This window comes from Oryctolagus cuniculus, chromosome X (assembly GCF_051225735.1).
Source record: "Oryctolagus cuniculus isolate XC-2025 breed Fujian yellow rabbit chromosome X, ASM5122573v1, whole genome shotgun sequence".
Lineage (NCBI taxonomy): Eukaryota > Metazoa > Chordata > Mammalia > Lagomorpha > Leporidae > Oryctolagus > Oryctolagus cuniculus.
This window is the reverse complement of record NC_142888.1, coordinates 4,953,467-5,197,259: the sequence shown is the minus strand read 5'-3', so window position 1 is coordinate 5,197,259 and position 243,793 is coordinate 4,953,467. Positions and strand designations below refer to the sequence as shown.

Here is a 243,793-nt window from a genome sequence, read left to right as displayed (position 1 = left end):
GGTACTGGTTTTCTTTTTGGGGGGGATCATGAAAATATTTTAAAATTGGTTGTAGTGATGGCTGCACAAGTCTGTGACTATGCTAAAGCTATACACTCTAGATAGGTGGGTTATGTGGATCGTAGCTCCATAAAATTGTTACCAGTGAAGGAAAATCCCCCAAACCTGCCACGGGTCCAATTCATTCTCTTTTCAAGTGGACATTTGGCCTAGCAGTTCAGATGCCACCTGGGATGCCGGCATAGCATATCTGAGTGCCTGGGTTTGAGTCTGAGCTTTGCTTCTTTTAAATATTTTATTTATTTGAGAGGTAGAGTTACAGAGAGAGAGAGAGAAAGGGAAAGGCCTTCCATCTACAAGGGGGGCTGAGCTGATCGAAAGCCAGGAGCTTCTTCCGGGTCTCCCACATGGGTGCAGGGACCCAAGCAATTAGGCTATACACTGCTTTCCCAGGCCATAGCAGGGAGCTGGCTCGGAAGAGGAGCAGCTGGGACTCGAACCAGCATCCAAATGGGATGGTGGTGTGCTCGATGGAGGCTTAAAGTACTACGCCACAGCACAGGCCCCTGAATTCCAGCTTTGCTCCTGCTTCCAGCTCCGCGATATGGCCCACCCTGGGAGGGAGGGAGAGCGTGCTCCTATCTGTTGGTTCACTCCCTAAATCCCCAAAATGCCTGCAGCTGGATCAGGCAGAAGTCAGGAGCTAAGAACCCACAGCCCAGGCCTCCCACACGAGAGGCAAGAACGCAATGACTTGAGCCATCAGTGCTGCCTCTCGAGGTCTGCAGTAGCAGGAAGCTGGAGTCGGAGGCAGAGGCAGAGGCAGAGGCAGAGGCAGGTATGAGACAAGCGTGGTCAAGTGTGGGCCGAGGGCATCTTAACTGCTACGCTAAACCCTTGCCCCTGAATACAATGACTGTTGCCTAGAAGAGCCAAAATGGCGAGGTGCATTAGAGCCAGCGCCATGAACCCTTTGGCCACGCGGTATTTCTTGCCGAGTAAACAAGGTTTGCTGCGGGTGCAACTGGGTGCTTTGTCAAGGTCACGGTGAAAGTCAAGAAAAGCAGGCCTCCCGGACGGACGGGGCTCCAGGGGGCAATGCGCTTGGCAGCACAAAATGAAGGGCGCGCATCCCCACGCTGAGTTCAAGTTATGCATTTAGCTTGGAATTGCATATTTACATTCAATCCGGGCTTTGAAACGGTTTTTATCCTGCTGGAAAGCTTCAAATATTTTTAAGGAAAAAAAAAAAGGTGGGGGGCGCGTAATGACGGTTAGGCTGCAGAGGCGACAAAGAAACAAACCAGTGAAAAACAACTACCCGAAATTCGAAGCGGCGGCCCCGGAGGTGTGGGAGCTGCCCGGGGAGGCGGCAGGGGGCGCCGTCCGCGCTCCTGCCCCGCCGCCCGCCCCCGCGGCGCTCTCCGTCCCCGCCCTGACGTCCCCGCCTCCTTCTCGTGGGCCTTGAAAGGGCGCTCGAGGGAGCGGCGGCTGAGCTTCCGTCGGCAGCCGAGGGGTTCGGCTCGTTCCCTGCACGCTTCGGGGCCACCAAACTCCGTTCCCGCGTCCTGAAAACAGGCGTCGGGGTTGCGCGGCGCCCCAGCTTTGCAGCTGCCAGCCGCTGGCGCCCAGGTGCGCCTAAGGCAGGGTACGCCGGGCGGTAACATGGAGATCGGCGGCGGCGGCGTTGCCCCCGTCGGTGCGGCGGGTGAGACCCTACAGTGCGTGCCGGCGGCTTGGGGCGAGGGTGCTGTGGGGCTGGCGGCGCCCGACGGGGCGGTGGACGGTGCTGCGGCGGGTAGCGGCGGCGAGGGCGGGCTGCGGCGGGCTCTGCGGGCAGTATACGTGCGCAGTGAGGGCGCCCAGGGCGGCGCGGCCGCCAGCCCCGAAGTTGGGGCGTACCAGTGCCTGCTGCGAGCCTGCGAGGCTGAGGGCGCGCGCCTCACCTTCGTGCCCTTCGGAGGACTGGACTTTGGGGAGACCGCCTTGCTGGACGCCTTCTACGACGCAGGTAAGAGCAAGCGTTCCCTTGCCCCTCCACTCCCGCCCCCGCTTCGCGCGCGTGCCACCAGCACCTCCCCCTCGTCTCTTCCCGCGTCTCTCCTGTAGCCCCCTCCCCACCCTCATACCCCCTGCATTTGGGGGCAGGTAGAGCATTGTAACCTTTTACAGATAATAGAGGTCGCTGGCTTTTAGACCCCGTTTGTTTTTCTCCTAGAGGTTTTCGGGGAATCCAAGAAATATCCGCTAGCCTAGACGCCACCTAGCCCCGCTCTCCCCCCCAACCCCCAAGTTCTCCAACTTTCTGTCTCCTGGGTCCCAAGGCAGGCTGCGGCAGCTTTTAAAACTGAGCGCGCAGACTGGCCCCCAGCCCTGTTAGCGGTCGCGGAGCGGGGGGGGGGGGGGGGTGCGCACGGAGCGAATGAGCGGGATTCTTTGCCTCTGAAACCTATGGAAATAAACAGGCGGCGAACAACTGAGCGCAGCCCGGCGGCCTCCAGCCCCAGGACCCCCAGCATCCGAGGCTGCGGGGTGGCTGCTTCGCGGGTGACTCCTCGACAGCACGAGGTGGGAGGGCCCATCTTAGGAGTGGGCGGACTTGTTGGCGCTTAGGAAAGCCCTGGCGTTCTTTTGTGCATACTAGAATTCCTACCCCCCGCACACACTGCGGGTAGGGTGGCCTCCCGCCACCTGGCAGATGCACGTGAGCCCCCCTTCCCACGCGCTCAGGGCTAATGGCTGCCTTGCTGCGGGGGGCCTGGCTCTCCCAGCTCCCCATAGCAAGGGTACCTGCAGAGCCCGGCGTTCCCACCGCTGCTCGGGCTTGCCACGTTTTCTCTAGGTGTGGGATTCATGGGTGCTTGACTGTTTGCATGGCCGTGCCGCTGCTGACGACGAGAGTTTGGTGCTAGGGTGACATTTATAAGCGCTAAATGTTAGCCTGGGGGGTCCTTGGGGAAGCAGCAGTGCCTACCTGCACCCTAACAGCACGTGGGAAGGGAAGCGGGAAGTTAATTTCAAAGTCAGCCCATGAGGTTTGTTCCCTGGGCAGCGTGGGTCGGGATTTTTTTTCCCCAAAGCCAGTCCTCCCCAGCTGGAGGAGGAGGGGTTAACAGGCTTGTTTAAACAACTGGCAGCTGGACCCGCTGCGAACACTGGACATTTCTCACCATGCTGAATATACTCCTGGGCACTACACCCCGCTAGAGAAGTTGCTAGAACCACTCTGCTTTCTCGGCTTGCATTCATTTTGCGCCTGCGCTGGGCTCGGAACACACTCTTCCCTGAGCAGTGAAGTGTCCCTTTTGCTGTTAGGCACAGCTTGGTCCTCCTGCCAGCCAGTGCCAACTCTGGAAAAAGCGGCTTTGCTTTTCCAGGTGTGTGTGCGGCTGCACATGGGTGGAGTGAGTCTGCCTCAGTTGTCAAATCTCGGGCTCTCGCTTCCAGAGCTACACAAACTGCCCGTCGCCTTTGCTTGCTCTGGGTTCTGACTGCCTTGAAAGGTCAGCTGCATTGTGCACCTCTCTGGTTAACCTTGGCCTGGTTTTGAATAAGTCATTTCTTTCTTTTCTAAGATTTTTTTATTTATTTGAAAGGCAGAGTTAGAAAGGTCTTTGAGCCGCTGGTTCACTCCCCAAATGGCCGCAACGACCAGGGCTGTGCCAATCCAAAGCCAGGAGCTTCTTCCGGGTCTCCCATGCATGCAGGGGCCCAAGGTCTTGGGCCATCCTCCACTGCCTTCCCAGGTCATAGCAGAGAGCTGGATCAGGAGAGGAGCAGCCGGGACTAGAACCAGTGCTCATATAGGATGCTGGCACTGCAGGACAGACTTTAACCTGCTGTGCCACAGCGCCGGCCCCAATAAGTCATTTCTTCATACATCATTATAATTACGTTTCTGGAGCTGCCACTGTGGCATCATGGGTAAATCTGCTGCCTGCAGTGCTGATGTCCAATATGGGTGCCGGTTCGAGTCTCAGCTGTTCTACTTCCAATCCAGCTCCCTGCTATGGCCTGGGAAAGCAGTCCGAGATGGCCCAAGTCCTTGGGCCCCTGCACCCACATGGGAGACCTGGAAGAAGCTCCTGGCTCCTGGCTTCAGATCAGTGCAGCTCCAACTGTTGAGGCCAACTAGGGAGTGAACCAGTGGATGGAAGACCTCTCTTTGTCTGTTTCTGCCTCTCTCTAACTCTGCCTTTCAAATAATTCTTTAAAAATTACATGTTTCTGCTAGGTTTGAAAAGAATACCTGTACCTCCAGTAACTGGGTCTATGGGTACACAGCTGTGCACTCCCGTTCCTGGTCTCTGCGACTCACAGCTTATGGCGTCTCCCCCGAAAAGATCCAAATCTGTCTGTTGAACTTGTTTGTCTACGTTCGGAAGCCATGGCGTCCAGTTTGGGAGCCACTAGGCACATGGGGCTGTTGACATTTAAATTAGTTTAAATGCAATAAAATACAACAGTTCTTAGCTGTGCTAGCCACAGTTGCAGTGCTCAGTAGGCACAGTGACTCCTGTCTGAGACAGCAAAGATACGGAGCTCCTCCAGCAAGGAAAAAGCTCCGTATCTTTGCCCTGAATCTGAGAGTCTGTGTCACCAGTAGGTCATGCGAGTATGACACATACTATTGATTTTAAAAAAATTGTAATATACAAAACAAATTATACCATTTTGACCATTCTAAAGTGTGCATTTCATGATGTTAAATACATTCACACTGTTAGGCAGCCATCACCCTTATCTATTTCTAGAACTTAAAAAATATTTTAGGGGCCAGTGCTGTGGCATAGCGGGTAGAGCCGCCGCCTGCAGTGCCGGCATCCCTTATGGATGCTAGTTCCTGTCCTGGCTGCTCCACTTCTGATCCAGCGCTCTGCCGTGGCCTGGGAAAGTGGCAGAAGGTAGAACTTGCACCTGTGTGGGAGACCCGGACGAAGCTCCTGGCTTCGTATCAGCGCAGCTCTGGCTGTTACAGCCATCTGGGGAGTGGACGTCTCTGCCTCCGCCTCCGCCTCCCTCTAATTCTGCCTAATAAAAAAATCTTTTAAAAAAATTTAGAGCAGTTTTAGCTTTGCAGGAAAGTAGAGATTTTGCACAGGCTCCCTGCCTCCACCTGCATCCTCTGGTGCTACCCACATTCCCCACGGGAGTGGCAGGTTCTTACACTTGATGGCCTTGCACACACCGACGTGTCACACTTGCCTGAAGCTCTGAGTTCACAGTAGGGTTCACCCTTGCTGTTGTATGTTGGTATTCGGACAAATGCGTAGTGACTGGTACCCACCACTGTGGTATTATGCACAGTGTTTCCACGGACTTAACAATTCTCTGGGCCTGACCTCTTCATGCATTTGGGTTTTGTCATCTCAAACTCTGTACCCATTAATCGATAACCTCATTTTCTTTTTAATGCAGCCTTAGGTCATTACTACCATTCCACCTTATATATGAATGTGCTTGTCATTCATGTGTGTGTGTGTGTGTGGACACACAAACACACCTACGATTTATTTATTTATATGAAAGTCAGAGTTAGGTCTTGCATCTGCTGGTTCACTCCCCAGCTGGCCACAACGGCCAGGGCTGGGCCAGACTGAAGCCAGCAGCTTCTTTTAGGTCTACCAAGTGGGTTGCAGGGGCCCAAGCACTCTCTGCTTTCTCAGGCCATTAGCGGGGAGCTGGAACAGAAGTGGAGCAGCCAGGACACCAACCAGTGCCCATATGGGATGCCGGTATCGTAGGCAGCGGCTTAGCCTACTATGCCACGACACCAGCCCCTATTATAGATATTTTATTTAAGTGGAATCATGTGGTGTTTGTCTTATTTTGATTTTAATGTTAATTTTTTGAAAGATTTATTTTTATTAATTTGAAAGTTACAGAGAGGCAGAAGCTGATTCAGTCCTCAGATGGCCGCAATGGCCAGAGCTATGCTGATCCAAAGCCAGGAGCTTCTTCTGGGTCCCCACGTGGGTGCAGGGGCCCAAGCACTTGGGCCATCTTGGACTGCTTTCCCAGGCCATAGAAGAGAGCTGGATCAGAAGTGGCACAGCCAGGTCTCAAACCAGTAGCCATTTGAGATGCCAGCACTGCAGGTGGTGGCTTTACCCACTATGCTACAGTGCTGGCCCCCAGCGTTTGTCGTTTTGTGTCTAGCTTACTTCACTTAGCTTCGTGTTTCTGCTGTGTTGTAGCCTGTGTCAAACTTAGCCACTTTTTAGGGCTAAGTACTATTCTACCGCACGTGTATATAGCACATTTTGTTTGTCCATTCATGTGTGTATGAGCGCTTGTTTTGGGTGTGTGCCTAAAGGTAGAATTGCTGGGTCATTGATTATTGTGTTGAATTTTCGGAGAAGGATCGCAGTTGTTTCTGGCAGGGGCCAGTGGCTGCGTTTGTGTGCCCTTAATCCATAGCAAGACCAGATTGGGTTTTTGGTTTTAAGCATCTGTCACCTGTCTGCAAAACCTGGAGGCAAGAAGTCCCCAGGGTTAGCAGCTCAGCAAGTACGGCTCAGTCACCCAGTTACCTTCCACTATGAGGCATCCTCAGCGTGCTTGACAGGTGTGTACTAGGAAATTAGAATGCGTGAATTTCAAAGAAGTTTGCACCCAAATAAACTTTTAATTGTGTCTGCTGTGGGCTTCTTGAAGTACCCTTGTCGTTGGAGAGCAGAAACGTACCAGAAAATCTGCCGGGTGGATGAGCCTCTGCTCCTTTGGTTCCTTGCCTGTCTCTGTCCACAGAATTCCCACTCCGGACTTCAGCTGGTGGGCTGTGTGTGCGCGCTGCATTTACCTGAGCAGCCTTCTCTGCTCTTCTCAGCTGGGTGCTGTGTCTCTCTCCCGGAGGTCCTCAGGTTCTGGTTCTGAAAACACATTCAAAATGAGACATCCTGCAGCAAGGAGACCTGTGTGACTTCATCTCGTGCTTTCAAAAAACCTTTCAACTTGAGCTTGATTTTCCCAGGATGTTATAACTGAATACACTTACTATAGCAGCAAACTTCCCGGGGAGCTCTGGACTGGTAGAATACAGTGCATTTATCTCCTGGAAGTATACTGCATTATGGATGCAGGTTTACTCGCCAGTTAGTTTGGTGGTTAGTTAATCACCAATCTGAGCGAGTGCCTCCACCTCGATGCTAAATTGCAGCCTTCTTTAGTTAGCTATTAACTGCTCTAATGTCAAGAACAGCCCTTTTGATCAAGCCCTGTCCATAAATGCCGGAGGCCCAAGTGATCTTCCCGTACCTGTTAGGTCTGGCTTTGTCTGACCGCTCTCCTCTGAGCTTCACTTTATATGTTACTTTTCTGGGCCCAGGAGCCCTGCATTTAATCTTTTTCTTCAGTTATATTTCCAGTGCCTCTTACCCCAGAAAATCCTGTCATTTCCTGAACACTGACGCAAAGACTGAGAATAGAACTTCTGTGCCCATAGTGCTCATTTGGCTTTGCTCTAGCCTGATGGACAGCTCTTCTCCGGTTGGCTCGCATATCCCCCAAGTGCAGGAGAAAAGATTGTGTGGTAGTGATTATAATGCATTTGCTGCGACTCTGAGAATCCAATGTATTAATAAATTCATTTAGTAAAACTAAAAACAAATTAAACAAAATGGGGCAGAGTTAGCTGAGCGATGAGCCAAGACTTCTGCTCTTGTTGCTGGGAAGCAGGGACTACATTTTCCAGCACCCTTTGCGCCGAGGTGACATGGACAACTACTGGCCAACGTGATGTGAGTAGAAGTGGTGTCTGTCACTTTCTGGGCCCAGGTGTTGGCATGTCTGATAGGCTTCCTCGTATTCTCTCATCTCTTTCGATGGCCTCCAGGATGACCGTGAGGGTTCCGTGTAGACAGCGGTGGGGGCACAAGATGGAAGGTGTCTGAATGCTCAGGTCGTCCTTGGAGGATAGCTCTTGGAGCAGGAACATCAGTTTGAATGTTGCCTGAGGAAGGAAGAAGCTTATATTGTATTACTGAGATTTGGGGGTTGCTTGTTACGTTGAGAAGAAATTATAACTTATTTTATGAAAATTTATTCTGACTTCTAGAATATTTGCTAAGGCATGCCAAACCAAGGGAGAGGGCATGCATGGTTCATGTGGGTCATCATTGTTCGTCACATGCCCCACACTGTGCTGCTGTTGGCTAAGAAGATAGAAAGGAGATACGTGGGCCTTTGGGCTAATACCAGCAATGGAACAAGGGGACATTTTCTCTTCTTTCATGATTGACTGGTTTTGGAGGCTGGGTAATATTTTCTTTTTTTCTTAAGATTTATTTATTTATTTGAAAGAATTAGAAAGAGATCTTCCATCTGCTGGTTTATTTCCCAAATGGCCACAAAGGCCAGGCCAAAGCTAGGAGTCGGGAGCTTTCTCTGGGTCTCCCACATGGATGGCATGTGCCCAAGTCTTTGGGCCATCCTCTGCTATTTTCCCAGGTGCATTAGCAGGGAGCTGGATCAGAAGTGGAGCAGCTGGGACTCAAACTGGGGCCCATATAGGGTGCTGGCATTGCAGGTGATGGCTTAACCTGCTGTACCACAATGCCAGCCCCAATGTTTTCATTTTTTTTAAAGATTTATTTATTTACTTGAGAGGCATAGTTAGAGAGAGAGATCTTCCATCAGCTGCTTTACTCTCCAAATGGCCACAGTGGCCAGAGCTGGGCCAATGCGGAGCCAGGATCTTCTCCCGGGTCTCCCACATGGGTGCAGGGGCCCAAGCACTTGGGCCATCTTCCACTGCTTTCCCAGGCTACAGCAGAGAGCTGGATGGGAAGAGGAGTGGTCAGGACTTGAACTGGCACCCATATGGGATGCTGTGCCATAGTGCCACCCCCAGCATTTTCATTTTGTATTGAGTGATACTCTGTTGATTCTGTTAGTTTTCATCCAACAGTAATATTGGGCTTATTGCAAAACTAGGATATGTGGGGTCACCGGTGTGTGCCATAGTAGTTAAGATTCAACCTATTCAGCCTTCACATCTGAGTTCTTCAAGGAGCCTTCCCATGTTCTTGTCCTCTTCCCTGCTGGCTTTTGCATGCTGAGGTTTTCTTTCTAGCAGGTAGCACCATGGCAATTAAGTAATTATTGATGTGACAATTGATTCTCTGCCAAACAGCAAGCTCTTCAATAGCAGGGAGCCAGAGACTGTTTTCTATGCTGCCGTGTCATTGCAAAGACTGTCTACGCAGCGCCTCTTCAAAACTGTCACTGGGCACACATGACACCTGGCTTGCCCTGTTGTGCCTTTGAGAGAAATCCAGGATGTCATTTCCTGAGGTCGCCATATTAGAAATGGTGGCCAGGCCGAAGACGCTTCTTAAGGCACAAGCCAGGGGGCCGGCGCTGTGGCGTAGCGGGTAAAGCCACTGCCTGCAGTGCCGGCATCCCATATGGGTTCTAGTTTGAGTCCCAGATGCTCCACTTCCAATCCGGTTCTCTGCTATGGCCTGGGAAAGCAGTAGAAGAAGGCCCAAGTCCTTGGGCCCCTGTATCCATGTGGGAGACCCGGAAGAAGCTCCTCGCTTCAGATTGGCCCAGCTGCAGCCATCTGGGGAGTAAAACAGTGGGTAGAAGACCTCTCTCTCTCTCTCTCTCTCTCTCTCTCTCTCTCTGCCTCTGCCTCTCTGTGACTCTGCCTTTCAAATAATAAATCAATCTTCAAAAAAAGACACAAGCCAGGTACTTCATGACATATTTGTGGGTGTGACCCTCTCTCCTCTGTGGTGCGTATCTGATGGAAGAAACTAGAAGTACTCGTGCTGGACATGCTGGAATGGAAACAGTGATTTCAGTTGTGCACTAGGAATGTTGTTTTTGTCCAAGTTTTCTGTAATGCACATTTTCTGTAATATTAATAGAGTAGTCTCCCTTTTCTGCAGAAATACGTTCCAGGATGTTCTGGGATACCTGAAACCGCAGGTAATGCCAAGCCCTATATATACACCGTCTTTCCCTGTACTGTACCTACATATTTATTATAAAGCTTAATTTATTTTTTAATTTTCTTTTTAAGATTTTATTTTTTTGAGAGGTAGAGTTTGCAGGAGGGGGGGTCTTCCATCCCCTGGTTCACTCCCCAAATGGCTGCAACTGCTGGAGCTGAGCTGATCTGAAGCCAGGAGCCAGGATCTTCTTCCGGGTCTCCCACGTGCATGCAGAGGCCCAAGGACTTGGGCCATAATCTACTGCTTTCCCAGGCCATAGCAGAGAGCTGGATCAGAAGTACAGAAGCCAGGACTAGAACTGGCACACATATGGGATGCTGGTGCCGCAGGTGGAGGATTAACCTGCGCTACAGCACTGGCCCTTTAATTTATAAATTAGGTACAGTGAGATATTAACAGCAATAGTAAAACAGCACAATTAGAACATTGTACAGTAATGAAAGTGATTTAAAACATATGAATTGCTTATTTCTAGAATTTTCTATGTCAGATTTTCAGGCGCTGGTTGGCTGCAGGTAACTGAACTTGGACAAGTGGGGACTACTATATGATTTTATTGTAAACAAAATGGGGTCATAACTCAGAAGCCATCTCCTTATCTCCCTGCCTGCCAGGAAGCATGGCCTAGTGTCCAAGCCCAGGCTTCAATGAGCTCATTCCCAGGAACCGGACCATGTGAGCCCCTGGCCAGACTTCAGCTGGACCTGCACCTGGCTGCTGGTTTGCCTGTGGGGGTGCCCTTTCTTGTGCCTACTACTTTCGATGCTGCTGCTACTGCCACTCGCTCAGCAGTGAGCCTGAAACTTTCCTCAATTCTTAGTCATGTGGTTTAGCTTTGATAAAAAGGAGCATTGCACCTGTAGCATTCAACTGAGGTGTTGCTGTTTGCCTTGAGTGAGTTTTAGATAAGGTAGATATTATGGGCTGTTCTACCTTCCTGGCTGTGTATTTCTTGTCTGTAAGGCAAAATGTTCGTTTTCCAGACATCAACTTAAAAACATAATTTTGAAACATGAGCAATAAACTTTAAAGAAAAAATCTTCCATGAAGGAACGTAAAAGTTGTGCAAGTAAAATTTAAAGGTAAGTCTATTTTGGTGCAAAAAATTTTGAAATACATGCGTAGTTTTTTCATAATGTGCATTTCTCATGAACTTCTTGAAGACCTCTTATATGCATGGATTTAAAAATTTTTGGCATTAAAATAAGCTTGTCTTCTGACTTCACACTTAACTGGGAAATCCATGTTTCCCAATGCCTTGCGTAGGTTTTGAGCTATTGGGTGGGCTAGGGCTTGGACAGAAAAGCCTATTGGTTATTGGGGCTTGGGGGCGGTGGTGCTTGCAGAACAGAGTGAGGGTGAGTGGTGGGCCTTGGCCAGAGGTAGAACACATTCAGGAGTTAGGGTCTGCAGAACTGCACACAGAGTGGGAAGGGAGGGAAAGAACAGGTAGAAAGGAGGAGGAGCATTCCAAGTAGATGACTTTTTTTGCCTCTTAAGTTTTTTTATTATGGAAAATTTCAAGCATGTATGTTACCCAGCTCCAGCAATTATTAACATTCTACCATTCTTATCTCCTCTTTACCATTACGGATTCCCTACCCCGTACTTTACTATTAGTGTTGTTAGGCTTTTGAAATGTTTTTGTGTAAAATGGGTATGCATTGAAGTGCACAGATCTCAGCTGTACTGCTTTGAAAAATGCCTACATGTGTGCAACCGGAAGGACTGCTTCAGTGTAGAAAGTTGCCCTCTTCCCGGAAAATTGCTTTATGCCCCCTCTTTTTTTTTTTTTTTTTTTTTTTTTTTGACAGGCAGAGTGGACAGTGAGAGAGAGAGACAGAGAGAAAGGTCTTCCTTTGCCGTTGGTTCACCCTCCAATGGCCGCCGCGGCCGGCGCGCTGCGGCCGGCGCACCGCGCTGATCCGATGGCAGGAGCCAGGAGCCAGGTGCTTTTCCTGGTCTCCCATGGGGTGCAGGGCCCAAGCACCTGGGCCATCCTCCACTGCACTCCCTGGCCACAGCAGAGGGCTGGCCTGGAAGAGGGGCAACCGGGACAGAATCCGGCGCCCCGACCGGGACTAGAACCCGGTGTGCCAGCGCCGCTAGGCGGAGGATTAGCCTAGTGAGCCGCGGCGCCGTATGCCCCCTCCTATTCATTCTACCCTTCACCCCGATTCTTGATCGTGCGCAGTGGCTGGTAGGCTGTCACCATGCTGTAGATTGATCTGCCTTTTCTAGTGTTTTGTATATATGAACTCATGTAGTGTGTACTGTTTAATGTCTGGCTTCATTTGCTCAGCATGAAGGTTTGAGATTCGTCCATACTGTTGCATGCCTCAGTAGTGCATTTTTTAATGCCCACTACTATTGCAGTGGAAGACTATACCACAGTTGGATTAGCCACTCTCCTGTTGATGGATATTTGGGTTGTTTCCAGTTTGTGGCTATGACAGATTAGACTTCTATGAACATTTGCTTCTAAGTCTTTGTAGCCCAGTGTCTTTATTTCTCTTGGATAAATAGCTAGGAGTGGAATGGCTCGATCAAGGAGCTGTGTGTGTGTGTGTGTGTGTGTGTGTGTGTATGTATGTATACACACACACATGGATATCGTTTATGTAAGAAACTTTGAACCCTTTTTCTAAAAGTGGTTGTACCATTTTATATCCACAACACCAGTACGTGGAAGTTTTAGTGGCGTCACATCCTCTCCAACACTTTACATTATCTGTCTTTTCAATTCTGGCCTCTTGTACGTGTTAATGATGCTGAGCACCTTTCCATGTAATTTTAGACATGCGTGTATCTTCCTTTGTGAGGTGTTCAAGCTGTTTACCCATCTAATTGTGTTGTTTGCCATCTGGTTATTGAATTTTGAGGGTTCTTTACATCTTCTGGATTTAAGTGCTTTGTCAGAAGTATTTTTTGTGAACATTTGCTCCCAGACTGTGCCTTTCCTGGTGATCTACTTAGTGGTGCCTTTTGATGAGCACAACTTTGTTTTATTTGATTTTGTTGAAGTCTCATTTAGCATATTACTCTTCCTTGGTTGCCTGTTGTATCTTCCTTAAGGAACCTAGGTTGCAACCGTGCAGGTACTTACCTATGTGTTCTTCTAAAACAGGGCTGGGCAACACCTGGCCCTGGGCTAAATAAGGCCCACAGAATCATTTGGTCTGGCCCTGCCAAAGCAACTGTAGGTGGGACTCAAAATTGGATAAATGTACAGCAGGCTAATTGTTGAGTTGCTAATTGTGTATGGGCTACAAATGATGCTGTAAATACCCAGAATGACCCTTGGCAGAGGAAAGGTTCCCTACCCCATTCTAAAAGCTTTATGATTTTAACTTTATGTTTATATGTGTGATGCATGGCAAATTGAGTTTGACAGAGGTGGCTCTTGGTAAACAGAAATTGTTTGCGGCGAACGTATAGGCTGACAGTCCCCGCCAAGGTTGAACATTCCAGCCGTGGAGTCTGGACGGCAGGACCACAGCTGCCTCCTTCGCACCTCCTCGACCAGCAAAGTGCAGGAAGCATGGTTGCCCTTGAGGTGAAGAGCAGAAACTTCCGACACAAACCTGTGACGCAGCCCTCCCGACAGGCGTCCTCTCACTGTGTCCCGGCCCTGGCAATACTCCTACAAGTGGTACAGGAGAAAGGGACCCGGCTTTCAGGATCCGAATTTGAATTGATACCACTGTATTTACTGGTTCTGTGACCCTGGATAACTTAATATCTTTGCGCCTCATTAAGAAAAATTTGAGGGGGAGGGATGAAGGGAGAAAGGAAGGGGTATCATTATGTTCTTAGAATTGTATCTACAAGCCGGCGCCGTGGCTCAACAGGCTAATCCTCCACCTTGCAGCGCCGGCACACCGGGTTCTAGTCCCGGTTGGGGCGCCGGATTCTGTCCCGGTTGGCCCTCTTCCAGGCCAGCTCTCTGCTATGGCCAGGGAGTGCAGTGGAGGATGGCCCAGGTGCTTGGGCCCTGCACCCCGTGGGAGACTAGGAAAAGCACCTGGATCCTGGCTCCTGCCATCGGATCAGCGCGGTGCGCCGGCTGCAGCGGCGGCCATTGGAGGGTGATCCAACGGCAAAGGAAGACCTTTCTCTCTCTGTCTCTCTCTCTCACTGTCCACTCTGCCTGTCAAAAAAAAAAAAAAAAGAATTGTATCTACAAAGCACATTGGATCTATTAAAAACTAATTAAAAATTAAAATTAAACTCGTAGAGATTAGGACTTGGAGCCTTGAACTTAATAGGTGCTCAAGAAATGTCAGTTTCCCTGTACCTTTCCCTTTTGCCCCCACGGATAACCTCAGCCTCCCAGTGCGTGATCACCCACATTTTCTAATTCCACCCATGGCTTAGAGTAAGAACTGCGCGTTTCTCATGGGCTCGTTTTGCCTATTTGTGTACTTTTATAAGTGCAATAATACGGTCTGCACCTTGTGTCTGGCTCCTTCTCACCATTGTGTTTGAGATTCCTCTATGATGTGACTATAATACGTGGTCATTTCTATATGGTATTTCACTGTAAGAATATACCACAGTTTGTGTTCTATTAATGAACATTTGAGCCACTTCTAGTCTGAGACCATCATGAATACTGCTTCTGCTGTGAATATTGTAATACTTGTTTTTCTTCTTTAACAGCTATATTGAGATAGTTCGCTCATTTAAAATGTACAGTTCATGGTTTCCAGTATATACAGAGTTGTGTAGCTGTCACCATTAGCTAATTTCAGGTCCTTTTTATTAGACCCCTAAAAGACCCTTGTACCTATTAGCATTCATTCCGCACTCCAGCCACCTGCCCAGGCAACCTAGATTGACTTTTTCGTGTGGGTGGTGGCCTTTGGGGTCTGGCTTCTTTCACTTACTCTATCTTAAGGTTTATCCATATTATAGCGTGAATCTGTACTTCATTCCTTGTTTATTACTAGATAATATTCCACTGTGTGGACAGACCACAGTTTTACTTAACCATTCACCTCTTGGGTTGTCTTCATTTTTAGACTATGGTGAATAATGCTTCAGGTTTCTGTGTGAATGTGTTTCTCCTGAGTATGTACCTTGAAGTGGAATTTCTGGGTCATGTGGCAACCCTATGTTTAACCCTTATTAAAATATTTTTTATTGTAAAAACAGTACAACATCGTGGCATAGGAGGTAAAAAAGCCACCACCTGCAATGCTGGCATCTGATAGGGGTGCTGGTTTGGGTCCCATTCGTTCCATTTCCAATCTGGCTCCCCGCTAATGGACCTGGGAAAGCAGTGGAAGATGGCTCAAGGGGTCAGGCCCCTGACTTGTGTGGCAGACCTGGAGGAAGCTCTTGGCTTCGGCCTGGCCTAGCTCTGGCTGTTGAGGCCATCTGGGGAGTGAACTAGCGGCTGAAAGACTTTCTCTCTCCTCCACCTCCGTCTGCCTCTTTCTAACTCTGACTTTCAAATAAATCAATCTTTTAAAAAATAGTGCAACAGGGGCTGGTGCTGTGGCACAGTGGGTTAAGGCCCTGGCCTGAAGCGCCGGCATCCCATATGGGCTCTGGTTCTAGTCCCGGCTGCTCCTCTTCTGATCCAGCTCTCTGCTGTGACCTGGGAAAGCAGTAGAACATGGCCCAAGTCCTTGGGCCCCTGTACCCATGTGGGAGGCCAGGAGGAGGCTCCCGGATCCTGGCTTTGGATCAACATAGCTCCGGATGTTGTGGCCATCTGGGGAGTAAACCAGCAGATGGAAGACTTCTCTGTCTCTACCTCTCTGTAACTCTGTCTTTCAAATAAATAAAATCAATCTTTTAAAAAAATAGTGCAACATTAAATTTACCATCTTAACCATTTCTAAGTGTATAGTTCAGCAGTCTTAAGTATATTGACATTGTTGTGAATGTGAATACACTTAATTCTGTTCTCCAGAAATCTTTTTTTAATTTTTTAAGATTTATTTTATTTATTTGAAAGACAGTTATAGAAGAGAGGTAGACAGAGAGGTCTTCCATCCACTGGCCCATTTCCCCAATGACCGTGATGGCTGTAGCTGCACCAACCCGAAGCCAGGAGCCAGGTGCTTCTCATGGTCTCCCATGTGGGTGCAGGGCCCAAGCACTTGGGCCATCCTCCACTGCCTTCCCAGGCCATAGCAGAGAGCTGGATTGGAAGAGGAGCAACCGGGACTAGAACCGGTGCCCATATGGGATGCTGGCGCCTCATGCCAGGGCTTTAACCCGCTGCACCCCAGCGCCAGCCCCTCCAGAAGTCTTCGAACCTTTCAATACCAAATCTCTGTGACCATTAAACAAAAACTTGCCATTTCCTCCTCTTCCAGATCCATGGCAACCACCATTGCCACTTTCTGTCTCTACGGATTGGACCATGCTAGGTACAAGTGCAATCATACACTATTTGCCTTCTGTGACTTGGTTTTTCATCTGGCATGTCTTTAAGGTTCATCCATGTTCTAGCATGTGTCAGAATTTCCCTTTTAAGGCTGAGTGACACTCCACTGTGTGTATGTGCTCCATCTGGACTAGCCATTCAGCTCTGGACAGGCACTTGGGTTGTTTCCATCTTCTGTTAACCTTCTTGAGGTTTTCCAAACTGTCTTTGAAAGCAGCTGCCCCATTTTATGTGCCTACCCAGGAGTGTGTGAAAATTCAAATCTCTCCATATCCTTGTCAATAGTTGCGCTTGTTCATCTTTGTTTTATTATAGCCATCCATAGTGGCTTTCATTTCCGTTTCCCTGGTGACTAAGGGTGTTGATCTTGTCATGTGATTATTGGACATTTGTACATCTTTGGAGAAACACTTAATATCCCTGGACAGTTTTGTACACTGGGTTATTGTCTTATTAGAACTTGTCAGACTGTGGTTTGCAGATATTTGCAGTGTGTGGGTTATCTTTTCACTTTGTTGATGCTGTCCTTCAAAACACAAAAGACTTTCTGAAATTTTTAAAAAGATTTTATTTATTTGAGAGGCAGAGTCAGAAAGAGAGAGGTCTTCCATCTGCTGGTTCACTCCCCAGTTGGCTGCAGTGGCCCACGGAGCTGGGTCAGTCTAAAGTCAGGAGCTTTTTCTGGTCTCCCACACAGGTGCAGGGGCCCAAGGACTTGGGCCATCTTGCACTGCTTTGCCAGGCCACAGCAGAGAGCTGGATCAGAAGTGGAGCAGCCAGCAAGTTAACTGGTGTCCATGTGGGATGCCTGTGTTGCAGGCAAAGGCTCAACCTACTACGCCACAGTGCTGACCCCAGCACAAAAGTTTAATTTTGACAAAGTTCAGTTTATATTTTTCTTTTATTCCATCCATACTGTTTTCTTTACGTTTTTCTTAGTTTCTTTTAAAAAATCTTTTTAAATTTTTAAGATTTGTTTATTTTATTTGAAAGAGGGAGACACACACAGAGAGAGAGAGAGAGAGGTCTTCTATCCGCTGGTTTACTCCCCAAATGGTCGCAATGACCAGGGCTGCACCGATCCAAAGCCAGGAGCTTCTTGCAGGTCTTCCACGTGGTTGCAGGGGCCCAAGGACTTGGCCATCTACTGCTGCTTTCTGAGACGCATCAGCAGCGAGCTATGTTACGGGCTAGGTTTAGGACCTCAATTCATTTTCCAGGTTCTTGCCTTTTACGTAGAGAAGAATTCTAAATACAGACCCAAATAGCATGCTAAACTTTATTTGCAAAGTGAGAAAAATACACAAGCCCATTGGGCTTTATTTAAGGAGAATGGGGCCAAAGAAAGGGAATTATCATACCGTGCTCTGCTTGTCCTGAGTCCACGTGGAGGGAAGAACATGCTTCCGTTGTTCCTACCTTTTTATGCGCTTGGAAAAAATGGAAGTGTTTACATGGTACCGTCCCCATGTCCCAGGTAAGGGGAAGTCCTTCCTGGGGAGGGGTCCCCTGATTGACAGGTAGATGAACAGGACAAAGCAGTGAAGGAGGTGCGGCTTCCAGCTCATCAACTGAAAATTATCTGTCTAGGCTTTACCATATCAGTGGATCAAAAATGGAGCATCTGGAACTTGAACCTGCACCTGTACGGGTTGCAGGCAGCAGCTTTACCACTATGTCATGGTGCTGGCTCCTAAAATTTTCTTATTTTGAATGACAGATTTTAAGGAATCACTCCTCAGCTGCCTGAGATGAGCAGGGCAAAGCCAGGAGCCTAGAATACAATCCAGGTCTGCCACGTGGGTGGCAGGCCTGAACCACTTGAGCCGTCACTTGCTGCCTCACAGGGTGTGTGTTGGCAAGAAGCTGAACTGGGAGCAAAGCCAGTACTTGAACCCCAGGCACTCTGATTTGGGATATGGGTGTCCCAAGCAGTGTCTTGGCTACTGAGCCAAATGCCTGTGCCTTCTTAATTTCTTATCCTTATGACGTTTCTTTATGCCGGGGGCCAGCAAGCTACAGTCTGTAGCCCAGCTGCCTGTATTTTATAAATAAAGTTTTATAAATGAAGTTCTATTAGAACAAATCCAATTCACAGTAGCTAAGATGTGGAATCAATCCAGATGTCCATCAGTTGATGACTGAATAAAGACAACATGGTGTATATATACTATGGAAGAGTACTCAGCCATAAAAAAGAATGAAATCCTATCTTTTGCAACAAAATGAATGCAATTAGAAATCATTATTCTTAGTGAAATAAGCCAGTCCCCAAAAGATGAATGTTTTCTGTGATATGTGGTAATTAATATAGACTACCAAAAGAAGTATAGGATTGAAATGGACATCTTGTGATTTGATTATTGTTTTTAGCTCTTGTCAATTGTCCTGTGGAACTGTTGTCTTTCTACTTTTTACTTGTTGAATATTATGGTTAGTGTTGCATTAAGCCTGTGATATAAAGTGGATTGAAATTGGTTTTGCAAAAATGTAAAAAGTGAAAAAGAAAGAAAGGGAGATGGAAGGAGGGAAGTATGGTTATCTTTTGGCTATGAAATACCTGAAATCTGTTCTCTTTAAATTAGTAAAAATTTAAAAAAGAATTGTACCTTATGAAACATTCGAAATCTATTCTTTTTCTACTAATAAAAATTAAGAGAACCCACCCATACTTGTTAATATATGGCTACTTTCAGGCTACATTGCCAGAAATTGTGTGGCCTGCAAAGGTGGAGATATTTATTATCTGGCCTTTTACAGAAAAGTGTACCTGTTCTTGCTTTATTTAAATATGGGCATGTATGAATATACATTTTTAGTCTCTCTATCTTAAAAGATTCCAGATCAGATACACTGTTCTGTACCTGGCCTTTCCCATTTACAGTTTGGCCTTGATGTCTTTCCTACTCAGTATATGAGACTCTTCGACATTTTTTTTTTTTCCTGGTTGGTTGGTGCTTCGTTGTGTGGATACCGGCTGTCTGTTTTTGCTTTGCTACTGCTGAGTTCTCTTGCAGTTGTGTTAGTGGTGGTTCTTTCAAAGCCTTTTGGTGGTATTGAGAACAGTCCTGTGAATGTCTTACCAGTGGCCAGTGTGGGCCCTGGGCTGCAGTTTCTGTCCTCAAAGTCTCTGGTCTGCTGTATTGTATCAGATCCATGGTTTCACAGCTTCAGGTAGGGCTAGGGGAGCTCAGGAGTTCATAAACAATTTGGGGGCATGGATTTCACAAGTTCTTCCCTCTACAATCTCCTTTGTACTTTTCTGGTTCCCTGGGGTGCTCATATTTGGTCTGGGACTTGTGGGACACGTGAAGCAAAGTGAAATAAAACAACTGTGCCCATGGCCGAAGCCAAGAGTTAAGAGAAAGGAAAGCAATGGAGGGTTGCGCCATCCTCCCGGCTCCTCCAGTTGGAGAAGGGGGTTCCCTTCTCTGAGTCCTCTGGACACCTGTGGTCTGTGCTGTCACTGACTGTATCTGTGGTCATCACTGTGGGATTGCAGAGGCCCTGGGGAATAAGAACAGAAAAGCCATCAGGAGACTTGCCCCCACTCTACTTAAAGTAGAGGGCTTCTCCTGTGCTCTGTATCCATACCCAGCGCTTACGCTGCTTTTAGTTCAGGCTGGGAGACACTGGAGAAAAAATGGGAGACTCAGTGCTGGCTTAGTGGCTCAGGCTCACCATCCCTAATCTGAAAATTCAAAATCTGAAATTCTCCCAAATCCGAAACTTTTTGAGCACCAACATGATACAACAGATGGAAAATTTCATGCTATAAAGCTGTGTTTCGTGCACAAAATTATTAAAATCATTATATAACAGTACTTCTGACTATGTATATAAGGTATATATGAAACATGAGTAATTTGCATGTTTAGACTTGGGTCTCAGCCCTAAGATGCCTCATTATGCATATGCAAATATTCCAGAATCCAAAATAATTTGAAGTCTGAGACCATTCTAGTCCCAAGCATTTTCTAAAAGGGCTCCTCAACCTGTATTTTGAAATCCGATCTTCTTTCCCCATCTGTTTGCTATCATTCCTACTTCTTACATCCCTGCAATAGCTGTGCCTTCCATTCTGTCTGGGTTGTGTGGCTGCATTGAGGGAGAGACAAGGTAAAGTGCTCCGTTTTACTTGGAACCAAAGCCCAAACTTATGCCATGAAGTTGTGAGGTGTCTGTCATGTAGCAGTAGTGACCAGAATATCTTGAATGTGAGCCATATTGTACCAGACAGTTCTAGCAATAAAGATGCCCTATGTGACTGTCGAGGTGGAAGACAGAGGTGGCATAAATGGAACGAAAGGAAATAGATATCATTGATAATGTAAAGGTGCTTCACTAGCCTCCAACGTATCCTACTAAATGTTTTGATCAGAAAAGGCTTCGAAGACATGTCTCGAAAAACCTTCCTGGAGAGAATCACGTTATAGTGGTTCTTGTAAGACAGTCAGAGGACACTGAAGAGGAATCTTCAGGTGATGGGAGTGAAAAGATGGGAGTGGTATGTTCAGAGGCTGCCAAGGAGCCCAGGTGGGACCTGTGCCTTGGAGCAGCATGGGTGATGACACCGATACTGATGCCTGCAGCCTGGCTTTCAGTGTAGCTCTGCACATCTTTTTCTGCGTTGTTAGCAGGAAGAGCAACGTGTGTTTACAGAAGATAAAGTGGCTGCAGTCATGCTATACTGGGTATTATAAACATTTCACTGTGGGTAGCCTAAAATTAAGCCAAGTGAATCCATTCGCCTCAGTGGGTAAATACCATTTGCTTTTATATTTTTTATATGCATGTTTGTTTTAGAAAAAACTGGAGGTAGACACATCGCAATCATTCTTCTATAGTTATAAAAACAATTTAATTTTGATCATCCTTTAAAAAGGTACTGGTTAGCAAAGGATAGGAGAGCAGATACTTTCCCAGTGTCTCTACCCTTTCTTTTCCTTCCTCCTAGTTAAAACTTGATACCCAAGTAACTTGCTGCCATCCAGCTTGCTAGTTGGTGGCACTGAATTGGGAGGTTGGCTCCTTGTTTGACTAGATAGGAAAATAGGATTTAAATGATGCTTCACTATGTTGTTCCCACTGACCTGAGCTGAGTTGGGTTGGGAATGAGCAGCAATGGAAGAAGCAAGATCTAAGTTATGGTAGGAGTTAATAGATGTGCTTTCTCTGCAGTAAATCTGGGTTGTTGGCTTTTTCCTGGTAGCTTTCAGATGGCCAGTGTTGTAAATCCAACTGAATTTTTAAGAACTGTCATTGGCAGGAAATGTGTTCTAAAATCCAATTCTTCATTTAGACAAAACCAGCCTTGTTCATTCCTTTTTAAAACTTTAAAAATTTTACTTTTTATTTGAAAGTCAGAGAGACAAAGAGATGTTCCATCTACTGGTTCATTCTCCAGCCACAGCCAGGATTGGGCACGCCCATCCAAGTCCCTCATGGTGGCAGGAGCCCAGGTAGTGGAGCTGTCATTTACTGCCTCTCAGGATGCCCATTAGCAGGAAGCTGGATTGGAAGTGGAGGAACTGGGACTTGAACCAAGCACAGTGATATGGGCTGTGGACATCCCAAGCAATGACAGTTCTTCTGTGCCAAACTCCTAATCCAAAAACAACCTTATTTTTCATGCTGCAAAGAAGGTGGGCTTACAAATAACCTTTAATATATTGAAAGACTGGCATGAGCTGCTATGATCACAGAATTACTGTATGATAAATCATTCACCATCAAATAATTTGATTGACTAATGCTTTGCTTAAAAAATCAGATGCTTATTTTAAACCACAGTTTTACTTATTACCTATAAAGTATTTAACAAAAATAATGTTTAAGATATTGTTCAAAAGATTTAATTTTCATTTATTTTATTTATTTGGAAGGTGGAAATTCAGAGACAGCAAAGGAGAAACAGATATCTCTCATCTGCTAGTTCACTCCTTAAATGCCTGCAACATCCCAGGCTGGGCTAGATTCAAGTTAATTGGGGTTTTCCACGTGGGTAGCAGGGACCCAAGTACTTGAGCCAGTACCTGCTGCCTCCTGGGGTCTGCATTAGCAGGAAGCTCGAATCGGGAGTGGAGCCGGATCTTATTTATTTTATTTTGTGTGTGTGCTCTTTTGTTTATTTTTGATTCTTTTCTCAGAGCTGGGACTTGACCCCAGGCACTCTGATATGGGATGCAGGTATCCCAAGTAGCCTGTTGACCACTAGGCCAAGTGCCTGCCCCTCAAAAGTTTTTAATGTTTTGAACTCCTGTATATTATTCATCTGCTTTATTTCAACTTAGCATGGTTTGAGGTCCCTGTGGTTGATTTTTGTTTGAGGGGTGTTGGGACATTTTGTTGCCAAGTGTCGATTTTAACTGGAGCAGTGGCTTGTTAAAATGAGATGGGTGGCGCGGAGGTGTGCTTGCCTCGTGATCAGGCAAGACGATTGACACTGTACAGAGGCTTTTCCCCTGAGGCTGCTTTGCATCAGAAGGAACGAGAAGGTCATGGTTGTTAGGAGCACAGGGTGCAACTGGGAGTGAAAATCTGAATTTTATCTCTTGTTATCTGAGATGCAGGCTGATACATAAATTGTTTTGCTCCCAAAGGGCTGAGTTTCAGAAAGTGAGTTATGAATGCAGTAATCCTCATCTGGGCACTGGAGAATGCAGGACTTGGGGGTCACCAAAGCTGAGTTCAAACCGTGACCTTGGATGACTCTGTTACCATCTTGGGGCTTCATTTCCTCACCTGCCAGGGGAAGCCAGTAGTTGCCCTGCCTGCCTCCCTGGATGGATCTGAAATTCAACTGAGAGGTCTGGGGAGGTATTGTGTACATGGCAGAGCATGTGATGATCAAAGCCTTTAGGGACTTGGTGGTCTCTTCAGGAGAGAAAAAGACTTGATCTTCATATATAATAAAAATTCTAGTCTGAGGTTATATCACAATATTTATCTATAAATCTGATACTAAGTGTCTCAGAGGTTCTAAAAAAGTGAACCAGTTGAATATTGTTTTGGTATAAATTCACAAGGTGAACCTAATCCACTGGCCTGAGCGATGAATGTTAGGCAAAAATTTCAACTATTGAACATGGCTTACTCAAATTTTTTTAAGATTTATTTTTTTATTTATTTGAAAGAGTTACAGAGAGAGGTAGAGACAGAAAGAGATCTTCCATCCGCTGGTTCACTCCCCAGATGGCCGCAATGGCCGGAGTTGTACCGATCCAAAGCCAGGAGCCAGGAGCTTCTCCCGGGTCCCCCACATGGGCACAGGGGCCCAAGGACTTGGGCCATCTTCTACTGCTTTCCCAGGCCATAGCAGAGAGCTGGATCGGAAGAGGAGCAGCCGGGACTAGAACCGGTGCCCATATGGGATGCCGGCACTTCAGGCCAGGGCGTTAACCCGCTGCACCGTAGCGCTGGCCCCCAGAATAATTTTTTTTTTTTTGAGTAGCAGTTTTAATCTGTCCTGTTGTAATTGACATGGAAGTGTCTCTATTCCAGTCCTCAGTGGTGCCACAGCAAGGCTTGTTGCAGAGGTGTGAGGCCGCTGTGCAGAACCCAGCACACAATGTAGAGGAGGCCTAGGAAGGAAGGCACTCGTGTCTCCAGGTTGAAAGTTAATCTATTTGGTAACAAGCTACTTGACCAGATCCCAGGCTGCTGATGAAAATGGTCTGACCATTTTCAGCTTTGCCATTGCACGTAAAGCTGCTCCCTGCAATGCTGACATCCCATACAGGCACTGCTTCCTGTCCTGGCTGCTCCACTTCCAATCCAGTTCCCTCCCTGCCAATGCACCTGGGAAAACAATGAAAGTGGCCCAAGTGCTTGAGTCCCTGCACCCATGTGGGGGACGTGGAAGAAGCTCCTGGCTCCTTGGCTTTGGCCTGGCATAACCTGGCTGTTGTAGTCATCTAGAGTGAACCAGCAGATGGAAGATAGCTCACTCGCTCGCTCTGTCTCTTCTCTTCCCCCCCCCTCTGTGTTGCTGACTTTCAGATAAATAAATCCTTAAAAAAGGGGTCTGACTGATTGGGGGCTGTTGTCTGTCATTGCCTTGGAGTTAGTATTTCTGTTGTCACTTTCCAGTAGTGTCCTTATGAAGCATTTACTTTAAAAAAAAAAGATTTATTTGTTTGAAAGGCAGAGTTGTAGAATGAGAGAGAACTTCCATCGGTGTCTGTAATGGCTAGAGCTGGGTCAGGCTGAAGCTAGGAGTTTTTCTGGGTATCCTTTGTGGGTGCAGGGGCCCAAGTACTTGGGTCATCCTCTGCTTGCCCAGGTGCATTAGCAGAGAACTGGATTGGAAGTGGAGTACCTAAGCCTCAAACTGGCACCCATATGAGATGCCAGCACTGCAGGCTGTGGCTTTACCTGCTATGCCACAGTGCTGCTCCCAAAGCATTTAATTTTTGAAAGTGGTTTTTTTTCCTTTTCCTTTTCTTTTTTTTTTTTTTTTTTTTTTGACAGGCAGAGTGGACAGTGAGAGAGAGAGACAGAGAGAAAGGTCTTCCTTTGCCGTTGGTTCACCCTCCAATGGCCGCCGCGGCCGGCGCACCACGCTGATCCAATGGCAGGAGCCAGGAGCCAGGTGCTTTTCCTGGTCTCCCATGGGGTGCAGGGCCCAAGCACCTGGGCCATCCTCCACTGCACTCCCTGACCACAGCAGAGGGCTGGCCTGGAAGAGGGGCAACCGGGACAGAATCCGGCGCCCTGACCGGGACTAGAACCCGGTGTGCCGGCGCCGCTAGGCGGAGGATTAGCCTAGTGAGCCGTGGCGCCGGCCTGGTTTTTTTTCCAACAATATTATTTTTTGAGATCATAATCTTTGAGTAAGTCAGAGTCCAGAGAGCAACCATGTAGGCAGTGCCAAATCTCCTCAGCAGTACTTGTCCCTTCGAGATCAGGTGACCAGGCTGTGCTGTGAAGGGTGTCTTGGGCATATGTATTTGTCCTCTCATTAGCAGCAGTTCTCTAGGGTGAATGTGAATACGATAGTCTTCCGTTTAAACCTCTCCTGATTCTTTAAGAAGACTTTTAGATAAGACCTTGATAATGTGGTTATTTTTCCCTTGGAGTTTTTACTTTTGAGAGATACATCCTGAATTATTTGGGGATAAAATGATATGGTATCTGGGATTTACTTCAAAGTAATCTGAAACAGGTAGCATAGGTGGCAGTAAAGATGAGACAAGGCAAGCCATGAGTTGATGATTGAGTTGAGGGAGGAGGAAGGTTTTGTTAGACTATTCTGTCTGCTTTTATGTACATTTATAGGTTTCTATAATAAAAAGTTTAAGAATCTACCATAGATTTCTCATTGGCCTTGAAACACCTTTACCATCTACACCTACTAACCCTCTAGATTCATCTCCTGGAACTTTCTGGCCCTTCTGAAATTGTTTACAGTGGCCTAACATCCCTTGCTTAGGGCACTCTTTCCTCTCCTCCTGGCTCACTGCTTTGCCCTTGATGTGCCTGCCTAATTCTTAAAGATGCTCTGGTCACAGCAAACATTGATTCCCCCAGGCCTCTGCCTGAGTGTGGTTAGGTCCTCTCTAGAAGCATGCCCCAGCTGCTGTGTTTCCTTCACCTGAGCCCTCCTCACAGTAATTCTAACACTTTAAAATTTCCAGTTATCTGCCGGCGCCGTGGCTCACTAGGCTAATCCTCCACCTTGCGGCGCTGGCACACCGGGTTCTAGTCCCGGTCGGGGCACCGGATTCTGTCCCGGTTGCCCCTCTTCCAGGCCAGCTCTCTGCTGTGGCCAGGGAGTGCAGTGGAGGATGGCCCAGGTACTTGGGCCCTGTACCCCATGGGAGACCAGGATAAGTACCTGACTCCTGCCATCGGATCAGCGCGGTGCGCCGGCCGCAGCGGCCATTGGAGGGTGAACCAACGGCAAAGGAAGACCTTTCTCTCTGTCTCTCTCTCTCACTATCCACTCTGCCTGTCCAGAAAAAAAAAATTTCCAGTTATCTGCAACATGTTGTGTGTGTGTGTGTGTTTTTTTTTTTTTTTTTTGAGGTAAGCGATGTTTAAACCACTGATACTTATTTCCTGGTACCCAGAAAGATGCCTAGCATATAACAGGCAATCCATGCATAGGAGGGTAAAAGGCCCACCCCAGGGTTTGGTAACGCTTGGCCTCAGGTCTCACAGAGCCAGCGGGACTTGGGGCTGCTTTGGCAGCTGGAGTTGCGCTGATCCAAAGCCAGGAGCCAGGAACTTCCTCCGGGTCTCCCACGTAGGTGCAGGGGCCCAAGGACTTGAGCCATCTTCTACTGCTTTCCCAGGCCATAGCAGAGAGCTGGATCAGAAGTGGAGCAGCTGGGTCTCAGACTGGTGCCCATATGGGATGCCGGTGCTTCAGGCTGGCCCCATCCCATCAGCAAGTTCTAAGTGAGGTTATATTCCTAGTACTTTAAAAAAATAGGGATTTTTTAAAATTGTTTTTTAAATTCTAACTGCTTTTCTTCTACCGTTCATGGGCTAATTTTAATCAAATCATTTCTCTTTCCTACTCAACGTAAAAGGCTTGTGGTAGAGATAGAAATTGCTGTGGCTCCCCGCTGATTTGTGAGGAAGTCGATTAAGTAGACAGATGATCTCCAGCACCCACTCCTCTCCTTGTTCATTGCAGATGTAGCCTTCGTGGACATGAGTGATGTCACCAGACAGCCTTCCCTCTTCTACCACCTTGGAGTCCGCGAAAGCTTTGACATGGCCAATAACGTGATCCTGTACCATGACATTGACGCCGATACTGCCCTGTCGCTGAAGGTAAAGAGGATTGTTCACCTTCTGAATGCTTCACTTGGGGAAAGCACAGTTCTAGGAGGAGCTGAATGTGACTATCATGGGAAGTTGGAGAGGCAAACCTACCACTCTGAGTCCCTTTGTGGACAATTGAATCCAAACCCACACATTAGAAAGATCAGTTCTCAACGTGGACTCCATAGGAGGAAGACTGTTGAGCGGTTTACAGTGAACAGTGTCCTGAGTAACAGTTACCAAAATGGGCAGGAAACTTTAATATCAACAAAATCAGCTTTTAACGTGTTGTTTTCCCTCAGCCTGAAGGCAAAGCCAAACCGAAAGCTTGCGTTTCCTATGTAACTCAGTAATTACTGAGAATTTCTGAAATGTATTCTTGATAGTTGGTATAAGCAATTTTGCATACCATACTACTTTAAAATGCTTTTATTTGTAAAGTGTTAATGTCCAATGGGAGTTATTGTAAAATTCAATTAATCTTTTTTTTTTAAGATTTATTTATTTACTTACTTTCGAAGAGTTACAGAAAGAGAAATCTTTGGTCTGCTGTTTGCTCCCCAGATGGCTGCCAAGTCTGGGCCAGGCCCAAGCCAGGAGCTTCATCAGGGTCTCCGACGTGAGTGACAGAGGCCGCAACACTTGGGCCATCCTCCGCTACTTTCCCCAGGCCATTAGCAGGGAGCTGGTTTGGAAGTAGAACAGCCCGGACATGAACCAATCCCTGTATGGGATGCCAGCACTCCAGGTGGCAGCTTTACCCACCAGGCCACCACGCGGGTGCCTCAGCTCAGCTTTCTTAATATTGTTGGAGATCTTAGTGTTGCTCAGAAGATCCTAGCCTATGTTAGATGATTTTAGGAATAAGAGATTAGTTTACAACTGTGCTTCTCAAACTTGACTGTGCATCTCGCAGTACCAGGCCAAGTAGGCCACAATCTCTAGGGTTAAGGCCTAGACATGGAATTTTATTAATTTCCCAAATGTGCAACAAGGGGTAAGAGGCAGTGACTGGGAGAGTTGGCCTTCACAGACATCACATCTAAATGTCCGACATCCTCAGTTTTAAAAACCACTAGTATATAAAAGGACAATTTTATGCCAAAGTTGGACATTTTTTGCTTGCTTTTCAAGTTTAATATTAATCAGATTTTTCTGAGTTGTGTAATGGTTTGAGATTATTTCCTGATAGAAATAATACCTGCCTCAGATGTGTAGCCTGAACATCACATGCACTTTCCATAAATGTGTACTCTGTGATTATAGTAAAATACTGTATTTTAAGAAGTCATTCATATAGCAATGAAAGAAGGAACTGTTTTGTATACTTGCTAGAATAATTTCTATTATATATATAATTAAAGGTTGTAAGCCACTATAAATTGCTTCAGATATTTTATATCAATTTTTTTCTCTGACAGATTTTTGCCTCATAGTTATGTTTAGAGAGATTTAGAATTTAGAAAACATGAAATTATAGATTTTTAGCCTATATTTTGAGGAGACTATGAAATTTTCCCAGTGTTTTTCCAAGTGAATGTACCTTTTTCCAATTGAATGTATTTTCCTAATTCAGTACTTTTTTCTCCAATGAATGGATTTTCCAGTCCAGTACCTTTCCTCCCATCCCCCAACTCTGCCTTGGAGAAGTCCTCTGGAAAGGCCTACCAACCTAGATAAGTTTGAATTTCTAACAATATGGGAAAATATTTCCTAAAATGGAAATAGATAATTATATCTAACACCAGAAGAAGCAGTCTGCCCCTGTTATCAGAAAATAGAAATCTCGGAATGTATGAGGGCTCTTCAAACAGTTTGTGCAGAATGTGTATTATGAAAAAACTATGTATGGATTTCAGACTTTTTTGTACCAGATTATCTTTTAATCCTGTTTTCCACAAACTTTTTGAAGCCTCTCTGTATAAAACATGTTTTGTGGAGGAGAATGTTTGACTGTTTTCTTTTCTCCAGAGGTGTTGGTTTTCCATGCAGAAATGACACAGTCAAGGGCAGCAAAACCATCCTGCTAAGTTAACTGGTTAGAATTGTCATTGACTCTGACTTTAACAATAAATGACAGCCTCCTAAAAATTGTCTTGGAACTTGAACTTTCCTACATAGTTATAACGGGGTTTCAGGAAACCTGCCAGCAACACGCTTTCTGTAGGAAGGCTGACAGTGGTGTGGCCCTCAGCCTTTGCATCGATGAATTCAGGGAATGGTTTTAGATAAGGATAGCACAGTGATTCCCAGGCAGTTCCTTGCTGTCTGACATTCTTCTCTGTGAAGGTGAAAAACGGGGCATTCCACACCCCCTGACTTGAAGCTCAGAATGTATTTCTGCAAAAAGCGTTGTCATAGCTATGGGAAAATCCTTATAAGCAGAAATGTCCCCAATAGTTCCAAAGCTATTGAATGATAAGAAATTTTCCTTGAAATATAAATTTGACGATTCTCAGGTTCATTCTATTGGAAACTTTTTTGAGGGGTTGGGGAGGCTTCATAGGATGAATTCTTGACCTAAGGTGAGTACTGGGTGGCACAGGAGAATTCTGGCTAATGTTTATGGAAATTTACTGTTTGGAAAAAGGCTATATTCCTCTTTTTTTTTTTTCAGGACATGGTAGCTCAAAAAAACACAGTAAGTATTACATTTTCAAACTTTTAGCCTTGTCTATGTAAATTTGTGAGATGCTTGCCTGACAGTCACACAGGTGGCAAGGTGATTTGTGTTCCAAAGGAGGAGGAGCTGGAAACCCCCTGCCTCACCTTGCCAGCTAGCACAGGCCCTTCTCAGCCAGGCAGGATGTGTGGGACAGAAAGCCAGGTCTGCCAAATGGATGTTCTTCAGTATTCACGAGGCCACTGAACCCAGAGCCATCTGGGTGTCCTTGAGTTTGGATCTTTTTGCTGGAGCCAATATCTCCCATACTTCCCCTCCAGTTTTCCCAGCAATGCAGACATGGGAACTTGCACTCCAAATAATAGAGGTGTCTGATATGAAGTTGCTGTTACAAGCTGCAAGGACGTGAGACAGAATTCCACTTCCTTCTGTCGGGTTTATGTGCTGAAGTCTCTTGATTTGGCCTGAAAGTTCCTGTGGTTACAAAGTTTTATCGCCATGTTGTTTTGAATGGTATAATAAAATTACCACCGTGAAAACATTCGGGTAAGATCATGTCCTCCGAAATTGTGCTGAGGTTCACCTGTACCTTTGAACGCACCCCCAAGCTGCCCATCATCCTAGATCTATGGCATTCTGGTTTGAGAAACCAGTACCTAATGAAAAAGAAAGGAAAAAAATAAACTACAACCTAAACTCAGAACAGGCCCTTTCTTTGGACCTCAGTCCTGTTCCTGCTGACTCTTCTGGAAAGAAAGGGCCTCCGGCCTCTCTTCCTATTCCAGCTGGAGTTTGTAGTGGGAGAGGGAGAAAGGGGCCTAAAAGGGATGCTCACCCCAGGGCACTCTCTGTAGGGGGCAGGGGTTTTGCATGATTTTACCCCTTTACAAGAAAGCCCCACCCCAGAGCTGCCAGCCCAGGCTTTGCTGGGATCCCCACAGAGCTCCCTTCCCAGTGGAGGCAGAAGGCTTACCCTCTTGCCTCAGCCAGCAGATACAGTCCTGGAAACAAAGCAAGGGATGTGGCGTATGTGATTATCTTTAGGGTATGGGTTTTACCAGCTGATCTGTAAAATAAGGCATGCGGGTAATTTGGGTTTCCTCTCAGAAAAGAAATGGGACAACATGACTGTGTTTCTTCCCACTTATGTGCTGATGCTGTCCACCACGGAAGTCTTCGCTGTGGTTTCTAAGTGTTTTTTGATGCCCTCTCTCCTGGAGAAACGAGGTAGCGATGGAAGAAGACTGGGCCTGAGGCCCAGCAGGCACAGGTCGTGGGTGCAGCTCCGTCTCCGAGTAACGCCACGCAGTTGTTCCCTGTACAGGCCACAGCATTCTGGTCGCGTCAGCAAAATGGGAAACGTTGCCCTCCGTTGTTAGGTTTATATACCTTTAGCACTCAGCATCTGTGAGTCCATATTTGTTGTGTAAGCAAAAAGAGATAACTTGGATTAAATGTAGCATATGCTATTCTTTACAATAATAGGAGTTAGGTTAGGGCAAGGAACGGGGAGACAAGTCATTTTGTTTCCTGTCTGTTGGGTGGATTGGCATTTGGAAATGTTCTTATCTTCCAGGAGACTCAGTGTCATTCTGTTACAATTCTGTAGATGCTCCCTTCTGGTACATTCTTCCTCCTCCTAACCATCCAACAATTCCTTAACATTCTTAGTAATTCTAGGCATACCTTGGAGCTTTGTTTCTTTGTTGTTCATTTTTCCTAAGGAATACATTTATTCTCAAGGGTTAGTGTCTCTGCTGTTTTTCACATTACGTTGGAATTTTAAGCCCAGTATTGGTTGTCAAGCCTAGCAAGGTGTGAAAATCTAGAGCATTCAGAAGAATAAACGGACCCAGAGCAACTTGAACGGTAGAAAATAACACCGAAGTGGAAAGACTGAAGCAAACTAAGCTTTGATGGTTAGTGGTCATCTTCAAATGTTGCCCTCTTTCTGAAGGTAGGGAGACAGATTTTCCGCTCCAGATGGGATGGAAGTAGGGCAAATAGAAAAATGGCTTGGATCAGCAGAATGGACATATTGGAACTAATGGTGATTAAACATTAAAATGGAATGTCAGAGTGCATTGGGTGACTTTTCAGGAGAATTTGCTCAATTGTCTCCTCTAAGTGGATGGGGTAATATTGGAATCAGGCCTGGACTGTATGACCCCCAGAGGGCAAACCTGATGGAATTGTGGGTTTGTGATCGTTTTAGAAAGATATTTCAAAAACACACAAAATGCAGTCTCCGGTCAATAAATCCTGAAGTCCTGTGAGTCAGGGGCACACATTACGTCGCACACACGGAACATAGAACCAGATTATTTGAATTAATTGGTGAATACCAAGATGCCTTTAGATTTTTTTTTAAAGATTTATTTATTTATTTGAAAGAGTTACAAAGAGAGAGATGGGGAGAGACAGAGAGCTTCCATCTGCTGTTTCACTGCTCAAATGGCCGCAACGGCCGGAGCTGTGCCAGTCTGAAGCCAGGAGCTTCTTGCGGGTCTCCCATGCAGGTGCAGGGACCCAAGGACTTGGGCCATCTTCTACTGCTTTCCCAGGGCATAGCAGGGAGCTGGATCAGAAGAGGAGCAGCCAGGACTCAAACTGGTGGCCATATGGGATTGCCGGCACTGCAGGCGGTGGCTTTACCCACTATGCCACAATGCCAGCCCCTTAATTTGTACTTTCCTAGTGGCTCAGGATTTTGAATGTCTTTTCATGTTTTAATCTTTGGTGAAATGTCAGTATAAATATTTTGCCCATTTTAAATTGGGTTGTGCTTTCATTGTGTGTTCTGAAAGTAAGGCCCTTATCAACTGTTTCTTTAATCAGTCATGTTTTTGGTAATGTAACCAAGAACTCTTAGCCTAACCTAAGATTATAAAATATTAGCCCTTTTAAAAGTTTTATACTTTGAGCTCTTACATTTAGGTCCATGGCCCATTTGTTTTTTTTTTTGGCAGGCAGTTAGAGAGAAACAGAGAGAGAAAGGTCTTCCTTCCGTTGGTTCACCCCCCAAAATGGCTGCCACGGCCAGCGTACTGTGCGGATCCGAGGCCAGGAGCCAGGTGCATCCTCCTGGTCTCCCATGCGGGTGCAGGGCCCAAGGACTTGAGTCATCCTCCACTGCCTTCCCAGGCCACAGCAGAGAGCTGGACTGGAAGAGGAGCAACCGGGACAGAATCTGGTGCCCCAACTTGGACTAGAACCTGGGGTGTTGGCACCGCAGGCAGAGGATTAGCCTAGTGAGCTGTGGTGCCGGCCACCATGATCCATTTTTAACTTAATTGTGTGTGTGGTGTGAGGTAGGAGTTTAAACTTTATTCTTTTGTGTGTAGGTATCCAGTTGTCCTAGTGCCATTTCTTGCAGACTGTCTTTTCCCCCATTGAATGATCTTGTCACCCTTGTCAAAATCAACTGTTTATTCCTGAATTCTCTGTTATCTTCCATTGGTCTATACATCAACACTTATGCTAGTAACATAGTGTTGTTTTTTTTAAGAGTTTTTTTTTTTTTTGGCTTGAAAAGCAGGGTTAGAGAGGCAGAGAGGTCCTCCATTTGCTGATTCAGTTCCCAGATAACCGCAATGGCCGGAGCTATACCAATCTGAATCCTGAAGCCAGGAGTTTCTTCCAGGTCTCCCACATGGGTGCAGGGGCCCAAGCACTTGGGCTGTCTTCCACTGCCTTCCCAGGCCATAGCAGAGAGCTGGACTGGAAGAGGAGCAACTGGCACAGAATCCGGTGCCCCAACCGGGACTAGAACCTGGGGTACCGGTGCCGCAGGCGGAGGATTAGCCTAGTGAGCCACGGCAGCGGCCCTAACTTTCAAATATATAAAATCTTTTAAAAAAAGTCAGCACTAGTTTAGTGGGAATATAGACAATAGCTATAAACAATAATTGGATGGAAAAGACCATTTCACTCGTACACATTAAGTTTTAAAGTAATCACAGATCATTAAATCTATAGTAGTTTAACATTCTTAACTGTTGGTTTCACAAATGTATAAAAATTTCATAAAACTATTTGCAGCAATACTGATATACACAGACATTTCTTTTTTTCTATTTTTTTAAGTTTTAGCTCTCACATACAAGGGAGAATATGTGGTATGTCTTTCTGGGTTTAGCTTATTTCACTCGACACGATGTCCTCCAGTTAAATCCATTTTGCTGCAAGTATGGCTATACCATTTTATGTCCTCACCAATGTTTGGTGTTGTCTTTTCATCATAACCATTCTAGTGAGTATGAAGTGAGATATCTGGTTTTTTTTTTTTAATATTTATTTGAAAGGCAGAGTTACAGAGATTTTGCATGCATTGGTTCATTCCACAGATGGGCACAATGGCCAGGACTGGGCCAGGCTGAAGCCAAGAGCTTTTTCCACATTCTCACATGTGGGTACCATTTTATTTTTTATAGCTGAATAATATTCAATTGTGTATATATACCACATTTTCTTTATCCATTAGTCTGATGATGGGTACCTTGGTTGACTCCAAATTTTGCGTTTTTTGTTCTTTTTCAACATTGTTGTGGCCATTTGGAGCCCCTTAAAGTCCATGTGACTTTGAGGATCACTTTTACCATTTCTGCCAAAAAGTCCATTGGACTATTGATAGAGATTATGGAAGAGTCTGTAGATGACATTAGTGCTGTTGACATTTTAATAATACTAAACCTTCCAATCCATGAAAGTGGGATGTCTTTTGGCTTATTAATGTTCATCTTTAAGTATTTCTTAGCAATGTTTTGTAGTTTTCAGTGGATAAATCTTTCGCCTGTTGGTGAAATTTATCCCAAGGTATCTGATTCTTTTGGATAATTTATAAATAGATTTTTAAAATTTCCTTTTCAGAATTGATTTTTTTAAATACCTTTCACAAAATCTCTAAACAATTATATTTTATTTCATACTTTAATATTTGAGGTAAAAGTATAATTGTTTTTATCAAAGTTTCATAAAAATAACTTATTTGCATCCATTTTATTTCTTTTTTTAGCCTTTATTTTTTTGAAAGAGACAAAGACAGAGATCCTTCATCTGCTGGTTCTCTCCCCAAATGGTCATCAGGGCTGGGCCAGGCTGAAGCCAAGAGCTTCATCTGGGTCTCCCAACATGGGTGGCAGGAGCCCAAACACCTGGGCCATCTTCTGCTTTTCCCTGGCCATTTGCATGGAGTTGGATCAGAAGTGGAGCAGCTGAACTAGCACCCGTATGGAATGGCTGCGTTGTAGGCAGCAACTTTATGTACTGTGTCACAGTGCCAGGCCCCATGTGTTTTACTTCTTATGCTATTTCCTGCTGCTTTAGAGATGATAAAGATAACCAGCATTCTATAACTTGAGAAACCATGCTTATATGATGACAAACAAGGCTGAATCTTTTTGAAAGCAAGAAGGGTGAAAATAAAACCAACCTGAAGGCTACTTTATCTACATATTAAAACTTGGAACTTCCTGATGGTTTGTCACTACTGTATTTAGTCCATAGGTCTTCTGTGACTTAATTTAATTTTCCTTTGCAAGATTAATCATACTGTCAAACTTAGGGCCTATCTTACAGGCTGATTTCCCTTGGAAGTAGACCATGAGGTTAGGCTACAGGAGGTTCATTAAGGAATAACCTTGGGATCAACACCGGGGGAAAGGGATGAGATGAAGCAGGATTGGGAAAAGGGGGAAAAGGAGTTGGGGGCAGCCTTGGCTTATGCAGTGGGGAGGTTTGAAGCTGGCATGGCCTTTCTGAGTTGAGATGAGCTGGCCAGGCTTTGGTACTCCTGGATCCACAGATCGTTGGAAGGGGTCTCTTGGATGTGGTCTCTGCAACTGCTGGCTAGAGAGGTCCCAGCAAGGCAGCAAGCACATCCTTCTTTGAAGGGGGTAGCATACCTGAGTGTCTTCCGCATTATGACAGTTTGATTTCAGAAATACTTTTCAGTTCGGAGATTATATATATATATATATATATATATATATATATATATTATATATATATATATATATAATCTGCAAGGCTGATAAGCACAAAAATAACCTTTTCCTGTTGAATTTGTGGCTGATCACTTGGAAGCTGTGTGTAGGCTTGTCAGAGGACACAGGGAGATAAGTACGTTCTCCGTCACCCAGGAGAATTACTGGAAGGAAATGAGGTGTTCCACGCAGAACTTGCAGAGGAATCGTTACTCGTATACCAGTGCTTATTTTCATTAGTTGTGCCCTGAAATCACACTTCACTCCTTACAATAAAAGAAAGAGTTAAACTTCTAAGCTAGGGGCACTTAAAAAAAAAAAGCTTACTAAAAAGGTTAATAAAAAGTTAATTTTAGGGGCCAGCGCTGTGGCGCAATGGGTTAATGCCCTGGCCTGAAGCGCCGGCATCCCATTTGGGCACCGGTTCTAGCCCTGGCTACTCCTCTTCTGATCCAGCTCTCTGCTGTGGCCTGGGAAAGCAGTAGAAGATGGCCCAAGTCCTTGGGCCCTGCACCCTCATGGGAGACCTGGAAGAAGCTCCTGGCTCCTGGCTTCGGATCAGCACAGTTCCAGCCATTGTGGCCATTTAGGGAGTGAACCATCAGATGGAAGACCCCCCTGTCTGTCTCTGCCTCTCCTCTAACTCTGACTTGAAAATAAATATACCCTTAAAAGTAGTTTATTAAAAAAAAGTCAATCTTAGCTTCTTGACCTCTAAACTATAGTTTTTTTCTTTAAAGTCAGTGAAACTCGTTTCCATTAAAATGATTATAACCCAAATAATTTGGAAATCCTTTGAGAAACAGATACTGGCAATTTTGGGGGCGTTGTTTGCAGTACTAGAAGTCTTCTCCCCGGCTTCTGAGCATGTTTAGGCCTTGAGTTCAAGATAACAGAATTTTTCCCTGCCGCTTGCCTTCCTCGTGTCTTTAGTTTGCTAGGCTTAGGATCTAAAATTGTCAGACATGATGTCGACTGTTTAGGGAATCTTTAGGTTAAAGGACAATTAGGTTTCCTTTCTCTTTTCCATATCCTCTGGTTTTCTGAATTCAAACTCCAAATTTCCACCACCTTCATTAGCCAAGTCTCAATTTCAAACAAGAAGGCTATAGTAGATGGAGAGGAGAGTTTGATTTTACATACAAACTATGGATCGTGGAAATCTGCGCCCTTCAAGTATTTGGTTTTCTATTATTTCTACCTCAGATTTGAACTTGTCTTTTTTCCCTACATGCCTGTGGTCTTGCTTCTGTATTTTCTCCATAAACTGCAGTACTCTAGAGGTGTAAAGCACTAAACTTTTTGTTGTGTCTCTTGACTGTCATAGGAGTGATGCCATATGTTTCAGGATCAGTGTCAAAACCAAATGATCCATGTTGAATTCTGCCTGCCATTTGATAACGTCTTTTTGTATTTATGACAATCTACTATTTTCTCTAAATTCAGACACAATTTACCCATCATGAAATTCACCGTTCAGCCATATGTTTGTATTGGATCTTTTGCCCTCATTTTTTTATTTAAGGATATTTCAGAATTAAGCTGAAATGACTCAGTGGCAAGAACTCTAGGAAAGGCTTGAAATTTGTTGGGCTCTCTGGTCACCTGTGAGTCAGTTGGTAAGCCCTGCTGGTTCTCAGTTTCCTCTTCTAGAAAATGAGATGATTAATGAGGTGACTTCTGAGACCCATGCCAGCTCTGAAATGCTTCTGTGACTTTGTGATGGCCATTCAGTTGTTTAAACAAAGTAGATCAACTCTCACCATAGCTTAGTCCGCTATTTTAACTACGTGGCATGTTTCCAGCAGGAGTATTTTTGTTTACCTTTCAGTGGCACATTTGCCTGATTATCCTGTTGAGATCATTGTACAGCTTCTATTTGTTCCTCTTGTGACAAGGTAAATATAGAAACATAGCAATGTAGAGTGCTATTTGCATTGATCTAACCACCTGCGTATTCCTGGACATGGCTTGTGTGCTGATTTAAAAAATTCTGTCTACAAAAAAGATTACATCGATGAAACATCAGCCCAGCAATCATTTTTTTTACTTAAGTCAGCTTGATTTTTCTTCCTTAATAAATTGACTTTGTCATGTCCAATTAAATAATTTTTAACTTTTATTTAATAAATTTAAATTTCCAAAGTACAACTTCTGAATTATAGCGGCTTTTTACCCCCATAACTTCTCACCCACCCACAACCATCCCATCTCCCACTCCCTCTCCCATCCCATTCACATCAAGATTCATTTTCAATTACCTTTATACACAGAAGAAGGTCAATTTAGTATATACTAAGTAAAGATTTCAACAGTTTGCACCCACACAGAAACACAAAGTATAAAGTACTATTTGAGTACTAGTTATGCCGTTAATTCACATAGTACAACACATTAAGGACAGAGATCCAACATGGGGAGTAAGTGCACAGTGACTCCCGTTGTTGATTTAACAATTGACTCTTATTTATGATGTCAGTAATCACCCGAGGCTCTTGTCATGAGCTGCCAAGGCTATGGAAGCCTCTTGAGTTAGCCAACTTGGATCATATTTAGACAAGGCCATAGTCAAAGTGGAAGTTCTCTCCTCCCTTCAGAGAAAGGTATCTCCTCCTTTGATGCCCTGTTCTTTCCACTGGGATCTCACTCACAGAGATCTTTCATTTAGGTCATTTTTTTCCCCACTATGTCTTGGCTTTCTGTGCCTGAAATATTCTCATGGGCTTTTTAGCTGGATACGAACGCCTTAAGGGCTGATTCTGAGGCCAGAGTGCTGTTTAGGACATCTGCCATTCTATGAGTCAGCTGTGTATCTTGCTTCCCATGTTGGATTGTTCTCTCCTTTTTAATTCTGTCAGTATTATCAGATACTAGTCTTGTTTATGTGATCCCTTTGACTCTTAATCCTATCATTATGGTCAGTTGTGAACTGAAATTGATCATTTGGACTAGTGAGATGGCATTGGTACATGCCACCTTGATGGGATTGAATTGGAATCCCCTGGCACATTTCTAACTCTCGGATTGAGCATGTGCCCAATTAAATAATTTTTTAAAATTATTGCTCCATGTTTATTTGCTCGCTAAATTTGCTGGGGAAGAATTTGTGCTTTTTCAGGTTCTGTTTTATTAAGAATACATAACCCATTGGCATTATAAGACACAAGCTCCAAAAGTACCACATTCTGCCAGCAGTCACAATGTGCATTCTTCTGTGAATGCTCAGTAATCAGTTCATTTTGGGTGGGATTAAACTGCCTTCCATCTGCTTTTGATGCCTTTCTCCTTCTGACTTGGCCATTTATTGACTGATTAAATGTTTGTATCATTAAAAATGAAATGTTCTCTGGAAGAAGGTCAAGCTGAAACTCTTATTCTGAAGTCGGCTGGGATGAACTCGTACATGCTATACCTGCTGCAAAGAATTTATTTACTGGTGCTGTGATTGACCAGCTTTGCCACCTGCTAATCAAAAGAGTGCTGGTGCCATGAGGGCCCTTGCCTTGAGTTTCTGTCCTGGTCACATTGGACCTTTGGCCATTTGGCATGGGGTACTGGAGGAGGAGCAAGCTAAGGAGCAAATCCTAGGTGTCCTTGGTTAGTAGCCATGATTGAAACTGGTGGGCAATCTAGAATGGCAGATGTCCTAAACAGCACTCTGGCCTCAGAATCAGCCCTTAAGGCATGCGGATCTGGCTGAAAAGCCCATGAGAGTATTTCAGGCATGGAAAGCCAAGACACTCTGAGGGAAAAAAAAATGACCTAAATGAAAGATCTCTGTGAGTGAGATCCCAGTGGAAAGAACAGGTCATCAAAGAAGGAGGTACCTTTCTCTGAAGGGAGGAGAGAACTTCCACTCTGACTACGACCTTGTCTAAGTATGATCAGAGTCAGTGAACTCAAAAGGCTTCCATAGCCTTGGCAACTCATGACAAGAGCCTAGGGTTATTACTGATGCCATAAACAAGAGTGTCAATTTGTTAAGTCAACAACGGGAGTCACTGTGCACTTACTCCTCATGTAGGATCTCTGTCCTTAATGTGCTGTACATTGTGATTTAATGCGATTTAATACTCAGACAGTATTGTTCACTTTGTGTTTCTGTGTGGGTGCAAACTGTTGAAATCTTTACTTAATATATGCCAAACTGATCTTCTGTATATAAAGATAATTGAAAATGATTCTTGATGTGAATGGAATGGGAGAGGAAGCTGGAAAGGGGAGGGTTGCGGGTGGGAGGGAAGTTATGGGGGGGGAAGCCATTGTAATCCATAAGCTGTACTTTGGAAATTTATATTCATTAAAAGTTAAAAAATAAATAAATAAATAAAAAGAAACTGGTGGGCAATCGAGTTGAGGTCCCAGTCCACTCTGCTGTCCTGGAGTGTCCAGGCGCCTGTTAGTGTCACACATGGAAAACTACGCTAAGTCAGTCTTCAGAAAGGTTGTGGAAAGTGAGTATGATTTTAAAAAATGTACTGTGGGTTTTGAAATCTTTTTGTGCTAAAATATTTTTAATTACATTTTCTAAACCTTTGGAAGTACCCTGTAGTGCGCAGCCTGCGGCGGTTATGCTGACATTTTAGGGCTGCAGCTAAGGTGGGCGGTGTGACACATCTGTGAAGGGTCCCGAGCCTTTTACGGAGAGCGCAGGATCCCTTTGTCAGTCTGCTCCAAATATTTTAAAATTCTGAAATACAGGATCACAAAGAAGGCTAATTGTATTAAAATACAGTTATCAAAAATGCTTTTATAAGTTATGTATAGTAACCTTTGTGCTTCTTTACCAGCATCTGAAGTAGGATTAAACAGCAGGTCCAAAAACTGTCACAACTCTAGAGTAGTGATGGGCATAAAAGTTATTTTGAAGTATCTTCAGGGACTTGTATTGTGATATGAAAAATGCCGTGACTTCTAGTGACTGAGTCTCAAATCTGGCTAATATTGCTAGGGTGTGTTACCTACATTCCTAACCGAAGGAAGTGTTTAGTTTCAGTTGAAGATAAATGATGACAAAGATGCAATTTTTTCCTCATTCAGGTTCACAGACCCACAAGAATGAATGGACTCCAGGTTCGGAAGTCCCTACTCTAGTTGAGAACTACTGCACATAGCTGGTATTTATTGGATTTCCATGTGTGCAAAGCCCTTTACAAAAACGGCCATATTTAAGCCTCTGTCATTTGATGAGATTGGCACTAGTAATTGTCTCCATTTTGAATATGAGAAAACTGATGTTTGGATAGATAAATACATTGACCAGGGTCATCCATCTAGGGTGGGGTGGGACTAGGATCAGTGCTCGGCCCTCTGAGTTCTTTGCCACATTGCTACACTTGAGTTGGGGTGATGCCAGCTTGGTGTTTCAATACTCATGAGGTATTTTCTTCTTCACCTGCACTTCACAAATGTGGAAAAGAAAACACTGTCCATTTCCACTGACTGGATGGTGGAACTCGCGTGCCCTCCCTGACTGCTGGGGACACTGAAGTTGTTCTATCCTTTTAGGAAACAGCAGTTTGGAAAAACATAACAAGAACCTTAAGCTTGCTTTAGTCATTTCACTCCTGGGACGCTGTCCTTAGGGAAAAATCACAGAGCAGAGGTGCCAGTGTGAAGATGTTCATCTCGCTAGTGCTTGCCATATGAAAGAACTTCCAAACAAAGTCATTAAGAGAATAGTTAAGTATAGTATATATTTACCAAGTGGTACATTAGGAAGCATTTAAAATTATGGCATTTAAGACTGTGTGATTAAACTTCCGTAAGGAGTCCTTGTAAGAACACCTGTTCTTACCTAGTGATGATATGCAGCAAGTGGTGCCCTGTGTAGATGGTAGTAGTTCCGGTAAACTTGGATTGTTAGTTTAGGAACTAGAAACTGGAAGACCTGTGACCTTCACATCCTGCCTCTACCATGTCGGAGACTTGTGGCTTTTTCTCTGCTCCTTGACCTCGCTTAGTATCTCAGAATCACCTTTTTGGAAATATTTTGAGAGTGCTTAAGGGTTTACATATAAATGTGGCCAGCATACTGCTTCAGATGCCTCTTTATGTAGGAAACTAAGCTGTTTTTGTTCAATTTGTTTTAATGAGCTGGATTTCTGATGTGTTTCCATTTATAAATGTTGCACTTAGAAATAGCTGATCTTAGTTCACTATTGAACATGTGTTATGCTAATCACTGTTTGTTGTTGTTAATTTCTGGTCTCTCCACCAATGGAACTCTGAATGTGTTCCATCATTTGAAGATGTTTGGGCCTATTCTACCTCTTTGTAAGGACAAAAGTGCTGCGCTCAAGAGCCTCTGCTTTCATTTAAAAGTTTACGAATTGCTGTCTAAAATGTAGTCATTAGTCCCAATTTCTTTCTGTCAGATTTCTTAAACTTTGATCCACTTTCTGAAAGGTTTGCTCAAAGAAAGTGTTCTTACCTTCCCAAGTCCCCTGATTCCTGCTGTGTGCTCAGGGCTGTTCATTAAACTTGCTCGGCCGGTACGAGAGCCTGTGCGTGTTCTCTCTCTCTCCTCGTTTCCCTCCTACAGTAGCCGAACACTGGCTCTGCAGAGCGGCTCTTCCGGCTGTAGGGAAGCCTTCACTCCTCTGCTGCTCCAGCTCTGCCTTCTTGACCCAGCGCTCGTGACAGCATGTATCGTATGCTTGTCACAACCCCATTTTTACCTCATTGTTTCGGGTTTGAGCAGGACTGGGGCAAAGATTGCTCCTAGGGAACTGTTGTTATTTGGGAAGATCAGATTTGCTAAGTCTTGTAAACAAGATTTGAAAAGACCTTTTTTGGGAACCAATTCTCAGACATAAAGCAATGCTGCACAAATACATTTGTGTGCTTCTGATTTATGTTTTAGAGAACCTCAGGATTATTTACTTGTGAGGTTTGAAACATTTTTGTTAGAAGTGATTTTTGAAGAAATTGAGAAGAGTGCGTGCATGTTAGTGTGTGAATAACTATAAATATATATACAGTTATATTAACCTTTTTGTGCCTGTTGATTCCAGTTACCATGTGGTGTCATTTCCTTATTACAACACAGCTTTGTTCCCTCCTGTATCGTGTCTTTTTTTTTAATTTTTTTAAAGATTTATTTATTTGACAGAGTTACAGAGAGAGGTAGAGAGAGAGAGGTCTTCCATCCACTGGTTCACTCCCCAGATGGCTGCAACAGCCGGAGCTGCGCCAATCTGAAGCCAGGAGCCAGGAGGTTCTTCTGGGTCTCCCACGTGGGTGCAGGAGCCCAAGGACTTGGGCCATCTTCTACTGCTTTCCCAGGCCATAGCAGAGAGCTGGATCGGAAGAGGAGCAGCCAGGACTAGAGACAGTGCCCATATGGGATGCCGGCACTTCAGGCCAGGGCATTAACCCAGTGAGCCACAGCGCCGGCCCCTGTATCATGTCTTAACAATTGTTTTGAGAAGGAGAGAGAGAAAGAGAATGAGAATGAATGACTGAGCAAGAGCGCAAGCACTCCCCCATCCACTGGTTCACGCCCCAAATGCCCACATCAGCGTGGCCAAAGCCAGCAACTGGGAACTGAGTCCAAGTGTCCCAATCGCTTGAGGCATTGCAGCTGCATACAAAAGTGTGCATATCTAACCCAGGTACTCTGATACAATATGTGGGCATCTTAATCATTAGGCCAAAAGCCCACTCTCAACTTGGATCATTCTTAAATTGTCTAATATATTACGCCTCTGTTACAAGCCCCAAATATGGTTATATGCATCATTTTCTACAGTTGCTTTTTTTTTTTTTTTTGACAGGCAGAGTGGACAGTGAGAGAGAGACAGAGAGAAAGGTCTTCCTTTGCCGTTGGTTCACCCTCCAATGGCCGCCGCGGCCGGCGCGCTGCAGCCGGCGCACCGTGCTGATCCGATGGCAGGAGCCAGGAGCCAGGTGCTTTTCCTGGTCTCCCATGGGGTGCAGGGCCCAAGCACCTGGGCCATCCTCCACTGCACTCCCTGGCCACAGCAGAGGGCTGGCCTGGAAGAGGGGCAACCGGGACAGAATCCGGCGCCCCAACTGGGACTAGAACCCGGTGTGCCGGCGCCGCTAGGCGGAGGATTAGCCTAGTGAGCCGCGGCGCCGGCCTACAGTTGCTTTTTTTAAGTCAGGAGAAGAAATTTGTGATTATTTATAATTGCCTACATAGCCAACTTGATTATTGTTTTCATTATGTACATTAGAGTTCTTGTCTGGTGTTACTTTCAACCTGAAGAAATCTTTAGTATTTTTGTTAAGATGAATCTGCAAGCACCACTTTATCTCATTTTTTGTTTATCTGAAAATGTCCATTTCACCATTTTTGTAAGATAGTTTGGGTGGATATTAGATTCTTGGTTGATTTTTTTTTCTTTGAGCACTTTGACTATACCATTCCGCACGGCTTTCATCGTTTCTGATGAAGAGTCTGCTGTTACCCTGACTGTAGTTCTCTTAGACAGGACAAGACATTTTCTTTTGCCACTTCCAAGATTTTCTTTTCTGTCAATATTTTGAGTAAGATGTGTCTGGCTGTAGAGCTGTTTGCCTCTTGCTTACATGAAGTTCATTAGCTCCTTGATTATGTAGATTTAATGTTTGTCATTAATTTGGGAAGTTTTCAGCAAGTATTTCTTGGAGGATTTTTCTACTCCTTTATCTTTTCTCCTGGGATCCCTGTTAGATGTTGTATATGTTGACATACTTGATAGTGTCCCATGCTTCTTTATGACCCTACTAATGTTTCTTTTTTTTTTTTTCTAGAGAGTACATAATCTCTTTTAATCTGTCTTCAAGTCTGCTGATTCTTTCTTTGGACACTCCAATCTCCTATTCAGCACCTTCAGTGGATTTTTCCTTTTGGTTATTGCACTTTTCAATACCAGTCCTCCCATTTGATTTCTTTTTTGGAAAAAAAAATTCTCTTCAGTGATGTTGTCTGTTGTCTTATTTAAGTATGCTTTCCATCTATCCTCTTAATATATTTTAATAGCTGGCAGCTTCCATATCTGGGTCCCTTCAAAGGAAATTACTGTTACCTGCTGGGTTTTTTTTAACATGGATTTCTCTGTCCTGTGTTTGTTGTTGTTGTTGTTAAAATTGGGCATTTTAGATAATATATTGTACAACTCTGGATATTAATCTCCTTCTGCCTCTGGGGCATATTGTTTTTGTCATTTACTGATTTATTCCATGATTTGGCTGGAATAGTTCAGTGGAGCCTATTTCTCTGTAGTGCTACCTATGATTCCACTCTTCAGACGGTATTACACTGGACACGTGCATAGCTATTTTGATCCCTCTATCTTCATCCAAATTTCATTGGCTACAGCTAGGCTCTCATTGTCTATCTCTTACCTGAGCTCCACATTAAGCTTCTGACTGATCTTCCTGTTTTGGCATTCCACTTATACGTTAGGTTCACTTGTTACCTGATTGCTCTATTTTTTTATGATGCCTCGAGGTATAAATTGTTCCACAATTTGGTATAACTAAAGTTGGGCGCTTTGCACGAATAATTTTTAGGTCTAGTCATTGAGGCTGCCTCTGACCCCAGAAAGGCTGCTCTTCAATGTCTCTTTGTTAACCTTCAGGCTGGCCTACCTTTCACTTTACTGCTATCATGGAGCTATGAGCCTTCCCTTAGTTGCCTGCCACCAGAATCTCCGTGGGTTTTTTTTTTTAATGACATCCACAGGCTTGACCTTGGCTCTGCTGTGTTCCACGTGTCGTCAGTCCCCTTACAGAGAGCTGTGGAGTGCTCTGTTCTTATAGCCTGCCGCTCCCCTGAGCCAAGCTCTGCTCCACTGCTGTGGAGCTGGTGCTGGAGACAGCAGCCCGCTTCTCTGGACGTGACATCCAGCTCCATGAGTCAGGTGCTGGAGAGAAGAGACGGCCCCTGCTCTTCTCAGCTTACCTCTCTGGGCGGGGAACCTTCACCCTATGAGTGAGTAGGGGCGAGGACAGTCAGGACCCTATATTCTTGGCTTAGCTTCTGCCCTGTAAGTGGAGAAAGGAACCTTGCTTCTGTTGACCACATTTGCCTGGAGTATATTTTTAAAGATTTATTTATTTATTTGAAAGGCAGAGTTAGAGGCAGAGAGAGAGAGGTCTTCCATCTGCTGGTTCACTCCCCAGATGGCCACAATGGCTGGAGCTGTGCCAATCTGAAGCCAGGAGCCTGGAGCTTCTTCCGGGTCTCCCACATGGGTGCAGGGGCCCAAGGACTTGGGCCATCTTCTACTGCTTTCCCAGGCCATAGCAAAAAGCTGGATTGGAAGAGGAGCAGCCGGGACTTGAACCTGCACCCATATGGGATGCTGGCAGTGCAGGCAGTGGCTTTTACCCACCATGCCACAGCGCTGGCCAACCTGGAGTATTTTCTACAACACTGGGTTGGGCTGGATGAGAATGCTGCTGGCTTTGTGTTAGGGAGAAACTGCCCCCCAGACTTAGGGCAAGAGAGAGCCTGTCTTCTTGGCCACAGTCACCCAGCAGAGAACTTCCGTCACTCCAGGCTGGTGGTGAGTGAGGAGCATGACATGGCTTAAATGCTATGAGATCGTACTGTTCTTACCAAGATTAAGTAGATTTTATCCATTTGTTGTATGCCCTTAGGGTAATTTATAGAAACTTCAAATGGATTTTTAAAAATAACTTCCACTCGTTATGGTTGTTTTACCAGGGGCAGGATCTTAGGAGCTCTTTACACCTCTAGTCCTGCTATAACTCTCAGAAACTAATAAACTACCCTTCTTCAAGGATGTTTTATCTTCTAAACCTCACTGAACGATATAGCTGTTTTCTCCTCAGGCTGACATTGGAAGACTTTTGCCATGGAGGATAACCAATTGCAGATTAAAGAAAAAGCAATTTAATGTCTGAATGTGTAAATGGCATTTAATTTGCTTTAGCAGCATGACTTTCTTGGCATAAACCAGAAACAAATTGTCTTTAACTTACCAAGCCTTAGTTTTCTATGTAATTGGTTGAAAAAAATTTTTTAGTAGAAAGGCAAAAAGGTAGTGACAGAGATCTTCCATCCATTGTTTGTCCCCCCAAATGGCTGCAACAGCCAGGGCCAGGAACTCATTCTGGGTCCCCCACATGGGCGGCAGTAACTCAACCACCGGGGCTACCACCTAGTGCCTCTCAGGATATGTGTTATAGGAAGCTGGGGTTAAGGCCAGAGTCAGGACTCAAACCCAGGCACCCTGATATGGAAGGTAGATGTCTCAAGCAACGTCCTAACTGCTGCACCTGTCCATCCTCTTTGGAGAGTTTGATTACAGGGTAGAGAGAGTCTTCGGGAGTATAGGCAATTCCTAGTGATTTTGAAGAAGCAGATCGGAGTCATTTTCCCTACTTCCCAACTACCTCAATTTTTGCCCTTCTTTTTGTAACCCTGATACTTGTGTTTTAAGGGGTTTAATGCCAATAGCTGGTGCCCACGAGTATACTCTCCAGCTTTTACAGCAGGCTAAGTCTTTGCAGAAAACCTCAGTTTTAGGGATGAGAAAGTATCAGGAAGCTTAGTCTAAGACAAGACTTGTTCTTGTGTAGGCTATGGGCTAAGAATGCTTTTTACATTATTAAATGATTGGAAAATATCAAAAGAAGATGACTTAAGAATACCATGAAAATAGGAAATTCAAATTCGTGCGTATAAGTAAAGTTTTATTGGTCTACAGTCGTGCTCATGTGTTTACATGTTGTCTATGGCTGCTTTCCTGCTACAACAGCAGCGTGGAGTACTGCAACAGAGACCATGTGACCTGCAAAGCTGAGATTATTGACCATCTGGCCCTTTATGGACCAGGTTTGCTGATCTGGTGTAAAATATGTTTTACGAGATGGCCTTATCAAAATATTGCAGGCTCCAAGACTTGTCCTGACAGGGACATCATCCCTGTCAGGGACATACATCCCTGTAGATGCAAATCAGTTTGAGGCAGTTATTTATATTTTAAGATAGAAATTAGAATGCCACCTGTTTTTGTATAGGAAAAATCTTTGTCAATAGGAAAATTTCTTTAAAAAATGGATTATATGTTCATAGGTGTATTTGAAACTAGTTCTACCATGTAAGTTTTCTCAGGCCACCTTTCTGATCTGAGATTGTGATATTCTGACAGTTTTCTCTCTAGTTAATTCATTTCTTGTTGGTTTAGAAGAAACCTTATCACCTTGTTTGACATCTCACTGTTGGAGAAAATGTGCTTCTTTTCTTCTTTTTTTTTTTTTTTGACAGAGTGGGCAGTGAGAGAGACAGACAAAGGTCTTCCTTTGCTGTTGGTTCACCCTCCAACGGCTGCTGCGGCCGGTGCACCGCGCTGATCCGATGGCAGGAGCCAGGAGCCAGGTGCTTTTCCTGGTCTCCCATGGGGTGCAGGGCCCAAGCACTTGGGCCATCCTCCACTGCCCTCCCGGGCCACAGCAGAGAGCTGGCCTGGAAGAGGGGCAACCAGGACAGAATCCGGCGCCCCATCCAGAACTAGAACCCGGGGTGCCAGCACCGCAGTTGGAGGATTAGCCTAGTGAGCTGCGGTGCCGGCCGAAAATGTGCTTTTCAAGGCTGTATCTGTGTTATGTCAGAATACGTAGATAACTGCATTTGTTCATTGAATGGAAGAAGTCAGATAAATTTTTTTGGCATTGTATAAGTCCTTTAAAACTTAATGCAGAGATAGGAATTTAGAAGTATGAATTTTTAAGCCAGTTATTTTTGTGACAGTTTAGACAAAAGATTTTCTGTGATACAGGAATGTCAATGTAAGAATATTTTTTAAACAAACTTTAATACTCCAAATGTGCTGAAAATTAAGCACTGATATAATGTTCTCAAAAGGAAATGTTTGTTTTACAAGGGTCGTAATTCAGGCTGTAGTTATTCCATAGAAGAAAAAACTCCTACATAAGAATTATTTGATGATACAAAAAATTTCAACCAATTATTTTTCTGAAGATTTGAGGCTAGTTGTATTTATTAATGTTTCTTGAAACAGAATTTTTATCCAACAAAGTTTACAGTAGTTTACCTATAGTTAAATTATCAAATAATATGCCCTCTTCAATTTTGCTGAAAGAAAAAGGATGTGCCACGTTGCAATCCTTGGTCATCGGTGAATGCCAGTTCCTTCTGGTTCGAGGTGTATGTAGTACAGTAATACAATTTCTGAGACTTGAAACTCTAATTTTTCTGCCAATGGAATTTGGAGACACATTCAGATCAGTTCAGCATTTGAAACCAGTTTTTGTCATATATCTGGGTGGTGTAGTTTTAAAATTGAGTGGTTTCTTGTTTGGGGCCTAATAGATCTGTAGTCTTATTTCAGAAGTTGTTCATGTTCAGCCATTTTTCTCCTTGCCTGTGCCACCTGCCCAGAGCCACGGCTGGGCTTCCGCATCAATTACCTTCTGAAATGGTTTTGTTTCTTTTTTCTAGGCATCCAGTGGAAATTACTACTTCATCCCGTACATCATTACACCATGCGCTGATTACTATTGCTGTGAGAGTGACGCCCAGCGGCGAGCTTCAGAGTTCATGGCTCCGAACTGGGACGCCATCCTGGGCCCACTGTGCGTGCCCCTGGTGGACAAGTTCATTGGCCTCCTCAGAGACATCCATGTGACCTCATGGTAATTCTCATCAGCCACCAACAACCCTAAGAGCCTTGCCAAAATGTCCCTTCAGTTTCAAGGAGGTGGTATCCTTTGACATGACCAGAGTGCTCAGAGAATGGGGCACTGCAGCCAATCATTTGAAAATCATCTTGCAATCCATTATTGGCCCTGAATGCCCTGGTAAGAAGGGCCGCTGAGATGAAGCCAACAGAGTAGAACTGGAGTTAGGAGTTCAGGGTTGGGGCGGGCTGTCCTTTACCCACTGCGTGAACTTGACGCGTGACTCTCTGTGGCTGTTTTCTCATCTAGAAAATAAGGCGGTCAAGCCAGTGATTTATTTCTAATGCTCTCTTTCACCTCTGAGATTCTGTATTTCAGGACCATTTGTGAACATGACTTTGCACTCCCCCAGTTGTGTGGGTTTTTCTAATGCCGCAGTGAGGTCATTCTGACTTTAAGTTCTTACGCTTTAAGAGCCTGTATGTGCTGAGGCAAGCCACTGCCCTCCTGACCTTAGGATGTCCTGTGACATGCTCCCTTTAGATGGACATCAGAGATGCTGTGCAGTTCTCACCCAGAGGTTTGCAGTTGAATCCTGGCTTAGGTGATTCCTAGCTCTCTGGCCTTGACCACGTGGGCTCACCCCTCAGCCTTCATTCTCAAGAGACCGTACCTTCAGATGGCCTTATTCTGGAAGTTAAAAGTAAAAAGCTATTTTTAACCAAAGGATCCTGTTTCTCTGCTTGCAGCCAATTGAAAGGGTTTATTCCTGTCAGTTGTGTCACAAGGAGAACAACGTGGCCTTCCAAAACAAATGAAAATCCAAAGCACTGGCAAAACTGACTGTAATGCAACGTAAGGGACCTCACGTCACACTGTGGCTCAGCTCACAGCGCCCTGAACTGTGGGGGTTACCAGTGCGGCATTGGTTATGAGGCGCACACTTGCTAGTAATCTGTTCTCCTTGTTTATCCCATCACCTACACTCTGGATGCAGACTTTCTTCTCCAGACTGTAGTGGGCAAAGGCAGCTGCACACATGACCACATGGCAACATGGAAAGCAAATGGGGGATATTGGTGGCGCATTCCTGGAAAGCCTCTTAACTATTGTCTTAGTGTAAAACAAATGTTCTAGTGAAATTTAGGCAGAGAGCTCTCCCAATGCCTAATTCCAGGTGTGGCGAGGAGGTCAGGTAGCTCGATTCTGCCAGATGAACCAGGTCTTTGCAAGAAATGGATTCTGGTTTCTTTCTCACTTAGCGCCTGTATGTATGTATCAGTTGGAAAGCATCTTTTTTGTTTTGGTTTAATTTCAGAGAGCTTGAAAGATATATTGGGTGATTCTACCCCATGAACTTGGCAGGTGGCTGGCATTGGTTAGTGACAGGGTAAATGGTGCTTTTGGTTTAAGTTATCTCTAACAGGGAAGGCTGGTAAGCTGCTTAGCTCAAGTGCAAACTCGGATAGGTTTATAAAGTCTATTTTGAGTGCTGTGCTGAAACCATTTCCAAGTTCACACTGATTAACAACATCTACCCTGGTTATCAGAGGCTGTGTGTTTATTACACATCTGATGTCCCCAAGCCATACTCAAGTCAATGTTTTATTTATTGTAAAACCACTATTCTTAGTAGGTTTCTTAGTTTATTAAAGCTATTTTTCAGAATTACTCTTTTTTTAAAAAAAAGATTTATTTTATTCGAAAGACAGTTACAGAGTGAGGTAAAGCCAGAGAGAGAGAGAGAGAGAGGTCTTCCATCCACTGTTTCATTCCCCAAATGACCACAATGGCCAGACAGAGCTGAGGTGATCCAAAGCCAGGAATCAGGAGTTTGTTCCAGATTCTCCCATGTGGGTACAGGGGCCCAAGGACCTGGGCCATCTTCTACTGCTATCCTAGGCTATAAAAGAATCCTGGAATGCAATTGGAGCAGCCAGGACTCGAACTGGTACCCATATCGGATGCCGGCGCTTCAGGCCAGGGCATTAACCTGCTGTGCCACAGTGCTAGAACCCAGAATTACTCTTGAAAATGAGACTAAAGTATAACTTTTGAACTTGTCAGGATAAACTAATAACACTGTAATAGCTCTGATGCCTTTATATTCTACCAAAGAGGCAGTGGCTGTCACCTAATAACTAATTCAATTAAGACAGAATTTTTTTAAAGAATTTATTTATTTGAAAGGAAGAGTTAAAGAGAGGCAGAGGCAGTGAACAAACCATCTGTTGGTTCACTCCCCAAATGGCCGCAACAGGTGGAGCTAGGCCAATCAGATGCCAGGAGCTTCTTCTGGGTCTCCCACGTGGGGTCAGGGGCCCAAGGACTTGAGCCATCTTATTCTGCTTTCCCATACCATAGCAGAGAGCTCAGTCAAAAGTGGAGCAGCCAGGACGCAAACTGGCGCCCATATGGGTTGCTGGCACTGCAGGCCATGGCTTTACCCACCACACCACAGCACCGGCCCCCAGAGACAGAATGTACTAATTCGTGCATCATTGATGATGATAGCAGTTGACAACTAAGGAAACCAAAAAAATTAAAGAAATATGCAGCTATTTTTATATCAGAACATTTTCTTTGGGACATCATTTCATTCTTTAAATGTTAATTGAGTTCGTATTATGAGTGTTGGACCATGAAGGTCAAATTCATGAATGTCATATTATGAATGTTGTCTACTGGATGTACATTAATTTGGCATAGTATTATTATTGAAATTAAGTGCCATTTGTTATTCTATCCCATGTGTTTTTTTTTTTTCATTCTCTGGAGACTATCACTTAATTTTGCTTACACTCTTTTTAAATGAATAGCCTAATTTTATTCCTACAGTTAAAGACTTGAGTTCTAATGAGTTGACAGTATTACTACTTGGCAGTGCGCCATTTCTATTAAAAATGTATTTGGAAACCATTCTAAGTTGGCTTTTATGCTCCAAATTAGATCATTTTTCAAGATTTTAAACCAATTACCAGATAGTAGCACTGGCTCTTTGAGAGGCTATGGTGACATTCCAGTGTGCATTTAAACTGCGTGAAGTGTTTTTAATACATCCTTGTTGTTTTCTCGATGCCCACATGAAGGAAGTTTTATGTTAGGAAAAATATCCTGGCAGTGGAATAGGACAAAGAGAGCAAAGGGGTGAAAGGTGAGGTGGTTGTAAGCTTTCCAGGCTTGGCCTCTCTGTCCCTTCCTGGATGGCTCCAAGGCACTGCTTTCCAGCTCTCCCCTCAACGGTGGAAAGCTTCGTGACTGCTCACTGGGGACACCTGATAGAGACATTCATTTTAAAGATGTTCTCATCTATGTTTCATGGCTTCTAGAGTTCTGTTTGTCTTTGTGATCATCTGCTCTTAGTAGAAAAAAATGAATATGCAATTACTGTACCTTTTTGCCCTCTATATGTTTGGAAATCCTGGAGTAAGTGGGATTAGGTTGGGTGGCAAGTCCTGTGAGTTCCCTGAATATAAGTGTGGTCAACTTTGAGAATATTTTCAAGGTGGTAATGAACTGAGTTTCATTTGTTTTCCAGTTAGTTTCTGCGAACTGTGGATAACAAGTTGAAGGTGCTTAGTGGTGCAAGAAGGCTTAGGTCTGGGTCTTGCCTATGTCGTGTGCTTGCCTACGTCATGTCCGTGAGGGCCGTGTTTGAGCATGTGAAGAAGAGTCCTAGATGTACGGAGATGTGACTGGAAGTTTTTGTGTTTCCCTCTCTAGTACATATTATAAAGAGGCCTTGTTAAATGACATCCGGAAAGCCAGAAAGAAGTATCAGGGTGAGGAGCTGGCGAAGGAGCTGACTCGTATCAAGCTCCGCATGGATAACGCCGAGGTGCTGACCTCAGACATCATCATGAATCTCCTCCTGTCCTACCGTGACATCCAGGTATGAAGCACGCCTCGCATGGGCTGAGCTCTTCCTTGGCACAGGGAACTCCTCGTAGGAAGCACTCTTACACCAGGTGTAGGGTGAGGTGGCTGTGTTATAGACAAATTGGCCAGCTTGTAGGTCATCTGCCTTATCTATTGCAATGGAAATCTTGGAGAAGATTTTTTCCTATCAGGGCTCGCATGACCCCTCTAAGAGATCTGATCTGCAGGCCTCTTTGGAATAAGGATCTGAAAATTTGGTTTATATGTGTTTTATGCTAGGCTTGTTCTAAGCTCTTTGCTGATCCTGACTCACTTACTCCTCTCAACAGTTCTAGGGGATATGTATACTTTGATTATCTCCTTTTTTACTAATGAGGAAACTGAGGCACACACTAGTTGAGTAACTTGCCCAAGTTCACTCATTAGTGACCAGGAGTATCAGAGGCACACCGACGACCCGAGCAATGCAGATGTTTATGACACACATAGCAGAAGCTACTGGAGAGTTCTTGGACAAGAGTCCTTGTGGGATGTGGTTCCAATAAGGAAATCCAGCATTTCCTCCCTGCAGTTTAATGCTGTTGCACCATTGCTAAGAATGCCTTTCCTCCCTTCCCTTTGGAGGAACACAGGATGATGTACCTTACTTGTAAAATTCTACAAAGTCATGTTGAAGGTTGTTGGCTATAGGTCTTTAAATCTGAATGATGGAGGCATCCATTTGTGACCTGGACCAAGAGCAGAGTCGGCCACTCAGGAACTCAGGCCACTAGTGACAAATGTATGTATCTAACTGACTTTAGTAGCAGATGTTGTTTGAGATGACAATGGTTAAGTCATGTCTCTGGAACAAGAGGACAGAAATGGCCTTTCTTGAAGTCTTTCTTCCCTTGAGCTGCTGGCTTCCCTCTGTCTTTGCCTTCTTGCATTCCTTCTTTTCATAACCTTCCATCGGTGGGACTCTTAGGTTCAAAGGTGAGCCAGGAGATTTCTGGAATATGCGGCTTCCCCTTGGCTGGGGCAGCAGCAGCGAGGGGCAGAGCCACAAGACAGTCACAGGCTTTGAGCAGGAAGCCCTCCTCTGTTGATGGTGGCTGCCTGGCAGCAAGTTGGCCAGTACGAATTATTCTAAGCTTGCTGAAATGATCATGGGAAGTGCTGTTAAGAGGCTACCCAGCTAAGACAAGCACAGTAGCAGTTATTCCCGGGGTAATTATGCAAAGTTTAGAGTGGTGGTTCTCAATCCAGGGACATTTGACAATGTCCCAGTTGGCAAACTGGTTGTCAAAATTGAGTGAGGGGGAAGGGTACTAACTGGCTTTCAGTGGATCAAGGCCAGGAATGCTGCTAACTCTCCTGCACTGCATGGGACAACTGCACAACAAAGAATTATTTGGCTCACAAATGTGTTGTGGTGCTGCAGGTTAGTCTGCTGCTTGGGACAGCTGTACCCCATCTCAGTGCCTGATTGAAGCCCCAGCTTCCTGCTAATGTGCCTGAAGGCAGGACATGGTCACTCAAGGACTTGAGTCCCTGCCACCTGTGGAGGAGACCCAGATGTAATTCCTGCCTTCTGGTTTCACTCGGGCTCTGCCCTGGATATTGGGGGCATTTACTGGGGGCCTTTGGGAGGCGTCTGCCTTTCAACTAAATAAATTTTTTAAAAATGTCAGAGTCAGGGTTGAGAAATCCTAGTTGAGGTTAATTTGATTGATTCTGGCAAAATAAGGGCTGGGATGTTTCTTGTGCCCTTTGATTCTTTCTCTGTCCTCGCTCTCGTCCATCTTGTTTTCTGCTCTTTGCTCTGTTCTTTTGAAGGCCACAAGTCACTTCACTAAGTGCCCTGTGTGAAGAAAGGCCTCTGTCTTTACATGCTGAGGCTGGCGTGCTCATAACTGCCCTGAAAACTTTGCGAAGAGCTGTGCTGCCTCTCCTTCTCACCTTGGAACCTCTTGCCAACAGGACTATGATGCAATGGTGAAGCTGGTAGAAACACTGGAGATGCTGCCTACATGTGATCTAGCTGATCAGCATAATATTAAATTCCACTATGCATTTGCACTGAATAGGTAAGAATGATCATGGATGTATAGGGTTTTGAAACATGCCGCCTGTTGAATTCTGGATCCTTCTGTTAAACAGTCAAGTATGCATCAGCTCTTGTGGTCAATGGTGAAGAAGAGCAAAACATGGTTTTTGTCCTCACTTGTCTATGGGATGTGTATTCTAGCTGTGAAATCAGATGCTTAAGTAAATCCAAATACGATAAATTGCTTAATGAAGATTTGTCCAAAGTGCTATGAAAGTATAGTAAAGAGAGGGAATAATTTCTTTCAGAGGGTTTTGCAGAAGCTTCTCTGGGATCTTGTCTGTTACGTTGTAAAAATTAGTGAAAAATTACCTCATGTGCAAGAGAGAGTGGAGAATGGTAAAAAAAAAAGCATTGCCTTTGGCCACACCGGGGTCTGAGTATAGAGTTGTGCACATGTAAGGTGCATTCAAGGAACGTCCAGTTCCGCTAGAACACGAAACGTGATGAAGCAGATGCAGGTGATGAGGCGAAGCGTGGCGGATGGGACCATGTATCAAAAGGACCCTGGTATATGGAATAAGGACTTGGTAGCATCTCGTAGATGGTGGGGCACTAGTGTTAAGCAACAGGATTAGCATTGTGTGATTGGGAATGAGGGTGTTGTCTTTATGTACTAGTATCATACGAATTTGCAGTTTGAAATTTCTGGGCTGGACGGAATGTCTGAAACTTGGAAAGTGCTGTCTGGAGACCACAGGTATCAGAGCTTAAGTGCTAGAGATATTATGGCTAAGATGCTAAAACAAAGAGACCCCAAATGCGATGATTTATATAAGATTAGAACTTGTCTTTCACATAACAGTCTAGAGGTGAGTGGACCAACCTAGTGGTACAGCACTACTCCAGGAGTTAGTTGTGCAGGGGCTTAGGAAGCAGCCGTTTTGTAGCTCTAGAGTGTTGTCTCCAGGAGTTAGTTGTGCAGGGGCTTAGGAAGCAGCCGTTTTGTAGCTCTAGAGTGTTGTCTTCATCTGCATAGCTGAAGCTATGTGGAAAAGAGAAAGAACAGAGGAAGACCAAGACAAGTGTTTTCTTTTAAAGCAAGTAGAATTTACACATGCTTCATTAAAAGATCTATTTATTTATTTATTTGAAAGATTGAGAGTGAAAGAGATCAAGGTCAAGACAGATCGATCTTGGATCTGCTGGTTCAACTCCCCTGATGGCTGCAATGGCCAGGGATGGGTCAGGCCGAAGCCAGGAGCTTCTTCTGGGTCTCCTGCGAGGGTTGCAGGGGCCCAAACACTTGGACCATCTTCGCTGCTTTTATAAAGCCTTTAGCAGGGAGCTGGATTCCGAGTAGAGCAGCCAGGACACGAACCGGTGCCCATATGGAATGTCAGCATTGGGGATGCTGGCTTCACCTGCTGCACCACAATGCCAACCACTACACATGCTTCCTCAACTCACATTCCGCTGGTGAGAACTCAGTTACCTGACAAGGGGATCTGGGACATGCAGTCCATACAGTCCGTAGCTGGGTAGCCATGTGCCCATTCAAGCTTGGCTACTATGGAAATGGAGGATAACTAGGAGTTTGCCACATTAAACCTTAGCAAATCCCAGTTGCCTCACTGTTTTAGTGCTGCTGTCTCCTTTTGTCCATTGATAACGTGTAGGAAGAGGAGCTACATGGGGTGAGATTCATGAGAACCAGGTCCGGAGACACTCCCTGTGGGGTCTGGCGACTGCCTGATGCAGGCATTTGTCATGTTGACTCATCCAGCAGGCCACTCTGGAAGCATATTCAAATGGCCCGAGAGCCAGAGAGTTCTGGCACCTGCTTGTCAAGCTTCTGTGGCCAGCGTCTTCCTCAGGGAATGAATAAAGCGAAGGTGGAGGGTGTGCTGAGTTAGAGGACTCCGAAGTCTCATTTCCCAGCTTCAGAGGCTCTGCTTTGCTTTAGCAGGTGTGTTAGGCCACAGAGGGTTGAGCAGCCACCAGCAGCATCTGCAGAAAAGCAGCAAAACAGGAGCCCGTGGCTTTGGGGTCTCATATTACAGACTCTCTTCTAAATTGAGGTCAGATTTGTAGTTGGTGAAATGAACCATTGGATAAAGAAATGTACATCTGCAAATAACACCTCCATCCAGAGAGAACCTTTCCGTCACCCCAGTAGTCCCCTTGTGTCCCTGTGCAGGCAGTCTTTACCCTTCCGTAGGCAACCACTGGTGCAACTTCTTCCTCTGCAGGTTAGTTTTGCGTCTGGCTTCTTTCCTTCAGCGTGGTGTTCATCATATTCATCTCGGCTGTTGTATGTGTCAGTAGATCGTTCATTCTCACTGCTCTAGATCATTCCATCGCGTGGGGATGCCACACTTTATTTATTTAACTGATGATGGACCTTTACATTACTTCTAGTTTGGAAATAGTAGGGACAGTGATGCTACAAGCATTTTCGTGCGTGTTTTTGTACACATATATGGGCACATTTCTTTAGGATATATGTCCTATGCATGTGGTAGACACTAGTAAATAATGAGATTTTGATTCCTTCTGGGAGGAGGCTTTAGGGTCTCTAGAAAAATCTGCTACTGTCTCCCCGGTGCCCTTGAAACTGACCATCCCCAGGTGGAGAGCATGTTCATGGGTGTAGGGCAGTCTTCGCTAAGCCTGAAAAAAAGTCTTGGAACTTTGATCCACTAGCATGGTGGGCTCTGTTTTTAGTAAATTTGACCTATACTTGATTGATGCTTGATTTGTGAAGATTGAGCACATCACCACTATAAGGTTCTTGGGAGAATGCCCACCAACACTGTAAGTGCTATAAAAAAATGGTTTGCTAAATCAGAGGGCTATGTTAGTCACACATCACCACGACTTTTTTTCTGGGTAGAGGTGGTTGTGGTCAGAGAAGGAAACAGTGGGTTACAGCCTTTCTCAAAGGAATGACAGAGTCACACAGGGTTGGTATGGAAATTTGGTATCGAAGAGCAGTGGGCATGGCAGGATGAGGTGATCCAGTTGGAAGCTGAAGGGCTGAGATTGTGCGTCTCTTACTAGCTCTTTGCCTCCAAATCTGAGTGTCTCCTGCAAGACAGTGGCTCTGCATCACAGGCCGGACAGGGTCCTCAGTGCCAAAAACCTCGTCTGCAACACATAGGATTGCAGTCTTTGCTTTGTTTGTGTCCACAATCTGATATAGTTTCTTATTTTTGCTTTAGGTTCATCTTAGCCAGCTGTCAGCATCATTACGGTTCAGGGGGACTTCAGAAAGTTTCATGAAAATGGAATTAAGATATCAGTTTATTTTGGTACAAAAATTTTGAAAGCCATGTTTAATTTTTTCATAATAACCATTTTCCATAAACTGTTAGAAGACCCTTTGTGTTCATGGATTTCAAAATTTTTTGCACCCAAATGAAGCTTTAATTCTGTTTTCCATGACCTTTTTTTTTTTTTAAAGGTTTGTTTTATTTATTTGAAAAGTAGATATAGGGACACAGGGAGGGAGGGAGGGAGATCTTCCATCTGGTAGTTCATTCCCCAAATGGCCACAGCAGCCAGGTCTGGGCCAGGCTGAAGCCAGGAGCTTCTTGCGGGTCTCCCATGTGAATGCAGGGGCCCAAGCACTTAGGCCATCCTCCACTGCTTTCCCAAGCACATCAGCAGGCGGCTGGATTGGAAGTGGAGCAGCTGGGGCTCGAGCCAGCACCCGGTGTATGGGATGCCGGCATCGCAAGAGGTGCTTAACTTGCTACATCACAGCACTGGCCCCTCCATGACCTTTTAAAAAGCGCCCTCATGGGATTTGTCATGATGTGTAACGTTGAGGAAGTTCATGGGGTTACCTTGTACCTATAAAGGGAAAATCAGTGATGGACAAACAATGACTTTTTCGTGCATTACAGTTGATGTTTCGCTGTTAGGAAGTGGAGCAAATTATGACCTAAATTTATTATTAAAGGTTGGCGATGATGAATGATATTTGACCTTCAATGGCAGGGCTCCCTGTTTGTACAAAAGTTTGGTTCAACCAGTGGGGCTTCTCCTGATGATCTTCCACTTCGCTGCATTTGGGAACCCATTCAAAGCTACTTGGTTTCCGCTGAGTAGTTGAAGTGCTTGCCTCTCGGTGGCTCTGGACTGCTTTATGAAAGATTTTTATTTGCTGCTGCTTTTACAGCAGGACTTTTTTCTACATACCCTGATGCAGTCAGGATATTTTCACCAGGCATCTAGCTAGTGAGGAGAAATCTGGTTCAGACGAAAACTGTCGGAATCGAAGGCCCAGGTGAGAACCTGAACGTGTCCTGTCACAAAATAAAAAGACAAGGCACTCATCTTCTGCTTCCTGTGTCTTTGGGTCAGGACCCATGCCCAGCAAAATTGACTTTATTGGATTCCTCAGCAGGTGAAGGGGAAACTGGACACGTGCCACATTTGTTGGAATGTCTGGTGTTGTCGTTCCATAAATAAGGGGAGCAATAGAGAGAAGATACTTGGACCTTAGGAATGTGTATGGGGATATTAGATGGGTGTGACCAAACCCAGCTCATGCCGGTGGGGATGGAAGCTGGTTCCAGGACCCAAAGCAGTCACTTGAGCCAGGTCAGTGCTCAAGTCGAGGGAGGGCCACATGTCCCCAGGAGGGTGCTGTGGGCTCCCCCGTCATCGTAGCCTGCAGCCTCCTTTTGGCTCTTCCGTTTGTGTCCACAGTTGAATTTTGCTGTCTTCATTACTATGCAAACCTAATATCCATTCCTTATTACCTGCTTGTCAGAATTAGAAAAATACTGACATCTTTCCGCTCTGATAGCATGCTGTCTCCAGGTACCTTTTTAAAAGTTTGTTGCACGAAGAAGGGTAAATATTTGTTGTGGTTTTCCCAGTAGTGAAGAGAAGCCAGATCCGCCCGCTCAGAAGGAATCCTACAGTGCAGACGCTTCAGTTTAGAGGTGGTGAAGAAAGGAAGGCGAGAGTGTAAAATACAGCAGCAGGTCAGCAAGAGGCTTGGACCTCAATGCCCACATTTTGCTACAGGGTGAGACATAAAGCTGAAGTTAATAATACCATGGAATAATCAAGTAAAGTCGACCTAGCAAGCTTTAGCTTACATTTTGTTTGCCTGAGGAACAACCAAAACAAGCCATGGGGCTTCACTTGAAATTGTTGGGCCATCCCTTTATCTGTCCTGATTTGCCATATGTGAAGAGGGTGTTGGATGGTTGCTGAATATTGAGGTTACTTTGATAATATGTGCTTTCCTTGTACCCAATAACCAACCCTCTGTCGCCCGTTCTAGCCCCTAGCAACCACCCTTCTACTTCCTGCCTCTGTGAGTTTGACTACTTTAGCTGTCCCATTTAAGTGGAATTATACAGCAGTTGTGTTTTTGTGACTGCCTTGTTTTGTCTTTAAAGTCCATCCATGTAGTATCATGATTTTCTTCCTTTTCAAGGCTGAATAATATTCCTGTGTGTGTGTATGCTGCACTTTATTTATTCATCCTTGGATGGACATGTTGCTTCCCGCTCTTGGCTATGGTGAATAGTGCTGCTGTGAACATGGGTGTGCAAGTATTACTTCAAGGTCCTACTTAGAAATCTTTTGAGTATATACCCAGAAGTATAATCAATAGGTCATATGGTAGTTCTAGTTTTAGTCTTTCAGGAATTTTCTGGGTTTGGCGCTGTGGCTCACTAGGCTAATCCTCTGCCTGTGGCACCAGCACACCGGGTTCTAGTACCGACTGGGGCGCCGGATTCTGTCTCAGTTGCTCTTCCAGTCCAGCTCTCTGCTGTGGCCCAGGAAGGCAGTGGAGGATGGCCCAAGTGCTTGGGCCCTGCACCCCATGGGAGACCAGGAGGAAGCACCTGGCTCCTGGATTTGGATCGGCGCAGCTTCGGCCGTGGTGGACATTTAGGGGTTGAACCAACGGAAGGAAGACCTTTCTCTCTGTCTCTCATGTCTAACTCTGTCAAATCAAATAAACAAAAAAAAATGTTCTGTATTTTCCATAGTGGCAGCACCGTTTTACATTTTTTTTTTAAAGATTGATTTATTCATTTCAAAGGTAGAGTTACCAAGAGGCAGAGGCAGAGAAAGATGACCCTAATGGCCGCAACGGCCAGAGCTGAGCCAATCTGGAGCCAGGAGCTGCTTCTGGGTCTCCCACGTGGATGCAGGGGCCCAAGGACTTGGGCCATCTTCTACTGCTTTCTGAGGCTGTAGCAGAGAGCTGGATCAGAAGTGGAGCAGCCAGGTCTTGAACCAGCACCCATAGGGGATACCAGCACTGCGGCTTTACTTGCTATGCCGCAGCACCGACCCCACCATTTTACATTCTTACCAGTAGTGTATGATGTCTTAAATCCTCACCTACACTTCCTTTCTTCCTTTATTTTATTTTTATTTTTGTTACAGCCAGCCTAGTGAGCATGAGTTCGCATCTCATTGTAGTTTCCATTTTCCTGATGATTAGTGATGTTGAACATCTTTTCATTTGCTTATTGGCTATTTGTGTATCATCCTTGGAGAAAGATTCATGTCAGTCCTCTGCCATTTTGAAAAAAAGGTTTGTTTATTTATTTGAAAGGCAGAGTTAGATTTTTCCATCCACTGATTCACGCCACAAATTACCACAATGGCCGGAGCTGTGCCGATCCAAAGCCAGGAGTCAAGAGCTTCCTCCAGGTCTTCCAGGTGGGTGCAGGTGCCCAAGCACTTGGGCCATCTTCTACTGCTTTCCCAGGCACGTTAGCAGGGAGCTGGATTGGAAGTGGAGCAGCCGGGACTCGAATTGATGTCTTATGGATAGTGGCGGCTTTACTTGCTATACCAGAGTGCTGGCCCCCTCTGCCCATTTTAAAATACCATTATTTGATTTTCTCTTTTTGTCATTGAGTTTAAAAAATTCTTTATATATTTTAGGTATTAGCCCCTGATAAGATTCATGATTTATAAATATTTTCTCCTATTCCATAGGTTGTCTTTTCACCATGATTATGTCCTTTGATGCACAGAAATGTCTGAGTTTGATGTAGTCCTATTTGTCTGGTTTTGCTTTGTTGCCTGTCCTTTCAAAGTCATATCTATGACATCATTGCCATGATGTGTATTTTTATACCAACTCCAGTTGCATTTTTTTTCTGAGAAATGAACCATATCCTTAGCTTCTGAGCAGTGGTTTTGCCAATAGTACCTGTTACCTTTTGGAAAAAATACTTACCAGAAGGTCTGACCACTTGTTTCTGTCCTCTTCGCTCCATACATTGTCTTCCTTTCCTGTCGCCTTCTGTCCTCAGTCCCCTCCTGCTTGTCCTCCTCCTCTTGCTCACTGGCTTATTTATGTGTGGATGGAAGGGCCGTGCAGAAAGGAGAGAGCTCATGAGGGGTAAATGAAGTTAATGGGTAATTAAACTATAATCACACGTGTGTATGTGTTACACACACTTGAACTTAGATAAGTGAACTTTCTTCAGACTCATTACACTGCAAGGCACTGCAGTTATTTTGATAGTGCTGTCATTATGCAGAATATTACTGTGTCAGTGGGGAATTTCCTTTGGAATTGCCTTAGGAGCCAGCTTATAAGGCTCATAGGAAATCTAATATTATTCCTGTGGGTTTTGAAGACAGATTGGAGTTTGAATTCCAGCACTTGAATTTAAGTGTTATGGTTTTAGTCAAGCCATTTAACCTCCCAAAGCATTAGCTTTCTCATTTATAAAATGGGATGCGAACATCTACCATGTAGTGAGTACAGATTGAGTATGCCTTCTCCAAAATGCTTGGGGCCAGAGTTTCAGAATCCAGAGTTTTTGGATTTTGGAATATTTGTATAGACTTCCAATTGAACATTCCTAATCTGAAATCTAAAATGTTCCAGAATCTAAAACCTATTGAGCACAGATGTGATGCTCTAAAAATTTGGGATTTGGAAACATTTCAGATTTCAGATTTTTGGATTAGGGATGCTCAATCTGTATTACTAGGCATACTCCTAACATGAACTGGTCTGTCGATTGAGACCATTGCTTTATAGGGAAGCATTATGAGATGTGGAAACAGCACATATTTTTGACATTTGATTCACTTATCGGATAAGCAATCCAATGTTGACATGATAATTAAACTTCACCCTGAGGTTTCCCATCTGTAAACAGGGATGGTGAGGATTAAATAGGGCAGCCATTTGCAGATGGGACTGCACAGCCCTGGATACTAGAAGGCAGTTCATAAAGGATGGGTCCCTTCGCCATTTAATCCCCGTTTACACTCCTTAATTAGAATCTGCAGGAATTGTGGTTGTTCAAAGTAGGCAAGAGAAACCACTTGTAATTTAATCCAGAAGTTACCCATAGCTCATAACTGACCATGAATTTTCCAGGAAGTGTTTAACTTTGCAATGGTTTGAGAAATGTTTCAAAACCACTCTGCTGTTTTATATAAAAAAAAAATGGACCAGAATGCTATGAAACAAATAAGGGTAGTGAGAATTAATGAGTGGTTTTAAGGATTAAATAAGAATATCATAAGTAAAAAAAAAATTGCATAATGCCTGGCATGTATAAAATGCTTAATAAGTATTAAGGGCCCTTCCTCCCACCTCCTCCAAAAAAAGAATCCCAGTTACTTTAATGATAATGAACCAGAAACTATGCTATGGCCAACTTTTCTGTCAGCTTAAGAAAACAGAATACTGAAGGAGTTGACAGTAATAAAACTTAAATATAATTATGAAAGGAGTTTTGAGGAGAATTGTTTCCCTACCTGACATCAAATTTACCATCAAAGGGGCCAGCCCCGTGGCATAGTGGGTAAAGCTTCTGCCTGTAGTGCTGGCATCCCATATGGGTGCTGTTTTCAGTCCCAGCTGCTCCACTTCTGATCCAGCTCCCTGCTAATGTGCCTGGGAAAGCAGCAGAGGATGGCCCAAGTGCTTGGGCCCCTGCAGCTGCGTAGGAGGCCTGGAAGAAGCTACTGGCTTCGGATTGGCCCGGATCTGGCTGTTGCAGCCATTTTGGGAGTGAACCAGTGTATGCAAGATCTTTGCCTTCCTCTCCCCATAACTCTGCCTTTCAAATAAAATACAATTTTTTAAAAAAATTTCCATCAGTGAGATTTAAGAATAGTTTGTTTTTATCATACATATTCCTTTTTTTGGAAAAAAATGCTTTGTGGTGGTTTAAGTTATTTCTCAACATAAAGTTGAGATCCAGTGTATCAGTTGAAGACAAAAGGGCCAAGAATTCACTTGTAACACCTTTTGTCACACAGAGTAAACTATTAGTTATTATCCATTCCTGTAGAGAGTCCTGATTAGTGTGGGTTGCTATCAAGGCCTCCACTTGGCACTCTGAATAAATAGCATGTAGACATTCCGTTACATGAATTCTGAAGTCCCATTTGCCATATTGAATGTAGAAGACCAAACTGGTAGTCCAGGAGACACAAAACCTGGAAGAGTTTTCTTCTCACCCTCTGCCTGAAGATGTTGAAAAAAATGAGAGCAAGCCACAGTTCCATTTAGGAAACATTCCTTGAGAGTTTCTTGTAGATTTGGTCTCTTGTGCCTTAGACTGTATATTGAGAAACTTTACATGTGTTCATTCTTGTCACCGTTGCCCTTGAGATGGGGACATGGAGCAGGAGAAACAGGGAGAAAGCTTTTCCCGTTTCCCTGGAAAAATTCCTGAAGACACACCAGGGCCACCAAATCAAAGTAGGCTCTTCGCATTATCCAGAGTACTTTGCTGGTGTTTCCCTTCAACTTCAGAATAGCCGTGTTTGAGTGTGTGTGTGACTAAATGTGCACCGCGGCTCTTACGTAAGCAATGGGAAGCGCCTACTCTGAGACCTGCGCTTGGGAAGAAAGGTGCCTGGGAGTCGGGTCGGGTAGCCAGCACTCCCCTGCTGTCCTGCCCCTCCCGGGGCAGTGTTCTCTAGCTGCCCTTACTTGCCCTCAGTCTGGAGCAGCAGGCTGTTCTCATCTCCTTCCTTACCCGACTGACTCTGATGCTCCCAGGTCTGCTTGGCATGGACCGTTCCGAGAGAGGTGGGTGTCGCCCAGAAGACCGAGTCGAGGAACTGTAGCCCTGGTACTCCTTCTTCTTCCACCTGCTGTTTTCCTTCAGAGCTCACGTTTCTGTGTTGACTTGCCTAATACCCAGCGTCCCTCTCACTAGACTGTAAGCCTCAAGTCTCGGAGGCAGGCGCTGTGATGTTTATAGGCTGTTACATACCATAGGCTTAGAACACTAGGCCACCTACATGGCGGTTGCTCAGTAAGTACTTACTGAATGGGTTCACAAATGACTGGATAATCTACTGTCAGGAATGCTTCTGGTTGCAGAGGGGCCTCAGTCTAGAGGTGGAAGAGATCCATATCATGAGTGTCTGGGTGCTGCCAGTTAAGGGCTTGGCAGTAGAAGGAGAATCTATTGTATTTTCCTATTGATAGGTAAGCCTATGCCTAGCAGTATCTCAGGCATACATACTCATTGTATGTAGAAAGGAAAATCTAAGTGTGGTATGCAAACGTGATGGCTGGAGCACGCCATGGCCCCAGTGGGGAGTTGCTAACAATGGAGGGCTGCTGAGACTAGATCAGGGTCAGTGGTGATGGCAGTCTTCCTCGTGTGGGATCCTGAAGGTGCACAGAGCACGGGATGCGACACAGGGTCGGCGGAGGGGGTCTCCCCAACCGAGGAAAGGCATTCCTCTTAGTGTCGTTGACTTGCGCATGAGTCATGGTGGGTGATGCTGTAACAGCCCCCACAGTGTCAGCTTCCCTCCACGGAAGTTTCTTCACACTCGGGCAACAGCCCAATGTGAGTGTCTCCTGCTTGGGCAGTCTCTTCCTCAGGTGTTTGCTTGGTGACCCAGACTGTTTCTGTCTTGGGTCTGTGCCCTCTCTCGAATCCTCAGATCCACGATCTGAAAAGGGAGAGCATGGTGAGATTCAATGGGAGGTTTGTGTGCTTTGTCACAGCTTTATCGAGATCTAATTCCTGTACCATACAGTCGACTCAAAAGTGTACAAGTCAGGCCAGCACTTTGGCGTGGTAGGTAAAACTGCCATCTGTGATGCCAGCAGCCCATATAGACCGTGGTTCGAGTCTTGGCCATTTCACTTCCGATCCAGCTTCCTGCTAATTGCTTGGGAAAGCAGCAGAAGATGGCCCAAGTGCTTGGGCTCCTGCTACCCATGTGGGAGACCCAGAAGAAGCTCCTGGCTTTGGCTTGGCCCAGCCCTGGCTGTTGCTGCCATTTGGGGAGTAAACCAGTGGGTGGGAGATCTCTGTCTCTCCTCTCTCTGTAATTCTGACTTTCAAATAAATAAAAGTTTTTAAAAATGTACAATTCCATGGTTCTTAGTGTATTCATGATCATGAATACAATAAATTTAGAACATTTTCATTGCCTCTTCTCCCCAAAAAATGTACCTTACCAACCACCTCCTTCCCAGTTTGTAGTCCCCTCTCCATCAGTAACCAACTACTAGTATGTTTTGACCATACGTTAGTAGTTCCTCCCTTTTCCCTCACCTCACTCTCTAGCCCTAGGAAGCCACGAGTCTTTTTTTGTTTCTGTGGTGGTGCCCATTTGGGACATTCTATATCAGGAGCTCCTGTGATGTGTGTTCTCTTGCATATGGCTTTTTTCACTTGATGTAGTGTTGTAAACATTTATCCATGTTATAGCGTGCATCAGTACTTCATCCCCTGTTACTGCTGAATGACACGCCACTGTATGGATAGACTGCACTTTTACCGATCCATCAGTTGATGGAAACTTGGGTGCTTTCCACATTTTGACTGCCAGGGCCCAAGTGACAAAGGCCTAAGTGACTAGCCCAGGATTGAGAGGAGTAGTGTGACAATAACCAGAACCTAGCTTGGTATGATTCTCAGTCCAGTGTTGTATTTTTTTTAAAAGATTTATTTATTTATTTATTTGAAAGGTAGAATTACAGAAAGAGAAGGTGAGGCAGAGAGAGAGTCTTCCATTTGCTGATTCAGTCTCCAATTGACCACAGTGGCTGGAGCTGAGCTGATCCGAAGCCAGGAGCCAGGAGCTTCTCCCAGGTCTCCCATGCGGGTTCAGGGGCCCAAGGACCTGGCCCATCTTCTACTGCTTTCCCAGGCCACAGCAGAGAGCTGGACTGGAAGTGGAGCAGTCAAGACTCAAACTGGCACCCATTTGGGATGCCAGCACTGCAGGCAGTGGCTTTACCAACTATGCCACAGTGCCGGCCCCTGTGTTTTATTTTTATTCTGTGCATTTGGTTGTGTAAATAATGTTTACTTTTTTGCTTGAAAAAAAATGGAGACATTTAAAACAATTGTGCCTCTGAACTGTATTCTCTGATAGCACTTATATTCCAAAAATGACTTGTCAGGTCAGTTTGGTGTCTGCCCTGTGGTCCTGCTCAGTTGGGCATTCATTCACCACACAGCCATAGAGCACCCGCCACGTGCCAGATCCAGTCCTGTGCCGTGGAACACCGCAGTAAATAGACTTGGCAAGAAAAACTCTGCCCTGTTGGAGCTTACATTCTGAAATGGAAGGGAGACAACATGAAATAAGCAAAGTGATTAGACTAGGTTATGGTAATAGGACCAGTGGGATGGGAAGGTTGTCATTTTAAGTTTGGTGCTCAGAGAAGACTTCACTTGACAGTGATGTGGGGAAAGTACTGGAAAGAGGCAAAGGAGCTGTGTCAGTGGATGGGACAACAATCCAGACCGGGAGATCAGCATGCGGAACGGCAAAGAGGCACCATTGCTGTGGTGTAGCAGGTTAAGCCATTATCTACAGTGCCGGCATCCCATATGGGCACCGGTTCAAGTCCTGACTACTATACTTATGATCTAGCTCCCTGCTACTGTGCCTGGGAAAGCAGCGGAGAGCAGCCCAGATGCTTGGGCCCTTGTACCCGCATGGGAGATCCAGAAGAAGCTCAGCCCCACCCTGGTTGTTGTAGCCATTCGGGGAGTGAACCAGCAGATGGAAGATTCTCTCGCTCTCTTTCAAATAAATAAATGTTTTTTAAAATAGCTAAGAGGTTTGTATAGCTTGAGCAGAGGAGATAATGGGTTGGCGGTGTGGTGAATGGTTAGAGAACTAGAAGCCAGATCTTGTAGAGCCTTGTGGACCATTGAAATGATCAGTGTGTGTTCAAAGATGGGAGCCACTGGAGAGTTTTGAGTAGAAGAATGCCATGATCTGAGTTCCTTTGTAACAGCATCACTCTGACTTCTGAGTGGCGAATAGTTTCTAGGGGGCATTAAGGGTAGAAGCAACAAATGGTGCTGGTTTGGATCAGCAGGGTAACAGTAGGAGTCATGAGGAACAGGCCAGCTTTGGAAATGGTTTGAAATCCACCAGCATCTGCAGATTGAATAAGGGGTGTTAGAAGAATCAAGTGTGATTTCCAAGATTTTGGTCTAAATAACAGGATTGGTTATGAAGCAAGAGGGGAAGGCTATCTGCTAAGAACAGATTTAATGGGAAGATCAGGAATTTGTTTTTGATTTTTTTTTTGCTATGTTAAATTAGATGCGAAGTAGACAGCTAGGGAGGCCTGTACTGAAGATAAAGATGTGGGTGTCATGAGAATATAGATGATTTGAAAAATGATGGCGTTGGATGATATCACCAAAGGATCTAGCATAGTTACTAGTCTCGAGGAAAAAGACCGAGGGTTGTGCTGAAGGACACTCTGGTGCTAAGAGGTCAGAGAGATGGCTAGGAACCAGAAAGACAGGTAGGAAAATCAGGCAAGCATGATGTCCTGCAGATCAACTGAGGAAGATAGTCCCAGGAGGAGGGAGTGCACACACAGGTCAAATGCATGTGTATAGGACTAGGGCTGAGAATGCATCATGGATTTAGCAAGTGATGCAGACCCACTGAATTGGAATGCGCGGGATAAGCAGCACGGAGGTCGTGGTCTTACCTGCAGAGATCGGCATTTAACTGGTCTGCTGTGCAGCCTAGACCCCAGGGTTTTAAAGCTCCCAGATGATTCTAACATACAGCCAGTGTTGAGACCCACTGTCACAGTTTTCCTCCTCTTTATTATGAAATAGTCTTATTGCCAGAAACAGATGTTACTGGCTGATTAAACATGGAAGCTTTTATCTGTAGGCCTGTGGTTGGATGCCTTGGGATCTGAAAATGATAAGCAGATCAGAAAGCTGATTAGTAACCACTAAAGGGATTAGCGATGTAACACCTGTCTTTAAGAGGCTGTTAAGCTGAAAATCTCTTTGCTTTTTCATTTTTTTCAAATGCTTGATTTTTGTTCGGTTATACTCAAAAGGCCTTTTGTTTTGAGAAAAGAGGGTAAGTTTAAAGTTAATGAAGCAATTTTAAGAGAAATCTTAATGTGACTGGTCCCCAAAAAATGACCCACAGAGAAGCCAATTTGAAATCACACCAGTAATTCAGCATTTAAGTACATTCTTTTCAGACTCTTGAATATTTCACACCTCAGAGGTTGGCTAATAATGGGTATATAAATTTTGTACTTCATTAAAGTCTTAGTCTTTTTTACTTCTCTCTGTAGACATTAGGAATTATTTAAATGCTTTAGTAAATTTGAGTTATATTGGTGTCTGTTGGCTTTTAAAGATTAAAAGGTGTCCTGGGTGGGTTGAGGTATAAAAAAAAAATCCAGTTTGTAAACTGGCTAAATTGGATTCTGTATGGAGGAGGAAAGATCAAAAATACTGGAATAGGACAAAAGTAGAAAATGGAAAAAACTCCGAGTCAAATTAGAGGCTTGCTTTTTGCAGGCTTGCAGAAGATCGCTAAGCATCTAGGTGATCTCTTCTCAGCCCAGGCTGAGTTCCTTAACAGAGTGAGCCGAATGCCTCACAGTATCCACTGTATGAATGAATGAATCCCTGTCATCCCTCTAGAATGGGGTTATCCGTGGACCATCCTTGGGAGAATTGAGAAAGTCCTCACTGAAATAATCAAATAATGTTCTGGCAGGCTTAATTCCATCGTAGAACTCCAGTCAAGAAAGGCTGTTTTAGCAGGGCTGGCACTGTGATGCAGCGGGTTAAGCCTCCACCTGCAGTGCTGGCATCCCATATGGGTACCAGTTTGAGTCCCGGCTGCTCCTTTTCTGATCCAGCTCTCTGCTATGGCCTGGGAAAGCAGTGGAAGATGGCTCAAGTCCTTGGGCCCCTGCACCCATGTGGGGGACCCACAAGAAGCTCTTGGTTTTGGTCTGGCCCTGCCCTGGCCATTGTGGCCGTTTGGGGAGTGAACCAGCAGATGGAAAATCTCCTCTCTCTCTGTCTCTCCCTTTTTCTCTGTAACTCGGACTTTCAAATGAATAAATACATCTTTTTTTTAAAAAAAAAAAAAAGGCTGTTTCAAGTACTAATCAGTCTTTTTTTTTTTTTAAGATTTATTTTGTTTATTTGAAAGACAGTTACAGAGAGAGGTAGAGACAGAGGTCTTCAATCTGCTGGTTCACTCCCCAGATGGCCACAATGGCCAGAGCTGCGCCAATCTGAAGCCAGGAGCCAGGAGCTTCTTCGGGGTCTCCCACGTGGGTAAAGGGGCTCATGCACTTGGGTCATCCTCTACTGCTTTCCCAGGTCATAGCAGAGAGCTATATTGGAAGAAGAGCAGCCGGGACTAGAACCGATGCCCATATGAGATGCCGGTGCTTCAAGCCAGGGCTTTAACCCACTGCACCACAGCACTGACCCCAGTACTAATCTTTCTTTTGAGATACATGAATGTGTCCCCAGGAAAGAAAGTGTAAAAGGGCACCTTGTAAAAATGATTCAGAAATTAAGAATAATCTCTTTATGTATTTATTAGAGTAGTTATCAATAAAATATACACGTGACTACCTTGTACAAGAGTGCTTCAAAAAGCTTGTGGAAATGTAATTAAAAATGTTTATTTTGGTGCAGAAAATTTTTTAAGTCCACGCATAATTTTTTCATAACGTGAATTTTCCATGAACTTTTTGAAGACTCCTTGTGTAAATCCCAGTGTTGATTTTCTGGATGCTTTAATATTTGTCCTCTCAGGCTTTTGTCTATGTACATAATGCTCAAATCTTTGCCGTTGTTTGAAATTGTTTCCAGGGGGTTTGCTTGAGTCATAATCCAGACAAAGTATATACATTTGCATTTGGGTGACATGACTTTTTAAAGAAAATGTTTATTTTTTGAAAGGCAGAGTTACAGAGAGAGAGACAGAGAGAGAGATATCGTCCATCCACTGGTTCACTCCCAAAATGGCTGCAACAGCTGGCACTGTGCCAGATTGAAGCCGGGAACCTGGAACTCTATCCAGTTTTCCCACATGGGTTGGCAGGGGCCCAATCACTTGGGCTGTTCTCCACTGCTTTCCTGCTTTTCCAGGCACATTAGCAGCGAGCTGGATGGGAAGTGGAGCAGCCAGGACCAGAACCAGCACTCATAGGATGCCAGCATCGCAGGTGGAGGCTTAACCTGCTGTGCCACAATGCCACGCCTTGGCTGATATGACTCTTAAAGCTTATTATTTTTTTGCTCTTGTCTGATTTTTTTCCTTATGATTTATTTGTCAAAGGTGGGGTCGTTTAGAGAGTGAGTGTAGTTGTATGAGACTGGTGTGCAGCTTCAGCAGCTGTTACATTGGAACCTGGAAAATGAAATATCGAGAATAGTTTTTCTGCTGAAGGCCAGCAACACTGGACTCGGTCAGTCAGCAGAACGAACGTGCACGCACTCCTCTATGTAGGCTCCGACGTTCACGCTGTCCCGATGTGTCTTTCGCAGGAGAAATGACCCAGGTGACCGCGCGAGGGCTCTTCAGGTGATGCTGCAGGTTCTACAGAGCTGTGACTGCCCAGCACCCGACATGTTCTGCTTGTGTGGGAGGATCTACAAGGACATCTTCCTGGATTCGGACTGCAGGGATTTAAGCAGCCGAGACTGCGCCATTGAGTGGTAAACCTTTAGTCTGTCCAGAGCGCACACCTCCTGCTAAAGGCCAGAATTACAAGGACCCAGATCTTTTCCTTGTGTGTATGTGGGTGCCTGTCTACTGGCAGTGCAAAGCACATAGGCAGTAAGCGTGTTCTGGGAGCTTCTGGATTCCCTTTTCTGGGAGAAAATCAGTAGAAAAGCCTGCTCCTTCGGATCACACTCTTCCCATTGAGTTCACTTGTTTATGGAGCAAGGAGGAGGCTCAGCATGCTCCTTGTCAGCCACCCTTCCAGACTCTGCTTGACTGCCAGCCGTGCATGATGTTCATTTATTCTTTGATTCCACACGTGTGTACTGAGGGCTTCCTGTGGTGGCATAGATATGACAGGCCTGAATCCCTGCCCTCAGGTATCTAGCATTGCCGGCAAGGGAAGCCAGACCACTAAAGTAAGGGAGATGGGATGGCAGCAGCTGGTGAGGGCTAGGGCAGATGTTAAGCAGGGAGGGGAAAAAGGAAGGTGGGGAGGGCAGTCTCCAACTTTGAACAGGTGGACGGTGAAGGTCACTTATGACGTGCAGGTCATTGAGGGAGTGAGCCTTGCAGCTCACTACTGAGAATGAGTTCAGGCAGAGGGATGGTAAGAGCAAGGGCCCTGTGGAAGAGAAAGGCTGGATGTGCTGGTGGAGAAGAGTAAGTAGAGGGGCAAGCACCATGAAGCCAGAGAAGGGGAAAAGACCCTTCTACTCTGAGTGCAAAGGAGTAGCCCTGGAAGGGTCTGAGCAGAGGAGTGACGGGATATGAGAGGAATACGCTCACTGCTGTGCGAAGAAGAGTAGGTATACCAGCTATCGCTTGCTGCATAACAATGCCAAAAGGTAGTGCCTTCACACAGCGAGAGAGGATTGTGCATGCTTCTGTGGGTTTGCCAGGCTATCCCTCTGTTGCTTTACCTGGGCTCACTCTTTTTGTAAAAGAAAAAAGATTTATTTATTTATTTGAAAGGCAGAGTTATGCAGAGGCAGAGAGAGAGTGTGAGAGAGAGGTCTTCCATTGCTGGTTCACTCCCCAAATGGGCTCCACAAATGGAGCTGGGTTGATCCAAAGCCAGGAGCTTATTCTAGGTCTTCCACGTGGTGGCAGGGACCCAAGCACTTAGGCCATCTTTCGCTGCTTTCCCAGGCACATTCGCAGGAAGCCAGATCAGAAGTGGAGCAGCCGGAACTCGAACCAGTGTCAATAGGGGATTCCGGCACTGCAGGCAGCAGCTTTACCCACTACACCACAGTGCCGGTCCCTCTTGGGCTCACTCTTAAAGCAGGCGAGGATCAGGCAGGGATGGAAAATCTACAATGGTCTCCCACACGTATGGCAGCTGGTTTGGCTGTTGGGGCACCCCTCAGTTTTCCACCATGTTCTAATCCTGGTAGACCAGCTCTCTGATTGGTAAGCTCCATTCTAAGTGAATGCTTAGGCTTAGGCTCATAAACTCCCACGAGGTTACTTCTGCCATATGCAGAGGTGGGAGTAATGGCAAAGTGCACTGCCCATAGGCTTTCGTATTGGGATGGATGGAATTCATGGTCATGAAACAATCCACCTGAGGGGCAAGGGCAGTAGCGGGGAACAGTTGGCCATTTGCAGTACAAGAGTTATCCCTTGATATTCATAGGGGATCGATTCCAGGACTCACTGTGAACACCAAAATCCATGGATGCTCAAATCCCTTGTATAAAATGACACAGCATTTACATATAATGTATGCAGTCTTCCCATTAACTTTTTTTTTTTAAGATTTACTTATTTTACTTGAAAGAGTTAGAGAAGGAGAGGCAGAGAAAGAGGAGCCTCCTCTGGGTCTCCCACGTGGGTGCAGGGGCCCAAGCACTTGGGCCATCTTCTACTGCTTTCCCAGGCCATAGCAGAGAGCCAGATTGGAAGTGGAGCAGCTGGGACTCAAACCAGCACCCATATGGGATCCTGGAACTGCAGGCAGCAGCTTTAGCCGCTATGCCACAGTGCTCTCCCATTTACTTTAAATCACCTTTAGATTATTTAAAATACCTAATACAATGTAAATTCTATATAAATACGTGTTATACTGTATTCTTTAGGAAATAATGATAAGAAAATATCTGTATGTGTTCAGTACAAACGCAATTATCTTTAAAAATATTTTCAACCCGCGGGGCCAGTGTTTGGTCTAGTGGTCAAAATACAAGTTTCGTGTGCCTGTATCTCACCTTGGAGTGCCTGGATTCGATTCCTGACTCTAGCTTCCTGCTAATGCACACACTGGGAGGCACTGGTATTGGCTCAAGTAATTGAGTTCCTGCCACCCACGTAAGAGGCCTCGATTGAGCTGCTGGCTCCAGTCTTTAGCCTGACCCACTCCCAGCCTTTGTAGGCACTGGGGGAGTGAACCAGCATATAGGAACTCACTCTTTGTCTCTCTGCTTGTCAAAAAAATATATTTTCCATCCATGCTTGGTTGAATCTGAAGATGTGGAACCTGTGGGCGTAGAAGGCCAGTATATTTCAGGGGGAGCTGATGATGGCTTGAACCAGGGTGGTGGTGATGAAAATGATGAATGGTTGTAGTCTGGATTTATTTTGAAGGGGGAACCAACAGCTCACATCACCCATTTCCATCGTAAGAACCTCGGCATTGCTGCTCTGCGCTCATTTCATTCCAGCTGCTTCCTTACACCCTCTTCTCTTTCCGTGCGTGCGGAAGGCTCTGTCTTTGCCTTCTCTCCATTCCCACATACACGTCTCTGACAATCCTCCCAGCCACCAAACCTTGGGACCCTTAGCTGGAGATTGCCACCCCAACATTAGCCTCAGCTGGGTCCACATCGCCCCCTCTTTGCCCATCAGTTCCACCTCAGGATGGAGATGACATTTAAGACTCAACATGTTTCTTCTTCACAGGGTGTAGCTTCCGATACTGCCATCTGACTATCACTTTTTTTTAACAAAAGGTTTACACTTTTAGTTAATGTTCGCTTCCCATCACTCTCTCTCCTCCCCAGACGATCAGTTCCCGTTTCATCCCTCACTCCTTGACAATCCTTTCCCATCACCAGCACCCCCAGTCATTGCCAAGTTTAATTTTTTTGGCCAGGTGGGCTCCCTGCTTGGTATCTCTTCAGCGCATCCTCCCCTAAAGCTCAGAAGCCCACCACAACTCCCTGTTCCACGTAAATATAACTTTACACTCTGAGATCGCCGTTCTCGGTGCTTGAAAAGTTTTCTCAGAACCACCCACCTCTAGTCCCTTTTCTCACTACCTGGTGTGTGTCCAACTAAACTGAAGTTGCTTAGCCACTCCGCAGATCCCGTCTGCTCCTGCCATCTTCTGTGGCAGGGTCCCCATTCCAGATCACTGCTCTCGTGACACACGGATCACATTTCTTAGTCTTCTGAGAAGGGTGTGTTGGCTCCGGGTAAAACTTTGGAGGTCATCTGACCCAAGCCCTTCAAGTGCAGAGGTGGGGCGTTTTGTTGAGGGAAGTGTGGTCCTCCTCATAGTCCTCCTTAAGGAAGAGAAAGAAATGTAATTATTTTTGGAAAGAAAATGTATAAAAAAGAAAAAAGTGGGGAGTGAAAATGGCACTGTCAGCCTCTTGGTGTAAAAGCAGTGTTCCCGTTTTGTATCTTCCTCCTTATCCTGCTGGAGCAGTTCCCTGCCTCTTCCTCACTGTTCTTGCAGCTGTTTGGGATGCCGGGTTCTAGCATTACTACTTCAGCTGTGAGAAAATGATTCTGAGTTGTGATGTCAGCAAACAAATGACTTGTAGAGAAATAGCCTATGGTTAATGCCACTTCTATGTAATAGAAAACACTATAAAACTTGTCTAACTTTTTAGAATGAAGTTTGAACATCAAATTATGATTGCCTTTAGGGGATAGGATTAGATATTTTAAGTTTCTTTTCTATGCTTGAATATATTTCCCTATTTTATGAGATCATTTTGGCTTTCCTAAGAAAAATATAAACTTTATGAAGAAAACTTAGAACTCACTTAGTGAAAATTACTCTGTTGCTATTATGAAATTTTAAGAAAGATTTTCAAGATGAGGGGAAGAATCCTGGAAAATAGAGTAGTAAGGGTTTTCATGAGTAGATTGGTTTGTGACACTATGTGCATATTTTGTATTTTTTTTTTTTGTTTAACAGGCAGAGTTAGAGACAGAGAGAAAGGTCTTCCTTCCGTTGGTTCACCCTCCAATGGCCGCCGCGGCCGGCGCATCACGCTGATCTGAAGCCAGGAGCCAGGTGTTTCTCCTGGTCTCCCATGCGGGTGCAGGGCCCAAGGACTTGGGCCATCCTCCACTGTACTCCTGGGCCACAGCAGAGAGCTGGACTGGAAGAGGAGCAACCAGGACAGAATCCAGCGCCCCAACCGGGACTAGAACCTGGGGTGCTGGTGCCGCAGGCAGAGGATTAGCCTAGTGAGCCGTGGCGCCGGCCTATTTTTATTATTTTTTGAAGATTTATTTGGTTGAGAGAGAGAGAGAGAGAGGTCTTCCATCCACTGGTTCACTCCCCAAATGGCCACAACGGCCAGAGCTGTGTTGATCTGAAGCCAGGAGCCAGGAGCTTCTTCCAGGTCTCCCATGCGGGTGCAGGGGCCCAAGGACTTGGGCTATCCTCCACTGCATTCCCGTGCCGCAGCAGAGAGCTGGATTGGGAGTGGAGCAGCCGGGACTTGAACCGGTGCCCACTTGGGGTGCTGGCACTGCTAAGCTTCAACGCCGGCCCCCACATTTTTTATTCTAATATAAGGTGATATAATAGTAATTTGATGGTTCTGTAATTACAGGTATCGCAAAGGATTTGAACTCCAGTCATCTCTTTATTCTGGAATTAACCTTGCAGTGTTGCTGTTGGTTGCTGGCCAAAAATTTGAAACTTCCATGGAACTACGGAAAATAGGTAACCCTATTTATTCTTGTAGATGGTGATGCTTTGGTTATACAAGGTTAGCAGTAAAGATTATACTCAAATAACTAAGATTGTATTTCAAAAGGAATAATCAGATAGTTTCTGAGATAGCAGCTGAAATAAATGCCTGCTTGTCCTCTCTAAAGGTTTGCATGATATGACAAAGTAGGAAGATTTTTCATGACTTTATCTAAAATTCAACTTCTTTAGGTGTCAGGCTGAACAGTTTGTTGGGAAGAAAAGGGAGTTTGGAGAAAATGAGCAATTACTGGGATGTGGGTCAGTTCTTCACTGTCAGCATGTTGGCCACTGATGTCAACAAGGCCATCCAGGCAGCTGAGCGGTTGTTCCGAATGAAGCCTCCAGTCTGGTGAGTTGGATGTGTGTGTTTGTCATCACTCATCTCATCTGACCTTGCTCTGAAATGCCTCCCCCAGAAGAAAAGTCAGAAATGCAAATGACAATAATTTCTCTGATTTCTTCATTAAGGCCAAGTTAAGGCAGACGTAAGAGCTCTGAGGGCTCACTTGGTTTTAATTGAAGGGAAGGACAGATACTTGCACACACAGAATACACCTCTGCTTGCTATATCCCTGACATTAGATTTGTAATCCTGTTTCTTCAGGTTGTCTAGGTCATCAAGAGCAAAACAGTCCTTGGTACCAGAACACATTATACATTTGTGAGAAAACATACAGTAGAGCTGACAGACAGACAGACAGACACACACACACACACACACACCAGGAAAGGTGCACTTCTCACAAATGAAAACTGTAACTAAAAACCAATAATACAACATGGCAATGAAATGGTGGGATAGCTGCAGCCCTAGGTTAGCTCATTATACAACCATTTCAGTGTGCAAAGAACAGGAATTATTTGAAGACATGGAAGTGTGTCCCTGGTTTGTGGACTAAGAAAAGCCAATTACAGGATCTGCTTTTCTGTATCAGTGGTTCTGAGGCTTTATCATGCATCGGAGTCAGCTGTGTTGATTGCAATGCAGATTGCAGAGCCTGCCCTTAGCAATTCCGGCTCCCTGAGTTTGGAGGAGAACCTGAGAATTGGCATTTACAAATGAGTAACTGCAGCTGCTGTGCCACACTTTGAGAACCAGTAGTCTATATGATCTCATTTTAACTAAGAATGTTTAGTATGTAACTCACAGGGAACCGTCTGGGAGGGGTGGACAGGGTCTGACTTCCCCATAGACATGAAATGAAGCTCCATTAGAATTGTGATGGCTATAGTCTCATAATAGATACTTGTAGATAGATATTTGTATAATGAATCAATAATGAATGAGGAATTGTCTCCAAAATATTGATAATGGTTATCTCAGGAAGATAGTTTTATAAGAAGTTTTTATTCTGTGTTTTTCCTTATCTCTTTTTTATTTTTCACAAATGCACATGGATTACTTGTATGATTTTTTGAAAGTTACTTTTAATGATCTGTGCTCATCTGCCCCAGTTCAGTGGGCCAGTCTGGATTCCCAGGAGTAGGAATCTCTTCACCTATACCTAGTTTGACCTCATTTCTTCCTAGTGTGATGGAGTTTAAATTTGGCCCCCAACCCATATCATTCTTTTGAAAGTTCTCTGAAGCCGAGAGAACCCTGAGCCAGGTTGGGCCTCCAGGTCTCGTGGAGTGACTGTTAGTGGAGTGCTCATCTTAAAGTGTCACTGGTGCATCTGAGCCAGGGAGAGGAGACCTCAAGGTCGGATGTATTCGCATTGTATCAGCAACCAGGCTGACTTGGGATGTGTAATCTGTTGTGGAGGGTCCCTAAGACCACTCTTGAGTTCATGACTTGCTTGAAGAACTCAGAGTTCATAAAAGCTATTATATCTGTTGTTATGGTTTATTACAATGAAAGCATAGAGATTAAAACCAACAAAAGCAAGAGGCGCATAGGGCGGAGTCCGGGGAATCCCCGAGCCTCCAGTTGGTCTCTCACAGTGGAGTCATATGGACAATGTGTAGCTCTCCCAGCAATGATGTAGGACAACATGCACGAGGTATTGGCAGCCAGGGAAGGTTACTGAGCCTTGCTGTTCAGGATTTTAACTGGGAGTGGATCTTGTAGGCCTGGAGTGCTCATATAGCTGGTCTTAGTGCCTCAGTTTCCAGCCTCTTCAGAAGTCAAAGTGACACAGCATCACCCAAAGCCCCCATCATGTCTAATAAAGGATACGTAGCCCAAGGCCCGAGGTAAACAAAGGCACTCTTAGTAGGCCGGGTATCCCAAGGGCTTAGAGGTGATCTCCCATTAGGCAGGCCCCGGCCAGACCTTTCTTTGAATGTGTAGAGTTGGACAGCCCAGGCTTGAGTACCCAAGCACGGCAGTGCTTCCCAGACTCAAAGCAAATACTATAATGCTTTCAGAGGACCCATCCTCATTCGGTACCAGGGAGGACATGACCACTACTGCCTGGTGTCTATGTTTCAAAGAGTTCAATTTACCTGCAGACAGCAAAGATGCACTTAGAGTGAAGAGTTCATCAAAATCTACCTGGCCATGTTCTGAGATTTTTAAAAAATGAAAATGAGTTTCCGATTAGTGATTGCCATGGCTAAAGGGGAAGTGGAAACTGGAGAGAAGTAGGTGTGACTAGCAGGGTGCCATATGGGGTCCTTGTGGTGATGGAAATGTTCTCTGTCTTGACTGTGTGTATGTCAACAACCTTGTTGTGATGTTGTACTCCAGTTTTGCAAGATGTTACCTTGGGGGGAAACAGGATGGAGAACATAGATGGATTCTATGTATGTTATTTCTGATAATTCAACATAAATATAAAATTACCTCAAAGTTTAATTTTAAAGATGAGTTATAAATTTTATGGTTTTTAATTGCTTGGAATGTCAAGCTACTTCCTCTTGTTAGATGCTTTCCAGTCTCTTCTTTCAGCCCAATGTGCGTAAAAAGCTGTGCTGTACGATTTTGTTTGACTGAGTTCTTTTGCTTACTATGTGGATTCTATTAATTGGTTATGTGACTGTGGAATTAGGTTTGTGAAGCACTTGTGACAGAATTAGGAAGTTTTTTATAGCAAGTAGGATTGCATTCAGTTTGTTTGGGAGTCTAATTTCTCGGTGTTTGTGACTTTGCCAGGTACCTACGATCATTGGTTCAGAACTTGTTCCTCATTCAGCGCTTCAGGAAACCCATTTTTCAACATTCACCCCGATCTGAGCGGCTTAACTTCTGGTTAGAGATCATTTTTCAGGCAACAAACGACGTTTCTGTTGGACTCAGATTTCCAGTAAGATATGCTAATTTCACTACTTTATGATCCCAAAGGTGTTGATGGTATCTGATCATCAAGTACCTTGAAAGGAAGAAAGCTGCAATATGACTTAAAATACAAGAGTAGCCGTCAGTCCCGTGTGGAATTGGGAAGTGATAGATGGACTGACTGAAAGGTGTTGGCCATACCCCTGTGACTGCGTCCTCAAGGGACGCTGAGCAGTGTCTGGAGGCATTTGGGGGCAAGACTGGCATCTAGTCAGCACTGACCAGAGATGCTGCTCAGCCACTTGGAGTGCACAGGACAGCCCCTACATGTCCTCCACGCCCTAGTGCCGCAGGAGAGAACCCTGCTGTGGGATAAAGGTAGTCCTCACCGTGAACACTTAGAGTGCAGAGCTATTTCCTGTGAAGGTTTGGCTGCCTCCAGTGCTGCTAACTAATATGTCAAACTTCATTGAAAAAGCTAAAGTGCAGAGGTTTCTGTTTCAGTTGTATGCCCATTTGATAAAGAGTCCTAAGAGACATACCTCAGTGTCCTGGAAATTGGGCTTCGACTGATTGTGGTTGATATTCATGCAGTGAGATTGTGTGAACGTGCAGTTCTCAAGAATTTCATTACACATCTAACAGAAGGTTGACTTGGTTTGCGGTGAATGCGATTACTGTTTTGTTCCTGGGTAATACATTTTAAAGTGTTCTTTCACTTATTAAATATTTGAAGCCTACTGCAAGGTACACACAAATAAGGGAATGGACACAAGCATAATCTCCAGCCAGGTGTAGCCATGGTAACCGTGCTGCTTTACTTGTGGTGGAGGTTCATCCCCCCTCTTTACCTCTGCACCTCCCCCCTTCCCCAGCCTCCCCTGCCTCCCCAGCCTCCCCTGCCTCCCCCTCCTCCCCTGCCTCCCCCTCCTCTCTCAACGAAATGACACTTTATTGATGAAATGTTGCTCGCTTTTCATCTCTTCCTTGTGTCTTTATAGACTTGTACCTGCCAACCCTCTGGTCTACTCGCTCATTGATCTCAATAACTGTGACCTCTCCCTTTCTTCTCTGTCGCCTCCTCACACAGGCCTTTGTGGGCCACCCTGTCCGGAGAAGTGCCCCATCCTGCTCTCGCAGCCCACTTGTGCCTTATTTACTCCAGAGCACTGTGTGACGTTAGGTCGCACAGCCGTGCGTGTTGCTCTGTCTGCCCTGTGCAGCCAGCAGGGAGCTGTGTGTGCTGCTGGACCTGGCTCCTGGCGCAGCCCTTGGCACACACCAGGGGACTTCTAGAAGCTGCTGGAAAATGAAATGAAAAGATAAGTGTGTTTTGATGGAAGAAGTTTTGAAATTCATGCATGTGGAGGGTTTGAACGCTCATGCAAATGTGTACTATGAAAGATGTATGCATAGATTTCAAAATGCTTGTGTCAAAGTCAACTTCCCTTGTCATTCCATCTTGAGGGACTTTTTGGAGGCCTCAGCGAGTGAGTGTTGACTGCAAACACTTCCCGCTTCCTCCCCATGCAGGGTCCATCTGTGTTTCAGATTCCAGTGCGTCACACAGGAATCTGTTCTCATTTTAGGTTCTGGTGATTGAGCCAACCAAAATCTACCAGCCCTCGTATGTTTCCATCAACAGTGAAGCTGAGGAGAGGACGGTTTCTCTGTGGCACGTGTCACCCACGGAGATGGTAAGGGAAGAGTGGCTTCATCAACGATTTGATTGAATTTAAAAGAAAACAAAAACAGGCCAACATTCTCACTTAAGTTCTGAATGATGGGGTATATGAGAAAGTGCAGTGACAGGCCGGCACCGCAGCTCACTAGGCTAATCCTCCGCCTGTGGCGCCGGCACCCCAGGTTCTAGTCCCGGTCGGGGCACCGGATTCTGTCCCGGTTGCCCCTCTTCCAGGCCAGCTCTCTACTGTGGCCAGGGAGTGCAGTGGAGGATGGCCCAGGTGCTTGGGCCCTGCACCCCATGGGAGACCAGGAGAAGCACCTGGCTCCTGGCTTCAGATCAGCATGATGCACCGGCCGCGACGGTCATTGGAGGGTGAACCAACGGCAAAGGAAGACCTTTCTCTCTGTCTGTCTCTCTCACTGTCCACTCTGCCTGTCAAAAATAAAAAAAAAAGACACAGTCACGATATCTTAAGTGTTGAATAGTGACCTTGTCCAATATTTAACATTAGGGCAACCATCTTACCATTGACAATTGAGTCAACAGCGGTTAGTGCTGGGATGGGCTTGCGGTTTTGTTCTACTTGCACTGTGTACATTAAATATTTGAGTGCAGAAGAGAAAAAGTCAGGCTATTGCCAAGTACATGCATGGAATGCATACAGATCTATCTTTGAAAAATGCACACATCTTTTCTTTAATTTGCTTATTTGGTTTGTGACCCTATCCCTGAAGTATATAAATAGCGAATGCAGAAGGATAGCAAAGGGCAGGACGAGAAACAACATTGGCAGACTTTGCTGGATGTCACCTTTGAGCCACAGTCAGGTGTCAGTTCTGTGAATTGCCCTGTTGTTGTGGTAGACCCTAACCTTGCTTATTTGTGTCATGGCTGCCACTGTGATATAAGAAGATTCGCAAAACCTTGATCTGTGGTTCTGCTATTGTATCGATGTAGGTACACAATATCTTATGTTGACAAGTAGTTGCAAAAAAAAAATAATATCAAAGTGACTCTTTATACTGTTAATGCAAAATGGTTTTGATCTCATGGAATTCTACAAACTGCCTGCCTCCTCTGAATTCTAAAGTGCTTGCTGGCCCTTGATGGAAATTGCCAGTGGAGTGGTACATAAAGGCACTTCAGAAGTTCGTGGAAAATGGAATTAAATGATAAGGTGATGTTGGTGCAGACAGGTTTTGAAATCCATGCCTACAAGGGCTCCTCAGAAAATCTGTGGCAGATGCATATTATGAAAATACTGCATGCCTTTCAAAAATTTTTGTACCTAAATGAAGATACCTTCCCATTCCATTTTTCACGAACTTTTTGGAGTAACCACGTATCTCACCAGGTGGAAATGTTTTCCTTTGTGTACAGTCTATAATAAGAAATGGAAAGGAGCTGTGCACGCAGCAAGTGCACTTCCCTTGACCGATGAAATGTTTCTGCACAAGGGCTGGTAGCTTTCAGAGGAGACATCTGCAAAAAATCTACATTACCTTTTGCTTTGAGAAGATTTCTTTGTATTTGCCTTCATCGACAATTTTGAAATTGGGCAGATTTGGGAAGCAAGCACATCGGCCTAGAATGGCATGACGTTTTTCTGCATAGTGCTGCATTCTTTCCTGGTGGGCTGCGGGTGGAGTGTGGGAAGAGAACAGACAGGTTCACATACATACTTCCTGTGATGTCACCATATAGTAAGATTGAGTTCCGGTTTGTTAGCCAGTGATTGAGAACCGTTGTAGAAGTAAAGAGCAGGGGGAATGCTGGCACATGCTGAGCACTTCTTGGGTAAAGGGGAGGCTCATGTGTAGTGTGGGCTAATCCCTGTTGACAGATTTGTAGTGTTTGCTTATCTTAATGCTGTGACTATTCCACAAGGCCAGTTTCAAGCAACCTATATCAGGTCACCAAAAAAGGAATTAGGAAGAAAGGAGCAAACTCAGCGTTGCCGAGCCGGCGCAGGCTGTGTCTGGCACGCCGATCCAATTGCAGGAGGCTGCGCGGAGCAGGAGGCCTCGGTCTCGTGATGCGGATGCTGGCTGTAGGAAGGGTTTGTTTTGAGAAATCACTCGCGTCTCACCTTTCTCTTGCCTGCGTTGTTCCTGACGTTCCTCAGGCCAACCAAATGGATTTACCTGTGGATTTTCTTTCTTTAAGATTTATTTATTTATTTATATTCATTCATTCATTCATTCATTCATTTATATATTTATATATATATATTTATTTTTATTTATTTAATTATTTGAAAGGCAGAGTTTTAGAGAGATGAGGAGAGACAGATCTTCTATCCACTGGTTCACTCCCCAAATAGCCACAATGGCCAGGTCTGGGCCACACCAAAGCCAGGAGCCAGGAGCTTCTTCCAGGTCTCCCATGTGGGTGCAGGGGGCCAAGGACTTCAGCCATCTTCCACTACTCACCTAGGCCACCAGCAGGGAGCTGGATCAGAAGTGGAGCAGCCAAGACTTGAATTGGTACCCATATGGGATGCTGGTGTCGCAAATTTAGATAATCTGTTCTTAACTAGTTTAGAAATACAAAGGAATGGGGCCAGCACTGTGGTGTAGCCAGTAAAGCCACTGCCTGGAGTGTTGGCATCCCATATGGGCACAGGTTCAAGTCCTGGCTGCTCCTCTTCTGATCCAGCTCTCTGCTATGGCCTACGAAAGCAGTGAAAGATGGCCCAAGTGCTTGGGCCCCTGTACCCACGTGGGAGACCCAGAAGAAGCTCCTGGCTCCTGGCTTTGAATTGGCCCAGCTACAGCCATTATGGCCATTTGGGGAGTGAACCAGCAGATGGAAGACCCCCCCCCCCCCGCTTCTGCCTCTCTGTAACTCTGCCTTTCAAATAAGTCTTTAAAAAAACACAGCCGAATGTTTACAATACATTAGAAAATATTTCTGGTGTTGCAAGTTACGCCAAGTAGATCTCTCTGATCTCCAAATCAGTGCTGAAAGAAAAATAGCAGAAACAGTTGACCATGGAATGAAATTGAAAGTGTTCCTCTGCTTGGGAAAAATCAAGCTCCTTACCTCTGTCTTTGATACTTGCAGAAACAAATCCATGAATGGCATTTTACAGCCTCTTCCATTAAGGGAATAAGGTAAGAACATAAAAGAAACCGTAATGATTGTTTTGATATAAATAATGATGACAATGTTGTATGCGTGTGAATGTTCCCGTCTGCTCAGAATATGCACTGCGCTTACTTTGCATGGAATCCAAACTGGGTTGTTTTCTCCTTCGTTGTCCTACCTGAGCTGGTTCATCATGCGCAGCTAGTAAGAGCGTCTCAGCTTGTTATATAACAGCAGTAGCTTTTCTTGTATCCAGCAGGCAAAAACAAACAAACAAACAACTCTCTGGTCTTAAACTTTAAACAAACTAGGCTGCATCTGCAGAAAGAGAAAGCATTCTCTTCTGTGAGCCAAAGATGTTCAAGTGCTCAGGGACCCTGATTGCCGAAAGCAGGAGTTATTTGGTAATGACACGTGGGTGGAGTCTTCTGGGCAGAGTGATGGAGCCAGGCTGTTATTAGGGAAGTAGGGAGGGAGGTGTGTACTCCCAGGGGAGGGGTGGCATTTGCTGTCTTTGGATCAGGGCTGGTGTGCATTTTGGCCCAGGCCATGTTGCTTCCCATAGCTGGACTCACTCGCCTCAGCCACTCTCATCACCCTGCCGGCACATCCAAGGATGGGTGCAAGGCTGTGGGGCAGAATGTGAGTTCTAATCCTTCTTTGCTCTGTGACACTGGAAAATTCACTTAGCTTCTCTGGGTCTCAGATTCTTCCCTGTTTTCATCAAATCAAGGCTACTGAATGAATAAATCCCCATTCACCTCCCAGAGTGTGAACCTGTCCTGGACACAGTGTTTAAGTTAGAATAATGTTTATATCACTTTAAAGGGAGGGAAACAATTTAAGTGCCGAGTAGTTCATTTAGATAGTATTGACCAGAAAATGCAAGCTAGTTCAAAGGATTTGAACCATTCACGAAGATTTATAAAGGGCCCGTTTGACTCAGACCCTGGGACTTAAGTGACCAGAAGAGCATCTTTAAACATTCCTGGGGCTCTCCAGCTAACTGACAGTTCCTTTACAGATTGATTCTTGAGACTTCCTGTGTCTAACCTAGCTGGGATTCTTTTGACTCATGCTGCACTATTGCTGTGTCAACTCCGCATTGGTCATGTAATCCATAACGTGAAGAATGATCTCAGAAGGTTTTTGTCTCAGCAAGAGGTGGCTTAGGAGGGGCCAGGAAAGGGGCCTTCATCTATTCACAGGGCTGGTTGTGCCTGATTCTCCAGAGAATTCTTCACCCAGTGGGATGAGGGCCATTGCTGAGGCTTTAGCCCAGCATCGGTCAAAAACTTTGTCATAGTGCAACCTGTCAGCAGATGGAGTGTGGTGATTTTCTGTCGCTGGATAGGGCCAAGCAAGCTAAATATTGCTCATTGGACGAGTTCCAGAGTCAGGTCCAGATATTGGGTGGAGGTGCACCAGATAGCATTTTGAGCCAAAAATACAGTACTCATTCCTGTTTCCCTTGTATGGGCACAAATACAGTGCCCTGGTATTTTCCAAGTCTGGAAGTTCCTCTGCTGCCATAACAAATTATTTTACAAATATCTATTTGCCTTTTTGGTGAGATCCTAAAAACTCCTTGAAGGCAGAGAGCATATTTTATTCTCTCTTCTGTCGCCCGTGTGTTTTCCATAGCATTGGATATGTATGGTAAGTTCTGGATGCATATTGAAGTCAGTTGAAAAATACAAACTCAAACAGAAGCAAGATAAATGTCCCTGGCACTGAAATTTCATTGATAAATGAAAGGCAAGGTTTATGGGTATTTCTTAAAACATTATAGTGAATCTTTCTGAAGTTTGTAAAATTGAAGAGAATATATCAGGAGGTTTTCTCAGGAGTTTAAAATTGGCAGCATCACTTACATGTAAGCATTCTTCTGTTTTGTGACTTTGCAGCCTATCCAAGTTTGATGAACGCTGTTGTTTTCTTTACGTCTATGACAATTCTGATGACTTCCAAATCTACTTCTCCACTGAAGAGCAGTGTGGCAGGTGAGTCAGCTGGTTCAGGTATTTGCAGTCTGATTGTGGTGAATCACTTTTAAAGGGCCTTTGTTGTGAAAAGTATGTATTTACTGTCTGGAAATGCTAACCTATGGAAAATGATTTCCATGGCTTTCTTGAACTATATAGTTCACTTGCCCTGCAATTCAAGGAGTTACGGTGTACACGTCAGTGATTTGTGGTATATCCACCGGGTCTTGCAGCCATCACCACTCTGATCTTGGAATATTTTCATCAACCCCCACCACGTAGAACCAGTATCCATTAGCGGTCACTCACCGTTTCCCTCTGTCTTTACCCCCCAGTGAAATCTAGCCCTAGTGACTAGAATCTACTTTCTGTCTTTCTGAATTTGCCTATTCTGAGCATTTCATGTAAATGGAATCGTATAGCACGTGGTCTGTAGTATCTGACTTCTACATAATGTGGTATTGTCAAGGTTCATCTGTGTTGTAGCATATATCAGTACTTCATTCCTTTTTATGGCTGAGTATGGATAAACCACATTTTACTTATGTGTTCATCAGTTGATCAGCATTGGGTTTTTTTCTGCTTTTTAGCTATTATGAATTTTGTTTCTATAAACATTGATGTGCAAGTTTTTGTGAGGTCACATGTTTTCATTTCTCCTGAAGACAAATTATTGGGTCTTATGATAACCGTCTAACCTTTTGATGAACTTCCATACTGTTTTCTCATCTTAGGTTTCTGTTGGCAGTGCATAAGGATTCCAATTTCCCCACGTCCTTGCTGACATTACTATTATCTACTAGCTGAGAGACAGAATCTCACTGTGGCCTGGACTTAGATTTCCCTAGTTGCTAATGATACTGAGCTTCTTTTCATATGCTTGTTGCCCATTTATGTATTTTCTTGAGAGCAATATCTATTGAAATCCTTTGCCTAGTTAAAATGTTAAACTTTTTATTTTGCAAAATATCCTGAGCTACAGGGAAGCTTCAAAAACAGCACTAAAATATCGATGTGTTTCACCCAGAATTCCCCAGCATTAACTCTGCTGCATTTATGTTACGTTCTCTCCATATGCATGTGGTTATTTTTCTGAACTGTTTAAGAGTCAGCTATAGGTATAATGCTCCGTCACCTCTAAATACTTCAGCATATTGCTTAAAAACAGGGACCTTTACTTATGCAATTATTGTAATCTATTCAGCAAATTAAAGTTGATATGATACTATAACCCAGAAACCTTATCCAAATGTCACTTATTGTCTAACCAGTGCCCTTTATAGCAAAACAAAAGATTTTGTTTCCTCTGGTCCGTGATCCAGTCCAGAATTTCATGCTGCAGTTAGTTGTGGTGTCTGTGTAGTCTGCTGAAGTCTGGATGGGTTCACCTTCAGTCTTTCTCGACTTAATAGTTTTGAACAGTACAGGTTGTGCAGCCCTTCAGTTGAGGTTTGTTTGCTGTTTCCTCATGATTACACTCGTGCTAGGTATTTGGGGCAGGCATGCCACAGAAGTGATATTGTGTCCTTTCCCATGCCTCATATCCAGGGACACACAACACCATTGTGTCATTGCTGGTGATGTTAACTTGGGTCACTGGGTGAGAGTGGCGTTTGTCAGCTCTGTGCAAAATTTGCCTGTTTTCAATTGGGTCATCTGTCTGTTTATTATTGAGCTTTAAGAGTTCTTTATGAAGTCTCTTATCAGAGGTGATTTGCGAAGACCTTCTCCCATGTTGTGGGCTGTCTTTATTCTGCTGATGGTACCACCTGCGGTACAAAAGTTCTTAATTTTCATGAAGTTCATTTTATGTTTTTTTTTATTTTATTTGTACTTTTGGTTGATATCTCTATTAGCTTTTTGTTAGTATGACTAAATACTGAAGACATGCTACTTTCAAAGGAAAGAGAGGTTGCTTTCAGCTTATGGTTTTGGAGGTTTGCAGTCCAGGATCAGGTGGACTCTATCAGTTCAACCATCTGATAAAGCTGGACGATGACAGTGTTGGAGCACATGAAAAGGGGGAGGACCACGTGGCAGGCCAGGAAGCAGAGAGAGAACAGCTGGGCCTGGCCCAGGCTTAAATAACCAGCCCTCTAGTGAGATTCCCCACTAAGGACCTGAGGACTTCCTGCTAGGGCCACCTCCCGTATACCATAATTGGATCAAGCCTCCACCCTGTTAGTACCATCAGTCCGTGACTTTGGACTGGAACTGCCTGCATGAGTTGGGGAGTCAAGTTATGTTTAAACTGTAGCACTAAGTAGGCTTTACCTAACACAAGATGCTCTGTGGTTTTTTCTGTTGTCTTTAGTGGCCTTTATAGTTTTAACACTTATATTTAGACCTCTGATCCACTGGGAACTAATTTTTCAGGTGGTGTGATGTACGGGGTCTAGTTTCATTCTTTTCCATGTGGTTTCATGGTTGTCCTGGCACCATTTGTTAAAAAAACTATTGTTGGCTCTTGCCATGTGCTGGTGTTCAAGCACTCTCCTTGCTTCAGGGTACAGCTCACAGAAAGAAGAAGGTAGTGCATAGAACAGCTACAGCTGATGACAAAAAGCTTCAGAGATCAGAGTGCTCTCAAAACACTGGCTGTGAATACTGTACCTGGGGTTGAAGAGGTGGCCATGATTAAAGATGATGGGACAGTTACTCATTTCAACAATCCCAAAGTCCAAGCTTCCCTCTCAGCTAACACCTTTACAATTACTGGTCATGCAGAAGCCAAGCCGGTCACAGAAATGCTTCCCGGAATTTTAAGTCAGCTTGGTGCTGACAGCTTAACAAGCCTTAGGAAGTCAGCTGAACAGTTCCCGCGGCAAGTGTTGGATGGCAAAGCACCGAAACCAGAAGACAGGGATGAGGAAGATGATGATGTTCCAGATCTTGTAGCTAATTTTGATGAAGCATCAAAGAATGAAGCTAACTAAATTCATTTTTTGGTTTTTGAAAGCTAGCATAGACTAGGTTTAACAGATCAGCTATATGGTTCCAAAGTTTTACAGACACAGAGAATGTCACCTGTTAGTAGGTCAGTAATATAAATATTTTGTATATCAATAATGTTCAGCATTGTTCGGTCATTGGATTTTGCATTTTGCATTTCCTCCCAGGATATTTTCTTTTGGTCAAAATATGAAGTACTGGTGGAGTTTAAGGGTGTTTTGGGTTTGATTTTGTTGTTGTTGGGATGTTTTTGGTGTATGTATGCATGTGGCCATGTTTGTGTATAGTAGAGAGCAGTTTGGAAAATAGTTCTATTTATCTACCTTCTTCCCCTAGTAGAAATAAAACGAATCTTTACATTTGCCCCCCCCATTTCCCCCCAATAATGAATGCACAGAATTAATGAAAGTATCTTGGATTTCAGATCTGAAGAGATTTGGGAGGTTTGGTTTTAACTTGTTTGTGTAACTGTCATATTTTTATATACATCTTTGGGTTTAAAATGTCTTGAGATATTTCGCTACCAGCTTCATGCTAGCGTAACAGGTAGCATATCTTTGGTATGGTTGCCTTAGATTCACTTACCTAGTCAGAAAAATTTCTTGTACTAGCTTTCTTCCTTAATGTCTTTTTTCCTCTCCTTTTAATCTTCAAATGGCCTGGTTAACTCTATGGTAGTGTCTTGCTCATCTTTCACCTAGCTTAAGGGTGCTCTCCATATAGAGTTAAGTGAGTGCCTAAGACCTTCTGTAAGATTTTGTTCCCTCAACTTGAGAAACAACGGCTCCATCTTCAGCTTTCATTTCTCTTGGATTTTACAGTTTGGTAGTTTTCAAACTGGAATCACTAGCATGTGCTTGCTAAGTAATGTTATGCCAGCCTTATCTCGTGTCCTGGCTGTTCCTAAGAGCAGGTGTAAAAATGCCGCTTTTTCAGCAAGGTTGAAATTGGGACTGTCCTTTTAAGTCAGGAGAAAATAGGCCATAGACTCATCCCCCAGCACCAAATGGGCACTCCTATGAAGTGGTACTGGTCCCTGGAGAAATTCTTAACCACTCCCCTGCTCTTGGCCTTCAACCTGCCTCTGAGTTGGATCTTACTATTGTAGCTGCTCACAACACCAGCCTGCATGCTTAGAATAATGCTGTGTGGGGAGCACTGATAGAACACAGCATTTATTTTTTCACCTCCTTGCAAAGGACTTAGAGGTAAGTTGCATTCACTCGCTCAAGTTTCCTCTAGCTATCTGATAAAAGGTTGCATTTTACTATATCTGCATTTGTTAACACCAGTATTTAAGGGTAAGATTTAGAAAATCTGTCATTGTCTGGCCCACCAACAAACTACAGCATAACCTTTTAGCATGCCAACTTTTGTTTCAAGCTAGATATCTTAACGTGATATCTGAAGTGCAAGATTAGTAACTTACTGAGAGGTCTATAGACATGAAGGCCAAGTGCTTGGGTTTTTTCATCCAAACACCTTTTATATGATATATAGACTTAACGAAACAAAATAATACTAATGAAATGACAGTACAAAAGAGGAGAATGTTTCCTCTTATGTGTCTCTTAAAAAAAAAAAGACTATTCTTTCCCCATTGGCCAGTCTCAGCACTCTTTTAGAGAATCAGTTAACGATGAAGAGTTCATTTCTGGACTGTCAGTTCTATTCCATTGATCTGTTTGTCTGCCATGCACATACAAGACTTTGGCAATTACTGTAGCTTTATAATTAGTTGTAGTATCGGGCAGTGTGGGTCCTCCTGGTGCCAGAAGCTGAACATGCGATATAGGTAATGCTGCCATCACCACTGCCTCCCAGGGTCTGCGTTGGCCGGAAGCTGAAGTCAAGAGCCCGAGGTGGCAGTCAAACCCAAGCACTCTGACGTGGGACACAAGCTAGGCCAGACTGTTCCTGGTCTTGTTTTTCAAGATTGTTTTGCTTATCGTGGATGCTCACATCTCTGCGTGAATTTCAGTATCAGCAGGGCTGGTGTTTTGGTGCAGCAGGTTAAGCTGCTGCCTGTGATGCCAGCATCCCACGTTGGAACTCTGATTCGAGTTCAGCTGCTCTCCTCTGATCCTAATGTACGCGGGAAGGCAGTGAGGATCCAGGCCCTTACCATCCGTGTGGGAGACCAGTCCAGTGCATGGAAGATATCCTTCTGTCTCTTCCACTCCATCTGTCATTCTGGCTTGCAAATAAATTTAAAAAAACTTTGTTTAAAAAGTCAGTATCAGCCTGTTAATTTCTTCAGATGAAGGCAAGTAGGATTTTGGTCCGAGGTATACTGGGTATGTAGATTAATTTGGAAAGCATAGCCATGTTAACCATGTTATCTCCAGTCCATGAACACAGTGTGCCTTTAGGTTTTCTCTTTCGTTGTTTCTTTATGTCTTTGTCTGTCTGTCTTAGCTAGCTAGTTAGCTAGTTATTTGAAAGAATTACACAGAGAGATGAAAGATCTTCTGTCCATTCATTCACTCCCCAAGTGGCCACAGGCTGAAGCCAAGAGCTTCATCTGGGTCTCCCATGTGGGTGGCAGAGGCCCAGGCACCTGGGCTTCCAGTGCTTTTCCCAGGCGCATTAGTAGGGAGCTGGATTGGAAGTGAAGCAGCCAGGACACAAACTGGTGCTCACGTGGGATGCTGGTGGCATAGGTGGTGGCTTTACCTGCATCACCACCGCGCCAGCCCCTTAGGTTGCCTTTTTAACGTCTTTGAAGTGTTATGTATTTTCAGTATGAGTCATGCGCTTCTTTTGTTAAATCTATACCCAGTTTATTCTCTTAAGTCTATTGTAAATGGAATTGTTTTCTTAATTTCCCTTTTGGATTATTCATTGCTAAACTGTAGAAATACATCTCTTTTTGTATATTGATTTTGTAGGCTGCAACCTCGCTGAACTCATTTATTAATTCCAACAGTTAAGAATTCATTCAGATTTTCTGTACATAAGATTTTGTCATTGTAGATAAAGTTTGAGTTCTTACTGCTCAACCTAGATGCCTTTATTTCTTTTCCTCGCCTAATTATCCTGGCTAGTATAATCTGGAATATAAAAGGTGAGAGTCAACAGCCTTATTTCATTCCTAATCTTAAGAGGAAAGCAGCCAGTCTGTTATCATTAAATGTGATGTCAGCAGTAGGTTTTTCATAAATTATTTTTTGAGTTACAGGTGTTCATTTTATTCCTACTTTTGAGTGTATCATGCAATTCACAGAAATTTAATTCCGTGTATTTCAGTCATCACAACATTTGAGGGTACTTCCAAAAGTACATGGAAAATGGAATTAAAAGCTAAGTTTATTTTGGTGTAAATGTTTTGAAATTCATGCCTAGTTTTTTCATAATGCACATTTCCATGAACTTTTTGAAAACCTCTCAAATCCTTGGCTTTCAGAAATTTTTGCTTCCAAAATTAACTTTTAAATCTATCTTCCATGAACTTTTTAATGTACCCTTGTATCTGGAGCTCAGACTCGGTGTCAGATGAGGGAACTCTTTAACATTCTTCAACTTAGAGTCAGAAAAATGCTGCCAACTTTTGGGCAAAACATCCTCTTACTACAAAGATTTTCTTTAGGACCTTCATTCAGTACACAGTGCCTTTTTGGGGATCTGTTTTAATATGTAGATTGAGGTATAGCATACCTGTGCACTTAATATACAGCTAGATAAATATGTACGCATATGATCACCTGTGTTTGTGACCCCGAAAGTGGTCCTTTGGGACTCCTGCCAGATAACTCTTGTGATTTCTGTCGTTGACCTTAAAGTAAATAGAATCGTATGGCTTGTGCTCCTTTGCTTCTCTTCTCTTTCCTTTAAAATAATATCCATGAGATGAAGGCATGAGGTACATATCAGTTCATCCTTTTTATTTCCATGTAGTGTTCCATTGAGTGAATGTAATACAACTTTTTGTCTGAATCATTAGCATTTGCATTGTTTCCAGTTTGGGGCTATGATAGATAAAACTGCTCTGAACAATCTCAGGCATGTCTTTTTTTGAACATATATATTGATTTCTGTTGAGTGTCTAAGTGGATTGCTGAAGATAGGGTGGATTTCTATTCAGCTTTAGTTGGTACTGCCAATAGTTTTCCGAAGTGATCATGTCAATTTCCACTCCCACTAGTTGCTCTGTGTTCTTACCAATGATTTATATCATTTTTTATATTTTAGTTACTCTGGAGAGCATATATCATGTATTTCCTAAGAAGCCTAACCATTTGGGCTTGGTAGCTTTCAAAGATGAGAAGAAGCAAAGGTGATAGGAGTTAGAGAAAGCATTTTAATGGTTTGTGAAAATTATCCTGAAGAGTACAGTATTCCTTCCTGCTGTCTTGGTTTTTAGATTTATTTATTTGAAAGTCGGAGTTGCAGAGAGAGAGAGAAGGAGAGGTAGAGGTAGAGGTAGAGAGAGAGACAGACATCTTCCATCCACTGGTTCACAATTGGCTGCAACAGCTGGAGCTGTTCTGGTCCAAAGCCAGGAGCTTCTTCCAGGTCTCCCACGTGGGTGCAGGGTCCCAAGGACTTGGGCCATCTTCTACTGCTTTCCCAGGCCATAGCAGAGAGCTGGATCGGAAGTGGAGCAGCAGGGACTTGAACTGGTGTCCATATGGGATGCCGGTACTATGGGCAGCAGCTTTACCTGCTATGCCACAACGCCAGCCCCCTTCCTGCTGTCTTAAAAGAGAATTCTGAATACAAGTTTTCTAGTGAGTCTTGATCACTTAGATGCAAATAAATGACTACACAATTCTAGAAAGTGGCCTGTGTAGCTTAGCAGATTTATGGGTCACAAAGATTTATGGGTAATAGGTGATATTAAGCTTGATCTGTGTGAGAAAGATGTGGCCACCTTACTTATTTCCCTGTCACCTCCACCTTCCTCTCTCGCCCCACATATACAAGAGCCTAAATCTCAGTAAGAACTAAACTGTGTCCAGCTTAAGAGGTGATGGTCCCACTATCCTTAGCACTAATATTATCAACCCTGGAACACTGGTCTCAGGGCCAGACTTGAAGTGTAATCTGGGGACATATTTGAAGAATCACCTGTTAGTAGAGTAATTCACAAATGAGGTCCAGGAAAACAAGAAACAAGAAGTGAAGATGCTTACAGGGATGGGATAAAACTGTGTGCATTTCTAATAGCTGATATGTAGACAAGTTCATTCTAAGCAACGTGTGGATGGAGAAGCAGTCTTTAATTGAAGAAAAAAGGAAACATTTTTCATTGTGTTCTCTAAAGAATTGCTGCCTTTGGGTGGTGCTGAGTTCTTTGTTGCTTCAGGTGCTCCAGCAGGTGGGGGTGGATTCAAGCATCCTGCATATTTGGACTAGATTGGGGAACCATTAAAGGACCAGGTCCCATCAAGGAGTGCATTGTTTGGCCATGGCTTAGAAGAGTTTGGCTTTACTAAATCACGGTTTAATGTCATAAGCATACAGTAAAGGTACATAACAAGAAGGACCCTAATGCACGTTGTCTTTGTGATATTTGCTGTTGCAGGTTCTGCTCTTTGGTCAAAGAGATGCTAACCAGTGCACTAGGCAGCACAGTGGAGCTGGAGAGAGGAGTTGATGGAGATACCTTAGAGGTGAGTCATGCAAGACCTACGACATGAAAGAAGTTTTTACTGTGTCTTTCTTTAAAAGGTGTATTTTTTTTTTTTTCTGAACAGCAGAATTGCAGAGAGGGGGAGAAACAGAGATCTTCCATCTGCTGGTTCACTCCTCAAATGGCCATAGTAGCCAGGGCTGAGCCAGACCAAAACATGGAACTCCGTGGGTGGCACAGACCCAAGCTGTTGGGCCGTCTTCCAGTGCCTTCCCAGGACATTAATAGGGAGCTGGATCAGATGTGAAGCAGCTGGGACTCGAAGCAGTGCCCATATGGGATCCCAGCATCGTAGCCAGTGGCTTAACCTGCTGTACCACGACACTAGCTCCTTTATTATGTCTTTAGTGAATAAAGAAAAGGTCCCACCTTCCCCAGAAAAATCCTCAATTGAGTATATATTAAAATATTCATTTGTGAATCGGCCAACCATCACTATTGATTGTTCTCAGAGATTACATTTAATATGTCTCCATAGAAAAACCTCTGGGATCCACTCAGAACATTTAAGAAAATTGGGACATGGACTAGACTAAAATTTCCTTTTGTGGACAACCTCTGAAAAAGTTCTTTTTAAGCTAATAATATTTGAGGCTGTAAGAAATAGTTTGCCACCTAGAAGCAACCTTTTTCATTTATGCCCAAGATTACTTTCATTATATTTATTTGGATATAGTATTTTTAAAGATTTATTTATTTATTTGAAAGGCAGAGTTAGAAGGAGACAGAGGCAGAGAGAGAGAAAAAGAGAGAAAGTCTTCCATCTGCTGCTTCACTCCCCAAATGGCATGAGGGTTGGAGTTAGGACTATCCAAAGCCAGGATCTTCTTCCGGGTCTCCCACGTGGGTACGGGAGCCCAAGAACTTGAGCCATCTTCTACTACTTTCCCAGATCTAGATGGGAAGTGAAGCAACCAGGACTCGAACCAACTCTCATATGGGATGCCAGCACTGCAGGCAGTGGCTTTACCCACTCTGGCACAGCACTAATCCCCAGGAGAAAGTATTTTTTTTAAGTGACTTATTTATTTGAAAGGCAGAGAGAGACAAAGACAAGTGTAGATCTCCCCTTGCCTGGTTCATTTCCAAAATATCTTGAATTTCCAGGGCTGGGCCAATCCAAAGCCAGGAGCCAGGAAGTCCATCTGAGTTCCACATGTGGGTGACAGAGACCCAAGGACTCATGCCATCTTCTGCCTCCCAGGGTGTGTGTTAACAGGAAGCTGGCATTGGAAGTGTAGCCGGGACCTGAACCCAGGCACTCTGTTATGGGGTACAGGCATCCCAAGGGACGTCTTAATCACTGCACCAAACACCCACTCCTGCATAAAGTGTATTACATTTAACAGTCTTGAAATCATGTTTAAGAAAACAGGATCATCATAATCTCTTTTGGACAGCACAATTGCTGTCCATAGGTCCTGCACCCTTGTACACATGCTTGGATCTTACATTGTAATTTGCCACCAATTCAGGTTTTCCCAGTGATTACAATTTAATAAGATGTTGCCATAGTTTCAAGTTAGATGCAAAGGAGTTGCTGGAGGTTTCTTTTAGAAAAAATATCAGGCTGGCGCCACGGCTCAATAGGCTAATCCTCCACCTGCGGCGCCGGCACCCCAGGTTCTAGTCCCGGTCAGGGCGCCGGTTCTGTCCCGGTTGCTCCTCTTCCAGGCCAGCTCTCTGCTGTGGCCAGGGAGTGCAGTGGAGGATGGCCCAAGTGCTTGGGCCCTGCACCCCATGGGAGACCAGGAGAAGCACCTGGCTTCTGCCTTCGGATCAGCGTGGTGCGCTGGCCACAGCAGCCATTGGGGGGGGGGGTGAAACAATGGAAAAGGAAGACCTTTCTCTGTCTCTCTCACTGTCCACTCTGCCTGTCAATATATATATATATATATATATATACATATATATCTCAAAGATTCGTTTTAATAAGTGAATTAGGTACCAGAATCCTTAGCTTAGAACCCAAGTTAATGGTAGAAATGAAGGCAACAGATGAGGGAGACAGAGAAAGGTGGGAGATAGACGTCTTTTATGCAGCAGGCTGATTTCCAGTGATGTCAGTGAAGGAGAGCTTTTGGTAATCTTAAATGTTGTCAGTATCCATACAAGTAGATGCGAACAGATGTGTGTGCGCATGCGTGCACACCCCCCCTCCCCCCCGTCTTCCTCTGCGTCTCTGTCTCTCTCCAACTGTTCTGTGTATAAGCTGCACTTCTGTAAGTAGACCCTGGTGAAGCACGCAGAATGCCAGAAATAAATCATTGCTGGTTTTCTGCTCTCAGTGTTGGTCTGACCAGAGCCATGTTTGTTTTAGTCATCAGTAAGAATCAACTTGAATGCAGCTGTGTGTGACATTTTTTTTTTTGAGATTGCTTGATTTCTTTATTTGAATGGCAGAGTGACAGAGAGCGAGAGATGAAGATCGATCATGATCTTCCACCCACTGGTTCACGGTAACACAGGGCTGGGCCAGGCTGCAGCCAGGAGCTGGGAAGTCCATCTGAGTCTCCTGTGTGGGTGGCAGAGCCATCGCTGCTACCTCCCCTGTGTTCCTTACCAGGGATCTGGAGTCAGGAGCCAGCGGCAGGAGTTAAACCCAAGCATTCTCAGTGGGGTACCACGAGGCCTAAAGCCTGCCCCTTAGCTACAGTTCTTCTCGGGACTATTGGAAAAGGTTTGTTTCTGACACGTTGTTAAGGGGTCATGCAGGACCACGTGTATTCGGAGTGCTTAATGTGCTTAGAAGCAGATTTCCACTGCAGCATTAAAGTGGAAGGGAAGAGTTGAGCCAGCTAAGTTACAGGTGAGCCATACTCTGTAATTGAATGAAAAGGATGGCACTGGAGAACCGTGACTCGTCTAGCCCTCGGCTGTTACTTTGAATTCCTTAAGATTGCTTGGTGACGTTGGGCCTTCTAGGGGGCTCCTGCACCCTGCATTGTGTACTTGTTGTCTTGTTGTTTCTCCTCCTTTAGTACGAGTATGAGCTTGATGCCAACGGTGAGAAAGTCGTCCTGGGGAAAGGCACGTACGGGATTGTGTACGCCGGCCGAGATCTGAGCAATCAAGTAGGAATAGCCATCAAGGAGATCCCGGAGAGAGACTGCAGGCAAGTAGGGCGGGCCTTCTGCCTCGCACGCTCTGCAGATGCCAACTCGGGGCCGCCCGTGCCATCGCCACTGCTGGAGTGCAGAGGTTTTCCAGCTGACAGCTCTGTGGCATTGCCACACGCCACACGCGTCCCTCCTCTGCTTGCTTTCCTGTGCCTTTCAAATACATTGAGGAAGCAGAGCAGCTTCCCACGGAGTCATGCACCTTGCTGAGGGCCAAATTTTAAAAGAAAGCTGCGGTTGTATTTCTGCCTGCACTAGCTGTGAAGTTTTTACATTTGTTTGAAAATAGGTATTTGCAATAACTTAAATTTGACTGTTTAAAATGGATTTGATTTATTTGGATGCATCATTACAGGAAAAAATCACTTTTTTTTAGGTGAAAACTTGAAATTTTTGCAATATACAGCCTTTTTTTGTAATTTGCCCTTCAACCTCACCCATGCCTTTTGGGCTATTTTTCTACTGTCAGTACAGCTAATCAAATCCTTTAGTATTTCCTAGTCTTATGAAATATTTACTTCTTTATGAATGTACTGCCCAGCTCTTTTTTTTAAGCTTTGTACTTATTTGACAGAGTAACAAGGGAGGGAGAGACAGAGAAAGAGGTTCACTCCACCAAAGGGCTGCAATACCTGGATCAGAAGTGGAGCAGCTGGGGCTCGAACCAGTGCTCCAACGTGGGATGCCAGCATGCCTGACCCACCACGCCACAATGCTAGCCGCCTCCCCACCCGTTTCGAGACAAGAGCATTGCACTCTTGACTGCCGAGTGTTTCTGTAGAGAAACACGTACGCGGTCATGGCCATGGTGTCAGAAATAAGGCTATGCTGTGGCCTCGAGTGCTGGGTGCTGATGGAAATGTGCACGTGGCCCTCCATCTTGGTGCTCACTCGGGAGTTAGGGGTGGGTTACAGGGGGTTTCTGCAGTCTGTGAGGTTCTTTGTTCATTGATCTGTTGATCTTCAGCGGAGCGTGTTATGATATGTGAATGATGAGGTGAGGCCTGATAGGAGCTAGTCCTCTTTCTGCATTTCACGAATAAGAAACGCCAAGGCCCAGGAATATTCACTGATTTTCCCAAGGACACGTAGGAGCGAGGCCAGCACTCCGAGCACTGGAGTTCCTCATCCTGTACTCTGTCTCTTATCCTCAGGATGGCTCAGGTGTGGCAGTTACGTGGGTTTCAGGGGTCGGGGAGCTGCTGCTTCATTCGGTAGCAGAAGCTGTCCCAGCTGTTCATTGTCCATAGTAGTTCCCACGATGTTAGAGGTGAAGGACCTTCCGGACCGTTTTGTCCAATTGTCAGCGTTTACAGGCTGAGCTTGTAATGCCTGGGCATCCTCTCCCCGGATTCTGGACTCACACTGGGAACTGCAGAGTAACTGGACCACAGTCCGTATCCCAGGGGGCAGATCCATTGCCTGTGAATCAAAGTGACAAGTGCCATGCCAGATGGGCACACAGAGTATGAGTGGAATGCACCCGAGAGATGAATGACTTTCCCTGGGTGAGCTGTGCTGAGTTTGCAAAAAGAAACCCTCTTTGATGAGGTCTTTGAGGGGTGAATAGGAGTTCATTTCACGGAAAAGGAGGCCAATGCTTGTGGAAGCCCAGCGCTCTTAGAGCACAAAGGATGTTCAGAGCACCGGATCATGTGACGTGACTCGTAGGCGCTGTGTGGCTAGTGGAGGGCTCTTGAGATGAGGCCAAAACAAGGCCAGGTGTAGTCCAATGTGGCCTTGAGAGTCCTTGTGTGCCGTGGTAAACCATCTGGTCTGTATGTGCGTCTGTGTGAGGAAGTGATGTAGTGAAGTGTGTATTTTAAAAAGAGGTGATACAGTGGCCCGGGGTGGGGAAGTAGATTGAAAAGGCCAGACGCTGGGGCTGAGTGGCCTCCTAGGTGCTCCCGTCATGATCTATGATGAATCTAATAAAGATAGAAGGCAGCTGAGGACAGCATGTTCCGGAACCCCACCCTGCGTGCGAGGGAGTGTTGACAGGAGTGAAAATTGACGGGAGGGTTTAGGCCGCAGCAGTGTTTATGGCAAGAGTAGTGGTCATTGAGTAAGTCGTGTGTTGGAGATGGGCTGCGCAGAAGACAGTGAGCCTGACAGATTGTATCACCCAGTGATGTCGCAGCCACCCGAGTCTGGGCAAGTACACCCTGTGATGGTCGCTCAACAGTGAAATCTTTCACTGATACATCTCGCACAAAGTGTGACTGTGTGCTGCCCAGAAGGCACTGTACGGGGTGCCTGAGAAACTCTGGCCCCCAGCAGCTCCTATTGTACTGAAAGCATGAAAGCAAAAGGAAAAAAAATGTTTCCAGAAAGAGGGGGTGGCCAGCAGCAGGGCAGTTACTAGCAAGGGGTAGTGCAGGTGTCAGGCACCTGGCATGCGGCAGGTGAACCAGCCCCGTTTTCCCCACCAGGTACTCGCAGCCTCTGCACGAGGAGATCGCCCTGCACAGATACCTCAAGCATCGCAATATCGTGCAGTACCTGGGATCTGTGTCGGAAGGCGGCTACATTAAGATATTTATGGAGCAGGTGCCTGGAGGTGAGTAGTCCCTCTTCTGGTCTCCCATTCTGAAAATCTCCCATGAGAACCTCATGTGGACGTGAATCGTCTTGCCACGTGAAAAAACAACAGACCTTTCAGACATGAGGGAGCGTTTGTTTCTTAGAAGAGTTGGAGGCAAACTTTGCGGATGTCACACGCACAGCCTTTGGCTTGCTTATTCAGCTGGTGGGTAATCATTGGGTGTCCACCGCGGTCTGGTGTGCTGAGTGTCGGAGACCAGGAGAGGAATAAACTGGAGACTCGGGCCTTGGGGCCTTTCATGGTCTTGGAGCTGAAAGCTGGCTTAGAGAGGCTTGCAGGTCTTCAAAATGACCTCACAAAATAACGTATTGATAATGAAATAAGACACCCGTGCCGTAGGCGCAAGATCCCCAAATAGAGGAGGTAACAGTTTCTCACTTGTGGCGCCAGGTGGTCTGGTTTGAACTGGAACCTCTCTGTCTACAAACTGTGAGGCCTTGGGCAGCCTAGTTTCATTCACTATGCCCCCGGTTTTCTGGCTGACAGATGAATTGTAGGATTGGATTAGTGAGAATTACTGTAATATTTGGAGTTATAAGTATGGGAATAATAGCCCAATCTCAGTGGGATGTTGGCTGGCTTAAATGAGATAATGTATGACCAAGGCCTGGTACAGAATAAGAGCTCAGGAAGTGCTCACTTGAAATCATAATAAAATTCATAAAATGTTTTCAATAATATTTGAATATGACTGTGAAAACACCCATTAGCAATCTGACAGAAGCCCAGCCTCCTCCAGTCCTAGTCTCTGCCCCTTTCCAGGGCCCCTCTCTCTGGACACAAAACATGACCTTGACCCAAGCATAATGGCTAAGCTGGTTGCACAGCCAGCGGGTGTTGTGGGACCCAAGTGTCACACAGCAATGGTGCACCTCTTCTTCTGACTCGGGTGGCTGCACAGAGCTAAACCCAAAGCGATCAGAGGGCTGCTTCTCGCCTCGCGCCTCTGGTTGGGCGCACGTGTTGACTCACGGCGCTGCATTCACTGCCTGTGGCTACAGCATCGGAGGAAACACATTGCACGTAGCCAGAGAGAATGATGTCCGTGTACATGCTTCCGTTAGGTTGGAAACGTCAGCCCGCTGTAGTTCTCTAAGCCCTGACCCGTGAACCTTTGTCCTCCTCATGAGCTCTCTGGTGTGTCTGTTTCCAGGAAGCCTTTCTGCTCTCCTGAGATCTAAATGGGGGCCAATGAAGGAGCCCACTATCAAGTTTTACACCAAGCAGATCCTGGAAGGCCTGAAGTATCTGCACGAAAACCAGATAGTGCACAGAGACATAAAGGTACCCACTCTCTAAGCCAAGGAGGTTTCCTTTTGTTCCTAACAGATCCTGGGCGCTGTGAGCATGGTGTTAGTGACTTCCAGAGGGGCATGATTGAGTGTGACGGTCCCCAAGGTCTAGTATCCCCAGAGTCGCGTGACAGTTTCCAGAGGTCCTACTTGGCTTGTCTAAATCTGTCTCTCTGCATTTGGTGTGTTTTCCTAAAGGGCGATAACGTTCTGGTGAACACATACAGTGGAGTGGTGAAGATAACTGATTTTGGAACCTCGAAACGTCTTGCAGGAGTGAATCCGTGCACAGAGACGTTTGCAGGTAAGTGGGACAGAGTTTGGCATGGGGCCACCGTGTGCAGTGAGGCTTTCTGCACACGCTGTGGTCGCTCAGCAGTTACTTCCTGGCGCCTTTTCAGCACAGAGTGGCCAGCTCACGCTCGAAGCGGACAGCATGGTACCCCCTCCTTTGCCATAGGGATGCGCTGCGCCAGCCTTTCGTGGCAGCAAGCTTGCCTTATGCTTTTGTATCTCAAGGTTGGAGGCAGCTACAGTGCTCTGCCGAGACTTCCTGAGGGTGGCCAGCCCATCAGCCAGACGGCCGCTTCTCCCTACAGTCAATAGCACGTGGTGCACATAAGGGCTGATTCTGAACAGCAGTGGTCCCCAGACTATGGATTAGGACGTTTTACTGGTCTGACATAAAAATAGCTGCTACCGTAGCGGATTGTGGCACTTAGCGCTGCGATGTGGCGCTGTGCCACGGGTCCGTGATGGAACGCTTCAAGTGTTGAGAGGGAGGCGAGTCACAGAGCAGTCTTCATCACCAGCTGGCCTTACATGTACAAGGCCAGTAATAGGTAGGAGGATGCTCAGGAGCTGCCTGTCACTTTTTGAAATTCCTACTGCAAAGCGACGGTGGCAAAACCTTTGATCCTTGCCCAGAAGTGCTGATCTTGAACAAGAAGGGGTTTGTGGGCCCCTGGGGAGGCACGTAAAGATCACCGAGGCCTTGCTGGATGGAATTGTGAAACAGCGCTTACAAGATGATAGCGCTGCGTTAGGCTGTGAGAGACCGATGCCTTTGCAGCCCCAGTCACGGGGCACCAGCCTACACAGCCGGGACCTCCTTTTTGGTGGCTAATGTCTCAACTTTGAAAGACTTCTCTTCAGCAAGAGCGGTGTGGTGTGTCAGCCACCGGGCACCCCAGTGGACACACATTCCCCTTCAAGACTGACTTCTCAGTTGGTAATACAAGGGGAGGTGCCTGCGTCTCCAAGTGGAAGTCATTACACCAGGAGCTCTCTTGGAAGATCCTAAAGAATGAGTATTGAATTGTCTCTCATTGTTTCTGGCCTATGTAGATAGATATATGCATGTGAATATGCATGCCGAATTGGTACTTCTTTCTTATTTTAGCATTGTACTGTCCTAATTGAAGAATACTTAGATCCTCCTCTTTGGAAGCCACCAATTAGCTTGGCAACACATTAGTAGCAAGAGGGGCTCCGATTTGACAAAGTTATTTCAAGACATGAAACCCCCAACAATTTATCTCAGAAATTAGCATCCCTGAGGAGGGGAAAAAAAACACACAAAACACATGTATAATTCATTATTGCAGATCACACTTCCCGAGTAATTGGCTTGAGGAGGCATGAATTTTGCATTGCAAAATAATGCAGGGGTGTTTGGGGGATGATAAAGAAGGGGTCTCATTTTGGTTTGGAAATTCTCGTGCATGTAATTACTCTTTACAAAATAGAGCAGTTCTGTAGAGAAATCTGAGCTGGACGGTGCAGGGCTCTGGGTTGGGTGTATATGACGAGGCTCTCCCTGTAAGTGTGCCCCACCCCGCCGGGAAGAGGCCACCTGGGCCTGGGAGGAGCACCAGAGGCTGCAGGCAGCGCCTCAGCGGGGACCCCTCTCTTCTTGCATGCCTCCGCAGTGGTTTTACCATGGGTGTAACCGACTGCAACAGGAGCACAGCCCTAAGAGCCGGGGCAGCTTCCTCCTTGTTGTTAACAACTGTATTGTGTCATTTATATCTCCTAAAAACACCCGTTTGAAGTGTACAGTTCTGTGACGTTTGGAAAATGAGTTGTGCAGCTGTTGCCACAATCCCAACATTGGGATGTGTGTATCACCCCCGAGAGACCCTTGTGCCTCTTCGGAGCCAGTCTCTGTTCCTCCCCAGCCCCAGGCGGCCGCTGGTCTGCTGTCTGTGCGCGGGTCTGCCTGGCTGGGGATTTCACACAGGTGCTTGTCTCTGCAGCTAGCTGCTTCCCCCAAGCCTTCTCCCCGCTGTGGCATTTAGGAGTGCTTGGTTCCTCTTATGGCCGAGTAGTATTCCCTTGTAAGGATGGGCGGTTTGTTTACCCACTCCCCAGACAAGGGGCATTTGCATTGGTTCCACTTTGGCACTACTGCGAATGATGTGAACATTCGCGCACACCTCTTTGCATGGACTTGCGTTTTGATCCCTCTTGGGCGGATACCCGGGAGTACAGCTCAGAACAGTAACTCCGTCCTGGCCTAGGGCTAGCAGGATCCTTGATTCACATTCTGCCTCTGCTGCTTGCTAACTGTGTGTCCTTGGGCGTGCTTCTGGACCTGGAGTGCCTCAGTTTCTTCACAAACCAAATAGAAATGCTCATAGCATCTGCCTAATAGGGTTTTTATGAGGATCAGTTAGCTAGCATCAATGAAGTGTCTGACTGGTACCTGGCTGGTTGTGAACTAATTAACTAAAATAACTACCAAGTTGCACTCAGATGTCACAGGCCGTTGGAGCTGGAAGGAGCCTTTGAGTGAGTCTGCTGGACTCAGATCATCGTAAAAGCTTGTCTTAGTTGATTTTCCATTACTCTAAGAGAATGCCTGCATCTGGTTACTTTAAAAACGAAAGAGGTTGATGGGGCTCACAGTTTTGGAGACTGAGGGTCCAAGAGCAGGTAGCGCATCTGTTGGCCTCTGCTCACCGCGCTTGGCTGCTTCATGGCATGCCAGGTGGCGTACCACCCTCACGTTATATCCACCCTCCAGCCCTTGCTGCTGAGGGAATCTGGTCTTTGAGCAGGAGTCCCGGCCACGGGGCCTGCGGGCTGTACCAGCTCTCTGAGACACCCACTGAAAATGGTTACTGTGTGGTGCCTGTCCCCCCGACCCCGCCCCCCCCCCCCCCCGCCTTGGCCCAGTATCCAGATCATAGCTTGGAGCCCCAGTCAGAAAGTATGGCTCCATGGCGTGTGTTTTCTTGGCTGGTAATTTGCAAGTCCTGCTCGGGAAATTGTCTAGCAGGCCCCGGTGGAGTTTTTGCGTCCCCAGGAAGCCAGGTTGGTGCTGGGTGAGTCTCTCGGTCACCTTGTTGTGGACTCTGCAGCACGGCTCTGGCTGGCTGGTGACTGGTGGTGGAGCGCACCTTGGCGGAAGTGGCGTTTAGGGAGGGTGTGAGGGCCCTAGCAGAGCCAGACGGAAGGCAAGCCAGCTTTGCGGGATTGCTGCGCGCTCCAGACGTCGCACAGTGCCTGCCGCCTTGCTTCTCTCCTTAGAGTGTGTTCTGCTGTAGAGCTGATGTGCGGTACCTCACGCACACTGCCTGGCGCCGTCCCCTTGATGAGTTGCAGTAGTTGAGTGGGTTCGTATGCCTCTGTTGACCGTTTGCTGTGAGTGGATGCTTACCTGTGAGGAAAATGGAGCACCCAGCTTTCCATTGCTGCTGGATGCCTTCCAGTTACCCAGAAAGAAACTACAATAGGGGCCGGCGCTGTGGCTCACTTGGTTAATCCTCCGCCTGCGGCGCCGGCATCCCATATGGGCACGGGCTTCTAGTTCCAGTTGCCCCTCTTCCAGGCCAGCTCTCTGCTGTGGCCCAGGAGTGCAGTGGAGGATGGCCCAAGTCCTTGGGCCCTGCACCCACATGGGAGACCAGGAGAAGCACCTGGCTCCTGGCTTCGGATGGGCACAGTGCCGGCCGTAGTGGCCATTTGGGGGGTGAACCAATGGAAGGAAGACCTTTCTCTCTGTCTCTCTCACTGTCTAACTCTGTCATATAAATTATATTAAAAAAAAAAAAGGAAACTACACTAGAGATCCTTGCACGAGCTGCTCGTACTGAGGCGGCTTTGTCTTCAGCAGATTTCTGCTCCAGTTACTGCATAACAGAGCTGAGTGATGTCGTGGTGTGCAGTTCTGCACCTGAACGTGAGCTAAGGCAAGGCCTTGAGCGTCTCTGAAGCTCGCTTTTCTCCTGTGTAAACTGAGAGTGAGTGCACAGCGGAGCCGTGAGAGTGAGATGGCCGGCGCTGCAGCTGGACACCTTGGAAGTCATCAGGTGGTGACCGGAAGTCACGTGCTCTGGCTGGCAGTCTCCCAGGTGGTCCCCAGTGATCCCTCTCTCCTGCTAGTCATACCCTCACTGAATGTGGGCAGGACTTGGTGACTCGCTTCCCATCAGTGGAATGAAGTGGAAGTGACAGCGTGTGATCACTTGTTCTGGGTGAAGCTGTGTCTTGAGCAACTCTGTGGAGGATTCCACGTGGTGGAAAACCGTAAGCCTCATCCGGACCCCAGCCAGGGGCGGGGGAGCAAGCCTGGGAACCGATCCTGCAGCCGCCGACGGGCTTGCAGACGGCTGCATCCCCAGCTGACGTCTTGACCTCAGCCGTACTGGAGACACTGTGCGGGAGCCAGCCCAGGTCATGGCCCTTAGAACCCATGAGATCCTGGCTGGTGTGTGAAGCTGCCAGTTTAGGAGGTAATTTCTCAGATAGCAGGACATCTCCGACATGGCTGTCGTTGCCAAATCTTTGGCTTTAGAAACAACACTGTTCACTGTGGCTCCATATAAAGGAAACTTGCAGACTTAGAATTAAGCAGACTGAATGGATTCTACTTACAAAACAGCTGTACTGAGGCGGACAGTTATTTGACCCAGATCAACTAGCTGCTGCTGTTTGGTGTTAGTGCTGTTTTCTACTGTGTAGTGATTGTGTTACTTGGGATGCAAGCAGGAAAAACTGAAGTCGCTCCAGTTACTTCCACAGTGAGAATTTAATAGAAACAAGTGTTTACTGGGGAGTGAAAACCCAAGAGGTAGAGAGGAGGCCCGGAGGAATTGGCAAGAATCCTCCACTCCTTGGCCGTGGGGTTGCAAACGGGAGGCCAGAATTTTGAAGAGGGAGTGTCAGCGGGCCGAAGCAAGGGCCTCTGAAAGGCGAGATGAGACTGGTTGTGGGAGCATGGGGCGACAGAAGCTGCAGTCAGGGACCGACTGCAGATCCACAGACAAGCTCGCTCATAGGAGCGGGGAGCCCACGGAGAGGGACATACGCCCCTCCTCTCGCGTCCTTCCAAGATCCCTCTCGAGCGCCTCCTAGCTGCAGGCAAAGCAGAAATGTGTGCAGAGTCCCAGACTCAGCATGGCGGAGCAGGGTTGGGGGACGGTAGCTTGAGGAAGAGGACAGCGTCCCAGCTTTCTTTCTTCACGCGCTCTGGATTGGGTTAAGGCACATTCCTGGCCAAGGCCTCCCCCTCTGCCATTCACAGTGGCGGGAGCCTGGAGGGGCTACGGTGTCGCCGGAAGTTCCTGTGCCAGGGCTCGGGGGTTTCCTAACAGTTCCTCAGCTGCGGTGAGCTTCCTCCTCCTTGTCCAACTCTGCAGCCAACCTCAGGTCTGCATTTCTGACCTGTGGCTCTGCTGTGCCCATGGATGCGCCCGGGACACATCTCGGTTTATATGATTTAGTTGGGATTAAGTAAAATTGAAAAGTAAAATAACTGGAAATTCATTCCCTCAGTCTCACTAGCCACATGTCAAGGGCCCGACAGGTGTGTGTGGCGGGTGGCTACTGTATCAGACTCAGAGTAAAGCATTTTCATCTTTGCCCAACATACTACTGCTCACAGCTGTCCTAAACTCTTTAAAACACTCATGGGAAGGAGAAAAGCTCATAAGACATTGAACTTAAAGAGGAAGATATAGTAGGTAGCTTTTTCAAACTTGGTTTTGTTTGTTTTTATTTTGTCACCCTTTGAGCCCTTTGCATTGACTAAAACTTCCTGCTGGTCCTCACCTTCCCTGTGGTAGCTTCTAGTAGCTCATGTCACACAGGAGCAAGTCGAAGAATCAGAGCCTTCTGAGCACACAGCTCACCGTTCAAGCTGTACCTCTGCCACTGACTCCTTAATTCTTCCTGCGCCCTGCCCTGTATCAGACAGCACTTGCTGTTCCCTGAACTCCCACTGTATTTCACACTCATGTGCCTTTGCTCAAGCTCTTGTCCTTGCTTGGACGTCCTTTCATCCCTTGGTCAACTTCTTTGACCTTGAACTCACTGACAGCTCTGGCTGCCACCCCTTTGGATCATGGTCATGGCAAAGTCCTCTCTTTCCCATGTTGCTCCCTGCTGTCCACCTAAAGAGCGAATGAGGTCCACTGAATGTGTGAACGAAAGCAGTTTATTTGAGCCAAAGTAAGGATGGCCACCTGGGCAGACACGTTGTCATTGCCCGGAATAGGTGCGCCAAGATGGCGTCCAAGTCATTCAGATATGTAAACCACAAAAAAATAACGGGGGGTGTCCACAAATCGCTTGTTACGATTACGTTGGTTAATAGGAGTAGCACAGGCTGCTCTTTGGCTACTGCTTCGTGTCATACGTTCCAGGAGAAAACATGAGAAGCAGAAACCTATGTTTTGCTTGAGTTGTTTACCATTCAAATGGTATCAGCTAGTTGGCAGGGATTAACCAACACCTAGCGACTGGGCAACTTAGGTGGCTAGGGGCTCATATCTCAGGTTTCACCAGGCTGATGACTTTTAGTGAGCCTCTGTCTTACCTGGTTTTACAATTCCTTTCTCACTGCCCATGACTGAGCTTGGCAGAGGTATTAGAGCCAATGGCCAGAGAATCCCTAGTGGCTTGGCCTAAGCTGTCTCAGAGCTGCTCTGCCATCTGAGATCCTTCGTACCCAAGTCTCGCCTCCCCCGCCGCAGGGGTTAGCTGAGCATCGCACCCTGGGAGCTCGCCCTGCCCCGTCATCCTTCATTGGCCTTCTTCTCCATAAACCTCTTAGACACCTGATCTGGTTTTGGCATCTGCTTCTCAGAGATCCAAACTGACTCAGCCATGGGGCTCCCTGACTCAGAGCAGCCAGGGTCTAGTGCCTTGTCCAGCTGTGTTCTTGCAGCCCTCCCTGTCTGCCTGTGGCACAGATGTACCACACGTTACCATCACTGCGGCTCTCACCACCGCCCTTCTACCCGTCTCCTCTACGAGGCAGCTCCGGGTGGCACTCGGAGCTTCCCACGTGCCAGTTTCCCTGTATCTGGTGTGCAGTGGTAACTGAGCGTCCCTCATGGGGGAAAACGGAAATCCGAGATACTCCAGAATCTGAAACTTTGTGAGCATCGTGAAGGTGATCAAAAAGTTGATGACTGTGGGGCATCGCTCATTTTGAGATGAGGGATGCTGCACCAGCACACGCCATGCGAGTATTCCCAGGTCTGGAAAACTCTCAAACCTATAACCCAAGCCGATTGGCTAAGCAGTACTCAACCTGCCTGTGCTCGTCACATTGAATGAAGCCCACACGTGCTGCGAGGGGCTAAGCCGTCCTCTCTCAATGCGACTGGTGTTCAGGCGAGGCATGTTGCATGTCTCGGGGCCAGGAGTGGTGTGGGGCAGGCCTTAAGTGTGGCGGTTCAGTTGCTGCTTTGGGATGCCCACATCCTGTGTCAGGGCCTGGTTCGGGTCTTGGCTTCTCCACTTCCGATCCACCTTCCCGCTAACGTGCATCCTGGGAAGGCGGCAGACGGTTGGTCTAGCACTTGGGTCCCTGTCACCCACATGGAGGCCCAGCTGAATTCTGGGCCCCTGGCCTCAGCCTGGCTCTTGCTGTTGCAGGCATTTGGGAGGGGAAACAGTGGATTAAAGACCTCTCTCTCTCCCACTCTCTCCCTCTCCCCCGTTAATGATTTAAAAGGAGACAGCAGTATTATTTGCCAGTGCTGTGCGTGCATGGTTTGCAAGTGGTGCGGTGCTGACGTCACAGCCTGCCTTCTTTTCCCAACAGGCACTCTGCAGTACATGGCGCCCGAGATTATTGACCAGGGGCTTCGTGGGTATGGCGCCCCAGCTGATATCTGGTCCCTGGGCTGCACCATCATTGAGATGGCCACCAGCCGGCCTCCGTTCCATGAGCTCGGCGAGCCGCAGGCAGCAATGTTCAAAGTAAGCCACGTTGGGTCCCTGAGGTTGCTGGCACTGGGGAAGTGTAATCAAAAGCAACGTCTGCTGTCAATGCCGGAAGCTCTTGAGGTAGGAGAGAAGGGATGCGGTTTTGTTGTTGTGTGACCATTCAAGCTGGACGGGAGGCACCTCACGGGCCGTCTGCTAGGAGCGCGGAGACGGAAGGGAAGCTCCCCCTTTAGTAAGGCCAGGCTGCTACGACACACACGCACACTAACCCAGATAAGCAGTAACTAGCCCTCAAGGTACGGGACACAGCAGCACCATCCGTCCCGAGGTAGCCTGGGAATTTGGGTGGGCGTTTGTAGTCGCTCATTGGCTTTATCCAAAGGGGAAAATAAGCCTTTCACCTCTCTCAGGGCAGGAGGAAGTTAGGCGTGAGGCACCCACCGGTAGAAGTGGGAGATGGGGGCGCCGTGTTGCTTGTTGGTCACGTATCAAAGGAAGAGTTCCCAGGTCCTTGTGAGCGCCCTCAGCTGGTACAAAGATTTATGTCTCAGAAGTCAGGGAGTGTACAATGGCGAGTTCTCGAAAGTCGGGGCTCTACGTCCTCTGTGTTCAGCAGCGCGAATTAAGGGTGCTAGTTTTCCTTTGTGTTTGTCCTGACACTGAGTGACACTAGTGAGTGAGTGACACTAGTGCAAAGTCTGGGACTTCAAGGGACACGTAGGACTTTGAGTATCAGGTGAAGCACGGACCCTTTACCCTTTACCCTTTACCCTTTGAACAACCCTCCCAGAGCGAACAGGCAGTGCGGTGCGGGGCTGGGGCTCTACCACTGGGCAGCTGAGACCTTGGGAAGGAGCCTGCTTGGCTTGTGCCCCCACAGGAAAGCTGCCGCCACCACAGCCCTGTGGGTCCAAGGTCAAGTGTGACTTCCTTTCAAAGGGGTCTAGCCCTGAGCCCGTTCCTAAACGCAGCTACTCTAGAGCATTTTGGTTTGTCCTGAGAGAGTGGGGTCACAAAAGGCCAGTGGCCACTGCTGGTGCACAGTGAGGGTCCCAGCAGGGCCGCAGCCGGAGAGAAGGCGAATTCCCGCGCCCCGCAGCCGCATAGCCTGCAGCGTGGCTGGGCTTTCCTGCCTCTGGGGCAGGAAGAGCTCACGGGTGGGGGTGCCCTCTTGGCCTGCTGGGGTGAGTGCAGCCCCTTTGAAACGCTTCTGCTCAGGCAGCTCCATGGCAAGACCTCAAGTCCGCGAGGGTCTTGACAGAGGGGATCCCCACAGGAGCCCAAAGCTCCAGGCTGGAAGATTTTACTCTAGGCACCCACCACCGGCCCTGGACTAAAGACCAGCATTGACTTTTTAAAGAGATTCATTTATTTATTTGCAAGGCAGAGTGGCAGACAGACATATTCCATCATCTGGTTCACTCTCCAAATAGCCTCAATAGCCAGGGCTGGGCCAGGCTGAAGCCAGGAGCCAGGAGCTTCTTCCGGGTCTTCCACATGGATGCAGGGGCCCAAGGACTTGGGCCATCTTCCGCTGCTTTCCCAGGCCAGAGCAGAGAGCTGGATCGGAAGTGGAGCAGCCGGGACTCGAACCGGTGCCCATATGGGATGCTGCCATTGCAGGCCAGGGTTTAACCTGTTGCACCACAGCAGCGGCCCCTTGGAAAGCGTGGCGAGGCTGAGGACTTGAAGGAGACAGCTTCTAGGCAGACTGGAGGGACACCTCAAAGGGAAGAGTTCGGCTGCAGGGTTATGCGAGAGTTGGCATGGAAGCATACTCCCGTGTCATGGGAGGTGTCCCCTGCAGGCCCCAGGGCTGGAGCTGGAGCGGAAGTTGTCAGCCAGCCGCACCCCACAGGGCAGGGTGCACGGGTCTGGCTGGGGAGGCCGCGCTCCCTGTCTGAGTTCTAGCTTTGAGGCTTTGTCCGAGGTTCGGAACCGAAGCTGGAGGGCCTGGGCTGTGAATGCGCAGAGGGCCATCTCCTGGGGACCTGAACCCTAGAGGATCTCCTGCCCCAAGCTGCGGCCCAGGTCCCATCTCCTGCTGGGGAGCAAAGCACCCCCAAACTTGAGGGGCATAAAGCAATGCCCTATTATTTCTCACAGTTCTGCTGCTCTCGCCTGGGCCCCGCGCACATGGTGGCACCCAGCTGTGGCCTCTCCGTGGTCATTGCTTTTGGGCTGCCTCCCGGGAGGGGGGAGGGGTGCCCCAGGGCTCCAAGAGGTGTAGCAGGAGCAGCTCCTTTCAAGGCCTCGCTTGCGGCTGCAGTCGGAGTCAGAGGGGCCTGCGGTGGGGCTCAGCCGCACCTGGGGCTGGGAGGAGCGGGAACCTGCCATGACGAAGGGACATGAGCACGGAGCCGGTGTCCCAGGGGGCTGCTGGGACCGCATCGCCAGCCAGCGCCTCCTAGGAGGGGCGCTGTAGGAGCTGCTGCAGCCTCGCTCACACAGTCCTCGCCTCTTCCCTTCCAGGTGGGGATGTTTAAGATCCACCCCGAGATCCCAGAAGGGCTCTCGATAGAAGCCAGGAGCTTCATCTTGTCCTGTTTTGAGCCCAACCCCCGCAAGCGGGTCACAGCCGCTGACCTGCTCCGGGAGGGCTTCCTGCATCAGGGCAAGAGGAGCCGCAGGGCCTGCAGGGCCTCAGGTGAGGCCCCGGCTGCGGGCGCCCGGACCCGTGCCTGGGGACGTGGTGGGCAGTGCACGGAGGGTTCTGCTCGAAGTCTGACCACCGGAGAGCCTCTCAGTGGGCGCTGTCAGGCTGACAGGGAGGGGGCGGGAGGCGCTGGGCTGGGGGCTGTGTCTTCCCCACGTGCCTGGCGTCATCAGCTTGGGCTGCCAGGGACCTCGACTAAAGGGTGTGCTGGGAGTGTCACCTGCAGCCCAGCGACAGGAGTGGCCTCCGCGAAGGAAGCCGCTGGTCCCTTTTCCCCTGATGTCTCTTCTTGGGGTCAGAAGCAGTTGTGTGGGGGGAGGGGCCAGCCTGCCCGCCACTGTCTGAGCCTCCCCTCTTGCGGCTCCTCCCACACAGACCCCTCCTGGGGCGCCTCCGTCCTGGCCCTGCCCTGCCCCGGCGAGCCGGTGGGCAACAGCAGCAGCAGCAGCGAGCGCAGCTCCGCGTCGCCTGACTCCAATGCCCAGTCCAACGCGTTCTTTGAGAAGTCTAAGGTGCCCAAGCAGCAGCTGGGCCGCCTGCTCAGGTACGGCCCGCTGCCCCGTGTCCCTGTACTGTGGGCCCGTGGGGGAGCTGGCCTTCCTCAGCTACCAAGAGCCTTGGCTTCCTTGCGTGGCGGGAGGTGCTCTCTGCTCAGCGGCCTCCCTCCTGCACGTTCACGGTCTTGAGCACCGTCTGCAGCGTGGCATTGCCCTCTCAGCCCCTCCCCCACGGCCGCCTAATGGGGTACAGCGGGTTTGTCACATGTGTCTGTCGCAGTGTTCCAGATGAGAGTGCCGCCTCGTCCCCTGAGGACAGGGACCCAGGCTGCTTCCTGCTGCGTGAGGACAGCGAGCGCCGGGCCATTCTGTACAAAATTCTTTGGGAGGAGCAGAACCAGGTGGCTTCCAACCTGCAGGAGTGCGTGGCCCAGGTACAGACCCAGGGGATGGCACCTGCTGGTGTCACCCACTCTGCCCCTGTGCAGGTCACCGAAGAGGTCCAAATGGGAACTAGGGCTCCTGCCGCTGCAGAACATTGGCATAGGTACAACAAGCACCCTAAGGGTTTCCCAGTGTCCCTCCCTTCCCCAGCAAAACAAAAGGAAATGCAAAGGGGCGGGGGTAAACAACTCTGCTGAAACGTGAATTTGCAGAACACTGCGGTGCTTTTTCTGGCATGGGGGGGTGATGCTGCCCCCTGGTGGACAGAAAGCTGAACAGCAGAAAGCCCAGGATGCCAGTGGGGCTCCCGGGGTGGGGGTGGGGGGGGCGTCTCCCACATTTCCATGGGTTTTGAGCCCAGCTCCAGGACACACTAGAGGTGCCCTCGGAAGCTGAGAGGATGGTTGTGCATGGAAACGGTGGAGTTGAACTAGGACACAGGCCTGGCACCCTGAGCCACCCATCCTTCCTTGGCACGGACAAGGTCTTGGAGGGGGAGAGGCTGGCGGGCCACTGTGAGCCAGGCCATCTGACAAGGCCTGGTGGGACAGTGAAGCAGGGAGGTGGAGCCGCTGCCAGAGGGCTTAGTGGCGAGCGCTGAAGCCCCTCACGGGGAAGCTGGGGTGGGACACTGCGGGGCCAGAGGCCCTTTCTCGCCTGGAGACTGCAGAGCCCCTTAGCAAAGGAGCACTCCAGCTCCCCACAGTAGGCCTCAACTTTCCTGGGCCTTTCTCTGACTCCACGAAAATTGTGTGTGTGTGTGTCCCCACCCATCCAGAGTTCAGAACAGCTGCACCTCTCCGTCGGCCACATCAAGCAAATCATCGCGATCCTGAGGGACTTCATCCAGTCGCCTGAACACAGGGTGATGGCGTCCACGATTTCCAAGCTGAAGGTGGACCTGGACTTCGACAGCTCATCCATCAGTCAGATTCACCTGGTGCTGTTCGGATTCCAGGACGCAGTAAGTGCCCCCCTCCCCCCACCATGACCCTAGAGAGCGTGAGGCATTTCTTCAGTGCCAAGAGGCCTGCTGAGGCCTAGCGCTCCCAGCCTGCCTTGCGGGTCCTGTCAGGGCAGCAGAGTAAAAGCAGTAAGAGCTCGGTATTGCTCATGTGCAACAGAGTGGACATCTGGATTTCTGTGATTTTTCAGGTAAATAAAATTTTGAGGAACCACTTAATTCGGCCCCACTGGATGTTTGCAATGGACAACATCGTTCGCCGGGCCGTGCAGGCCGCAGTCACCATTCTCATCCCGGGTAAGAGTTGTGCTCAGGGCAGAGTCTGCTGCGGGCTGTGGAGCAGAGCCCAAGGCCCCTCTGCGTCCCAGGCTGTCGCTCTGTCTTCCTCATTACGGCTTTACACTGCTCTGCAATTAAGGGCATGCTGGCTGAGACCCCTGCTGGGGCTCAGATGACGTGGTAAGAACGTGGCCTTGGCGCATAAGGCAGGCGAGTGCCCACCACCTAAACTCGTGGTCTAAGCCAGAGTGCACGGGGGCCACGGGCAGGGACCCTGCAGGCCTCCCGCTCCCCTTGGCTCCCACACTCTGAGACCCAGGCTGGTTGCCTCCATGCTTCTGAAGGCACGCTGTCGGCTGCCCAGGCCCTCAGTGCTCTCCTGCTCATGGCCTTGGGTGGGGCCTGGTTGTGCCTTTATGAAGCTATCCTTGGCTAACTTCCTTCATCTGTAAATGGGGGCGATCATCTTTCTTCTGCAGAGAACCGTTAACTCCTCTGGCCTCTGCGGCCTCCTGCTGGTGTTGCGTGGGCCAGGCCCACCTCGCAGCAGCTGAGTTGGCGGGCCCGAGCCCCGTCTTGCAGTGTTACTGTGATGACCAGTTACTTCTGTGACTTCCCAGAGCTCCGAGCCCACTTTGAGCCAGCCTCCGAGACAGAAGGGCTAGACAAGGACATGGATGGGATGGAAGGCGCCTGCCCCCTGGCACGTCCTGATGTGAACGGTGCAGCTGGAGGGGGCAGACACGGCTCGGCACCTGCCCAGGAGACCCAGGAGAACCAGGTCCACCAGCGCCTGAACCTCCAGCTGGACACGCTCAGGCAGGAGACCAACAGGTGAGGGTTTCTGTCTGGAACGTGGGTAGGCCGGAGATCGGAACTGAGGCCACGTGGCTTTTCAGGGCTGCGCCCCACTCCCCGCCGGAAGCCAACTGGCCCATCAGTGACCGGGGCCAGGGCGCATTTGCAGCTTCCACTGCCAGCCTCGAAGAGTGGGTGCCCCATGACTGAGGGCTCAGTGTGCTAAGGTGCCTGCCCCAGGCCACAAAGGCCTACTAAAGGGCAGAAGTATTGCCCTTTCTTTCCATCCCTTCGCCAAGACAGGGCCCCTGGCCCGGCGTATGGCCCAGCAGGCTCAGCAGTGGCTGGCTGTCCTCTGCCCCCACAGAAGGAACAGGGTTCAGGGGCCAGGTAGCACAGATGTAGATGGCAGCTGTGTACCCAGCAGCCTGACCCCGAGGGAGTTGGCCTTCATCCTCGAGCATGCAGGCAGCAGTCAGTGGGGCTGCCTTCCCCACCAGGGGGACCCTGGTGCTCGCTTGTGTCTTACCTCCTGGGACGTGGCGGGCACTCAGCACATGCCTAACACAATAGGATTCTGGCTAGTGGCTTCTTAAGCAGTGCAAGCCACAGCTGGAGCACGCCAGTTGGGACTTGGCTGCAGTGCCTCTTCGCTGCCGTATGGTCATGGGTGATACTCGCCGACTGACGTTTAGCGGGGGAGATGAGGTGTCGGGGCCACACACTGTAGCTGAGAAGCTGTATGTGCCCCCATGAATCCTGAAGTGTCATCTTCAGCAGATCCATTCATTTCTGTTTTAAAAGCGCTGTAGTCTTAATGCTGGGGGTAGCAAAATCTTGAATTTGTCAAATGTGACAAATTGATAGCAGTAGTTAGCATTTCTTTAAAATTGTTTCCCCGGTAAGATTCATACGACGGCATACATGGGTTCAGAGGTCCTTTCTCTGCAGTTCCTAGCTGCACTGCTCTCTTCCAGTCCCAGGTTAGGGAGTGGCTAAGCAGCGGCTGCGTGGCCGCTGGGCAGTGACGGGCCTGGAGGTAACTGGTCTGTCCCGGTGACAGTGCTGGGGGCCCTGTCTACCAGGCAGGCGCAGGTATGAGCTTGCATGGTCTCCACTGGTGTGAAGAGGCCTGCTTGAGGAAGGCGCAGGCACGCGGTCACCTCCCCCTCCCCAGCAGCAGCTGGCTTTTCTCCTTTTACATAATGTCAGTGACTTCTCAGGGCCCGTCCATCATTTCAAGCTTACTTCTGGGGTTCTACATCAGAGAACGGGAGCGTGTACTTAGAGGCAAACCCTGTGTCTGTAGCACACGAGCCAAGAAGGCTAGCCAGGGCTCCAGCCTGCCCCACCCCATGCCTGCCTGGAGGTGGCTTGGGGGGCAGGGAGGGAAGTTCTGCCCCTCTCGTCGCCAGGAGACAATGGGCAAGAGTGGGTGTCACAAGGCGGTCCTGCTCTCAGGGTGGCTCTGGGCACACGTCTAACTACCCTGTGCCTGGCGCTGCTTTCCTGGAGTGCTGTGAAGCCTGAAGGACTTAAGGCCAAGTGCTCAGCACAGCGCGGGGTCTTGCGCAAGAGGGCTCGGCCCCTGCGCGGCAGCGCTGCCCTCGGTCTAGCTCTGAGTCTTAGCCTGTCTGCTTTCAGCAGCTGTGGCATAGGGGGAGGACTCCACAGACTCGCCTCGCCTCGCCTCGCGACTGTCCAGGTAGCTTCTGCCTCACAAGCCCGAGACAAAGCTGTCTTAATCCACCCAGGCTGCCAGTAACAAAATGCCGGCGATGGCATGGCGAGCAAGGCGCAGGAACGTGTGTCCCCTCCTGGAGCCTGGAGGCCGAGGTGCTGGCACTTTGGGTGTCTGGCCCCTGCCTCCAGGCCAGCTCCTCGCTGAGCAGCTCTCCAAGGCAACGGATCTCACTCCCCGCCCCCAGCTCACCATGCCTGTGAGGATTGCAGCCCGAGAGTGTGCTGGGGAGGGACACAGAAATGCAAGTCCACTGTAAAGCTAGGTTTTGGGCCCTGGGAAGAGACACGAAGGGAGGCTTTGTGGCCAGCGTGGCACTTGGTCACAGAACCCTGAGGAAACACAATGGCTTCCCGGGTGTTGTTCAAATTTAATTTTCAACAAAACTGGACTTCAGGGAAATGTTAGGCTCTCTGGGCCATGGCTTTTTTTTTTTTTTTTTTTCTTAAACCAGACTTTTGGAACACTTGGTTCAGAAAGAGAGAGAGTACCAGAATTTTCTACGGCAGACTCTTCAACAGAAAACTCAAGAGCTGTATCACCTTCAGTTACAATTCAAGTCTACGGGTGAGTCACTTCCCACAGTTATAAATGTAGCTGCTGTTTGGGATGGCGTATTTCTGTTAAACTAGAGCTTTACATTATATTCCGGAACACTACCCAACACTGCATGTGCAGTCAGAGGCAAATTCAACAGGCTGGATCCTGTGATTCCAGTTTTACAGTAATCTGGGAAAGGCAAAAGCTACAGGGACAAAAACCCAATCAGCGCGGCTAGGGGAGGGGACTGATTGGACAGGACACGTGAGAACATTTGAGGGTAAGAGGGTGATAGAAATCTGTTCTCATACCTCTGGAGGTTACATGACTGTTTATCTGAAATCACTTATACCTCCGCAAATATGGCCTTTCCCGCCACTTAAGTTGTAGCTACTTCCTTGGACTGTGGAATGCCTAAGGTCTGATAGGAGACAGAAAATCTTCACGCTCAAACCTAAGAATCCAGAGAAAGGGCATTTTAAAACCAGGGAGTAAGCATGAGATGGGGCCGGTGGCCCCGAGCGGCGAAGCATCTTCTGACACCACGTCTGCAGTCTGGCAGAGTTTATTACATCTGGCTTGCTGCTTTGGGAGTTTTGTGACGAGACATTCATGTGCAACGCATTCCGAATCCTTACAGGTAATACCGAGCGCCCCGGGCCCTCCCCTGGGCAGAGAGCAGATCAGGAGCTCCTGGGCTGGCTGCACCTGCAGGATGCAGATGCCATCGCCAAGGTACGTTCGGCTCGCAAGCGCCTGCTGCTGCGGGGCCGCCGCGCACCTCTGCCTTACCGCCCACGCCTCTGTTTCAGATTGTGGAAGAGGGCTACACACTTTCCGCCGTGCCGCAGGATGTCACCAACGAGGATCTCAGCTATCTGCGCCTACGGTAAGAGCCTCAGAGCGCTCTGTGCGAGAACCCGTTACCTTCTCCGTGTGAACATACCTGGGCGTAGCAGAAAGCGTGCTGATAACTGTCTACATTAATTCCCTTTGCTGTAGCTTGGTCCGAAGACGAGCTTCTCCACCTCCCCCCCCCCCCCCCCCCCGAGTCAGGCATTTTGCCAGGCTTGTCAAGCTGTGGCTGAACCTGAGGGGCAAAGTCTGAAGCAGGAAGGTACACAGTTCAGCCTCCTGCCACCCACCCCCTTGCTGAGGTGCCAGCATGCTATCTCCCTCTGCACCACTTCCTCCTGCCGCCGGGGGCCACCTGCAAACATGCAGAGAATATTTGTCAAAGAGTTTGTGGAAAACGGAATTAATGGTATAAGGGCCAGCCCTGGCCCGCAGCAGGTTAAGCTACTTCTTGGTGATGTGGACATCCACAGGGGAGTGCAAGTCAGCTTCCTGATGACGCAGCAGATGCCAACTTACGTGCTTGGGCCCCTGCCCCTGCCCCGACCAGCCCTGCCCCAGCTACTGCAGGCACTTGGAGAGTGAGCCGTGCTCTGCCATCTTAAAAAAAAAAAAATACAAAAAACTTGAAAGCCACATGTATGGAAAATACATGGTATGAATGAGGTGTAGCTCTTGCAACTTTTCCTTTAGCACTTAAAACCTTGAAAGGCAGTAATTGGCTTGTCAGATGCCCACAACAGCTGGGGCTGGGCAGCCAGGAACTGCAAGCCTCTAAGCCGGCATCTGCAGGAACTGCAAGCCTCTAAGCCGGCATCTGCATGAGCCCGACCCACATTGTTTTTCCACAAACTGTTTGAAGACACTTCCGCCTCTCACTGCCTGCCTCTCCCATTGCCTTCCTAGGGGCGGGCTGCTCTGCAGGCTCTGGAATGCCGTCTCCCAGTACAGAAGACAGCCCCAGCAGTCCTCGGCGGCCAGCAAGTAGGCTGACGGCGACAGAGTGAGCAAATCCCCTCCATGCATCGTTGTCGTTAAAGTGACTGTGAATGTCCCCACAATTTTGTTCCGTTTACACATAAATGCTCTTGTTCAATTAACCCTGGCTGTGTAAAAACTGTCCTCAAATGTTGTTGCATAAACCTGTTTTTAAGATTAGGAGAACGATGCACCTTAGTTTTGACAGCTTTCAGAGAGAGAAATACAAACTGGCCTCCAGGGGTGGGAGAGGGCTCCCTCCACACTACAGCACTTGTTGCCAAGGACACAAGAGGCTGGGAGAAGGGCTGCTCTGGATTTTATGTAGTAACGAGGGTAATACGTCCATAACTATTAATAAAATTCATCACTTGGCTTTTGAAATAATTATAAAGAATTGTCTTCCTGCCAGCTGTAATACTCTCCTTAGGGAGAGTCATGGTGAAGAGGCTGGGTCACGTGGGGAACGCAGCACCGGCCCCTCAGGGCAGGCAAGGAGCTCTTACCCTTCAAATGGTAGCGTACAAGGAGGTGCTGTTCCAAGTACAAAGCTAAAATTTAGGGAAAGGTTAATCTCTATACTGCCCTATCTTCACATCAATGTATAAACTGCATGCAAGTACTCTCCCTTTCCTTTCACCTACATGCCCTTTAGTCTCACTGGGAACGGGGTTCTGTGCGGTTGCTTGGTCTCTCGTTAACTGACTGACTTAAACTTGATCCACTGATTGGCACCGCGAACTTCAAAAGGAGGGTTGCTGCTGTAGATGTGGTGGCCGAGTTCCTCCAGCGGTGGCTCCGGGTCCGCCGTGGCAAACTGGGCAGCGTCCTCAATCTCCTTCCTCACTTCCACGTCGATTTCCTAAAGGTGAGATTGCAGTACAAGAGGGGTTTGCACAGCAGCTTAGGGGCCAAGTGGAGTCCCGACGTCACCATTATACGCATACTACAGTTTTAGGAAACATAGAAACCCTCTGCTCTTAGGGAGGCCACCTTGTGACCGGTGAGCACTCCCTACCCAGGAAAAGCTATGTCCCATAACGTCACACTTTGGACTTAGAGTTGCCACGGTCAGGTGGGAGTTTGTCTGAGGGGAAGGGGAGGAATGGCGAGCCCACCTTTTAAATAAGGCAGTGACTGTACCTTTAATTCTTCAACACTGGCAAGGTTGCTGTTCACCATCCTATCCTTGAGAAGCATGATGGGGTCACTCTTACTTCTCACTTCTTGAATCTCTTCTCGGGTGCGGTAACTGGGGAAAGGAAACGCAGTGGCAGGTGAGACTCGGTCTGGCGGAGAAGTGACATACAGAGTAACTCTGAACGAAGGGCACCTCAGGACCTACGAGCAGACTTCCAACAGTTCATGGAGAGGGACTTACTTGCACACCTCTGTGAACTGTCACCAAGGGGATGGCAGCATTTTACTTTCAGGATGCAGGCGCAGCGCCTGACCTTCTTTAAGAGCTGCTTGTATCTCTTACAGGAAACCCTACACTGCAACTCCCACGGCTTCTCCAGCATGCTAGCATCTGAGCTGCATGGAAGGCTATACACAAGCCGATAGGGGCCGTGAGTGCTGACAGTCACAGGCCCGCTTTTCCACTGCTAAGGCGCAGGGCCAGCATACTTCGCACTTGGAGATGTGGTCGTAGAGCCCTCCTCCACTTCACTGACACACTCGAAAGTAAGGCCCTTTCTTCAACTGTAGCAGAATCCAGGTGACAAGTGTAACTCAGACCTTCCCAGTGTCACCTAGGTTCTTGACCTATGTCAACACAGGAACACCCCTGTGCTCGCTCGCCTTGCATCACCCTATCCCAGGAGCATCCAGAACATGATGTTGGGAGTAGTTTCGTAGGCAGCACTGCTTTCAGACTGTACTGGCTGCCAACAGACCTCCGTGATGAACGAAGCAAACTGTTGGTTGGCTTTAAAAGCAAATGCTGATAGAGTTCACTTTTTCATGGAGTAGCAGCAAAGCCCACTCCGATTCCCATGAGCATACCTGACTCCGGGATCGCTCATACTGTGTCCATGGTAACGGTAAGTCTGCAGCTCCATCAGGATGGGGCCCTACAACAGAACCCAGAGGCAGTTAGAACAGCTTGCCAACAGTCCCGGGTCCCACGCAGAGGTCTTTCCAGCATCTGAGTTGCGAGTTGCCAGGAGACTGATTTTTGCCCTCTTCCCATTTCTAGTGCCTGTATGCTCACGTTCAGTAGAAACGTCAAGTACTCTGCCACCAGGACTACCTAGGCCCATGATGTGCTGTGGGGAGGGGGCCTGCTCATGCTGTGCTAGTCCACATCCCAAAAGCTCTAAACTCCAAGGGGCGGAGGAATGGGCTCTGAGTCCAAGTGCTTAGGTTTAATCCTGGCTCTTAATACAGTAGTCCTGCGCCTCAGTGTCTTCCTGTAGCCATTTTGAAACAATGGTGGGGTTGGGCTGGTGCTCAGGGGGTTTCCAGACCCTTCCCTACTTCCACGATCAGGCCTTGGTTGTGTTGGGAAAGTCAACACCTACGGTAAGCCACCAACCGCGTTTCAACCCACACATTCTTTACAGCAATTGGGAGGTGGCAGCAAGGCCCAGCACATAGGGCCTGCTTCTCAGCCTTAGGCTCCTGCTGTGGACACACGGCCCGTCACAGCCAACCTGGCGTCCTGCTTGTTCCCTTTCTCATCTCGTGGCTGACATTACTCGATTCGCATGAGAGAGAACCTCAGGCATGCATTCTGTGCCATGGAACCCCAATGTAGGGCGAATGATGACTGACCAGCGCTGGCAGCGAAAGCTCTCTGCAGGCCAGTCTCACTGGTGAAACGGAAGACTAGGCTTCTGTACCTGAACCGTACCATTCAGTTTGTACGGAACCATGCTATTACGTCCCTGTGTATCACCCAAGTTCTGTGCTGGGCAGTGTGGAGCTCTCCAGCCTGCTCACCTGGAGGTGGGCAAGAGGCACATCACGAATGCTGAGGAAGACCGGGATACTCCTAGAGGGGCCCTGTCACCCAAACGGACTCTGCTTCTCTCTGCACCTCAATAGCAGCTACCCCCAGTTAGCAACACTGGACAAACGTGAAGCCTTCTTTCATGAATGAGAATGTCATCAGAATGCATTAGTCCCGGGCCCTAAGAAGAGAATCTTACCTTCCCGGATCTACAGTAGGCAGCTGCAAACCTTGTTGCCTCTCGGACACACAGGATATCCATTCCATCTACCTGTTCAGCAAAAGGGCACAGCATGAACACAACTGGACAGAACGAGTTTGTTTTGACACGACCTGTTCACACACAGGAAAACTGAAGAGTTTCATTTTCTTAAGATTGCCAAGCGCACGCCCAGGCATCTAGCCGAGAGGGTATGGCCCTGGCAGTACATGCCCCTACCCTCAGTCCAGGAATAAAGTCGCCTCTCTTGTAGTAATCGGTGCTGGCTGCGGCTCTCTCAACCGATGTTCCCATTCCGTAGCGGTTATTCTCACAGATGAAAATGCAAGGTAATTTCCACAAAGCTGCCATATTGTAAGCTTCGAATATCTGACCCTGGAAATATTTACAACAAGTTGAGACGGTTTCATTTTGCTTATTTCTCTAGACTTCATTATCCATTCTGTAACAGCTGCCGATTTGACATTTCTAGAAAACTTTCATAACATGCAAAGCCTCATCTGCCACAGGCAAACTTTGAGCAGTGAGGGACAGGGGCATGTGTGTCGGGAGAGAGGCAGCAGACATCATACCCTGGCCACCATGAGCAGCCCCCTCCCCCCCCGCCCCGAGGGCACAGAGTTATCGTCAATCAGGTCAGACCCAGTGTCTGAGACACAGCATCTAGAGCCATGAAATGGCAAATTCTTGGACGGGGGCAGAAGCCAGAAACTATACATGTGTGCTCAGGCCCGGTCTCCCAGAGAAAGAGCCTGACTAGTACAGTATTGGTTTGCAATGAATTAGAAATGTTTAAAACAACAACAATTTGCTGTTTTAAATAATAAGCACACACTACTACTTGATATATCAACTCAACTATGAATATCTGACACTTCGTAGGTAACTCACCTGATTAGCAGCGCCATCACCATACAAAGTCAAACAGACCTCATCTTTTCCGTTATACTTACAGGCCAGGGCAATCCCGGCTCCCAGGGGCACCTAACGTCAAGGACAACCAAGAAAGGGACCACAGAAATCCATGAGGGGAGATGCGAATGCTCGGAATTTTAACTCCTGCCCAGATTCTGAGACAGAAATTACCCCACCACTACCAGCTCTCCTCACTCCCAATTCTTCCAACAAGCCCATTAAGTGAGTGAATAAATACTACAGTCTCCAAAGATATGACTAATTCCTAGGGAGTCAAAAAAAACCACAAACCTAGGTTTTTTTTTTTTTTTAAATCACTTTCTAATAGCAATGTATTTCAAAGTAAAGCAAACAATCTAGATATAATCTTATTGTTGCTAGTTCTTCCTCATTCACTGATGACTAACTAGACTCTCCGAAGACAGGTGCTGGCCTTGGGTTACCACCAGGCCTCTGGGCTCCTGACCACCTGCCTCTTCTACTTTGACACAAATGTGAGCACTGCCTAGCAGCAGGGAGAGGTAGGGCAAAGTTGATGCTATGAAGCGATGTACTGAGACATAAATATCCACTGCTGGGGCTTCTTGCTTTCTTATTAAACCTAAATTCCAAAAGGAAATTATTTAAACTACCTTCCAAATCTACTGATTAATTGCTCCAACAGTAGGGTATGAAGCAACGAATATTTAAAAGCAAACCAACCCCCAAAGTACAGAAAGCCTCAAGGGAATTGTTCCTCTACCTGAGCGCCGACGATGCCATTGCCCCCGTAGAAGTTCTTGGCATACATGTGCATCGATCCTCCTTTCCCCTTCGCACAACCTCCTCTTCGCCCTGCAATCACAGTACGCACCTGCATGAAGCAAGCCACACCCCAAGTTCTCACTCCGAGTCCCAATCGTTAGAACTCAGACACCAATTCAGCTATCTGGGTACCTGTCTCTCTTGGCAAATGTGTTCCCCCTTGTCTCCATAGCCTTTATTTTTAAAATCTTTTTTTTAAAGATTTGTTTATTTGAAAGAGTTAGAAGGAGAGGTAGAGAGAGAGAGGTCTTCCATCCGCTGGTTCACTTCCCAACTGGCTGCAACAGCTGGAGCTGCGCCAGTCCAAAGCCAGGAGCTTCTTCCATGTCTCCTACATGGGTGCAGGGGCCCAAGGACTTGGGCCATGTTCTATTGCTTTCCCGGGCCACAGCAGAGAGCTGGATCGGAAGTGGAGCAGCCGGGACTCAAACCAGCGCCCATACGGGATGCCGGCACTGCAGGCGGTGGCGGCTTTACCTGCTACGCCACAGCGCCGGCCCCTCTCCATATCCATTAGAAGGAAGCTCTCCATCTTTCCTGATCTCTAATCACTTAACCACCTTTCCATGCTAGTCTGGTGTCCTGGACTTTTTTTCAGGGTGACAAGCATCTACTGACTTCTGCACTGGTAAACTTAACAATTCAAGAGTTGTGAGGGACAAAGAGGGAGTGTTGGGAAGATGCCGAGACTACACTGCACATCACGCTGGGTTCAAGCCCATTGTTGCTAGATATCTGCTGGCATGCTTGAGTGACTACACGTGTTCTGCCGTCACAGCACTAACCTCTGGAACTTTTCCCCGAGAAGCTGAAGGACTTCCCAGAACGGTCAGTGCACTCCAAGGCACAACAGAGGTACCAGAGTAGCACCTGAGAAAGGAGTGTTTCTAAACTCGCTCCTAACAGCTAGCATCTTAAGGGCAGACGTTTGAACACTGAACCCGCTCCCGTCCCCTTTCTGTGAATCGAGAGCAAACCTGTGAGCTCTGCGAGAATCTCGCGGACAGAAAGGCCCCGAGTGAAGGTAAAGCCGTGAGCCCGATAGGCTGTGATGAGGTGGTCCGTGGGATTTATGCCGGCCTCCAGGCCCACACAGCAAGCTTCCTGCGTTAAAGGAGGAAAAGAACGTGAGGCTCTGATTCTGGATAAAGAGGTTTCCCAGACTGATATGAAACATGTATGCTAGAACTTGGCATTGATACCACAAAGTGGCTATTTTTCATCCAACACCACAGTGGCATGGAAGGCTCAACAAGCAGCTGTAAACTGGCAGCCAGACGTGCAATTTCCTTTAGCCTGCACAGCGATTTAAAAAAAAAACAACAACCTGGAAGTGATGTCGACATGCACCTGATTTTGTAACCCTTGGCCTAAACCTACCAAAACAAAACCAAATAACCCTTTCAAAAGTGAGTACAATACAGGAATTGAAATGTCCGAAAATTTTAAAACAGTAAAATTCTAAGAACAGGTACAGGAAATTAGCAATGTTATAAATGAATAAAAGGTGTTGGCATTCTAATTTTATTCTAAAAATATGAACCTCAGGTACTTAACACATACGACAAGGTAACATCAACAAACGAGAATCATACTTACCTACCTAAATGAGACAGTTTTAGTACAAACCTACACTCACCTGACCATCACACAAGTGACAGAAACCACGAATAATCTTCTGCTTATACAGCTGATCTGCCTTTAACTCCATTCGGCGCACAGTCTGCATCATCCTGTAATACTTGAGCCCATCCTCCCTGGTGAGCACTGTCGTGACAGGAGGGCCCTCTTCCAGCCGGTGAAGGTCACATTTCTGAAACAGAGTTAAGGCAGGCAGTCATCCTCGGGTTACCACGTAGCTAACGCTGCTGACTCATTCTGAGACCTCACTCCATCGCTAGTGCTATCAAACGCGGGAGACCGCCAAGGAGCGCATCAGAAATGCTTCCTTACTGCTCCTGATTCCTTCGCTCTGTACGCCTCTCTGTGCAAGGGGATGGATAGGGCTTCAGGGGGAGGGAAGTTGTTCTTAGTAGACTTTCACTGAAAACCCCTAGAAGTCAACTGAGCTATGGGGTGAAGCTTTCAAAGGAACATTTAGGAATGTTCATGTTCAAGTGTTTCACTCTAAACTTTGGAGTAAGTTTTTCTTCCTTTTAACCCCCCCCCCCCGGCCTCACCCATATCAGCAACATGCCAAGAATAACAAACTCTTAACTTTTGGTAAACAACTCTAACTTATGAAACATCTGGTAGAAAATGAAGAGTATCAAAAGGTCTATTCTAAATATAAAAGTTATAAAAACTGGACATCAGTGTGTACCTTTTGAAAAATTCTGAACACAACGTAAAAGCACCTCTCACCTTAATTTCGAAGGTAGCATCATTTGCAAAATTACGGGATGCCACCAGCACTCTGCTTGCCTTGAAAGAAAGAAAACACACAAACACATCATTATGTTTTGTCAGCCATCTTGGATAGTCAGAATTACTACTCAGTGATGATGTACTCATGGAACTTTAATAAACCCCAGCATATTCATGGGCTTCTCTCTCTTCCATTCTGTTCACGATGTTGGTCATCTTCCTCACCTTCCAAAATGAAGCCACACTCTGGCCAATAAAGCACAATCCCACCGCTATCTGAAGGCAGAAAGAAAGGTGGCAAAAACCAAACCTGTTCACTTTACCACTTTGTTTTCCAAGAATTCATGAGACAGGCTGGTGTTGTGGCACATGAGATTAAGTGTCTGCTTGCAACACTGGCATCCCACATAGGAATGTGGTGTGAGTCCCAGCTACTCTGTTTCCAATCCAGCTTCCCCGTAATGTGCCTGGGAAAGCAGAAGATGGCCCAAGTACTTGGCCCCTGCCAACCACTGGATGGAGTTCCTGGTCCAGTCCCGGCTGTTATGGGCATCTGGGGGAGTGAACCAGCAAATGGAAGATTCAAATAAATATGTGTGTTTTAAAAAGAAATTATGAGAACATAATGAAATTAATGGCTATACTGAAGAGCCTAGATAATCTGAGATGTATGCTTTTTTTTTGGGGGGGGGACAGGCAGAGTGGACAGTGAGAGAGAAAGGTCTTCCTTTGCCGTTGATTCACCCTCCAATGGCCGCCACGGCCAGCGTGCTGTGGCCGGCGCACCGTGCTGATCCAATGGCAGGAGCCAGGTACTTATCCTGGGGGTGCAGGGCCCAAGCACCTGGGCCATCCTCCACTGCACTCCCTGGCCACAGCAGAGAGCTGGCCTGGAAGAGGGGCAACCGGGACAGAATCCGGCGCCCCGACTGGGACTAGAACCCGCCTGGGACTAGAACCCGGGGTGCCAGTGCCGCTAGGCGGAGGATTAGCCTATTGAGCCGCGGCGCCGGCTGATTTATGCTATTCTTAAATCATAACTGGATACTGTTCATTTGAACAAGCTAAGAGTTTACTCTATCATACTTCAACTTAAACTATGATTTAATCCCTATTGCAGAGCCTAGTGGGTTAAGCTGCTGCTTGGGAGCCTGCATCACACATCCAGGTGCCAGGGTTCCATTCCCAGGTCTGCTTTCGATTCCAGCTTCCTAACATACCCCTGGGAGCAAGCAGCGGGTGACAGCTCCTGTGGCTGGGATTCTTCCCACCCATACCAGAGACCTCAACTGAGTTCCCGACTCCTGGCCTGGCCTGGCCTAGTTCCAGCTGCCGTAGGCATGTGTCGAGAGAACCAGTGGGTAGGGGTTCACTCTGTCTTATTCCCACTCTGAGCAAAGTTTACTTTTCTATGACATAGATCTGTAAGCAAAAATGTTTTAAACTAATTGATAAAAGCTCAGGGAAATGATTCCCTTTTACTTTTTTTGTTTTAAGATTTATTTGAAAGGCAGAGTTATAGAGAGGTGGGGGGTGGGGGACAGGCCTGCTGGTTCACTCCCCAGATGGCCGGAGCTGTGCCTATCCAAAGCCAGGAGCTTCTTCCGGGTCTCCCACATGGGTACAGGCACCCAAGGACCTGGGCCATCTTCCACTGCTTTCCCAGGTCAGAGCAGAGAGCTGGATGGGAAATAGAGTAGACAGGACTCAAACCGGTGCCCATATGGATGCTGGCACTCTGCAGGTGGAGGCTTTACCTGCTACGCCACAGCGCGGGGCCCTCATACATACACACATACACACACATACACACATATATATAGTTTTAAGAGCATATTGATACTTCCCACCCTATCTTCAGTCCCACTCTCCCTCTTCCTTCCTTATTTTTCTTTTAATTTTTACGACACATTTTTTTAATGTATGTATTTGAGGGCAGAGTTACAGAGAGAGAGAGGGAAAGACAAAGAGGGAGAGCGGCAGGCCTGCTGGTTCACTCCCCAGATGGCTGCAACAGCCAGAGCTGGGCTGATCTTAAGCCAGGAGCTTCCTCCAGGTCTCCCACTTGGGTGCAGGGGCCCAAGGACTTGGGCCATCTTCTATGGCTTTCTCAGGCCATAGCAGAGAGCTGGATCGGAAGTGGAGCAGCTGAGACTCCATCTGGTGCCCATATGGGATGCTGGCGCTGCAGGTGGTGGGTTTACCCGCTGCACCACAGTGCAGGCCCCTCCCTTTCACTCTTACAACTGAATACACCCACGCACAGCAAAAGCATTCTATGTGATAGTGGCTAAGGCTCAGGTTAGACCACAAAAACTTAACCCATTAGCATTACTGTAGTAGCATTCCATCCACTTTCTGCTACGTGTTCACAAACTACTATGTAAACCAGCGTGATTTCTCTTCATAGATACTTGACGTGCATTCATCAGATCCCATAAAAACAGGTTCTATGTGAACCAGTGTATTGCCTTACCAGCCTGCTTTTAGCACTAGACTTTATTTTGGTGAGAAGAGTTAATTAACATTGACTTGTTAAGTGTCCAAGCCAATAGGCAGAAAGCCAACACCTACTCATTTCTTCACCCATCAACACACGCATAAAGTCATGTCCCCTTACCCTCAGTGGACAACTGAAACCACAGAATAGAACCCAACCCTATATACTGGTCCAAGCCCTGGAATGTTGAGACCCTCCATCTGATGATTGAGACAGCAAGTAAATGACTAACAGGCAGGTCACACATAGAGTGTGGATATGCCACTCATACCTCAATCTGGACAGCACAAAATTTCGCCATGCGACTCAGAATGGCATACAATTTATTATTTCTGGAATTTTCCATCACTTTTGAACCATTGGCAATTCAAACCAAGGAAAGAGAAATCATAAATAAGAGAGGACTACTGTACCATTATCTGATAGAACCAACAGGCAATGACACAGCCAAAGGGGAAAAGTACCAGGAATCAATGCTTCAATTAAGTTAGAGGAAGTCCATTAATGTGTCTCAGAATAAGTAAAGGTGACGGGGTGAGGTAGCAAACAAAAGGTTATGTTTGGCAATCATGAAATGATGTTATTTTTGGCGGCTAACAAATTATTTGAGGGACCAGAAATACTGTGAAATAAGTTTCTAGATACAACTGCAGAAACTGCAGTCTTTGGAAGCATTTAAATGTAGGGACCAAACCAGGCAGGAAATAATAACAAAGAAAAAGCTAAACAACTTCTCAATTCTAAAGTAAAAACAATGAAGAATGAAGAATGAAGTGCTTATACCGGAGTGCAGGAAGGGCCAAGGTTCTGATTGACAGCTACTTCCTTTCTCTGCTTGTTGCATTATTATGAACCTCAAAAAACTAAGAACCACTGATACAGCGGGAAGAAGGAGCAAAGTTAAGAAAGCTAAAAGTCCTATCAGAAGCACAAGTACTGTAACTTTTAACTGAGATTGCTGAAAAGGTTACCATTGATTTTCTCTGGAGAGCTGTCAAACTTTGAGACCATGAGCCATTCATATTTCGGCATATAAAAACTTTTTAAAAATTTATTTATTTGAAAAGCAGTTACATAGAGGCAGAGAAAGAGAGCGAGAGATCGTACATCAGTTGGTTCACTCCTCAAATGGCCACAATGGCCAGAGCTGAGTCCATCTGAAGCCAGGAGCAGCTTCTGGGTCTCCCTCACGGGTGCAGGGGCCCAAGGACTCGGGCCATCTTCCACTGCTTTCCCAGGCCACAGCAGAGAGCTGGATTGGAAGTGGAGCAGCTGGGACTTGAAGCAGCGCCCATATGGGATGCCGGCACTGCAGGCGGTGGTTTTACCCACTACGCCACAGTGCCGGCCCCCAAATAAAAACTTGAGTTCCTAAATACATTAGAAGCATTCAAGTGAAAAACAAGGGGAAAAACATTTCAAAAATTCCAGATTCCACCAATGGCAAATAGAAATCTTACCTATTATTTAAAAAGCCAAAAGAATACTAGGAGTAAAGATCTCCAAGGGTGCCAGTCTTGTTGTGTAGTGGGCTAAGCCGCCACTATGATGCTGGCATCCCATATGGGCACCAGTTCATGTGCCGGCTGCTTCACTTTTGATCCAGCTCCCTGCTAATGACCTGGGGAAAGCAGTGGAAGATGGCCTAAGTGCCTGGGCCCCACAACCCAAGTGGGAGACCTGGAAGAAGGTCCTGGCTCCTGGCTTCAGCCTGGTCCAGCCCCAGCCGTTGAAGCCATCTGGGGAGTGAACCAGCAGATAGAAGATTCTCTCTCCTCAACTCTTTCAAATTAATAAATAAATCTTAAAAAAAAAAAAAAAAAAAGTATCTCACGTCATTGAGGCCAGTGCTGTGGCAGTGTCAGGCTGACACTTGTTTCAGAATGCCAGTTTGAGTCCTGGCTGATCCAGCACCCTGCTAATAAACCTGGGAAGGCAACGGAAGATGGCCCAAGTGCTCAGGAAACCTGCTACCCACATGGGAGACCTGGATGGAGTTCCCAGCTCTGGTTTCAGCTCAGCCCAGCCCTGGCTGTTGTGGCCATTTGAGGAGAGACTCAATGACTAGCAGTTCTTTCTCTTTCTCTCTCTCTCTCTCTGCCTTTCAAATAAACCTCTTTAAAAAAAAGAAGTCGCAACAAATAAAAACACTAAGACAAAGATTATGATTTTAAATGCAATTCAGTCTTCTATAAGAATTTTTAAAACTATCAATTTAATTCAAAAATAAATCACAAGCTTGTAATTCATTCAAAGTTTCCTGCCAAACATGTCATGATACAATGATAATCGACAAGCCTGAGATAAATCACCATACATCCCTGGTTTTAAGAGGAGAAAAGAAAAAAAAAATGAAAAGGGGAAAAAACAGAGTTCTGGAAGGCAAGATAGGGCACAATGTGGATAAAGTGTCACAACCATCAATCAAACGAACCACTTGACCTTTCTCCATCCCCTCCCTCTCTGAGTATCACACAGATGGTGCAACTCTAGTACCCAATTTGCCTAATTTAGGTTAGTCGCAGTTGATTATTATCAGGATTTTTGAAAGGCTTATTTGCAAAAAATATTTTTACATATATATGAAAGTAAAAACCTTGATTATTTTGTTTTTTATATTTAAATAAAAAGACATCCATAAGTATGAAAAAAATCACAAAATATAGTTATTCTCAGGGGTTGGCCATTTAGCATAGCAGTTAGGATGCTGGTTGGGACACCTGAATCCCACTGTACCCGGGTTCAAGACCCAGCTCCACTCCCAAGTCCAGCTTCCTGCTACATGTACTCTGGGAAGCAGCAGTCATGGCTCAAATAGTTGGGTTCCTGCCAACCACATGGGAGACCTACACTAAGATTCTGGCTCCCGCTCCCGCTGGCTCAGCTCCAGCCATTGCAGATATTGAATGAGCAAACAGAAGATCTCTCTCAGTCCATCTCTGCCTTTCAAATAAAATGTGTAAACCCTGACACATTGGTTTATTACTCCATCCTTTAAAAAGATAAAGGTGAAACATCTGGTCCTTACCATCTTCAGAAGTTTCAGAAATGCCTCCTAGTTGACTAGCACGTGACACGTATAGTCACACAGAAAACTATCTGTAGAGTTTGCACCAAGTGGGAAGCTGCCTGGGTACTTTAGGGTGACCTGACTGCTGGAACTCAATTTTTTTTCCTACTGGAAGGTAGGGGAAAAGAATAAACCTGAGTGCCTAATAATAACGATTTAAGGGTGTTTCTGAGCCCCTAAGTACTGGTACATCTACAAACCGGTATCACCAAAAGGGATGACTTAGAGAAAAGGCAGAAACTCTGCTAGCAAGGTTTGACAGTGGAAACTTTTTATCTATTAGTTTCCAATCGCAATTCAAATTCTTGACACCTCCCAAGTTTAACTTTGAAGTTCCTGGGAAACTGTTTCTTTCCACTAAGTGCGAAGCTTCAATAACAAAGTTTCTACTGCTTTTGCACTTCTAGTCTATCCAATCTCACAGCAGAAAGGAAAGGCCACTTAACTTCTGCAGATAACTAAAGCACTGCACAATGCTGCAAACACGTTTCTACTGCTGTTTTTCCACTAAAAACCAATGCTAGGGGATTCAACGAGATAAAGCTGGGAGGTATCTACTAGTGCCTAGCACATACTGCGAGCTCAAGAAATGGTGGCTGGAGCCTGCGTGTGGGCAGAAAAAAGGAATGCCCCTTGTGCTTCGCCATCAGGTCAATCCCAGTACAATTCCAAGGTCAATACAGTTCTGATCAATCAAATTCTCCTGTAAATCTTAGTAAATGGGATTCCTAGAGGGGTTCAGCCGCTACCTTTTGACAACCTCTGCCCAGACTAGGCACAGCTGCATCGAGTCCTGGGAGAATTACTAGAACCGGAATTACAAGTCAAAGCTTGGCTCTGCAGTTATACCAAGTAACCCCATCTCACTGTGCCCAGAGGTCAAAATGCTAGCAGCTCAGGTGAAAGGCGCATCTGAAAACTGGGGCTGCAAATAGCTTAAGTGCGATTTCCTTTAGCCACCTTTACCCTAAGGGGATGTGTGTACGTCCCCCCCCCCCCGCACTTAAGGGGGGAGAGCAGTTTCCTGTGGGTTCCGCTGGACCGCTTTCCACTGCCAAGAAAAGTTAAGCCGGAGAGGAAGTGGGTTCCTGGGGAGCGTGACCACGTCTAAACCCTCAGACACCCACAAACGTACACCAAACTGGGCGGTCAACACAGAGTACCCACTATGTGCCAGGTGCTAGTCGGAAACGTTTACGCACGCGTCACTCGTAGAATCCTCAGACAACCCCACGAGGTAGGTACCCTCATATACATTTTAGAGATAAGGACACTGGGCGGGGTGGAAGGTGGGGGGGGGCGTTCAAAACTTGCCCAAGCTCACAGGACTGCTGTTTGAATTCCAGCCAGTTCGTTTCCGGATTCCACGCTCTTTACTAACACCCACTAAAGGACCTCTCAGCCAAGACAAACATTAAGTTAGGGAGAACTGAAATGAGTGGGGTCAAGTGAAGACTCTTACAAGCTTAAGGCACCCCCTCCATACCCTGCAACCAACGGGCACTTTTCGAGCACACCTAATCGCTCCGCGCGGAGCTGGGCTCGGGGAGAGCCGGAGAGTCGTGACCGATCTCCACGCGGACCCGGCAGGGGTTGCCCCCCCTCCCCAGTCGGCCGCCCAGCGCCGTTCCCCCCCGAGACTAGACGCAGAATGCACGGCGTGGAGGCAAAAGCAAAAGCCCGCAGCTCCCCCGGCTCCCCGCCGCATCTTTTACTCAGCGCCCAATCCAAGCAGCGCGTCTAACTGCGAGCCCCGAGGCCCGGCCCGCCCTTCGGCCTCCTCCGGCACCGCCTCGGTCCCGTTCGCGCTCCATCCCGATCCGTCCAGGCCGCTGGCTCGGGCCGCCTCACCGGCTTCTGGGCAGCGCCAGACAACACGCGGGAGACAGCGGCCAGCATCTTCCTCATGGAGCGCAAAGAAGCTGCAACAACGGCGACTCCCAAACTGCCCAAGGGGAACTGCTAAGCCGACCCCAAGTCTCCTTCAGGCGCCCCAGCAGAAGCCACGCCTTAAACGCAACGCGACGTGGCGTCGGAATGACGTCATGCGCCGCGCCGGGCCGCGGGCCAACCAGGACGGCTCCCAGGCTGTGTTCCGCCCACTTGAAAGGCCTGCGACCACCCATTGTGTGTCGGCGCCATGGGGGGCGGAGTTGCGGCTTCCTCGCGTCACCATGCGGCGGGAGAGGGAGGGGTCGACTATCTGAAGGCGCCTGCGTGGGAGAGTGGGTCCCCGCCTCCAGCCTTCTGGTTGGATTCTGCGCAGACGACGGTGGTAGCCTTCAGGCTGGTCCTGACGTGTGGCTGGTCCTGCTGGTGCTGTAACTGCAGCCTTGGCTCTGCACACGAGATGATGAAGATTAGCAGCCTAGCCGGGGCCGAAAGATAGACGGTACAGTCTTTGTAAGTGATTCTGCCACTAACTTGGCTTTAAAAGATCACGTAATACAATCTGGTCTCCCACGTGGTTGGCAGGGATCCAACTACTAGAGCGGAGCCGTCACCTGCTGCCTAGCAGGGTGCGCTCTGCTTTTCAAAGAAAAACAAATAGGTAAAGGATCACATAACAGTTGTAAAATGCTGCTGATTCCCCAACTAAATACTGAGGAGTCAGTGGGAAAAACCTTTTGGCTCTACTTACTGATTCAGAAGCTCAAAGAGAGTTAACAGCAGGACACAGCCAAAGATAAAAGGACACAGAGAAACAGACTCCAAAGCAACTGGGCTCTGTAGAGAGGAGTCAGGGCTCAGAAACCCATCCTGCTGGGCCCTGCTGGAATTGCACCTAAGGTTCTGGGTTCTGAATTGGCTCCATTTAAAGAAGGATAATGACAAAAATGAGTGGCATCCAGAGGATGGCGGTCACAATGATGAGGGGCTTAGACTGTGACTTGCGAGGAATGACTCAAGGAGTTAGGAAGAAACTGGACTGATTTAGAGTGAGCTAGGTTATGTTGCTGTAACACTCAACCCCAAATTTTAGTCTCTTTAAGAACATCAAGTGACTGGCCAGCGCTGCGCCTCACTAGGCTAATCCTCCGCCTTGCGGTGCCGGCACACCCGGTTCTAGTCCCGGTCGGAGCGCCGGATTCTGTCCCGGTTGCCCCTCTTCCAGGCCAGCTCTCTGCTGTGGCCAGGGAGTGCAGTGGAGGATGGCCCAAGTGCTTGGGCCCTGCACCTCATGGGAGACCAGGAGAAGCACCTGGCTCCTGCCTTCGGATCAGCGCAGTGCACCGGCCGCGGCGGCCATTGGAGGGTGAACCAACAGTAAAAGGAAGACCTTTCTCTCTGTCTCTCTCTCTCACTGTCCACTCTGCATGTCAAAAAAAAAAAAAAAAAAAAAAACATGAAGTGACTTAGCTTGTTCATACCACAACTTCCACAGCTTGGCTGGGACTGCACTCCATGTCATTTCTCTGGAACCTTGAGTGATGGAGCAACCTCTGTCTGGAACTTAGCTTGTCTCACGGTGAAGGGAAAAGCTGTCACTTCGAATGGCTCTCAGAGCTTCTGCCTGAGATCAGCGTAGTGGTGGAGTGGGCTAAGCCAATGCCTGCGATGCCAGCATCCCATATAACCACCAGCTGAAGTCCCAACTGCTCTGCTTCCAATCCAACTCCCTGGTAATGCACCTAGGAAAGCAGCAGAGGAGCAGAGGATGGCCCGAGTACCAGGATGATGTGTTGGGCTCCTGCCTTCAGCCTGGCCCAGCCCTGGCTGTTGCAGCCATTTACTAACCAGCAGATAGAAGGCCTCCCCTCCTCCTCTGTCACTCACACCTTTCAAATCTTTCTTAAAAAAAAAAAAAAAGAATGATCTAACCCGTAAGACATATTTGTTTGTTTGTTTGTTTGTTTTTAAAAAAAAAGCTTCTGCCAGAAGTAACACATATCACTTCCTCTAATGTGCAGGAGGGAGACCAGAAAATTGGGTGGACAGCAACAGTGTAGAGGACTTGGTACGTCTTCACACTTGTACTTCCATGACCAGGTTGCCACGCGATGAGCGCTCCCTAAAGGCTGAGAGGGACGGGATGGCAGTGAAGCAGGCTGCCCAGCGTGGCCTCCGCAGATGCTGCTGCTGCCAGAATGTGGAAGCTGGAGAAAGGAGAATGAGAAGAGTGCGAGGCCAGATGGCCAGTTTAGAGAAGCCGGCCTGACCGTTTGTGGACCTGCTGGCCTGCAGGCAGTGGTGGGACAGCTCCCCGAAGTTGTCCCCCAGCAAGTGGCAGTTGTAAGTCTAGGACACAAGCTAGAAATATAAATTTGGGAGTCATCTGCATAGAGCTGACATTGGTTGTGTGCGTCCAGGAGCCCTGTCGGCTCTATGCATACACATGCATTCATTCTTGCATTCCTTCAACACCTATTTGTTAGACACCAATTCTGAGTCAGGCATTGGAGTAGGCACAGGGAGGGGGGAAAGAGCAAGGAATAGAGTCCCCAGTCCCACAGAGCTTACAGTCTAGTAGGGGGTTAATAAGTGCACATAAGTATATATTACAGGGGCATATAATGCAGGCAATAAATGGTATGACAAAAATTAAACAAGATAAGGGAATAACAGGAGTGACGTTAGAAGGGCCCCTGTTACCATGTCTTGTCCGTGTCCTGGTTGGGGAACGGCTTCACCTGTCTTGGACTGGTTACTCAGTACAGAAATAAAAAGTCTGAAAGAGAGAGCAAAAGTGGAAGCGAGTGTATCAGTGATAAGCAACAAAAGCACCCCACTTGGATGAGGGCCCCCAGAGCTGGGGGATGGTCTCTTTTATGTTATTTCCTTCTCCCTCTCTCCTTATCTGACATAGGGGCCCTTCACCTAGTGCATGCAATAGGAGTCCTGTTTGGATGGGCTCCCCTGCCTTTGTCCAAGAGCACAGCAGGGGGTCTCTAATCCGATTCCCTGGAGGGATGGAATTTCCCACAATTTGCCCAAGGTCTGCTCTTTTTCTTCTAACCCTGCCTCAGCTGCCCTCTTTCCATACATCTGCCCGCTCTGAGAGGACCACCCAGCTGCCACTGCTTATAAGGGTCGATGGCTGCTCTAGCCGCTTCGTGCTGTCCAGGGGTGAAAGAGGGAAGTTGGCTGGTCCCCTTGGGTCTGCTGACCAAGTGGGCCTCGGTAGAAGTCCTCAGGACATCTGTGTTTCCAGCTGAACGACCAGCTGCCTCTTAAGAGCACCTGTCCTGTTGGAGACAAGTTGTACCAGTCAATTAAACAAGCAGGGGCAAGAAGCATACAGGAGGAGTGGAGAAGTTACGACAGGAATGAAGGGGCCCTCTCTCAACTGACATCCTTGGAGCAGAAATTCTGTACAATCGTGTGTATTTTTATTTGTTTTCTCGGGCAGGCAAGTGGCTGGGTTTAGCCCCTGACAAGTCTTTTGATGATATCAGGCCCTTTGAGTAAAACAGCCTGATATTTAGTAATGCAGACATCTGAAACTCACGATATACTTGTGAGTTTACCAATAGGGATTTGATCATTAAAGGCATTCTTTGTGTTATTTAAATGGCCCCGGGCACCAGAATCCCCAAAGCTGCCACTACTGTAGGCAAGCTGGCCATCCTCTGGCCATTGTGTCCAATTCCTTGCTTAAATATGCAATGGTTTGGGGGGATGGTCCCAAAGACTGAGTGAGGACATCCAGGACTATTCCATTATGCTCAGTGAGAAAGAGAGTATACCTCGCCTGGGTGGGGAGTCCCAAAGTTGGGGCATCTAGTAGTGTCTGTTTTAAGGATGCAAATGCAATATTGCCCTCAGGTTCCCTTGAGAGGAAGGCGGGTTCCTGCCTATTTGGTTTCCCTAAGGAGCCAGTATACAGGCCTTGCCTTTTCCTTGTATCCTGGGATCCAAATTCTGTAAAACCCAGTCAATCTTAGGAAGGCATTTAGTTGTTCTAAAGTCTGGGGTCGAGGAAAGTGCTGAATGGGTTGTATTTGTTCTCTGCTTACAGCTCTTTGTCCTTTTGAAATTATCAAGCCCAGATACTTGACCTGGGATTGACAAATCTGGGTCTTTTCTCTAGTTACTTTATATCCTCTTCAGCCTAGAAAATCCAATAATGATTCAGTCCCTTCACAGACTATGTCTTGGGTGGGCTTGCAAATTGTCTGGTCATCTACATATTGTAGTAAGGAGATTCGAATATCATTCCAGTCCATGAAATATTTGGGGAGGGTCAGGCCAAAAAAGGTGAGGGCTAGCCCTGAGCCCTTGGGGGTGAACTGTCTATAGATTTTCAAAAGCAAAAAGAGGCTGGCTCTTTGGGTCTAGCGGTATGTATAGGAAGGCGTCTTTAGGGTCCAGTACAGAATTGAAGATGGAAGTTTCAGTCTCTGAGTTGGGAGGGTATAAGGATTGGGAACTACTGGATGGAATGGGACCACTGCCTCATTAATGATCATCAGGTATTCTATCATTCTCCATTTATCTGTCTCCTTTTTGATGCCCATGATGGGTGAATTGTAGGGGCTGACACATTCCTTAAGTATTCCCCGTTCAAGGAGGCTCCTAATGATAGGCTCTAAGCCTCTTTTGGAGAGAATATTGGGCAGGATCTTTAAGTTTGACTTTTACAGGAGTTGCTGCTTTTGCCTGTCCCATAGCTTTCCCATTTGCCCACACCTGAGAGCCTACCATTAGCTGGAGGAGGGGAAAACACCCTGTGACTCCTGGTGGTAATAGGAGCTGTACATGAGTCTCGGAAAGGATGTCTTGGCCTAATAGTGGATCAGGTCTTCCCAAAAACAAGCAGCAGGTTGAGAGAAATCTCTATGGGTTGCCCAGAACCTCCCTAGATGGCCACCTTATTATAAGACCTAGGTCCAGGGGAGAAGGGAATGGCAGAAAAATGGACTTCTGTATCGATCAGGAAGTTTACCGGTTGGCCCCCTGCTGTAAGTGTCACCTGGGGCTCCTCAAGTTATACTGGAATGATGGGAGCCCATAGACTATGCCCTGGGGATCTTCACTGGTCATAGTCGTTGGCCCCAGTCCCCCTGGGGCCTAGGGACAACTTCTTTTTTCCAGTGATCCCCTTTACATATGGGGCAGGGTCCTGGAGGTTAGTGTCTCCTCTGGGGACATTCTTTTTTGAAGTACCCTGGTTCCTAACAGTGCAAACATACCAGTTTTTCTCCTTCCTCTCTTTGGCTTCTTACAAGGATGCATCATGGAGCTGCCGTCATCTCATAATGTCTCTTCTCCTTTTTCTTATCTATCACCTGGTGTTGATTATAATAAACCTTTGTGGCTTCAGATACCAGATTGTCCAGGGTGTTGTTAGCCTCTGCCACCATCTTTTGGTGCCTACTTGAAGCAGAATCCCACATTTCTGTGTCACCACTATAAAGACTTATGACTTTATAAGAACAATGAAGGGAAATATGTAGATAATTTTTTGGAGCTTTATAGTAGAATGAATGACTGGCTTGTGTTGTAGAAACACATTAACCTCAAATGAACAGAGGATTCACATGACAGAGTTTGCTTTTCCGCTCATGTTTTGTGTCCAGCAGGGATGGGCCAGAGACTCTTTCCATAAGGTCACTTGGTAACTCAGGATGAAGGATGCTATCATATTTCCTTTTTTAAAAAATACGTTCAATTTTTAAACTTTTAAATTTACATTTTATTAATATAAAAAGAACAGATATAATGTAGTTCATAGATTCAATTCTAAGAATATAATGATATCTACCTTCCTCCCTCTCTCCCTCTAAAAAGAGATAGCATATCTTTTTGAGATAACATATCTTAAATTTACTTTATCGTAGCCGGCGCCGCGGCTCACTAGGCTAATCCTCCGCCTAGCGGCGCCGGGACACCGGGTTCTAGTCCCGGTCGGGGCGCCGGATTCTGTCCCGGTTGCCCCTCTTCCAGGCCAGCCCTCTGCTGTGGCCAGGGAGTGCAGTGGAGGATGGCCCAGGTGCTTGGGCCCTGCACCCCATGGGAGACCAGGAGAAGCACCTGGCTCCTGGCTCCTGCCATCGGATCAGCGCGGTGCGCCGGCCGCAGCGCGCTGGCCGCGGCGGCCATTGGAGGGTGAACCAACGGCAAAGGAAGACCTTTCTCTCTGTCTCTCTCTCTCACTGTCCACTCTGCCTGTCAAAAAAAAACAAAAAACAAAAAAAAAATTTACTTTATCGTTAAAGGCTTACTGCTCCACTAAATAAAGAGTTCAATAAATAAAAAGTATTTTTTCATTAAAAAATGAATCTTGATGTGAATGGAAGGGGAGAGGGAGAGGGAAAGGGGAGGGTTGCGGGTGGGAGGGATGTTATGGGAGGGAAGCCATTGTAATGCATAAGCTGTACTTTGGAAATTTATATTCATTAAATAAAAGTTAAAAAAAAGTAAACAAGACCACCATTCAACAGGAATACAGACAAGAGCTATAAACACTACTCAAATCAAAAGGTGGCAATTTCACTTACATACAGCCAACTTTTTGTACTCTCTATTAACTACCACAGATCAGAGAAAACACGTGGCTTTTGTCTTTTTGGATGCCATCATGTCTCAGTACGTGGCCTACATGGTCAAAGTGACAGGGAGGAGAGAGGGCAGAAAGGTCTGACTGTTGCTCTTGTATACTTTGGCTGACTTGTCCCCTTTCCCTAGTGAATAGTTAACCTAGATATGGCAGCTCAGAGACTCACTGTGTCATCCAGCATGCCACACCATCTGCAAGATGGACCTCTTAGCCCTGGAGAGCTTGGAGCACTCTGGCCCAGCCCTGGGGTGCTGCCTGCTTCTGAGGCTGATATTCCTGTCTCCCTTAGCCTTCTGTGTGCCCCTTCTCTCTCACTCCTCCAATCCCTGTTGCTACAGTTGCTATTTCTTTTGGATTTTAAAGATCTATTTATTTATTTGAAAGGCAGAGTTACAGAGAGGCAGAGGCAGAGAGAGAGAGAGAGGTCTTCCATCCTCAAGTTCACTCCCTAAATGGCCACAATGGCCAAAACTGGGCTGATCTGAAGCCAGGAGCTTCTTCCGAGTGTCCTACAGGGGAGCAGGGGCCCAAAGACTTGGGCCATCTTCCACTGATCTCCTAGGCCATAGCAGAGAGCTGGATCAGAAGTGGAGCAGCTGGGACTCGACCTGGTGCCCATATGGGATGCCAGCCTTGAAGGCAGCAGCTTTACCTACTATGCCACAGAGCCAGCCCCTTGTTATTTCTTTATTTGAAATTGGGGGGGGGGTCTCCCATCCATGAGTTTGTTTCCTAAATGCCCACAACAGCTGGGGTTGGGCCAGGCCAAAGCCAGGAGCCTGAAACTCAATCCAGCTATCTCACATCAGTGGTGGGGACCCAAAAACTTGAGCCATGACGACCTGCTTCCTCCTATGGTGCATATTAACAAGAAGCTGGGCTGGCACTGCGGCTCACTAGGCTAATCCTCTGCCTGTGGTGCCGGCACTCCAGGTTCTGGTACCAGTTGGGGTGCCGGTTCTGTCCCAGTTGCTCCTCTTCCAGTCCAGCTCTCTGCTGTGGCCCGGGAGGGCAGTGGAGGATGGCCCAAGTCCTTGGGCCCTGCACCTGCATGGGAGACCAGGAGAAGCACCTGGCTCCTGGCTTCGGATCGGCGCAGCACGCCGGCCACAATGCGCTGGCCGTGGCGGCCGCTTGGGTGGGTGAACCAACGGAAAAAGGAAGACCTTTCGCTCTTTCTCTCTCTCTCTCTCACTAACTCTGCCTGTCAAAAAAATTTAAAAAAAATAAAAAAGAAGCTGGAATCAGAAGTGGACCCAGAACTTGAACCCAGACATTCTGATATAGGATGTGTTTGTCTCAAGCAGCATCTTAAGTGCTACACCAAACACCTGATCTACTTCCCCTGATATCTGAACGATAAATAATGATGGCAGTGGATTAGAACCCATAGAATTTAAAGTCACAGACCCACATGGATTTAATTATATACTTGAGTAAGAAAATGGGGAAGAAGGAACAACTTTTCCTTGCAGCTGAATGGCAATGAATTAATGTAGCAAGAATGATGGGAACAGAAAAAGAAAATCACCATTTGGCAGAGACCACAGTCACTGCTGCAGGCAAGAGTTATCAAGAGGCTCAAATGGGGACCGGCACTATGGCATAGTGGGTAAAGCTGCTGCCTGCAGTGCCGGCATCCCATATGGGCGCCCATTTGAGACTCAGCTGCTCCACTTCAGTCCAGCTCTCTGCTATGGCCTGGGAAAGCAGTAGAAGATGGTCCAAGTCCTTGGGCCCCTGCACCCATGTGGGAGACCTGGAAGAAGCTCCTGGCTCCTGGCTTCAGATCGGCACAGCTCTGACCGTTGAAGCCATCTGGAGAGTGAACCAATGGATGGAAGACCTCTCTCTCTCTGCCTCTCTGTAACTCTGCCTTTCAAATAAATAAGTTAATCTTAAAAAAAAAAAAAGGTTTAAATGAGTGGGTAGGTAGGTTGTAGAACAGGACCTTTGCATCTTTTCACAGTTTCCTGAAGAGATTCTTACTCATTCCAGAGGTTAAAATAGCAACTTTGCAGTGGAGAAACTACCTAATCCACCTCTTGATAATTTGTTTGCACTTTTTTCATAGGAAACTTCAAAGCAATGTTAAAGGCAAAGGATGCTTCAGGATGTTGTATCAGGTGGTGGCAGGTTAGGGTTGTAATTAATAGCCATTAACTATGCGCTATGGTAATGTGTGTACTAGAACATTCATGAAGGACTCTTGCTTCCAGAAGGGAGGTCAGGGACATGGATGAAGGATTGCCAAAGGCTGAGACCTGAGAAAAAGAGAGTCTTTAAGAAAGGAGGACTCACAGGCCGGCGCCATGGCTCACTAGGCTAATCCTCTGCCTGCGGCGCCGGCACCCCGGGGTTCTAGTCCTGGTTGGGACGCCAGATTCTGCCCCGGTTGTTCCTATTCCAGTCCAGCTCTCTGCTGTGGCCTGGGAAGGCAGTGGAGGATGGCCCAAGTGCTTGGGCCCTGCACCCCACGGGAGACCAGGAGGAAGCACCTGGCTCCTGGCTTCGGATCGGCACAGCATGCCGGCCGTAGCAGCCATTTGGGGGGTAAACCAACGGAAGGAAGACCTTTCTCTCTGCCTCTAACTCCACCTGTCAAAAAAAAAAAAAAAAAAAAAAAAAAAAGGAGGACTCTGGGACTGGCACTGTGGCATGGCAGGTAAAGCTACGGTCTGCAGTGCTGGCATCCCAGAGTTTGAGACCCTGCTACTCCTCTTCCGATCCAGCTCTCTGCTGTGGCCTGGGAAAGCAGTAGAAGTTGGACCAAGTCCTTGGGCCCCTGCACCCACGTGGGAGACCTAGAAGATCCTCCTGGGTCCTGGCTTTGGATCGGTGCAACTCCAGCAGTTGCGGCTATTTGGGGAGTGAAGCAGTGGATGGAAGATTTCTCTTTCTCTCTTTCTTTTCTTTCTCTCTTTCTCTTTTTCTCTTTCTCTCTCTCTCTCTCTCTCTCTCTCTCTCTGCCTCTCTGTAACTCTGTTCCTTCATCTTGGGTGAAATCGGAGACAAAAGGTTCTTCCTTCTCCCTCTCCTGCCCCACCCTAACTCCAGGTCCTGATCAGCTTCTCAGAGAAACAAGGGGGTTAGAGTGAGTTCCTGAAATAGGCCTTTTGACCTTTTCTTTGTTATACCTCAATGAATACCTTGAGTACACAGTCAATGAATACCCTGAAAGTACACAGTCAAGCTGAACTTCAAGGCAGATCATGGTCCTTAACGTGCCTTTGGTTTCCTGGTGGGAACCACCCATTCTGGGATGAATTAGACTTGAGCAATCACAGACAAAAGTGGTGGAAGTCAACAAACATTTGTGAATGTCCTTGATGTCTGAGGCCCACACTTGGGGAGGGATTATGGCTAGGGGCCACTTTGACTTTGGAACCATGTAAATGATTTACATAAGCATCAAACACAATGAAATGAAAGTGGAAATGAAATGAAACAAACCAATTTAACTGTACATCGAGCTGTTGGCAAGGATGCTACAGAGGAGGGCCTCTTGTTAACACCACAGGAATGCGAAATGTGACTATTTATCCTAAGGACAAAAAGAGCGCAAAAAAGAATCTTAAATTGTTTTCAGTTGCTAGTGTTATTATTGAGACCACACACACACACACACACACACAATAAATGTGTAATTATGTTAATGTCATTAGGATTCAAGATTTTCACTAAAATATAGACACAAATATAAATCTAAGAAGTCAGTGTCTAGTGGTTCTGAATTTGAATTAGAAATATCAGTATAAACTCATATATATACATATATACATATACATCTAGATACATTATATGCATAAGAATATTATTTATACATATATATCTATACACACACATATATAATCATGTATATATATGCTGTATCAGTCAGCTTTTCATCTCTAAAACAAAATATGTGACAGAAACTACCTATGAAGGAAGCAGGTGTATTTTGGCTCATGGTTCTGGAGGTTTACAGTATAAGATGGAGCATCCTCATTGGCTAGGTATCCTTGCTGACATTCCGGAGGTGATACAGAGCATCTCAGAGCAAGAGGGAGTGTCTGTTCGTGTCTCTCCTTATAAAGCCACCGTGAGTTGATTGTGGGGACTCCACCTCATCAGTTTCATTAATTTAGGACTTTGAGGATTAAATGCATGCATTCTGGAGCTGTATCTTATTCAAAGCATAGTATATATCCTAATTCCACTGGAAAGACCTGGAAGAAAAAAACCAGCCTAACAGTAGCTGATAAAGAGAAGGGAGAAGATTTATTCTGCTTTTGTGTACAGAATTCCAAGGTAAACAAATAGTTGATAAGGGTCATTCTTTATTCAGCAGTTCCGAGTAGCAAGTAACAAAGGAATCATGGACTTTTAATATTCCTCTCTTGCAAGGCCCAAGGAGATCATGGGCCCCGCCGTTGGGGGACTTTGTAATGTAGGGTCACACTGAGGACACCTGACTTACGCAGGGGCTTTGTGCCTTGTCACATGGCAGCTTCACCTCCCACCAGATGTTCTCGCCCCTAAAGCAAACCAGAATCTAATCAAACATCTCTGCTTCCTACCAGCTTGCAAGGAGGCGATCTTTGCAATCAAACACGGGGGAAGTATTCCTGGGTAGATGATGTAGAATCTATTTTTAGTAAACAGATGGCAAGATTTGAAAAGAAGAAGAAGGGGGAACTGTTGTACATTAAAAGAGACTGAAGAGATGTCGCAACCACATGGAACAAGGGTATCTTGATTGGATCCTGACTCAAACGAAACAAGTGTTAGGGAGCAGGCATTGCGAGGCCAGCATTCCATGTGGGTGCCAGTTTGAGCCCTGGTTGGTCTACTTCTGATCTAGCTCCCCACTAATGCACATGAGAAAGCAGCAAAAGATGGTCCAAGGACCTGGGCCCCTGTCACCCATGTGGAAGGCCCAGATGGAGTTCTAGGCTCCTGACTTCAGTCTGGCCCAGCCCCGGGAGTGAACCCGCAGGTGGAAGATAACCTACCCACCCACCCACCCCCGCCATGGCTTTGCCTTTCAAAATAAATAAATCTTTAAAAAATGAAAAGAAACAAGCATTAAAAGTATATTGATCAATCATAGTTTTTTTTGTTTGCCTTTTTAAGAGCTCTCATCTTTATGAATACCTACTGGCTACAGAAAGACTGGTTTACGTGAGGCTACTGCAAACAAGGATTATCATTCACTCGTTCATTCATTGGACAGCATGAGCCCGTATGGAATTGCCTCAGGAAGCAGGCTCTGGGGCTGCAGGTTTCAGTGTGTGGTGGCTGTGCAGCTGGTCCCTTGGTGTGTAGAGGGAGGTGAGCCCAGGCATTACACAGGGAAATTATGCATATGACATGTGTGCATGTAAGTAACGCATTGCTATTGTAACTAAGTGCTACAGGTGGTCAGGAAAGCTAAGGATCTGTCCCAAATACCTGGAAGCCTGGGGAATTTATAAAGAGCTGGCATATCTTTCGTACCATTCTGAGGAGCCCAAGATCAAGGTGCTGCATCCTCACCTTCAACCTCTTTTATAAGGTCAGGAATTCTGCTCATGACAATCGCCTCCAAAGGTCCCACCACTTAATCTACCCCCCCCCCCCACGGTTTTGCTTTGGGCAGTTACTGCTACTCCTGATCAGCCCTGGGCTGCCTGTCATGGCATGTGCGGGCCCTGCCAAGGGCAGGGACAGACCCCTGTGGGCCGCACTACTGGGCTGGCTTTCACACAGACCACGATGGCATCACAACATACATCCTTTTGGGGCTGGCCCTGAACTCCCATCACGCAGGCCATAGTGGACCGCCCTGGCCTTGAGTGACCATCGATCATTTTCTGTGGCTCATCCCCAGGCAGAAGCAGCCTTCGGAAACCAGAGAAGTGGCCTGTGAGAGGCAGCACAGCGTATGCACTCCGGGGCCCGATGGCCTGGTCTCTGATCCCAGCTCAGTCATGGCTGGCTGTGTGACCCTGGGCGAGCTGCCCGATCTCCCTGTGCTTTGTTTTGCTCATCTCTCCGCTGAGCCTGCTGACCACTTTGAGTTCCCGGGGGCCGTGGTGCCGCTCGTGTGGGTTACTGTTTGCCAAGCACTTAGAACGGTGCCCAGCCCTCCATGAGCGCTACAGGAGAATTCTGTGACACATATAAACATGCAGATTGCTGAACTTCTTGGTACCTTGGGGCTCTCGCTAGTAACGCAAAGTTGAGAAACATCTCTTTTGTGGGTGTGCTTCGAGAAGGAATCAGCTGGGCAGGCGGCAGATCGGAGGGGTAACTACTCTCCGATAAACGGAAGCACACGGCCCTGTTGGTTGAAGTGCGCGCTGACCACAGGCAGACTATGTCAAGGACAGATGCGGACGCGTGGGCATGCTCAGTGGCCTTTGCAATCATTGCTACGGCTTCAATCTTCCTTTTAAGCCAAGTTCTCTGCTCATGAAATTCACTAGGCCTTGTCCACTGTCTGCCTTCCTGGTTCAGCCATCACTAAACCTTGCCGATAGTAAAGAGACAAAAATCAAGATTTACCAAATATAAGATAGGGACAAAATACTGATTTCACCAAAAAGCTGGGATTAGAATCTCTTTATAAAATATTTTGTCTGGGGGCCGGCGCCATGGCTCACTTGGCTAATCTCCCACCTGCAGCACCAGCATCCCATATGGGCGCTGGGATCTAGTCCTGGTTGCTCCTCTTCCACTCCTCTTCCAGTCCAGCTCTCTGCTGTGGCCTGGGAGGGCAGTGGAGGATGGCCCAAGTGCTTGGGCCTTGCACCCCATGGGAGACCAGGAGAAGCACCTGGATCCTGGCTTTGGATCGGCATAGCGCCGGCCGTAGTGGCCATTTGAGGGGTGAACCAACAGAAAAAAGAAGACCTTTCTCTCTGTCTCTCTCTCTCACTGTCTAACTCTATCTGTCAAATGAAAAGTTTTAAAAAAATTTTGTCATCATCTCATTATAAAAGAAACACGTTCATTATGGAAAATCTGAAATGAAAGGTAAACCAATATTAGAAAATAAAAATTATTTTTAAAAGATTTATGTATTTACTTGAAAGAGTTACATAGAGAGAGAAGGAGAGGCAGGGAGAGAGAGAGGTCTTCCATCCACTGGTTCACTCCCCAGATGACCACAATGGCTGGAGCTGCGCTGATCCAGAGCCACGAGCCAGGAGCTTCTGTGTCTCCCACGCAGGTGTAGGGGCCCAAAGACTTGGGCCATCTTCTATTGCTTTTCCAGGCCATAGCAGAGAGCTGGATCAGAAGTGGAGCAGCCGGGACTCGAACCAGTGCCCATATGGGATGCCGGCACTGCTGGCCCTGAAAACAAAAAATATTTTATAGTCCTACAGCACACATAGTCCTTCATTAATAATGAGTCAAGGGCCGGTGCTGTGGCGCAGTGGGTTAAAGCCCTGGCCTGAAGCGTCAGCATCCCATATGGGTGCTGGTTCGAGTCCCAGCTGCTCCTCTTCTGATCCAGCTCTCTGCTATGGCCTGGGAAAGCAGTGGAAGATGGCCCAAGTCCTTGGGCCCCTGTACCCCCATGGGAGACCCAGAAGAAGCTCCTGGCTCCTGGCTTTGGATCAGCGCAGCTCCGACTGTTGTGGCCATCTGGGGAGTGAACCAGCGGATGGAAGATCCCCCCCTCTGTCTTTCAAATAAAATAAAATAAATCTTAAAAAAATGAGTCAAAAGAATGCCTTCCAGCCCTTTCCTATCCATTTATGTATTTTTAAAAATAGAATTGCGATCAAAATGTACCTATGTTGCAAAATAGGTGACTAAATATTTTTAACAACTGGATTTTTTTAAGTTCTAATTTTTCATTGTAGTTCTAATTCATTCTACCAATCCTGTGGTACTGGATGATAAGATAGTTTTCCAGGGGTTGGCATTGTGGTATAGCAGGTAAAGCTACTACATACGATGCCATCATCCCATATGAGCACTGGTTCGAGTCCCACCTGCTCTACTTCCGATCCAGCTCTCTGCTATGGCCTGGGAAAGCAGTAGAGGATGACCCAAGTGCTTGGGACCCTGCACTCATGTGGGAGACCCAAATGAAGTGCCAGGCTCCTGGCTTCAGTCTGGCCCAGCCATAATCGTTGCAGCCATCTGGGGAGTGAACCAGCAGATGGAAGACTTCTCTCTCTCTCTGCCTCTTCTTTGTTCTCTCTGTAACTCTGCCTTTCAAATAAACAAATAATTATTTAAAAAAGAAACAAACAAAAAAGGTGGTTTTCCATTTTTGCAGTGATAAACCATGCTTGAGGAGTGATTCATTCCTAGAGGTACAATGGCTGGGTCCAACACTACGCAAGCATTTTAGGGTTCTCATTCTTGTTGCCACCATTCCTATTTCTCACAAGACTAAAAGATATTCCCTTGGATATTCAAGGATGTGAGACACCTGCATCTCAAACCTGTACGTCACTATCAGAGCCCAGACCCCGTGCATTCACCAGGATTATAAAGGTACTTACTAAGCAAATGGGGGGAGAGGCGACGTCAGTAATTTGCCTTGTTCCAGGCTTTTTCAAGAGCTGTTCAGCATCACATGAAAACCCTATTGCCAACAGCACTGCTGCTGGTGGGCTCTGACTCACTGATTTCACAACTCAACCCAGTCTACACTCGCAGCTGTTCCAGTCACGGTGATTCTATGTTTAGGCACAAGCCACCCATTACTTCATTTGTAGCTCTAGTGTAGTCATATTCAAATGCACATATTAGTTTATAACAAATTACTTTTAAGTTACAGCTTTTAAAAAATCTAAAAGTGAAGTGTGTAGGTAGCTTACATTATCTGCAGGTTTCACTTCAGGATTGTATAGAAGGGGGCGTGTGGGGAGGACTGTGCAGGGTTCTTTCAGCTCACTAGTGACCTCTGCTGGTGCACTTGAGCTTTCATTCAGGCAACTAAGGCTCCCTTTCAGTTTGTTGGCTCCAACATTGGGTAAGGAAATGACCTTTTTAACGAAGGCTCAGAGCACAAAACTCCTTAAGTTGCCCTTGACCATCTTTCCCATCTGTTGCCACCTGGATTCCACCAAGGCCACCCAGGTGCTATCCCTGAAAGGGAACTGTGGTCATTTCTGTGTGTGGAGATGCCTTTGACCAGGTCTAGTCTCTTGCTGTATGGGTGCCAAGCAGGGGAGGTGGAAGCAAAGCAGGGAGCTAAGGGAGAGAATGCCAGATGAATATATCTGTTCATACTGAGAAAACAAAATAAAGATAATGGGTCATGTCACACCCCGGTCTACCTGCGCCTTTCTCAAACCCAGGAAAATTCAACTTGAGCGCCACCTGCAGGTCGTATTAAAATGCAGTTTGTCAGTGTCACTTGTACCCCTCCCCCAAACTGATAATATTGAAGGGCCAAATTCATCCATTCTTCCACCAGACATTTTGGGAGTACCTGTCTTAGGATTTGGAGGGGGAAAAACAAAGACTAAACAATACCTTGTAGAGACTTGGATCATTTTGCAAAAACTGGTGCCAAAAAGCTACAGATTGATTCAATCAATCGGTATCTTAAATTCTATGGAAAGACTCTAGGACGCAAAGGTTTCAAGAATCTTTTCAGTGCTTCAAAAATCAAACAGCTGTAGAAACTATACAGGAACAGTACTCAGTTCTGCGTCAAACTAAAACTTAAGGAGCACATACTGGTTCTCAAAATCCTGTCTTAGACAAGAAGCATCTACATAAATTGGAACACTTGATGAAAAGCAAATTCCCAGACCCCAGCCCAGACTTCCTAAATGAGAAAGTCTGGGAATGACAACATGCAATTTTACTTTTTTTAAAAAAAAACTCCCCCTGGTGTCAGCGCTGTGGTATAGTGGGTAAAGCCTCTGCCCGTGTGGATGGTGGTTCCAGTCCCAGCTGCTCCACTTCCAATTCAGCTTCCTGCTAATGTGCTTAGAAATCAGCAGAGGATGGCCCAAGTACTTGAGTCCCTGTACTCATGTGGGAGACCCAGAAGAAGCTTCTGGCTTCGGTCTGGCCCAGCCCTGGCAATTGTGGCCATTTTGGGAATAAATCAGCAGATGGAAGACCTCTCTCTCTCTCTCTAATAAAAATAAAATAAAATAAAAAGAAAAATAAAAATAAATCTGAAAAAATTCATCTCCCAGCAATTTGGATACCAAGTTTGAGGGCCATTGGTATACTTAATAAAAAAGGACAAGTCCACCAGCTGACATCCTAATAATAGAAAAACACTTTTTTTTTTTTTTTTGCAGCTGATGGATAATCCCAGCAGGTGGTACTCTAACATGAGAACTTTTTAAAAATATCTGTTCTGGGGCCAGCGCTGTGGCATAGAGGGTAAAGCCACTGTCTGCAGTGCCGGCATCCCATATGGACACTGGTTTGAGTTCCAGCTGCTCCACTTCTGATCCAGCTCTCTGCTATGGCCTGGGAAAGCAGTGGAAGATGGCCCAAGTCCTTGGGCCCCTGCACCCGCATGGGAGACCCAGAGGAAGCTCCTGGCTCCTGGTTTTGGATCAACTCAGCTCCAGCTGTTGCGGCCATCTAGGGAGTAAACTAGCGGATGGAAGACCTTTCTCTCTCTCTCTCTGCCTCTGCGTAACTCCGCCTTTCAAGTAAATAAATAAATCTTTTAAAAAAACTATTCTACAATTGCACAAAAATTCCACCATGTGGCATTCTAACATGAGTACAGGTGGTCACTGACTTGATGGTGCAAAGGCAACAGGCATCTAGTAGAAGCCACGTGTCAATTTAAAATATTTGATCTTTTCCTAGCCTAGCACTATGTAATAGGTTACTTTCTTCTGATGCTGGGCAGTGTCAGCAAGTCTTGGCCCCAGCCAACTACACAATCACAAGGGTAAGCCAAGGAATACTCCACAGTATACTGTATTGTTAAGCTATGTTGTTCAATAGGTTATGTTTATTAAATGCACTTTATTTTTATTTTAAGTAGAGCAGCTGGGACTTGAACCAGTGCCCATATGGGATGCTGGCACTGCAGGCAAAGGCTTTACCCACTACACCACAGTGCTAGCCCCTCACTTTTCTTTCTTTCTTTTTTAAAGATTTATCTATTTATTTGAAAGTCAGAATTACACAGAGATAGAAGGAGAGGCAGAGAGGCAGAGAGAAAGAAAGAGAGAGAGAGAGAGAGAGAGAGAGAGAAGTCTTCCATCCGCTGGTTCACTCCCCAGATGACTGCAATGGCCAGAGCTGCACCGATCTGAAGCCAGGAGCCAGAAGCCTTTTCTGGGTCTCGCACGCAGGTGCAGGGGCCCACGGACTTGGGCCATCTTCCACTGCTTTCCAGGCCATAGTAGAGACCCGGATGGGAAGTGGAGCCAGAACTAGGACAGGCTCCCCATATGGGATGCCAGCACCACAGGCGGTGGCTTTACCTGCTTTGCCACAGCACTGGCACCCCCCCACCCCCCCTTTGTTTTTTTTTTTTTTTTTTAAGATTTAAACACTTTCAATTTAGGATGCTTTCAACTATAATGGGTTTATCAGAATATTATCCATTGTGTGTTGAGGAGCATCTGCAGTAGGAAAAACATATTTGCCTTATAATTACATAACTCCACCCAGTGGCGTTCTAGTCTGAGCAGTGGGAAAATCATATGTGATATGTAATTACAGGTAAAGCCCACTGGGTGGCATTCTTGTCTGAGTTCTAGGAAAAACATTGACTGCAATTATATGAACGTCATTCTGGGTGGTACTCTAACCTGAGTAATAGGAAAAATTTATCTGATACGCAATTGCAGACAAATTCCATTGGGTGTCATTGTAACTACAGCTCTAAGTAAAATGTGTATTTGTACACAAAAACTATACTTTAACATGTTTGATAGGGAAAACATCTGCAGCATAACTTAAAAAAAAAACCTATTCTGAAATTACATGAGAAATCACAGAATTCAGCCCAATACGAGAAATAGACAAGAACCCAGATGTATAATTACATAAAATTCCTCATGATGGCAGTATAACACAAGCAAATAAAAGTGGTCCTTGCTCAAAAAACATCAGGTGTGAAAAGTCTGACACAAAAAATAGAAACATTGTGGCTGCGATTACAGAAAGCATCCACAGGATGACAGACCAACACAAACGATAGAAAAAGTCATTGAGGCGGTTATAAAAAACTTCCAAAGGATGGCACTCTAATATAAGAAATGAAAAAATTTACCATATTTCTATGGAATTTAAGTAGAAACTATATTATTTAAGATTAATTTATTTGGGCCAGCGCCGTAGCTCAATAGGCTAATCCTCCACCTGCGGCACCGGCATACGGGGTTCTAGTCCCGGTCGGGGCGCCGGATTCTGTCCCGGTCACTCCTCTTCTAGGCCAGCTCTCTGCTGTGGCCCGGGAGTGCAGTGGAGGATGGTCCAAGTCCTTGGGCCCTGCACCCCATGGGAGACCAGGAGAAGCACCTGGCTCCTGGCTTCGGATCAGTGCGGTGCGCTGGCCGCAGTGTGCTGGCCACAGCAGCCATTGGGGGGTGAACCAATGGAAAAAGGAAGACCTTTCTCTGTCTCTCTCTCTCTCACTGTCTACTCTGCCTGTCAAAAAAATAAAAATAAAAATAAGATTAATTTATTTGAAAAGCAAAGTTACACAGAGGCAGAGAGAGAGATCAGTGTTCCATCTGCTGGTTCACTCCCCAGATGGCCACAACACCCAGACCTGGGGTGGTCCAAAGCCAGGAGCCAGGAACTTCTGGGTCTCCCATGCAGGTGCAGGGGCCCAAGGACTCGGGCCATCTTCCACTGCTTTCCCAGACCATAGCAGAGAGCTGGATTGGAAGAGGAGCAGCCGGGACTCAAACCGGCACCCATATGGGATGCTGGCACTGGGAGCGGTAGTTTTACCAGCTACGCCATAGCACTGTTCCCAAAACAATATTATTAAAAAATATATGGTGGTGCCTGTCAAAAAAATATATGGTGGTAACATTACAGAATGTATTTAGTTAACAAGCTAAAGTGTAAATTAAAATTTAGTGTCTTTCCAATGCTTTGATGCTGTAATTATAGTGCTTATTTGCATTTAATGAATTTTTTGTATATTCTTCTAACCACTAGCAGATCTTGGGATTTTTCAACCTCCCCAGCTTCTACTACAGTAGCTAAATATATAGGAATTCAATTAATATTTGTTAAATAAATTTTTAAAATGAATGAATTAAAATCTGTGAGGTCACTGAATATCAGATGAATGAAGGGAAGAAAATAAGAACAGAATAAAAACCTGGGGGCTTTGAATTCGAATGCCAAGGTTTCCTCTTCCTGCAGTTGGATAGACAGGGCGAAATGTATAGGGGAATGTGATTGAGATGGAATTAAAGATGTTAGTGAATTGAAAGACAAGAAAAACAGCAAAGTTCATTTAAAAAGAAGGAATTCAGGAAGAAAACTAGGTTTGATTGTTTCAACAGCCAGTATTTCAGCAACTTCGTTGTTTTGGAACTTGTTTGAATTAAATGGATTGATCACCTAGGCCCCCCCCCCCCCCCCCCCCGCAAGCTGTCCTTAGGATCCCCTGAGGATTCATCCCAGCAGTGAGCTCCTAGCTCTGCCCAGGGCTGGGTGGAGCCAGCAGCCATGGAGGAAGGGAATCAAGGCCTTGTGATTTGCAGTCCAGAGTTCACTTAGGAAACACGGAAGAAGCCAAGCTTGCTTTCTTTTCCACTCCCTCCCCCCACCGCCCACCCCACCACCCCAGCCCCAACCCAGGCTCTCTTTCTGATCCTACTCAGCTGCCTTCTCCTTCTTAAGACACCCTGGGGGCAGCGGATTAAAGGCCTGGCCTGCAGCATCCCATATGGCTGCTGGTTTGAGTTCCAATTGTTCCTCTTTCATTCCAGCTCTCTGCTAATGCACCTGGGAAAGCAGTGGAAGATGGCCCAAGTGCTTGGGTTCCTGCACCCACTTGGATGACCCCAAAGAAGCTCCTGGCTTCAGATCAGCCCCATTCTGGCCATCTGGGGAGTGAGCCAGCAGATGGAAGACTTCTGTCTCTCTCTACCTCTCTCTATAACTCTTAAATTAAAAAAAAAAAAATCTTAAAAAAATTCCCTGGAACCAGAATCCTGTGCCCTCCCCCATCAAAATCTGTGCCCCACAGGCACAGAGCTGTCTCTAAATCAGAAAGTCTATTCAACCAGCCTCTCCCCTTGACTACCCTGAAGTTCAGGGTTACATATCAGCTTCAGGCCCAGGGTCCAGCACTCGCCTCATGTTTTGCTTTGGGAAAGGGAATCCATCCTGCACTCAAATCGGAACTGACAAAGAAATTTCCAATGGGTTTCAGTCATCAGCTACTTAGGGATTCTTAAAGAAAGCATCTGGGTAACTCCCCAGCCTGCGGGCTGCACTGTCTACACAGTGGGAAGTCCTAGGGTCATTTGGCTTTGATGCCCCCCGAAGCTATAAAATGCCCTACTTCCTGACTGTTAGCCTATTTAAAAAGAAAATTGGACGTCCCTAGTGTCCCCGGCATTCTTAGTCTCTGTCATTAGTCACTGCTTCTCCCTGGAGTTTTCACTTGAGGCAGCCTCTAGAGCTCTGCCAAGTCCAAGTGCTCACCACTCTCGCCTCTCCTCACCCACAGCTGGCTCATGTGACCCACACTGCAAGGCCCATGCATGCTTCGCACCGGGTTGTACAATCTTCTTGCAAATGGGACCGTTCCTGTTAGCAGCCCCACCTCCCCTGCCTAGTGGAGCCACCACTGCTCCTCTGGCACCTGCACTTCTGCCAAGGTCAAGGAGCCTGTCTGCCCGCTCCACTCTTGTTCTACTCTGATCCAGTCCCCACACGGCAGTCAAGGGTCTCCCAACAGCAAAAAACAGATCCTCCCCTGCCCAACACCTTCCGGCGCTTTCACAGAGTAAAACCCAAATGTCTTACCAAGGTCTATTAAGGTAAGAGCTGATGGAGCCCTCACTGCCCCCTCTTCGCTTGTCTTCTGTTTGCTCCAGTCCAGCCAGCTCTTGCCAGAGATGCCCCTTTCTCTGTATTCTCAACAGCTAAAGGCAGCCTCTCCTGGCCACTAGCAACTCCCTTCCACATGACCCTACTTAGCTGCCCCATGGAATTACCCTACATACACATATGTGTCTGTGTTTGTCAGGCGCCCCTCACTACAATGGCTAGTAGACATTAAAAATTTTTAAATTTATTTGTAAAACAGAGAGATGAGGGAGGGGGAGAAGAGGAAGAGAGAGAGCGAGAGCGAGAGTGAGAGATCTTTGATTTGTTGGCTCACTCCTCAAATACTACAACAGCTCCAGCTGGGCTGGTCCAAAGCCAGGAGCTTCTTATTGGTCTCCTACATGGGTGCAAGGGGCCCAACTACCTGGGCCATCTTCTGCTGCTATCCCAGGTGCATTAGCAGGGAGGTGGATCAGAAGTGGAGCAGCTGGGACTTGAACCAGTGCTCCCATACAGGATGTGGGCATTGCAAGTGGCAGCTTGACCTACTGCAGCCCAACACTGGTCCCAAGAGTAGATATCTTAAGTGTGTTGTTCATCTGCATATTCCTAAAGTCTAAGACCATGCTAAATGCACAGCAGGTGTTCAATAAGTAGGTACTGATGCAATGTTCTCCACTCAGGCTAACCTTGTATGTCAAAGTTCTCAGAGAACCTTGTGTCTGTCGCATCTACTTACAGATTAATCACTAGAAGTTACAGTGCTTAGCACATCGTTGATATCAAACATTCCAGGAGTTGTGGTTATCTCCTGTTCCATCATCCGCTGTGAGGACACATGCAAAACGAATGTCCCAAGAAACCGGCCTGCTGGCAGCTTTTGAAGCCCTAAACCCTTAGAAACGTCGTAGATGATTTTGAAAGGGGAAATGTTGCCTTTGCATCTTGGAACCTCTTATCCGCTGTTCTTTCACACAGGGAGGAAGCGGCCTGATCTTCTAGAATAAATATTGCTTCGGCGTAAATGTCGCCATGAGGGGCAGGCATTTGGCATAATGGTTGAGCTACCACTTGGGATGTCCACATCCCACGTCTGAGTATCTGGGGTCAAGTTCCAGTTCTTGCTCTGGACCCCAGCTCCCTGCTAATAGAGAACCTGGGAGGCAGAGGTCATGGCTCAAGTACTTCACTTCCTGCTACTTATATGGAAGGTAGGATTGAGTTCCTAGCTGCCAGCTTCAGCTCAGCCCTGGCTGTTGTGGGTCTTTGGGGAGTGAACTGGCAGATGAGAGGTATCACGCCTCTCTCTGTCTCTCTCTCAAATATATTTTTTTAGAAATAAAAAAAATGTTGACATCACATAGGTTTCTTCAAGATAAAAAAAACCACACATAATCTGAAGCAAATTTTGTTCACTCATACTTTACTTAGTGGTCATTAACTGATACATTTTATGATTTCAGGTTCTCTGAGACCCACAGTTCCTAACTGCGAGGAATTCTGATTCCTGTGAGGTGTGCAGCAGTGTGTAGGATGCTATGAGTACCGGCATCCAGTGAGTAGGCTGGGGGCATACAGGACGGAGACTGACACAGGCCAAGATGGCAATAGTGCTAAGGTTGAGAAACATGACCTCATGCTATGAAAACAAAGACTGCATCACCTTAAAAATAAGATGCGCTCTTTTTAGAAAATAAAAGGCACAGGGGCCAGCACTGTGGCATAGCAGCTAAAGTTGCCACCTGAAGCGCCGGCATCCCATATGGATGCTGGTTCAAGATCCGTCTGCTCCACTTCCGATCCAGCTCTCTGCTGTGGCCTGGGAAAGCAGTAGAGGATGTCCCAAGTGCTTGGGCCCCTGCACCCGCGTGGGAGCCTGGAAGAAGCTCCTGGCTCCTGATCCACCCAGCTGATTGTTGCGGCCATCTGAGGAGTGAACCAGTGGATGAAAGACCTCTCTTTTTTTTTGCCTCTGCTTCTCTGTAACTTTGCCTTTCAAATAAATAATCTTTAAAAAAAAGAAAGAAAATAAAAGGAACAGATAAACTCAGAGAAGAAAAACTGTATGCAATTGTTAGTCTTTGGGTGTTTTAGTTTTGCAATTTTTTAAAAAACACAAATATGTTATTAATAACAAAATGATATGTACTGGAAATACTGCTTTGTAATTCTTACTTAGTTGTGACCCTGAACTATGTCCATGCCCTTAAATATTCTCGTAAAACGTAATCTTTCATAGCTACATGATATTTTGGTGTATGGACATACCATTATTCGTATAATCATTTCCCTTTCAGAGGATATTGATATTTTCCTAATTCCATTATTCTTAATGCTTTGACGAAACATGAACAATTTGCACTAAGTTTTGGTACAACTATGAATATTTTCAAAGAGTTTGTGGAAAGTAGGATTAAAAGATAAGTTTATTTGTTGAAAAAGCTTTTAAATCCATCCATATAAGGGATCTCCCAAAAGTTCAAGGAAAATGTACATTATGAAGAAAATGTGCATGGATTGAAATTCTTTGTACTAAAATAAACTTATCTTTTAATTGCATTTTTCCATGAATTTTTGAAGTGTCCTCATTATCCTAGAAGTCAAACTCCTGTGCCAAAAGTTATCTGTCAAGGCTTTAACGTCTCTTTGCAGAAACAGCTAACTGTGGGGCCGGTGCTGTGGCCTAGTGGCTAAAGCCGCCACCTGCAGTGCTAACATCCCATGTGGGCGCCGGGTTGAGTTCCTGCTGCTCCACTTCCCATCCACTTCTCTGCTAATGCACTTGGAAAAGCAGCAGAAGATGGCCCAAGTGCTTGGGCCCCTGCACCCATGTGGGAGACCCGGATAAAGCTCCTGGCTTCAATCTGACCCAGCCCTGGCTGTTGTAGCTATTTGGGGAGTGAACCAGAGGATAGAAGATCTCTGTCACTCTTTCTCTCTGCCTCTCCCTCTCTGTAACTCAACCTTTCAAATAAATAAATAAATCTTAAAAAAGAAAGAACAGCTAACCCAGCTAACCTCATGGGATGCTGCAGTTGCTGTCCTAGGGCTCCTGCAGCAGGAGAGTAAGATTTGAGGGCAAATTATTTGGGAGAAGCACCAGTCAGGGAACAGGCAAGTGAGAGAGGAAAGGGGATGGAGCCCAGATACCATGAGGAGCAGGAGGAGCAGGAGGAGCAGGTTACCTCAGTGGCCAATGGGGGCTCCACCCCTCTGGGGCAAAATGGGAAGTGTGTAGAGCACAGAGGCGGAGTCATCCCACCTGAGGGGAGAGGGAGCTGGCCTTGACCCTCCATTCGTCCCTGCTCCTCGGGTAACTGCCTGCTATTGACCTTCCTAACTGGCTGCGGGACAAAGTCCCTTGACTGGGTTAAGTCAGGGGCCTGCCAGAAGAAGCCGGCCACAGTCATGGGCATGGTGAGTTCAGGGGTGTTCCTGTGGGTATGCAATGTGGGCCACATGGGCCCTGTAGTGAGCACACAGAAGATGCCCACTCGGTGTGTTTCAGATGAGCTCACGGTCCTTGCAGCTTTTCCCCCTCTAGGTGGAAGAGTTGTGCCTCTTTAGAGCAGGAAGGGGAGCTGAGGCTTCACCCAAGCCACGCTTCCCACTTTGCAAATGAGGAAGCGGTCCAGGGAACCCAAGGACTCCTCGTGCTTCCCTGAGGGCTCATGGACTGCATCATCTGCCTGCTGACAAGTAGTGAACCTTGCACCTCTGCGCCTTGGCTGCCATGGTTACTCAAACATTCCCAAAGCCTGTGGGTTCTAAGCTTTGAACTTGCTGTTTCCTTCTGCATAGAGATGTCTCCCCCCATCATTGTTCATACCGTGGCTCCAATGTCACTTTTGCTTGGAGGCTACACTGGCTTATGGTTAATTAAGCAGATAACTTAGGTGTAGACAGACACCATCCATCCACATGAAAGACCGGACCGGATGGCCATGTGTACGGATGCTAAAATAGGGCTGTCAAATGTCAGGAAATGGGTAGCAAATGAAGCAAGGGCAGGTTGCAGAGGTTGGCTTCATTTGGGCTGCAGACCTGAGAACCGTCTGCTTCCACTCCCTAAAGCCCACTGCCCACTGTCCCCATCGTCTTCTGAGGCTCAGAGGGCTGATCTGCATGGGCCACATCAACCACCCTCCTTGTTCTCTAGCTAATTGCTGGGTCCAGCCAGTGGGTGACACCAGCAAGAGAAGGGAGCCCAGCGGGGTCAGTGTCATCCCCCTGCTCCTCTCTGTGGAATCCTGAAATACTTGTGCAATCTGTCACAGAACAGCCCTTTGTTCAACTTGTCTCAACTCACCCAGTTTGCATGTTCCATCTATTTCCAGCCAGGACCATGACTGATACAATTATGTCACACATTTAAGACTCACGTATTCAACTTGGCATCTATTTTCAAAAACTTGAAATGACATTAGGCAAAGACTTCTGTCTTGCTCCCCTTTTCCCTTCTTGAAGGTTGGGTTTTCTCCACCTCCTCATCCTTGTGATCTCTAAGACAACTCCACTCCAACTGATGTGCCGAATGCAGCGCCTGGATGCCAGAGCAGTGGGCGTGGGAGACTGCTTGCTAATCATGTGGGGGAACTGCAGTTGTGAAACATCAGGAGCCCTTACTTTGAAAAACCTAGCGATGGCCTTTGGGTGAGAGCCTGTTTTTCTCCAAGGGTGTTAGCTACCAGGAAAGGGTCTTGTATAAAAGGATAGGACTTCTTTCCCTCCAGCCTTCCTCTCTCGTTCCTGTCTTCCATCCCCAAGAACAGCAGTTTTTGATGAAACCTGGTATTGCAGCTCATGCAAATTGTGCTACAGGACATGGTTAGCATTAGAAAAATAAGAGTGGACTTGGCTTATTATGCTCCACTTTAAGAAATATACATGCTTTCCTCCCACGACATCACAGGGCAGGGGGAGTGGACAGGATTTCCACACCCTGATAAGCTTGGGTACTCCCAGGTATTCCTACGCGAGTCAGCTCTTCATGATTGTAACTAGATACCTGGCACCAGCCAGTTATGAAGGAAGATGGGTCATTTCAGCTCATGGTTTTGCAGGTGCACAGTCCAAGATTGAGCAGCCCTGGTGGCATCTGACAAAGGCAGAGGAAGATCACATAGCAAGTCAGAAAGCAGAAGAGACAGAAAAAACACTTGTCTATGTCTACGTGTTCTCTCTTTAGAAAGCTATCATGATCCTATCATGCAGGCTCTACCACAGCCACTTAATCCAATCTAATCACTTCCCAAAGGTCTCACTATTGACACATTCAAACTCTAGCAGTTCCTAATGGCCTCTCCACTGTGGGAGAGAGGTAGACAGAGAGAGATTTTCCATCTGCTGATTCACTCCCCAAATTGCCACAATGGCTAGAGCTGGGCCAATCCAAAGCTAGGAGCCAAGAGCTGCTTCTGGGTCTCCCACATGGGCACAGGGGCCCAAGCACTTGAGCCATCTTCCACTGCTTTCCCAGGCCATTAGCAGGGAGCTGGATCAGAAGTGGAGCAGCCAGGACTTGACCTGGTGCCCATAAGGGATGCCGGCACTGCAGGCAGCACTTTATCTGCTAGGCCACAATGCTGTCCCATATGTTTGTAGTTTAAAAAATATTTATTTATTTGAAACACAGAAATCGAGGGAACAAGATCAACGATGACACTATGACACCTCCAAATAAACAAAACACCCCAAGCCAAGATTATGAAGATGATGAGATAGAAGAAATGCAAGATACAGATTTCAAAAAATTTATGATAAGAACATTTAGAAGTTTTCAAAAGCAAATCCTTGAACTACAGAAATCCTTAATGGACAAGATAGAAAATCTCTCTCGTGAAAATGAAATTTTAAGGAAGAATCAAAATGAAACGCAGAAACTAGTAGAACAGGAAAGTGTGATAGTGAAGAGAAATCAAAATGAAATGAAGAGCTCAATAGATCAAATGACAAACACATTAGAGAGCCTTAAAAACAGAATGGATGAAGCAGAAGAGAGAATATCGGACTTAGAAGACAGAGAACAGGAAAGGATACAGTCAAACCAAAGAAAAGAAGAGGAAATTAGAAATCTAAAAAATATTGTCGGGAATCTACAGGATACTATTAAAAAAACCAACATTCGGGTTCTAGGAGTTCCTGAAGGCATGGAGAGAGAGAAAGGATTAGAAGGCCTTTTTAGTGAGATATTAGCAGAGAACTTTCCGGGTCTGGAGAAGGACAGAGACATCCTAGTACAGGAAGCTCATAGAACCCCCAGTAAACATGACCAAAAGAGATCCTCACCAAGACACGTTGTAATTAAACTCACCACAGTGAAACATAAAGAAAAGATCCTAAAATGTGCAAGAGAGAAACGTCAGATTACTCTCAGAGGATCTCCAATCAGACTCACCGCAGACTTCTCATCAGAAACACTACAGGCTAGGAGGGAATGGCGAGACATAGCACAGGTGCTAAGAGAGAAAAATTGCCAGCCCAGAATATTATATCCTGCCAAGCTCTCATTTGTGAATGAAGGTGAAATAAAGACCTTTCATAGTAAACAAAAATTGAAAGACTTTGTGGCCACTCGTGCGGCCCTGCAAAAGATACTTAAAGATGTGCTACACTCAGAAACACAGCAACACGGCCATCAATATGAAAGAAGGGAAAGGAAGAACACCTACCAGTAAAAGAGCATGGGAAGCTCAAAGCATATACTAGAAAATATCTCCGGGAAAATGGCAGGGCAAAGTCACTATGTATCAATAGTCACATTAAACGTGAATGGCCTGAACTGTCCAGGTAAAAGACACAGACTGCCTGACTGGCTTAAGGAACAACACCCAACTATTTGTTGCCTACAAGAAACACATCTCTCTAACAAAGATGCATGCAGACTGAAAGTGAAAGGTTGGAAAAAGATATTCCATGCCAACAGAAACCAAAAAAAAGCAGGTGTAGCCATATTAATATCAGAAAAAATAAACTTTAATACAAAAACTGTTAAGAGAGACAAAGAGGGGCACTATATAATGATTAAGGGATCAATTCAACAGGAAGATGTAACTATTATAAATGTATATGCACCTAATTACAGGGCACCGGTCTATTTAAAAGATATGTTAAGGGACTTAAAGGGAGATTTAGATTCCAATACAATAGTACTGGGGGACTTCAATACTCCACTCTCAGAAATAGATAGATCATCCAGACAGAAGATCAACAAGGAAACAGCAGATTTAATCGACACTATTGCCCAAATGGATCTAACAGATATCTACAGAACTTTCAATCCTACATCTAAAGACTTTACATTCTTCTCAGCAGTGCATGGAACCTTCTCTAGGATTGATCACATACTAGGTCATAAAGCAAGTCTCAGCAAATTTAAAAGAATTAGAATCATACCATGCAGCTTCTCAGACCACAGCGGAATGAAGCTGGAAATTAGCAACTCAGGAAACCCCAGAAAGTATGCAAACACATGGAGACTGAACAACATGCTCCTGAATGAACATTGGGTCATTCAAGAAATCAAAAGAGAAATCAAAAACTTTCTGGAAGTAAATGAGGATAACAACACAACATATCAAAACTTATGGGATATGGCAAAAGCAGTATTGAGAGGCAAGTTTATAGCAATAGGGGCCTATATCAAGAAATTGGAAAGGCACCAAATAAATGAGCTTTCAGCGCATCTCAAGGACCTAGAAAATTTGCAGCAAACCAGACCCAAATCTAGTAGGAGAAGAGAAATAATTAAAATCAGAGAAGACATTAACAGGATTGCATCCAAAAAAAACATTACAAAAAATCAGCCAAGCGAAGAGCTGGTTTTTTGAAAAAATAAACAAAATTGACACCCCATTGGCCCAACTAACTAAAAAAAGAAGAGAAAAGACCCAAATCAATAAAATCAGAGATGAAAAAGGAAACATAACAACAGACACCACAGAAATAAAAAGAATCATCAGAAATTACTACAAGGACTTGTATGCCAGCAAACAGGGAAACCTATCAGAAATGGATAGATTCCTGGACACATGCAATCTACCTAAATTGAACCATGAAGACATAGAAAACCTAAATAGACCCATAACTGAAGCAGAAATTGAAACTGTAATAAAGGCCCTCCCAACAAAGAAAAGCCCAGGACCAGATGGATTCACTGCTGAATTCTACCAGACATTTAAAGAAGAACTGATTCCATTTCTTCTCAAACTATTCAGAACAATCGAAAAAGATGGAATCCTCCCAAATTCTTTCTATGAAGCCAGCATCACCTTAATCCCTAAGCCAGAGAAAGATGCAGCACTGAAAGAAAATTATAGACCAATATCCCTGATGAACATAGACGCAAAAATCCTCAATAAAATTCTCGCCAATAGAATACAACAACACATCAGGAAAATCATCCACCCAGACCAAGTGGGATTTATCCCTGGTATGCAGGGATGGTTCAACATTCGCAAATCAATCAATGTGATTCACCACATTAACAGACTGCAGAAGAAAAACCATATGATTATCTCAATAGATGCAGAGAAAGCATTCGATAAGATTCAACACCATTTCATGATGAAAACTCTAAGCAAATTGGGTATAGAAGGAACATTCCTCAATATAATCAAAGCAATTTATGAAAAGCCCACAGCCAGCATCCTATTGAATGGGGAAAAGTTGGAAGCATTTCCACTGAGATCTGGCACCAGGCAGGGATGCCCACTCTCACCACTGCTATTTAACATAGTTCTGGAAGTTTTAGCCAGAGCCATCAGACAAGAAAAAGAAATTAAAGGAATACAAATTGAGAAGGAAGAAGTCAAACTATCCCTCTTTGCAGACGATATGATTCTTTACTTAGGGGATCCAAAGAACTCTACTAAGAGACTATTGGAACTCATAGAGGAGTTTGGCAAAGTGGCAGGATATAAAATCAGTGCACAAAAATCAACAGCCTTTGTATACACAAGCAATGCCATGGCTGAGAAAGAACTGCTAAGATCAATTCCATTCACGATAGCTACAAAAACAATCAAATACCTTGGAAGAAACTTAACCAAGGACGTTAAAGATCTCTACGATGAGAATTACAAAATCTTAAAGAAAGAAATAGAAGAGGATACCAAAAAATGGAAAAATCTTCCATGCTCATGGATTGGAAGAATCAACATCATCAAAATGTCCATTCTCCCAAAAGCAATTTATAGATTCAATGCAATCCCAATCAAGATACCAAAGACATTCTTCTCAGATCTAGAAAAAATGATGCTGAAATTCATATGGAGGCACAAGAGACCTCGAATAGCTAAAGCAATCTTGTACAACAAAAACAAAGCCGGAGGCATCACAATACCAGATTTCAGGACATACTACAGGGCAGTTGTAATCAAAACAGCATGGTACTGGTACAGAAACAGATGGATAGACCAATGGAACAGAATTGAAACACCAGAAATCAACCCAAACATCTACAGCCAACTTATATTTGATCAAGGATCTAAAACCAATTCCTGGAGCAAGGACAGTCTATTCAATAAATGGTGCTGAGAAAACTGGATTTCCACATGCAGAAGCATGAAGCAAGACCCCTACCTTAAACCTTACACAAAAATCCACTCTACGTGGATTAAAGACATAAATCTACGACCTGACACCATCAAGTTATTAGAGAACATTGGAGAAACCCTTCAAGATATTGGCACAGGTAAAGAATTTCTGGAAAAGACCTGGGAGGCACAGGCAGTCGAAGCCAAAATCAACTATTGGGATTGCATCAAATTGAGAAGTTTCTGTACTGCAAAAGAAACAGTCAGGAGAGTGAAGAGACAACCGACAGAATGGGAAAAAATATTTGCAAACTATGCAACAGATAAAGGGTTAATAACCAGAATCTACAAAGAGATCAAGAAACTCCACAAAAACAAAACCAACAACCCACTTAAGAGATGGGCCAAGGACCTCAATAGACATTTTTCAAAAGAGGAAATCCAAATGGACAACAGGCACATGAAAAAATGTTCAAGGTCACTAGCAATCAGGAAATGCAAATCAAAACCACAATGAGGTTTCACCTCACCCCGGTTAGAATGGCTCACATACAGAAATCTACCAACAACAGATGCTGGCGAGGATGTGGGGAAAAAGGAACACTAACCCACTGTTGGTGGGAATGCAAACTGGTCAAGCCACTATGGAAGTCAGTCTGGAGATTCCTCAGAAACCTGAATATAACCCTACCGTTCGACCCAGCCATCCCACTCCTTGGGATTTACCCAAAGGAATTTAAATTGGCAAACAAAAAAGCGGTCTGCACCCTAATGTTTATTGCAGCACAATTCACAATAGCCAAGACCTGGAACCAACCTAAATGCCCATCAACGGTAGACTGGATAAAGAAATTATGGGATATGTATTCTTTAGAATACTATACCGCAGTAAGAAACAACGAAATCCAGTCATTTGCAACACAATGGAGGAATCTGGAACACATCATGCTGAGGGAAGTAAGCCAGTCCCAAAGGGACAAATACCATATGTTCTCCCTGATTGGTGACAACTGACTGAACACCAAAAAGGAAACCTCTTGAAGTGAAATGGACACTATGAGAAATGGTGACTTGATTAGCATAGCCCTGTTAATGAACAACTTAATACATTATCTCTCTTAGTAGTTTTTTTGGTCTGTTCTACTTAATATGACTGGTTTAATTCTGTAATTAATACACAGTTATTCTTAAGTGTTGAAATTTAACTGAAATGTGATCCCTGTTAAACATAAGAGTGGGAATAAGAGAGGGAAGAGATGTACAATTTGGGACATGCTCAAGCTGACTTGCCCCAAATGGTAGAGTTAGAAACATACCAGGGGACTCCAATTCAATCCCATCAAGGTGACATGTACCAATGCCATCTCACCAGTCCAAGAGATCAATTTCAGTTCACAATTGATCATAATGAAAGGACTAAGAGTCAAAGGGAGCACATAAACAAGTCTAGTACCTGCTAATACTAACCGATAGAATAAATAAAGGGGAGAGTGATCCAACATGGGAAGCGAGATACTCAGCAGACTCATAGAATGGTGGATGTCCTAAACAGCACTCTGGCCTCAGAATCAGCCCTAAAGGCATTCTGATCTGGCTGAAAAGCCCATGAGAGTATTTCAGGCATGGAAAGCCAAGACACTCTGGCAAAAAAACAAAAACAAAAACAAAAACAAAACCCACAAACACAACAACAAAACAAAAAACAAAAACCTAAATGAAAGATCTCTGTGAGTGAGATCCCAGTGGAAAGAACAGGTCTTCAAAGAAGGAGGTACCTTTCTCTGAAGGGAGGAGAGAACCTCCACTTTGACTATGACCTTGTCTAAACAAGATAAGAGTCGGAGAACTCAGAGGGCTTCCATAGCCTTGGAAACCCATGACTGGAACATGGGGAGATTACTGAGGCCATAAACAAGAGTGTCAATTTGTAAAGTTAACAACAGGAGTCACTGTGCACTTACTCTCATGTAGGATCTCTGTCCTTAATGTGCTGTACATTGAGACTTAATGCTATAATGAGTACTCAAACAGTATATTTCACTTTGTGTTTCTATGGGGGTGCAAACTGTTGAAAGCTTTACTTAATGTATACTAAACTGATCTTCTGTAAAAAAAAAAAAAAAGAAGAAGAAGAAATTATCAATTCCCAACTTGACTTTCACTGGGATTAAACATGACAATAGGTCTGATCTGATTTCTTCACCATTTAAAAAATCATCTATTATTTTTCACTTTATGTTTCTGTGTGGGAGCAAACTGTTGAAATCTTTACTTAATGTATGCTAAACTGATCTTCTGTATATAAAGAGAATCAAAAATGAATCTTGATGTGAATGGAAGGGGAGAGGGAGTGGGAGAGGGGAGGGTTGCGGGTGGGAGGGACATTATGGGGGGGAAGCCATTGTAATCCATAAGCCGTACTTTGGAAATTTATATTCATTAAATAAAAGTTAAAAAATATTTATTTATTTGAAAGACAGAGTGACTGATAGGGATGGAGGGAGGGGCAAAGAGAGAGAGAGCAGGAGAATGAGAGAAATCTTTCATCCACTGGTTCACTCCCAAAATTCCCAAAACATCCAAGGCTAGGCCAATCTAAAACCAGGAGCCAGGAACTCCATGTGGGTGTCCACTGCAGGTGGCACAGCCCAAGTATGGGTCACCCTCCACTGCTTTCCCAGATACATTAGCAGGAAGCGGGTGTGGGAGCAGAGCAGTCAGGACTCAACACAGCACTCTAATACAGAATTCCAGTGTTGCAAGCAGCAGCTTAACTGGCTGCACTACAATGCTGGACCCCACATGTGTTTGCTCGAATGGAATGGTGCAGAAATTTCTCTTAACTGCTCTCCCCAAATGGATAGCCAGTTATCTTAGCGCTATTCATTGAAAGCTCCCCAAATGGATAGCCAGTTATCTTATCACTATTCATTGAAAGCTATGCTTTCCCCTCTGATTTGAACTACCACTGATTTTATCTACTTAATCTCTAAATATACTTGGGTCTATTTATTAGGGGGTTTGTATTCTTTTCTATTCTATCATTTTTGATGTCAACACTGTACTATTTCTAATTATCATAGCTATTGTAGGGACTCAGCTTGACATGACAGAAACCAGTTTGGATGTAACCACCACCTTGCCAGCTAGGTAACCCTGATAGTCATCCCAAGCACCAACCTAGGGTAAACAAAGTCATAAGATCATCAGCGGGGCTTGTTTTGCTGGGCCGGACTCTAGAATGTCCCTTATCTAAGGCCTAGAATGTTAATGTTTCTTGAGAAAGGCCAGGTGCACATAATCTACCCTGGGTTGCCTTTGTCTAGCTTAACATGTAAACCCCTTGGGGCCAGTGTATAGCAGCAGGTTAAGCACCATCTACAATGCGTATATGCCATATGAACACTGGTTTGAGTCCCAGCTGCTCCACTTCCCATTCAGTTCCCTGCTGATGCGCCTGGGAAAGCAGCAGAAGATGGTCCAAGTGTCTGGGCCCGGGTCACCCATGTGGAAGACCCGGAAGAAACTCTTGGCTCCTGACTTATGCCTGGCCAGCCCTGGTTGTTGCAGCCATCTGGGGACTGAATCAGCAGATGGAAGATCAATCTTTCTGTCTCTCTCTCTAACTGAATTTCAAATAAATAAATACATCTTTAAAAAAAATCATAAACCCCTTAATAGTGACTGGGGGTGTGGAGATCCATTGTCTTACAGCTGCTCAAGGCCACACTTCTGTGGATAAATCCCCACAATAAATCTTCTATCTCATAGCATCTTCTCTTTCTGGCAGCCAGTTCTCATACACTGGATTTTTCAACTGCTATACAGCAAGTTCTTGTCTCTGGTAGGGGAAGATATTCCTTCATTGTTCTTTAGAAGATTTTCATGGTTACTCCTGTATATTTTTGTTTCAGGAGCTGGTTTAACACAATGGTTTCAAACATGGGCCCCTGGGCCAACTTCTTGGGTTGTACATGGGTACTTCAAGAAGTACAGTGAGTGAAACTACTGCGTGGGATCCCTGCATCCTCTATCAGAGTGCCTCCACTTCCAATCCAGCTTCCTGCTAAAGCACCTGGGAGGCATCAGTTGATGGCTCAAGTTCTTGGGTCCCTGCCACCTATGGAGGAGATTCACATGGAGTACTTGGCTCCTGGCTTCAGCTGGCTCAGTCCCAGCTATTTTGAGCATTTGGGGAATGAACCAGCACAGGGAAGGTCTTTCTACCTGTTGTTCTGCTTTTCAAATAAATTTAAAAATGAATAAACATTTAAAAAAGAAGCTTATGGCAAAAAAATTTGAAACACATGCAAAGGGTTTTCCTATCACGCATTCTCAGTGAACTTTTTTGAAGACCTCCTGCATGCTCTTTGCACTTCCATTTTTATTTCTTTTCTTTTTCTTGGCTTATGTTTTTCTAATACCTTATCTGAGATAATTGGTTATTGGTGGACAGTTATTGACTGTGTATGACAAATACTATTGGTTGCCTCTTGCTTCAGCCGTTTTGTATTTCTTCTTTGTTTGTATTCCAAGAAGGATATTAATTTCAGCCAATCATGATAATTCCATTCTTCTTCCCACTGACTGATTTAGCAGTGGTCATATGGTGTGGTTTTGTCTAATGAGATGTGAGGGAACTCTCTAGGGACTTCTAGGAAATGTATCCTGACATTTAAGAGAAGATGGGAGGAAGACATCTCTCTTTTTTTCCAATTCTAACCTTTGGACACCAAAGGCCCAGGTTTAGCTATAGGCTTGATTCCTTGCATGGTGTTATTGGGAAGTAGCAGAACCTTTAGAAAGTGGAGCCCAGCAGAAGTTCTGCAGGTCTCCTCAGAAGGCAGCTCTCATGAAAGGGTTCTTAGTTCTTCCTGGCTCACCATGTGATCCTTTCTCCACATGGGCTCTGCCATTGCCATCTCCCATCCTTACCAGGCACTAAAGCAATGGAGCCACCCAATCTTGGAATTGAACTTCTAAAACAGTGAGCTAAATAAACTCTGTCTCTGCATAAAGTTACCCTTTCTCAGGTATTTGGTTGCAGTAATTAAGATCTGACTAATACAGGCACTGTTGTACAAAGAATTCTTAAAGTGAAGGGGACATGAAGTAGGTAGTAGGACCTTAGTTACAAACTACGTGAACAGGTAAAGAAACCAGACCTGTCATTGTCATGAGTTTTTCTTCCTTATTTTGTTGAGAGAGAGAGAGAGAGAGAGAGAGGGAGAATGTGTGTGTGTGTGTGTGTGTGTGTATGAGTGTATCTTGGGAATGAAGGAGAAATCAATGATTGCTGTCTAGGCCTGGCCTAGACTGACCAAGATGGGTAAGAAGCCCTTCTGCAGAGCCCTGTTTCAACCTCAACTTCATGCCAAACTGCTCAAATGTCCTTGCTGTTGGAGCTGTTTGAAATACTCAATACAGAGTAACCCACAAGAGGACAGCCCACCCCAGAAGACCTTACTTCTGTCTGCCCCTAGCTTGAGGATTTGTAAGTCCTAAAAACTCATCAACTTTCACATTATGGTTGTGTCAGTGAAATCTCACATACAGCCTGGCTTGTGATGGCAAGGACGTTCCAAAGGAACCCAAGCAGGTGGATCCCTACTTGTACCTTCTGTCTGGGCTGCTGGCAGTGAATGGGAAGAAGGAGGAAAAAAACCTTCAAATAATTTCATTCAGAAGAGTGTACATATATAAAATATCTTTGCTTTATTCCTTCTCTTATCTCCTTATCCTATAACATAAGATATATTGATTTTATACCATGGTACATACATATTACTAACTTTATATCATAGTATTTAAGTTATAGAATATTATGGAAAAAGTAAATAAATGTCAGACTTTACCTCTTATTCTGAGGAAAGAATGAATTGGTTTTCAGTTGTACACAGGTTGATTGTATCTCCTTGTTATTTGGAGATTAAATATGATTTGGGATTAAGATGGTGGGGTAGGGAGGGAGCTTGCTGCTCGAGTCTAGAAGGTAGTTTAAAAAAAGTGGAAAGAGTGCAGTCTCAGGGAAGAGTTCTGGAGAAAACAGCAGAGGAAACTCTACGTAAGTTGGAGTAACACAGTAGACCTACGTGGAGGGCGGAGACGTGTACAACCTAAGACCCCAGCAGCTGAGAGCCTCTACACCAGTGTTGGAGAGCAAGGTGAGACCAGATTGCAGCAGCCTAAGCCACTGGCAAAAAAGCTGCAGGAAGAGCCTAGAGGGAATCTGGCTTGGAGCCCCGTGGGGGATAGCGTACCTGCCAAACTAGAGGAGAAAAAAAACAAAGGGGGAGCACGTTTTCTCTCTCCCCAATCATCCTGCAAAAACATCCTGTAACAAGCTGACAGAGAGCAGGCACCATTTTGGACATGTGTAACAGCTGCACCAGCTTGTGTCTGCGCCCAGCAACCAGCCAAGCAGACTCCTGAGTCTGATGGGGAGAATAGACAGGGGGCTGGGTGCTCCTGACTATGGGAATTTTGTGAAACCACTGAGGCTGTGCAGGAGGACTCACGGTGTGGCTGGGACTTTGGGCAGTCATGGTGGAAGGTCCACGCCATCAGAGCTCCCTGGTTACCTGGTAGGTGACATTTCTGGGGAATCTGAGCTTATACTAAGGACTGCACAGATCCATTGTGTGGTCCTTGTGGGATGGCAGACGAATAATATACTCACTGGGGCTAGTGCCCAGGCACTGGTCTCCCTTGAGGAGAGGAGCTCAGCTCAGTCTGTGCCAATAGAAAAGAAACCTCCCCTCTGATAAAAAAAAAAAAAAGATTTACCAAGCCAAATCTGGGTGTGCCACCTCAGACATGCCCTTCACCCTGGAGCACTGAACAGAGATCCCTGGCCACACCTACCACATGCCTCTAGGTATCCCCTGAAGGCAGACACTCTACTAATCCAATCATAGTCCACAGATAAAAGCTGCCACAGCGAAAAATCAAAGAAACCAAAGAGTATCCACACAAATGCCGAATAACCAATGTACCAATCCAAGAAACAATAACAAAGAAAACAACATGACGCTCCTAAAAGAACACAACACCTCAATACTAGATTATGAAGATGGTAAAATTGAAGAAATGCCTGAAATGGAGTTCAAAAAATTGATCGTAAGACTGCTTAGAAGTAATCAGAAGCAAATGCACAAACTAATAAAATTCATACATGGCATGAAAGAAAATTTCTCCCATGAAATTGAGATCTTAAAGATAAAGCAAAATGAAATCTTGGAAATGAAGAATTCAATAGAACAAATGAAAAATACAGTGAAAAGCCTTAACAGAATCGGTGAGCAGAATAAAGAATATCTAATTTAGAAGACAAAGCACAGGAAATTATATAGTCAGACCAAACACAACAAGAAGAAATTAGAAAATTAAAAACACTGTTGGGAATCTACAGGATACTATCAAACGACCCAACATATTGGTTATAGGAGTTCCTGAAGGCATGGAAAGAGAGAACGGATTAGAAAGCCTTTTTAGTGAAATAATTATAGAAAGTTTGCCCAATTTGGAGAAAGAAAGAGGCATCCAAGTACAGAAAGCACATAGAACTCCTAATAGACTGACCAGAAAAGATTTTCACCATGACACATTGTAATCAAATTCTCCACAGTAAAACATAAAAAGATTCTAAAATGTGCATGAGAAAATGCCAGATTACTTTCAGAGTCTCTCCAATAAGACTCACAGTGGACTTCTCATCAGAAACTCTATAGGCTAGGAGAGAATGGCAAGATATAGCCCAAGCCTTAAGAGAAAAAAAAATGTCAACCCCGAGTATTATACACTGCAAAGCTTTCATTTATGAACAAAGGTAAAATAAAGACCTCCATGACAAACAGAAACTCAAAGAATTTGTCACCACTCGTCCAGCACTGCAGAAGATGCATAAGGATGTGCTGCATGCAAAAACACAGAAACATGGTCATCACTATGGAAGAAAGTAAAGGAAGGATAGCTCCCAGTAAAAGTACAAAGGAAATCCAAAGTAAAAAAATAGGAATATTTATGGAAAAATTGCAGGGCAAAGTCATTACTTATCAAGAGTCACCTTGAATGTAAATGGCCTTAACTCTCCAGTTAAAAGACACAGATATCTAAATGGATTAAAAAACAAAGCCCATCTTTTTGCTGCCTACAACAAACACATCTCACCAACAAAGACACACACAGACCAAAGGTGAAAGGATGAAAAATATATATTCCATGCTAATAGATATCAAAAAAGAACTGGTGTAGCCATCCTAACATCAGACAAGATAGACTTTAACACAAAAACTGGCCAGCGCCGCGGCTCACTAGGCTAATCCTCCACCTTGCGGCACCGGCACACCAGGTTCTAGTCCCAGTCGGGGTGCCGGATTCTTTCCCGGTTGCCCCTCTTCCAGGCCAGCTCTCTGCTATGGCCCGGGAGTGCAGTGGAGGATGGCCCAAGTGCTTGGGCCCTGCACCCCATGGGAGACCAGGAGAAGCACCTGGCTCCTGCCATCGGATCAGCGTGGTGCGCTGGCCACAGCACGCCAGCCGTGGCGGCCATTGGAGGGTGAACCAACGGCAAAAGGAAGACCTTTCTCTCTGTCTCTCTCTCACTGTCCGCTCTGCCTGTCCAAAAAAAAAAAAAAAAAAAACCACAAAAACTGTTAAAAGAGACAAAGAAGACACTATGTAATGATTAACAGATCAATTCAATAGGAAGATGTCACTATTATAAACATGTATGCACCTAATTACAGCACACCTGGCTATTTAAAAGGAATGTTAAGGGATCTAAAGGGAGACATAGACTTGAATACAATAGTAATGGGGGATTTCAGTACCCCATTTTCAGCAATGGACAGGTCAACCAGACAGAAAATCAGCAAGGAAACAACAGAGTTAATTGACACTATAGACCAAATGGACCTAACAGATATCTACAGAGCTTTTAATCCTACAGTTGCAGAATATACATCATTCTCACCTGTGCATGGAACCTTCTCTAGGATTGAACACATACTAGGCCATAAAACAAATCTTAGCAAATTCAAAAAAATTGAAATCATACCATGCATCTTCTCAGACCACAACAAAATGAAGCTGGAAATCAGCAACTCAGGACTCCCTAGAGCATATGCAAACACACGGAGACTGAACAATATGCTCCTGAATGAACAATGGGTCATAAAAGAAATCAAAAGAGAAATCAAAAATTTCTGGAAACAAATGAAGATGACAATACAACATATCAAAACTTAATGGAATACAGCAAAATCAATGTTAAGAGGAAAGTTTATAGCAAATGGTGCTTACATCAAGAAATTGGAAAGGCACCAAATGAGCTATCAATGCATCTCAAGGATCTAGAAAAACTACAGCAAAACAAACCCAAAACTAGGAGAAAAGAAATAATTAAAATTAGAGAAGAAATCAGCAAAACTGAAACAAAAAAATGCAAAAGATCAGCAAAATGAAGAGCTGGTTTTTTGAAAATATAAATAGAATTGACACACCATTGGCACAAATAACCAAAAAAAAAAAAAAAAGGAGAGAGAAGACCCAAATCAATAAAATTAGAGATGAAAAAGGAAATGTAATAACCTACATCACAGAAATAAAAAAAATCATCAGAAATTACTACTGAGATCTGTATGCCTACAAACTGGGACACCTAGAAGAAATGGATAGATTCCTGGACACATGCAACCTACCTAAATTGAGCCATGAATACATAGAAAACCTAAAGAGACTCATTACCAAGATGGAAGCTGAATCGGTAATAAAGGCATTTCCAACAAAGAAAAGCCCAGGACCAGATAGATTCACTGCTGAATCCTACCAGACATTTAAAGAAGAACTAACTCCACTTCTTCTCAAGTTATTCAAAGCAATTGAAAGGGAGGGAATCCTCCCAAATTCTTTCTATGAAGCCAGTCTCACCTTAACTCCTAAACCTGAAAAAGATACAACATAGAAAGAGAACTACAGACCAATTTCCCTGATGAACATAGATGCAAAAAACCCTCAACAAAATTCTGGCCTATCGAATCCAACAACACATCAGAAAGATCATACGCTCAGACCAAGTGCAATTTATCCCTTGTATGCAGGGATGGTTCAACATTCACAAAATCAATGTGGTACACCACATTAACAAATTGAAGAACAAAAACCATCTTATTATCTCAACAGATGCAGAGAAAGCATTTGATAAAATACAATACCCGTTCATGATGAAAACTCTAAGCAAACTGGGTATAGAAGGAACATTCATCAACACAATCAAGGCTATTTATGACAAACCTACAGCCAGCATCCTATTGAATGGGGAAAAGTTGGAAGCATTCACACTGAGATCTGGTACCAGACAGGGATGCCCACTCTCACCACTGCTATTCAGTATAGTACTGGAAGTTTTAGCCAGAGCCATTAGGCAAGAAAAAGAAATCAAAGGGATTCAAATTGGGAAAGAGGAAGTCAAACTATTCCTATTTGCAGATGGCATGATTCTATATATAGGGGATCCAAAAGACTCCACCAAAGACTACTGGAACTCATAGAAGAGTTTGGTAAAGTAGCAGGATATAAAATCAATACACAAAAATCAACAGCCTTTGTATATACAGACAATACTGCAGCTGAAAAAGAACTTTTTTTAATTTTTTTTATTTATTACAGGCAGAGTGGACAGTGAGAGGGAGAGAGAGACAGAGAAAGGTCTTCCTTTTGCCGTTGGTTCACCCTCCAATGGCCGCCGCAGCTGGTGCACTGTGGCCAGCGCACCGTGCTGATCTGATGGCAGGAGCCAGGTGCTTCTCCTGGCCTCCCATGCGGGTGCAGGGCCCAAGCACTTGGGCCATCCTCCACTGCACTCCCGGGCCATAGCAGAGAGCTGGCCTGGAAGAGGGGCAACCGGGACAGAATCCGGCGCCCCGACTGGGACTAGAATCTGGTGTGCCGGCGCCACAAGGTGGAGGATTAGCCTAGTGAGCCACGGCGCTGGCCCAAAAAAGAACTTCTAAGATCAATCCCATTCACAATAGCTACAAAAAAAATCAAATACCTTGGAATAAATTTAACCAAGGGTATCAAAGATCTCTACAATGAGAATCACAAAACATTAATGAAATAGAAAAAGATACAAAAACAATGGGAAATGCAAGATATTGGCATAGGGAAAGAGTTCTTGGAAAAGACCCCAGAGGCACAGGCAGTCAAAGCCAAAATCAACAAATGGAATTACATCAAGTTGAGAAGCTTCTGTACAGTAAAAGAAATAGGAAACTGAAGAGGCAACCAACAGAATGTAAGAAACTATTTGTAAACAATGCAACTGATAAAGGATTAATAACCAGAATATATGAAGAGATCAAGAAACTCCACAACAAAACAAACAATCCAGTTAAGAAATGGGCTAAGGACTTAAACAGACATTTTTCAAAAGAGGAAATCCAAATGGCCAAGACACATGAAAAAATTCTCAAGATCACTAACCATCAGGGAAATACAAATCAAAACCACAATGAAGTTTCACCTCACTCCAGTTAGAAAGGCTTTCATATAGAAATTAACAAACAACGAATTCTGATGAGGATGTGGGGAAAAAGGTACCCTAATCCACTGCTGGTGGGAATGTAAACAGGTAAAACCACTATGGAAATCAGTTTGGAGATGCCTCAGAAATCTGAATATAGACCTACCATATGATCCAGCCATCCTACTCCTGGGAATTTACCCAAGGGGAATGAAATCAGCAAATAAAAAGAGTTACCTGCATGGCCATGTTAATTGCTGTTCAATTTGCAATAGCTATGACATGCAATCAAACTAAATGCCTGTCAACTGAAGACTGGATAAAGAAATTATGGAATATGTACTCTATGGAATACTACACAGCAGTAAAAAAAATCTAGTCATTTGCAAAAAAAAAAAAATGGATGAATCTGGAAAACATCATACTGAGTGAAATAAGCCAGTCCCAAAGGGACAAATACCATATGTTCTCTATGATCTGTGCCAACTAACTGAGCGCCTAAAAGGAAATCTGTAGAAGTGAAATTGACACTTTGAGAAGCAATGACTTGAATAGCCCTTGTGTTGACAGTTGAGGAACAGTTTTTTTTTTGCATTAAAAATGAGACTGGGAATGGGAGAGGGAGGAGGATGTGGGGTGGGAGTGGTAGTGGGAAGGCGGGTATGATGGGAAGAATCATTATATTTCTAAAGTTGTACTTATGAAATTTGTACTCACTAAATAAATGGTTTCTTTGGGAAAAAATAAATAATAAATAAATAAAAAAGATTTCAGGAGAAGTGTATGGGTGCCAAGTTCACCAGGGATGGACTTGTGATGGTTAATTTTATGTGTAAACTTGTCTGGACCTCTGCTTAGGTATTAACTCAAAGTGCATTCCAGATGTTTCTGTGAGGGTGTTTTACGATGAAATTTACATTTCAATCAGCAGGTTCTGAGTAAAGCAGCTGGCCTTCCATAGTATGGGTGGGTCTCCTACGGTCAGTGGAAGGCCTGAAGAGAGCAAAACCCTAACCCCTGCTTCCCGCCCTGAGTAAGAGCAGACACCTTTGGACTTGGAGTAGAACAGCAGCTCTTGCCTGGGTCTCCTGGCTGCTGGCCTGCCCTACAGGTATTGGACTTGCCAGCGTCCCCAGTGATTTTAATAAATCTTAAAATCTCTCTATTTTGGTGCCGGCACTGTGGCTCAGTGGGTTAATGCCCTGGCCTGAAGCGCCGGCATCCCATATGGGTGCTGGTTCTAGTCCTGGCTGCTCCTTTTCTGATCCAGCTCTCTGCTGTGGCCTAGGAAAGCAGTAGAAGACGGCCCAAGTCCTTGGGCCCCTGCACCCATGTGGGAGACCCAGAAGAAGCTCCTGGCTCCTGGCATCGGATTGGCGCAGCTCTGGCCTTTGCAGCCATTTGGGGAGTGAATCAGCGGATGGAAGACCTCCTCTCTCTCTCTCTCTCTCTCTCTCTCTCTCTCTCTGCCTTTCCTTTCTCTGTGTAACTCTGACTTTCAAATAAATAAATTTTTAAAAAATCTATTTTCTCTCATATATATCTACATGCACACACACACATATCCAATTAGTTCTGGTTTTCTGGAGAACCCAAACACACAAACCTGATGGATTAATTAATTGCCTTATATGCAACCCAAAGTGTCATAAAAGATAAAATGAGAATACTAGTAATGTTTCTCCACTGAGGTTGGTGCTGGCTGAAGGTTATGTTTTCCTAACCCACTTAAGGCCATTTTATTCTATTCATGATTTTCTAAGTTTTTAGAAATGTCATGTTTGGGGGTTAAATTTTATCAACTATTTTAGGCAACTACAAAGATGCATTTATTCCTACTAATATATTGTGAATCACATTAACATATTTTCTTATTTTTAAGCATCGTTGCGTTCCTTGGATACACTCTACTTATTTATTTGAGTATTCTTACTCTTGGGTTTTGGCTTCTGATATTTTACAATTTTGTATTTATGTCCACAAGTGGCTGGTTCATAGTATTCTTTTTCTTTCCCTGTATTGGTCTAGTTTGGACAACGGGTTTTCGCTAAAGTTTAGCTTTCTGTGTTCTAGAACAGTTGATGTAACATTGGATTTACTTCTTTCTTCAAAACTTGATTAAAGTTGTCTGTGAAGCCATTTAGTCCTCTTTGAGGAATAACTCATTTACTATCTTTTAATTCTTGTCCATAGCTCTGCAGTGGTAAAGCAAGGGGTTGCCAGGGCCACAGGCAGCCGAGGTGCAGGCACTAAGGAGCTGACTGGTATATAGCTGTGTTTCCTCAGATTTTCTACCCCTTAGGAGCTAATTTTGGTGACTCCATTTTCCTGAGAAAGTATCCATTTTACTTGTTTTTAAATTGACTGTAATTGTCTCTGTTTTACGTCAATATTGCTTATCCTCTTTTCTGGATTAGATATATCGGATGTCCAAAGACCCCATTTGGGGCTTTACTGATTTTCAGTTTGTTTCTTCCTTTATTATGTCCAAACGGATCCTTCTCTCCTTCCTTGTGCTTTTCTTCAGGCTTAGTTTCATTTTCTTGCTTGGAGTTTCTTTATGTGTTTTTGTTGTTGTTGCTGTTGTTGTTTTTGGTATTACAGTTTAGTCTGTCATCACCTTGGGCACATCCCAGAGTTTGCCATGTCAAATTTCTCTTCTCTTTCCACTCTGAGTTCTACTTTAACCCAGGAATAAGTGAGAAATGTGTTTTTACTTCCAGATAAGAAACATTTTTGGAGGGGCGGTGCATCCTTTTCTTGTTAATGTTTAATTCTATTACACCAGAGCAGACCTTTTTAATGCACATATCCATTTTTAATGCACATATCCATTTTAATTTTAAAATAGGATTTGAGAGGTTGCAGAAATTGTGGAACAATGGGGAAGCAGGAGGCCTAAGCTCCCAGTCGTTTGCTCACACATGGCAGCCCTGGCTTAGTTATCTCACCTCTCAGCTTCAAGGTTCCCTATTGTGTTTCAAGTTCATCTATTTTGTCATGGTTATTTTCCATCTAAATATCTTTTCAAGGAGAAATGCCTTTAACTCGGCTTTTAATTCCCAGCAATGTATGGTGTTCCATGGATCATCTGAATTATTTAGAATTAGACCAAAGTCATCGCCATGCAGGTAATTAAAGGTGGGTTGAATAAAATTAATCTATCAAAACAATCAGAGACTACATTCAAGCCAACATAACATCCTGTACCAAGTGTTGCCAGTCTGTAGACCTTGGAACTATTAAAGCAAACTTTTTATGGTTTCAGGAACCTTCTTCGGATTTTTGTCACTGTTTTCTTTTTAAGGGCAACACTATGATGGCCGTGTGCAGAATAAGTGTAGGTAAACAGAATTATGGCAGCTGTTATAAAGGTGTTTGCTCACACCTATCTAAATAAAGACTCGGTTTGGTGCTTTACATTCCCAATACTGCTTAAATTTTTTAAAAATATTTCTGTTAAAATTGTGTCTCTTCTTCAGGAGGTGATTTAAACAAATCCTAAGAGTACTGCTCAATAAATGTTTACCTACATCTACACCCAAGGAACCAGCACCAAAATCAAGAAATAGAACTTTCCAACATCCCCAAAGACTCCCTCACACCTTTTCCATTGAGTACCACCCTCCCAGAAATAAACATTGCTCCAATTTCGTTTGCCACAGATTAGTTCTGCCTGTTCCTGAACTTCATATAAATGGAAGAATCTATTTGCAGTGTATGCTCTTTCTTATTTGGCTCCTTTCATTCCCTGTAATATCTATGTGATTCATCCATGTTGTTTAAGTCCTCTGCTTTTAACTTGGATTTGAACTTGGTTAAAATGAAAATCATTTGGGTCTATATTACCTTGGTCAATTGTCTGTAAAGTGGGTTATATTTTAACAAATAATAGATTTCTTAAAGGATTTTATTTATTTATTTGACAGGTAGAGTTACAGACAGTGAGAGAGTGAGAGAGAGAGAGAGAGAGAGAAAGAGAGAAAGAGAGAGAAAGGTCTTCCTTCTGTTGGTTCACCCCCCAAATGGCCGCTACGGCCGGCACTGCGCCAATCCAAAGCCAGGAGCCTGGTGCTTCTTCCTGGTCTCCCATGCGGGTGCAGGGCCCAAGCACTTGGACCATCTCCCACTGTTTTCCCAGGCCACAGCAGAGAGCTGGACTGGAAGAGGAGCAACTGGGATTAGAACCGGCGCCCATATGGGATGCCAGCGCCACAGGCAGAGGATTAACCTAGTGCGCCACGGCGCCAGCCCCACAAACAATAGATTTACTATAGGATTCTGCTATCCTAGGATTTGGGGAGGAATCAAATTTATAAGTAGCTGTATCCATAGTCATCTTGTGAGTTGATGATAAGAGACGATAAACATAGCTGGAAACACTACAGTAGCAGAACTGCAGCCTGCGATACTTCTCAGAAAGGTTATTGTGCTGGGCAGCAGGGTGCCATCTTGGGAGACTCTTCCTTTTGGGTTAGGGGTATGATCTTTGCTGCCCACATGGCCCCCTCTTCCAAGAGAAAAGACTCTTCTCATCATTTCCCAACTGTGCAGCCAAAACGGAGACTAATGCTAACATTTAGTCAGCTGCCAAGCGAGACATTATTTTCCACGGGTCTCAGTGATCTGTGTGGTTTGGATCTGCTAAAAGGGTAGGCTCCCCAAAGCCCCATTCATGCTTGTGAGCCTGCCCCACCAAGTCTTGGGAAAGCCACGCTCCCTCTGAATGATGCCCTGGTTTCTGTCCCCTGAACCTCCTCTCCTGCTGGAGATGGAAGGCTCCTCCCTGGCAAGGACAGCTCCAGGCTGGCCATGCATCTGAGACGTCAAGGAGCGTAAGTAGCTCCAGAAGGAATCTGCAACGAATTATGCCTCACAAATTGCCCTGAGTGCAGGAGCAGCTCTCTCCAGTCCCTGGATGGGGTGCAGTGTGTGAGTCTGGCAGGCTCAGCCGACTCAGTCACATGTCTCCGGGGGAACAGAGAACACCAGTGTCGTTTGGAAGCAGCTTGCCCTCTGCAGGAGAGCAGAGCATCCCCAGCCAGGACATGTGGTGGTGCAGTCACTCCCTCCTGGGCACAATCAGCTCATCTTTAGTCATCTGCAGTGTGGAAAGGTTGGCTGTCTATTGAAAGAGATGAGGTTCCTGCACTCTGCTCGGCGAGGACAGGCTGCTTACGTTTCTGTGAAACCAGGGAGTGGCACCTTCCTTTTCTAAGTCACAAGCCTTGTTCTGCAGGCTTAGAGCTCGAAGTGAGAGCGGGCAGGGGGGCTGGCCTTGGGGACAGGTGAGCAGCCACCCACAAGCCTGGTAGAGGGGCGGGACGCCTAGACTATGGAGCCATGGTTCAAATCTTGGCTCCAGCAGCTACTAGCTGTGGGATTTCAAGTTCTAGGCTTCCAGTTCCCCACTTCTCCATTTGTAGCAAGGGGACTGATTATTTTACCTAAGTCATAGGGTTGTTTTGAGGACAACATGAGATAATCAGTATCGAGTGCTTAACTTAACATTCTTATAAAACAAGCTGCTCAATGTAATGGGAATGACTCAGCCCACACATTTGTACATAAAACCAAGTTTTATGATTCAGTGTCAAGTCAGCCATGGGCACCTATGTTGCATTAGCGGAAGGGAACTGGAAACCACTGAATCTTCACCCCATAGTTTGATTGTTGTTTGGTCATCAACTACTTGCCGATACTGGGCAGGGCCCTTGCTCCCTTTCAAGCCCAGCAGTTCTGGTGCTTTCAAGATACCTTTGGGTTATGGGCCTCTGGCAATGCTGGAGGCCCTGTCACTGCGACCTAGCGTCCCTTAGTGAACCATACGGCTATGCCCTCCAGTTTGCCACCTTCCTGGGGGCATTGACAGGGCAGCAGTGAACATGAGGCTGCAAATTCTTCCCTTCCCTTAGGGCCCATGATAGACCATTCTGTTGTATACCATCAGAATTACAACTGCTCCCAGCAGAGTAAGCCCTCCTAAATTAAATTCCCTAGACTATCTTAACAAAATCAAAGAAGGTCTACTGGTTTACCCCCTAATGGCCACAACAGCCAAGTTCTGGGCCAGCTCAAAGCCAGGAGCCACAAACTCCATCCTGGTCTCCCACGTGGGTGACTGTGGCCCAAGCACTTGGCCATCCACTGCTACCCCAGATGTATTAGCAAGGAGTTGGGTCAGAAGCAGAGTAGCCCAGACTCAAGAACCAACACTCTGATATGCGATGTGGATTTTTAAAAAATTTATTTTATTTAATTTATTTGAGAGGCAGAGTTGGGTGCCGGTTCTAGTCCCGGTTGCTCCTCTTCCGATCCAGCTCTGCTGTGGCCCAGGAGGGCAGTGGAGGATGGCCCAAGTGCTTGGTTCCCTGCACCCACATGGGAGACTAGGAAGAAGCTCCTGGCTTCGGATTGGTGCAGCTCCGGCTGTTGCAGCCATTTGGGGAGTGAACCAACAGAAGGAAGACCTTTCTCTCTGTCTATAACTCTACCTGTCAAATAAATAAATGGAATATTTTTTTAAAAAAAGAAAGGCAGAATTATGGGGTGGGGGGGCGAGGGACAGATAGAGAGAGAGGTCTTTATCTGGTGGTTCACTCCCCAAATGGCTGTAATGGCTGGCACTGGGCCAAACCTAAGCCAGGGGCTTCTTCTGGGTCTCCCATGTGGGTGTTGGGACTCATGCACTTGTGCTATCTTCTACTGCTTTTCCAGGTGCATTAGCAGAGAGCTGGATTAGAAGGAGAGCAGCCAGGAGTTGAACTGGTGCCCATATGGAATGCTGGTGTCACAGGTAGTGGCTTTGCCAGCTGTGCCCCAATGCCGGCCCCAGGATGCGAATGTTGCAACTGGCAGCTTAACCTGCTGCACCACAACAGTGGGCTCATCTTTTTTTCTTCTAGTTTTTAGACTTGTTTAGAAAAATTTAATGTCCACAGGAAGGTTGCAACAATAATACAACAACGACTTGTATGGCATTCACCTGGATTCATGTATTGTTAACATTTTGTCACGTTTTCTCTCTCCCTCCCTCCCTCTCTGTACCTACCTATAAATGAACCATTTGAGGAAAAGCTGTAGACAGGACGTGTTTCACTCTGAATATTGCATTAAGCATTTCTTACGAACAAGGGCACTGCCATATGAAATCACAACATAATTATCAAGGTCAAGAAATTCACCAGTGGCAGCGGCAGTGGCAGTGGCAGATATTTGCGGCAATGGATAAGATACTGCTTGGATGCCTGCATCCCAGACTGGAGTGCCTGGGTTTGAGTCCCAGCTCTGCTCCTGATTCCAGCTTCCTGCAAATGTGCATCCTGGGAGCAACACGCGATGGCTCAAGTAATTGGGTCCCCGACACCCACATGGGAGACTTGGATCCGGTTCTGGGCTGCTGGCTTTGGCCTGGCCCAGTCCTGGAAGTTGTGGGCATTTGGGGGAGCAAACTAGTAGATGGACAATCTGTCTCTCTAGTACCCTTTCAAATAAATATATTTTTAAAAAATAAATTTACCATGGGGCCAGTGCTATGGGGTAGTGGGTAAAGCCGCTGCCTGCAGTGCCAGCATCCCATATGGACACCAGTTCGAGTCCTGGCTGCTCCACTTCTGATCCAGCTCTCTGCTATGGGCTGGGAAAGTGGTAGAAGACGGCCCAAGTCTTTGGGCCCCTATACCCACGTGGGAGACCCAGAAGAAGCTCCTGGTTCCTGGCTTCGGATGGGCACAGCGATGGCCCTTGTGGCCAATTGGGGAGTGAACCAGTGGGTGAAAGACCTCTTTCTCTGTCTTTCTCTCTGCCTCTCCTTCTCTCTGTGCAACTTTGATTTTCAAATAAATAAATGAATCTTTAAAAAAATAAACAAAATAAACAAATTCATCAGCGGCAGATACAACTTTGTTCTCTACAGAGAGCCTGAATTGCAATTCTGCCAATCATTTCAATAATACCACCTGTGGCCATCTTTTTCCTGCCAGGGTGCAATCGAGGACACATTGCTGCCTTGAATTGTGTTGAAATCTGCACTCACGGACACTACCAGGAAAGCACTAGGTCAGGAGTTGCAAGTGCACAGTTTAAATGACCTCTCAACCTCTCAGAGCTCCAGACCCCTCCCTTACCCCGGCGATGGAGACCAACGCATGTCCCTGCCCATCTCCCAAGGCCCTTGCAGGCATCACAGGAGTCATTTCGTCCTTTGTGAAGAGCAAACACTGTGCGCAGGTGCAGCAGTGTCTCCCCCTCCCCTCCTCCAGCTCAGCTGGTTTCCGAAGGCTTCACTGCAAAACGCTGCTTCCCCGGAGAGATGGGAAGGGAGGAGGCGCAGGCAGCTAACCCTGGTCGACATCACAGCGTGACCGACACCCTCACAAAAGTCGCCTCAGAGCGCCAGGTGCCTTCACACTCCTCAGACCGAAGACGATTATTTTGTGCAATTGCAAAGGTCTCTGACAGCTGTAAGAATGTGTGATTCTATTTTTGTAAAGTGTGAAAAGAGTAAAACATGCAGCTCTTAAGGGCCCAGCTTGCATGTCATGGGTCTACACCGATGACACTTCCACCCAAATCAGAATCCAGAATGTTTGCATCATGCGCCTGCTCAGTCACGCCCACCCTCCCCCTCAGAGGAGCTGCTACTCTGACAGACTGGCCTACACTCGTTCGCCTGTTCTTGAACTTCATGCAAGTGCAAACAGGCTGTACTTTTTGTTTCTGTCTTGCTTTTCTCAACACTCTTGGTGAGATCCATATTATTGCGTATGGGGACAGTTTGTTATTTTCTTGATTGCTGTATAGTGTTTTGGTGTGCTTATTTCAAAATATTTACTTGCTCATTTTACTGCTGATGGACACTTGTGCTGTTTCCAGTTTGCGGCTGTTATGAAGACCACCACCATTGACACCTTCTGGTAGTCACTGGGACTCACTGCAACTTGCTTGTCCCACCCAAAGGGGGGAGGGGCAAGGACTGCTCAGCTCCCAGTTCCTGGAAACCTAGATTTGAATAGCAAAGCTCACGACTAGAGAATGTTAGCAAGTGATTCAAAACTTGGCAAGGCCAATGAGAGCAAGCCAGTGACACCCTAGGCCCAGCTGGGACTTTGGCCTCAGGGTCTCCTCAGAGGAACCACAGAAATGGAATTTCGTAGATGGCCCCACTGACCTCTTGGATGCCATTCCCTTTGGTTCTGACAACAGCAACCAGGTCCATGCTTCATTTCGTGAACACTACCATGTGACCCAGCCAAAAGAATGATATCCATACTTCAACCAGTGGGATTATTTGAATTTAACCAATATATATAGCTCCCCCCCCACCGCCAGCCACAACATTCATATTTGTTCATTGGAAAAAAATGGAAAAACTTGAAGAAATACAAACACAAAACTTTCCCAAATCCCATATCGTAGACCACTTGTAAACTCTTGGAGACTGTATTTCCAGACATTTCTCTGTATCTATATTCAGGTAGACTCTTTGGTACATACACACTGTGGTCTAACCTCGCATTTTTTTCACCCATGATGTATTGCATCAATAAAATAGTTTTATTACTTTATTCTGAGTCCTCACCAGGGCACGGAAGAAGTCCCGTCTAACACGTGTAATGTTGGAGATGAAGAAGTAGCCTACGTGCCTTACCCAAGGTCACACAGCTGGCCACTGTCATCATCTAGACCTGGCCCCAGGTGTCCTAACAGCAGGTCCACGCAGGGGTGGTTCCACGTCCTCTAGGTCCTGGCTGCGCACAGTGTGGGGTAGATGCTTGGGCCCAGACCTGCAGTGGCAGAACCATGTGCCTGTGAAAGCATGACAGGCAGCAATTTCAGGTTCAGGAGTATTTGCAGGGTGAATTTCAGGGTCCCCCTTGCAGCCACAGAAGCTGGGGTCTCCAGGGCACAGGACCAGATGATAGAAGCAGTGCCTACTGAAGAGCGAGCCAGTGCTCTGTGTTCAGAACAGCCTCTCTACGTCCCATCGCGTTCAAAAGATGCAAGGCCATGCAGACATTGGCATGTAAATGAGCACTCTTCAAGGAGCTCATGGAAAATGCTTATTATGAAAAAAGCTAGGCAGGGATTGCAAATTGGTTTTGCACCAAAAATCCTCTTTTTATTCCATTTTCCACAAACGTTGGGAATTATTCTCACATAGGTTGAGCAACCCTAATCCCCAACCTCCAAATCTGAAATTCAACACCAGTGCTGACATGGTGTTCAAAAAGTTGCAGATTTGCAGTGTTTCAGAGCTCAAATTTTGGGATTAGTACGCCTGGCACTGTCCAGTTCTGAGTCTTCAAAGTCCTCACTAAGCAAGGTGTGGTGTGTGTGCCAGCAGCCTTGGCCTCGCCTGGGAGCTCAACCAGTAAGGCCTTTGCAAATATTCCAAACTCTCAAAGACTCTGCAATCGAGAGCACACGGGCCCTGAGTATTTTGGATAAGAGATACATGACCTGTACTGAGGTTAGCTTGCAGGATCCTCGAGAGAGCAAAGTAACCCATGGAAATGAGGACGGGAGACGAACTACTACAGTCCACAGCAGAGCTTGTCTGGGCCAGTTGGGACAGCAGGTGCAAAACAAGGAAAACTCTGACAAGCTTAGGGCCTCCATTTCAAGTCTGGTGATTTGGGGGCAGAAGGCAGGCACAAGACTGAACCAAGCACTCCAGTCGTGAGCTGGGTTGAGCCCTTTAGGGCACCCAGCCTCCCATTTTATGCCCTCCCCCTCCTCAGTAGCATCCCTGCCTCAGAACCTTAGCCTTCCACTATTCCTTTCCACACCTTCTAGGGGTGTGCTCCAATGCCAACCCTTCACACCTTAGTGAGAATTTCAATCAGCCCATACTTTGTATACCTCTAATGCCATTTGCTGGATATGGTTATTCAGAAAGGTACTTATTATTTTACTCTTCTAGGAATGCAGATATATGTGTGTGTGTGTGTGTGTGTGTATATATATATATATATATATATAATTTTATTTGAAAGGCAGAGTTACAGAGAGAGATGGAGATGGAAGGAGAATCTTCCATCCCCTAGTTCACTTCTCAAATCGTGGCAATGACTGTTGTGAAGCCAGGATCTTCTTCTGGGTCTCCCAAGTGGGTGCAGGGGCCCAAGCACTTGGGCCATCCTAGACTGATTTTCCAGGCCATAAGCAGGAAGCTGGATCAGAAGAGGAGTAGCCAGGACTTGAACTGGTGCCCATACGGGATGCTGGTGTCGCAGGTGGCGTTTTTACCCGCTTTACCCGCTATGCCACAGTGCTGGCTCCCATATATTTTGGAGTACATATTATGCACCAGTATAAAAGGTACATTCTCCTGTAATCCCCACACCACTCTTATGAGGGAGGCACTATTATGTCCATTTCTCAGGCAAGATTAATCTCTCACAAAGTTCAGTAATTATACTGTCTTACACTGTGCCCCAACCTCTATGAGGTTCCAGGAAACATCGGTTCCCCACAGCCCTCAGGCCCCTTCTGTCTACACAAGAGGGGTTCAGCAAACTTTTAGCTTTTTAAGAAAACTAAATATGTGTTCATGATCGGCCCCTGATTGGTGTGTAATTACACAGCAACCTGTGCACACACGTGCACGTATGACCAGAGAATGGTGGGATGTGGGGAGAGCAAAGGGTGGATGGGGAATTAAAATTCCCCAAAACTCATCCTGATCATCTGATTGGATGTCTACGATGTTCCAGACAGGAAATAATTCCATCTTCAGCAGCCGACATTTTCAGGAACCGAGCTCAGTGCGCAAGTGCTTCCTTCGACTGACTGTCCTGTCTAAGGGGATGACGTAATTTCCTCTTCTCAAGTTAATGCACTATTCGCTCTTTTCTAGCCTTTATACTGTGAGCTGAGATGATAACGAAGGCCCGTATTTGGCATGAGGAAGCCTGAGTTTGGGCTGTAGGTGTGGGACCTTGGGCAAGTTTGCCATCTGGGACTTCCTTGGCAAACAGGACCACTGATGCCTCCTCTGCCACTGTACTAGGGATCAGTGAGTGAGTCCATCTGAATGCTCACAGCAGGATAGGGCAGGCGTGTGAGTCAGGTTTTCATTACTACAACAAGCTTCCAGAGGCAACTAACTATAAGTAGAAAAGATTTACTTAGCTTGCAGTTTTGTGGTTTAAGTCCAAGATCGGGCAGTACCACTGGCTGGTACTGGGTGATGGTAATGGCAGAGTGTATACGAGGAAGGTGGGATCGCATGGTGAGCCAGAAAACAGACTGGTAACAACCCTTTGGGGAAAACTACCTTCTGGGCACATCCACAATGACCCCAGGGCCTCCCACCAGGCCCCGCCTCTAAACACCGTGTTGGATTAACTTCCTACCCTCTTAGGAGCATTCACACAAGACTTTGCAAACCATATTCCTGACTTGGAGCTGCGGAGGGGGCGTCTACTCAACCCAAGGCAGCTGGCATTTACTGCCAGGGTCCATTGGTGGGGAAGGCCTGGCCCCAAACCCTACTCCTGCATGGGCAGGACAAAATCAGTACTAACCGTGAGACAGTCAGAGTCCTTCTGTGTGTGCAGTGAATACGAATGACCGGGGGTGTTGCTCTTCTTCTCCACCAGATCCCTCAGAACTGGGCTATCCCAGCCCCGAGTCCATGTCTACAAGCTCCCTCACCCCTCCTGCAGGCCTGTCTTCCAGAGTTATGGGTGGCAGACAGCAACGTGACCTTAAGATGGTCATGGTCACAGGCTCAGATGCCCTCCCATGAATACCTGTGTCCCTTGACCTCAGAGCCCTTCTGGAAGGCAGAGACCTTATCACTTTCAGTTCTGTAGGACTCACATGGCCACAGGGAGTCCTGCTGGCTGATCATCTGCCTCCCTGGCCCAGTGGCCCGCACGTGTGTTTACCAGGTTTTCATTTTGGTCCTCAGTGTTCATGGCTGTGGACCACCTGGGGGCCCACTGAACACACAGGGTCAGCTCTGGGTAAGACAATGACAAGGGGAAAGGTTCTCCATCCCCACAGATACTTCTCCGGTGCATACTACTATCAGCGCTTTCTACTGACTACATTTCTTCCATTTTTGTCCTTTCTGCCGAGGCTGGTAATGCCTACCACACTGCCCACTGTAGTCTTCTCCAGGGGAAAATGACCTGGCAATCTTGTTGGTACTATGCAGCTGGTGAATTGATGTTATGTGTCTACAACTTCTAGGAATGCCTGAAAAATAGCACATTTAGGGGCCGGCATTGTGGCATAGCGGGTAAAGCCACCTCCTGCAGTGCTGGCATCCCATATGGGCACCAGTTCGAGTCCTGGCTGCTCCATTTCCAATCCAGCTTTCTGCTACGGCCTGGGAAAGCAGTGCAAGATGGCCCAAGTCCTTGGGCCCCCACATGCACATGGGAGACCCAGAGGAAGCTCCTGGCTTTGGATTGGTGTAGCTCCAGCTGTTGCAGCCATCTGGGGAGTGAACCAGCAGATGGAAGCCTCTGCCTCTCTGTAACTCTGCCTTTCAAATAATAAATAAACAAATCTTTTTAAAAAATAGCACATTTAACCTAAGGAAATTCATCTGTAATGGTGAAATTTCTAGATTGATTGGCAGGTTGTGGGGCAGATATTTTAGGACAAGAGGGTCTTCTCAATCTGCTTCAAATTTCACCTTGTATTCTGCCATCATCATTTCTTGTCTAGACTGTTTGTATTGTCTCTGCCTTAGTCCTTGTCCCCTCATCATCTGTTCTCCATACAGTGACCAGAATGATCTGTTCATGTTGAATCATATCCTTCCTTTACCTAAAATCCTCAAATAGTATTTTATCTCACTTAGAACAAAACCCCAATGCCTTCTCATGTCTATGAAACCTGGCATGATCCAGACTCTGTCTCAGATCTCACATTTTGCTCACTCCAGATCAGCTACATTGGTCTTCTTTTGACTACATCAAGGTTATTCTTACCTCAGGGCCTTTGAACTTGCCATTCCCTCTGCTGGGAATACTCTCCAGATCCTCTGTGGACTTGCTCTCCCACTGATTCTATATTTCTCCAAACACTACCTCCTCAGAGAAGCCTTCCTTGACCATTCTGTTAAAACAGTCACCCACTAGCTATTTCCTACGCTTCTATCTTGCTGTGTTTTCTTGTCATGGCACTCATCCTCCAGAATGGCACTGCCCATTTATTTATTTCTTGGAATGGGGACATTGCCAGGTGTGCTGACAATGCCTTCCTGCCGTCTAGTACAGGACTCAGCATGTGATGGAAGCTCACTGAACGTTTGTGGAAATAATAAACGTCTGCTCCACCTACATAGAAAATTGGTCTCACACATACGTGAATGGCTTTGTTCTCTCAGCCCTGGCCACCAGGCCTGCAACAAATGAGGAATTCCCAGCAGATTCTGCCCTGGGTCAACATCAGGTGTGACAGGGAATTCCAGTCTTTTTCAGGGCACGTTTTTCATTGTCTCAAACCAAAACAAGAGCTTTGCCATTTTATATGTGTCTGTGTATATCAAACATGTACATAAATACAAATGCAATAGTTACAGGTTTAACAGTAAGGATAGAGACGATTACAATATTCAGGAATTATTTCTGTTTGCCCTTCAGTAATAAAAGCTAACTATTTGTTCATTTGAATTCTTTCAAGTCACTGAAATTGGCTAAACTTGGCTTCTTGCTCTACATATATAATAGTTGCAGAGTCCAAATGTGCTTATGAAATAGATGCTTTGCTTATCAATGGACCCTAAGGACTTATCTAAGTGTATCCATCACAAAATAAGTACCTTTGTTAATTTAAACATAAACTGGAGAGTAATTCATACAACCTCCTCCCAAGTGGTATTCTCTATTGTGCTCTGATTATATAAACAGTAGTTTCCCACATCCTTTCTCTTTGGAAGGTTTACTTATTTTCTTATTCAAGATTATTATATTTAAATGAGCTTATTAACCAGATCCTGGAAAATTCCTACTTGTTGACCAGAAACCACATCGTCCTTGCTATTTTAAATAGCTTTGAGAGACACTATCCCAAGTTTGGCGGGTAGACAAAATGGAATTTTTCTGTTCTCCAGGGTTTCACATTTTTGTAGTGGTACGAATTCTAGACGGTAGCTTTTCTAGAAGGCAGCGTGACTTTATGTGTTTGTCAGAAAAAAGCCAAGTAACACCACACCCCCAAACCAACAACCCAACCAACAAGAAACCCCAGAAGCCTACACCAGGTTTGTTCAAGTGTGAATGATGCCCACACTTTTCTAAGAAGCAGGTTGGGACAGTGAAACAAGCGAATCCTTGCTTGACTTCCACCCAGCTCCAACTCTGAGTATTGCCCAGCCTACCTTGCCCTGAGGACTGTTCTAGAAATACCCTAGGAAAATGAAGGAGTCTGCAAAATGTTCATGGGAAGTGTGTATTATAAAAAAAAATCCAAGAGCTTCAAGATATTTTGCACCAAAGTAAGCTTATCTTTTAATTCCATTTCCCCATGAACTTTGTGGAGTATCCTGCTTCATAGTGTTGACATCATGTATGAAGTGAAATGCTTGTCATTTGTCAATTATACTTCAATAAAACTGGAAAAAAAAGGGCTTGGTTTTGAGAACAGATTTCCCTTAAAAAGCCTGCAAAGCATTTAAGAGAAACACCTTCTGAGACCTGTCTCAGAAGTATCCAGACAGAGCTATTCATCACATCCAGCAGGCCATTTGGACCCAGATGATGTCAACGTAAAGTATGTTTTTATCTTCGCCATCGGGAACATCCTTGAGCAATCTTTTGTTCTTTATCCATACCTTCCTTAGTTAGTCCGAGGAATAATCTTCCTCAGTAGCCTTCTTTATAGTCTGCCATGCCTCTGAAGCTGTCTGTAACCAATCATGCTGTAAAACGCTAACAGCAATCTTTAGTCTATGAGAAGCTCGTCCCCGTTTACAAGCAGACCCTTCTAGCCAAGCCAGCGTATGATCGTCACATAATGATACATGAAGATTGACTGTCATGGGACACATAAATTGTGACTCGAATGTGAGCACTTTGGAGCACTTCCAAGAGTCAGTGAAAGTCACTGGGCTGGGGTCTCATGGGCCTAGGGCACCCGTATTCTGCCCCGAGTGCACTCTGTACAGTACGGTTACACGAGTTGAGCTAGCCATGAACACCAAAGTCTGGAGAGACCAGACTGCCAAATGGCTTCCCCGGGAAATCGGAAGAACGGTGGGTTAGCGGCAAAGGCACAGAATGCAGTGGCGGTCGCAGGAGGAGGCTCTGCTTCTGAGTGGTTCAGGGGCGGAACCCTCCTCAGGGCATCAGAGAGCTTTGATAAAGTCCGTCGTGCTTTAAGACAGCTGGTCTCAACGGCAGGGAGCGTGGAGCGACTGCCAGGGGAGAGTTCTCACGGGATTCGTTCTCGCCCACGCCGAGGGCCTCTGACACTCCTTGGAATTGCAGTGTGGGCTGCATAGCTCCTGTCGGCACCCCAGATCCATCCTCCATCCTCCCTTACGGTGCGCTGTAGCCAAGAAGGCCGCCCCACATGGGCTGGCTCACCGCGCTCTCCTGCCCTCTCTCCTCTGGTCGGGCTGGAAGCTGGAGGGGAGGGCACAGGATGGGAGGAGAGGGGGCAGTGAGGGCACGGACTGTCTCCTCAGTGCCCTCCGTGCTGTGTTAACCCAGCTTGCTGGCTTGTGTGGCACAAGGACCAGCTCCTACAAGATGGCAGCCCCCACAGCTACCCTTCTGGGTCCTGATGACCACTCTGCTTAGTGATGACACCAGACCCCCGGCCTTTCCTTCTGCACAACCACGGTCTCCTCTGGGATTTCCCTCAACTCCGACAACACCTCCCGACATCAGCCCTTCACTGAACTCCCCTCCGGCAGTCCTAGTTGAATATGCCATTTGTTTCCAGCCGGGCCTCTGGGGGGGGGGGGGTTGTTGGGGTGAGGGAGTGTCCTGGTTGGCTGGCCGGGATGGAGTAAGAAGCTCTCCAGGCGACTGCACCCAGAATCTCTTCTCAGCCCCCCTTTCAGAATAGCAAGAAAGCCTAAGGCAGGAAGGAGAAGAAAAAGGAGAGAGCGGGGTAGAGGAGCAGTTAGGAGCACAGAGAACACCTGGGATGCCACTGTTCTACTTCAGGGTCTCTGGAAATCCTGATGAGCCGGGTCGCGAGCGCTGGACAGCGGAGACCAGGCCGGCCGGCTGTCAAACCAACTTGGATGCGGCCACTCATTAGACGACTGCATAGGATGCTTTAAAAGAGAAAGCAGTACACAGGCAATGTGACACTGCTTTTCCCCTCGCTGACTGTTTCAGCTAATAGGCCTGTGCGTTAGTCACTTTGCTGCTGCGTAGTTTTAGCCTGGCCCTCGGCGAATTAGGCCAGCGAGGGCCCCGGCAGACTCTTGGAAACCCTCATGAAAAGCCCTGTTCTCGTTGAGCCATCAACAGAGAGGTGACAAGTGCCAGGGACCAATGTTTATATATCGGAGCTATATTTGGAAATTTAATTGTTTTTCTCCAAACTTCAAGTAAGGAAAGTGACATATTTTATAATAATAGAGTCAAAATAGTGCCTTCTGGGATGTCATGTGTTCCTATTTTTCATTGGCCTCTGAAATTTTCATAGCCCAGAAAAACAAGCAAGGGAAAGATCGTTTCACCAGGTCCTGTAAATCAGTGCGTCCCAAGCAGGGGCAGCCGGGTCCCCCAGGAGGCCCTTGGCAAGGGCTGGAGACATTTCTGGCTGTCACAGCTGGACTGAGAAAACTCTCCTGGCACCTAGTGGGTGAGGACTGGGACGCAGCTACCCATCCTGCAATTCACAGACTGCCCCCACCCAGCCCCCAACAAAGAAGTCTCTGGTCCAGATGTCAGCAGTGCAGAGTTGAGAAAGCCTTCCCTGTGTGAGGTTACAGCTCCATTAGTGAAGAAACGGGTGTTAAATAATGTTCGGAACTCCACAAGTGAAAAACCACACTCCAACCATTAGGTACCCCTGGTTTACTGATGTCACTATAAATCACTCACTAAATATTATTGCCTTGGAATCTGTGGCACTTTGAAAATGGCAAGTTTATTGCAGTGTGCAATCGATGTTTTTCAAAATAGAAACCAGGCTAGTTGGTCGGATGGAATGAAATAGTTTGGGAGAGCACATGAAGTCTTTTTCAAAATTGCCTCTCTAATCAAAAGCTTTTTCCCTTCAGATTGCGGTTCTAACGAAAGAGATGCCCAACCCCAAAGAAGTAAGAAGTGGTCTTAGGTTCAGAATGCGGACCAAAGCAAGAGAGGGCTAATTAGCAACTCAACTATTAGCAACCGTGAGAGAGATGAGAGTTGTTTGCGAAGGCTTTCACCAGACATAAAGGCATCCAATGTCTGCCCCCAACAGTTCTGGCTTGAACGGTGGATCCTCAAGGTGTCCTTGAGTAAGGAGGAAAAAATCTGCTCTGGGAACTGACTACCGTACCTCCCACCCCCAGCAGCTACAGAGGTTTGCTAGTGAGGGAGGCCAAGAGAGTATGACTTAGCACGGCTGTCACTGACGTGGCATGGACACGCAGGCTCGGGGGCCATCAGAGAGCTAGTGAGGGATTTGAAAACTTTTTATGGCGAAGAAGAATCAGCCTGGGATTCAAATTCACGAAGATGCTGGAAAAGAATACAGGAAACTGCGGGAAGGATGGAGATAGAGAACCTGCGTTAATGTCAGCCTCCAAGAAGATCGGGAAAACCAGTGCAGCCAGGTAGAAGGAAATGCCAGACTTTCCAAATTAATTATCCAAGGGGAGAGCTCCAGTTCTTGGAAAAACTGACCCTAGGCGTATCTGCAGCTCCCAACACGGGTCCAGTGATTCAAGGGCCTCACCAAATCAAGGGTGTGAGGGAGGCCAGGAGAGTGTGTTGAAAGAAATCCCCCCTCTAAAGGAATGCTCCTAGAAGCAGAAGCCGGTCTGCTCAGATAATGCTAAAATGATGAAGAGCTCAGATCGGCCCAAGCTGCATGAACTTGACCAGGTTCTCCAAGCAATGAATCAGTAGTGGAGGAAGCTTGCTGCCAACATTGTGCAACTCGGCTTTGGCGGCTCACCCCAGCCTAGTCCTGGTCCCTGGCAGGTGGGGGGTTTTGGGAGTCTGTGGCTGTCACAGCCTACCCCCACTACTCTCTAACCCACCAGATGTGGGCTCTCCTGTGGGCATTTTATGATTGGTATCATTTCTGAGCCTATAAGCTTCCCTGGGAACACAGTGGCGGTAATAATACTGGATGACAAGTAACTGAAAATGCCGACTTTGTCATGGAATCTATGTTTTTAGGGTAAACCAATCAATGGTTTATCCTTATCAGTGAGATGGCGACACCTAGAGGGGATTCTGGTAGTATTAGAGTCTGGCGCCTTAGGCCGCTTGGCCATCCTGACACCCCGTAGAAGTATTCAAAAGCACAAGAGCAAAACAAGATGAGAAAGAAATCCAATATGGTAGAAACAATTCCAACAAGGATTAGCAAGAAAGGAAAGACGGCCATGCTTGAAAGAAAATAAAGCTAATGAAAATGCTACCTAATAGTTGTTCGTTACTGTGTGCCAGAGACTGCTAGGTGCTCTTCTTCTTTTCCTTTTCTTCTTCTTCTTCTTCTTCTTCTTCTTCTTCTTCTTCTTCTTCTTCTTCTTCTTCTTCTTTTTTTGACAGGCAGAGTTAGACAGTGAGAGAGAAAGACAGAGAGAAAGGTTTTCCCTCTGTTGGTTCACTCCCCAAATGGCCGCTACGGCCAGTGCACTGCACCAATCTGAAGCCAGAAGCCAGGTGCCTCCTCCTGGTCTCCCATGCGGGTGCAGGGCCCAAGCACTTGGGCCATCCTCCACTGCACTCCCAGGCCACAGCAGAGAGCTGGACTGGAAGAGGGGCAACCGGGACAGAATCCGGCGCCCCGACCGGGACTAGAACCTGGTGTGCCGGTGCCGCAAGGCGGAGGATTAGCCTAGTGAGCTGCAGCGCCGGCCTTCTTTTCCTTTTCTTAAAAGATTTTATTTATTTGAAAGACTTACAGTGCGAGAAGGAGAGAGAGAGAGAGAGAGAGAGAAAGAGAGAGAGAGAGAGAGAAAAAGAGAGAGAGAGAGAGAGAGAGAAAGATCTTTCATCTGGTGGTTTACTCCTCAAATGGCTGTAACAACCATTATAGGCCAGGCTGAAGCCAGGAGCCAGGAGCTTCATTCAGTCTTCCATGTGGGTGCAAGGGCCCAAACACTTGGGCCATCTTCCACTGCTTTTCCAGATGCATTAAGCAGGGAGCTGGAACAGTCGGACTTGAACCAGCACCTATATGGGATGCCGGTGTTGTAGGCCGTCGGCTTAATCTGCTATGCCACAATGCCGGCCCCGAGTGCTTTTCTTAACATGACTGTATGCAATTTTCCTCACAACTCTGTGAAGTAGAGACCTTCATCTCTACGTTGTAAGTGAGGATCTGAAATGCAAAGACTTTTAAGCAACATCCCCAAGTTTCCATGACTACAAAGCGGCAGAGCTAGGATTTGAACCCACATCTGTTTGACTCCCATGTCCAAGCAATGAAATACTGTGTATTCTACTAGCATAAACTGCCTGGCTGTGCAGTGGAGTAGGATGCCCCAGGAGACCAGCAGAAGTTTCCTCACTTGGATTTTTAGGCTGAACAAAATATTAGTATGTGTGTCATAGGAAGTAGTCTCTCAAGGCTCAGGGGCGGGTTCAAGTCAGATCTGGAACTTCCATTGCTGAATGTTAAGGGCTCAGAATCAACAGCACTTGCCATTCGTGTCGCTCAGTGTGGTTTTCACAGCTCCCTCACACATACTTTCTCATCTGGTCCTTACTGAAACCTCGGGAGGTGGGCAAGCGGGCCACCCATCACCCTGCCCCTTCTCGAAGCTCTGATGGACAGCCTAGTTAGAAACAAAGTGTGGTCAAGTTACTTCTCATCAAAAATATGTGGGAGGAGGGAGAAATGTGACTCCCAACAAGTTGCTTATTTCAAGCCCAAGCAGTTCATAGGAGTTTATAATTTATTTCCATAACAGTGTGATTGCTTCCTTTTTCAACAAGGCTTTGACTCACTCGGAGGAATGTATTCCATTACATGTCTGCTGGCTTCAGGCTTTATGGAGCGCCTGTTGGTTACCATGACAACCAGGACTAACAAAATACAAACGGGGAACTCTTTCAATACTGGCTGCTAACTTGCTTCAACCGTCCCCTTTGGAACTGTGGACGCTGATGGTGCTTCGGAGGTTGTACATTCTCATGCAGTCACAGGGTCCCTGCTCCTAGTTTGAAAATAATCTCAAGACATCTGCTTTGGGTTCAAGGGAAACTTGGACCTAAGGCATTTTGTCTTATGGCTAAAGAGTGTTTGGAGGGCAGTGTCTTGAGCTATGTTACTCTATTATTTAATAACTTGTGTTTCTTACACCAAATCCATTTTAGTACTGCTTGGGGGCAGATGAACAGTAACAGTCTGATATAGCTTAACTTCTTGAGCATGTATTATTATTAAGTACCTAACTCTTATTAGAAGATGCTTATTCACAATCCCAAAGGGATGTAGGGCTATATGTAAGAAGTCTGAGAAACAAAATAATTGCTAAGATATCATAAGGCCTCACTGCTTATGGCTAAATGGGAAATTGGAGGAAAGATAGGCGGGGGGGGAGGGGGTTAATTTAAATTTAATTAATTAATTACATTCTTAAGTTGTGGTGAAGCTGCTTTTCTTGGCTTAGCATCTTCTCAGATCTTCTGATAGCAACCTGTTTTTGGGTAACCACACTCTCCCCCTCCCTCCATCACATAATTCTGGTGCACCTGACTCTATCCTAGTTGCAGGGGTGGGCATGTGACACCAGCGTGGCCAATCAGAGTACTGCACCCCACTGGATATGGGCCAGTCTGAGCCGGTAAGACTCAACTCCACAGGTTTTGTTGGAGCTCTTGAGATGGAGGCATATTCTGCTGTAGTTGCTGCATAAGGGTATGAAAAGCTGGAGTTCCCGGCAGCCACCTTGCTGCATGAGGCGACAAGTCTGCCTGGGGATGCGTCTACTTACAGGAAAACTAGAAGAGAGCTGGAAAGAACAAGCTCATTTTCTGATGACGTCGTTTGAATGCCTAGATCCTCCTTTGCCTGAAGTCTGTCTCTGGACTTTTCAGTCATCTCACTCAAATAAATTGCCTTCTCCTTAACCGTAGTACAATTAGATATGTTATTTGCAGCCAAAAGAGTGTGGATTGATATAGAAATACATCAGTATTCTTTTGAATATATTTAATAATTAAATCACATTTGGAAAGTAGAAGCGATCTTGAGGGATCCTGTTTCAGGGAGTAGATGATTACAACATCCATAAGCCCCTTAATTCCTTTGTAATTGAGCCCTTGGGAGAAGTTCCCTTGTTTAAATATTTCAGAGATCTCCCCTTACGATCTTGCTGATGATTTTAATCTATGCTTTCTCAGAAAGGGTACATTTTGACTCTCATCTTAACTAGAACACATCCATAGGATTTTACTGTAGAAGGTGCATGCTCACAGGGTCCCATTTGACCTGCTGAATAACCAGACATGCTGATGTCCAGACCTTGGGCAATCCTGAACTTCCGAAAGAAACACTGAAAGCTCACCGTTGTAGTATGCAGTTTCAAGCTATGATTACATTTAGGAAGCTTTTGCTCCATAAATCATGGCATAGGTTTCTTAAAAAATTTTTTTTAAAGATTTATTTATTTATTTGAGAGACAGTGTTACAGAGAGAGAGAGAGAGAGAGACAGAGAGATCTTCCATCTGCTCAGATGGCCGCGATGGCCAGAGCTCGGCTGATCCAAAGCCAGGAGCCAGGAGTTTCCTCCGGGTCTCCCATATAAGTGCAGGGGCCCAAGCACTTGGGCCATCTTCCACTGGCTTCCCAGGCCATTAGCAGAGAGCTGGATCAGAAGAGGAGCAGCCGGGACACAAACCAGCACCCATATGGGATGCTAGCACCACAGATGGAGGCTTAGCCCACTACGCCACAGTGCCAGCCCCCTTAAAAAAATCCTAACATTTGGAGGCCCAGTCAAAAAAGATATTATCTTGTTTTGCTTTATATTTCTCTAGGAACTTCACAGATTTGCCTATTCATTCCCACCTTAAGGGACTAATATATTTACTTCAGGAGACTCTCTGGAGGATTAATCAAATGCTAAATGTTGTAATGTAACAGGGGTTTGCATCCCTGGCTGCACATTAGAATCACCTAGGGAGCTTTCAAAAATACTAATGGCAAAGCCCCAATCCTGGGCCAGTTCAATCAGCATTTTTTGGAGCAGGGTCCTGGCACTGCTGTGCTTTTAAAAGCTCCCAGGTGATTTTAACATCCAGCCAGGGCGGAGAACAATTGCATTATTGGAAATGTTGATTGGAATCTACAATTGGACTCCATAAGGAATCATTTAGTAAGCAATCCTTTAACAACATTCTTGGGGCTGGCGCTGTGGCATAGCAGGTAAAGCCACCACCTGCAGTGCCGGCATCCCATATGGGCACTGGTTCGAGTCCCAGCTGCTCCACTTCTGATCTAGCTCTCTGCTATGGCCTGGGAAAGCAATGGAGGATGGCCTAAGTCTTTGGACCCCTGCACCCACGTGGGAGACCTGGAAGAAGCTTCTGGCTTCGGATCCACCCAGTTCTGGCTGTTGTGGCCAACTGGGGAGTGAGCCAGTGGATGGAAGACCTCTCTCTCTCTCTCTCTGCCTCTGCCTCTCTGTAACTCTGTCTTTCAAATAAATAAATAAATAAATATTTTAAAAAATTCTTAGTTTCCAAAAGATTTTTTTTCAGAAAATTCTCTATATGTAACATACATGAAATAAATTATACACATATTTGAGCAGCTCACACGCTCTTGGGTACACGGAGACACTTCTCACTGAGACAGGATGGAAACAGGACTCACTAAATCAAGCGCCTCCTGCCCTGCCCTGTATCCACCACCTGACCTGACCATGAATCCCTCTCCAGCTCCACATCACTCAGGAGCCAGGAGCATCCAGACTCCAGCCACAAAAGACTGTCCTGTTAGGGATGGCCTCAACCTGCATGCATGCGCAGACTAGCCCAATGTGACTGATAAAATGTGGCCTTGTTGGGGTGGCACTAGTGAGCATCACTGCCTTTTTGGACATGTGTGTACAAAGCCTGACAGTGCTTGCACAGAATACAGAGCCTGGTGCAAACTGAAGTGTCCTGTGTTGAGGGGGACCAGCCGGAACTCCAGGCCAGGAACAGAGTGAGGTGCCAAGTGCTCATGGGGAATGGCCGCACCTGCCCAACCCATACAGGTTCTGCTCTGCTGTCTCCCTTGGGTTTGAGCATGAGCCCCAACCTGTCTGGGTTACACAGTGGCCTTTTGTCAATTTCTATTTGCAAGTGAGCCCAAGAATCTGGGATTGATAACATTACTAAGCCTGACCCTTCAACGTTTCTTTTCAAAGTAAAGTATGAGAGTCTGGCTATCTGCTATGTGTTGGAACATCATTCGGTCTTTCCTCAAGGTAAATTGTCTCCATCATTATCCTTGACTATTGTCTATTTGAAATCATTACTTAGTTCTGCAATAGTTTCTGTGTTAACTTTCCTCAAGTAGAATGTTTCACTATTTTTCCAATTCAGGTTAGTATTTGTACTACTTAGAAAATGACTCACAAGGGACTGACACTGTGGTGTAGTAGGTTAAGCCTTTGCCTGTGGCACCAGCATCCCATATGGGTGCTGGTTTGTATCCTGGCTTCTCCTCTTCCAATCCAGCTCTCTTCTTATGGCCTAGGAAGGCAGTAGAAGATGGCTTAATTGCTTGGGCCCTTGCACCCATATGGGAGACCCAGAAGAAGCTCCTGGCTCCTGGCTTCGCATCCACCCAGCTCTGGCCATTGCGGCCATCTGGGGAGTGAACCAGAAGATGGAAGACTTCTCTATCTCTCCTTCTTTCCATAACTCTGCCTCTCAAATAAATAAATAGGTCTTTTAAAAAAAAAAAAAAGAAAGAAAGTGACTTACGAATACTTTCTTAGGTGACATTACCTTATTCTCAATTCTAAATAGTACGTGAGTCTAAAAAGAATTAAAAAAATACCTTGAGATAAGGAGTGGGATCTTGGGCTAAAGATGGCAGGAAGAAAACAACCACACAATTTCTTTCCCTTAATACAAACCAAAAGGAATTACAAGAAACTGGAAATTTACCAACAGAAACCCTGGAAGAAAATAGGCATGACCTCTTGGGTGGAAACACTATATCATGATGTGTGTTGTAGGTCCACATTTAGTAAGGCCATGTTGGCAGCCTGAAACCGGCTATGGGAGGAGTAGTTATTCTATGGGCTTTGGTATACACTATACATTCTGGAGTTTTATTTCTTCACCATCTCCCACCATATCACTGCTCTTAACCTCACCCCACCTCCATATACAGTCACCCGAAGTCATGTTGGGGGAGAAAAAGAGTGAGCTGACCAAGATTCATATTGTCACCAGTGACTCAATTTTTTTTTTTGACAGGCAGAGTGGACAGTGAGAGAGAGAGACAGAGAGAAAGGTCTTCCTTTTGCCGTTGGTTCACCCCCCAGTGGCCGCTGCAGGCAGCGCACCACGACAATCCGAAGCCAGGAGCCAGGTGCTTCTCCAGGTCTCCCATGCGGGTGCAGGGCCCAAGCACTTGGGCCATCCTCCACTGCACTCCCGGGCCACAGCAGAGAGCTGGCCTGGAAGAGGGGCAACCGGGACAGAATCCGGCGCCCCGACCAGGACTAGAACCCGGTGTGCCGACACTGCAGGTGGAGGATTAGCCTAGTGAGCCATGGCGCCGGCCACCAGTGATTCAATTTAAAGAGAAGAGAATGGATAAGGAAAGTAAGAAAACCTTGGAAAACTCAAAGAAGATCCAGAGCATCTTATCAGAGGTAGAAAAATAAAACCTCCAGAGTGTGCCACTTACTATGATTCATATAAAACTGGGGGCACAAGGAAGGTGTTTGGCACAATAGCCAAGACAAAGCTTATGGAGTCTGCATCTCATATCAGAATACCAGGGTTTGAGTCTTGGCTCCACTGCTGAGTCCAGCTTCCTGCTCACGTGTAGCCTGGATGGCAGTAAGTTATAGCTCCAACGGTTGGGATCTTGCCACCCCTATGGGAGACTGGGGTTGAGTTCTGAGCTCCTAGCTCTGGAATGGTCCAACCCCAGCTGTAGCAGACATTTGGAGAGTGATCCAGTGGATGGAAGACAGAGATCTCTGTCAGTCTTGGCCTTTCAAATAAATAAAATTGGAAGCATAATTTCCAAAACTAAAAACTCGTTAGGGAACAGGCTATGTCCCTAAATATGAGGTCTGAACTCCTAATACAGGGCATGGATGAAATTCTGGAATGAGAGTCCATGTCCCTCACAAAGGGGGACACGCAACTCCAGTTGAATTCACTGCCTCTACCCCACCATATCATCAGGGTAGAGAAAACCATATAGAACACCTCATTTAGACTCAAATGGGAGATCTAGAATAAACATAAATAAGTTTTAGGGAGTTTAGGAGAGGGTCAAGAATGCATCCACACCATGTCAGGAGAAACAAATTCCAGGCAGCTGCCAACAGTAAGAATGAGAAAATAAAAGTAAGACAAGAAAAACATGGAATGCTAAAATAACAAAAATTACAAATGGAGCCAAAAAGGGGGGTGTCAGAGTTAAGGAAACAAATTGAGGACCAGAAAAATCCTATGAGAGGTTAAATAAATTAATTAGATACAGCAAGAAAATGGGTGCAGAGTGGAATATCAAATTACTGAGAAAAAGCTGGAGGCTGCACAGTTAGAATAGAGGAATGAGGACAGCGTTAAAGTTTTAGAATGTGAGTAGCTAAACAGCACTGGCTAACAGCTCCACTAGGCGATCAGACTTCATATCATAAATGAGGGGCAAATGGACATCAGATGAACATGAAACCCTCAGAAAGACACAACAGTTCTCTAGTATTCTGGCTGGGAATGTAAAACTGGAACCTAAGGTACATTTTATTAAAGACCAATACAAAAGCTCTGTGTTCTTTTAAAACGTCAATATCATAAGAGATAAATGCTGGGGAACTGATTCATAATAAAGGGCATTAAGAACATGACAAGTTAATGTGCTATGTGAGCTTAGAGAAGGTCCCTCATTACAGGGAAAACTTGTATAATGAACATTATTGAGTGAATTGACGAGCCTGAAATATGCATGGTAGAGTACTGTCAATATTACATTTCCAGAGATTGAATATAAAGGACATCATTCTCTTCTAGGAAAAAGACAATTATTAAGCCATTGAATTTTAATCAAGCATCTAGACAGAAAGAAACAAGACAACAAAAAACGCAAAGCAGGCTGGTTTACTCCTTCTTTTCTTTTATTTTTTTACTTGATTTTTAACTTTATTTGCTCTGTAAAGTGTAAATCAAGTGTATCAAGCAAATATATTAATTTAAAAATCTCTTAAGACATAAAATCAGAAGGATGAAATAATAAAGATGTACATTATGATAAACATACATTTTGCTATGCATACAAAAATGAAATACCATCATATACTGAATTCTTTACTTTCTTTTTTTTTTTAACTTTTATTTAATGAATATAAATTTCCAAAGTACGGCTTATGGATTACAATGGCTTCCCCCCCATAACGTCCCTCCCACCCACAACCCTCCCCTTTCCCACTCCCTCTCCCCTTCCATTCACATGAGGATTCATTTTCAATTTTCTTTATATACAGAAGATCAGTTTAGCATATATTAAGTAAAGATTTCAACAGTTTGCTCCCACACAGAAACATAAAGTGAAAAATAATAGATGATTTTTTAAATGATGATGAAATCAGATCAGACCTATTGTCATGTTTAATCCCAGTGAGAGTCAAGTTGGGAATTGATAATTTCTTCTTTTTTTTTATTTTTTTATTTTTATTTTTTGACAGGCAGAGTGGACCGTGAGAGAGAGAGACAGAGAGAGAAAGGTCTTCCTTTGCCGTTGGTTCACCCTCCAATGGCTGCCGCTGCAGCCGGCGCACCGCGCTGATCCGATGGCAGGAGCCAGGATCCAGGTGCTTTTCCTGGTCTCCCATAGGGTGCAGGGCCCAAGCACTTGGGCCATCCTCCACTGCACTCCCTGGCCACAGCAGAGAGCTGGCCTGGAAGAGGGGCAACCGGGACAGAATCCGGCGCCCCGACCGGGACTAGAACCCGGTGTGCCGGCGCCGCAAGGTGGAGGATTAGCCTATTGAGCCACGGCGCCGGCCCTCTTCTTTTTTTTTTTTTTTTTTAACAGAAGATCAGTTTAGTATACATTAAGTAAAGCTTTCAACAGTTTGCACCCCCATAGAAACACAAAGTGAAATATACTGTTTGAGTACTCGTTATAGCATTAAATCTCAATGTACAGCACATTAAGGACAGAGATCCTACATGAGGAGTAAGTGCACAGTGACTCCTGTTGTTTACTCCTTCTTTATGGCCATTATCTAGCCCAGAGGGGAATGGAGCAATATCTTCAGAGTTCCTAGCAAAATACCATGTGGCCTATATACTTTATATTCATCCAAGTTGTACTTTAAATACAGTAATTTATTAAATTCCTCTAAAACAAGGCCTCTCTAAATAAAGAGGAACATTGAACAACAGTGAGATTTCAACCAGATACGATTAATTGGATTTTCCTCTTTATAAACAGAACTGATATTTCAGGTTCCAAATTGTGATACTTTTAAATTGTTTGAAGAGCAAGGTGGGAGGGTACAAAATCAAGATACAAAACTCAGTTTTAGGGGTCGATGCTGTGGTGCAGCAGGTTAAAGCCCTAGCCTGCAGTGCTGGCATCCCCATACGGGCACCAGTTCAAGTCCCGGCTGCTCCACTCCTGATCCAGCTACTTGCTAATGTGCCTTGGAAGGCATCAGAAGACAGCCCAAGTATTTGGGCCCTTGTACCCACATGGGAGATCTGGAAGAAGTCCTGGCTCCTGGCATTGGATTGGCTCAGCTCCAGCCATTGTGGCCATCTGGGGAGTGAACCAGCAGATGGAAGACCTCTCTCTCTGTCTCTACCTCTCTCTGTAACTCTTTCAAACAAATAAAATAAATTTTAAAGGAAGAACCTCAATTTTATTCCTATACACTTGTAATGAATAATCCAAGAATGAAATTAAGAAAACAGTTCCATTTATAATAGTATAAAAAAAACCACTTAGGAATAAATTTAACAAAAGGAGTGCAAAACATACACTCTGAAAACCATCAAACATTGTTGAAATAAAAGGCTTAAATAAGTGAAAAGACATTCCACGTTCATGAGCCAGAAGAATTGATAGTGTTAAGATGGCAACAGTTCCCAAACTGATCTACAGATTTGCTATAATCTGTCAAAATTCCAGCAAAAATAGAGAAGGTGACCCTAAAATACGCATGGAAATTCAAGTGACCCAGAAGAGCTGGAACAGAAAAGAACAAATTTGGAGGGGTCACATATCCTACTTTCAAAACTTACTTCAAAGTTGCAGCATTCAAGATAGTGTGGTACTGGTTTATGGATAGACATACAGACAGATGGAATAAAGTTGAGAATACAGAAATAAATCATAAATCATTCATATTTGCAAATAAATGATTTTGGACAAGGATGATAAAAATTTAATGAGGAAGAATTTTTTCAGCAAATAGTAATAGACAACTAGATCCTCACTTGCAAAAGAAGGAAGGTGGAACTCTTGCTCACACCATATATGTAAAGTAACTCAAAACTGATCAAGGACAAAAATGTAAAACTCTTATAAGAAAGGCAAAAACAAATATTTACATTCTTGGATTAGGCAATGTTTTCTTAGCTATGACACCAAAGTACAGACAACAAAAGACAAAGTAAGTACATCTGATTCCATCAAAATGAAAGACTCGTGCTTCAAAGTGACATAAAGGTAATGCAAGGACACTCACAGAATGAAAGAAATTTTTGAAAGTAATATATCTGATAAGAGATTTATATCTAGAATGTATAAAAAACTCAGCTGAATTAGAAAATGAGCAAATAATCTGAATAGACATTTGTCCAAAGAAGATGTACAATGGCCAATAAACACATGAAAAGCTCTTCCACACCATTAACTTTGGGCATGCAAATGCAAATCACAAGGAACTCCTGCTCTATACTCACTAGGGTGGCAGTAATAAAGAAGTCAGATAATAGGCAAAAGATCTCTGTGAGTGAGATCCCAGTGGAAAGAACAGGTCTTCAAAGAAGGAGGTACCTTTCTCTGAAGGGAGGAGAGAACCTCCACTTTGACTATGACCTTGTCTAAACAAGATAAGAGTCGGAGAACTCAGAGGGCTTCCATAGCCTTGGAAACTCATGACTGGAGCATAGGGAGATTACTGATGCCATAGACAGGAGTGTCAATTTGTAAAGTCAACAACAGGAGTCACTGTACACTTACTCCTCATGTAGGATCTCTATCCTTAATGTGCTGTACATTGTGATTTAATGCTATAACGAGTACTCAAACAATATATTTCACTTTGTGTTTCTATGGGGGTGCAAACTGTTGAAATCCTTACTTAATGCATACTAAACTGATCTTCTGTTAAAAAAAAAAAGAAATTATCAATTCCCAACTTGACTCTCACTGGGATTAAACATGACAATAGGTCTGCTCTGATTTCATCATCATTTAAAAAAAATCATCTATTATTTTTCACTTTATGTTTCTGTGTGGGAGCAAACTGTTGAAATCCATACTTAATGTATACTAAGCTGATCTTCTGTATATTAAGATAATCGAAAGTGAATCTTGATGTGAATGGAAGGGGAGAGGGAGTGGGAAAGGGGAGGGTTGTGGGTGGGAGGGACGTTATGGGGGGGAAGCCATTGTAATCCATAAGTTGTACTTTGGAAATTTATATTCATTAAATAAAAGTTTAAAAAAAAAAAGAAGTCAGATAATAACAAGTGTTGGTGAGGAGGTGACAAGTCACATCCCTCCTACAATTCTGGTAAAACTGTAAAAGCTGTCTATCTGCTTTGGAAACCAGTTTGACAGTACCTCAAAAAGTTACACATTACAAAGGGTTTTTTTTTTTTTTTTGACAGGCAGAGTGGACAGTGAGAGAGAGAGAGAGAGAGAGAGAGAAAGGTCTTCCTTTACCATTGGTTCACCCCCCCAATGGCCGCTGCAGCCAGCGCACCACGACAATCCGAAGCCAGGAGCCAGGTGCTTCTCCTGGTCTCCCATGCGGGTGCAAGGGCCCAAGCACTTGGGCCATCCTCCACTGCACTCCCGGGCCACAGCAGAGAGTTGGACTGGAAGAGGAGCAACCGGGACAGAATCCGGCGCCCTGACCAGGACTGGAACCCAGTGTGCCGGCGCCGCAGGCGGAGGATTAGCCTAGTGAGCCGCAGCGCTGGCCACAAAGGGTTTTCAAAAAATTCATAGAAAATGTGTTTTACGGAGAAACCTCTGCAGATTTCAAAATTTTTGCACCAAAAGAAGTTTATCTTTCAATTCCATTTTCCATGAACTTGTTGAAGTTCCCTCATAGAGTTACCAAACAACCTTAAAATTCCATTCCTATGTGTATACCATGAGAAATAGAACTGTAAGTCCACCCAGAATCTTGTATGTCAATGTAGGAATAAGAGCTGCATTATTCATAATAGCTATTAACCAATGACTCAAATATCTATCAACTGATAAAGCAAAGTATACCCATGGAGTAGAATATTAAAAAAAAAAGGTACTGATACATACTATAATCTTGAAACATTATAGTAAGAGAATAGGATAGTCACAAAAGGCCATATATTATATTCTATTTATATTAAATATCAAAAGTAGGCAAACCAAGAAAAAGGAAGATTAATAGTTGCCTAGAGTTGGAAGAAAATGGGGAGTGACTATGAACGGAAAATGTGGTTTCATTTTGGGGTGATGAAAATGTTCTAAATTTGATCGTGGGGGTGGTTGCACAACTGTCGATATACTAACAATCACGAAATTATACACTTTAAATGGGTAAAATGGTTACTTAAAAGTGAACAAAAGGGGAGGAAATAGCATGGAGTTTAGCATCAGAAAAAAACTCTTTTGTACTATTTCAGTATTTAACAGATCAGAATTTAGAGTTACCTTGCTTTAGCTGAGATGGAGATAAGGAATGGCCATTTGCTCATGCAGTCATTGCTTTGGCAAGATCCTCACCGAGCTACTCAGTGTCAGGCACTGGGCTGGGTGTGGGGGAGAGTGAACAAGATAGGCGTGGGTGTCTCACCCATGGTACTTCGAAAGAACTAACTGTGTAATTGAGTCAATGCCTCCAGGAGCTAGCGGAGATATAGGAAGGCTAAGAGCAGAGTCTAACCTCATCCAGGAAGGGCAGGAAGGTTGAGGAAGTGGCATTTGAGTTGAGCTCTTGAGGATTACTAGGTGAAGACAGGGTGTATGGTGAAGAGGACTCCAGGCAGAGGGAACGAGGCGGTATGGGAGAGGACTGAGGGCCTGGCAGACCCTAATAGGTCTCAAAGCCATGCTAGGAATTTGATATTTATTTCAAAGGCTATGGGAAGCTGTTGACAGATTGAAGGAGCATTTTCAACTGACATCTCCAGTATGTTTTGCTGTTAAATTTCCCACTGAGTAACACAAAAATGAAACTTCCAGACCATGCCAAGAGAGATGATGTGGTTCCCCCACTTCATACCAAACCTTCTCATCCATGGTTCTTAGATTTTTGTTCCTGGGAAAGAGTTTATACAATTCCCAGATGGAGAAGGGAGGGGAGAATGGACAGAAGAGCCTTAGGAAATGAAGCTGGGCCACACGAGCTTTGGTAAGCTCAGCAACATGCATAACACTGCACTAGACTTTAGGCTTGAGATGTATGGTGGAGAATGAGCTCACTCCCCATGACTCTGGGGTCTTGTTATTTACAGCTACAATGCTGAAATTGGCACCATAGGCACTTATACAATATGGGTGGAGTAGCCCTTGGCCTCTGTCATATATTGACTGGGCTATGATCTGGTATTCTCAGTTGAGTACAGGTGAAAACAGATGGAAAAGAAATTATCTTACAATTCTCAATGTGTTTTCATTGACTTAGCATCTGTTGGAAAATCAGTTCTGAGAATAGCATCAAGGATCTGATCTGTGTAGCATGTAGTGGCCAACGGAGGCCTCTGAGATGGCTTCTCCATTGGCCAAGAATTGCTTTGCCAAAATTTTCAAGGCTATTGGGCTGCCTTGACAACACCAAGTAAAACAAGACACTGAAGTTCTTTAAATTTACCATAAATCACAAGTTATAGTTGCTCTTAAACCTGAATCACTGAAATACGGCTTCTCTAGTTGATTTATTGTAACTGTATTTTGATTTATTATAACTGTATTTTCTCGGTGATGGGATGTCTTCTCCGGTTGGTTTGTTGTAACTTTATATTCTATGGTGATGGGATGTCTTCTGTGATGTTAAAGGCAACTTGAAGGGCTGGCACTGTGGTGGTGGTGGTGGTGGTGGTGGGGTAAACCTGCTGCCTGCAATGCCTGCATCCTCTCAGGGCACCGGTTTGAGTCCTGGCTGCTCCATTTCCCATCCAGCTCCCTGATAACGTGCCTGGGAAAGCAGCAGAAGATGGATCAAGTCCTTGGGCTCCTGCACCCTCACAGGAGAGCCCGAAAAAGCTCTTGGCTCCTGGGTTTGGGGAAAAGTCTTTTTGTTTCTTCTTACTCTTGACCTTCCCTTCTTTTTTCCTCTTCCTCTTTCCACTATGATTCTCTTTGCTTCTTGATCTCTTTCAGTGACCTACTACAATTTTGAGCTGATATATACTTTTGTTCCAGTGGTAGAAGGCTAATTCATCATGGTTATACACCATATGTTTTATTACAAAGACTTATGCTACGATGTGTAAGGTATGCACTGTCACTCACCTCAATGCAGTGTCTGACTTTGCTAGCCACTTGACTTTCTCCTGGCTTCTCTGACATCCATCTCTTCTGCTGTGGTTACGGCAATGGACACGCCAACATTCATTCAAACCCATGTATAGTTAGCTTACACCAGTCATGGTGGTTCTCTCTCCCTTGACCATGAATGATTGCTTTAAGAACTCTGTAGCCATTTCCCCCTCCAGCTTGAGGAAGAAGTCGGCACTATTTTGGACAAATTGCAGGGAAGTAAGGTTGGAGCCCTATGTACTGAGCCTGAAGCCCATGCTAGTGTTACTTACATCCAAAGCACACTTGCTGATGGGGAGGGGGATGGCTACATCTACTGGTTCACTCTTAAGATGGCTGCAATGGCCTGCCTGAGCCAGGCCAAAACCAGGAGCCAGAAGCTTCTTCTGGGTCTCCCACATGGGTGCAGGGGCCCAAGCACTTGGGTCATCTTCTGCTGCTTTCCCCAGGCAATTAACAGGGAGCTGGATCGGAAGTAGAGCAGCTGGGACATGAACCAGTGCCCATATGGGATGCTGGCATTGCAGACAGTGGCATTACTTGCTATGCCTCAACACTGGTCTGAAGGGATATATTTTACATAATTATCCAGTATATATGGATGTATACTCATGCACATAGTTAGCTATATATATATATATATATATATATGGAGCTTCCAAGATTCCATGGAAAATATACATTATCTTTTAGTTTCATTTTTCTATGAATTTTTTGAGGCCCATTATATATTTGATTATATAAAACTTAGTATTTATAAGGGGCTCTGATTTTTCTTAGCCTTTTCTAGTCTATTAAAAAACTGCTGGTCATGAGCCATTGAATTAATTTGATGACCCACTAATGCATCACGCCCCACAATTTGGCAAGCACTACTCCAGAGAGCCATCCTGTCCCACTGGGTGCATGTCTTTATGCTGTGGCACTGAAGACTTTGCTGGGTGCCACTTCCAAGGGACCCCCAGAGTACCAGAGCTGTGTACTCTGCCTTTGTGTTTCTCTCTGCTAGAGGGCTTCCAAGGCATGTAGCCTATCTCTGAATCCCTGAAAGGTTCTTAGTTAAATGATTCTTCTGGTTTCCATTTATAGCCCTATAGCTCACACACTGCAACTTTCCATTGGGGATGTAGAGAGAAGACCTGGATGACACACAGCATGCCGTACTCAGAATTGCTCCTCTTGACTGATGACTAAGGTCTCCCATTGGGTCAAGCTTTTTGCATCTGGGATGAAGTTCTCTCTCAGGAGGTGCCATAGCCTATATTTGTCAGACAAATGGTGGGCCTGACTTCCACTTTGCTTGAGTTTCAGAGATTTTCTCAGGTCCAAGGAATTTGATATTAAAAAATAAGTGTCCATGTAGGGGTGACGGGACTGCAGAAAAGGAGAGAGAAATGAAGACAGTGAGATAGCAGGGAAGTTCTCAAAGCAGGAGCTTGCAGGAAGACAAGAGGACTTGCAATGATGCCCTCTCCAGCTTCCCCACATTGAGTCAGGAGCTTTTCTTCTTTGCTTCCACAAGATTTTTTCCTGCCTTCATCATAGACTTCTCACACTTGAGAGCTGTTCCTTTCTAGACTTTGAGATCTTCAAGTACAAAGATCATGAAATCAAAGAAAACAGATCATGTGTTCTTCATCTTCCTATCATTAGCAACTAACACGGGGCCTTTCCTATTGTGTGATAGGAAGAAATAGCTGTGAAGAGAACAACAATGCTAGGCACTTTTGCCCTGAGCCTTGGGATCTTGGTATGTTGAGGCAGAGTTCCCCTGCCCACCTCTCAAGATGATATGCCAAAGGAGGTATTGTTGTCAATCCTAAAGTGTAAATACTAGCTATTATCATCACTTTTCAAGATACACCAAACCAAGGGCAAGGATGAGTTTCCGTTAAATCTACTAAGCATGACAGTAAAAAGTATCCAGGTGTTTAGAGTGGTAGCCACTGAAACACAGTTCCTACATCCAGGGAACTTTCTCTGTAGAGGGGGAGATAGGCAACCAACCAAGCAGTGACAAGGAGGTGGGACTGAGAAAGCACAAGTGGCTCTAAGAGAAAATAAATCATTCTAGCATGATTGGATAGGTTTTGGGGACTAGAAAGATGAGGGTTGCCACCTTGCCAAAGATGGTCTGGACCAAAAGGGAAGAAAAGAGTATTCCAGGAGAGTGAATAGCAGGTTTGCCGACTGGAAGGCATGGTGCGATTAAGGAAGTGAAAAAAAAATTCTATGAAGAGTATTGACACGTACACGAGGAAGCAGCAGGAGACAAAGCTGGCGACATCTTCAATCACGTGCACACGATGGGGAGACATGCGATGTTCAATGCAGTGATAATGGAAACCTAAGCATAGGAGGGTATCAGGCAAGACTACAACTTGATGAGATTTTCATTTTTGAGTAGAAAGTGGATTGTAGGAGTTCAAGAACATAGGTTGCTTCAGGATACAAGTGAGAGGTGGTGGTAGCTGGGAGGCATCAGAATTCATCTAGCTGGACCCCTTGGGGGTCACATGAGCATATTCAGCACCTAAAAGGAAGGAAGGGAAAGAAGATGGAGGGGATGGGCTTCAAAAGGGGATACAGGCTCATGAAGGCAAACCTACTTCATTATCAGCTAGATGAATGTAGAGTGAGGTGGATTCCCATGAGCGAAGGAGAGTCTGCTGCTAACTGCTTCCAGAGGCCCCAGGTTAACCCCATGTTCTTTATTTAAGCACCCTAGAGAGAATGGATATTTGGGCCCTTCTGGAGATTTCCAAGGTAGGGCTGGGCTCATCAGTGTTGCTCCCCCATTCACGGAGGAACGACACTGGACCCTGCACTGTTCTTTTGTCTGCTCGGCCCTTCCCGGGTTTGCTGCTGGTCCTTCCCAGGTTGGCTGCCGACCCTTCCACCTCCGTGAAGGGGCGGCACCCCCTGCCACTTTCCCCGCTTCTGCGGAGGAGCGGCACACCGCCGGCCAGCTCTCTCGGGGGCTGCTCAGGTGTTCCTTCAGATGTTCCTGGTGCATGTTGTCTCTCTCCTCCTTTATAGTCCTCTTCCACCAATCCCAACTCTGCTACCCACACGCCGAGCACGCTGCTCTCCTCCAATCAGGAGCAGGATCAGCTCCTGCAGCTTGTCAAACTGACGAGGCAGCTGTGTAGAGGTTGTTTGCTCTCTCTCTCTCAGCACCATATTGTGGGAGAGCAGGTGCATAGAATAAGTCTTAATTCCAGTAACTTAGTCTAGTCTCAGTTGCTCCCCACAATCAGTGGCAATCTCAGACTCAATCGCGGGATCTCTGCCTGTAGCCAGGAGATAGATGAAATCTCTGGAGGGACCCAGAAACCATCCACGTCTTTTGAACCCAAAGAGTTCAGCAGCCAGGTTTGTCTCCTGCAATTGGAACCTAGTACAGCATTGGTATATTACATCCTGCTCCCAGTCCAGATCCACATCCCATACAAATATGTAAGCAAGGAATTGAAGCATTTCAGGACTGAATTAGCTTTAGAGACAATCTAGTATAATCTTTTGATCAAATTTTTACAAAAAATCAGACAACAGACCTAAAGTAGACCTTCAGTCAGCTTCCTTCCTGTTTCTTCTGGATTTCCATGGAAATCTGTGTTGAAGGCATGATCGACGTGCTCACCTCTTAATAATGTCTACTGGGGGGCTGGCGCCATGGCTCACTTGGTTAACCCTCCACCTGCGGTGCCAGCACCCCATATGGGCGCCGGTTCTCGTTCTGGTTGCCCCTCTTCCAGTCCAGCTCTCTGCTGTGGCCCGGGAGTGCAGTGGAGGATGGTCCAAGTGCTTGGGCCCTGCACCCCATGGGAGACCAGGAGGAGGCACCTGGCTCCTGGCTTTGGATCGGTGCAGCGCCAGCCATGGTGGCCATTTGGGGAGTGAACCAATGGAAGGAAGACCTTTCTCTCTCTCTCTCTCTCACTTTCTATAACTATACTTGTCAAATAAAAAAAAAATAACATCTACTGGGAATACCAGAAGCAAGGGACCCCAGAAGAAGAGGTGTGGGCAGAGCTGGCACTATTTTTAGGGAGTGAATGTGAATTCTGAAGTTGCTTTTGAAGACTACTGGAAACTTATTGATATGGCTCATCTGTACTTGGGAACTCTGAAGTACACCAAAGCCACGGAGAACTGGGGTGTCCTGTGGGCAGTGGGAGGCTGGAAGCAGCATTGGAAGAGAAGTTTGGGCTCTGGGACTGACTCTGGAAGAGCACACTACAGACCCATTTGCTTTTGCTTTGCTTTACTTCACTTTTTAAAAATCTTGCAAGCTAAGCTTGGACCTTTGGAAGCAGCTCAGTCTAAGGGGGAGCAGGCATATTGGCCACGTAGTCCTAACAGCATTTGTCTCTGCAGCTGCACTGGCCTCAGAGCACAGGTGTACAGAGCATGATTAAGTGAGCCCAGAAATCTGACCGCCTGGGGTGTGGTGCTCATTCTTCCACCCTGATGCAATTATCTCAGGGTGTGGGTACACTCCATCTCACTCCCCTCTCCCTCTCCCTCTCCCCACCCCCAAACGCTGGATTTCAGCTAACTGTGAGAAGCAGCAACGCAAGGAGGCAGACTCCATGCTGTTGTCGCAGATTTGCTTTTCCAACAACTCTGGTCCCTTGGAGAAGTCTGCCCAAAACGCAGGACAAAGGCAGGACAAACTTCTGAGAAATCTTTCAGCACTCTCATTGATCCAAATTTTAGTGTGATTTGGCAGGCAAGGCAGGGGAACATGTTCCAGTGTTTTAACTTGCACATAATTGCCAGATTAGCTATTGTTTGACTTGTACAATTATTAATGAAATGTGGAAAAAAAGGGTGGTAACTGTGAAGCCTGCCGCAATGTCTAGACATGAGGGTGGGGGTGGGGAGGCGGAGCACCAAGGGAGACGACGCAGAATTTCCTTGCCTTTGGTTTCTTTCAGACTCAGTGTTTCTGTGGGCCAAGATACTGGAAGGTGAGAGATAATGTTTTGGTTAAAATGAAACATCAAGGGTTAGGCTATCTGCTGGAAACATTTCTCATTGCAATATGTATAAAAAGAAAAGATGGAATCACTTAGCCTGCAGGAATAAACACACACACACACACACACACACACGTGTGTGTGTGTGTATAAATACACACTAATTTTGGGTTTTGGAGAGCTACAGTCACATCAATCCAGTCAACAGAGAGATGCTCCGGGTAACCTGGTTTTTGGAGGGAGAAGCTTTTGGCTTCAGGAGAGCTTGGGACGGTCACGCATGCACTTTGTGACTCTGTCCAGGTCTTATGCAGGGAGGAGTACTGGGGCATGCAAGGTTCAAGGATTAACACAGCCCCTGACTCAGGAGAACTGGGAAGCGGGCTGATACCTGGGATTAGGAAGTAACTTTTACTGTCTTGGTGCCCCCACTGCCCACCAAACTCCCTTCACAGCCACAGTGGGGAGAAGGAAGCTGGGGCAGGGAATCCAACACACACACACAAGGGTTTGGGGTGTGACTCCCATAGGCAAAAATCAAGAAGAAACTTCTTTTGTGCTTAGTTACTTTGGGGATAAGTACAGATGTATACATTTTGTGTATACATAACAGGTAATTAAGTATACATGTGCAATTACATATACTCTACCTAGTTTCTAAAAATGTAAAGTAACATGTGAAATGGCTGGATAGACTGCTTTTTAGGCCTATTGGGAAAAGGTTCCCCCTTTGCTTCTATTCAAAGCAATGTGAGCAATGCTTGCTCAAGTCTCTCAACTCACCAGTACCCGCCCTTGCAAACGGGCCCGCCTTAGAAGCAAGTGCACAAGCCCCAGTCCTCACAGCGCTGCCTCCAGCAGCATGGCAAAGGCAGGAGAACTTGATCTTGCCCCTAACCTGGCTGGGTCACAGGAGCTCAAGTCTTTGGCATCGTTCTATCAGTCAAAGGACTGTTGTTAAGGGAGGAGTGTCCTCAAGTAGAATGGCTCTGAGGAAACACGACACATGGCAGGAAGATTTCACTGGCGTCCCTAAGGAACAGGCATTGTTGCCTTAGGTGGGCAGATCTCACAGGGAATACCCCTGGACAGTGGGGGAAGTTGAGGCAGAAAGAGTGGCCCACAAGTCTGGGAGAGAGGAAGGAGGTATGGAAATCAAAAGGAGGCCTCTGTTGGGTGGAGAGGAAGAAAGGAAGCCAGGATATTTTAGAGAAGAAACCTTCAAGACTATGATAGTCTAGCACCCCCTCCAGTACAGATGAGGAAATGGACGCAGAGAAACGTTAAGTGACTTGTCCAAAGCCACACAGATCTAGAAGGGACACCCAATGTCTTGTCCCAAGCCTAGTAGACTTCCCACTGTGATGAAATATTAAATACAATAAAAGCACAAGCTAATATTGAGTTAATTTGTAACTCAAAGGAACTGTTGTTTCTTACCTAAATGCCTTATTGTTCTTTACTAAGAAACCAGATCACTTTGAATCCTGACCATTCCACATTTCTCTTCTAGATTCTATACTTTAATGGAGTTTTATTATAATCATGTCTAATATTATGGGCAGATAGTCAATGTACTAAATTATTGTAAATCATTTTCTTGCATATTAATTTGTTTTTCAAAATAAGATTCAAACTTTTTTTTTTAAGTACAAAATCACAAAGTGATTTTGGCAGACAAACTTCAAAACACCAGGAGAAATTCTGTTTCTCATATTTCTAGCTAGGACTTGCAAAGCCTAGGGGCTGGCCACTGGATGAGAAAGTTGAGCGGCTCTGTCCAGGCTTCCAATACAGCTTCGGCATTTGTCAGCACCTGAGCCTTGTTTGCATTGCACAGACTCTCCTGGTGTTTTTCCCTGCGACGAAGTCACTCAGGTCATATATAAGTGGCAGGCTTCTTTACGCTGGGCTAGTACATCGGTCACACTTGTCTCATTCTTTCAGAACTGCCAAAGTCCTTCCACATCTGACTCTTGGGTAGCGACTGTACGATTTATTTTCTCTCTCAAGAGCTGTCTTCTATGGTTTTGAAACTACTCGCTTGGAATGCACTTACTGCGCAGAACATAGTGCTTGGAATGCTTTATTTCCTCTATCCAAACTTCTTATGAATAACTAAAATATCAATGATCAGCTTTGTCTCTAAAATATCTAATTCATTCTTGTTCTCTACTGTCCAATCCCTTTCCCCCTAAGTCTTTCAAATATTCCTAATTTCTAGCACTGACATGCATTAATTATTTTCAAATTGTGGGTATACAGGGTACTTCAAGAAGTTCCTGGGAAATGTAATTAAAATAAAAAGTTTTGAAATTCATGTATATGTGGGATCTGCAAAAAAATTCATGGAATATATGTGTTATAATAAAAACTACGCATAGATTTCAGGTTTTTTTTTTTGCACCAAAATAAACTTACTTTCTAATTCCATTTTCTATAGGCTGAAGTCCCTTTGTATATCTTTTCTGGCATTTTAACAGCTCTGAAGGTGGAAGGGGGAGGCTGGCAATTGGGTTCAACCAGCCATCTTGGTCCAGCCATTGTAAGTCAGATATGAGAGCATTTTCTTGAATGATGACCTTGAGGGGTTCAAAAAGCTGAACTAGGTTGATGTGATACACACCATGCTAAAGTCTGACACCTTTACTTGAAGAACTGCAGGACACAGTCCTGTGCCCTTGACCCTCTAATGAGGTAGACATAATGACAATGGTGTCCAGCTAAGACTCTCTGCCACGGACGATTATTAATTAGCTCCAGCAGAAACCTTTAGGGAAAGATTCTTCTAAGACAGTAAACAATGAGATTTGTCTTGTCATCCATTTCTGTGGTAGATATGAGAAGATAACTTGATTGGAAAAAAATACCCCTATGGAGCTGAGTCTAATTCACAGTGATCCAGAAAAATCACAGGGGTTACACCAGAATTCTGGATTATATAATCTTTTTAAAAATGACGACATAGGAACTAACTCTGACATGGATGCAACTCCTACTTGCCTGTCCTGCTGATGCTTTCTGGCTGAATGGAGCCCTAAGGTGGGAGAGTAGCGAACATGCATTCACTGGGTAATGGAACATGGAAAACCGCACCATAAAGTGGTGGGGTTCAAAGTGGAAGCAGCCCAGGATGCTAGCTGCAGGTCATACCATCAACCTCTGGATGATTCAGATGAGTAATATAAGCCTATTTGGATAAATCACTATAATCACGTTATGTGCAGTTAAACACAATCCTGATATTATTTAGTCAATTCACCCACAAATGAAATTTACTACCTATCCCCTAAGCTATATCACAGAGGTATTGATTAAATTTATAGAAATTTGCTTTAATATGTTTTGAACTTATTTTCTTCATAACAGATATATTTTTTTAAAGATTTACTTATTTGAAACACACACACACACACACACACAGAGAGAGAGAAAGAGAGAGAGAGAGAGGGAGAGAGAGAGAGAATCTTCCATCTGCTGGTTCATTCCCCCTATGGCTTCAACAGCCAGAACTAGGCTAAAGCCAGGAGCTTAGAACGCCATCTCAGTCTCCACCTGGTGGCAGAACTCAAGCACTGAGCCAGCACCCACTGCTTATCAGGTGCATTAGCAAGGATCCAGATTGCAAGTGGAGTAGCTGGGACTTGAACAGGCACTCTGATATGGAACGCAGTCATCCCAAGTGCAGCTTAACCTGCTGCACCAAAATGGCAGCCCCTGAAAATATTTTAACAATTCTCTAATTTCTTTTTTTTGACAGGCAGAGTGGACAGTGAGAGAGACAGAGAGACAGAGAGAAAGGTCTTCCTTTTCCATTGGTTCACCCCCCAATGGCCGCTGCGGCCAGCGCTGCAGCTGGCACACCACACTGATCTGAAGCCAGGAGCCAGGTGCTTCTCCTGGTCTCCCTATGTGGGTGCAGGGCCCAAGCACTTGGGCCATCCTCCACTGCCCTCCCGGGCCACAGCAGAGAGCTGGCCTGGAAGAGGGGCAACCGGGACAGAATCCAGCGCCCCGACCAGGACTAGAACCTAGTGTGCCGGCGCCACAGGCAGAGGATTAGCCTATGAGCCTCCGCGCCAGCCACAATTCTCAAATTTCAATACACATTAAAGAAAATTTGTCAGTCTTTAGACAGAGAAGCAAGCTGCAATGTGATTGACATTGCCAATGTCATCTATAAAAATTATTGGTCCATTTAAATATAACTTTGATTGGCATTTGCCTTTATAATATCTCACATGGTTGAATTTTAACTTAACTTTGATTCTGATTGTCACTGAAAATATTTTTTAAAAGATGACATTTGGATGTGATCTTGAAATGAAAACTACACACAAGAAAGTTGCCTGATGTGTGGCATACAATAGAATTAAAAGAGATGGCGATTGCGAAATCTCTTAGAGCAGTTCATAGAATTTTCCAAGCTAGGAAATGTCAGTGGAATTGATTCATGAATCATAATACTCAGGCACTAAGATTTATCAGTAAATAAACTTCCCACTGACTGCTCAGGGAAGTCCTTTAACCGTTGGCGATGTATCATTCAATTAAAGAATAACGAAACTTCCAGTTTTACTAACTAGGAAATGCAGACACATCTCTAATATCCCTTGATATGTCTCAGAATTGCAAAACTTTAGAGAGTAGTCTCAACTTTAATGGGATATAAAAATGAAATTGGTTTCCAAGTAACTCCTTCCTCGGACTGTTGATTTCCTGCTTGCCACAGAGTATCGGGGGCTCTGAGAGCTACCTCAGTTGGGTTCTGGAACTTTTCAGTGACTTTAATTGGTACCCATTTTATTTAGTCAGACTTGGTGCTGTTCATTTAAGAGTGAAAGGGTGCTTGTCTTCCCTATAGTGCGAACCCCCAGCAGACTTGCGGTTCTGGGCAGGATCTGGAGTGCGAGTGTACGTGCGTGTGAAGGCATGCTCTGCTCTCTCAACACCTGTCCTTCCTCTTTCTTGCCCTCTGGTGTAGGGTGGAGGTCCCCAAGGCACGCCCATGTCCTCAGCTACCTTGCCCTGACTCCTCGCCACTGCTTGCCTGGAGGCACCCCTTGACCTCCATGACTCACAGTTCCTAGCAACCAACACGCCTTGTTCTCATCTCCCTCCTACGTTCCTGACTCTGGGGCCTGTGCACATGTGTGGGACCTGTCTTCTGCACTTCTCAGGGACCAGAGGGCCGGCCCTCCCTCCTCCTGCCTGGCCATCGTGCTGGGCCACACCTCCCCAGTCCTCCTCCTATTTCAGTGGGGCCAAGTGGGGTTTCCAAACCTGCTAGGAAAAATGACACCAAACGAGAAACTATGCCATGTCAGTGTCTCCTTTTTGCAGATATTTAACCTTGACCTCCCATTCTCTGGTTTCCCTCACTCACTTCCTTGGCTTTAGGAAGAACCTGCATCTCCTCTCCTGTCTCAAAAGCATAGGGCTCAGCTTCATGCTCGTCCCATGCCCAGTGCCTGGATACAGCTTCATGCTAAAGAAGGTGCAAAGCGCTTGGCTTCTCTCACCCCTGAGGAGCGAGGGGTGTCCTTGACTTCACCCTGGAGAGTTTGCAACTTTATTCAGAACAGTGGGCCCTCTGCGGTTTAACAACTCTAGGACTAGAAAAGACCTCAATCAGGACATTCACTATGCTGTCCCAAAGGCTATTACTAATCCCTGAGCACTGGACGTGCCTGGGGTCAGGAGCGCAGGCATGAAGAACAGCAGGTGCCCAGGATGGCGTGAGACCAAGGGTGAGTCTGAGCAATGTGCCGCTCCAAATGTGAAGAAGGCGTAGAATCAAGCCTCAGACTGACTGAGAGCGCAGTATGGAATTGTGTGGGAGAGGCCCGCTATTTCTCCCGGTCAGCTTTTTCATATAGACATGTTTTTCTTATTAAAATTCAACTTTGTGAATAGGCATTACATCTAGTTGCCTCTGATATTTTAAATAAATATACATAAAGGCTGCACAGTGGCAGTGTCCCTTCCCACTCTCATCTCGCATCTATTTTGTACCCCCACCCCCACAGCGGCTACATGCATGCAAACGATGTTTCAGGATCAGTGCATACAGAGCCTCCCTAGCTGCCTGGGTCCCCTCGCACAGCTGTATTGCAAATGATGTATCAGGCCCCAACTGACAGGCACTTAGGTGCTTTCTACTTACTTGCTCTTGCGAACCAGGGATAATGCAGTGCATACCTCATTTTACACACGGACAGGTATACTGCAGGTGAAGTGCTCCCCAAAATGAAAGTGCTAGGTCAAGTGGTAGTATGCACTTGGGATTTTATCAATGTTATCAAATTGCCCTCCAGGGGAGTGATACAGATTAAATACTTATCTGTAATGAATGAGGATATTTGCTTCCCATAGCCTCATGAACAGGGTGCAAAGTGGATTTCTCCCAATCTGATAGGCAAAAAGTGGCAGCCCAGTATAATTTTTTTATTATTATTATTTTTGACAGGCAGAGTGGACAGTGAGAGAGAGAGAGAGAGACAGAGAGAAATGTCTTCCTTTTGCCGTTGGTTCACCCTCCAATGGCCACCACGGCCGGTGCACTGCGCTGATCCGATGGCAGGAGCCAGGTACTTCTCCTGGTCTCCCGTGGGGTGCAGGGCCCAAGCACTTGGGCCATCCTCCACTGCACTCTCTGGCCATAGCAGAGAGCTGGCCTGGAAGAGGGGCAACCGGGACAGAATCCGGCACCCCGACTGGGACTAGAACCTGGTGTGCCGGTGCCGCAAGGCGGAGGATTAGCCTAGTGAGCCGTGGCGCTGGCCATACTTAGTACATTCTGTTGTTACTGTAGTGGGGTTTTTTCCTTTGAGATTGTGAAATAGCTTTTGCAAAAATGTGTATAACATGGAATTAGGAAGAATAATGAATTATTACACAGCACACCTGTCTAAACATCACTCAAGTTAGAAACAAAACAAAGCATCTCATCAATCCATTTCTTTTCTCCACCACACACTTTTATCACAATCACTTTCTCAGTGTTATCATCTATGAGGGCACTTCAAAGAGTTTCTGGAAAAAATGGAATTAAAACATAATTTCTATTTGGTTCCAAAATTCTGCAATCCCTATACAGTATTTTCTTTTTTAAAATTAGTGTGGCACTCTTATTTATTTTTTTATTTTTATTGACAGGCAGAGTTAGACAGTGAGGGGGAGAGAGAGAGAGAGAGAGAAAGGTCTTCCTTTTTCCATTGGTTCACCCCCGAAATGGCCGCTGCAGCTGGCGCACTGCGCCGATCTGAAGCCAGGAGCCAGGTGCTTCATCCTGGTCTCCCATGCGGGTGCAGGAGCCCAAGCACTTGGGCCATCCTCCACTGCACCCCCGGGCCACAGGAGAGAGCTGGACTGGAAGAGGAGCAACCAGGACAGAATCCAGTGCCCCAACCGGGACTAGAACCCGGGGTCCCGGTGCCGCAGGTGGAGGATTAGCCAAGTGAGCCGCAGCGCCAGCCAACACTCTTTTATTTTAAAGATTTATTTATTTATTTGAAAGACAGAGTTACAGAGAGGAAAGAGAGAGAGAGGTCTTCCATCCACTGATTCACTCCCCAGATGGCTACAATGGCCAGCACTGTGCCGATCCGAAGCCAGGAGCCAGGATGCTCTTCTGGATCTCCCACATGGGTGCAGGGGCCCAAGGACTTGGGCCATCTTCTACTACTTTACCAGGCCATAGCAGAGAGCTGGATCAGAAGTGGAGCAGCCGGGACTAGAATGGCCCCACACAGTATTTCCTTAATGTGCATTGCTATGATCTCTTCAAGACCCTCTATTACATGCAACCTTCATGAAAAGGAAAGAGCACATGTATTCCGTAAGAACACAAGATCCTGCCGTGTGTGAGTGATTGTGTCGGCGTGTGCTGCTCTGGTTACTTTGCCTCCATCACTGCACAGTACTGATACATTGACGCGTTATTTTGTTGGTGATGGAAGTTGGGCTTGTTTTCCAGACTGGAACTATTGTAAGTATGCGGCTGTTCTAGTACTTGTTTTAACGCACATGTGGGCGAGTCTCTGAATGGTTTGCTTACAACCTGCAAGAGATGTAAATTGTCAACTCTATGAGAAACTGCCAAACTGTTTTCAAAATGGTTGTGGCATTTTACACGCCTACCAGAAGTTACAAGGTTCATCTTACTCTGTCTTTGTGAAGGGGACATTGCCAGTATTATGGGTGTATACTATTTCCTTTTGGGTGTCATTTGGGTTTCTCTGATGATCAATGAAATTGAGCACTCTTTTGTGTCTTTACTGGGTATTTGTATTTTCTCTTGGGAAGTGCCTGTTCAGCTCTTTTGTTCATTTTTTTTAAAAGATTTATTTATTTATTTGAAAGGCAGAGTTGGCGGGGGGGTCCTCCATCTTCTGGTTCACTCCCCAAATGGCCTCAACAACCAGAGCTGGGCTGATCCTAAGCCTGGAGCCAGGAGCTTCTTCTGGGTCTCCCACATAGGGCCCAAGCACTTGGGCCATCTTTTACTGCTTTCCCAGGCCATAGCAGAGAGCTGGATTGGAAGTGGAGCAGCCAGGACTCAAACCAGTGCCCATATAGGATGCCAGAAATGCAGATGGCGACTTTACTGGCTATGCCACACTGCCAGCCCATTTTGCCCATTTTTGAGATAGGTTAAAAAAAAAAAAGAAAAAGACAATGTGAAGAAAAGTCTTCTGTTGCACCAAAATAAGCTTAATTCCATTTTCCCACAAATCTTCTGAAACACACATGTCCATGGTATTTGTCAGATATGTTTCACATGTATTGTGTCCTGTTCTGTGGCTTGCCTTTTCGTGTTGGTGGCTGTGTCTCTGAAAGTGCAGCTTTTCATTTTGCTTAAGCACAATTACTCAATAAATGTTGTGTTTTCATTGGCCTATTAAGAAGTGTTTGTCTGGGCCCGGTGCTGTGGCATAGTGGGTAAAGCTGCTGCCTGCAGTGCCGGATGTCAGTTTGAGTCCCGGCTGCTCCACTTCCATCCAGCTCTCTGCTGTGGCCTGGGAAAGTAGTAGAAGATGGCCCAAGTCCTTGGATCCCTGCACCCACATGGGAAACTCAGAAGAAACTCCTGGCTCCTGGCTTTGGATCAGCACAGCTCCGGCCATTGTAGCCATCTGAGGAGTGAACCAGCGGATGCAAGACCTCTCTGTCTCTCTCTTTATATATATATATGCCTCTACCACTCTGTAACTCTTTCAAATAAATAAATAAATCTTCAAAGCAAGTGTTTGCTTAAGATTATCCTATGTTTTCTCTTAGAGAACATAACTTTAGCTTTTTAAAAAATTTTGGATATGGTATGAGGTAAAAGTCAAGAGATTTTTTTGGTGCGTATGGCTATTGTTTCTGTGCTATTTGTGAAAAGATCATGCCTTCCTGATTTAGTTGCTTTGGTGCCTTTTGGGAAACTCCATTGATGGTGTAAAATGACTCCATTTCTGGACTCTATGTGTTCCATTTTTCTAAAAATATATGAAGGGTCTTCAAAAAGTTCATGAAATCTACATTTTTTTTTTGACAGGCAGAGTGGACAGTGAGAGAGAGAGACAGAGAGAACGGTCTTCCTTTGCCGTTGGTTCACCCTCCAATGGCCGCCATGGCTGGCGCGCTGCGGCCGGCGCACCACGCTGATCCGAAGCCAGGAGCTTCTCCTGGTCTCCCATGTGGGTGCAGGGCCCAAGCACTTGGGCCATCCTCCACTGCACTCCCTGGCCACAGCAGAGAGCTGGCCTGGAAGAGGGGCAACCGGGACAGAACCTGGTGTGCCGGCGCCGCTAGGTGGAGGATTAGCCTATTGAGCTGCGGCACTGGCCTCATGAAATCTACATGTTATGAAAAAGCTATTTATCATGAATGCATGATGAATTTTGTGAAAAGCTTTTTCTCCTTTTGCATGTGAGATGGTTAATATGGTGAATCAAAAATGATTGCCTTTTTTTGACAGGCAGAGTGGACAGTGAGAGAGAGAGAGAGAGAGAGAGAAAGGTCTTCCTTTACCATTGGTTCACCCCCCAATGGCCGCTGCGGCCGGCGAGCCATGCTGATCCAAAGCCAGGACCCAGGTGCTTCTCCTGGTCTCCCATGTGGGTGCAGGGCCGAAGGACTTGGGCCATCCTCCACTGCACTCCCGGGCCACAGCAGAGAGCTGGACTGGAAGAGGGGCAACCGGGACAGAATCCGGCACCCCGACCGGGACTAGAACCCAGGGTGCCGGCACCGCAGGCGGAGGATTAGCCTAGTGAGCTGTGGCACCAGCATGATTGCGTTTCAAATGTTAGACCAGCATTGCTTTCTCAGTACAAATCTCGCTCAGTCATGCTGAATTATCTTTTTGACACACTGTTGGCTCCAACTTGGTCAAACTGTCAGTTTGATGTCTACATTTATATGGAATATCAGTCTATTATTTTCTGTTTTGTAATGATTTTGTCTGAGTTGGCTATCAGGGAAATGCTGGCCTTAAAGAATAAGTTAGAAAACGTCCCCTCTCCATTTTCTGAAGTCTCTTGTATATAATTCTCCTTTGATTAATGCCATCTGTATCTGGAGCTTTCTTTAGAGAAGAGTTTTAATTACAAATTTAATTTCTTTAATAGACATAGGGAAACTCAAGCTGTCTCCTTCTTAAGTGAGCTTTGGTAGTTTTTTAAAGATTTATTTATTTATTTGAAAATCAGAGTTACAGAGAGGAGGAGAGAAGAAAGAGAATGGTCAATCTTCCATCCACTGGTTCTCTCCCCAGATGGCTGCAATGGCGGGCGCTGGGTCAGGAAGGAGCTTCATCCAGGTCTCCTATGTGGGTGGCAGGGGACTGAGTACTTGGGCCATCTTCTGCTGTTTTCCCAGGCTGCTAGCAGGGAGCTGGATCAGAAGTGGAGGACCTGGGGCATGGTGCCCATGTGGGATGCCAGCACCAGCCCCAGTAGTTTAGTCTTTTAAGGAATGTTCTGATTACACCTTTACTTGTCCAACTTATTGTCATAAAGTTGGTTTTAATACTCACTTCCTCGAGATGCAATGAATTTGAACAGCCCTTGTCTCGACTGTTGAACAGTTTTTTTTTCATACAATTTGTTGAACTCCTTACTTAGTATAGTTAATCACACGTGTGTAAAGTTAATTGAAAATAGACCTTAGTAAAAACTAAGAATGGGACTAGGAGAGGGAGGAGGAAGAGGGGTAGGAGTGTGGGTGGGAGGGCAGGTACAGTGTGAAGAATCACTGTATTCTTAAAGTTGTATTTGTGAAATACATGAAGTTTGTATTCCTTAAATATAAGGTTTCTGGGGGAAAATTATTCACTTCATAACTATTGAATGTTCTGTAGGGATTTCCCCTCTATTATTCCTGGTTCTAACCATTTGTATATCCATTTTTCCTGATCAATCTAGCTACTGATGTTTTTAAAAATAACTTTTAGTTTCATTCACTGTCCCTTTTTCTGTTCATTAGTTTCTGCTCTTCATGATAGTTCTCAAGGTACAATCTTAATTTTCAAGAAAATTATTTTCTAATAAGCATTTAGCACCATAAATTTCTCTTCAAGAACTTCCTTATCTGCATTCCACAAACCTTGGTATGTTTTCATCTCCATTCAGTCCAGAATTCTTTACTTTGAAACCACTTTCGTCTAATATTAATACAGTGACTCTGGAGCTGCTTCTGCTTTTCCCTTCTGACAGTCTTGTCTTTGGTCGTGGGCAGTTTCTTTACACATAGGCACATAGAAGAAACACTTAGGATTTGAAGAGAATCCGCTACCCATGTAGCTTTCTCTTTTTTGGGACTCCATTCTATCTCCCTTGGTTACCCTGCACTTTGAACTTGGTCTCCTCAAACCATGGAGTCGGCCAGACAGCTCTGGCTACATAATTACAGGATCCAGTGCAAAGTAAGATGCTAGGCTTCAGTTTATAAATTATTAAGAATTCTGGGGCCAGCACTGTGGCATAGCGGGTAAAGCCACTGCTTGCAGTGCCGGCATCCCATATGGGCACCATATGGGTTCAAGTCCTGGCTGCTCCACTTCCGATCCAGCTCTCTGCTATGACCTGCGAAAGCAGTAGAAGATGGCCCAAGTCCTTGGGTCCCTGCACCTGCGTGGGAGACCCAGAAGAAGCTCCTGGCTCCTGGCTTCGGATGGGCACAGCTCTGTCTGTTGCAGCCAATTGGGGAGTGAACCAGTGGATGGAAGACCTCTCTCTCTCTGCCTCTCCTTCTCTGTGTAACCCTGACTTTCAAATAAATAAATAAATCTTTAAAAAAATGTCTAAAAGAATTCCAAGGCAGTGACAGCCAAGCATCAGACCCAGCTTGAGGCCCTTCTAAACATGGGAACCTGTGTGACTGCACAGGTTGCACACCTATGTAACTGGCTCTGGCACTGAGCAATGTTGGGAATTCCTCCTTCCTATGAATACTAGTCTTGGTAGAATTGAAACTATGGACCTACACTGTGGCTGATGTGCAATAAATACAAATACATTTCTTTCCTCTGTGAAATTTACAAAACGACTGAGAAGACAAGATATTCTAGTAAAAAGTTAGCAGTACGGTATTAAAGGCCAATCGAGTGGTCAAGGGGTGGTTTGACAAGAGTTTAAGATGTAGAAGTTGAGTTGGGATCTGAAGGAAGGAGAAGATTAAGGAAAATTCAAGGAAGAAGTGAGCCTGCAACCTGGTAGGGAACTAATAGTTATCATATATGATGTGCAGGCCCATTAGCCACCTCATTTAATACTCAGAGTACTAAAACAGTAAAGTAGCGGTAGGTACTAGTATTCTCATTTTATAGATAGGAAACTTGATGTTAAGGAATACTGAGAGACCTGCCAAGCACATGAAGCTAATGAGTAGACCACATGGCTCCTAAGCAGCCAAGTGGAGAGTGCAAATGAACAAGTTTAGACTTTATTTTATGGATAAAGGAGAAGTATTGGCAATTGAAAGTAAAGAACTCATTTCTTTCCAAAAGATTTCATATAAATATGGAAAGACCGTAAAAGTGAACTCCTTGAAATCCCGAGTATCTTGTTGACCGAAATGAAAGTGCCAAGGGTCATGTCTGCACAGCCAAGGAGTGCAGAGATAACAGATTCCACTCCTCGTGAGCCTTTCATCCTCTGTTTATCTCAGAAGAAAACCCAAGTCCATTTTTTTTCCTTCCTGACCACTTCATTTTTCCCCTTCAAATAGCAACTTCTGTTTTGTAGATTATCCTTGTTCTCTTCTTCATTTTGGCTTCATAAAATGAACATCTGGAATTTTCCTGGATTGTTTTATTCTTGAAATAAAATTCTATTAAAAGACTTTCTGTTGTTCAAAGGATAATTTATTATTTTGCTTGGTATGCTTTTGAGTTGGTGGAACACTTATCATTGTCATATGTAAATTGAGCATTTCAATCCCAATTTAAGCCATTCAACTGGCAAATAGAATCTTGTTGACACAAATTCATCATGCATTTATGTGGAAATACTTTCTTTATTGTAGCATTAAATTGGATGGGTATTACCATAATTTTCAAGGTAACCATTGGCAAAACCATTAGTCCACCTAGAAATGAAAATTCCTTAAAAGTTCCATCTGCCATTAAAATGCCTGAAATACTTGCCCTTGCAAGGGCCTGATAAGAAATGTTACAGAATTGCTTTTGGCTCTTCAGAGTACCTGGTATTTCATGGGGAAGTCTGATTCTTCTATGTTAAGTGTCTCACACACAGTCTGATACGTGGCAGACTCAAATACTCACTTTTACTTTTCTCCCTATGGATATAAAGGACTCACTTAAGGTCTAAACTAAATGTGTCCTAGCAGGTTATATTTGGGTGACTTTTTTATGATTAAAATATGAAATATATAGAAGTCCTCCCTTACATGCAGATGTTATATTCTAAGACCCCCAGGAGTTGAAGTCATAGATGATACCAAACCCTATACATACTACAATTCTTCCCTATACATACATGTGCTAAAGTTTAATTTATAAATTAGGTACAGTAAGAGACAAACAGCAATAACATAATAAAATGGAACATTATAACAATATACTGTAATAAAACTTAGGTGAATGTGGTCTCTTTCTCTCCACCGCCATGGTGCAGAGTGGATAAGCTGGACAAAGGGGCAATTCACATCCCAGGTAAGACAGAACAGAAGAGTGAGATTTCATCACATTACTCAGAATGGCAACTTAAAATTTGGGAATTGTTTATTTCTGGAAATTTCCACTCATTTTTGGCCCATAGTGGAGCATAGGTAACTGAAAATGCAGAAGGTGAAACTGCAGAGAAGGGGGAAGACTACTGTAATTTACATATAATAAAATGCATTGCTTCTGCTACTGTAATTTACATATAATAAAATACATCTAACTGCTTCTGCAGTTAGATGAGTGTTTTCAACTGTATTCACCCCAGCAACCACCACCTAGTATTTCTCTCAACTCACTTTCTCACATCACCATAGATTAGTTTTGTCTACTCTAGGATTTCATGTAACTAATATTATATTACTTGTGTACATTTTTTTCAATCAGCAGAATATAAGATTCATGTATGTTACAGATGTTAGCATTATTTCATTGTACGGATATATGTCAATTTCTTTTTTTTTTTTTGACAGGCAGAGTGGACAGTGAGAGAGAGAGACAGAGAGAGAAAGGTCTTCCTTTGCCATTGGTTCACCCTCCAATGGCCGCTGCTGCAGCCGGCGCACCGCGCTGATCCGATGGCAGGAGCCAGGATCCAGGTGCTTTTCCTGGTCTCCCATGGGGTGCAGGGCCCAAGCACCTGGGCCATCCTCCACTGCACTCCCTGGCCATAGCAGAGAGCTGGCCTGGAAGAGGGGCAACCGGGACAGAATCCGGCGCCCCAACCGGGACTAGAACCCAGTGTGCCGGCGCCGCAAGGTGAATTTCTTTTTAATCCATTCTCTTGTTGGTATCTGTGTGACTTTTTCTGGTTTGGGGATAGTATGAATAAGGCTGCTGTGATCATTCTTGTACAAGTCTTTCTGTGGAGATGTTTTTGTTTCTCTTGAGTAAATATCTAGTAGTCACAAGATAATGTTGTAGGACCCCAAAAGCGGTGTCCTTTTGTGACGACCCCAGAAACACAGACTCCAGACCAGACGATGCAAAAGGCAGGAGGCAGTTTTATTTCATTTGCGCAAATGGGCCCTCTTCTTGCTGCTGCAAGCAGCGGAGGCAGAGAGGAGCCCCGAACAATCATTTTACACAGTTTTTAAAGGGCAAAACCACAAAATTAACATACCATAGGGTGGCGTAAGTTTATTGGGCAACTACAAGGGGAGGAGGTCGTCGAGGAGGAGGAGAGAACAGAAACCGGGGCTACGTGCCCTACGTGTCTAAGCTTGGATATGGGGAGGGGGTCCTTGAAGAGCAGAAAGGGGTGGCTACATGCCCTACGTGCCTCGCGGTTTCTTTGTTAAGCTTGAACAAGCACAGGGGACGGGGCTTAGGTGCATACCAGGATGTTCTGTCGCCCTTATCTCTGGGTAGTAGCCCTTATCTCTGGGTAGTAGCTATCTGCCTTCTCTGTGAACTTAGTTTACTCCCCATTTCCCAGGACTGTTTTATTAAGGCCATTCTTATGGCAGCTCTTGGCTCTCGGCCGTTCCTTTCAATGTGTGTTAAACTTTATTGAAACTGTAGAACAGTTTTCCAAAAATGGTTGTGTTTTTCTATACTCCCACTGAGCATCAATGTGAGTTCCAACTATTCTATAGTCTTGTCAACACTTAGCATTATCAATTGTTTGAATTTTAGCCATGCTAGTGGATTCTTAGACTTGATATCCTTTTGTCAAAATTTGCTATGTGCGGTGGGGTGGGCAAAAAATAATCAAGCTTTCTAGGTTGTTCGAGTTTCTCTAAAAGAAGGAATGGTCTGTGTTTGAGAAAGACTTTATGATAAGCTGCTTTGGCAGGACAGGGATGCCTTGAGGCCATAGGTTTGGAGGTAGCGCTAATGATGACTGCCCTACATGAGGAAGGAACAAGAATTCTGGAGGGGCTAGCACAGCGGTGTAGCAGGTAAAGCCGCCTCCTGCAGTGCCGGCATCCCATATGGGCGCCGGTTCAAGTCCCGGCTGCTCCACTTACAATCCAGCTCTCTGCTGTGGCCTGGGAAAGTAGTAGAAGATGGCCCAAGTCCTTGGGCCTCTGCACCCATGTGGGAGACCTGGAAGAAGCTCCTGGCTTCGGATCGGCACAGGTCCAGCTGTTGCAGCCAATTGGGGAGTGAACTAGTGGTTGGAAGACCTCTCTCTCTCACTCCCTAACGCTTTCAAATAAATAAATAAATCTTTTTTTTTTAATTCTGGAGTATAGGGAGAACACAGAGGGGAGAAAAGACAAAGAATCAGGAAATACGATAGAGACTTGAGTCCCTGGCAGCAGAAATGGCCACCGAGGGACTGTTCAGGGCCAAGAAAATGTAGTATTGCATTTTAAATGATCTCCTGTGGCTAGATCTGGCTACACCCAGGTATCTCAGGGAATTCATTGTGGGGGGTGTGGTGGAGAACCAGGAGAAAGGCCTGAGTCTCCTGCTTGGATCACTCAGAGTGGAGATGTGGAAAAAAGCCCCAAGAGATTGAGAAGAGAATAATTCAAGTGAAGTTAGAAATTAAAGTTTCCCAAGGGCTTGAGAAACACCGAGCTCTTTCAAGGAGTGTGGAGCTTTCCCATGAGGCTTTGTTAATGTTAAGGGATAGAGTGACATTAGTTGACAGCCAAAATTGGAGTGACCAAAGGTCCTAGCACAGCTGGGACTTAACTGGCTTACTCTGTGGCCCCCAGAGAAGTCAGTAATAGTGTCACCTTTCACTCCGAAGCATTTCCTGCTTTGCACAGAAATTAACTACTTTAGCTCAGTGGTTTCAACCTTGAGCACACATTTAAATCACCTGATGCCGGGTCCCAGTCCAGAGATTTTGATTCACGTATCAGCTGCATGGGCTCGGGACTCAAACGCTCCCAAGCGAACCTGCTGGGATGCCAAGGCTGACAATTACTGCTCTAGCTACAAGCCATGGAAACAAGGCCTCGTGGAGTAGAAATTGTACATTGGGAGGGGGGGAAACCAATTCAAATGTGAGCTATCATCATGGGGTTTTAGATCTGAAGCAAAGAAATACCATAAAAGTCAACCTTTTATTCCAGCAAAATATTTAAATACCAAAGATTCTCTATTATTAACAGGGTATCTAGAATCTTTTGTATAGTATAGCATTGTCACTGAAACTCATGAGTTACAATTCTGCTTAAGAGTTTTTTTTTAATGAGAGTCCTTGGCGTAGCAATACTAGAATTTACAAACTATACAGATTTCTCCTTTATTTGGCAAGACAAAGATAAAATGCTTATAGAAGAACTGACCTTTTACTTTCAGCCAATTGTTGACATCGTGAAGACGCAGTGATGTGTGCGGACACTTTAGGAAGGACACCGGAAGGGGACTTGGTTAGGCATGGTTACTATCGCATTGCCAAGGGCCTTCTGTTTTGGTCACACAGAGGACGTCCTTTAACTTGCCTGGTTGATGACAAACTGCAGCAGGCACCGCTCTAACAGAATTCCCTGGCTCCACTCCGGGGCTCACACGCTTTGTCCTGCTAGGTTTTCTCACAACTAGGGTCCATTGTCCTGGCAGGGGAGGTCAAGTATAGCTTAGGTCTCTGGGACACAGCCTTAAGTCACCAACTGCTGCTCCTTTAGCCTCAATGTTATATCCTGGTTCTGGTACCTGGGCTTCTGCCTGCGCCCAAGACCAAGGGGCTGGATCCTCCATATCTTCACCTATCATCCCATGATAGGAGCCCACCTCTGGGCCAATGGCCAGCTCCAGCCTGGTGAGTGGGCTCTCCTCCCACCACCCTGATGCCTCCATTACCCCACACCAAAGCGGCTGACCACGTGCCAGAAAGCCGTCCCTGGCAGTAGCTGTCACAACACAACCGCCGATCTGGGCTGACAATCCGGCCCTGTTCTTCCTGTCCTGCAGATCAGCATCCACCTCCACATCACGGGCCGTCCTCAGCCCTGTCCCTTCAGTCCTCTCCCCTAAACCTTGGCTGCCACCGCCCCCCATCTCCAAAGCAGCTGCAACACCTGGCACCTGGCAAGAGACGCTCGGTAAATACACCAAGTGTTCACGAAGCTCATGGAGCAGCAGGCATTTGGTGCAGCAGGGAAGCCCCCAGCAGAATGCCTCATTCAGGTCCCAGCTACTGTGCTTCTGACCCAACTTCCTACTAACGTGTGTCCTGGGAGGCACAAATGAGGACTCAGGCGCTTGGGGCCCTGCCAGCCACAGGGGAGACCGGCACTGGGCTCCGAGCTCCTGGGGTCAGCCTGGCCCAGAGCTGGCTATGGTAGACATTTGGGGAATGAACCAGCACATGAAGAATCTCTCCCCCATCTGAGTGTCCTTTGTCACTACCTTTCCGATAAGATGAAAAATAATTTTTAAAAGCATATTTTTTAAAGTTCATGGAAATATATATTATGAATATGAAAAAAATATGCATGGATTTCAAAAAAATCTTGTACCAAAATAAACATATCTTTTAATTCTATTTTTCCACAGACTTTTTTTAGGTACCCTCATACTTAGGACGATAAATAGCCCACAAAAGAAACAAGATCGGAAACAAAGATTGTTTCTTCTGGAAGCCCATTTCTGAAACAAAAACACCAATGTGTTTCAGGATCTTGAAAAGTTATCCGTCTTCATGGCAGGGCGGAGACAGTATAGAAACTGCCAGAGCAAATCCCTATCACTGTGTTTGGTATACTGGGGATATGTTCTACTTCCTTTCCCTTGCCCTTCTATACCCACACATTACCTGTTAAGTTACATACATATTGGAGTCACACTGGGCATGCTGTAATTTAACTCAATACTATATCTGAAATCTTTTTTTTGCCAAATTCTTTCAAAACACAATTTTAAATTTATTTTTAAACTGGCAGCTAATAATTGTACACAGTTATGACCTACCATGTGAGGTCTTGCCAGAAGTTTAGGTTGTATAATCATCAACTCGGGATATTTAGGTTCTCCATCATCTTCAACAGTTATCATTTATGTGACGAGAACACTCAAAAGCCTGTCTTCTAGTTGTTTTCGTTTATCTGTTACAGTGTTGTTACCTACAGTCACCCTTCCAGGTGACAGTATACCAGCACTTACTCCCCCTACCTAGCTGTCTCTGTACCTGCTAACCAGCCTCTCCCATAGCCCCTCGCTTGCCTCTGATAACCACCACTCCACCCTCAGGTCCCACAAGCTCAGCTTTCTTAGACTCCACATATGGGTGAGATCATGGGGTATTTCTTTCTGTGCCTGCTTATTTCACTCACCATTATAATCTCTAGGTCCACCCACTAAAATATAATTTTTAATGGCTAGCTACACTCCATAATATGGATGTATGTTGTAATGTATTAACTCAATTCTGTATTTTTAGTTGGGTTGCTTTTAGTTTTTTGACACTAAACAATGCTTTGATAAATCTCTTTGTACAAAAGTATACATTTTCCTGGCCTTGCTGGTGGTTTTATTAGAATAAGTTTCAAGAAATGGTATTTCTATATTACACATGATCCATATCTTTAAGGCTTTTGAAAGACTATTGCCAAATAACAGAAAGGCTATTATCTTGCTTCCTACCAGAAAGGTCATTTTTTGTTCTTACTACCAGTGGGTATTGCCATTTTTAAAACATGGGTGATTTTTAAGAGTTACATATTTCCAAACACGTGTCAACAAAAGAAACCACAAGATTGTTATGAAACAACAGAGGTTAGTATGGAAAAGGAACAAATTTTTCAACATTCATAGTATTGAAATTGCATCTTTTAGGCCTGTGGCCAGTTTTTCCAAGGGCTTAAATTTGGAAACTGGAAAAATTAGATCCATTTCGTGGACATACCTTCTCTTAAATTTTGTAAGCCCGTTTGGTAAGCAAATCACCAAATCTAATAATGATGCCAACCTAAATATAGTTTGAAGAAGTAGTCAACACATCTAACTCCAAGTTCACTGGAGACATGGAAGCTGCTTTAAAAGACCTTTCACTTACTAAAAAAAGTGGTCATCTTGCACTTGGTTTGCCTGGCGGAGGAATTCTTGGCTGGCCACTGCAGGAAATATTCACATCGTGGAAAGGGTCTGAGGGAAGAAAGGAAAAGAAGTTACTGTTAATCATGGGGCACATGAGTCAGCCTCACTTTAAGGATTTACTCTGAAGTCGAGAATTCAAAAAACATGGGAAGCCCTAGGGATGGGGGAAGAGAAAGCTATTACTAGTTGGAATAATTTTCTTCAAAGAAAACAATTCCTTTCTATATGAACTGCCATGGAAAACCATCTGAATGTGCAAATCAGTGTGTAGTTGAGAAGGCCATTCTCACCTCTGTTCACACAGCGTGGGTGTGCACCTGCGGGAGAGGGGAGGGCTTCGCAATGAGATATTCAGATGGAGCACAGCAAAATGACTCACACGTCAGATGGCGATGCTCCTCCGCAGAGCATGGAAGTGCTCTAGAGGGAACTGGTTATTTTCGCTTAATGCTCTGAGTTGGAAGCGTCTTTGGTAAGAAGATGTGTATTATGAAAACTCAATGCATCAATTTCAAAAAAAAAATTTTTTTTGCATCAAAACAAACATCTCTTAACTCCATTTCTCTGCACTCATTTTCAAGTACCATTATAGGTTAGTGGTTGGAGCACCAAAATTGGACTTAGAATTGCTATCTCTAGTTTGCCACTGGCTTTTCTTTGGTGCCCTGAGGCAACTGGTTTTTGCCCTTCTATCAAGTTCTGTGAAAGACTAAAACAAATAATTAAGAACTGACAGGAAGATATTTAAGAATACTTTACTGCCAGAAGGACATGTATGATGCACCAAATATTTGAAAATTTGCTTATTAAAAACATCTGATGATTGGATTGCAAAACAAAAAAAAACTTCTGCTTTTATATTTGAACAAGCTTTATTGCATACCCTGGTGAAAGCAATTTAATACTATATCTTAAGACTACAAAATCAATTGCATTTATTGACTGGCTTTCTGACATCTATTTTTAACATGATAAGTGCTGTCCTTGGCAAGCCCTCAGCAGTGTCCCCAGTGAATAGTCTGCCAGAATAATTTGAGAGTAAATATTGTGAGATATTATCATCCCCAGAACGTGCTTACATACAGGGCTATTTTAGAGTCATCAAAACATGGTGCTGGATTTCAAAATTAGAATCCAAGTATAATGTGATAGTAGGAGTAGACCCAAAATTGTCCTTGAAGGGAAATTAGGCCATCACATGCTTTCTCCATGTGGTTGCGTTGAAAGGGACATGAACGAACTCTAAGAATCCCACAGTTCTGCAGAAGGAGCATTTGTGACAGGCTTGGCATAAGGTTAGTTGCTTCACATTTGTTATCTCATTTGATATGTTAACACCCTGCAAGGCAGGTGCTGTTATTCCCATTTGATACACAAAGGAGACTTATACCACAAAGAAAATAATCAATTCTGGGGCCAGCACTATGGCATAGCAGATAAAGCCACCACCCGCAGTGCCTGCATCCCATATGGGCACCAGTTCGAGACCCAGCTGCTCCACTTCTGATCCAGCTGTCTGCTGTGGCCTGGGAATGCAGTGGAAGATGGTCCATGTCCTTGGGCCCCTGCATTTGTGTGGGAGACCTGGGAGAAGCTCCTGGCTCTAGGCTTAGGATCAGCCCAGCTCTGGCCATTGCAGCCATTTGGGGAGTGAACCAGTGGGTGGAAGACCTCTCCCCCACCAACTCTGCCTTTCAAATAAATAAATAAATCTTAAAAAAATGAAAATAATTTAATCTGGGGCTGGAGTTGTGGTGCAGCAGATTAAGTAGCAGCTTGTGACACTGGCATCCCAAATTGGAGTGCCAGTTCAAGTCCCTGCTGCTCTGTTTCTGATCCAGCTCCCTGCTTATGCACCTGGGAAGGCAGCGGAAGGGGGCTCAGGTACCTGACTCCTGCCATTCATCTAGGAAACCTGGATGGAGTTCCACGTTCTTGGCTTCAGCCTGGCCCAGCTGTATTTGGGGAGTGAACCAGAGGTTGGGGGAGATCTCCATCTTTTCCTCTGCCACTTCACCTTTCAAATAAGTAAATAAATTGTACTTGACAAAATTGATTCCAAATCTGCTAAGTGAAGGAGCAAGATGTGACTCACATTCTCCACTGTGCTCCCTGCTGTGTCTCCCATGTGTCATGCATGACATACACTGATTAGTAGTCACTAGATCACAGTAGGTGAACCATCATGCTTTGCCAACCGGAAACGCTATTCTTCGGCCGCTAATGTGCCCTCATCAATGCCAATGACATGAGCCAACTGCCAAGAATAAGCAAAAACTAGTCAGAGTTTGAGGGAATGGGTTATTTTCTATTAGGCCCCATGGGAGCCAGCATAATGCCTCTCTCAAAGATGTCTATGTTCTGTTCCTTGTAATCCCTGGCAGCTGTGAATATTCTAAGTTCCATGGCATGGCAGGCTTAAGGGTGCCAATCAGTTCACTTTAAGATGGGGAGAACGTCCTGGGTCATGCAGGTGTTCCCATCATCCCAAAGGCCCTTAAAAGTAGAAGAGAGAAGGTCAGAAGAGATCAGAGAGATGATGTGAGAGGGACCCAGACAGCCACTGCCAGCTTTGAAGATGGAGGAAGGGGCTATGAGCTGAGGAAAGCTGGCAACCCAGAGAAACTGGAAGAGGCAAGGACAAGCATTCTACCCTGGAACCCCTGGAAAAAACAGTCCTCCCGACACCTCAATTTTAACCCAGAAATACCCCGTTCAGATTTCTGACTTCCAAGGTCATTGTGTCAAGCCACTAAATTTGTGGTAATTTGTTACAAAAGGGATGGGAGAGGAATATTATTGATAAAGGTCATCATCTCATATCAGCAGACAATGGCCTGCAAATCTGGCCTGTCACCTGTGTTTGGGATGTAGCCATGACCATTTGTTCATATGTTGTCCATAGCTGTCTACATATGATCGTATGTTGTTCATATGTTGTCCGTAGCTATCCACATATGAACATGTTGTTCATATGCTGTCCATTGCTGCCTGTCATAATCGCAGAATCGAGGAGCTGCAGCTGAGACTACTGGAAACACCAACTGCCTGGGCCTTTACATAAACAGCACGCTGACCTCTGATCCATGTTCTAGTTATAAATACAGTCAAAGCTGTAACTATCGATCAAATTCACTGTAACAATGGACACCATTGCTTTGAGAAAAGTCAGTCTTTTTTTGGTTCTTAGCCTAAATTTTCTCTTGAACAGAGAGGTAGCAAAATTCTGGTTAACAGAAGGCCCCAGTGTGTTGCATGCTAGTTGGAATTCCAACGTGTATCATACCACAGAAGGCCAAGTTGCCCGAGTGTGAAGTTCAGCAATAAAAACTTACGGTATTCACATAAGGAAGAATTTAGTTTTAATTTTTATTCCTCCCCCGCAAAAAAACACAAATTCACAGTAACTTCCAGCTTTATAAAAAGATTGCTTTTCCATTCTTTTCTTTACTTCCCCCTTCCTGCTCTCAACTGGGGAACCCCTGGGATTGGCAGTATGTACTAAGAGGAAGCCAGGCCAGCTCTGCCCTATTCTGTCAGTCAGCTTCTCCCAGTTAGCCTCAGGGGGCCATTTCCAGTTTGGGTCAATTCCCTTTGGAAATGGGTGACTGTGATTCCACTGGAACTTGATTACAGAGTAACCTTTGCGTTTAGCTGTGGCAATAGGTCTTTTATTGGAACTAATAGAATATGGCTTGAGACACTGCCAACATTGAGAACATTGTAGAATATTGTTTGAGACAATTCCATCTATACTATGGCCCTTTTTAGTATCTTTGGTCATGGGCCCAGACTTTTGTTCTGAGTGTTTTTAAAAATCTGTGTTCTTAAAATGTTTAAACTTTTCTACTATGGGAAACTAAAAGTATTTATAGACAGAATAGTACATAATGATGTAGTTCACTTGATTCAACAATTAACTACCCGTGGCCAGTCTAGTTTCATTCTCTACACCCACCTACTTCCTCCTCACCTAAACATTTTTGAAGCAAATCCCAAGTACCACATTGTTTCACCCCAAAATATTCCAGTACATCTGTCAAAAAGATAAGGACGCTTTCAAAAAATATCATACTTGTTTCACTTCCTAAAAACATTTCACACTAATTCTTCATCAAATGTCCAGTGAGTGTTCAAGAAAATAGTTTCAAAAAGTTATCTTGCCCTCAAACATTTTGAGTGGTTTATGATTTTTATTCTCTCCCTGAGGCAGGCTACAATGCAAGTGATAAATGTGGAGCCAATATGTATTCACACCACCCCAAACGCATGCCACCCCCAAGCTAACCAGGCTTATTATTGGATTTAGGATCCCCAAGGGCAAAGCAGGTGTGTGTCGGGGAGGAGACAATCGCACCCTCCTCTAAGCTTCATGCAGATCACAGTGAGGGGCCCTTTTGTTTCCTCCTTGACTTTCTTCATTTCCAGAATGTCTTATGGAACCTTCATGGAATTGCTCACCCCTCATATACTAGCTTCTCTTGTAAAGCATTTTCAACGTTTTGACCAGTCCATCCCTAAAGAAACACGACACATGGTCACTTGCTCAAGCAGACATGAACAGTGTGTAAGGTGAGACTTCGGCACTCCTGTTTCTGAGGAGACTGACAGTTTGCCTTCAGCGTTTGAAAACTGTGTGTGGCCATTTCAGCAAACTCGTCACGAATGGGAGCAGTAACGCTCAGAATTTTCTTTTTGATTTTAAGTCTCTTGCTGAAGAGAGCGCGTTCCTTCCATCCTGGTCAGCCTAGAGGATGCTGACCATCGTCTGGCTTTTAGGGGCCAGGCTGGAGGTGGTCAGAGAGCCAGGAAAGCCACCTGCCTGTGAGTTGGGGGAATAATTAGGGGGACTGGGGGGTGCGTGCCACTCAAAGCTTTAAGCCATTTTCGCGCCTTTCGTGACAAGTTCTCCTGAGATACTTCATGTACCTTACCATTCACCCGTTTGGAGTGCACAGTGGTTTTTCATAGAGTCACAGTTGTGCAATCGCCACAATTTAATCTTAGAACATTTTCATCCCTCCAAAAGAAACCTGGCACCCTTGAGTAACCACCGCCTCCCCACCCATCATCCCTCACTCGCAGCAACCATTAACCTACGGGACGCTTCGTAATGCTTTTTCCTCCAGGGTCCAACTCTCAGGTGTCCCTTGGAAATTGGGAACTTTGATTTTCCACAGATGGCTAACATACAGCACTCACCACCCAAAACCTAACCTCCAGTGTGCAAAGCAAACTCAGAAATGATAACTGGGCTTTCAGAGCAGAAAATAAGGGAGAAATAATATAGAAGCTTTTCTTCTAATCTTAAATTCCTAACTAGACAAGAAACCAATGTTGGCCGGCGCCGCGGCTCACTAGGCTAATCCTCCACCTGTGGCACCGGTACCTCGGGTTCTAGTCCCAGTTGGGGCACCGGAGTCTGTCCCGGTTGCTCCTCTTCCAGTCCAGCTCTCTGCTGTGGCCCAGGAAGGCAGTGGAGGATGGCCCAAGTGTTTGGGCCCTGCACCCGCATGGGAGACCAGGAGGGGACGCCGGGCGCCTGGCTCCTGGCTTCGGATTGGCGCAGCGTGCCAGCCGTAGTGGCCACTTGGGGGGTGAACCAATGGAAGGAAGACCTTTCTCTCTCTCACTGTCTAACTCTGCCTGGAAAAAAAAAGAAAACAACGTAAAAATCTGAAAAATGAGTTAAAATGGGGGCCGGCATCGTGGTACAGCTTAAGCCACCATCTGTAGCACCAGCATCCTGTGTAGCCCCTGGTTCGAGTCCCAGCGGCTCCACTTCTGATTCAGCGCTCTGCTAATGCACCTGAGAAAGGAGAAGAAGATGGCCCAAGTGCTTGGGCCCCCGCACCCATGTGGGAGACCCGGATGAAGCTCCTGGCTTTGGCCTGCTCAGCCCAGGCCAATTGTAGCCATTTGGGGGAGTGAACCAGTGGATGGAAGAGCTCTCAATCTCTCCCTCTAACTCTGCCTTTCAAATAAATAAATAGATGAGTTAAAATAATAGGTGATATTAGGTGATCCCATATAAAGTAAAACAGGCCAACAGATAATCATCTGGAAATGGATAGAACGCAACATGAAGCACAGATGACAAGTCTACTGAGGGTGTGTGCAATTTCCCCCATCTTTTCAACACCTTGCTGTCAATGTCTTTCCATGTATGCACTGCTGCTTTCCTCTAAAGTATTTTTGTTTAGTACCTCCACCACAATTCCACTTGGCAAGCTTAAAATGTATCTTCCAGAGTTTTGAGGCATTTATTATGTGCTAAATGATCTAACCACCCCCTCTTCCCAAAAAGGCTTCAGAACCTTAGATAAGGATCTCAGGATAATTACTGAAAGCAAACGTGGGTTCGCAGCAATTGGTCTTCTTCCCAAAATGGATCCTACACCCCAGATTATTAACATATTGTGACTTAGCAACATGTTCTCTGAACAGTAAGTTGGATAATGCCACAATTTTGGCTATATTTATAAAAATTACTTAGCTTGGAGTTTTAATCTTTGCACTTTGAGGTGTGAAGA

At 45.8% G+C, this 243,793-nt stretch overlaps 2 protein-coding genes and 1 pseudogene across 4 annotated transcripts; 2 read left to right on the top strand and 1 right to left on the bottom strand.

Moving 5' to 3' along the window:
- Nucleotides 1–693: 693 nt before the first annotated feature.
- Nucleotides 694–119,932, top strand: MAP3K15 (mitogen-activated protein kinase kinase kinase 15). Of its 3 annotated transcripts, none has more exons than XM_089323796.1 (27): nt 694–838; nt 27,011–27,150; nt 29,759–29,782; nt 49,190–49,383; nt 53,092–53,260; nt 55,210–55,316; nt 72,082–72,252; nt 77,059–77,171; nt 77,391–77,550; nt 80,299–80,449; nt 82,011–82,118; nt 85,175–85,224; nt 87,106–87,201; nt 95,663–95,750; nt 98,752–98,885; nt 101,322–101,449; nt 102,648–102,778; nt 102,985–103,090; nt 110,846–111,090; nt 113,443–113,617; nt 114,002–114,170; nt 114,404–114,557; nt 115,346–115,531; nt 115,723–115,828; nt 116,431–116,644; nt 118,804–118,916; nt 119,530–119,932. In XM_089323796.1, the coding sequence occupies exons 2-27, from the start codon at nt 27,028–27,030 to the stop codon at nt 119,874–119,876; spliced, it is 3,762 nt and encodes a 1,253-aa protein (XP_089179922.1). In that variant the 5' UTR covers nt 694–838; nt 27,011–27,027; the 3' UTR covers nt 119,877–119,932. The 3 variants fall into 3 exon arrangements, with proteins under 3 accessions (XP_089179922.1, XP_089179921.1, XP_089179920.1); XM_089323795.1 differs by lacking the exon at nt 694–838 and adding an exon at nt 1,478–2,011 and having other exon boundaries at nt 110,846–111,003; XM_089323794.1 differs by lacking the exon at nt 694–838 and adding an exon at nt 1,481–2,011.
- On the top strand, nt 89,802–90,119 carry LOC108178675 (transcription factor BTF3 homolog 4 pseudogene; annotated as a pseudogene).
- PDHA1 (pyruvate dehydrogenase E1 subunit alpha 1) lies at nt 119,439–135,572 on the bottom strand. The gene is made up of 11 exons (XM_002719941.6): nt 135,406–135,572; nt 127,982–128,041; nt 127,257–127,430; nt 126,595–126,721; nt 125,556–125,647; nt 124,790–124,882; nt 124,118–124,273; nt 123,878–123,949; nt 122,730–122,797; nt 121,866–121,974; nt 119,439–121,584 (listed from the first exon to the last, which is right to left on the bottom strand). The coding sequence occupies exons 1-11, from the start codon at nt 135,460–135,462 to the stop codon at nt 121,420–121,422; spliced, it is 1,173 nt and encodes a 390-aa protein (XP_002719987.1). The 5' UTR covers nt 135,463–135,572; the 3' UTR covers nt 119,439–121,419.
- Between the last annotated feature and the right edge of the window lie 108,221 nt (nt 135,573–243,793).

Coding starts and splice junctions, on each gene's coding strand:
- MAP3K15 (XM_089323794.1), top strand. CDS start 1,666: ATGGAGATCGGCGGCGGCGGCGTTGCCCCCGTCGGTGCGGCGGGTGAG. Junction 77,551..80,298: donor CGAATGAAGCCTCCAGTCTG/GTGAGTTGGATG, acceptor TGACTTTGCCAG/GTACCTACGATCATTGGTTC. Junction 85,225..87,105: donor TCTTCCATTAAGGGAATAAG/GTAAGAACATAA, acceptor GTGACTTTGCAG/CCTATCCAAGTTTGATGAAC.
- PDHA1 (XM_002719941.6), bottom strand. CDS start 135,462: ATGAGGAAGATGCTGGCCGCTGTCTCCCGCGTGTTGTCTGGCGCTGCC. Junction 125,648..126,594: donor GATTCTCGCAGAGCTCACAG/GTTTGCTCTCGA, acceptor CTGTGATTGCAG/GGCGAAGAGGAGGTTGTGCG. Junction 123,950..124,117: donor ACTTTATTCCTGGACTGAGG/GTAGGGGCATGT, acceptor TTTGCTGAACAG/GTAGATGGAATGGATATCCT.